The sequence below is a fragment of the Falco punctatus genome (assembly GCF_963210335.1).
Source record: "Falco punctatus genome assembly, chromosome: 7".
Lineage (NCBI taxonomy): Eukaryota > Metazoa > Chordata > Aves > Falconiformes > Falconidae > Falco > Falco punctatus.
The window spans coordinates 43,281,615-43,525,742 of record NC_137587.1 but is presented as its reverse complement, the minus strand read 5'-3'; the positions used below and the strand labels follow the sequence as shown (position 1 = coordinate 43,525,742).

Genomic DNA, 244,128 nt, shown 5'->3' with positions numbered 1-244,128 from the left:
AGTGTTAGGAGCTGGTCTGGCGGATCAGTGGGAGTGGATGTTAGGTCTACGCCATGAGGTAAACACAGCTCCATGCCAAGATTCCTGCTCTGCATGCAAGCAAACTAGCAGGCACAGCAGTGCAGAGCTGCACCAGGCAGATTTCCCTGCTGACCAGGTCCTGTCCCTTGGGGTGACCCAGCTATCCCGCTTCCAGGACCAGGTCAGTGTCACTGTGCAACCCTGTGCTGAACAGCCATGCCAACCTGCTCAGAGGCACCTGGTGAGCTCTGTTCATCTGATGCAGACATGCCCTTGGCCAGCTACAGCCATGATCCTGCCTGGAAAGGCCTTAAATAGCATCAGCCACACAAGTAGATCTGAATTTGGGTTACCTCTGCCTACTTTTATTTCTCCCCACCCTAAATGCCCTTCTTCACTCCCTCTCTCAGTCCCAAAGACTGTCCCACTCCCTCTGCCTCTGATGTGTAGTTCACCATGTAGCACACCCCTACCCACTCCTGAACTGTCCTCTGTGTCCCAGCCCGATGTCTCCAAGGTGTCTGACTGTACTGTAGACCACTTATTCTCTTGCTAGTCTTTTCCTTCATATCCTTGCCAAGGACAGAGACTGTTTCAGCTCCACACCTGTTTGCATGCTGCCAGAACATCACCTTAGGCTACACCATCTCTACATTAGTCAATACTGAACTAATCCAGGTTTACAGACCTAGATCTTTTCACGCTGTCGTTCTCCACAAAGCATATGAAACATGAGGGCCACAATCAGCCTGGAGAGACATTAAGTAAAGAAATCATAGTTATGTTTGAGCAGAACAGGGAATGCTAGAGCTGCCAGACTGGCTACATACCTTAGCCACATCCTGACCTTGTGTTGGAATTAAATTTGTTTATCCAACTTCCTACAACACCCGTGTTTCCACCAGAAAAACATCCAGGCATGGAAAACTGATTTACAAGTCAAAAAAACAAATTTGTGTTTCCAGTGCAGGGTAGTTTGCCTTAGCCCAACAGAAGATGAAGGAGAAAGAGCTAAGAATGCGGCAAGCCAATCAGTCAGCTATAATAAATGCCAGAGATCAGAGACTCCTGTGCTTGGATGGGCATGTCTGCATCTGGTCATCAAATGGTCTGTGAAGAAATGTCAAAAGGTAGCAGCCCAGTTTGTGGAGGGAACCGCACATCACATGGATTAGGTACAGCTCGGGACAGAATGGAGATGGGGCTGTCAATAAGTGCACAGCAACAGGCAAAGCCCACAAGGACATCAACACAAACAGGGCTTGAACCAAGAAGAACTCTCAGCTGCTCCTGTCTATATGTCAGGGAGTCAAAGGAAGACCCTTGAGAGACAACATCTCGCCCAACAGAGGCACTCAGGCACCGGGAGCAGATCTCCTGCCAATAACAATTACACAAAGATGACACAACCTTAGTTCAAAGCCCAGCACACCTGAAGGATAAGGCTGCCTGCTAGACCACAACGGAACGGCAATAAAAGCTGTGCCCTTAGGGTGGCTGGTGTACAGCAGCCACTGGCTCCAGCAAATCAACAAACACACGCACCAAAAATAAATAGATCAACGAGCATTACCAGAAGACATGGAAGCCTGCCTGTAACGGGAGAGAGGTATCCATGTTGAAGAGGGAAAAAAACTTATGAGAAGCATCAGAAGTAAACCAGGGCAGTGAGAATGCCATCTCCAGGTACATTTCGGAAATAATTCTGCTAATAAGGAACTCATGTCATTGTACAAGAAGAGAGTCTTTGTTGTATTATTGCCCAGCACCTGATGTACAAAACAGCAAAGGGCCTCCTATATAAGCACCAACTCTGCCCAGATAATTTTTAGCTCATGAAGTTGTTGCTGCTTCCTGAGCCTGTACTTCAAAGCAGCCAGAATAAAAAAAGTTCACTCAGATGTATGTGAAGAGAAGGTAAACCGCCTAGCAAGCCAAAAAGTAAAGTCTAGGGGAAGGAAAATAATTTATGAGTTTTCTTGTAAAAAAAACCCTTGCATGGATGGAGGAAAACCTGGCAGAACCAGAGAAATGAAAGACTCCCATAACGATGTCACCCAAAGAGAAACCCGACTGTAGAAAACAGATAAATCACTTCAGAGAAACAACCTGGGGTGCAAATGAACAGATGGTGTCACTGAAAGGAAATCAACATTTGAGTGTGAAAGAAAAGGGTGCTGCACTCCTTGGATTTACAGCCAAGAGAAGAGTGTGCAGCCAGCTCACAAGTTGGGGATGTGACCATGGCCAGACTCTGGACCTGCATACATGCAGCACACACACATATTTCCATATCTGAGGAAAACACACTGCTGTTATTTGATGGAACCCAAAGTCTCATAATGACAACTTGGTGGGTGTGCAAAGAGAGGACCCAGAGCATCACTTGGATTTTACAGGAAAGGCACAACGGGAACATTGCACAAAAGCCTCCAGAGCCTCCAGCTACTGCTTGGAAACCACCTACAGCTGGCAACACAGCTTCTACACCAGAAAGGACTGAGATGACCCTTTTTTAAATACGATTGACATACATCAGAAGTTGTTCAGCTGCTGCACGGCCTTCTGCAAACATGTTAAGGCTGGGCAAAGCATGCAAGGTAGAGCTCTAACCTCCCACCTGCACACCAAACTCCATCCAAACCTCTTCCCTTCTGACGCATCCCGGTAACATCTCCCCAGGTTTGGTCTCCGTTTCTCCTTTTTGCTGGAAGGGGGAGGAACTCCAGCCTGTCCCCACTACTCTGAAGCCGACTTTCAGAAATACAATAGCTTGGTCTTGAATCTCCTCAATGTATTATACCAATTCATCTGCCCTGCTGTAAACCATGTGAATAGACCTAGGTGTGTGGGGAGATAGACAAATACAGAATGAACAATTCTCAGGCTATGAAAGGAGAAGGGTTGGAAAGCTCCCAAAAAAGGTCTCTGGCAGGTCAATACCGGAGGCTCGGCTACGTGCCGCTGTGGGAGGAAGCAGCGTCATGTTACTGGTAGGCGAGGTGTGCGAAAGTACAATAAAACGCTTCAGCTGTGGGACACTTTAGGTTACACTTGGCCGTTTCATGTCACACCTAAATTAGCACGTCAGAAGTGACATTTGTGATGGCAGTAATGCCACTGAGCTGCTGCAACAAAAGCACAGGGTTTATTATACAGGGTTTTATGACACTCTCGCTTACAGAGAGGCCCCTTTACGCCTGCCTGGCAGTGGAGAATGGCCTTACAGTGGGCACAAACAACATCACATTCATCTTCATGCCCTTCACACTGGCAGAGGGCTGCAAAGGGGCCCTGTAGCATAAACAAGAACTCAGTCCAACCTATTGTCTTAAGGGACTACATAGCCTACATCACCACAGTAAATATTTTCTTTGACAAGAAACTAGGTTCAGAGGACAGTTTCACAAGAAAGACAGTTTTAGTATGTACAAGCTAGAAGATGCTGTCAGTTTTCTCATAGGGCCATCACAAAAAGTTCCATCCCATTATGCAGCTTTGCTTTATTAGTATTTTTTTAACATTGCTGATGAATCCATACAGCACCTTCCAGATGCAGCTGGATTTTCAGCTTAGGTGTATTGGCATAGCTAGCCCCTTCTTTTCCAGCTGAATTTGTTTTTCTCCAAAGCCAGAACATACAAACAAACAAACAAAAAAAAAAACCCACAACCAACCACCAAACAGAAAAAAAAAAAACCAAACAAAACAATGCACCCATCTTCCCTGAGCCTAGGGCATCTCAAATCTAGGTTACTGCTGAAAAATTAGTCACACTCATTTGCAGCCAATTTCTGCTTTCCCAGAAACTTCAGTGGGGGGCCAATCTTCCACCACCAACAACCCCAAAATGCCCTTCCTTCCAGGCAGCACAGTCTGTTTATGGGTAATGAATATTGCTGCAGGCAGAGAAAATGTTTTAAAGTGAAGCCCCACCTCCCTGCACACACTCATGCACCCCAGCAGTCCTGTGCCAGATACGTGAGGATACCAGGAACAGGATGGGGCGCCGGGCATCTGACTCGCAGGCAGTGCCCTAAATGCTGCAGGTTTGCACGAACGCTTGACAGTGTGTGGTCGGGAATTAGGTTAGCATTGACTTGGGTGAGCTGGCAGGAGCATCCTTTGCTTTACCCGTAGACAGGCCGGTCACATGAGGAACAGCTGGAGTGCACACAGAGCCTTCTTTAATTAAAGTGCTACTTGCCATTTTTCTGGCAGGGCTCCCAGAAAAGCAATAAAATGGCAGCAGAGAAAACAAATACTACATAACACACTTCCACTCTCCTTTATGTTCCCAAGTCCCCCTTTTTCCTCAAGCATAATCTTCTTACTTTCTTTTTCTTTTTTTTTTTAATTTTATTTCTGTTAATAATCATTCTTCATTTGTGACAGGCTAGAAAAGAGAAAGGTCAAGAGGGAAGAAAAAAGGGTCAGGAGAATTGAAGCAGCCATTCATTGCCGTTCATTATTAAACATGTGGAACAATGTACCTGCTTATTAGGACATCTCCCGCTCCAAGAAAACATCTGCAAAGCATGCACACCTTGATAGGAGATGCGTGTGAACACATGAATGCTGGCACCTCACAGGAACGTTAACAGCATTCACATGTCAGTTGTTACGGAAACATTTTCTTTTCCCTCTCTTTCTCCCTCAGATCTACCGCTTAAACAAGTTTGGGATTGTCAACGCACCAATAGCTGCTGCCATTTTCCAAATTAGCCAAAGTTCATTGGGTTTTGCTTTATCTTCCTCCAGCCTCCACCTCCCATCGGAGGAGCCCGAGGAGGCAGAAGCGCCCTGTCCACAGCACACGGCCCATTTCAGACACCGATCGGTTCACAGTAAGAAACCTGTCTGATGCTAATAATAACCATGATGCTATTTTTGTTGTTGCCATTGTATTATTAGGCTCTTTTCAGCACAAGGCATGGAAGGAAAGACACGGGGACATGCAGAACAAAAATGTGAAACCAAAGAGGGAGAGAGGTACAGGTTGCTCCCGTTATAGAAGAAATGCGTAATCATCTTCTCAGTGGGAGCAAGGTTATCAGGGACATCCGGGCTGAAACACAAAGGGCTTTTCACTCTGGGAAGACACCTTGGAGCTGAGAGAAATCGGGAGCTAATTCAGTACAGGCAGTATAACTGGAGCTCGGCGGGACACGGGGTTCAGGAGCCAACCCTCTCCCAATGCCAGGAAGGAAGCTGGACCTAAGTGAGAAACCGGTCCCAGATCTTCAAACCCGAAGCCCATGGTGGAGCTGATCTGAAATAGAGAATGTCGGAAATCTGGATTTGAATTTTTCAGCTTGAGCCCATCTCTCTGTCTGAGATTTACAGTTTGACATGTTTATATTGAAACAAGATGGCTATAAATACAGTATATTTCTCTCACAGTAGAGTCTAAGGAGAGGAATGTTTAAAAGCACTCAGCAGGGGACTAGCACAGCTCCCAGTGAATTTAATTATAAACTCTCCTTGCTTTTACTCCAAGTAGTTTAGGCTGGGAGTAGTTAGACCGCTTTTGAAAAATCCCGCTTTATTTGTGTATCGCTACAAATCATCTATATTTGTATAGCTGCATATGCATCATAAGAACATACGCAAGAATGTGTTTTTATTAGCACAGATCAGGAATTTTCCATGCAGGACTTTTTTAATTTAGGGTATGAGGAAGAGAATACAATATGAATTAAGTACATAGGCAAAAAATATAGTAATTTTGACAAAACCAATGGATATCATGAATATTCAAACAATCATTTCACTTTAGCTCCATCAAGCCTGAACCATCACCTCTCCAAGCTGCTGGCATGCCCACGGGTGCTGTGGGTGGAGGGACAGACCTACTCCCCTCCATGGGCTGGGGCCTCTGGCCAAACCACACACCCCATTGTACATAAGTCTCATTACTGCTTTAAAAGCACTATCATTCTGAATAAAAGCAACACTGCAATTAAGTTATTGGACAACACTGGCCTACTTAGGAGTTTTATCAGATCTGCCTGATGATCCATGGCAGGGACAAGAACCTGTTGCAAAATTTTATCTGCAGCCATGTAATCCTATGTAATTATTTTTCCCCACTGTCTGAACAGAATTATTTTGTCTCATAAGCATTTCTGGCCTTTTGCTCTGCACAGAATGAACCAATTTTAAAATGAAAAAAGGTTGAAGGCACAAAAGCTACTGTAGCTATACAGCGCCCTTAATTATAACACTTTACCTTTGGAGAAAACTATTTTTCATTAACTGAACGGGTAATAGTATATGATGGTGATTGAGTTTAATAGAGCTGAGACCAAGGTGGGGAAGATAAAGTTACAACTGAGAGTTCACTTTAAGTGTAAAACCAGCTTCTGTTTGGAGAGGCGTTTGATGGAAAACTGCACTGCTTCTAACTAAATGAGGCTTAAATAGGTGTAATTTTGTATGTATTAAAATTAAGATTCCTGTAGGTATAAACCATACAAGTTTCCATGCAATTACTGCTCTTGAGAAGCAGCAGACAGCATACACCATAAAGAAAATGGCACTTTTTAATTTTATAAATGGACCAAACACATGCTTTTCTGATGGGATAGGCAAATAGAGCCATCAATGAATGAACTAGGTTTACCAAATAACTGAATAAACTTCAAACCTTTCACTCCAGTGAATTTTGTCTGTTCCAGCCTAAGAGAAACATTTCTCTTCCTCGCCCTGGTTTTCCTGACTTGAGCTGTATCACGTCTCCTTGCTGGGTCCATCTCTCCAGCCTCTTTGTCTGCCTCCTGTGGACCCTTCAGCCCTGGCTGTAGCCACAGGATTGTGCATCAGCACAGTCTTTTTTTGCATCTTTTACTGGTCTCTGCTCCCTGGGTGTGGCCCAGAGGTTTTATGCCAAGGAGCAGATCTTGCAAGTGGGAATTTCTCCACTGCGTGCTAATTTGGAGTCAGCCCCCATGAGCTATACAATGACCTGCCCTCATCTCTCAAGCACCATGAAACACAGAAAAGGCTATAACTTCTTCGTTAATCGTTGTTAGCAGACAGAGCAGAATAATAGAGTAAAAAGATGGGAAGATACTAAACAGACACTGTCTTATAAGGATGTCTTGATGAGACAAATATCAGACGCCAAACAAAATGCATCCCCTCATAAGTGGCATTTCTATATTTAACACCATCTAAAATGTGATAATTTACATTGTCACAACATGTCTCTTAGAAACAGTCCCATTTTATTTGCAGTCAGCTAAAGTCTGGAACTCAAATTCCGACCTCCTTTCTAGTAGGAAAAAAAAAAGTAAAGAAAAAAGAAGAAAGAAAAAAAAAAGGAAAGCTAACATCTGGCAGAGCTGGGTATTTATTAGACTTTATAAAACTCCATGCTTCTGTTATACATAAGACAGGCACAAAAGGGGCCCCCAAAGTGTTATTTCCCCACCAGTGTGAAACAAGTGGCTTATTCAGTAAGTTTTCAAAGAACAGAGGCAAATGGATTATCTCAAGGAGAAGTTAAACACAGAGAAATGCACTGTAGCTTACTGTTAGATTTAGCTGCCTGGTGGATATGGAGGGAGGGGGGAAATCTATAAAATCTATCATCATGGTGTCCAGCTGAGACTTTACACTTCTCAGGGAAATCTGAGCTGTGAACCACCAACAGCTGCTTTTCTCCCAACTTGTGAAATCACCCACGGAAGGAAAGTGTTTTCTTAAGAAATTCACAAAATGCAGCAAGGAAGCGCCTGTTAAATCCTCTGGCTCCTGACGCCAGGTCAAGATGACAAGCTTTTTCCAGCCTAGCTGTGACTGTCGGGTGCAACAAGGTGCAATCCATGACCAACATAGCTGGGCTGGCGAAAGCCCCAGCCTAGCGAGAATTACACGGGCTTTTGCTTGTTTTCCTTCAACATCACCAAACTGCAGGTCACCCACCCCAAGCCAGCTCCTCCCTAGAGGTGCCTGACCAGCTGCCTGCTCTCAGCTTTCTGAACATGGACCTAGACTTAGCCCTGACACAAAGGCAGGTCCAAGGTAGTATCGAGCATCCCCTTTACATTTCACCCTGGCATGGTGCTCCTGGGACCTGCTTCAATCAGTGTGCCCAACACCTTGATCACACAAAAATAGTGTTTTCTTAGGTGCATGGGGTAAAAAAAAAAAAAAAAAAAAAGCACCAGTGTTAGGTAGCCAAGTTCAGCCAGCGAGAGCCAGGGACTGAATGACCCGTTAACAACAGGGATAATTTTCCTACCCAACTTAAAAGCAGCAAAAGATCTCTGAAGTTGGATTTTAAGTTGTTGCCATTGGTCTTGTTGACAAGACACCCTTTTCTGCTCACGCTGCCATCAGTAAGGCCCTCCATGGAGATGAAGGCGGAGAGTTTTGCACTCCTGTACCTGGATGCAGCCCTTCATCTCATGCTCTGCTGCCACTGCAACAGAGCACAGGCAACAACAGTTCACGTGCGTGACCGTAAACTGCAGGGTTCAAACACACTCAAATAGTAGGTGCTTTTAAGAAATTAAGTTTTGAGTCTGAGATGTTCCTGGTCTCCTTGGGGTGAAGGATACAAGGATGAAGGGTAAAAGTGAAGAATACAAGGGGGCTGGTGAGCATCCTCATGGGATGATCAACATAGTCTTAGAGCTGTTTGTAGGGCACAGAAGTAAAGGACCAGTACCAGAGTGAGGCAGAATTGCTGGACAGTGGGGGACAAAGTCCAGGTTGACCCGTGGCTCTGACCATGACACAAATTCCCCATACACTCAGGACAGCACAGGGAGCCAAAGCTGACCCTTTCCTGTCAGGATCCAGCACCCCTATGCACCAGCTGAGCTAATTAATTTTCCTTCTCCACACTGAAGAAATTATGGCTGCCATTTGCCAAAAAAAGCAGATCCATAACACAGAGATACAATCAACCAGTAACACCGGTTTGCAGATGGGCTGCATTTCTGCTTGGCACAGCGGTGCAACAAGCTGGAGGAGGCAGACCTGATAGGAGGAAGAGCAATTTTTTTAAAGCATACAGTGAAGCTGCTAAAAGATCCTGTTTCAGCCAACCTGAAACAGTTTGGCTTGCACTCACCGAGTACTCTTTAATGTATAAATAGTTTCAGGGCATTTGGCACCTTCCACGAATTGAGAGACACAGCTGGTGTCTCTTCTGTTGCAGCATCTCAGGCATTAATTTCAGTTCAAATCTCATCCCTGTTGAATTCAAGGTCTTTCTCCTCCAAAAATAGCCTAACCATCCAGCTATAGGTCATATCCAGGGGTGGGCACAATGGGGTGTCCCCATATACCGTGATCTGTGTTTCCTTCCAGAGCTTGGCCTCACCAGACTGAAGGCAGAGCCCATCTGCCTCTTAGAGTGAAACACAAATGGCAGGAGATCAGCCCACGTCCAAGGCACCCTCCTGGACAGCCAAGGACTGAGACCCAAGTCCTCATCCCAAGTTATGGTCTCATAACAAGGAGAGAGGGTCATGGCAGGTATTGGTACCGGTTCTGTGGGTCCACCCTTTCACTCTTATAGAACTCTGTTTTTGTCAAATAAAACATTCATTTAAACCTGAAACAGCTTTTCTTTCACTTTGCAGATCCAAAGCCAGTCAATTTGGGGCCAATCTAATTGCAACAATTGCTTTAAGGTTGAGTTATTTATGAACCTAAAGCAATTTTATTCATGCACCCTATCCCTTTCACCCCAGAGTCTAAGTTTTATGCCACCTGGCAGGGGTGACACCCAGCCCAGGGTGTCCCTACAGTGTCCCTACCACCCCTGAGGATGGTGTCCTGTCGTGTCTCCCCCCACTCACAGGCACAGAGCAGCCACATGCTATGCCAGGTCCTTTCAAAGCATCCAAAGAAAAAGATCAAAACAGCATCTCAATCCTCACCTTATTCTGTCCGCAGCAGAGATGTGCCAGTTACCTAATAACATCAAATTAACAAATGAACAGGTCTGGTAGACCAATTAGCAGAGAGTGCAAGCAATTTTCAAACAGGCTGCAATTGGCAGCTAATGACCTTGGAAAAAGCTTTTTTTTTTCGGCCTCCCTCGGAAAAGTCCATATTAAAACGGTTGATAGCAGCTGAGTGTCACTTACTGGGCTTTCACGCCATAAAAGTGTGATGGGTAAAAGAAAAAAAAAAGTGTAAAATTAGGAGGCTGAGTCAGTGTAATTGAAGCAGCACCTCATTGCTTTACCAGTCATTTAAGAGCTCTGCAGCTTTGCTCAGCAGACACACTGGTCTCTCTCCGGGACCGAGCAATACACACACATAGACTGTAGTGACCATGGGATGAGCTGTAAGCTCCTCCACATTTCCTTGAGAGCCCAGGTCACCTCGGCTGCACCGTGCTCTTTCCAGACTTAATAAGGGCTTTCATTAGTGAAAGACAGCTGCCTTCTTATGCTGCTCAAGGAACAGCCCAGGACTGAGAGTCTGATCAAAAGACACTCCCAGCTTCTCCTCCTATTTCTAAACCAAAACAAAACCACTCTGTGACCCACAAGCAATCATCCACCCCTGCCCAAGGGTGAACAAACTGCCCGTGCCAAGGGTTAGCTATGCTTCAGTGTCTCGCAGGAAAGCTTGATGCTGAACACAAGGTGGGACAAGAGGGACATTTGTACACCAGAGCATCTCATTTGGGACCGTGGCTCCACATAGTTGGAGGGTGTGTGTCATGTTATCTCATTTCTCCAGCTGGCCCCTTCCCAGGAGCTGCAATCAGTCCTGGACCAGTGAGAGAATTAACAGCCAGTATCACATGAGCCCTCTGGGCTTAAGATGGAACGTTTCCTCACCCAGAGAAAGCTGGTTGGCTTTGTTGAAGCCAGCGGAAGTGCCAGTGATTTCCATCATGGAAAAGACATGACATCACTGGGAAGGAGAATCCCAAGTGCCCAGAGCACGCAGGTTTTGATCCTCGACCACATCCCTCCAAGGTGGCACAGCAAAGTCTCAATAAGACGGCGAGCAACCTAGAGCAGGTTTCTGGTTTGTTTGGCATTCCCCACCCCCTTCCTCAGACTACTGAGCTTCATGATTCCTTGAGAGGTACCACAGGAGAGTTTAGAGAGGGAACAAAACAGTCCAAGAGAGCAGAACTACTGCTGGTTAGTTTCTTCTTGTGTGCCCTGGATTTTGGTATATCCCTTTACAAGGCATCCACTTCCACACCTGTGGTACTTCAGGTGCTCCCCTGTCTACTGCCCAGCTCTGGGAAAGTCACGCTGCAGTCTCTGCTGCTGGTCTCCCCAGGGCTTCTTCCTGCTGCCAGTTTCACAAAACTCCCAAGAACAGAGTATCTTTGAGATCTCTATCCCTCTGTCAGCTATAGTTGGAATCAACTGAAGGGCTCACCCCTACTAAAGGTCGAGGCAGATAGAGTGGATAGATAGATAGAGCGGGTGGATAGCCCCTGCAATTGTGTATGCCTTGTTCCTTCAGGAAAGCAGGTTAAAGATGGGGTGGCAGGGATTAAATTCTCTGAAAATGCTGCAGAACAGCTTTTCTAAGAAAAATACTGTATATCCGCAACTCCTCACAGGAAAGAACAAGATGAAAATATTTTAATGGTAATTTGCCTAGGAGGAACAAATTATGAATTACTTCTGGCTTGGATCCTCCTGAGTAAGGGATAAGACCAAAATGAGCCTGACAAAGCCTTTGTAATACCTCCTTACTATGAAGTAGTAATAGCATCATCTGTCCTACAGCATCAGGGTCACAGATTGTGTAAATCAATAAAGTAGGCAAGCATCTTTCATCTGAATCAGCTCTTCTGTGTGCTGTTTATTTGGTACCACAGTGACTCAGACACCTTAATTCTTATTTTGTTATTGGACTTGGTCTGAGATATCAGCAAGCTCCCGTGCCTCAGTTTCCCCACTACAAAATGGGGATATTAGCATCAATCCCACTTCAGAAAGGGCTTCAAAACAGAAACTGATATTAAAAGGTTACAGTGAACTACATGAAGTCTCCTGCTGTCACATAGCCTTCAGTGTTAGCACTTTCTTGACTTGCTATTGCAATTAAAAAAAAAACAAAAAAAAAACAAAAAAAAACCAAAACAAAACACTTCAGTATATCTCCACATACAGGCGTGGAAAAGCTGTCCTTTAGGCACCCTGGGCACTACCAGAAGCAAGGAGAGATCAAAATAAAGAGCAAAAGGAGACTGTTGTCCACCCTTTACCCTTTGATACTGCTGTCTTGCAGTTGCAGGCACAGAGCTGCCTGATGCCCTGGGCTTGGGGTTGCCCCACCACCACCCTGCTCCCTCACCAGAGGTGGTGGGATGGATCCAGGCTAGCTCTTCTCCACGCCTCTTACTGAGCAGCTCTCAGGGTAGTACTGCAATTTCCACAGGTATGACACAGGTGTTACCAGTCCTTGCTCACAGCCAGGGAATCTACAACATTACTTCACAAAGACCCTCCCAGACTTGCTTTCTGTGATCTGGTCTATGCCAAGCATTTTTGTACAAGCTCTATCCCCACATCGCATCTGGGAAGCTAAAGGGCAGAATCATTCATCTAAATAAGAAGCATGAGCCAAGAAGATGCAGTAAAAGAGAAGACATTTTCTGCTGAGATAGGAAGTGAGATGATGAGCTGATAAGTAGAAGAGATTTTATGTGACTATGAATACGTTGTGTTTATACAGCCTTATACCACAAGTATGAGTTAATAAACAAGATGTACTTATATGGCTATCTATCACATCCAGCCAGTGATAAGTACATTGCAATGACATAACTATACATCCCATATATCCAGATATAAACGCATGGCTTCTTTTGGCAATATACTATACAGTTTCTGGACATATGTGTATTTACTTGGAACTTAATCGTCATACACTATGCATATGTGAGACAATGATTACATTTCATCCACTTTTCTCTGTCTGTATGCATGTATTTGTAACCCTATTACAGACTTACTCAAACCTCTTAGGATTCAACATCCCCTGCTCCTGCTGCCTAAAAGCTCACCTGCACGTTTCTCCAAATATGTTGTGTGCAGAGCGCGGCCAGACTGGATTGGTGCACAGCTGAGAGTTCACCGCACCATAAATACGAATACCCTGATTTCAGGCCATCACATTGAAATCACAGTTAACACAAGCCAGGTTAAACAAAAGCTTAACCAAAACAAACAAACAAAAAAATTCCAAAGTGGACCATAACATTTCAAATGTATATAAAGACATCGATCACAGAAAGGAAAGAAAAGGGCATTTCATATAGGTGTTGCAAGGCCAAAACCAGCAGGAAACTTCCTCCAGCATGGTGAGCCAAGAGTCTGGAGACACTTACCTCACCAGGGGCTTGGTCATAGGATGCCCATTCTGCAGTCTCAGTTTGCATTCACAAAGGAAAAGAAAAAAAAAATCAGGGTTGGTGCAGCCTGTTGCTTTTCCTCCTTAAATGCAAAGCTCCCTTTAGTCACTGCATCAAGTGACTATTGATCCCCCTCCCACAGGAGGGAATTTCACCAATTTTCCCTCTGGGCTAGGGTAAGCTCCTCTCTATGGAAATGCAAATATGCATTCGGGTGGCCAGGTGCAGTCATCTCCTGTGATTGAAAGCCATTAGCAAATCATGCAACTACTAAAGGATAAGCTGCTCTGTTCTACCTGGGCAGGTGCCATGCAGCTCTCAGTGGGAAGCCTTTCTGCCTACGTGGTCACATCAACATGCAAACTACCTACTCAACCCTGTCTCCGAGCATGCACATATGTTAATGCTCACAAATGCCTCTTGTTTGAGACAGGACCCAACTGAAATCAGCCACTTTAGCATGCAAATGGCCTTTGGGGGGATTGATCCCCCATTCCAGTCTGGGAGAAATACTGTGACATTCTCCTGATCTGCTGGAGGTGAATCACTTGAACACCACTGAGAAATGTGCTGCAGGTATGAACACCTGCAGAAGGGTGTCCCCCTGTATTTGCTTTGGGTATGTATCATAAACAGCATTTGTCATTCATTGACAGTGAAACAATTGTTTTAAACTTTTTAGAAGTTAAAATCCACTTGGAATGTTCTGAAATATGAAAATTAGAATGCTTCCATTCCTTCTGTCAAATGAAGGGGGTCAATTTGCAAAAACGTGCTTGTTTTCAGCTTTACTTCCTCAAAATCTCAAAACTTCTGGTGCATCCTCATTAGCTCCAATTCTGAAATAAAGCATTTTGATCTATATTTCAATAATATAACAGTAAGTTTTGTTTTAAGAGTATTAGCCATGGGTTAAAAGGACAAAAAGATGCCTTAAGCAACAGCCTTCAAATTTCTTTCTTGCAAAGAAGCATACCTAAATCACCCCATTTCTGATGATGGAATGTTATAAATGATGGAGGGAAACTGCACAAACTTGGGTACATACATGAAAGCAGTGAGTTGCCCTAAGGACACCACTGCAACAGCCCTTCTTATTATACTGCCTTTGGCAGGAGGAGAAAATGTTTAAACACATTAACCAATTGGCAAAAAGAAGGGAAGTGATTTCCTTTAGAATCCATAATGCACTGTAAATCAAAGAAACTTTCTGGAAAATATAGTAGACATAATAACAAGACAAACCAAAAGAAACTCAACTAATTGCTACAGAAGACCAAAAAAAATTTGTTCGAACTCTGGTGTGTCAGATTCCTGTTTCCTGGGCACAGAATTTTCCTTCAAAAAGAGAAAAGAAAGAGGCATGTCGATCTGGTTTCTGTCTGCCTCAGTTCATCCAGTGTGTGCCCAAAAGATAACCAAGAGAGTTTGGTCTGTGCTGTCACCCGTCTTTAATATCTCAACTAGACAAAGTGATACTGAAGATGTTAGGGAAAAGAGCAGCCCTGTTAGCCCACCTTTGATCTTTCATAGGCAAGCTATACGAATAAAGCACTGCACATGGCTTTGTCTTTGAATTTACTACGATAAAGAGGCAAAGTTGAAGCACAGAGATGACTGAAAAGGAGAGTGGGTGCTGGGTTAGATTGAGAGCTCGACTGGTGACGTTTGAAAGCCATTTTATGAATCAGACCCCAGCTGAGGTTCACAGGCAGTGGTGGAGGTACACATACCCATTGGTGCTGTCCACCCAGCCACAGTTAGCAGGACTTCTGCATGGTAGTGTAGTGCTCATTTGCCAGTTTACAGTCCATGATATTCTTGAAAAATGATAGTTATCTTTGTGAAAGCTTTTAAGTATTAAAGCAATCCCTTAAAAGTATGGTTGCTCAGGGATTAGCACCCTGTTTAGCCAGCCCTGCTCCAGGAGGGGTCACACCAGGCAGAGGAGTGGTGTGGATCCTGTGAGCAGAACCTGGTTTGTCTCCCTCAGCCCACCCTGCCAGGTAGCATGTGTCACAATTTAGTTTAGCCGGTATTCACCTGCTTTTAACTATGATGTGGGACAAGGATCTGTGATTTAAATGTCTGAGACCATCACTTCAAATCACACATATCCCTGCTGAGAGACTGAGACAGATGCCAAGAATGCCATTTGATAGTCAGCAACATCAAGGCTGACTCAGATTATGAGAGAAACCTGTCCTCTGCTGAAATCAATTAGATTCCTTCAACGTGCCCTGCTGTTTGGTTTATGAAGCATGAGACTCTGGGAAGTCATTTGGCATAGATGTATTTTGTTGGCAAGTTTCATTACATAGCCACTTGGTATTTCTTCCACAACAGCACTCACTCCTCACCATAATGAACATGCTTGAGGTGTGAGTCAATGCCAGGCAGCAAAGGAGAGCATCTACCGCCTTCTCTGTCCGCAAGGTTAGAAAGGTGCATAAAGGTTGGGAAGAGAAAACCATTTGTTTTAGCTGGGAGTCACAGGGCGATCCCCCCACTTCCCTTTCCCACCACTTACAATGTGTTCAGCGTGGCTCAGTCCCCAGGGGTCTGCTGGTGGTGAGGGCTGAACCCTCCTGGGTGCCACAGGGCTCCGACAAACCAGGTACACTGCAGGCAGGTACTCGGCCTCCTTGCAAGACTTTGCTCTTAATATCTCTTCAGCCCTTCATTCACTCACCTGGCAGGAATGGGCACAAGAAAAACCCAAGAGAGCTTAAAGTGAACACAGTAGCTCACGCCTGGGGCTGTGCATCGAACAATAAGGAGCAAAGTGTCTCCAATAGCTGCTCAGTAAGTGAGCACCATCCCTTCGCTGCATTAACTGAGACAGGCTTTAGTGGAAAAAATAGACTGTGACAGGGTAAGTGAAGATGAGATCATGGTGAATTAGGGTTGCTTGAGCAACCCGGAGCTTCCCTACCACTGAGACCTGAACCACGCTCTGTGAGCAGCAGCGGGATTTCTGGGGAAGCAGCATGTAGCAGCCCACACTGAACAGGACAGTAATCACAGTGATGTGGATAAGGCAACTAAAAATACACCAGGTTTTCAGAGGTTTTTTGAAACCTCTTTATTTTCCTCAAAAACAGACAGAAAGGATATAGGGCCTTCATAACACCATGTTTCCACAGATGCTACACAATTCCTCCCCACAAATATTGCATTACAACAGGTGACATGGTCCAACAACATGGAAGATAACAGCTAAGCCATGGGGCAAGCTGTACTTTTCTGCTTCTTGGAACAAAAAATTATGCATTCACTATGATCTCATGGCTTCCTCATCTGCTTGATTTTTCCTATTCTTATCTCTGACCATGGTCTTCCAAAAAAGTAAAGGTTTCTAGTTAGAGGTGAAGGTTAGTTGGAAGCATCATGTCCTGGTTTTCATGACCATGGGGACAGAATAAAGAGAATAGATGAAGACTGTAACATGATTTAAGCCTGACAGCATGAAACACTTACTAAATAATACTCAGGACAACAAAGCACTAGCAGGAGCCCTTGGAGAGATGGTCCTAACTTCTCAGGATAGACAGATACATCTGCCAGGAGCAAGACAAGCAGAGGCGACCCTGCCAAGAGCCAAGAGAGCAGACAGATGAGCTCCTGATGTTCTTTCTAGCTTTTGCTCCTGTGATTTGTGGCCACCATTAAGGCCTTGGGGTCAAAGAGGAATCACAGAAATGGGGACATGGGTAGATTTAACCTATCTGAAAATATAACAATAAGGTTATGAAAACAATAAGATTATAAGAATAATGTGATGAGCAGGCTGAGTGAGGTGATTCTTCTCTACTCTGCTCTGGTGATACCCCAGCTGGAGCACTGCATTCAGCTCTGGGGCCCCAGTGTAAGAAGGACATGGACCTGTTGGAGTGAATCTAAAGAAGGGCCACAAAGATGATCAGAGGGCTGGAACACCTCTCCTATGAACACAGGCTGAGACAGTTGGGGTCCTTTAGCCTGGAGAAGAGAATGATCCCAAGAGATCCCACAGCAGCCTTCCAGTACCCAAAGGGTGCCTGCAAGAAAGCTGGAGAAGGACTTTTTACAGGGGCCTGTAGCAATAGGACAAGGGGGAATGGCCTTAAACTGGAAGATGGTAGATTTAGATTAGATCTAAGGACATTCTTCACAATCAGGGTGCTGAGACACTGGCACAGGCTGCCCAGAGCAGCTGTGGCTGCCCCATCCCTGGCAGCGTTCAGGGCCAGGCTGGATGGGGCTTGGAGCAACCTGGTCTAGTGGAAGGTGTCCCTGCCCAAGGCAGGGGGGGTGGAACGAGATAATCTTTAAAGTCCCTTCCAACCCAAACGATTCTGTGATTCTATAAATAGTCTTATTTGGTTATACCGTGAGTCTGTCTCACCTGATGTCCTCAGTCAGCCAACAACGGACACCTACAGAAGAGTAGGATAGGGCAAGTATATAATAATACCTCTGTAGAAGGTCTCCTAGCTCCCAGAATTTGCAATTCTAAAAATTTCTGAGCTAAAACTAGTGTCTTCAATGTTAATAAACTCCAGTGGACTCTCTTCCAGGTGTTTCTCCATCCCTTTTGGAAACGCCTAGTCATGAGTTCCAGTGAAGTTATAAGCCACCTGACAAACTATCATCTGTGGTTTACTTCAAACCTGCACCTGTCTAGTGAAGTCCCATAGTATTTTCTACAGAATTAGAGAGAAAAAAGTGGCTGATTGACAAATTATTCCTTATTTGTCTGCTCCTGATGTTGTAAGCACTCCGTCCCATCATTGGAGGACAGCTGATGGCCTCTGTCTTCCAGACCCTCATGCAAGCTGAAGACCCCTCTCTAGCAGGGGGACATCACAAGGAAGCCACTCTGAGATGATCCCCTCATCTCTGCAGTGTTTCTAGATCTGTGTATCTTTTTTGAGGTGGGTTCAATCATAGCTACACACATTGACACCATTGCAGAATGATGCTGTCAGTTTTCATTCTCTTCCCTATCAGCAATGACCTGGCAGATTTAGCCCAGGAAACAGTGCAGGTCCACCAAAATATGCAGCCAGACTGTCAGCTTGATTTAAACCTTCTGCCACTGCATCTTTACAGTTTATGTAAAGTTTAGGTAAGACCTCCATTGTATTAGAAGCTGCAAACCTTCTCAGAGAGCACTTCTGAGATCTTTCTATGACCACCCAGTCCACAGCCCTTTCCAAGCACATGCAGCTCATTCAGCCAGTGGGATTAAGACACACAGATGCCTGTTGCCAACAAGACCTTTTGACTCAAAGTTTTAGCCCTGAACAGTTGCCCAGGAATAGCAGAGTCCTCACCTTTAGCTTGCCTCGAGAACAGGGTTTCAAATCAACTCAGGTTTACTCTCTCTGGAGACACCAGAGGGTCATCTTCTATGCAATGCACCTGAAAAAAGAAATCAGTGAAATGTCTGAGACAAACCTAAATACAGTGTTCTTCTTCATAAGTTTAATTTTTTTAGTAGCGGTCAAAAAGCCTAGTTCTGCAAGTCAAAGTTGTCTGACCACTTCTCCCTGCTCGCCAGGCTGTAAAAACAATGCCTGTGCTAAGTTGAGTTTTACTTTGTTAACATTATCACTTTCTTTTTTTCTAGACCACTGCTTCTCTTCTTCTTGGGGACATTTGCCATCTGTTTCATAATTTCACCATTATCTGATGGTAGGACTCAATGACCTTTCTAGACTTTAATTAAAGTTTCTTTCTTTTTAAATCATCTTCATCAAATTCATGTTTCCAAGCCACCTCTCTTGTGAATATTTTATCACTCTGACTGCAAGGAGATATATGACAGAAATGTATTAATTACTTTTTATTTTATCAAACTGATGAATTAATCTGTGATTGGCTATGAAAAGGGTAGAAAATGTCTTCTGAAGTCTATATAGATGTCATGTTAGTCATTTTATGAGTCACTTTACAATTTTTACACTATTTGAGTTTTCAACTGCGAATGCAGGTTTTAGCAGTTCAAATTCAACACATAACCACTCAGTTAAGCCTAGTTAAACATTTACAGCACCTGGACTTCACTACATCGTGCACAGAGCAGTGGGATCGCTTTCTTCCACAGCATGAGCTTAAGATAGCAGAAAGGAGGTAACGAGGTCACTGGAGGGACCAGGATGGCATCAATGGGGACATGAACTCCACGCAAGCCTCTGTGCATGGCTGTGGAGCAGGCTTGGGCCAGGGGAATGTCCCTGCCTCCGGAGCATGGGGCTGCCCAGGCAGGGAGATGCTCCCCTAGACCCAGCCAGTGCCTCCCTGGTCCCCTACGTCCCTGTTGGCCAACGACACTGAGCTCCTCTGCATGGAGGAGAAATACATGGTGACAGGCTCCTTTCTCCCCTGTGGATTTCTTTGATGGCTGTGGGCAAGACAGTCAGGCTGAGCTTTAGCGTCTCTGATCCACTCCTCATCCATAAAACAGAAGGAGAAGAGGGGAACACGCTTCTCTGTGTCCCAGGGAGCTGAGGATAAACACATCAAGCTCTGCCATGCTGTCAGACGCTGTGTCTGCGCAGGGACATGCAAAATCGCAAGCTTAGAAAGTCAACCTCTGCTTTGAGTAATCAGCAGGACAGGGGTGGTTACGCCTCTCCCTTTGCTAGCTTCAGAAACGGACCCTTTCCTCCAGCCTGGGGAGGAAGGGAGGAACCACTGTGGCTCCGTTTTCTCCACCGAAGGCCACAGAGCCCCAGCAATGAACTGCAAGTGCAGACCAGGCTGCATCTGTTCACCTGCAATTGCTGTCAGGACTGCTGTGATGGTGTATCCCAGAGCACAGCCCTCTAAGTGCAAATCTCTACAAGGGCTGAAAGATGTTATTCAAATTAGAAACCAGGTTTGTTTCTCATTTAACCATCTATGGTACAATGACCTCTACCTTGTTCTTCCAGAACAGTAGTACATGTAAATACCACAAAAAAACTGTGCATTTAATATCTTTGTAATATGATGTACGAGGTTTTACAAGAGTACGTCCAGAATGAAATTAGAGAGACAAGCAGCCTAACGTTCAGACTGATATTTAAAGCATAAAAAAAGAAATATTACTCAACAAACCTCCAGGGAAAGCAAGGAGCAGATCAGGTGAGTCCATCCCTCTCTGGTCCCAGAGTATCATATGGTCTCATGCACCCCATATCTGCAAGCAATGAGGGAAGGACTCTGAAAGAGAGCACAGGCAGGTCTGGAGCATTTTAATTTCAGATGGCATTGCATTTGATCCAAACCTTCCTTTCCCCTAGGCAAACCCCTTAGGGCAAGGAAACTCCAGCTTGAGTTAACAGAGGGTGGTTTCAGATTCAGCTAAGGGAAAGAGAAACAGAAATTGGGAGGTTAAGCCCTGGGTACTAAAAATGGGGTACTGGAGCATCACAGCCAGCTTCCAGCTCACTAACACACAACCCATAGGCCATTCAAAGAGTACTCAATGTACTAACAGAGTAAATGCACAACATGGCATGAAAATTGTCATAACAGGGTGCAGGAAAGGAAGAAGTGAAGTGCCTTTTCTTGTCCAGCCTGATCGGGAAAACTGTCTGGCGTGGAGTACAGCAGGGAGGAGCATACCTGAACCCCAAGAAGTCCCAAGGAGTTTGTGAACGCCACTAGTAATTTCTGATGACCAGGAGAGAACACACTACTGCTATACCCATAGAAGACCGACACTTAGGCTGTCCTAAGCCCCACCACTGCACTTCTCTGTCTCAGTATGAGCTATACTGGGGGAAGTCTGCCTCCTGTTCAGATGCCCAGTACAATTGTGCAGAGGACACCCCAGTCATGCATGAAATACATATAAATTGAGACTCAAGTTAGGAGTTTTATCGTGGAAGGAGGACCCTGGCTTTATGAGGGGTCAAGAAGGGAAAGGGCAGAGAGCACAGGCTGCCTCTCCTCGAAGGCAGCGAGCCCATCAGGGTGAGTGAGAGCACCTGCAGTGAACACCTGGGTTAGGGATGGTGAGAGGATAGGTGGAGGCTTTCTGTGTCACCTGGAAGCCAGACTGACACTAACCTCCAGTCCAACAACCCTCAGAGACACAGCATGTCCTGAAAAAAACAGAAATGAAACCTACTTTTAAATTGAGGGAGCAAAGAGACAGCTTTTCCTTAAAGCAAGACAGGGGACAAGGATACCTCTGCTCGGTCCTTTGATTTACTGTAAACTATCAGTGCTAATTGCTGAAGTGGTTTGTGTCTCAGTTTCCCCATCTTTGTGACGGGGAGGATGGTGCCCCCCCTCCCGCCCCCAAGAGGCATTCTAGAAGTACACAGACCCTCTTTAGGGACACGGTTCTTAACACTTCTGGCCCTCTGACTGGACAGTGCTGTCCATTCACCCCTCCACCTGCAGGAAGCACTGCGCACAGCCTGCTCGGAGGGCTTGTCCCTGTCCCCCTGCTCTTGCAGGCTGTAACTCTCCATAAACCCTGCGGCGCAGCTGTGCCTCTGTTTCCCTGTACTGCAGAGCACAGTGATGCACGTGGCCTCAGGACCCTTTGGGACTATTAGCTGCTCTGAAAACAAACCTTTCCCCTCCCACGCTGGAGCCTGCTTCGCATACCAGCACCTCGGGGAAATAACTCAGCTCCATTGCCTGGTGTTCACCTCCCCAACCAACATTCCCACTGATGGTTTCCTCCCACCAAGCAACTCTCCGCTGATTTTATGATGCAGTCCAAACAAGCGTGTTGCACTTGCGTTTCCCTCCCCCCCCTCCCCCTCCTCCGGTTGGAGGAGGAGGAGTAATTGCATTTGTCACCTCTGTTCCTACACCCACAACCCACTGAAAGTGAGCCATTATTCTCATTTACAAACAGGTAGGTAATCTCTTCTCACATGCCCTTAGAAATCATTGTGCGATCGGAGCAGACTGTGCAGATTGGCTGATACTGGGAGATTGTCTTCAGCAAAGCAGTAAAAGCCTTAAGTGCACTAGATTGGTTTTTGATTGACTTTTGGAGGAATAGTATATCAGAAGAATCCCAATAAGCTCTCCCTGTGGTATTTTAAGTGGATATAATGGTCAGAACTGACAGACAGTAATGAGCCTTGTAGACAGGGGCAACTGTATGTTATTTAATTTCCACTAAAGAAGATATCTCAGCAAGGAAGCTCAGGTTTAAGACAACACACAAATACTCAATGGCCAGATTTTGTTTCTATCAATGCTGAAGCACAGGGTGGTCCAGTTCCTTCTACAGCTTAAAATTTGGGGGTAAACATCTTAAATGTCACCGGTCAAGGAATGCAAATAAAAAATTACTTCCTTTTTGGGAAGACTGAGTGAGAACATCTCTCGTACACCCCACTTCCTAGCATCTAATGGCTTTCACACAAATCATTTCAAGCTGCAAATGTGAAATTGCTGATTAGTACCTGGGGAATTTCAGCTTGGATGTGGGAGAATGAATCCCCTTTGCATCAAGCGTCAGACAGTACGACGTGGACACCCTGCAGGCAGAGGTACTGGTTTGTTGGGTTTTTTTCTTTGAAGTTTTGAGACTTGAAGGAGAGTTTCTTAGAGAATGTGGACTAATTGCCCTGTCAGGCACTTCAAACTGGGTCTCAGGAGGGTCTCCTTGGCTTTGCACTTTCCCTTGATTCAGAAGGACGAGAAGAAAAATTAAAAATAACTCTTGAGTGAAAATTCCTGATGATCCATGAGATGTTTGCTAAAATAAACAGGACCAGTTGGATGCTTTCATCCATGATACCAAAGACATAAACAGGCTTTTTTCTGACTCATGATGTTGCTGTTTTCTCATGGTTTCTTCTGGATGGACAACCAGAGACCAGATTTTGGCTCTTCTCATATGGGTCAAACAGGGCTGCCAGGCCAGCAGGGAGGAGCCACCACCCTGCCCATACCCTGCCGAGACCTCTCCCAGGACAGAAGCCAGCACCCGCCTGTGCTGCCCTCACTGCCCCACTGCCTGGCCCATCGCAGGCAGCCGGCTACGCTGCTGCTCCCACCGGCACTGGAGTGATCAGCGGCAACGTTTTAATTGGGAGCCAGCCCAGCAAACCCACCTCTGCTGAGATCCCTGCCAGCACCTCATCCCGCTGTTTGGCAGAAGCCATTAACCATTCGGCCCCTTTCCTCTTGACGGGGGGCTGTGGTGGTGGGTAAAAATATTATAGTGCCTTTTTGTCCCTATTTTCATACAGTTGCAAGTAGTTTTGATGGATTTACAACCCTCCCTGCAGGGGTGTAATGTCTTTCAGTTTCTACAGCGCTTTCAGAGAAACCTGTGGCTCCAAAAATTTGAGCTATTTTTAGTATTGTTTCCTATTTTTCCTATTTCCATCTTGGCTGTCTCAGCAGTCACCCCACCGGTCTCTTGCTGCTGCCTATCCACTTACTTGCCCATCCTCTCTTGTGGCTTCTTAATTCCGTGCTGCCAAAGATGTTAAATCCCTAAAAGGTCTGGATAAAATGGGTCTATGCCCTGAAGGTATGCCTTCACAGTGAGAAAATGGTTGCTAAGCCTCAGCCCCTCACTTATTGTTAAAGGCAGTGGTCGGTGGCATGCAGTACGCGTGCACCAGCCTGGCAAGCAGCAGACATCACGCCCAGTAAATGTGCTTTAAGTCTGCCACGATTTGCCACCCAGATGGGGAGTGGAGCAGGTGGGAGGTGCAGCACATAAGAGGCTAAGGCAAAATCTATGGGAAAATAGAAAGCACAAATTCTGCTTGTTTTAGTGAATGATTTGGGCGCTACAGCTCAGCCTTCTTTCAAGAAAAAAAGAATTAGTCACTGCTCAATCCATCTACTGCCAAAACTGAAACACCAGTATTGGGAGATGCTGCTTGTGTGCTGCAGGTTGGGTATCCAAAGGCTCCTAGCTAAAATTTACGGAGCCCCATGCAAACAACAGCGTGTGAGTACCCTGGCAGCCTGCGCCTGGAGCTGCACACATGTACGTGGGCTCCCACAGCCATCCTCAGCCCACGTGGCAGGAGCGGACAGATGCTTTTATGTGTCCTCAAGGGAAAGGAAAATGTCATGTCAAGGAACTCCAGTGGATTTCAGAGCATGCCCCAACACAGCTCCATAAAATTTCCTTTTTAGTGTGTTGTGTTTTCAGCACACGGGCAAGAAGAAACCAGGCTGTGGCAGGGGCAGCGTACAGCTGCTTCTGCAAGGGCTGATAATTGTGAGGAGTTACAGCTGTTCAGAGGGGCTGATGGCAGCATCCCTGAGTTTCACCTGAAATCTGATGGGCAGGAAAGGACCACAAGGCACCCTCTCATGCCATGGTTCTCAAAGCCCTGCTTTCAGTTCACATCCAAGTATGATATCTGAGGGCACTGACAGTGAATTAAAGGGTTAAAAGCTGCCTTAAAAAGTGTGTTTCTAATCCCACAAAACTATCACAGTCTATTCTTTTTCTTTCTTGAAGTGTTCTGCTTCATTTATTTGAATTTTGTCAGCTTTTGCAGTATTCTGTGCTCTCCAGAGATGGTCTGAGACATGCTGCCTGTGCGCACAGGGCCTGGGCTGGACACCCATGACACCCATCCAATGCACTCCTGTCCTCCAACCCACACAAAAACCCAAATCACATTTGCTGAACTCAGTCCCAGATGTGCTAAAGAGGATTTTTTGCTTCCCTTTTTGTAGCAGACGGCTGTGACAGCTGGGAGACCCAACTCAGTCTCCATGATTTAAATGGGTTTCACTGGGGTTAGATGTACAAAAGCTGGACAGCCAACACCGACTGTTCGGGAGCTTGCTTTGATGGTATGTAGAATATTTAAACAACAAAAGACACTTACATAAAGCCCCTGGTTGTCCTGCCTCCCAATTACAATCCCAACATACTAATACCTGCCACAGCATTCAGAAACAAAAATTCACACAAGAGCAGTAATTCAGCACACTGGGCTAGCTACAAAAACCTCCTTTCTAAGCCCATCTCCTGGTGTCTCCCTTTCCCCTCCCAGCATGATGAGAGCTGCTCCTTCCCAGGGGCATTGCAGAAAAACTCATGGTTTATAACTTCATTTTAACCAAGATCTCCATCCCTCAACACTGGCTCAATGGGCCTTGTCCTTAGAGGAGAGTTCAGGAAAATTAACCCAGACAAGAAACAACTGAACAGGCTTTGACTTGCTTCTCACATTGGGAGAGAAATGGCAGGGGAGATGAGGTAATGGTCTACAAACTCAGGAGCTCTATGGAGAGGGTGAGCAGGGAATGATGTCTCACTGCCTTCCACAGCCCAAGAATGAGGTGGCATCAAACTAGTGGATGGCAGGTTAAAAACAAATGAAAAAGAAGGGTTTCTCAAAAAAATATAGCTGGAAGCTCCTCGCAAAATTACCCCAGGAATGCTAAGGGTTTACCTGGCTTTGAGGGAGGAATGAACACATCCACAGAAGATAGATCTGTCAAGCATACAGACACCACATCAGGCTTGGGAAGTTCCTGAGCCGAACGCTGGTGTAGGCTGGGACCTGTTGAGGGGAACCATTATCTTACGTTTGCTCTGCTCTTACCCTCTTCCCTGTGCGTGCAGCCAGGGTCTGGGGGCACCAGCAGCCTGCGGGGTCCCTGGGCCCTTCCTGTTCCCAGCCAAACCCAGTGATCCCATGGACTTAACAGGGAGAAGACGCTCCACCGGCAAACTCATCTGGGGACACCTGCAACAGAGCCAGAGGCTCAAGGCATGGACTGACCTCACGAAAAGCATTCACACCTCAGCAGCCTAAGCAAGCTATTTCACAAATTCAGTCAGATAAACTGCTCAAAGCACGCCCACGTGGGCAACCTGCTGCTGCCAGGCTCTGCTGAGGATGCTCCCCCGCTCAGCCTAGACCGTGAGCAGGGCAGACATGTCCCACCACCCTGGCTCTGGCTGGCTTCATTTTCAGCTGTGGATTCAAAGGAAAAATAGTATCGAGCGCTTAGACAGTGGTTTTCATTCTCCACCACTTTCTAATCAGCAACTAATTAATTCTCAGTGCCCCTGTGAGGTAAATATATCTGTTTCATGCATTAATACATATATATATTATGTTTGATCTTTCCTTAACAAGTCCCTATAGCCCTGGAAATCCACACTGAAAATAAAGAAAGGGGGGTAGGGGGGTAGGGGGGGGTGCGGCGTGGGAAACAGCACCAGCTTTGAAATCCAAAAGATCTTCATTTGTATGTCAGACTGAAAGTAAAAAGAAAACAGTTATTTGGCAGGTCTGTTCCCACTGAGGGATTGGTTTGCCTCGATTTGTATTTAATAAGTGTACCACCAAAAAGTATTTAATGCATAATGTATAATATAACTAGCACTACACTAAATAATAACCTGTGCCTTTAAACATTAATGACTGTTTGTGACTATTTCTTTTGAATTTCAAACTACACAGAAAATATTTGTCAGCAGTAAAAATAAGCTTGCGATAAATAAATAAAATATTGTTGCAATAAACCCAAGTCATGGTGTGCCTATTTAAATGCATATATCACTCTATCTAATAGAGAACAGTGAACACTGTTTTTGTATATCCTACTAATGTGAACACTACGATGTAGTAATATTCAACATCTTTTCCCTTTAGCTGCAGAAGAATTGCCAATTGAGTATAACACAGCTGAAGGATATGTCTATACCTTCTTACTTTTTTAACTGCTTGGGTTTTATGCAAAGATGAAAGAAATCCGTTCACCCGCGTACAGATAGGAGATTTCACACCAAAGAATATTTAGATGAGATAAATCCAATTATTGCAATTTTATTTAATTATAGTTTTTACACTTCTGGAAACTGCACTAGGCTCACTCTCTTTACCCACGGAGGCAAGAGCTTCCATAGGGACCTTCTGGATGGCAATGAACTGAGCTCCAGAAAGCACGTAAACATTTTCAAGGGCATGCTTAGATCCAGTTTAAGTAAGTTTAAGTACATACTTAAGGCTAGGAACACATCTAAGTGCTGTCCTAGCTAGGGCTGAGTTGAATAAACTTCATAACTGTTTTCTGAGGCAGGGCTTAAACTCTTTTGGTTTTATTTTCTATTTTAAATTAGATCTGATCTCACACTCGCCTAGCAAAATAAGATGCCCTGCTATAGCTTGGATGCCATGCAACACGCAGACTTTTCACTATGACGGTTATGGCTTCCAGACTTTTGTCCCTCCCAACATTTTTTAGTCCTCCTGCTGCTTAGAAAACTTCCAGTCCCTGGGAAGCTGCCCTGAGTTCTCACTAGAGACCATCCTGAAGGACCTGCTGCTCTTCAAGCCAGTCACAGTTGGCAACACAAATGTCAGTTCACCCAGAGCTTTCACATGGGGCATGGTGCCAGAGGCAAGACTTGGGGGCATCAGATTGGGCCCTCCATGTAGGAAAACCAGCCAGAAACATTAAGGTGAAACAAGAATTTACTAAAAAATGAAGTTTTCAAGATGGTCAGATTTTATTAGCTTGGACTGAGCTTCTTGGGTATGTTCCAAATAAAAAATAAAAAAATATTAGGGGAGTGGAATTCTTGGAAAGTCAGGCATGAAATACATGGCTTTGTTTCAAACTTCATAATGAAAAAATAACAAAGTTAAGTATCTGAGCAGTTAAACTTTATGTTCTCAGTAAACCAAAACATTTTGCTTAATATTTCACCTTGCAAAAATACTTCTAAAAAAATCTAATTTGAACTGATCTAACCTGAGCTTCCTTTTCAGTTTGGTCAATGAACAAAAAAAGAAATCCAGAGTTTGTGCAGTTCCCTTGTGTTCAAGTGGATGTCCTATTCTGTTATGACCCAACAAAGTTCTTTCACTCCTGATACCTGGCGAAAGGGAGCACCAGTACCTCCCCTGCCCTGCCCAGCTCCTCTCGGGATATGGAAGCTGGGCAGAGGCAAGTATCTGAAATGTCTCTAAATGCCTTAGAAATTCTGCTTCCAAAGAAAAGCTGCAAAGCGTGGAACAAATGCAGCTGATGCAGATATATTTCCTTGACTTTGCTGAGAATGGAACAAAGGTCTCTGTGTTGCCTTGCTCAGCTGATCGAGAGATGGCTCGCAGGGCAGCAGTGCTGCTTTACAGGTCTTCAAGGCAACACAGGATAAAATAACTAAATTTATAATCTAGCAATCTACCTAAATAGCAGTAGGTCAGTGACATACTCGTTTTAGTACACAGAGGCCTTTGCAAGCCACTCAAATTACAAACGCCACAAAAGTGCTGAGTTAACTTCTATGTTGGTAAATGCAATTTTAATCCACGGCGCAGGCATTCCTGCAGCACGCAGTTGTCAGGGTGGAGTCATACTCGGGAAAAGATGGTTTCGGAGGCATTCGAATCTGCGCCACTGCTTTATTACTCAAGAACCACTGATAGCTCTGAAGTATGGGCCACATGCTGCATTCTGTTATACTGGATTAAATCTGTAACCCATCAGATGCTAAATCTGGATTTACAGTTGCTTTGAAAATGCAGAGTCTAGCCTTTGCCCCTGCAAAGCATCAGAATGTACAGGCACTTGAGACAGCCATTGCAGCATCTCCGGACCTCACTGAATGCAGCATCCTCATTAACGAGCACCCCGTCAGTTTTCCAACCAGTCTATGAGAAAAAAAAAATGATGATAGAAGAGCAGAATTATTCCCCAAACATAAACTACACAGTGGTTTAGTATGCTGCTCTATTGATTTTAATGAGGTCAGTTCAAAGAAGTTCCGCGGACACTTGGTGCTTTTACAAAAAGCCATGCAACCTCCATCACCTGAACTTCAATTATGCAATTTCCCTGGTACCTGCAAAGGCAATGCATGTTAATTACATCGAAAGTTATTTTAGTAACTCAATCATCCAATTTTTGCCAAGCTTCTCATAAATTCAGAGAAGCCAAGGTTATGCTATAGACATGGGTGTGTTCACGTGTCAGCTTTATGTATCTAAAAAATTAAAGACTCAACAGCAATTCAGAAAATGAGTTGCTGGGTTTTTTTAAATGCCAAGCAGATCAAAGGTGTGATGCAATTTGGCGCTATGTTGTAATTGTTAACTGTTTTAGAAGGGATCTCCCAGCCAGGCATTCAGTCTGAGCAATTGTTTGCAAAAGTGTAGGATCACTGTATCTTCCAGCTTCAGAACTAGCACAGAAATATGCATGTGATTTACTGCGGCAAGGGAAAAAAACCCTCCTCATTTGGAGTTGGGCTAATCTCAGAGCAAGACAGCTGAGGCAGGAAAAGCCATTTAAGTAATGTAGTGCTTAAAAGGCCTGGACTGACCTTCATTTCTGTCTATCTGCTTTCTTGCAGTGCTGCCTCTGAAGTGCTGTACAACATAAATAGCATCTGCCCTGGGATTTTTAGCCTGAGCTTAGCAGAAATGGCTCTGGTGGCTGTGATGCACCCTTTCACATTGATTAGTCACTGAAGTTTTTCAGTTCTTCTGCCATTTGGGGCATATGTTACACTTTTATTTATCCAGACATGATTGGGGAGGCAGCTGATTAGGAGTGACTGAGGGCACTCTGGCTCAGCAAACCTGTGCACCAGAGAAAAATAGAAAACACAAAGCACATAAAATGGGAGGATGAGAACTGGCCCAGCAGAGAAGGCAGCTGTAGGACACAAAGTTTTCCTTCAGCATCCAAGTATGTTGGAGTCAAACCTGTCACCAGGGTCATCAAGTGATCAGACTGGCAGGGACTGCAAGGGCTTTCTTGCTCCCTCTGGAGCATGGGAGCACAGGCAGCTTCCCAGGGCAGGTTATGCAAGAAATCATTATTGCAGAGACTCAGGCATTGCTGATCTCAGCCTCCCTCTGCACCTCTCCTGCTGCTTTTGGTGGTCTTTTTTTTTTTTTAAAAAAAAAGCTCTTGGTGCTACAGGATGCCAAGAACCATCTGTAACCTATGGAAGGACATTCTGTAACTCCTCTTCAACATGACACCTCTTGCTCATGACCGCAGGAGCTTCCCTCCAGAGCCATGGTGGTCTCCAGCATCCCACGTGCCTTGGCATGGTTTAGTGGTGCCCAAGAGCCAGCCTCAGCCCTGCACAGTCTAATCCTTCAAGCACGAAGGGCGCACAGCTGGCTCGCACGCCCTGCTCCAAGGCTGGCAGCCATCCTCGGCGCACAAGCAGCTGCTGCTCTGTGCATCCCTGTGCAGCCCTGCGCAGGGGGCTCTCCCCTGCCCCACAGCACTGGCTCACCTCCCACAGAAGCACCAGAGGCTCTCAAGGTCTGCAGATTTTGGCTCTGGCAGGCAGCCTGGGGAGAGATGGGAATGCACAAGCATGACAAGCACAATCCCAGGCAGACACAGTGCGGACTGCATGCTGCTCTTCCTCCCCAGAAGAAAAGAAGAGGCACGGTGGAGCTGCGTCTCAGTAGGTCTTTGAACCACCACACAAGAGGACCAGCCTTCTAGGTGGAAGAAATACCAGCGTGGTTTCACACCACTCCCGGCACAGCCACAATGTTGAAAAGGTCCTTCTGAATTCCCTGCTGGGCACCAAGGAGGGGACAGCAGCAATGACAAGGACTGTGTATCATCTGCTGTGCGTTTATACATAAACCACAAAGCTGTTGCCAGTTTAGGAGGAGGTTAGAAGCAGGACTGCAGCAAACTTTTATGCACAGCCCAGCCTGCAGCTGCTGCAGTTTTAATAACGCTTCTCTTCAGTTCATCGTCTCCCACCTGATTGCGTTTGCAGCATCACCCGTTCTCTGGCCCTTGAATTATGTGGCCACTGACTGGAGGTGGAGAACAACAGGAGTAACGCTGACTCTTCCCTCATGCTGCACAAAGCACTCCTGCAGCAAGGCAGGAGGGAGACCACGCAGATGCTGGAGTGAGGGGGTGATGCAGGGAGAGATGCACAACTGGCCGGGGGGACAGCCACGTGGGGGACAGGTGCTTGGAGCAGACACAGGAGCAGGGATGAGTTTGCACAAGCACAAAGGGATTCTAATAAAACTTCAGACCCTAATGGAAAGCAGAGCATAAACCAAACCAAATGCTAGGCACACGAGTATCCTTATTGGCTTCAACAATATTATTCACTCCTCTGAAAACCAGCACACACTTAAGCATTTTGCAGCTGAGGACCTCAGAGAGGCTGGCGGGTGGGTGCAGTGCTGTCTTGCACAGGACAGCAAAGCCAGAAGAGCAGCTCTTATTCCAGTGTATTTTTGGGGACAAATATTTTGGGACATCTTCAAGGTCTGCCTGACCTTTTGCAGACCTTAAAAAATTTCTCAGAACTCTGGCAAGAGCAAACTATATATTAAAGGCCTTTTAAAAGTCCAGCAATTCTTAACACATCCAGCAAGCTGCCAGCTTCTTATGGAGCAGAAACAACAGTCCTGACTGGACAGTGAAATCATTCAGAAACATTTAGCCTTAGGCTCTCACTTGTAACAGCAATCTGGGCACAAAACAATTTGAGCATTTCTTCCACATCTCAGATGTTATACAGGAAAAAAATTTAAAAAAAAAACCCAAAAACAAACAAAAAAAAAACCAAAACAAAACAAAAACAAACCCAAAAACAAAACACCAACCACAAGACATCTTCCTAATGGAAATCTAACCTGTCGAGCTCCTAATCCAAAGCTCTGGAGAGCAAGAGACATCATTTCTTCATAGGGTTACCTGACACACCAGGGGGTGGGATCCTCCCACAGCTCCCCTCCTGGAAAGCCTGGGATCTCTGTTAGCTACCTGCAAGTTTGCACTTCAGGTTTCTCTTATAGTTCCTGCCTGGACATCACACAGTGTTCCTAGATGCTCCACACAAGTCCATAGACAGCTGTGTGATACCTCACACCAGAAATTCTCCCTAATCCCCTGCGTTTATCATCTCAGTTGCATGGACAGGTGAAGGATGGGCAAGGAGAACAGCAGCATCCTCAGGTTGCAGACCAAAGCATAGTCCCCCAGGGACCCTGGTTAGACCATCACTCCCACAGTGGCACCAGGTAAACAGGAAGATTTGCAGAGGTAGTAGAGACACCAAGGAGTCAAGCAAACAGCTTGTGTTTCCCTAGAAACAAAAAAGTGTGACTCTGGTGGGAACAGAGACCTGGCTGCTTCCTTCTGCCAAAATGGAAGTTCACATCCCTCTCTAAAAAGACCTAGAGCAACACGTACCTCATCCAAAGTCAAATGTCATGAATGGGAGCCTGGTATTGACTTCCAAGTCCAAAAGTTTCAGTCCTTAAATAAACGGAATATGAAATTAATGCAGACAGAAAGCGCTTACCATTTCCAGCACATTTCCAAGGAGTGGAGTTTGGTCCCCAAGACTGAGGAGGAATCCCAAGAAGACAGCAGAAAGAAGTTAATACACTTTTTCCATGTGATTTTTATCTGGTGTCAAGTGTCAGCCAGTTTGCCCATCTGGGATATTAATAATGCAAATAGTGCTAAAGGTTGCTTTGCTCAGAATAAAGCACAGAAACTTACAGAGTTCATTAGTCTCACATATTTCCTCTCCTCCCATTGAAATAGAGAGAGGGGACGCCGTGCCGTTTCCTTTCACACAAAACTGTTGGGCTTTGGCAAGGTTTTTACATTATTTAATTAGCCCACTCAAATTTCACTGAATCGGGAATATTCTAGTGACAATAATGTCCCTCTCCTGCTGAGTATCAGAAGGTGGAAAATAAAGAGCTCTGTCATGCAAATGCAGCCTCAGCAAAACGCCTAAGGTGGTTGGAAAATATCATTTAGTCGAATTATTCTTCCTGCATTTCCCTGTGAATTTGAGGGAATGAAAACAAACCAGAGTTTTTCCCCTCTCAAAAACCTGCAGCTGCCTCACCCCATGAAAAAAAAATCACTCCACAGTTTAGTCTTACCCACTGTCAGTGTAGTGTCCCATAGATCCCTGCAAATACATCTTGCAATCACCAAAAAGAAAAACAACCAACACAACGCAAAATAGGATAAGCAGCCAAAAGCCCGAATCAGAGCCAAACGTAAAATATCCTTCTACCGTTCATTGAAGTTAGCAAGCAGACATTACTCACTGATTGATATATTATCCTCTCCTGCCAACGCATATGGGCACATCGCAGAGTGGAAAACAGTACATTAATCTCTGTCAGAGGGAAATCAATGGGAATCAGGCACCTAATTCCCTTAGCTGCTCTGGGAAGTCCCGCCCTTTCTCCAGTTAACATAAATCAAATTTCTAAAAAAATCTTTGTCTATGAACATACTTTATCTGCCCAGCTGTGATCTCTCCCCTCCAAAATCCATCCCTCTGCAGCTGGTCCTGGGGTCCGAGGACCGTGTGCCACCATGGTGCTTCCCGAGGTCCACGGATGCTGCTGCAAGAGGCTGTTACAGGTTTGTGCACCGAGTCAGCTTCTCTGTACCCAGACATCCCTGAGCAGGTGAGTACAGGGGAAAGTAAATGAAGGTGATGCCTCAAAATAAATATGGAATCTAACATTAATTTTGCAGTTGGGTACCTGCTGGTTGTGTTATTCTGCTCCTCAAAGCATTGTAGCTTTTGCCTGTGGTAGGAACATTTGTCAAAATCACATTTGTTATTTGGTTGGTACCAGTTCAGCAATTCAGATACATATCTATAAGCAACCACTTTTTTATTGCTGGCTTGCAACGCTCTGGGTAGGTTTTTCATAGGAAAAGCTAATTAGTTACAGGAATCTGAGGGTAACGTCAGAAGGGCTGAGCAAGATGGACACCTGGTGGATTTGCCCACTGCACATTATGGCGTTGGGTCCACAGTGTTGCAAAACTTTTTCCCTGCCAACAAGCTTCCAAGGTTCACTCCCAAGTCCATGCCTAGCGGGGAGCTGAGCAGGTGCACACCTCCGTACATTTTTCTGAGGTGCAGCAGAGGGAAGAGTTACACATGGGACAAGGTTTCCTGGGGTGTCTGAAGAACACCTGGTGTTGCCTTCAGACAGAGGAAACAGATGACCGTCAGCCCCCATTTTCCACACTTCTGTGGCAGTTAGTGCTCTAGAACACATGCTGAGCCCGACAACACAAGTACGGGGCAGCCACTCTGGGTCCAAGCGGACCTTACACCTGCCTTGGCCATGTCTACAGAAGCCCCGTTAGCTTTGTTCCTGCTGAGATCCCTCCACCAGCAAAGATGTGAATTGCTTCCAGCCCTGCTGTCTTTGCTGCCTGGGCAAAGAAGACATCAGTCTCCAGTGTCGACTACTGAGCAGCACAACCACCACAGTGCTAAAAGCAAATGTATTTTCTTTTTTGTTCCTCAGGTGTTGTGTTTTGGTTTTGTTTTTTTTTTTAAATCTTCAAGAGACATTGATTCATGTTAAATTGTATAGAAATAATTTTCCTTTCACAGCACCACCAAAGTCCCTTTCTGTCACGAAGTCCCACCTCTATAAAGCTGTTGGCTTCATGCCTATTAATTTTCTCCTTCAGAAAACAGCAGGAGGACAGGCAGAAACTATCCCTGCAGAGACGAGAGCACAACCGGGAGCGGGGAGCACTGTAAGGCCCCAGCCACACCCCTGCAAACACCAACTGCATCAATACAGAGCAGCTCTTTCTTATTTTACACTCTGAAATTGCCACTGGACCAAAGGAGTGATGCAAACACTTCCCAGCAGAGAACAAAAGGCCGGAGAGGAGCAGGGGCAGGTGAATGTGTGGGGGACAGAGGAAGCAGAGCAGCTTTCTCCAATGCAGAGATGAAACCTCTTTGTTCAGAGCTTATGCAATTGAAAATGCAGATTCACATGGACCCAAAGAGTTCACAGATTGGTGTCAGGCTGGTTAAAGCAAAAGGGAGCCCAAAGGGAGCTGACGGGGGGGAAGTTTGATTACAATATTAATATCTTTTTTTAATTTAACTTTTGTTTTTGAAGCAATGTTTCAGGAGTTTACATACAGCCCCTTACTATAAATGTTAGAGCAAATGTGTATTAAATGTAACTTGTGATTAAGTGTGTATGGGGAATAAATATTACAAAATACACAGTGTATCTGAAGTGAAATAAGATATCAGGATTTAGATCAAGATGAATGTTTAGAACTGCACTTTTTTTTCATTCAGTATTTTAGCTCAGCTGGCAAATCTAAACATCCATCATCACCCTGCTTATTCTTCCATCCTGTCTGAGCTCACAGATAATGCATCTCCACACGGGGATCAGAGGCGGTGGCTTCCCATAAAGCCCACCTCCCAAACAGCACAAGTAAATCACCCTCAACAAACCCTACAAGAGCTGCCAAGGAGCAGAAAACACACACACACGAAAATGAACTAGCTCAAATCAGGGGCTGTGCATTCATTTGACAGGTTCTGTCCTCTGTAGTTAAAATAAACCCACTGTACCAGAGATGTTTTCATTGTAGTGCACAAACATCAAGTGCTAAGAGCATTTCAGTTTATTGCAGAGTCTGTTTCCCAGCAGATGCTCTGAATCAAAGCTCGTTTTTCTCTGATCTTGCTGGTTTTGCATCTATCAGAGATGTTAGTCTCCTGCTACTTCTACAGCATCTTAAAACCCAACCCTGACAGGCTTTGGGAAGCAGGGCAGCCCCAAGAAACCCCTGGCAGAGCAGGCCCTCCTCTCACGAGCTGCTTCCCAGCAAAGCAATTTGTTCTGTCGCTGAGATAACGAGTGTTTGCAGGCACATAAAAATAGTACCTCGTGTCCCTGAAAGCAGGAACCACCAGGGTTTGTACACACACCTCCTCTAGCGTGGTTCAGCAAGGTCAGGCAGGTAAGGCAGAGACCGAGGCTTCCAACTTCGCCTGTCCTGCTCCTCCCCGCAGCACCGGGTCAGCACCCCTCCGCACACACTGTATGCTCAAAAACTGATGTGGCATAAGCAGCACCCCTGCTATACTGCTGTTGAGGGTTTGGGTAATGAGGAACGGGGTGTTCTCGTCTGCTTCTGTTGAAAACTGCACCAAAACTACCCCAGCTCCTTGAGCTTTGTGGGGTCACAGGGTGGGAACCTGGACCTACAGCCGCAGGGAGTCCTCCAGCCCTGTCGCATTTCACTCCTCCTACAAGGTGGTGTTTATTTTGCATCATGTACATGGCAGCATTGTCCGGCAGCCCTGCCATCACCCCACCTCGCTTTGCTCTCAGGTGTGCTGCAAACCACCCCACAGCGGAGCAGCGTCCTGCAGGGCAGCCCAGCTCACGCCCAGCCCTGGAGCCAGGGCTCAGTCCCATGGGGGAGCAGATCGCCCTCCTGTCCTCACACCCTGCCCCCTGTCTGCAGTTAAACACAGGGGGGAAACATGGAAACTGCCACTGTTTTGCTTCCATTAGCTTCCTTCCTACCTGAAGCCGCACAGCATCATCGCAAAATAAGGATAAAATGCCTACCCTGGACATCTGAGCCTCTGCTGGCTGCATTCCTGGGGGGTGAAGGGATGAGCTCCATCAGGATAACAGTGCTGCCTGCATAATCCTGCAGCAACAGTTAACATTCATGCTGAGCTGTTTCGCAAGCACAAACTCAGCCAGCGCAGGAGGAAGATGCTACCCCAATGCGTCAGGACTGGGGACAAGAGGGCTCATCCCCAGGAACCTGCAGACGTGAGCTCCTGCGAAAGGCAGATAACCCCAGTTCAGATGGAGGCCCTTAATGCGAGTTGGGAAACTCCTGTTTCATTCATTGTAGCAAACCTCCTTTGCCCTCATCACTCACAGAGCCTGCGGCAATGCAGGGAGAGCAGCGCTGGCCAGGATGTAGCTGTCGGCAGGGTTTGAGTTGAAGCCGGGAACATGTCTGTGGAGTGGGAAGGTGGCTGGGCAAACAGAATTAACTACATGTTATCACCTTCCCCGGCTTCAGAGTGGCTTTCACAGCACATTAGCGCTTCTGACTGACTTTTATCGTTGGTGATATTATCCAAGGTAAGCACCTTACCTTGCTTTTGTTTGCCAGCTCCGCTGCTGTGGCTTTCAGGCACATACCATGCTGAAAATGCCGTTGTAGCTGGGGAAACAACAGTTTTTACTTAAAAAAGAAATTAACACAAAATTGGTCAACTTCTTTTTAAGGAGACTTTTGTGCAGTCCCCATCAGTGGGCCCATTCACCAAGTGATTGGTATGACGCTGGAGTATGATGTGTGCTAGGAAGTGGTAGGTGGGAAAAGAGCTGGCAGGGGAAAAGCCAGGAGCTATAAAGGTGCAGGGAAAAAAACCTGAGGTGAGATTTCAGCTGTTAACACATAGCTTCATCTGTGCAAGCAGCACTTGACACCCACTGTGTGAGGGGAGGAGACGTGCTTATTGCATTCACAGGTCACCTCACCAGCACTCACCCCTCCATCAGGCAGGCAAGCAAGGTAAAGCTCAGGTGTAACCTGTGGGAGGGCTGCTGCAAGGGGTCCATGTGCCAGCAACCTTCACCTCCCAGAGGCTGGAGCCACTCAAGTCCCACTCACCTGGAGTGCCAGGCCCTGCGGCATCCAGATGCTGTTGCATGCAAGGGCTGAGAAACCTGCACCCACCACAGATTTAAAACAATATTTTATTATATTAAATGCCAAGAGTGATCATGCAAATCAGTACAATGCTCTCCCTCTTTCCATGACATTTTTTGTTCAGTTTAATTGACTTTTCTATTAGCCTAACATCTCTTGGTTTCTTACCAGGAGAGTTTTGCATCACCAGTACTTGAACCTATTCAAGGCACTGCCAGGATCCAGCCCCGGGGGTGGGATGGGAAGGAGGGTGCTGCCCCTCAGGGATGCAGGACAGGGCTTGGGATCCTTCATCAGCATGTTCATTCCATGTTGCTGCCAGAAGCAATCAGCAGCAGGATGGTCAGTGATGCTGCCATGAACCTGGCTGGTCATTACATTTCAGATTCATTCTCTGGGATGCCTCAATCTCCCTCTCCCAAATAACATAAACTCAAGAGAGACTCCCCAGAATACCAACAAACCTTCCAGTTTTCAGCCTGGATTACTTCACAGTTAATTTATTCTTATTTATTCTTATGCAACCTTGTTTTCTTTGCTTTTTCCTTTCCCTGGTGCTTGCCCCTTTGAAGTATTTATAGTTTGAACTCAGATCCCCTCCTTGCCTTTGCTGGCTGAAACAAGGCACACTCTTCTGAGTCTCTCCCAAGATAAATGTTCTATTTTCCTACCGATCTGCTTGTATTTCCATCCACATTATAGGAGTGACCAGGGCATGAGATCTAGTAGCCACACACACCAGGCTGGGGACAGCCTCAGACAACCAACCTCTTCCCCTTCAGGGCCATCCCTCACGGTGACCTCTCTCTTGCCCAACATCCCATGGGCCAGACACCCCTTCCGTCAACGGGCCCTAAGCACCAGCCTCAACAGTGGGGACAAGGGCAGGATTGCCATTGTGCGAGGTGGCACTGTCCCCACAGCCCAGCTCTTGACTGGAAGCCCCTAAACAGGCATCAAAGCCAAGGAAGGGAAGATGCACAAGGTCCAGCGACGTGAATGGGAGCACCCAGCCCTCCTTTCGGCCCGCTGCAACGCCTCTACCCGTTGTGTGGGAATCGGCGGTGGATGTCACCCAGTGTCCCTTTGCTGCTGCACAGGATGCGGTCCCTCCCGGCAGAAAGCCCCGGGGGGTTGCACGAAGCCCCCAGAGCGGTTGCTTTCCAGCAGCTGCTCTGCTCACACCCCACCAGCACGCAGCTCTGCGGGTCTGCCCCCACACGTCTCATCTTCTCCTCTCTGCCAGTAGCACTTATGGGAATTTCATGGCGATGAAGCTACGCGGTGATCAGTAGAGTTTGCCTGGGAAACTGCAAGCATCAGATGGTCTAAATGCTTTCAGGCCTCTGGCAGTTCACAGAGCAATACCCCAGGCAAAGAAAAAGATATCTTGATTAGAATAATTATAATTGTCTTTTCCTTCGTTCTTTCTACAAAAATTCCAGGCTAAATTATCATCTAATTTCAGAGAGCTCCATGACCAAGATTATCTATGAGTCATTTGTAATTATGTGCCAGATTGTATTAAAGCATGAAAATACAAAGGTTTCTCATCAAATACTAAGGGGGGGAGAGAGAATCGAATTACACTGGAGCAAGATAACTGCTCCAGCCACTCTCTGATTCATGGCATCCAGCAAACGCAAAAGGCGGGGGGGGGGGGGGGGGGGGGGGAGAAAATTATCATTTTAATAATTGTAGAATTGTGAAAACTGGAAAACTGACAAATTACAGGAAATTCCAGTTTAAGGCTGACATGTCACCAGTGCTGCTTTGGAAAACAGTGAAAGGAACTTTTAAGACACCCCCCCCCCCCATTCTGGTTCTGCAATAATTCCCACGGGAATTTCTACCACAGCTTTGCCCTGGGCCTGGGTTTAGCATTAAAAAGTGGATAAAAACTGCCCGTTTAGAAATGCAGCCCATATCTATCCAAACAAGTTTAGCTGGGAGCAGTGAACATACTGGGCGCCTTTCTGCACACCCTCATGCCCAGCAGCAGGCAATGTCCCCATACTCCTGCATCCCTCTCCAGCCACCTCCCCAGCCTGGCTCTCTCCTGGGGCAAGAGCTCCATCGGCAAACTGGGGGGTCTCCCACAGCGGCACATCCACAGCCCCGGCTCTGCACCACCAGTGATGAGCCCCAGAGTCAACCCTGGCATGATGCACATTGTGTTTTATATAGCCAGAGGGAAGCAAAGGCAAAAATGTTCCCCACATGGAGGTGTGGGGAGGAGAGGGGGGAGGAGAGGGGATGCTGGAAACAGGGTCACTGGTTGCAGGGGCAAAGTATGGGGATGCATGTCAAGGGAGACCCAGATGACAGTCTTGATAAGGTCTAACGTGTTCGCTTCACTTCATAAACAAATGCACACATGAATTTTAAATGAAATATTAACACCCTGTACAACTTGGATGGTGTCATTTGTCTTTCCTGAGAGAACAGTCCTGTTTTCCCCAGACAAAAATGAGCATTATTGAGCCGTCATAAACAACAGGGAAATGTCTCAAACCCCAACAGCCATGTAAAAACAAAGCACAAGATGATGATAGCTCCCACATGATTCAAAGATCTGGGATGTGTCCTTCATGCAGATTTCCATGCCTCTGGTTAACTTGGATGCTGCCCATCCAGCCGTGGCCAGGGCTTCTCCAGGTGCACCCGCTGTCACATCCCAGGGCAGCTCACACCCACCTCTGCTCTCCACAGCCACGTGGCAGCTCAAACTCACCATCACACGCACAGCTCTTCCAGAGAGCTGCCTTGGGAGGAACTGAACTCTTTTTGTTTGGGTCCCTTGGCTTTGTTGACGACCTCTGCCAAGCAGTGAGAGCTCTGCCCAACCCACAGAGTGTCACCATTACTGCTGGCCCCAGCATCGGGCACTGGGAAGGTGTTGCGCTGAGAGTCATGTCCCAGTGCCCTGCTCACAGGCTTGCCCAGCTCCTGGGAGAGAGCAGCAGGGTTACACAGGTGCCTTAAATCATGCTTGGCTCACAAGCCAGGTGAAGGTAAAATGTCAATAGCAGCTTGCTCACTTCCTTACAGAGTACCTACTCAAACCCTCCGAAACAAGCACCACCATCACAAGTGTTTGTAAAAGCCAAGGAGAAATCAAATAAAGAAATATTAGCATTTAACATCCCTAGGGTGGCATGAGAACCATTTCCCTTGCTCCTGGCCACACAGCTACCCTGTCCCTCAAGGCACCCCTGCCAGCTGACCCCACGGCACACCTCACTGGTGAGAAGAAGCACCCTCCACATGCACCAACAGCCACCTTTGAAGCCTTCCAAGAGACATGACAAATTTTATCATTTCCCCAGAAATTCAGCCCATTCCTCCTGCCCAGGAGATGGCCTGCCCTTGTGCTTAACTAAAACAAGGAGAGCTTGCCCTCCATGGGATGCAAGTGTCTCCTAGAGGCTCATGCATCTGCCCAGCCCCTGAATGACTCACTGCCCCAGGGAAGGACACAAATTCCCCTTTCCCTTCCCCATCTCACTGGTGTGTTTGAAAACAATGAGATTCTCTAGGTGAAACTTCATTTTCACATGACCTTGTCCATGCAGCATGTCTCCAACACACATGGATGGCACAGACACCTACATGGATGCACTGACGTAGCTACAGAGACCAGGTACGAGGGCAGCCAGTGCTGGGCCCTAATGAGCTCCTGCCTTCCCATCCCCACCCTTCCAGCTTCCACCCCCAGTGAACCACCAGGCACCTCCACTGCTGGGGATGCCCCATGATGGACATCAGCGCTGCAGGGCACAGGCAGCTTTCGGGGACAGTAGCAGGCAGCAGTTTCATTTCCAGCTCCATAGGACACTGTAAGCCCATGTGCTCTCTTGGGAAGTGGCTCAAACCAAAACATACTTTAGTTTTAGAGGGTGGAGAAAGTTCACTGCCACTGTGACTCTAGGTCAGAAGAGCTCCAGAGGTGGGTAGACCAGTTGCTTCTGGAGGGATCAGAGCACACTGGGATTGCTCCTGGGGGGAGTTCTGGTGAGTCCAAACCACAGCACATGGACACAGGCACCACAGCGGTGGGCCAGGGACAGGAGGAGATCCGTTGTGTTCAGGATGTGGCTTAGCTCACATGAACTTCAGATTTCACTGATGGAGCCCAAATTAAACGTGCACGGGCACCAGGACACGACACAACTTCAGTAATAAAACTGCAGTGTGGGAAACGCCAGCGAAAGAAGCTAGCGGCAGCAATTGATGTGCAGGGCAAACAGGCCAGCTGCAATTTATTCTGCATGCGCTTCAGACATTTTAAATTGTCTTAATTCCTCACAAAGTTTTTGTGATGCTTGTCGCATGAGCATGTTTTAAATGCCAAATTTAGCTGCAATGAGCACTGCTTAGCAGCCTCACAGACACTCCCCCTGCCTATTGTGAAGTGGCAAATAAACAAGTTATTAATCTAAGATATTTATGGCACAACATTTTACAATGCCTAGTCAACCTAGCTATATATTAAAAGCTCTTTTGTTTTCTTCCGTGGCACATGATGGCTGGTTAATAGCAGAAGGGAGGCACTCAAGCCTCTCGTGCTGAGAACAGTTAGGGCTTTAAATGGAGGCTGAGAGGTACGAATGGGATTTCCTCGCCTCACCTCACCTCACCTCACTCCTGGTGCCTACAAGGCAGATGCTGTCCCAACAGCTCACCAGCAGCTCCTTTATATTCAGCGGAGAGAAACAGGCAGCTCAGGGAGTCACTAGGTGAGGATGACGGCTTTAAATGAAGCAAAATGTTCCTAGGGAGCCTAGAGCTCTGCGGAGATGTCCGTATGTATTTATGTGGGCATGGCTGGCACTGCTACACCTCAGAGCATGGAGCGGTGAATTTGGAAGACGTGGGACGAACAGACCACAGCAAAGGTGCAGTCAAAATGGAGCAAGAAGGTAAGTGAATCCCTGTCCATTTTTACATGACCATGGACAGGTGGGTCTGTTTATTCCCAGAACGACCTGGCATGGAAACCTGCCCAACTGCAATGGCTTTTCTTCACCTACCTGAAACGGCAGAGGCCTGTCTTTCCCCTCAGTCCCCTTGGCCACCACACAATTCAATGTTGTCATTTGAGAAGAGTTCAGCACTGCAACATGTGCTGGCAGAGCCGACAGGGTGGGCTGGCTTTTATTCTGCAAGTCACAACACCGCGGATGGCAATTTGCTACTCATCAGCCCCATGACCACAAGAAGGGCATGTGCCAGGGGTGAAGAGATGTTCTCATCATGTGGTGCATGTGCTGCTGGGGGCACAGATGCTTCTCGTCTGTCTCTGGCAAAGAGAGACATTGTTTTTCTCATGCCAAGCAGCCTTCCTTTCAGGACAGGCCTCCACAGAAATACCTGCTGTTGGATGGAGAAAACAGAAGAACGTGGCAAGGGTCTACTGAAGAGTAGCCCTGGAGCTAATGAAGATGACTATATGGATGGTGACCAAATGACAACAGATGCCCCCTATTTGCTACTTAATATTAGTATTGCAAAGCAGAGGAGAAGGTGAAGGGCTGGTACTCGCCTTGACACAGAGGCACCTTTGCTACAGGGATCCCAAAGGGCAGTTCACCCTGACCGCCTTCCTGAGCATCTCCTGAGCAGTGGGGCAGGGAAACACGCTGCCCTTAGAAGAAGGAAACCTCTTTGTGTCAAATTTTTGGAGCTCTCAGGGCTTTTCAGAGCACCTGTTAGGGTCCTCAGGACTCACAAGCAGAGAAATTCTCCTCTGTTGAGTGTTAATATCCCAGCAAACTTCCTTGTTTTCCCTTCTATACATTGGTGAGGCTATTTCTAACAAGTCCATGTCCATCTCTATAGCTCCTAGGTACATTACAGCATGTTATTTCTTGCTGGTGTGCAGGTGATCCTGCACGCTCAATCTGGAGAGAAAGGGGAAGGCTTTCCTTAATGGCCTGTGTAGCACATACAGCTGCGAGGCTTTTCCAAATCTGAAAAATGGCTTTTGAGAGTAGATCAGCTAGATCTAGAGCCACTAGAAGGACAAAGGTCTCCAACAGTGCAAAAAGCTGACGCTGAAGCTTGGCCAGGTGTAACAGGGTCAGCAGTCCAAGGGAAGAACAAAGGGTTGGAGAGACTAAGAAGGTAGCCAGGCAATTACTCATTTAGTAGGGAGTTTTTATTGCTTTTGTGAAGCATGATTCATCTCTTAATATGTGCAGGGACAGCCAATCCTCTGGCTGTGCAAATGAATCACCACAGGCTCCCCATTCCCTGCTCCTGTGAGGCCAAGACCCTGCACAGCCAAAATAAACCTTTGGATGAAGCAGATCTGAAAGTCAGCAACCACTCACATTAAAAAAAAACACAAACAAGAACTCACACATTTAAAGGAATATAAGCCCTCTTCCTCATGGATTCGGAGTTCCAGATCTGAGCATCTTTGTTACAAGGCAGCTTGCACCTCCAAAGGACATGGCATTGCTTGCTCGAGAGAGGAATACAGGCCTGGAAGAACCATCAAGGCCTTGAAAGGTTTTTTTGACAGCCGTGTTCCTACCTGCTTTCGGCACAAGCTTCTTATACCTCAGGAAATCTAGCAAGCGTGGAAGAAGACAGCCCAGATTGACAAGGCTCTCCCATCTCCTTTTTCTTATCCCCCCATGCCGCTGATGCTGATATCCAGAAAGAGATGCCCAGAAGGAGCTGGCACACTGCTGCCCTGCCTGCGAGGGTCTGCCTATAAGCTTCCCAAAAACATCTCTTGACTGTGACAACAGAATGAGGCAAGTATATGAGAAATGTAATATTTCTCCTGAACTGCATCAAGTTAATGATATTTCCCTCTCCCTTTGCACCCCTGTAAATCATGGCGTGACTGTGGAACTCAGCGATGTTACACTGATGTAAAACCACTCTCCGGAGGGAACCAGTCAGCGTAAATCATCCACTTCTATTTCCTAGTACATAATCTGGTGCCAAGCTCCACCAAAAACAAGGACAAAACATTCCCAACATTTTTCCAAAGGCAACACTCTGTCTAAGCACAACTTTAAACGTCTGCCGTTAAAGTTTTCTTCATCTCATTAAAATGCCTTGCAAAACCATCTGCTAGCTAATAAAGACTTTTTAAAGCTTTATTATTGTATTTTATAATGAAATATACCAAGGGGAAAACAGGACATGTATTTAGAAAGACAGAAGAGCAACAATCTGCTGCTCTTCCACAGAAAGCCAAAGATGTTCACTCCCATGACTAATTAAAGAGACCGAAGACTGCAGCCCTTTGAACATTTCTTGTACAAATACTGTAATTCCTAAATGCATCCGCATTTTTATTCAGGCTGCTCCCAGACACTGCAGCATTGCTGATATCACAGTGTTTTCAAGTTACAAAAAGCAGATTTCACTTTCATGTCTGATTCCATTCCATTTTGTAGCCTCTTGCACCTCAAATATTTATTACAGATTGCAGGGATTCCAGTAGGTAATTTTGCTTCCTCTAGAGACATTTTCCCTTTTTGCCAGCAGACAGGCTGACCACCAGGCAGGACTTCCACCCAGCCTCAGGGTGACTCTGCCACTGGGCTGAGTCTTGCCGAGCACCAACGGCTGCACCAGCTGAGGATGCAGCTCCAAGTTTTGACGAGCTGCCATCCAGAAGGCAAAACGCACTCCTGCCCCTAAAGCTCACCTCTGGTGTTGGTTGGGAAGTAGCTGTCACTCCCGCTTTCCAGTTAAACTGGATTCTGTGCCATGCTTTCTCACACATTGCACCCTCAGACACACGGACTCTTTTATGGGTTACTTTCTGGCACTCCTGGCTGCTGCTGCTGCGGCAGCTGGTACATTGCTGCTTTCTGCACAGATCTCACAATGTTTGCAAGTGCCTGACACACAACAGCTGAGAGCAGCACTTCCAGAACTATTTCACAACATCCTTCTCTTCCAAAAACACCTGTGACTGCTATGTTACAGAGTAGGGCAGACAGCATAGGCGCTAAGGGTCTATGTGTAAAGAGGACTTAGCAGCCCCATACCGATTTGTCAAAAGCCCTCGGTCGTTCTAGATTCCCTGAGCTCCCATGTTCATTCCCTCAAGCTACCCACAAGAAATTGTACAAGAAACAAGAAATTATCTAGGTGAGATCGTCAGAGACAGCAAAGCAGCCAGACCGAGAGCAAAAGCATGGGTGAAACCCCAAGCAACACCACTGCTCCTTCCAGGGCAAGGGGGTGTTGCTGTGATGCCCCAGTCCCTTCACCTGCCGAGTGGCAGAGCTGGGGCAGAGCTGGGCATCACACCCATGTGAGCAGTAAACGGTGAAGAATAAGGGATGTCACAGGGAGCTACCTGAGATGGTTTCACACACACCCTTTGCAGTATTAGGAAACATGGAGCCTCCTCTCTCAGAGGTGAAATGAGGAGGAATTTCAGGTCACAGCTTACCAGACCAGGTCTCCTCCACTGTGTTCACTGCTTGCTCCTCCATCTCCAACGTTGGATATCCCTGGCTCTGACACCTGGAGCAAATGATGTTTTCACGCGTCAAGTTTCACCACACTTCTCCATCTGTGCTGCTTTTCCCCCCTTTTTGTCTCATTTAACATCTCTGCTCTTCGGTACTGATTGTTTACTCCTGCTGAGCAGTGAGGACTCTGCTTAGAGGGAAAGCTGCAATCCCCAGCAAGGTCCACGCAATATATGGCAATAGAGGGAGTAACTTAAAACCACATACAACAACACCCCCACCCCCCAAAACCCCCCAAAGCACTTTTTCGGATGGCAAGGTACTCTATGCCCCAATTAACCTAAGATCTACCCAAGAATTTAATGACTGCTAAGCTTGGTTGGGAAAGCAGGCTTGCAATGACACTGGGAGAGCCACAGCCTTCCTTCCAAGCCTCAGCTAAGTCCTACAATAGCTGTGACTTCATTCTGTCTACTTTTGATCTTCACTTCAGGTGTCACAGATGACCTCAATTGCTTATCTCCCTCTGAGCATCATACGTGCTGTAGTAATCAAGGTGGATCAACGGATGGGACTCATCCATGGCCTGAGCACAGCCCTTGGGACTCCCAAACTACCTCTTTGCACAGAGGTATTAGTACAACTGTTTGTCCCCATTCACACGTGCAGCAGACTGGGACGAATATAATCTCTTTATTGATTTACTGTCATCTCCCAGCTGAGATGCAGCCCCTCTCACACCAGTATTATACTCACAAGCACTCACAATACTTGAGGTCTGTGCTGGGCACCTGTACAAGGGCTGGCACTACCCCTGTTGATAGAGACCTTTTGCTTACCAAGTGGCCAGGGGAGATTGGAAAGTCTAAATTTGCATGTGTGCCAAGAGCACTGGCCAAAAGTGTTTTAGATGGCATTTTATTAATGCAGTACAGCCAGCTCCTCCGAGCCAGCATCAACTATACCGGGAAGATGAACAAGATGAAAGATCCTTCATCTGAACGCAGGCAGCAAAAATCCACTCAGACCCTTCCTCGCGGTGCCTGATGGCCCAGAAAGAAAACACAATGATTCACACAGCACTGACGTGCTGTTGCAAACCTCAGAGCTTACAGTAGGTCCTACTGATTTAATGCAGCATGCAGCAGTATCAAACAATTTCCCAGTGGCCTTGTGTAAGAGTTTGCTTGAACACGCTGACTAGAGTTTGGAAACCATTTGCTTTAGCTATATTTTACCCTGTGTCAACCCATGAATCTTACTTGAATTGTGTTGGTATGTGTGTGGACACTCCTTTGGTGAGCTCCCAGAGTATAGGCAGGAATCAAACCATCTACAAGGATTTAGCCCATTTCCCAGACATGATGCTGCTCTGGAAAACAGTTATTCAATTACAACAGATCCACATCAGAGTAGTTCTGACCACCTACAGGAAGTTTTGACAGCCACAGCCGTCTCCATGCAGAGCTGAAGAGGGATGCACTGCGTGCTGCTCACTACAGCTATAACACCACTGAAGTCCCTTTTCTCATTTATTTTAAAATCAGCAGAATAGGTAACACCACTTTGCTGGTTAATTAGGCAAGGCAGTAAGTTGTGCTTGACAAACAGAGTAAGATGTGGCTTTGGGTAACATACCACGATATCACAGTTTTCACCCCAGAGCACTCTTCTCCCTTCCTTCATTACTGCTACCACTTCTAGAGACTGTTGTGAATGGCACAGATCCTGCACTGATGTAAACCAGCAAAGCCCTTACTGCCCGATGCGAAGTCACAGGAACTGCACCAGTTTACAACTGTGTGCATCTATCATGGGCATCTTCACATCACCTTCCGACTAGTTTTTGCACTTCTGGGAACTTGAGATCCCTGACTGCTAACAGGCTCTTGGCACAGATCACACTCTTTGCATGGGATTTCTACTGAGAAATGTTTGCTCCAAAACCATTATGCACCCAAGGGTATTTAACGAAGACCGGGATTAGCACCTCTACAAGAACAGCAGACTTAGGGGACCCTCAGCAAGAAGGACAGGGGTCAGAACACCCGCCAAGCCGCTGGCGGATGGGTGGCTGCACCAGCCACGAACGCTGCCCTCCAACACACGCTACGGCTCTGCAGCAAGGTGGTACCTCAGGCCAGCCCCGGCTGCGCAGGCAGCAGTGTAGCCTATTTTTTTGTTATGGTTATCAAAAGCTAGAGTTGAGAAATGAGCACGTGGCTTTTTTTCCCCAAAAAACCCTCACAGATTCTTCTTTGGGAATGAGCAGCTATGGGCAGGAAACACCTGCACCAAGCATGAAACCTGTCCACCAGCCCACGGGCAGGGAATGCTGCTGTCCATCAGCCAGGACTGGGGCAGCTGGCATCCCAGGGCCCTTAGAAATCACACCTCAACCTGACAGAAGCAGAGGCATATCAGCAACAGTGGCATTGTAAGACTTCAATTTTTAATGCAGCTGTGAGACCAGCTGCGTTTCCAGAGATGCAAGTATTATCCTTGGTCCATTCCTACGCTCACTGCCTGTGCACAGCCCAAGGCACATCACTGTAAAGAAATACTCCCTAATCTTTCATCATTCCTGTTTTCTTAATGCAGCTTGGTTTTCTCCTTAACATCAACCTACAGTCCTTAAAACCACTCTAATGAATCTCCTTTGGTTTTGCTCAAGTGAAATGAAGACACCTCACCATCTCCTCTTCCTTACCTGCTTAGGTGTCCTACCTCTTTCCGTATCCTCCAGTGGTCTGCCCAGTCTGCAAATGATGAAGATGGTGCATGACATACCATGAAACAGAAGCCTGGAATTCTTGTGAGGAAAATGGACAATGCTGCCTCACCTCTGCTGCTGCTAAGATGCAACTTTTGCCCCTTGTAGTCTCTGCATATAAAAACCTTTTACCTTCCCCAGAGAACAACGCTGAAGAAAAACTACCTGGTAAGCACAGTGTTGGTGCCGTTTCTTTTTATTCCTTTGTTCAAATTCCCTGAATTTGCTGTGGTTTTCTGCTTTTGAAGCGCTGAGAAACTTTACTAAGAGCACCAAGAGCAGTAAGAAAGTATTCTTGGTGCAACTTTGCAATGGAAACGGTAATACTGTGACTGTCATCCCGGTACACTGCCACTTACTGCTGACTCGTACAATAACAAACGTAAGATTCAGACTAGGAGTCATTAACTCTGTGCTCCTAGAGTCGTGTGGCAAGATGGGAATTTCATTTTGCATTTTTATGGAATGTATGCGCCTCCCTCATTTCCACAAAAATGCACAACAGTCCCGTAAGAAAAAAAACAATTATGATGAAGGAACTCACCAAGTAAAGTTGTTATGCCCCAAGCCATGAATTTTCACTCAGTCTCCTTTTTTGTGTGCTTAACCCCTTTCACCAAACAACCACCACTTACTAAGACCACTGCCAGGTACTGGGGTTGGCATAAGAAACACCAAATAATACGCTGTAACTCTTCTTCCACACAAATAGAAAATTACAACACAGGAGTAGAAAATTACAACAGCCTTTTCTGCATGACAAAACGTGAACCTAAGAACAAGTGTGCTATGATCTACTGCTGACAAATGAAGTTAATATAAAGCTTTGCAAGATTTCAGGTTTCTTAACATTATTTAACTTCTCAGACCCTTAAAGGAGGTGGTGTATTTGATGAACACAGCTGGGGCAACAGAATGGTTTTGGTTATGAAAGCCTGGTGTGGTAGAGGAGAGAAAAATTACAGGACAAAGCCAGTAACTGTGCAGTTTGGGAAGAGCAGCAGAAAGTACAAGGCCAAGGTGGCCAGTGCTTTTTAAGAGCTTAGACGTTATAAGTGAGAGCACATCAGTGATGAACATCACTGGAGAAGTTCCCAGCTTCCAGTGGAAAGGGTTGGAACAGCTGAAAAGAAACGAAGATAAAAACATCCCGCTGTCAGTGAGAGCAAACATGCACCTAGAGATTATGGGAGCCCGGTGAAATGCTGCAATGACACATACTTACTGCCATATCAAAACTACTGTTAAACGTCCTACTATATGCTGGAACTCTGCTGTAGACACTCCTGAGGATCCAGTTGTAGCTCCCCTTCCTAGAAAAAAATAAATGGAGCAAACACCCATATGCACAAAGGGTAGATGTGCATTTTGGCCTCCAAACTGTGGCGACCAGATGTTGATAAAATAACATGTTTTTTAACTCAGCACACACCTTATTTATCAAGCGACAACTTTCAGAAACAAGTACTGGAACAGGTCCACTAAACACACACACACTATATATTGTGCCCACAGACAGTTAATTATATAGCTTAGTGGAAAAACCTCGTTAATGTTACGCAGTTTACAGAAAGTATCTACATTTATCAGTAGAACACTATCTTGTAAAACACACTTGCCTGATTAGACATGCCTTCCCTTTTAGAGACAAAAGCAAGCTCTGAATTACAGATCTTTGCCACTATCAACCAATCATGCCACAATCAAAACCAAACGTTCATAAGAATGAGGACAGAAAAATCAGAAATTAGCAGGAGAGCATCATAAAAAATGGGTTATGCAAGGGTTTTACTTCTTATTTACAGCAAATATATTACAGTAAAAAAGCTTAACATGGCTCATATTGTGGTTGTGTAAGGATGATACATATGCTTACATCAAGCAGGTTTAATTTCCTTGGCGTTAACTGAAACAAATACAAGGATTCAACACAAATATAAGAAACAGAACATTTATTAGGCAAAACTACACATTAACCATACACATCTGCGACTGGAGTTTCAATGCAATCCAAAGAATACAAACAAACCATCAGGATGGCAAGAACTTTTTCGACAATCGTGTTTAACCCTCAAGACAAGGCTGTCTGGCACCATCTAAAAGTTGCTGTACTGAACACAGAGATTTTAAAGAAATGTCACAGATGATTAAGACACTGAAAAAGCACTCACCACAGTGAAGAATCTCATTATTTTCCTTATTTCTTTCATTTTTGACTCCCACAGTACAAGAGTGTTAAAAGGCTGCATGGCAGACAAGCTGGATACAACAGCTGGAGGGTTTTGCCTGTCAAGCAAAGTGACTTGCAGCAAGAGACATGCTTTATGCAACAAAACCGATGATATACAGCTTGTGTGGGTTCAAATAAGATCTAAGAACAACAAATGTTGAAGCCTTATAAGCTCTCTTCATTATAATCAGAATCCTGAGAAAAGCAGGGTCCAAATTACTCCAAGTGAATTTAGGCTTACTTATATACAACAAAATTGTCCAGATACATCAACAGTAGTAAACAGAGTTAATGCAGTGTTAATCTTTTTACATTTTAATGACTGGCTATAAAAACAGAAACTAGCATGTTCTAATCTGTTTATATTTCCTGAGCTCAGTTAAATCAAGAAGGAATGAACATTATAAGAATCCCAGTAAGTCACCAATAAATTAAAAATGTACATAACCACTATACCTTAAGAAGCCTTACAATGCTCAGAGTGAAGTCTGCCTATCCAATACCATCGCTTTTCCTTTAGGATTCCTGTATGGAAACCATGCCATTAACTTCAGCAGAAATACTGAGATGCTATGGAATTGTAGATCTTTTTTTTTTTTTTTTTTCTGCTCTCCAAATGCCCTTCTCGCAGACTACGAGATAGCCTTTCCTAATCAAATCATACAAAAGCATTCAAAAACTGCAGTCCTGCTTCCAGTGCAGGAAATGATGTTCTCAGAAATGCAATGTGCTATTGAAACCCAAATTTACTAGCAGCAGTTATCTGGGCAGACCCAGCTCCTGCACATAACATCACTACTACATTGGCAGCAAGGTTTAGTAAGCTTTGGGGGAATAAACCAAGACGGGAGGAAAGACCCTTGATAATAAAGAATTCATCTTAGCGGTTTCTTTAAGAGCCAACATCTTGCATTTGAGAAAAGCACTCGACCTACATGAGTCATATGCGTGTTTATTTATGCATGTTTTTCTCCTGCATAGAGAATAATGTGTACCTTGGAATAAAACCCAAGTTTTGAGAATACACTGTGAGTATGGGTATTTGTAGTAGCGCTATTGGCTAATTTGAACCCAAATGATCAAACTCAACTGTCTCAAAGACTTGCAGAGCATGAACTCTGATAAAACAAACTACTTTTTAAAAAACTGTCTACTTATAGTATGATTTTTAATTATGGTGTAGATAAAAGAGAGGTAGAAAGGTTTATCTCCTCAATACCATTTTTCTGTGCAGTATTTATGAAGTATCAGAAAAAAATCTATAGTTTTTTGGTGAAAATGCCAGCTTTTTCCCTAAAAATTATATGGAATCTCTTCTTTCCACTGAAGTGCTGCAAACTAAGTAACTGGAAACTGGTTCAGAAGAGGTCTTCTTCCCATTAGCCTCACTACACCATTTTTGTTACCAAGTTCTGCTTTTAAGAAGTCATTGCAGAAATATGCCTACACAGGGCTCAAAAATACCCAACAGACTACATTTATCAGCCAAATAATATCAAGGCTGCTCTAAAAAAAGCACTCCCTCTTGCTCTACATACATGATCCCTCTTATGCATGCTACTGAGAGGGACAGAGTATGGAAGGCCACATGGCCCTTCCCCTCTTTGCTGACAACCACAGGTATCAGCATCATTGTCACCCTGGCTGGCAGTAGCTAGGGAGCTTCCTAAAGCTTCTGCCACGCTCCACCCTCCGCAGCAGGAGTATGGATGGTGCGCTAGCGATGAGTGCTCCTCAAAGAGGGTGGGAAGGACGAGCTGACCAGGAGAGACAGCTTAACAGAAACCACGTTGGTAAGGCAGGGATCCATCCTGCCCTGGTGTAAGACAAGCCTGCAGCGCTACAGTTTTCATGACTGTCACTAGACGAGGGAGAGAGATGAAAACAGCTTGGGTCCTGCAGCTGCACTCATCAAGAGCATGACCCAGCGGGCAGTGCATTTCCCAGAGCCGAGAGCCCTGGCCCCAGCAGTGCCAGGGAGAGGCAGGTCAGAGGCAACAGGGCGGGATCGGGCAATAGGGGCTCCTTCCCTGACCCCCACTCTCCTTGCAAAAGCCGATGTATCTGGAAGAGAAGGACCCACCTGTTGACATTTTGTGGCACCCAGGGCTGGAGCTTCAGCATTATCCACATTGCAGCAACTGTTCACGGGTGGGATTTGAGCCGTGAAAGCCAGACTGCTGCATGGTGACCTTTAATTTACCCATAGAAAGTTAAATAAATTACATTAAATTAAATTCAGCCAAAGCAGATGCTAGTTTATTTATTAAAAAGCTCAGCTTTCTCTTTCTTTCAACTGGTTTGAGAGACAGGCAGCTCTTGGGAGCAGACCTTCACCCTAGCTCGGCTGGACAAGAGCAGCGCCATAAAGACAGCCAGAGTGACTCCTGCAGCAACAGCAGGCGCAGCAGGACCTGGCTGTCCCTAGGGATGCCCAGCACAGGCGCGTGCGCACAGCACTGTCACCTGCCAGCTCTCGGCGCTCCTTGCCTCACCCAGGCCTTCCCCCTCCTTCCACATAAACACACCAGACTCACAGTGGAAGATGATGCTTCACTGCCAACACTGCCTTCTATTGTCACATCTTTTAAGAAATCTAGGAATCGATTAATATAAAGAAGTATTTACTTCATTTCAGAGAAACCAATACTGCCCTGCAAATATACAACTTGTCATTACTTTTTGATAGGCTTAGGTAATGAGCTCGTATACAACAGCAGAGTCATGTTTACAATACAGGTTAGAAATGTTTCCTTTCTTTTGCTTGTAGCATTATGAGACAATAAATGCTACTGTACTCAAATAACCAACAGACACACTTCTCATTTTTTACCTGTCCTCCTATCTGTCCTTCAGTCTGCTCCCTTTCAACAGCAGGCCTAAGAGCAGAGTCACATAAATAAGAGATGTGCTGCTTTCAGCCACACATGCTTTATACACAATCTATTTTGTCTCTTTTCTTTTGTTCTCTGGAGACATTACTCTCGTTAATTTCATCCTCAAACTATGATCCACCAAAAAAAAATATATTCAAGTACAAACCCAAACTTTATTGCTGGGTTATGGGTCAATGTAAACTGACCAGAGTAAAAGCCAAACTAAAATTAGGTTTACAAAAGTAAAGATTGCTTGATTACACTTGCTGACCATAGACAGCTTCTTTCACTATTCATACAGTTTGAAGACCAAAGATTGCTGGGAACAAGACACAGTCCCTGTCCTTTGGAAGTAAATGGAACTAATAGCCATCATCATCATCCATATCGCAGCCATAATCTGAAACACACAAAGACAAAAGCATATAAAAATGCAAATATTCCAGGTAGGCGGAAGATACGACAAAAGTATTGCTACTTTCAGGTTGTTTTCCTGCTGTGCAACTACATGGTAAGTTTTGCCTTAAGAAAGCACCTTAAAAAAACTTAAGAAAGCAACTAAAAAAAAAATTTCCTAGGGCTGAATAAAAAGTTCTTGCATGTACTTTCCTCAATGAATAAAATTATTTGTAAGCATGTATCCAAAAATACCTCTTCTCACTTCTCACTGGACCCTCATTTAGGAATACCTGGCACATGGATATGTGAAATACTTGGTTTAATTTAGAGGTTAAGGTGTTCAAGCCTGATTGCCACAAGTAATTTGAAACATGGTGGCTGATAAGCAGCATCATACATTTACAAGTAGGCATGATTCTCACTAGACACAGCCACCAAGAAAAAAGCTGCCTTGTTTATATTATTCATGCATTTATAGGCTGAAACTACCAGAGTTCAGAGATAGCTCAGAGTTCCCATCAACCTCAAAGGAGTCATGCAACAAATCCTGACCAATGCATCTGACTCACATCTCCTGTATCTACTTACTCGTAAAAGAGCTTAAAATCTTGCCCAGATTTTTTTTCCTATTTTGTTTTCTTAAAACAATGCTGAGTGCAAAGACTGCGTGGTGTGTGTGTCAGAAGGCAAGTCTGCGTGTTTCTAATGCACCAGTTTCTCTTCTGTGTGCTTCTGAATGCAGTGAAACCTATTTACTGTTACGTAGTCAAACCTACAGATAATTATTACGTAGGAGCATTCAGTAAAGTTAACCTTTATATTTCAAATCGAACACAGTGCAACATTTCATCCAAAGAGTCAAGCAAATGCTCGGAAGCAGAATTAAGTGTAATTTACAATAATTTGTGTAGAATTGGTGATGTTCACCATCTGTAATTCCTGTAGTTATTCCAGGCAGACAGGTCTAAGATCCATGAAGAAAGCAGTTAGAAAGGAGCTATTTGTTCTGCTGAGCAGCTCTGCACACCTGCATTTGAATTTTGGCAACGCTCCTTTCGTTTTTTTTTTAAACTCTGATTTTTCAGCTGCTGTCCAGACCAGACAGGGAGTAGTGGAATGTTCTCAGAATGGTTTAAAAATAGTAACACTTACAAAGAAAAAAAGCTCAGTGACCTTTATTCTATTTTTTTTGGGGGGGGGGTATTAATAAACATAGACCTACCCACCCCCACATGGGTGCCTTGTCTTGGGAACATTATTCTAATAATAAATGCAGGCAACAAACTCTTTTTCCTATGGTTCGGCAATTATTTTCCAGTGGAGAAATAAATCTAAAAGCAACAGACACTTCTGTGAAATGTATGCATATTGTCCATGAAAGCTAAATTAATAGTACTGGAAAGATTTTTGCAGTAAATAACGTTTCAGTAGGAAACTTATTCCCATCTTGATTTGTCACAACCCATAATTAGCAGCTCTCATTTTAAAAATATTTCTGTATATTTTCAAAACTTAACATCTAAGGGGAAGTTTTTAATTAGGGATAAATGTGGATGTGTCCAGCTAGGAAAAATGGCAGCAGAGAGGATACTGCCTTTTCCTGCCAGCGAAGAAACCTAATTAAATGAGTGGCTTTGCTGGGTAACCCAAAGAAATAAGCACACATCTGTGTAACATACAGCACGCCGCATGCTGTCAGTGCAATTTCTGTACCTGGTGAAGAACTATTTCCTCCCAACACTTTCCCCAGAAACAGAGTGTGACGATGCATTCTGTTTTGAGCTGGACAGCCACATCCCCAGGGCTCACAGACAGTCTGGACGTTGCTGCAGACCCAGCTGAGGAGGAAGGCAGGAGCGGCGTGGCTCGGCTCACGAGGCAACGAGCCCCAGGCACCGCTAATGGAGGGGTTACTGACCCCGTAATTCCTCAGATCTACATTAATAAACCTGATTCTGCAAAAGGCCTGACGTCGGTTTGTTCTTGAGAAGCCCTCTTAGCCTAAAACTCCAGATGCAAAGTTTTCTCAGGAGGAATCACTAAGAAGGTCAGTTTTCAGACGAGGGTGACTCCGGGCTTTCCCACAGCAATGGGCAATGCCAGCAAGGCGGCAGGAGCTCCGCAAGGAATGAGCTCCTGGAGGACAGGGACAAGCAGGGCAACCCTGTCTGTCCTCAGCCCTGCAACAACAAACCCCACAGCACCAGTGGATTTAGAGTACATCCCAGCTTACCGTTCCCTCCCATTAACTGCAAGGCACTCATGCAGTGATCATCATCTTCTTCTATTTCTTCCTCTTCTACCTCTTCCTCAGGGTTGTAAGCTACTGGGCCACTTTCCACTAGCACAGCTGCTGGTTTTTCTAAGTCAGGGGCTTCTGCTTGTGCACTGGGAAAGGTCATCTGCAAAAAAGAAGAGGGGTCAGTAGAGCAGCCCTTCCTTTTGTTCAATATTTGTATAAAACTTAAGCAGCTTGAAAATGGTAAGGACCGGAGAGCTGGAAGGCTATGTCAGTGCTAGAGGTTTAGCTGTTCTAGGGCACATGCGAGTTGCTCAAAGAAACGTTGCTCAAATGAAAGTCAGGCACAAACGTCCAGTTTTCACATAATTCATAGCCATGTAACTGAAATACCCAGAGACAGTAACTGCAGAACAAGGATCCTCTTGCAAGCACAACTTAAGGAGAAATTTGGGAGTGAAGGCTCCTCAGCAGAGCTTTGCAGGAAAACTTACAACCTTTTCCTCATTGCACTTGACTCACATCAGGCCTATTACACAATAACAACGTTATTGACACTTTAATGATAGCAAAAACGTACCCTTCAAATCAGAAAAAACGCAGCCTGTATTAGTTTTGACAGCTCTGGCTGGATTTATTTGGAGGCACAATGAGCTGTGGAACAAATAGCACTCTTTAGACAGCACTTAATGTGATGGCAGAGCACTAGGTTGGTAACACACGCCAGCACCTGTAACATTACCTATGCAATTCATCAGAATAATGATCTCCAAACACTAACTTGGGAATTGATCACTGACGGGACCCGTTCCGTATGTGTACGTCCCCAGTTGCTCCAAGGTTAGGCAAGACACAGCAGGGAGGGAGAGAAAGGACAACTGCAAGGAGTCAGAGGTGAATTTGGAGAAGGTAATACTGTCTTTGGTTCACTAATGGCAGATTTGGGAATGGGGCTGGAACCAGCAACGTGGTCTGCCCCAGCACAGTCCAGGCTCTGGTCTCTCTGGAGCTCTCCCTCCCATGGTGTGCTCAGTCCGGGGCTCTACCTCCCTGTCTCACCCAGGGAAGAAACATCACAGGAGCTTCACCTCCACCAGCTTTGTAACCCAGCACTTTTCACCTTTGTTCCGTACTTGGACGATTTGAGGTTTGTACGCTAGAGCCTGTGGCTCAGAAGTACATCCCATTAATGGCAAGTTGACGAACATTAAAGGTTAATGCTGCTGGGCCATGCCAGCAATTTTAAGAAGGTGCTTAACAGTACCTGTCACTAGTCAGCAGTTACCAGCACTGAGAGTAATCTCCCCTGCTAGGAAAGATGGAAAAGACTGGGACCACTTCCTTGGGAAGGACAGCGGTGAGGTGCTCTGAACAATGAATGGTCCAAAGGAGACCAGGAAACCCCAGCTCCTCGGATCCCCACCACAAGAAAAGTCCTACAGCGCTTTAGGTTTTGAATAACAGTACCCAACTAGGTACTGCTGCATCTTCTCCAGTTCCACTGGCAGCAAGTTCTGATACAGTCTTGTAATTTATTTTCATTTATTTATTTATAAATGTATTTACTTGGGATGCAGTAACTCCCAGAATCCCTGTGACTGCAGGCACTTTAGAGATACACGGAAAGAGAAAATCCCTGTACCAAAAAGTTGACAGTCTAATTATTCAAACATCAAAGCTGTTCCTGGACTTGGCACATACCATGACAGTCAACCTAAAGAATCTGCCTGAGTTTTTCAAAGTCACCTAAGGGTTTGCTCCAATAATTCATTAATAGGGCAAAAGACACCCATTAATTTTAATAGAAAATCAAGTATTTAGATATTCAGATCATTCAAACACAGGTTTTCATGACTTTTTAATGCTCAAATTAATCATATTATTTAGAGGAACTTCCATCCATTTTATTTTATATTTCCTACCACTGCTTTGGCCTCTAGAGTGATCAAACTGAGTCCATCTAGGTTTCCAGTATAAGCAGAAATAGACACAACAGTTTGAGATGAATCAGCATCATAATATATATCAATTTAGATGCTTAAAACTATCCATCTGTTCTGAAAAAGTGGGTGAATATAAAGAAGCTACAACTGAGTCATTATTTTTTAAAATTGCACTGTGCTAATTAAAATGTGACCTTCTTCTAATTATCATGTCCACTTCCAGACTGCTGTACTTCTACAAATGTGCAGAGTTTTCTAATGAGCATAGCGTAAGTGAAAATGTATTTCCCCAGGCAGGATATCAAACCGTTTCTGAAAATCAGTGGGTTTTAGTCATTTTAAAAAATCAGGCAGTCAAATGTCTTCAAATAGAACTTCTTGAATTCACTTCCAGACAACCTGGACTTGAGTTTGGCACACACTGTTATGTATGGATGGGCAGCTGTCAAAGCATGTCACACCACCTAGGGTAACTGGTTCACTTCCAAAAGGGGGTCAGTGTCACATGTTCGTGGGAAAAAGAAGGACAAATACCTTTGGTGTATTAGAAACAGAATTTTTAGATATGTAGTAGACAATTATTTTGTTATGCACAGAATGCATATGTCTACTCTGTAGAGTGTGAAAGTAATAGTGAAAGAAAGCAATTATTGCTGTGACTCTGATAATAATCACGATCCCTTCAGCAGAAAATGCAGGGGCACAAAGCCACCCACGGAGGGTTTCTGGCAGTGGCCAGTTACTAGCACTAACTTTTCTGTGGCACCGTTATATTTTGAAACTAAGCAAACAAACCAATCAAAGAGTAAGCCATGCTATACAGGGTAAGCTGTCACTTCGTGTTTCCTTATCGGTCTCCTGCAGAAGCCCAGCCCTTCCCTTGGGTCAGCACTGGCTGCACAGAAGCTGTGTTTTGCATCACCTCCCTTCTCTGCAGGGATGGTCCAAGTGCTGAGAAACAGGCACAAGCTCTGTCTGCTCCTACTCCTCCTGCCCACTTGTTTGATATGTACCTTTTCAGATGCTTGCAGGGGGGTTTCTCTTTTTTGCTGTGTAACCAGGCATTATGAGGCTGTGCTAATGTTACTGATGGATACGTAAGGACAAATCTGGGTTAGAAAACAGGCAATCTCAGCTTTGCAGTGTTTGCAGTAACCAGCTTCTGGTCTGATCAGAGAGACAAGACTCTTGCCCTCGGTTTCTCTTGCCCATATCTACCACATAGCCAGAGCCAAGCTGAGAAAGACTGTGGGAATTTCCAAATTCAAACTGTCACACTGAGAGAAGTGCTGGACTTCACATACCTCTTCAGTGTGAGCCTTCTTAGCAAGCTGTGTTGAAATCAAGGGTCTTAACCTGCAAAGGAAAGAAGGTGAACATCAGGAAAGTTACACCAGGCGCAAGAGTTTGGCACAGACTATTCACCCTCCACTGAAAGCACTATGCAACTTTGTTATGTTGGGCAATTACTTTTTTAAAGACATGAGATACAGAGCAGAGAGCCGCAGACTCCACAGTAAATAAAACACTCTCCCTTGCAAGCACCTGCCCCAGTTCAGGATAGCAAGAAAGGATGCTCGTTAACAAGCACAGTAACAAAACCTCACCTCAAACTGCAGCCCCAGCCCATTCCAAAGGCCTCTGGAATAGATGGTTTTGTCACATATTACAAAAGTCAAAAGGCAACTGATTTTTTAGAAAAACGCAGACATGGCAAATCCGAGCCACACTCTGAATTACACAGCACCACTCTGCAACCCATTCCCTGTATTTGATGATATATACAGGATACCAGTAAGATCATACACACAGGGTATCGTAATCATCACTGGCAAAATTCAAAGTTCCAGCTACAGAAATCATCATCAAAAACAAGGGGACCCTGCTGCTCATACCTTGAATGAGAAACAGAAATTGGAAATACACTTTTTTTTTTTTTTTTTTTTTAATTCTGCAACAGATATGAAAGAGACTGCATATTTTGGGAGAAAAGATGGATCAGTATTACTTCACAGCTGAGTGTTAAATACTGTTGTTTCTGAAAAACATTTCATAGCCTGTTTTCTCCTTACTGCAGGAAGGCTGTTCTCAATCCATCACTTAGTGTTGCCTTCTGGTCTCCGCTCCTCATCTAGAAGTATCTAGTCATGAAGAAGAAGACTTGCTTTCTACTGGAACACTGCTCAGACAGCTCCTCAAGTACATCTTTTAACTAAGTCTAGGCAAACAACTTAATGAATACCAATTTATGTCTCCAGAGATACAGTCTTTGATGATAAGCTGTATCTTTCCCTCAATTTTCTATTAGTCATTCCTCCCTGTTAACACACAGAAACCAGTTGTTTTCCTACTTGTTTATTTCAAATAATCAGCAGGAGGAAACAGAATCCCAGAGAATGAGCAGGGGAGACTCAGATCATTATCCCTGATGGAGAAGACGATATAAAAATACAAAATATCGTCTAAGCTCCAAAAAGGTTCAGAAACTGGTCATCTCAGAAATGCTTCACAAGGCTCAAAAGGCACTTTGGCAACCAAAGTAGTCCAAGGTGCCTCCTTAAAGTAGATCTAAAAAAAAAGAAGCCACAGGAATGCTTCAGGAGCTGTACCACCGAAGGACCAGAACACATTATTCTGCTACAGATATTTCTTGTCATATTTCAGAATTATCAAAAAGATCAAGAAAGAGATACTCTTGACCCACATAAACGATCTGTTACATAAAAGTCCTGGTGGACTTCTGGGCTTAGAGAGAATGTATTTGAATGCATGGACGCACTCCCCCCTATGTGCCTGGCCTTTTCTTTCCTTTATCTAATCCGAATTGTAGAGTTTTTACAGAACCACAGAATGGTTTGTGTTGGAAGTGACCTTTAAAGGCCATCTAGTCCAGCCCCCCTGCAATGAGCAGGGACACCTTCCACTAGACCAGGTTGCCCAGAGCCCCGGTCCAGCCTGACCTTGAACATTTCCAGGGATGGGGCATCTACCATCCCTTCAGGCAACCTGCTCCAGTGTTTCACCACCCTCACCGTAAAAATTTCTTCCTTATTGCCTAAAATTTTAGACTACTGTCTTACTGTCAAGTACTGTTTTCTGAAAGTCACCCTGTTTAGATGCTTACAAACATACAGATGCAGCAATGTCAAAAGGTTATGTAGCTGAAGGATGCTAATTACCAAACAGGTTGTATTTCATTGACACGACTGAAAAAAAATAACAGGGGTAAGAAATGAAGGACTTTTATTTTAAACCAGTAGTAGTGATTATTGCAATTAACATTGTACCAAAGATAGCACCTATTTCCTCCCGCTACCAAAAGACATCAGACCTCCCTGGAGCACCCTGAAATCTTTCCTCCCCCCAATTAAAATCAAGCTGTTGAGTAAGACTCACAAGGTAATCAGAAACTGCTGACATTTCTTTTAGAACAAATTATACATGTGCTCACACAGTGAGGAAAACAATCACAGCTATAGGAAGCAAAGAGTAAACATTCCAGTTTCATTTTAATTAAAATGGTCCCCTAATGAAAATAAAAAGATTCACGCTTATGAAAAGCCTATTTGCAAACTTTAGTGCTAAATCCAAGAGCCCTTCTATACCCTTTTTCAGCGGTGAGTGACTCTCACACCCAGCTGAAATTAAACCTGTATTTCTGCTCCAAGATAACTGCTCACAAAACATGCATCTTTATTGCTAGAAGAATAGCGCTGCCATTCGATCCGGGTGATACGGTTTCTCTCTCAGTGTAATATCTAATGCATCCAAAAGCAGCGGGTTGGATGCTGCTCCTGCTCTGGCTGGTGGGCACCTGCTGCAGCGCAGATCTGGAGGGGTCACTCGCCCTGTGGGCGGCACAGCTCAGCTCGCTGTGCCGCCACACTATGTGCTACCTGCAAACACCAGCGATGAAAACGGAAAAAAGGTTAAACCACTGCAAGGGGAGACAAAAAACTTATTCCCCCCCGTGAAATAATGTGTTTGATTAAAATTATATAAAAGTTATTAATACATAAATAGGTAAGCTAATTTTTCTCCCTTGACTCTCCTTATGCCTATGGAGAAGCCTACTACTACTGTACAAAACCATTTAGGAAGGTTTTATAGCGAGGTTTTTTGTTTTTAAATGCCCCGGTGCCCTGACCTCCTTAAACCAGAGCAGCTGCTGCCACACCAGCCATATGGAGCAATAAATTACTGGCTGCCATGGCTACAGATACGGGCTCCTTCTGCTGTCTGGCTGCACCACAGAGGGCAGAAAAAAAGTGTCTTCACAGAAGAGGACGACTGATTTTGAGGCTGGGATAAGTTTGAATAGTTATGATGAAAAAAGCGCCTTGAAAAAACTAGTAGCTGATGTATCTTATCCAACTTTTATTATGCATGAGTCAACCTCATCTCTAAAAGGCTACTAAGTACACAGATGCACACACACACTGCACGTGAAAAATCCTGTCCATCACGGTCCAGCTCCAATTCAGGGTTGCCAAGTTCCATAAATAACAATATCCTGCACTGAGATATGATCCCGTATCTACTGAAGCACCAACAGTCTCTATTGAAAATGTCATGTTGCAACTGGTCTTCAGTAGTTGTTCACTGTCTATGCTGACTTGTTTGAGGCACTTCCATTATGACCTTTGCAAACTAATACAGTACCTTGTGGCAGGGAGTAACAAAACAAGCAACTTTCTGAACAGCGACGTGATCCATAAAAGGGGAAAAAAGAGATTTCACAGCACCAAGTGTTATATCCGCATTTCAAACTACTTCAAAAACTACGCAGCTCTACAAATGCTCGTGTCAGCCAACACACGTAACACTGGGAGCAGATAATCTTGACACATTCTCAACAAAAACTAATGGCATGGTACACGGCATCAGAGGCTGCTCCCTGCCGAATCCACTCCTCTCTCAGCTGAGATCTGCACGATAACATCTAGGTTTGTCCTCCAGCTTAACAATTTAAAAGAAGATTCAGAATAATAGCTCCTGACAGGGCTGGAGATCACACAGACTGAACTTTCAAAGTGAGCAAATTTCTCTGAAAAACAAGCTGGCTGTGAGAAACAACTGTTTCTATTTTGCTTATTATTTAATAACAAAAGATTACACAGCACAGTACATAAAATACAAAGAGCACTGCGAGGTAATAAAACCACCTCACTTGCATCAGGCTGTTCGCCCACCAAAAAGGTTTACGATACCGCAACAACCTCCTCAGTGCAATCCTGCAAGTAATTTGGAAAGTCACCCAAAGCTCTGTTTCTTACTGGATTTAATTTAATCCATCCAAGTAGGGAACATCTTACTGCTGCTTACCACCCATGCTAATTTTATATGCGGATGATCCCAGAATACGCGATGGAAAGCAGATACAACGGAGCCCGCAGCCACAAGCCTGCAGTGTAATTATGCAGGTCATCTAAGAGAACTGCCCATCAAATGTATGCATCCATACCACAGGCCTTTCATACATCTGCCATTTCAGTGACAGAAAAAGCTATTGAGAAATGATTCGGCAAGAGACTGGTCAGGTTCTCCACGCTGGCCGAGATCCTCCTCCCACCTGAGGCCAGATGGTTTTGCCTCAGAAGGTCAGTTTACCAGACATCTGCGTGAGAAGGAAATTAATATAAATGTTTACCCCAGCTAAGAGCGCCCTTTAATTAGGTACCATCAATGTTATCCTTACCGGAAAGCTGGGAATTACCTCTCTGCAAGGATTTAATTCTCTTCTGGGAAACACAGCTGCGTCAGGAGACACAGACGCGCTGCTGTGCCATTAGGTCAGGACTGAGGGGTGACCCTCCTGGACTCAGACCACCGCTGTTTTCCAGAGGGCAAAACAGAGACTGCAACCACAACTGCGACCAGAGCACTTTGGGGTTTGCACATCCAGCTATGGATCCCACCATCTCCTACATCTGCTCCTGGCTGACAGATGGGTGCTCACAAAGGTCGTTCTCTCCCCTAGAGAGGCAACCAAGGTGCATGGCCAAGGCCATGGCTGGTTGTGACACCAAGGAACGGCTGCAGGAAGCCTTGAGGACGGGCTGGAGTGGAAGGGTGCACTCTAGCACACTGGGAAAAGTCCACACACAACCACAGACAACATCATGATCTGCAGAAAGGCAGAGCATCCTCACACCTTGAAACCACCTGTGCCTGAATATAAGGCAGGCAAGTATTTTGGGCTTTCTGAAGGCCAGGCTGACCAGCCCTTCACCCAACCAGCTCACCATCAGTGTGAAAGCCCCGAGGAGTTTCCCAGAATCACCCTCCCCAGTGACAGGGCTGCAGAGACCCCAACCACCGACAAAACAACACCAACTGACAGGCATGTCCACACTGCAATGAGCTCACCTCACGCACAGCGTGGTCCAGGTCCCTCGGAGCTAACCCCAGAGCTGCCAGCTGTGCAGACGTGACTGATGGAGCAGCAGGCAGGGTCTGAGCCTCCTAGATAGTGCCAGACACCTTGGCAACATGGCCAGGATGTGTTAAGAGCCAGCTTCTTCTAACTCTGCTCCAACACGCCTGTGCATACACAGCCAGCATTTGCCTCCTGTATCCAAGCAAGCAACACTACAGAAAGAGCCGTTTCAAGCAGAAAAAAAAGCAAAGCTGAAGTGACAACAAAAACTAGAGTGAAATGAGAAATTGTTCCCACTTCTGATTCCCACTCAGCCTTCTTTCATGCTGGATCAGAGGACCTTCGCTTTCATCAGTGCAGCATCAGACAACGCGATGCTGAGAAACATCTTCAGTGCTAATGAGATTGGCCTCTTCTAGCAAATACCCAGGCTTAAGTATCTGGGGACTGAAACCCACAGGAGTAAACTGCCAAAAAATAAGCATCGCTATCATTCACTACAGGATATGTTTATCAGCACGGTACTAAGCACCTACGTCAGTCACCGAAACGCTTCTGAAAAGCAGGAGTTTTGCTAACGTATCCTGAACACTTATTTCAGGCTTTTCAGCGAGGGGCAGAGGCCACAATAACTGTCTTCAATAACCCAGCTCGGAGCAGGCAGTATTTTTCTGCATAGCTGCAGTGCTCGTTCTTCAATTAGATGCTGTAAAATAGCAACTTGCTGTTCTTTCCACTGACTAAACCAAAAGATTTTCGACAACAAAAAATGAAAAGAATGAAATCTAAGGCCACCTTATTGCGACCAAATGAAATGATGTTACTGCAGCAGATCCAAAACAATCTCTGCACATATCTGCTTATAAAGGAAATTGCTGCAGACCATGGGAAATTACAATTGCTCCAGGACAAGAAAGGCTGACTGATCTAATATTTCTGGTCGACACACCTTCTTCCTGGGTTTGTCAATAAAGATACTGATGAGCTCATCTCTCCACAGGTCAGGAAATTATTAGTTGAAAATATGCTGTTTCTTTCACCACGGAAATTTTTCCAGATGAAATGATGGCAGCAAGGCAAATGTGCACCTTGCTGGGAAAAGCTACTTAAAATAAGGAAGCTATGAAGCATTTTAATGAAGGTAAATGAGTAACCATGATGGTCTCAGTTAAGCAAGTCTAATGGCAGTGTCACTTTTAAAACATGGGCGTGAGACAACTCATGTGGTGACAATCCGAGTATGTCTAACTATCTTTTAGTGCCGTCTTTCAAGTGGTAACAGTGCAGAACACATCTGTTATGGCAGAAAGCACCATTATTAGCGGAGAAGGCAAACAGAAATAATTTTTAAACCACGCTTGGAACTACAGTAACAGAAATTAAATTTAAAAAGTTGAACGAACACACTATCATCTCAACAGAAGGATTATGCTATTGAAAAGTTCTCAGCAGTAGCACTGCCGTCTGTATCTGGTGCGAGTATATTTTTCTAGACTCAAGAAACGAGGATCACAGATATTTGCTTTTGGACAGGTGTTTTGATCAATCTCTACCTCATAAAAACAGCTAATGAGGCAAAAGATGAAAAGAAAAACATCTTAGTAACCTGCAGTCTCTGAGAACAATCCACTGAGATTGTTATACCCAAAGGTGATGCCAGATATATCGTTAGATCTTCCCTGTTGACATTACAAGGACAAAAATCATGCTAGGCAAAATACTAAATCACCTCTTCTACCACCTCTGATAGCATATACCACCACGCACATTAAGTTTCTCTCATCCAATTATGCAGGCAAAACTAGTATTTCAAAATTCAGGTAACTATAGATTCATACAAGTAATCCATCAAGGAATAAAGATGGATGACAGATTTTTTTCCCCCCTTGTCTATTATACATTAAAGAGCAAATTCACTGCCAGCCATCTGGAAATCAATGTATTCCAAGCTTTATTTTATGATTACCAACATTCCCCTTCGTAACTCATTTCTAATTATAAGCAATAAATCATTCCTTCTTGCTTGTAATTTGTAACAGCCAATTAAGGTGAACCTCTTATTTAAATAGCAAATCTAGCTTTAAAACATCACATATTTTGAGGTATGCACAGAACATCTAATCACGCAGCTGAATGGTGGGACGATGATTTAACGTGGTTTCACAGCCACCGAGGAGCCACGTGCAGAAGAACCCGCTGTCCCCTGTGGCCCACGTACACCAGGACTTTTCAAAACTGAAAGCACAGGTCTCACCTGTCTAATTTAATGCAGAAGAGATTGAAACATGTATCATCATGATACACGAGCCAGGACACAACTCAGGGAAGTCTGGGTCAAGGCTTCCCGCTCCTGTATCAGGAAATGAATGAAGAGGCTGGAACGGAAGAAGGAGCTGTAGGTTGCTCTAGGAAGAAGTTCTGGACGTTTTCTGATTTCATTTTAGAAACTAACAGTGAAAGAATGCAACTCTAAATGTAATACTTAAAAAACCAACTTGAGCAGCTTCTCTCATGCCGGGAATGACGTTCAAGAAACAGACTGGCCTCCTCCTCCTCCTCCTCCCCAGCCAAAGGACAGCCCCGTGCACCGCCTGGGCACTTGCCATCTAGGCTACTCCGTGTTGCACCAAGTTTTGCCAGTGCTAGCCATAGCATGGTGCTTGGCATGATCCCTCTTGGATCACTCCTCTCCATCCCTCACGACCAGGAGAGGATCAAGCAGAACAAAGGAGTGAAACGGTCTGCAAAGAAAAGGTGTCACTATATAAATCCAGATCATTCCTTTGGGGAGAAGGGTTTAATGGTGGCTTCCTATGGCAACTCTTTCCAACAGAACAATATCAAAGAAATGTAGTGGAGGATGTCAGACCAGACCAAACAGGGTGGGTCCAAAAGCACTGGCAAGGACATGGAGAAGTTTTTACTTGTATTTGTTCTTCAGTGTAGGTCTGAGCAACAGGCATGTGAGTGCAAACACAAGAGAGAGGCTTCTTATAAATAGCTCTGCTGGGATTTGTCCGTTAGAAAAAAAACCCTCACTCTTGTCAGAAAAGTATGTGATACAATTTTGGATACAGAATTTATTACATGAGAAACTGATCTCAGGAACGTGGAAGTGGTTCCCACTGAGATTTTATTCGGTCATCACACAGCTCAAGTCTGTTCCAGCTTCACATCGTGTCATCTGGTAAGCGTTTACAGTAGGAATCAAGGGAACTGGATTTGGAAAAAATCCATCACAACTGACCTAAATCTGATCTGACCTGAATAATCAAACTAAATACCAAATTCAAAAATGGCTAGACAAAAGCAAGGAGCAGGAGTTCTTCAGCTGCAGGAGTTATCTCTGTGTTTCCCCATGAGAGTTAGGCACCCCACTTTTTTATTTCTCCCCGATAAGCAGTGGTGATGGAGGCTATGTGAGCATCCCCTGGTACCAAAGGTGCCAAAAGCCAAGTGCGTGAGCGCTGCAAGCTCCGCTGCGTTCCCTTCCCTTTTCAGACACTATTTGCTCCTGAGAGAGCAGCACTTGCAAGCAGGAAATGGAAGACAGCAAGTAAATAAGACAATCTGAAGAGAACACCTTTGTAGGGCAGTGGTGACCATGTCGGTACCATCTGGCCTTGCCTCTGCCACACAGTCACCCCGAGTCACCCCAGAGAGTGGCCTGGGCCAGCACGGTGATGGCAACAACCGCCTGGGTGTGGGTAATGCCACCGTTAGACCCACAGCCACGGCAGCCCCCCTTGCAACTGCGTGTCACACTCACCACCTGCCCCGTCACCCAGGCTTGCTGCCCTGCGGCGTCAGGCTCAGGCTCAGAGCGGGTTATGCCGCCAGCATCGCTTTATTCCTGAGCGACCCAGCTGAAGACGTGCAAGCGTGGCACCACCTAAGCAAACACGCAGCAAGTCTCCATAGATGGTTCATTATTTAGGTAGACCTTGTAGCAATGTGTTCAATAAAAAGTTTCACCGCTTTCAAGACTCCTTATCTTCTTTTTATGAGAGATCTCAAAACAAAGCTCAAAGACATTTTAACATCTGGTTTATTCTCAGCAGTGAGAACAAGACACTCAGAAGAAAACTCAAAAATATCTGGCTTGATGTTGGTGAAACTTGGGCAATATTACTGGCAAAAACTTTGGATGAGGATGCAACAAAAAAGCCTGCACAAAACTGTAAAGGGAGGGAGAAGCAGACACCAAAGCCTACAAATGTAATTTTGAAAATAAGGCATCATTCTTATTATGCCTGTGGATGTCTATCTTCCCCATATAAAGTTTTAAAAGCTCTATATAAACTATACTTCTAAGCAAGCTTGTAATTAGTTAGGGGCAGGCTTAGCTCTAATTATAACTTGTAGAGACACACATTATGGAAATAGTTAGCTAATAACCATAGCAATGCTCATTTGCTGGCTGAAGTCAGGCTGGCATGTGATTGCCCCGTAACCACCCCAGTACTTTCTGCCTTGTGTAAACTGGGCTCCCTCATGAAGCCTGTAGGACCGGTCTGTCGGGTCCTCCTCCCAGCTCTGCCATACAGGGTAAGCCAGGAGTCGCTGCCACCGATGCTGTGATGCCCTTTGTGCCTGCATCTGGCCTCCCCTGCTCCTTACCAGTACGCTGTGGGGTACCCCTTCTCACCTCGCCAGGAGAAGCTGTGCCAAAGGGACCAGGGAACCTGACAGAGAGCCGAAACTGCACCATTTCAACAACAGGCAAGATCAGGCTACATCCAGCCCATGAACCGGTCAGATGTCAGCATAAATTGTGAACATGTCTACATTAATCTGTACAGCCCTTTTCAAAGTTAAAATGAAGTCGGTCCCACATCCCATCCCAAAAACCCAACAGGATGCTCCACTGGAAGAATATCCCTCTACGCCAAATATCCTATAAAAGAGCAAGTTCACACAGCTCTCTCATACCCTTGGATCCAACCTCTACTGACATAAGAAAGGTCCAGAAAGTAAACTGTACCCTTTTATTCCAACCTTGGAAGCTGCTTGCATAGCAATCTCTGCTTGGGTATAACTATGCATGGATAATACAGTGCAAAACCAGTACAAATCACTGGGGAAAATGGCTATTTACCATTGAATATGACACAAGTTTGAAAGAATTGGTACGCACTACGGGTGCTTGCTCACACATACTGCTATGTACCAATGATCCACTGAACCAGGTTGCAGAAGCCCTTCATGTTATAAAAAGCCTATCTCCTTTGCAATGCATTTGGTACAGATAGATTGGTGAGTGTAAAAATGCAGCCACATTTTCTTATGGAAAGAAAATTCCAAATGGAAGTGTTAGGAAGGAAAAAAAAACACCTGCTGTTTCAAAATCTGTGTACAATACGTGTAATTCCTGTTTAAGAGACACTACTTTTGATGTGGGGAGCAGACAGCACCACCTTTTCTGATGTCTTGTGTAAGCTTCATGTTGCACATCTGTGATTAAGTTAGATATTGTAGGGGATGCTACATGCAAAGCAGATTTATTTAATAGTGGTTTTCTTTAATTCAGCTTAATACTAGTGTTAACAGATACAAATTAACCAATGGAAACCTCATTCAAACTGCAGAGGAGATGCCTCTCGCAGCCTCTCGCACTGGTTTAACCGGATCAATTAGAAAACCTCTCCAGGTGAAGCCCATGCTGCCCACAGTTGGGTGCACAGGTTGGTGAAGGGGGTACCTCTGCTTGGGTCACCAGTCCCTAATTTGGCTCAGTCAAAACAAGCCAGGTCATCCTAAAAGAGACCTCTGCTAACTATTACCCTTTGAAATTGCTGGAGTTTTCGAAATCGGTTTAAAGCGCACTTGCAAAAGCAGGTCAGCCAGCAGATCTGAGGGACAGCAAGAAGCAGCTAAGTTCAGCTGGGAAGATGTGTCCCTGACCTTGGCTTACAGCTCACCCAGGTGGCTCCTGACACCTCCTCTTCACCCAGCCCTCACCTGGATGGGCAGAAGGTTGACCCCAATATTAAACATCCAGATGGCCAAAACTTCTGTAACTGGGAATGAGTCACTCTTCATCAAAGCCAAACACAGCAAAACCTGCGTGACAAGATCTGTTTAAAAATCCTTACTCCACCTCATTTTTTTTTATCCATCCCTTCAAAGAACTTGTGGCCCCCAGTGCTTAGTTCTTCAGCCACTAAAAATCCAGTTTCTGAGGAAGGTCAGCGTAAAAGTCAGGCAAGCAATCCCTATTGCTGAACAACATCCTTTTCTCCACTTCACCACCGCTACAGAAGATGCATTAAAAAGAAAACTACTGCAGCTACAAGGCTCCATCCAAAAACTGCTCATGCACATCCTTGACTTTGTGTACACAGAAATACTGAAAGGCTTTAATGGCATGGCTGCCTTTCAGCACCGTGCTGCTCCCTCGGACGGGTACGGCCAGGGATGAAACCCTTAAGAGCCACAGATACACCGTGCAAGCTACAGTCCCACGCAGTTACTGAGATACGGACTGTGAACGGTAAAAGGAGTTCAACTGACCGTGAAACGTGCAAATACTACAACAAATAGATACTTTTACGCTGTCTTATTTATACAAAATTCCTCCTTCCTATCCTAGCATTCATATTTTGTCACCATATTCTGTCAAGTTTTTCAGACGCTTATTGATAACCGATTTTAATACAACTCCAGTGAGAATGAGTAAGACATGAAAGAAACACTATCCATCAAGTAAATCCCTGTTTCTTTCTTTGTACCTCAGAAAGCTTGCACTCGAACCCTGTGGTGAAACAACAATAGTATTGAGCAGAGAAGACAGTAAATTCCCACTGCAGTTTAAATCCTTCTAAATACTAACCTATGTTTGAAGATCAATAAAAAAAAGTACTTTCAGGTTAATCTTCTGCTTTTTTTTTTTATTGTTTTATTTTGAACTCCAACTCCTTGCATTAAAAATTTACAGAAAGCAATCCAATATTCCTGCAAGACCTGAACTACTTAAAGTTAAGTGCTAAGAAGTATTGTAAGACTTGCAGTGTACGGACCCTTTCTAGGTTTTATGCTGCACGCATCCCTCTCCAAAGCGAAGGGGCTCCCCGCCGTACACAAAGAGAAGGCTGTTTGGGCTGAAGTCACAACTTCAAAGACCACTAGCACAAAATTTGCCAACTCTCTTGGCCATTCAAGCAAATGTCAACTGAAACAAAAGCGCACTGAGGAAAGTTGTTACCGAATGCCACACGAGGAAAATAATGCAAATCTGTATCGATGATCAGCTTAGCTTTAACAACATCTAACAAGCAAGTTTGCTTATGTTCTTTTTCATCACCACACTCGTTCTGCTCTCTAAAGGCATTTCTGAAGCATCAGTTAACAAAAAACCCTCTAATTACAAAAAAGTGACACCCTTCTCCCCTTTTTTAAGAAACATTAGTCTTGAATGCATTATGTTTAGATATCCTACATTCTGTACTAGGTCAAAAATATGCAGTAAATGCCTAAGAAGTGCTTGGCTCTAGTGAGACAGCAGTCTGCACAGACTCACTTGTAGTATGTCTGCCTTTCAGCTGTTTAATCTCCATACACTGCATTTCCTTTATCAGCACTACAGCATCATTCCAGTTTGCCTTCGTTTTTTGTGTCTACAAGCATCGTGAGAACATCAATACTTGGCAGCCTAACACTTGGGTTTTTAGCACGACACCACAGATCTTTGAGTTACTTTGCTCAGTTGGTTAGGAAAATGTTACAGCAAATAAATAAATGTATAAAGTATTTTTTTTTAATGCTATGCAAGTGCCACATCGTAGCATAAACACTTTTCACTGTGCATATTTTTATGGAAAGAGCTTTTCAGAGTAAACTGTTTTAAAGGAACCTAATCAAACTTAAACACATGCACGACAGACTTACATTTGGAAATTAATTTTGTAGCAATTTATGATCCTTTGATGTGAACTTTCACAGTCGTTCTTAGAGCAAGAAAGTATTAGTTCAGAAGTGTTATGTTTTGCCTGGCCTCAACGGAGAAACTACAGCTGAAGCTCCTCTAAGGTTCTTGTTACCTCTAAGCTTCTGACCATTAATACCTTAACTCAAAATCTTAAGAGAAACAAGAAAGCAGCATAAATCTCGTAAACAAAATACATACTTCTACCATGAACCTGCTTTAGACAAAGGTGCTAAAACCAGCTGCCAACACTGGCAAAAGCTGATCCATTCCAATACTGAACTTATTTACTGCCTCTGCATCTTCCCACTGAATTATGTCCCTGCAAGTGGTCCAACATTCAAATTCCCCATCCATCTCACAGGACAGAAGTGAAACCATACACTTCAGAAACAGCATACGAGTGATGTGGTATTTTTACCAAATGGCAGCACCATGCAGAGAGCCCCGGAGCAGATTTCTCTCATCTCTCAACAAAAGAAATACGAGGATGTCATTGAGCGAGCGCTGTCCCTGTGGTCACGTCCCGGGCTCCTGGCCCATCAGTCCTGCTGGCGGCACAAGTGTGTTTGGCAAAACCATGCTGGAATAGCCCTCCCTCATCTGCCATGCACCAGTTCCTGTGATGCCTCCATGGCCCCCATTAACAGCTGACAGTATTTAATGCACATTTGTTCAGACACAAAATCATGCCTACAGGGTGTTACAGCTCCCAGGAGGCTCAGGGCACAGGCGCAGGAGTTTGGGATCACCAAACCCTTTCCTGTAAACATCACCTAAACCGTTTCTCCATGATGATGCAGGAGATGCCATGCTGATGATGATGCCTGACTCACCAAATCCAGCTCTGTCCTCCTCTCATTTTCCAATATTTGGAAGAGGACTCCATCGGACTCTCCTCAGCTCTAGCAACAGCCTGACAGACCCGACCAAAGCCGACTGCTCCCAAATGCTGGTATCCACCTTGGCCAGTAAGCAAGTCCAGGTGTGTACCCTCTTGCACGACCAGCATTTTTGCAGACCGGCTTTCGCTTTCCTTTCATGTGCACATTTCAGTGCCACAGTTCAGATAAGATGATGCACAAGCCCCTCACCTTTTTCAAAGGATAACAATATCGTAAGTTGAGTAGGTGTCTTTAGGAGCAAGAGCTAAAAAGTTAGATTCTACATGTCAAACTGCAACACGAAGTTGGCTTTACTTCTGACACAAATAGCGTGCAAGCTTCACGTTTATTAAAAACAGATGAAACAAGTCCCAATTCTTTTTGAATAGCAGAACTACTGAAGAGACCTGGTGGAGTTTAGCACAGCAGGAGTTTTAGTTCTCTATCACCACACGTTTAAACACTTGAGGACTTTGCAATAAATGCTGAATTGAATTCACCATCAAAAGACAAAATCCATGTTCTATCTGCCAAAACCTTTAGCAGCCTAAACAGAAAATGTCACAATTGATTTTCAGCAATGGTATAGAAATAAAAACCAACATTTTCAAGTCTTTAGGGTGTAGGCAGAGAGACAGATAAACAGCATGACAGACAGATGGATTTATTGCTATAGGTAATTTTTTACTCCTCCTAAGCAGAGATCAGGCTTCAAATGGATTGATACAGTTAAACAGATTAAGTAAAAAAAACTTAACTAATGAATAATTTTATTTTTAAATTCTCTGGTCTGTCAGAACCATTGGCCCTAGAGGTATAAAGTGAACAGATTTATTTTCTAAAGCACTACTGTTTTATTTGCATTAAGGTTAAAGAGCTTCCTCTCTCCTTGACTGGTGTCAGATATAATAAAACAAAAACATTTGAAAGGAGGGAAAAACCTCACCCTGAGCTATTAAAAGTGCTGGTTTTGGAGGCTCTTTTACTCCCTCCCCATTTCTCTGACAAAGTCATAGATTACCTTTGGGCTCACTTTGCACCCACAGAGCCACTGGGAGGGGTGTGCCTGCAGAGCCCTCCAGAACCCCCAGCCCCCTCGCACCCCCGCTGCCTCCAGCTCTCACTGGCCAGGAGGTGCGTTTTTGGTGGGAGGAGGCAGGGCTGGTGTATTTGCAGATTCCTTCCTCTCTCTAAATTTAGCAGGGTTTTTAATGCTCCTGATTTAAACAGTGCAGTGAAATACAGAGAGAAAGAAACACAAGCCAAGGTCCGTAAACTCTCAAGGTTGACTGCAAGCATTTACCAAACATACGATACTGGCAAACAGCAGCAGCTGCTGAGCTGATAAGCTGTCTGCTGTGCTCACAGACAGGCTCCCACATTTAAAGGGGCTGAGAAATGAGCAACTTTGTAATACTGCTATAAGGGAATTAATGCTAATATTAGAAAAAGGAGTTTGAATAATCAGGCTCTGCAAAATGCAGTCCTACTAAGCAGCAAGCTGGGCCACTTTCAAAATTACCAAGTAACCTGTTTTCATATAACCTTCTTGACACGAATAACTGACCTGCATCCAGGATCACTGTAAATCAGATTTTAGTTTCCCCTTCTGCATGCTACACTAAACAAAAAAATGCTCAAAGTAACGGCTCCTACTCAAAATGTTAAAATGTCTATGAAGGCCACCAGAGTAGGGAAATAGTTAGCTGAAGATTTATTTCTTTAGGACTAAACCCACTAACAGGGTCAACAGCAGCAATGGTGGAACGAGGTCAGGACAACTCCGCTTCATGCCAGCATCTCCCCTTGATACAGGCAGGAACTTTCAGCCACCCCCACCCCAAGAAGCGTGCCACAGTCACACTCCTGCAGGAGAAACAAACTGACCTTTTTACAAACTTCTAAGTTTTCAAACCCTTTCACACTTTTATTGGCGTTATTAGCTGGGCAAAAGAAAAAAAATATCTGAGGGTGCTGACTCCCACACAGGGATATGAAACTGGACCTTCCTGGCATCCTCCTCTCTCACCCGTTAGTGACCGGGACATGCAGCACCCTCTGCTTAGACATAGTTCAAAGTTCACTTCCAGCTACAGAGGACCCATGGGAGTGAAAAAATGGTTCTCCATCACCATTTATCTCTTTCTTCAAGTCTATGAGTGCCTTAAGGAACAAATTCAGAACATTCAGACCATCTAATCAAGACACAGCTCCAAAAAGAGACAAGGCACTTCTTACGTCAATCCAGTGTTTGGCTGTCAACCTGTATTTCGATGAAGCTGTCTTCAAACACGGCACTCAACCATACCGCCACTGAGACTTTCCTTCTGCCATCCCACTGAAATGAGCCTTTTCCTCAGCTGCAGCCTAGCTCTGCCGTGCCGTATGCTGCTGTTTCCCTCATCTACGCTCTAAATGCTTCCACGTTCATGTACGCGTAGGCTCCAATCATCGCACTATGGATAGTGTTTCAGCGCTTTCTCCAGATCATCACTAGTTTCTTGCTGAAATCACCCTAATGACTCCAATTCTCTTGCCCACAGAAGCAAACAGTTCTCCGAGACAGGCCTAATGCCTCCCTGATCTGTCACGTGCTGCTTCTCCAACACGTGGCCCAAATTGGTCCTTTTGTAGAGCCTCATATCTAATTTGCAGTCCACTATCTCTCCATCTCTTTCAGCCTTATGGCTTTTACAGCTTCTGCTCCCTTGTACGTCTGCATTTCAGATTATATTTCTTCGGATGCATTAGCCTGGATTTTTTCCAAGACGCTCTTTTCTACTTCCTGCTCTCAGTTGGTTGTTTTTTGTTTTTTTTTCTTAGTGGCACTGCTTTGCACGGTCATTTTCAGTTGTCTTTGCTGTATGACTCACTTCATTGTTTCCTGCAGATTTCATTAGCGCAGTTCTCCAACTCATTGTGAAATAGGACTGAATTTCACACATTGTTCGAGCTTTCCACAAAACATCTTCTTGCAAGTTCACACCCTTCCCACTGTTTGCTGGGGCAGACAAGGTACTCCCCAAAAGGAAAGACCCTGGGGTAAGAGAACCTGCCTAAATAGCCCAAGTTTCCCGAAGGGCTATGAGGCAAATGCTGATGGCATTAGAGGAGCAGGGTACATGAACACCATTAGCTCCTGGAAGACTTTGGTTTTTCCCATGACCTGTTTTGTTAGGTATTTGAAGGTAACTCCTGCCAGGAACAGATGGTGTTCAAGCAGACAACTGGCAAGGAACCTAGCAGAGCGCACTGAGATGGTGGTGTGCCTAAGTCTGGCCAGTTATCCAAAACCTGGTCTGAATACAAGAGGAGCTGCCAAAAGGCATTGTTTCTGAAAGAAAATGTAGTAAGTAGGACAAAAAACCCTGCAGGTGGGGAAATTTAAGAAACTTTCTGCTACAAGGATGGTGCCTTGTCTGTTAGCTCCATTTCTGAAGCGTTTGTATCAAATAGTCTACGGATGGTTGGAAGCTAGTAACACTTTGACACGTGACCGTATAAAAGAATATGATAATGATCCTTCACAGATGTGATGGCACAATTAAAACAGCGGTCGAGAGAAGCACTTTCTGAGAAACACTTAAAAACAAACAAATCTTAATCCTCCACAAAATGCCTTCAAGTGGCTGAATAAATTTTCTCCCAATTTTTACTCCAATATTATCTTACTTCAGACCAAAAAAAGGATAACATAGGAGACCTTCAAATGAATTACACTATACATTATGTATGTGTTTCAGATAATCCCTGCTAACTGTCCAAAAACATTTCATTTTCAGAAATTGCACAGTCCCCCAGCATAAACATTACTAATGATGTAAAATAAAACCAGAAGGGATTCATCTTCTTTCTAATGCTAAATACTGCACAAGTAACTACCATCTATGTAACCTTAACATTGCCTCCACACAATTTCCAAAATCGTATATGAAATTGAGAATAAATTGTTAGGAGATTACTCTTCAAGAGAACCATTGCCAGTAATCTCCTAATAAGACCTGTCACTTTGACCTTCATGTGAATTTTTTTAATGCCTTCACTTGCTGCAACGTTTGTGTGAGTCTAAGTGCAACGAGGAACACATTTAGAAAGAAGTCCCTTGTGCATTATGCCTCAACAAGCCACAGGCTTGAAATATCCATGGAATCATTTAAAATATTTACAGCCACCAAGGTCATGTTCTGGAGATCCTGGACAGAAATCTATCACACTTTGAGAAATGGAAATATTTATTTCAAAACTCCCCGTCCCCGCCATGGCAAAAAAGTATGCTAATAAAGACTCGAAAGCGTTGTTTCAAGCAAATCCTGCAGATACAGGGAAACTCATATAGAGTATATTTTCTCTGTCCATAACTCACGTCTCTGCAGTACACAGGTAACACTAATCTCTACAATGCCCCCCTATAAAATCTAGATGAAAGGGGTCCTAACCACAAGATTTCATGCCTTTATTTTGAATTACTGTATTTCTGGGGAGCAGGGGATGCTGCAGGTGGGAAGCCAGAGACAGCATTACAATTCCAAGTGCCAAACACTGCAGCAGAAAAGCCCCATAAAGCTGTTTACCAAAGATAGCCCTGATGCACTATTACTCATCAGGGGATGGTAGGGCCAGAGCAGCTGCTGTGCTTCAGATCGTGATGTAATTCATTGTACTGTTGCAGAAGCTCTACTAAATGTCCTGAGGTTTCATCGCCCATTGTATGCCAGCTCCATATTTCTCTCGTCTCAGGTCATATATCTACCATTTAATGGACATATAGGCAATTCCACACTTTGGAACATTGCAATTCATTTACAATTCATTTTTTGCCACTTAAGCATCCCTCCTTGGTACATGATCTTTAAATGATTTTGATTAGAGCATCTTAGGCACAGTCAAATGATTTTGATTACGATACGACTTCTTCATAATTGAATAATTCAGGGGAAGTTCTAGTTTCCTGTAGGTATCGTTTTGAAAAAAGTTGTTTGCTCTGTTCCTCCCACTTAAACAGCACCGTGTTCCTTCTCACTCTAACCAACAACTGAACACTATGGAAGAGCTACAAAGCCCACAAAATGATACTTGCATAACCATTAACTAAATGTTTGCTGTGAACAAGGCAATAATTACAAACCACTAAAAACAAGTCACAGGCTGACCCAGCATAAGTCTCAAGCCTTTCAGGCAATGAGAACTGTCACTGGAAGTGACAACTTTCTGGCTCATCAGGACACTGGCAAAAAAAAGGCCCCAAGAAATCTTGTAATTTTTTTTTTTTTTTTTAACAAGACCCTAGTCTATCTCACAAGTGAGGTTTTCCACTGCCAGATGGTCGATAGGAATGCTAATGGAAAGAGTTGAAGCTGAAATAAATCTGCCACTTTTAATCAATCACAGACAACTGTGTCATCAATAAGCAACTCATGTTATGACAAGCTCCCTTTGGTTCGCTACAAGCAAAGCTGATAAAATACATCATACCGAAGTATTCATTGCCCATACTGGGCAACTTTAACATAGGCATTTCTGAGGGTTAAAAATTATTCTTTCCCTATTTCATGTGATTTTGGATTCACCCTGAAAATTGCTCAAAAGAACAACAGTTACTAAATGCTAGAAGATATTCAGATAGTAGCTTAGCTGGGGAAAAAAAAACACAAACGAAACCCCAAACCTCACCAACAAAAGCTCCAAAAGTCCTATTAAATGAGCTCCTATGCAACAGAAATTCACTCCTTTTTTCAGGTCTTTGCTTACACACACATGGTGCACTCTCCACTATAAGAAAAAGGTAATTATAGAAAGATAACTATGCAATATGCTGACAGTCCATCCATCTTCCTCTCCCCTCCAACCCCTCCAAATGTCTGGGGACCACAAAATCCTACAGAGATCAAAGTCACAAAAATAACCAAGTTCCTCTGCCCCTTGGCGAAAATCAGAAGTAGGAAGAAGACATCCAAAAGATTTCCCCCTCCAAAGGGGAAAGAGCTGCCCACATCCCACACAGGTATGGGCTGGCCACCAGCTCCGTGCCTTGCACCAGAAAACCCATCTCTGCTAACAGGGAAGGCCCACTGAGGAGAGCTGGGGCTCTTGCTCCAGGGGAGGAAGGGAATGACCAAAGGGAAAAAGACGGCAACCACTAGAAAATTAAACTTCACTGCTTCCACTGCTCATGGCACCGGTTGCTTTACAACCATATTTTTAACAGAGGCTTCCAAATTCAGCCTCAGCAAGCCTTGTGTCTTTTTGCTTTCACTGACTATTGTCCATCAGTGTTTTGAAATATAAACGCAAAACCAGGACTCTATGATTAGGCTAAGGAAATCTAATATTTTCCCAATTTAGAGACAATATGGCATTCTGTTCCTTGAAAGAAAAAAAGAATAAATTATAAAAGTTACTACAGCACAAGAGCAAACGAGTAATTTCAAAACTACTTAAGGCGACACAGGAAATGGTAATTAGCTCAAACTTCATAACCTGTCTATCAGTACAGCAGTAAATACGTCACTAAAGACGCTTCTCCTTCCTCGTGAAATTACAAACTCCCAGTATCTTAACTTACAAAGACCACAAGCCAACACAAAAAAACTTCAAAGACAGTTTTGCAACTGTCACTGGGCAAAATCCCGCCGACACAGACACCCCTTTGCCTTGTGCTCATCGCCCAGCTGAGAGAGAAGTTGCCTTTGTAACACTGAGCATCAGGCATGAATCAGTCACATTTTCCTTGGGTTTTTGCTTGCTTTTTTTTTTTTTTTTTTTTTTTGCTTGTGTTTTGGCATCCCTCCAAGTGTAACTGCTGCACAGGATCACTGGAACAGCATGATCACCCTTCAGTATCATTTTGAAAGAATATCGAACTGTGTGTGCACACAGAGAACACTGTTGATCCATTTTATGAAATAATGAATGCCAGGACAAGTATACCAATATCTTCAAAATTTAAAACCAGCAATTTTTATTCCAGTAATAATACTCTGAAAGATAATACGTTAGTCTTATTATAGACTGCTACAGCATCATAGATTAGTCTCGTGGTATTGATCTTCAGGAGACCAAATGGCAGATACATGAATGTTCCCTACAGTTTAATCAGTGCACACCTTTCAATGTTTCTGAATTATTTTTTCTCCGTTTTCCTATTTAATCTTTTTTTGGGTGCTTTTGAAGTTCTAAGGAAACGAAAACCACAGCTATTTCTTCCTTTTCATTCAAAACTTAAGGTTCTTTTTCTAGATTTTGAGAAACACTGCAGTAAAAACGTACATAAGAGCCCAAGTTAGACAGAAAGACAATAAATAACGTTGAGATACAGTTGATAAGAGCTAAAGAAAAGCAAGATTATTACACAAGGGTGATGCCCATCCTAAAAAATGTCTCACAAAAGGAAAGAAAACAAAATATTTGCAACAACAGCAACACACAGCATGTTTAGCAATTGATCAGGGAAAGCTGTAGCACAAATTGGCAAAAATTCAGATGTGAAGGAGATTGTTTTACCATTTCTTTCCAAAAGCGTGCCCAAAGCCTGAGAACATCCATTCGGTCTATGACGTGCCTCATTAGGGACCGAGGCTCACATTTCTTTGCAGTGCCTGTATACATACCAAAATACACTGTTCCACGGCTGGACAGTGCACAAGAAGTCCACCGAGGTCAGTGGGACAAAATCCAGCCCTAGGTATGTTACAGTACAGAAAATCTTAAGGTGATCCATTAACAGAAGATTTGGGTGCTTGAAATCACTTACCTAAAGCATTCCCTATCTCATCTTAATGACGTTTTTAAAGCAGCTAGGTTTAAATTCCTCTTTAAAAACTCTCCTGAATATTAGCCTTTCTACAGCTCCTGGCTTTGACCCTTTGGTTATGGTGGTAAATGGAGAGTGTTTAAATCATTTCAGATTTACTCTATTAAGTGAATTTAAACTGGAAGCTGGCCAGATACCTCTGGAGCTGTGATACAGAGCACAGGCGAGAGGAGCTCCGCTGTTGAGAGTGCTTTAGTACAAGATAAGTCTTCCAATAAAAGCCTGAAAATCTTGATCAATCTTTATAATTACTTGAAAATAGAGCCTAATACAGGTACCCCTAGCTCCACTATGTCTCCCGCAGTGTACACCCAGCACAGGCAACAGCACCACAAACATCAGCTCTTAAAACTGTGGCCTGTAGAGAGGTAGGGTATTAATGGTCTTGATTACTGTGCTAGAAAAAGTCTTAGCTATTTCATTTGCTTTAAAATGGGTTTTAAAATGAAATCAGCAGATATTGAAATTGAAAAGAGAGGGAAAGTAATTTGGACAAAAATGCATCTGTTACTGCGGCTGGCCCCTCACAAGTACTCTGCAAAAAACATCTTAAATCTGGACTTCTCCGAGTTGCAAATCCTATCAGCAAATGCTGAACCATAAACCTGAGTTTTCTAGTGTCTGGTCTTCACCAAAAAGTTAATGTAACGCTGTGCTTCATACCTCTGAGCTACTGAACTAGCAACAAAATAACAAATATATACTATACTGCAAGGCCACTCAACGCCTGGGGTCTCAGGATTTCCTACTGCTTCATAATTTAAGACCTCCTCCTGTTTTAAGGAGTAATTTTAAATTGTGACTCAAAGCTAATCGAAAAACTACAGCCTAGTAATCATGAGATCTTAGAAATGTTCTATGTCAATTCCGACGATGAGATAGAAATAAATGCATAAAACCTGCATTTTCCTCCAACAGCTATTTAAAGAACTTTTCCTGTGAAGCTTGTGGGTTTATATACATATATTATACACATGCACACACACACATATATATAACATCCAGAACCAACAACCATGTGCTGAAGGAACAAACTTTCAATGTGATTTAATTGCATTCGTGTTTGCTGTAGTTGAACAAAATAGGCGTTATTTATCCGCTCCCGGATAAAATACAGGAAGCACCTGAAAAATGTTGATTCAGTAAAATCAACAAGTTTGGGCAGCAAATGAATCCTGGAGTGGGGTTTCCCACCCCTCACGCTGGGAGCCCAGCACTGTTTTTCCCAGGCAGGGTTTGAGGTTGCCAGCCTGACCCGTAGCCACGGCCGCATTGTTGGTGCCAGCGGGTGAAGGCTCCGGAGCAGGAGCAGGCTGCTGCTTCCCTATAAATCACCCAGAAACACAATGGGGCTCTGGGAGACAATAGTGTCTACAGTTCCTTTTGATGTTAAGGGGTTTTCTAATCTCTTCAGGTTAGATTAAGAAAGAGGCAGCCAGGGTCAGGAAAGGTCAACGAGATGAGGTTTATTTTTACAGAAACCTTTCCCTTCCAACCAAGGCCTCTCTAGCTAGTCGGTCACTCGCTAGTAAGTTATTTTGCTTTATACAGAATTTATGATTTCTTATGGCTTACACACACCACACTTCACATTGGACTCAGTTCACTGGCTGCAAAAAAACTCCAAGCCCCAGTGGCTTTAAATCCTTAATTAGTCCTTTCTTTGTCTTTCTTCCCTTCATGGCTTCCCCTCTCTCTGTTCTTTTTTTTTTTTTTTAAATAGAACAGAATTGAGTATTGTCATTTCATGCTTTCAGAGTTGATGAATCAGTATTTATGTTTATTTTCATGAAATGTAGGACAGTCTATCTGAGCCATACAAGATCAATGTATGTAATCCAGTTAAACCAAATTATTTCATTATCCCGATGCTTTGCTGATGAAAAGGAACAAGAGTATTTTAAGAAGTAACAGGAAAATAAAAAAATGGATGCATGGATAAAAAGTAGTTATATTCCCATAGGGATTTAAGAAAATTTAAGGTATACGTACTCTGAACTTTTCCCATGATGAGACTGAAGCTTTTCCAGCAAGCTTCTCTCTTACACATTTGGAGCATATATGTTCTGACTTCAAACATAAGGCCCAGTAATTTTTTATATTCCAGACTGCCCAAAGGTCAAAATCACATTTGGACTGGACCAGCTTGTAGGCAAAGAAAGTTCTTATTTCACCAATGCATTCAGAAGATTTAAAGAGGCGTGGCAGAGGTGGTATAATGAACAAATACATCAGCAAAAAGTAGGTTTTTTGCACCACCACATCACTGAGTGCCATTAATGATCCTAATCTTCAGGACACTGTCCAGAGGAGGAGGAGGAGAAACCCCAGAAGGTACAGCCTGATGTCGGAATACATGTAGAGGAAGCCCACAACAGGCATTCATCAGCAATATGAGCAATCCAAGCTGCTCTCCTACCTACCTTGTTCTACAAACAACCTACACAAAGGAGTTTCTTCTATTCTGTTCCCGTGATTTTTTCCCTGCAGTATTTCAAAGGGTATGAATAAAGTGCAAACATGTTTAAGATGTGTCATATTTGCATATCAATTTTTCAAGCCAATATTGCTTGCACACAGTTCATTTGGCAGGAAAGAAAACAAGTGTCTAAAACACCCTCAATTAGGCACAGAATTAACCCTTAAATTGACTTACGAAAACCCAAACTAGAAGGGGCCAGCTCTGCCTCCCGTAGCCAAGCAGCAGGCGATGCTGCCTTGGAATAACCAGTCATATGTTTTAGACCATTCCAATTTCTGTCTTGCTCCTCTTCACCTAATGATTTGATTCACTGTTGACTTTAAGCTCCATCATTAATTCATCAGATGACTGATTGATTCAACTACAGCTTTAATCTGATGATTGTCTCACTCGACTTCAACAACAATAGTTTTAGTTAAGATTCCAAATTATTTTGTTTCTCTATTGCTGCATGATAAAATCCACGCAAAAGTGTGCAAAACCTCTTTCCTATTAAAACTACCACGTCACCACTCTAGACAGGCAAAGATAACCTTACAAAATAAATATGCCAGCCACTTCATTTCACTTCCAAATGTGCATGTCTTTCATACTTCAGATCTCAAAACACCCCGATTAAATATGTTGATAACTTCTTCCAAGAAAGCTGTGCTGTAAAGTTGCATATATTTCTTTCATATATATACCACATCTAGAACCGATTCCAAATAAAGAGACAACAGACTATCAAAACATGCCCAACACTTCTATGCTGTATGGGGCCTGAGAGTGCTCTCAATGTCCAAGCATCTTCCAGTGCTCCGATTCAGCAAGGTTACACTCAACTCTGAGTATCAATACAGGTTTCAAATCCATCACACCATGTCACTCTGTAGGCTCTAACAGCCTCGGTGTATCCTTTCCTTGCCAGCTATCACCGTCCTGCTTGAATGGAAAGATTTCAAATAATCTACTGTTTTTGACAGCTGCTGAGCCAAGCGCTGCCTTGAAACAGCACTCGGAGCAAGAGGTTCTCCACTTACATGTGCACTTGGGATACGGACAGGTCCTGAGGTCCATGCACGCTATGCTCTGTACCTTCCCCCCCAACATCGGTAGCAGCACAGGTTTCTTTTGGAGTGTAAAGCGTGGGGGGAGAGGAAAACGTATATAAAAGTCAGTGGTTTTCTCCCTTACTTCTTTCTGGGTCACAAAGAAGGGGTCTGTACGAGAGAAGAGAAGGAGGTGTGCTGCTCTAGAGTCAGGGGGAAGTTTCCTTGGCTCCTGCGTAACCTACACACAGCAATGAGTTTGCTCAAGCTATCATCGTGCTGCACTGGAGGCAGGGGAAATGACTCACAATAAATTGGAAATTGAACAGCAGAAGAAAAAGTCAAATTTCCTGCATATATCTTCCAAGACCACATTTAGAAGTTATCTCAGCGTGTTTCATCCTATATTTAGTAACAACTGCAGCAAGGTAAAACTGAAATCAGTCAGCACACCAGAAGCATCACTGGGTAATGGAACAGCACTTACATAAATGACTAAGTTGCAGCAGACTGGCCGATTTAAAACTAATTATGTAGATGCTGTTAAATATTATGTGAACAAACAGTACTTGAAGTTTTGCAACAAACTGCTATAACTTTCCAATACTTTATCCAGCCGTGGTGAAAGAACTGCAGTCATAACCACATAATGACTGCCAGCTATCCAGCCCGGCAATGCGTGCAAACATCAAGAAACAAGAAGCTTCATGTGACTGCTCTCCCAGTCTGGGTATTAGCCTTGGTAAAATAACGTATACCATATTGTAGTGAGGAAAAGTTAACTTTTGGGTTGTTTTGCTCCTTTTCCTTCATCATTTAACAAATATTTGCAGAAGATTAACTCCATTTGCAAATCCAAAAGACATCATGCACGCACTTCGGTTTATACTAAAAAAATGAGCAGATATCTGAAGATGGACAATCAGATCCTGCTGGACTAGGATCAAAGGAAAATCAATTCTGAAACCAACCATTTTCTACTCATGAAAAAACCCAAAGAAATAAAAAGAAAAATTTACAGTCTGAGGATGAGCATTTCACAGAGCTGAAGCATCCTCAGCCGTGACAGCAGGACATGCACCTCTAGGGTTTGATAACGAGAGCCATAACACTTCCGATTTCTTTGTTTCTTCCCACTCCTCTCATCCCCCACATCACATACAACTGTTTTTGCTAACACATTATTAAAGTTAAAGAGACTGCGCACACATATTTATATTCAGTCTCCCATTAGACCCACTGAGTGTAATTTGGAAGAAAAAGGCTCGCAGAGTATTTTCTTATAACCAACCTGAAAATGAGAACATAGATAAACAAGGCGCTCACAATCCAGCTGTCACACAAAATTATCTTCTGGGCTAAAATTGCTCCTATTTGGTCTTAAAACACAAGACAAAATTATTTCAGACAGTCACAAAAATCCCCTCCGCATTTTTGCACTGCCCAGCCGACCTCCCTTGGAATTTGACAAGGAGATGATTTTCTTGAGTGGGAGGCAGAAAAGCAATATCCAATTTATATTAAACAAACAAGAAGGCTGCTGTAAAAATAAGGAGACTTGACCTGGGTCTGGGCCACGAGGTCGAGCCAGATCAATGCCTTTTTAGTTTTGAATTGAAGGCATTCTAATCATTTGGGGCAAATGAAACTGAGCACTGGACTCAGCAGACACTTGTTATTTCTGAAACACTCACACAAGCCTGGATGTGTCCTCCCCCAGTCCTGAAAGGTTTATTTACATCTATTTCTCAAAGGTTCTCTTAAGTCCAAATAAATGACAGCTCAGGAACACCCCTCTGCAGTCGCAGCAGATTTTGTTCCCTTATCCTTATGCTAAAGCAAATGTTGACAGCATTAAATGTCTGTCCTATAAAATTTGAATGCTCTTAATGAATGATGTACAACTAGAGATGATTTGCAGCATCACTGAACTTACATAAATTGGTACAGTTCACATTGAGAAGGCTTCTTTACATTACTTCTCCTATCATTAAGCTGTTCCAGGGGCATTTTTCTCCAATTATATCTTACAGAGTGAAAATACAGGTGAATTAGTTGCCATACTGAAATTTTAGCGTTTTATTCCAGTACTCGAAAACTAATGAATCCAAACCCAGGATTCTCAGGAAAAATACTCCATTTTAATAATTTAACAAGCTAGAAAACCTCTAACTTTGTTTAACTTAACTCACTGGCAGAACAAGCATGAAAGGGGGAAATGATTCTGTAACTCACCTCCTGCAGAAGGAAAAGATTGAGGGATGAAGCTTTTGGTAACCTCACAAGCTTTCTGGTAACCTCGCCCTAACGAACCGATGCTGCACACCAAAGAAGTGCAGAGCCGCTGGAGTAACTGCTGAAATGACCTGGGAGTCGATGGCAGAAGCAGCAGCACAGATGCATCCAGACCCTGCAGGCTGGGGATGCGAGCTGTGCCGGGTGATGGGTGGAAAGGAGCTCCTTTCCAAACACTGTGGAGCACAGCCATGCAGACCTGTAATCCATACGTGGTCCAGAGTTTAACGCAGCTGTATTTTCAGGGCTATCAAGCCCATCAGATGAGAAAAAAAAATGCTATCGTTGGTATCAGGGGGAACTGATCTTCAAAATGGCCTGAGTAATCAGAATAAACGTCAGATCCTGACAAACACCTGCGAGCTTCTAGAAGAATGGGTTTAGGGAACTGGGTTTGGGGTTTTTTTTTATCCTTTTCTGAGGAAAAAAAAATAATTCCCCATCCTTCTGTCCTATCTCAGTTCCAAGAGAAATGAATTTGAGGGTGAAGGGATAACCTGCCGCACTGTTCCCCAGACAGGGTGCCTCCCTGGTCTCTCGGTGGCATTTGCTTACCTCCACATTTGCTAAGCAGCGTGGTGTTAGGCGCAGAAGGAAGGCATTTTTCCTCCTGTGTCCTCACTTAATGAAGGAGGAGAGGCTGTTGGTCATCACATTTTAGCGTTCAGAAGTCAAAAACACACCCTCATTTTAAAACACGTTAGGTCAGATACATTTCTCTCCTGTTCTTGGCTCTGATTTATCTTGTTATTATAAAAGGCTTCTTAGCCCTATGAACAGCAGTAACCTGCAGCGTTAGCCAGGTTACAACACTACTACAGGCTTTGCTAGATCAACTCCTCAAATCAACTGTGAACAAGCAAATGCATGTGTCAGCTCCTTTCAAGGTCATTCGTAAAGCTCTCCCCCATACAGCTAACTTTAATAAGGAGATGCATGACTTGAAAAGCAGAATCTTGGAAGTCTTGAATTAATTTTTTCTTGGCTTTGCTTTTTGTAAATAAAATACTAAACATAATTTGTATAAGCTTGTCCCTCTAAAAGTTACAAGACTGGAAAATACTGGTAAGATTTATTTTAAGTGGAGGTACTTATCAAATGTCACCGTTTTCCTGTTCAAAATGACTAATCATTCTGATTAACCTTTGATTTAAATGATTATATACCACAGCAAAGCATGAACATACATAAAATTACACTCCAAAGAAATTCTCAAAGTGCAGATCACATAAGAAAACAGTTATGTCAAAGTGGTTAGAGAATTTATTTACCACGTACGTAATATTCAAACCAAAAGCTGACTCCACATGTTTAACGGGAAGGCTCCCACCACATGCACATTCTTACCCAGGAATCACAGTCTAGTTAATCCCGTAGCCAACATGAGACTGGCTCCAGAGGAAACACAAAAAATATCAACCAAATAATAATTAAACTATAGAAGAAACTCCTAACTACCTTCTCAACAAGTACTCCCAGAATCTTCTGTAAGGAATTTTATTCCATGTGGAAAATTGGTGCTAGCACGTTAGTCACATATAAAAAGGCGGCCTGAAGCAGCACAAGAGAAGAAATAAAATTTAATATCTCACTTTGAGTAAATACACGTGAATTCCAAACCATGTAACAGACTTCAAAGCAGAAGGAGAAAAACAGGATATCAAAGGTAAATTAGACAAAGAGCTGAAGGCAATTCTGAAAAATAAAAATATATGGTGGAAAATTAAAGCATATAGAAACACTCTTAAGACCCCATCTCAACGGGCCAATTTGTACAGAGAATGCACACCAGCAAAGTGAGCACAGAAAAGACTCTCAAAAGCTTCCTATCTGCCAGACACAGGGGCCTGTCTCTCTCCAGCAGCTCTGCTTTGATGAACTGCTAACCAGCATAACCAGCTGGATGCCCACCAGCCCACCAGTCCCCACTGCATCCGTTGCAGTCAATGAACTTCTAGCATACCCATTCCCAAATTTCTGAGCCACTACTGCAATGTCATTTTTCCTAATAAAAAAAGGTTCTGAAAGCACAACTCTCTTCCTGACAGTGAATCCAGAGTGCTTTCACCTTTATAATCACCTGGGTCTAACTGATAGAAAGGTTTATCAGACACCCAGGAATCCCTTGGATTATTCAAGCTGAGCTTTGCTTCATGCTGGTTTAGATTGATCTAATAATCTGGAAAACACGAGCTCACACTCCTCCCCTCCACAAATACCAGTCTCATAATGCAAAATAAACTAAAAATACTGTACATCAAACAACTCATTTGCTTTAGGTTTACGAAAATAAATTAAAAGCCATGGCCAAGGTAGACGAAGCGTTCAGGACATTCAGCCATGCAGCTAAGTTAGGACCCTCAGCCAGGACATGGTACCACGCTCAGCACAACACTTCCACCTGCCTAAACTGTAAAACTACAAATAAAGGGCATATGATCAGTGATCCTGGATGTGAGGGTAACAGGTGGTCGGGGCTTCTTCCCTCCTTATTCCCCAGAATAAAGAAATACAGATTCTGCTGGACATCTGCAGTATGGACAAGTGAAGAGGAAGTTTTCAGGCTGGGTGCGATAAACAGTAGCCCATGCCCCTTTCTTCCCACAACGTTACCAAAAATAATCTGGCAAAGCCAATGAGATCGAAACAAACTTCCACCTTACAAAGTATTCCCACCCTGGATGTCAGGAAGGGCCAGTGGCATGTGAGGGTGGGAGCTGGGGGGAGCTAGGGGCAGCGCTCCCACTGTCCCGCGGCAGGTGGCCAGCTCCATCTCCCCGGGCTCCCTCGGCAGCGTGGGATCATCAGGCTCTCCAAAGCATCTAAATTAGGCTTCTGCCCATACGTGACCCCCCCAGGGGAATGTGATTCCAATTAGAGCCAAGAAAGTACCAAGTAATTTATCAGGTTAAATGAGATGCTGAATGCTAGGCTGTAGAAGAGTATTACATACATTCTCCCTAATAATAAAAAGGGATTTTTCTGGGGTCATGACACCCATTGAAAAGTCAACAAAAATGTAGCTGGAGCAGACTCTAATTGAAAGTGTGCATCCTAGGGCTGGACCCTGAGCAGCAGAACAAGTCCCCGGTACTGCACATGCATGGTTCACAACATCCAGATCCCATCGCTCCCAAGTACAGATGGAGCCACATGCCAACAGGCACCAGCAAAACCGATAGTTGATAAATACAAGTGAGACCACCGAGAGAATTTGGAGGCAGGTTTCCAGATCTGAGATCTCTACCAAGGGCTTTCATCACACTCATAGTAGGCATGATTTGGTTTTCTGTTATATATTCATATGCTTCCATTCAGAACAACCTTGTTTCATTACAACGGATTGAGCCGTGCTTTGCAGTCCTGCTTCATTTCTTCCAAGGCAAATTCTTCAGGAGATTAACCTGACACATTTACTCCCCTGATAATATATTCTGTCTTTTCTGATATCATTACCAATTTCAAGCACATAGCAATAAATGGGCTTAAAGTTTTTAAAAAGTAGTGACTTGAAACCTTTCTTGTTCCCACATTTTCTTGGTACAACGCATTTCACTTACAAGTAATGTTCTAAGATACGGCTCAAGTAAATATAAAATAAATTATTAAGCTTCTAACCAAAAGCTTCCAGCCCTAAACTCCCTCTTTATTAGCCCTGAAGAACTCCAGCGCATGGCACAGCTCTAACTGGAATAGAGATTTGAAGTAGCTCAAAGTGGTAATTGTTCTTTTCTAGGAGTTCAACATATTATTCTTATGCTTCATAGGCACAGACGACATTAGTGAAGATAAACTGTGCAACTGGTAATTGAAATTAAAGTTGCAACATCTATTATGGTAATATCCACTGTGCAACATCTCGAACACACAGAGAATGAGATGCTTTTGCATATGAAGCACCAATCAGGATACCCACTGGAACAAAAATACATGAAGAAATGTAATGAAATAGATTTACACAATATAAAGTTTCCTCAAATTACTTACATTGTCATTACTAGTATTCTACCATCTTGACAGATACAATAAGTAAAACCCCAGTATAATTCTGGGAGAGGTGTTTTTTAAAAAAAACTGAAAAAAATTATACAGCATTCACTTAAAGAAACCTGTTCAAAAGTCCAGTTTCCTTCTAGAAGTATTGATGTCTATGAGGTCTACTCATCTAAAGAGAAATCTGCCTGGTCTTTGGAAGAATTCTTTGAAAGTACCTCCTAAACAAGATCTCAGAAAATATAAAAATTTCAAAATTAGGATTTTTTATGAAATGATACGTGCATAAACTATATAGTCTTTGGAATCCAAGTAACCATTACATGATTATAGCAGCAACAAAACTATATTAAAAGGGCCACCAACTGAAAGAATATCCGGTTTTAGCATGCTCCTGGGACCACGCTCTTCAGAAATTTCTTGCAAATGAACAACTTCTTACAAGACTGTAAAATTTGCTTATCATTACCACATCGGCAAAAAAAAGCTTTTCGAATATTTTAACTGATTAACACTGTAACTGCTACTTTATGTCATATTAAAAAAAAAAAAAACACCACCCAGAGATTGCACCACATCTCGCTGGGGAAACCGTTCCTCTTACGAGATAATCTGAAGTCCTCTATGTCGAAGTAACAGCGCAGAGTATTTTATAGCAAGGGGCAATTAGAAAGATGGAGATGAAGATCAACTTCCTACTTCCAAGGTGCTACATACTGTATATGAAGACAATTTCTAAGACACATGACATACCTCATTGTATCATCTGTCCAAACCTGGTGAGGTATGTAAAATCTTAGCTTGCAAAAGGAAAGCAATAAAGATACTTCTCTATTTAAAAAATAATAATCTACTTTCCTAATTTTATACCTTTAGAGGACTGCTGCTTTAATCACGAAGATCAAGTATTCCTTTCCTGGCTTGTAAAGCTCCCTGTAACTTGGTACTGGTACCTTCTAATTGGGAACAGGACTAAATCAGTAGCTCTTTAAAATCTGACTGTAACTCAGATGAACTAAAGGGACAGATCAAAGCATGGTTATGCAAGGTGCTACTGCAGTCAGATGCAGCTTACTAAATATTGAAGACATACAAAGATAAACACGCAGGACTGTAAATCACTACAAACCAAAATGGTTAGCAAGATCTCTGCAAATGCCTCCTGGATAAGGACACATTATGTGCTTCATTCATTTTCTAATGAGAAATGTTCAGGGGTTTTATTATTATTAATTGCATATAAATTACCATGATTTTTGTATCATTGGGAAACTATTTAGCCATTCACCTCTCAGAGGAACAATGCTGAACAAAGGCAATGAATGCATGGCATATAAGAACAATGCAGAACACAGAAATTTATGCATGCCATTTAAAAGGCATGGCATTTAGAATATTAGCAAAAAAATCAAAAGTATGTCATAAATCTTTAATTGTACGAAAAAAATGTCCAACTAATGGTTTGCCAAGTCCTTCATACTATTTAAGCACGAACACTGCCTACTTCGGGAGCGCAAAATCTTCTCAACTCACGTATCTGCATATATCCCCAACCTCCTCTGAAGTGTTCTGCTGCAAAATTCATTGTATCCGAGATCTGCTAATCATCATTAGGAAACTCTGTTATGCATCTTAAGGACGTACTTTAGGCTCTCAAGAGGAAAAATAAACATGTTTTATTAGCTGCTTTTGGAAAATACTGATTTGTATTTATTTAGAAACCTTTTCAAGTTGCACCACTGTTAAATTAAATATTTATGGCATGATTTTGCAAAGAGTTTAACACCTGTTAAGCGTTTAACACGCTGACTTCAACAGGAGTTCTGAGCGCCCAACATATCTGCAAACCTCAGAAGTGACAAGGTTTGGACGTGGCAAAGCAGCTTGAGCATGCGTGTTACTGCTGAGCTCTGAAATGCAGCCATGGTCCTGGCCAGTCCTACTTCCCATCGCAACACTGCATTTCAGACAACTTAATTGGCCGTATTTTACTAGAAATACCAGAATATGGCTCATTAATACCTGTTAAATCCAAATAAAGCATAGGCTAAATGCTGTTAGTTAATCCTCAATGCATCCTCACGTTCCTTCACTAGTGGAAAACTTAGGTGCTCAGGTCATTAGACATCACCTTAAGTAGCAACTTAGCGAGGAAATTAAAATCCACAGTGAGTCAAGAACTAGAAAGCAAAGCTGTTGATATTAACAGTGAGAAGCTGAACGAAGATGAAGTCATCTTGGTAAAACACAGAATAAAGAAGGTACAGAAAAGAAAGGGAAGACGTTTGGTACGGTGCAAAAACCTGCAGTGGGGCCAGCGAATGCTTTGGCTCTGGCATTTGGCTTTTCAGCCCAATTGAAGACCATGCCTCTGCCCTCCTTGTCCAACGAAGTCAAAATAAGGGTTAGCCATAAAATAATAAGGGTTAGTCATCCTTATTTTGCTTAGCTTCTGAGAGTTGTATGCTCACTACCACTCCAGACGAACGCTTACTACCCCTCCCAGCTTCACATTTTCAGGTACCCTACATCTCCCGTTCTTGCACGAATAGCACCCACACCTGTGGCTGCCTGCCCTCCGGACCTCCCTGGTCCTTTACCCGGTTGCAACACAGGCCTAAATCTGAACTATGATGCTGAGACATCATCTTATGTTTCAGAATTAAATACCTAAATTTCCATGGGGCACCTGGCCTATACTTCTGGAAGTAAAAAAAAATTGTCTTCTAGGCAGTAAATAAATAAATAAATAAATAAAATCCAAGTAAGAAATTACAATACATAGACACATTTCAAATGATCATCTGACATGATTTCATAAACTGAAGACAAATAGAATAGTTTAATATTGCAGACAGGACACATCAATCTCCTTATGCACTTCACAGCACACTACAAATCTGCCCAGCAAGTCGAATATTCTACTCCTTAAAATAATAGCTTTCATCACACTATAAAACATTTGCAAATGCAGACCAGAAAACCGACAAGTGTATTTACTATAAAGCTTTATATTTGTGTCATCAATTAACAACAAAAGTTTGGAATAAAACTAAAATAAAAGCTAATCAAAACAGCTAGCTGTCAAAACAGATGGGAACTATATTTTTCAAATCAAGCAAAAAGCCAAAGCTTTCGAACATTTAGTGTCGTGTCAGCTGATACAGACAACTTAGAAAGGAAGGACAGCAAATGTCAGGATTATATGAAGAAAAGGTGTCCCTGGCTGAAAGATTCACATTTATGAATTTCCATTGATTTTTTTTCTTTTTTTTGATTCAGGATGATTACCTCGCACTAAAGCAGACCTCTGATATGTGAATTATAAATAAGGTGCTGCCACGACACTGCAGGCAAATAAATAAAAACAGAGCCCCGGCATTATTTTAGCCTCAAACAAATGTTTCAGTCCCTACACTGTCTGGCTCAGAAAGATACATAGACAGTCTCACAGACAGAGATATAAATGAACAATTGCAGTACCTTTTTCCCACACTGTTTACAGGGTTGGCTATATTCCTACTGGCAATAGATTTTCTTCTTGACAGCTTCTTGGTGTTGGTGCTGTCATCAGTGCTGTCATCCTCTTTCTTTGGTGTGTTACTTCCTTTGCTGTTCAGGTCCCTTAGCACATTATAATTAATTTTACTTGAGATTTTCTTCTGTTCTAACATCTTTTCAATTGCCTCTCCTGCTGTGCTGGCTTGAATTGGCTCCCGCTTCTTTGCAGATTTCTTTGGCTTAATTAAAATATAAAATTAGTGATGTAGATACAAACAAAGTTTCCTTGAAGCAGAAGGGCGAGCTGCAGTTCAGCAGTCCTGGCTCAGGTGCTGCTGATGCGGGGGGATGCAGGCGACGCGCCCAGGCTAAGCCAGCGCTCCCTCTCCTGCCACTCACCAGGACCTAGAGGTCTCTTTTCTCAGAGAGATAAGTGTTCGCTTTTTGCCAAATGCCTGAACAGTTTACTACAAATTCTTTACTCAGTATTAGTAATGCTGCCAGAGAAAAAACATGGGCCATTTCTCATGCGTGGAAAAAAACAGGAGTGAACTCCTGTTACAAGAACAGGGACCCTGATAGCATCACTCAGCAGAGAAATAAAGAAATTTCCCTGCTAAAATTGCCTTTAAAGTTAGAGTCAAGCTGGGTCACGACTCCCCTAAGCACTGACAACTCCATATTGAAACTGCAACGGTATTTTGTATCTACTCCGAATGCAGTGTGGGAGAGCATCCACCCAACCCATCCTCCACACTGGAAAAGGCCATGAATATCAGCAGCAGCTTTCTAAGCATGGACCGGCATTTACGCTGGTGGATGGGAAGCGGGAGGCTGCAGACGCAGGAGCACAGGAGCAATGTCACCTGCAACTGCTCTTCCCTGGCAAATGCTGCAAGCCCAAGCCCAGCGCTGCGCTGCGGAGGTTGATGCTGCACAGAGCCAGACAAAGAGAAATGACATCGGGGAACATTTCTAGCCATGCCCCATGCCTGGGTAGGTATGAAAAAGCCCAGAACCTCTGTTTCTCATTTGGCGTTTTCCTTTTCACAGGAAGGTTTTAACATCAAGCTCTGCAGGAGATTTATTTTTTAATGGATAATAGCCCCTCTGTTTACCTACATGGGTCAAGTGCTACCTTGAAATTGGAAAGCACTATATTAATCAAGTTCTACTCGAGCTGTCAGAAACAATACAGAGTTAGAGAAAAACTCCTGTGTTGTCCGAACAAAAAAGTGGGTGTTTGGGCTACTTGGTGGTGCCAACGAGTTATACAATTTTGAAAACTGCTGGTAGACTGCCACGTCTGCATAAACGTAGGATGAATGAGAAAGTCTGAAGCATAAAACAGTGTTTCATTGTCTGGTTTTGTTTTTATTGTTAAAATACCTAGGGGAAGTAGGAAACTCTGTCTTTCACATTAGCCGGAAAAAAAGATAGAGGATACACACACTAAAGCTAACATGGATTTTAGTTGCATGTGGAAGATTTGACTTGTCACTTGCTCAATTACACAAAACACTAATGCCGTAAATTGTGAATATACGGCCAATTAGGCTGCTTTAAATTGCTAAACATGGAGACAGGACATGCCATTTGTTAACATAACTGTCGCATTCTTTATGAAAGGTAGAACAAAATATTCCTTCAAGTGGATCTGTTCAGTTCTTCATAAAGAAATCATTATGGTAAGCGGCAAGAAAACTACTGAAGTTATGGCAAGTACAAACAAATTCCCCATGCACACGTTAAAAGAAAAATAAAAATTTGGCATGTCTTAAGACCTCTATTTAAATAAGCAAGCAATTAGGACAGCAATCATAAATGCAAAGAGCTAGCTCTGACTTTGCCATGCACAGACTTTTCTCGTAATAGTAATTTAAAATAAAATCTTGGGCAAGAAAGTTTTACTCACCACCTGAAAAATTATAGCCTTGTAATTCAATAACAGGTAGAGATACAATAGCTTTTACTCATTTAGTGGTGACCTGTACCATTACGCCCATACATCCTACATGGAGCTGATCAGCAAATGTAATGAATTCCAGGACATTTTCAAACAGACACAATTCGCACACAGTTTAATACCTTGTGTTCCTTATAAATCCCAAGTTCTTTCTCTTTTGCTATTCTTGCTTCCTTTTCTGAAAGATGACAAAAGGGTAACCAGCATGAAAATTACACAGACTGCATACTTCAGCAACACTGGCCAAAAGGAGAATTTTAGTCCTATATACTTACCTTTCTGTTCCTTCAAATAATCTGCATTTTCTTTCATCCACAGCTCTGCTTTTATCTGAGCTTCTGTTTCGTTAAGTATATACTAAAAGACAAAACAAGTTTATCTACTTTCAGAAATCAACTTGAAAACCATGTAACAAAAGTGAATTGAAAAACCACTGGCAAGGTCAATTCACATTCTGTTCTTAAAAATACATTAATAAAAGAAAACTTGACCGAGATGTGACAAACAGAGCATTTCTAGTCACTTCTAAAGCCAGCAAAATAAGCAACATGTTTTCAAAAAACAAATGCTCGGTTTCCAGACTATGATGGGGCGATCAAAAATCAGCCAGGACTCATTGTACACGGTCTGTAATTAACCTAAAGTGATCCTGGTTTATGATCTCTTTCATATTATATGAGAGGGTATCGTGACAACATGGTTATCTGCAAGTAATTCTGTGTGTTGACGGTGGTCCGTAATTCAAAACAGTAGGGGAACCATTGCCCTGTGCTACCAAAACAGAAACATGTGTCTTCTGGGCAGGTTTCTGCAAAGGTTTAGGCACAGTTACTGAGACTAATAGTTCAATGGCCACATCTGTGTGAATGAAACCAGCTTAGACTGCTGGAGTTTTAGTCCCCTAGAGAGTTGGGTTCAGTAATAACATCGAGGCATTTTTCAGTTCACTCCACTTAGTCTCAGTTACATCGTTAGAAGGTATGGAGCTGTGAAACACATCTAGAACCTGTTCAGATGAATTACAGAAATAAACAGGTAGGTAGCAGGCAGGCTTGCAGGTTGGTAGATAGATTTCTTCTTCAGTTACAAAAATGTAAAAATAAACCCAGAATTTAGCACAATTGTCCATGAAGCAATGGAGAAGACAAATCGGGCCATCCTTCATGAACAAGACACGTCATATTTAGGCAGCAGACCCAAGACTTGTAAAATGATGTTTAAGTGCAAGAAAAACAATTTGAGATGTCTCCACCTTATGGGTTTGAGCATTCAAGATTTTGTCCTAAGTAAAATGTACATACAGGATTTAATGATAAGAATAACTCCAGTCAAATGAAACTAATGCAAGGAGAAGTCCTTCCTCCAAGGGCAACTGAGGAGAGTAAACAGCTGTGCAAGCCCTGGTTTATCAGAACAAATTTTCACTCTTTCATCTGCTTCAATTAAAAGTGGGCCATAATAGTAAAATATACTTCCTCCTAACTCAGTTATTCATTCTTCTTATGCTTTTAGAGAGTTCATAATCTTGGGCTTACAATACTACAGTCTATTGCCATGGAAATTAATATAAGGTCATAAAAGTAGAGTTATGACCTCTTCACAGAGCCTAGGAGGAGGAACGACCGTGCCGATGGACCTGCTATGCTGAAAACCTTCAGCCTTCCCACTCCTCCACACCACATTCACCTCACCCAATTCACAAGACCCTTCTGAACGCCCAGCCTAGCAAAACCCACTTCAAGGCTGAAGTCAAGCTGAGCATCTCTCTGCTCCACCATCCATCAGCAACATTTTGCAGATCAGTGACGGCTACGCAATTTCACTGCTCTCAATGACTTTGTACCCCAAAAGGAGTATTTAGCATTGGCATTATCTGTTCAAATTACACTTGCAAAGCAGTGTGGCAGCCGGAGAGAGCAACAGGCTCAGAGGCAGGAGAGCCAGACCTGCTGTGTGGCCTTCAACAAACCGTTTTCCGCAGCTGGCTGGCTGTCGTATTCAGGTTCTACGGTAAAGTGTATCTTTTACTGCCACACAAATAATAATAAATCCAGAAAATGTTACAGAAATCGCTGAAAGAACACAGAAGCTGTACATGCTGGTTTTACAGTTTGGTTTCCATGGCAGCCTTCTATGTAGAGTGTATCTTAATTAAATAATGAATGTAGAGCTCCACCAAACTTTTAGAAGTCCCTCTTCAGAATAAAAGACATTCTAAAACATAATTATTCCAGCACGGCAAGAGCAAGCAGCAGCAGCCTCACAGATATATATAACTCGGGCAAGGAACACCAAATTCACAGGCTTGCGGGAACGTTAATTTTGAGATCTCAGATCACTGAAATCACTCGAACCTCTCTACAGATCAGAACGAAGAGGCAGTGAGGGGAGAGCATAACCCAGATAAGAACCGCTTTGTCCTTCTTGGATATCCAAATGCAGAAGACACCCTGGATAAGAAGATAAGAGGGAGACTTACCCGATCTATCTCACTGTCGTCAATCCCACTCAGATCTAATTCACCATCCCCTGTGTTCTCTACAGAGAAAAACACATTTTAATCAGGCAGACGTTTGTCCAAAATCTATTGCAATTCAGGTTCTATGATAAAGTAACACTTAACAATTGCCCTTCAGAGATTTGCATCCTTCCTGCGTTCATCCAGGAGGTTTAATGTGTTGCTGAGTATTTTCAGTATGGGGATACACATGTGTACATATTCACCACACTGAATTAATTTAACGTTATCAGCACTGTCTTCTCCAGCACTAAAAATCCATTAGACACTTTCAGTTGCCCTTTTTTCCCCCCATTTTAATTTACAGCCACAAACACTAAGCGGGAAGCTGGGGAAACCACTTCAAAAAGATGACCATTTTTTCTTTCATCATAATATCAATTTATCTGTCAGAGCCTATAGGTCAACAGTTTATCCGTAAATTATGACTTAGAAAATATTTTCTGTTTTCAGGGAAGCAACATGGACCAATGAATAAAGACATCATGCTGACAGTCAATACCATGGCTTTCTTTTTCATTCTGATCTGTCATCATTTGAACCACTTACCTCATACCAGCTCTGTAAAAAGATGTGTATTAGTAAAATGGGAATTATTAAAACATTTCCAAATTTTAAAATAACTTTTAAAAGCTATGGAAGGTCTAGATAAATGTTAAACAATAATGCCTTTCCGTAATCACAATTTTACTGTCATCTTCCTAGCTTTGTATTTATGCAGACTTCTTCTGAAAACATTTTTTTAAATATTCTATCCATTAAAAAACAATAACAGCACAGAACCGAGGCCTAATGTGGGACTGGCACAGTGTACAGCAGCAAAACCTGATTTTCCACATCACATGAATGTACAGTAGTAACACACTATTAATGTAGTTCAGGTAGAGAAGAAAATAAATTGTTCAACAAAGACTTATGCTGGGGAATGAAGCAATGTTATTGGTCACCTCTATTACCTGTAATCAAGACTACACAAGAGATGATCTAACCAGTTTACCTGCAGAAAAAATCAACAAAACTTCAATAATCTGTAATAACAAATTAAAACTGAAATGGTGTAGAACAGCTTGGCATCTGTACAGTTCCTGCTCTCCAGTCCAGGAGATGTGCCTCTACACAAACCAAGACCTTTGAACAGTTTGATTCCCCAGCCTGGTGCTTTCTCGTGGAGCAGAGCTCCTGAGCAGCGCAGAGCTGGACCGGCAGAGGGGGAAGGCAGCTGCAGCCCTTTGATCCAACAGCAGGTTACGGCAACCAAATGGTGAAGACAAGCAAAGGTAGGCGTTACGAGCACTCCCAGAAGATACAAATGATGCTCCACTTGGCAAAACTCAGGCATTTAAACCAGTTGCCTGAAGTACATGAAATCACAGGGTTGGGAATCCAACCAAAACATCTGGTTAGGAATAAAGGCTGCACTTCCTAAGGTGGTGCAAAGGTTCTGGCTGCTCAACTCAGCAGACATTTACTGGTATCGGACACTGAGCGCTTATGAACATCTTTCCAAAAACCACTTTAAACAATCAACAGGAAGTTTTAAACTTTCCACACCAAGTTATATGCGAAACAGGTTTCACCCCAAAGAAAATGGCCCGTCACAAGGAACTTCATAACACTGTGCTTTGATTTTTTTCTGAGATTGTCTCATAAATGTACCGTGAACTTTACCAATTCAGACAAACTGATGCTAATATGACTGGAAAGGCCTTAAGGAACATTTCTCATTGCCATTATGTTTAGAAAGTAACTGTACTTTAGTCCCAGGCACCAGATTTACTTTACAACCTTTTCCCCAAAATATACTTTAAAAGTGTGAAACATTTTACAGTAACTATATAACTGTTCAATATATAGGCTTTCCTTCTTCTCTGATCCCTACGGAGCCCCCAGCTCCTTGCGCAGGCACCCCACTACTCAGCAGGCAAGGATGTGACCCAAGGACACGGCAGAGTGCGCCCTGGCTGGAGGCTGGAGAGGAAGAAGAAGGTGACAAATTACATCCTGGTGTTTTGCTGCCTCTTTAATGTAACTCACTGGAATTTTTTAGCAAACCCTAACCATGCAAAGTGCAGAGAAGAATCACTGTATGCCGCATCACTGACTGGAGTACAGAATATTCTGCAAAACAGCACTACACGTCCCTCCTTCTGCAACCGAGATACAAATTTCCAGTGAGCAAAATGCTTAAATGTTCACAAAGGAAAGGAGTAAATATTGTAGTCCAGTGTCTGAGACCCTTTCTCGGTCGCCTGTCCACCTGGGTCCAAGAAATGTTGCATTACACAAAATAAAATAGCTCAACAGCAGAGTGCAAGAGTGTGCCCAGGCCAGAACAACCTGTCTGCTAGGTCGTAAGAAGTTTGGGCAGAAATGGGACGTGAACTGGGTCTCCCATATTCTGGGTAAGCGCTTCAACCACCAAGCTGTAGGACAGAAGGGGGGATGGCCTCCCCCTTCTTTGTGTTATCTACCTTTTTTTCTCTCAGTGTTATTTTGGGGGAAAAACCCCCAACTTTCAATTTGGTTTACTTGAGTGAATAAAGGATTAGGGTTTTTTTCCCATACTCATCACATCAGATAGACTAAAATATAAACTATCTTGGGCTTGGAATTAGGGACAAAGAAAAAGGAAGCCAAACTCAAAAATTACTGGTACATTCTGAAAATTGCAGGCTAGAAAATCAACATTTGGAAGTGGCGACAGAACTACACAAGTCACTGCTCAGCTTCACATAAAACTGCATCCCAAAATTGTTTGTTGTAAAAACTGCCACAGCTTCTTATGAACAATAAAAATATCCCACTGAAACTAAGCTGCCACTGCTTTCATTCATCATTAAGCACCTTGCTCCTCCCATGCCCTGCTACATTTTTGGCTCAGAGGTTTAAAATTTAGTATGTCACAGTACAGTAGGTGTCTGTTCCCTTATACAGCCCTAATATGCCAGATTGAAAATGATGTAATTTCAGACACCATGAACAATTTCACATGTCATTTTAAATATAACTTGTTACTGAATTAGGTGCTAGTTTTTCTCTTTGGATCAATTAGCAATGGGGACGGAAAACTCATTCTTCAACTGGTAAATTGCAGAGAAAAATCCAGAAGCAAGTTCTAAATAATAAGCATTTCTGAGACCCCATAATGGCAGTAGAGGGAGTAATTGCAGGATATCCTTCTGCCTGCAAGTCGCCTTTTTTCCTGCCAAGGCGATAAGCATTCATTAAATGTGAGGGGTTTTCAGAAGAGAAGGTGCCTTCAAATCCCTGGTTTAACACTTCCACTAGGGAGGGAAAAAAAAAAAAAAAAGTGTTCTGTTACAGAATGCCAATTCAAAACAGAATACACCCGTTTTGATCTGAAATTTTCCACGGCAATCCTTCCCAACATGAGTAGACCCTACCAGCCATAACTATCCGTCTGCTCGATGTTATACGTCTTGCTCCAGGACACGGAAAGTAAATCACTTGGGTTTTTTATATACCAGAAAGATCTTCCCAGCTGCTAAACTTTTAAAAATAATTCCTAAATGATCATTTTTTCTTTTAATAAAAGGGTCGAAATGAAATGTTCAATGAAATAAAAACACAGATGTGGCCAACATCTGGTCCAACCGCTTAAAAGCTTATTTAAAAGCAGTAGCATCACGTGGCACGGCTCTTAGACATTGTGGATTTCCTCTGCTAAGAAAAACAACCACTTCACTGCAGGGCACAGGCGAAAATAAGTTGGGCATTAAAAACAACACCCCCACCCCCAAATCCACTTCTTAAATGAAAGTACTATCAGGAAGAGCGTAGAGCAAGGCAGCCAGGAGCACACTACTCCATCCTCACTTAACGTCTCCGTGGCACTTCTAGAGCTTTCCATCAAGGTCCCAAATGAACTACATTCATGCCACTTAAAATCATCAGTCACCCAGCCAGCTCCCACAATATTTAAAATAAAAAACACAAACACCAAAAGCCCTTTCTTTACAGCCTTTTAATGTCTTTCCAACTGATTCTAGTAGACGCAAGGGCTACAATCAGACACTGGGGATTAGGTTTGTAAACCTGCAGGATTATTTACTGTTCTTGTCATTACTAAATGCACGTTAAACCCTCTTTAACACACCGTCTCCCCTTCTCCCTACCTCTGCGCAGCTAGTTAAATGTATACATACATGCTATTATGGGGATTTATTACAGAAGAATCATTCCAGCTGATATATTTTAAACCCCACATTTTTAAAAACAGCCATGTGAAGAATGTGTTTTTCTGTTTCTATTACAGGAGGCAGCACTATTTATTGCTCTGCCTAGATAAGAGGATTTCCTTACAGACAGAAATGGAGGCTGAACACTTCCCAGGAAATCCTCTGGAGCAGATATAATAGAAGGCACTTGGTGCTGTGGGCCCATGCAGCAAATACACCCTGCGTCGCACCGTTTCGTAGCAGTCGAAGAGCCGAAAGAGTTTAAACAAAGAACCCTTCCACCTATTCAGCTAAGCACCCCCAGCATTTAAGAAACAGTTTGGGGCTAGAGCACCACAAAATCTTAAAACAGTTGGGAGAGCCTTTTTCACTAATAAAAAGCCGTAAGCAACAAACCAAACGAACTGAGCCCGGGGCACCAGAAATAGTGGGACTGATCGCTGCTCTCCAGGGAGGGATTAAAACCAACGGGAGCCACAGAAGGCTCCCACAGACTGTCGGAGGAACCTGACGGGGCAGAAACGCTTTTGCAGCTAAATCTGATGAGCGGTGTCGGTGCCACTTTGGGATTTGCCAGGAGCACAAAGGGAAGGTGGTAGCTTAGCATCAAAAAAGGCACTGCACAACCACACCAGAATATAATTGATTAGCTGATCAGAGGGGACAAGAACCCATCTGGAGGGGAAGATAACTGATTTACCAAGGGGCGTGAAGAGAACAGTCATTAAGTGGGTAACCGGGAGGGTAGCAGCAGCGGTGCAGGGCAGACAAAGTGCCACAGTGATCAGATAGGGAAGAGAAATGGATGTGAAAACGCTGCAGCGGCAGCAGCAGCGCGGCATGAAGTGTGGCATACAAAGATCAATGGGTGTGCAAATGAATCTGCCGCACGCCAAGGGGCACGCAGAGTCCATGGGGCTGTATGAGAGCGGTACATGGTGAGTTTTATTAATATGGGGCTAGAAGCCTCTGCAACAGGCTGAAAGGTTATCTTGGCAGTTTTAAACTGGTGCCAATCTCAGTGCTCCAGATAACGCACCTCTTTGTGCAACCCCAGCCTTCCCCGCCATGCCCCGATCCCAGAGCGTGCAACCGCGCAGCTGCCAGTGCCTCTGTTCCCTCCGGTCACCTTCAGCAATGTCATCGTGTGCCATCAGAAGTATGCCACAGAAACAAAACGTAAGGAGTGAGCAAAATGAATTGCACTCACTGATGAAATTAAGGTCACAAAATGCAGGACGTTTACACTTGTATTTAAGTGAAAGCATTTTTTATTTTATTGTACCTGAAGCCACCTTGAAAATTACAGCCTACTCCTTCATAGTGCCAATTCGACACCAGGATTTAGGTCTGACAGCGTACGGAGCACACCAGGCTATGCATACAGCATAAAGATAAATGAAGTCTGTCACTTATATTATTTCTTCCTGCCAAGGCAAGGTTAAGGGGTCCTCTCCAGCTGAAGCCAAGTTTCCAGCCTGCCAGCTCCTTCAGAGAAAGCAAACACACTGCGCCATGCAGAGTGAGGCCCCTTCTTCTCAGAAATGTTCCTTCCTGCCGATGAGGGATGGCAGGAGGCATTGCTGGCTGGCGCCAGGCTGCCCGGCAGCACCAGGACACGCAGCCCTGGCACTGCAAAGCACCCACCGGCCGGCTCCTCATGCTTGGACTGGAAGTATAGAGGCAAAGCCCAAAAGGGTGCAAATGAAGGGCAAAGAGGGAAAAGATGTGACCTGATAAAACCAAAGAAATTCCACATATATGCTACGTACCCTACAATTGCAAGCATGAGAGTGGCTCTGCAAGGCAAGCCTGCACAAAAGCAGGGATGAACAAGCTCATTAGCTCCTTCCTCACTCCTGTCTGCTGAAAACAGAACCTTCTCACAAAACGAAGAGAAACAAGAGCTGGGACCGATCCCAGCTGGTTTGCAATCACTGCACAATGCTCATCCACGTCGCTGTAAGCAGGAGGCTTTCCTACAAGATTCAGCAGAACTACAAACCCTTTAGTAAGTGCCTGCATCTCTATTTCCTGACACTGATTCAAGCTCCAGGTGCTACGTCTGCCCTACGGCAGCCAACGGACACCCGACAGCCTTCCCGCATTCACTGCCTTTGTACAGCGGCCACAGAACAACTACCCCATCACAGGAGCCGAATTTCGGACTTGTGTGTTTAATGGTATATGGGAAAGAATGATGAGAAAAGCTTTTCCTACCATCAGTCATCTCTCACAGAACTTTTATTAGATACTGAACACTTTTTTTATAAATTAAATTTCTGTTTCGAAAAAAACCCTCAACAAATACACCAAACCACCAACCCTGCTGCTTTTCTGGCAGCAAATCCACACTGAACCAAATACTATTGTTTCACCTCACAGTCCACAAAGGATCTAACCAAACCACATCCACACATTTTATATTCAGTTAAAGATTATACCGCTAGTCTAACAGACATGGAAGTTTGTTAAACACTATTTCATCAGAAAAACAGTTAATCACTCCATTCTCTCCAGAAATCCTCCCTGCAATATATACGGGTTTTGTTCAAAACCAGTCCAGCAATAAACAAAGCCTTTCTGATTCTGAAGAATTTTCTTTGAAAAGGTAAGCTCATGCTTACTGAACTACATAGCAATATAAAAAGCCCTTACGAAAAAATCCTTTCAACCTCCCCAAATAAATACAGCTGAAAGTTAATCTTTTGAACATCTTGACACTGTCCTCAAAACCAGCAGCAGATGTTCCTCTTCTGGAATAACATTTGTGTCCCCCAAACACCTTTTGAAAACAGTGAAAAAGAGCATCCTTTATGCAACCTACTTGATGCAACCCATCATTCTCTTTTAAACTCACAACCCTGCTGCCACAACCAAGTGCTCAGAGGATGGCTGCTCTGAACAACATGAAAAAAGCTATTTGTTGCTGATGAAACCAATAACCATCAGCGATCAACTGGACAAATACTCACCTGGAAACATACTAATTAGCTACCACAAATGACATTTTCCCGCTCCAGAGCCCAGAAGTGGTACGAGCTCCCATGCACAGGCACAAGTCTTCTCCAACTCACAATTTCTGCGTCTAGCAACACCCAGACTGGTCCTGCACTCCTGCCAAAGGTGTGACACACATCTCAGCGCTCGTCCATAGGTTCACCTTCTCCTGCCTGAGTAGTTACGGACTTAAAAGTTGTTAAAATGGAGAAAATATAGGACAGATTTCCCTTACTTATTGCTCTTTTCCATTCGAACACCAATTCCCTGCTGTATTTTCCTCCTTTGCCTTTTATGCTGTTCTTGGCATCTTTTTTCTCCTTTCCCTTCCCCCACCCTTCCTTCTTTTTGGTGCCTTCTGGCCTCTATTTTCTGAATTTTTTTTAATCTCTGCAGGGGTATCCAACAGTAACAGTTTATATAAAGGGAGAGGCTAGGGAGAAGAACTGACCAGCATCTTAATCAGTTCCCCTTTCCAAACCCTGCAAGTGCAAAGCGCCGCCGTATCTCTTGCAGAGGGCGAGGGCTGTACAACGCCCTGGAGAGCCGATAGCAAAGGCAACTGGGCTCAGATCCGTCTCCAGCCCACTCTCCTCGTGCTGCCAGACCACTATGTAAAACAGCAAGAGCACTTTACACCCGAGCCAGCCATAAAGGGAACAGCTGGTTTAATGTTTAAGTGCTGAAGCATCATTTCTGCAACTGCAGCTTGCTGGTTAAGAAGCCAGGTCTTGCTGTGGGCGCTAAATGCTCTGCTGTGCATCCCTGCAAGCCCAGGATCCTTGCCTGGCCGGCACTCAGCCACCCCAGCAGAAGGACATATGCTTTATTGAGAAATATACTCCTGTAACCTCAAATAAAACAAGGCGGTGAGCTCTGCACTACAGAGAACTTAAAAAGCAAATCCTAGAATTTTGCTTGGATTATTTTTATTTCTATTTTTTTTTAATAATGAACCGATTTCTGTCCCACCAGGAAAAAAATTTAAATGTATACAGCCATATATACACACACAGTTTTTAAGCTACAAAGATACAGGGAAAATTTGAGGAGACTTGCAATACAACAGTTTTAGGTTAATTTGACTGATCAGAACTCAAAAGCAAAGCTAATGTATTTTCCTAGGACATTCACCGCTGGCTCTAATGATAGCCCAAAAATCAGAGCAATTTGCCTTTAGCAGAAGCACAAACGGTTGAACTGTCATGAGCAAGTGCAAACAGGAGCCCAGGCGAGCTCTGACACACCTCTTGCCTCAATGTCAGGGTTACCGCACTCACCCTTGAGCTCCCACCACACAGCCCCCCACCCCCAGGACAGGCACTCAGCTTCCAAAGGCCACAGACTTACTGCCACATGAGCCTGGCCTATGCCAACTGTCCTGCTAAAGACACAGTCTTCTTCTTGCTCCCAGGACTGTGGTCTGGACCAAAGAGCTGCTGCCAGTTAAGAACAGCCTAGCAAAATAACTCACCCAGAGAAGCGAGAAAGAGGAAGGAGCTGAATTTCCATTTACAGTTTTCTTCTAATCACCCTCACTGTCTCTCAGCAAAGGTGGGCTGACTTCTGCACCCTCCTTTGAGGTTCAGAGCTGGTCTATGGTAGATCTGGCAATGAGCTCAGCACCAGCCACCAGAATTCACCTGGACTACAGAAATACTTCAGCAACTAGCATTAAGACAACACCACAATATAGTATATGCAATTATAAACCTGAGTCTTTATTTAGAGGGGGAAAAAAACAATTTGCATCCTGGACATTTACTGCACTGTCCAGGCAGGCTGGATGGTGAGAAGCTGTTAACTGAAAGAAAATTACCATGTAAGAAATTTCTTATTTTGTTACCCAGCTTCCTCCTACCTTTATTGCTAACAAGAAATAGCAAGCAGAGAATTATAGAGATGGGGAGAGGGAAGAGAAGGTAAAAGTTTATTATTCTTATTATTTAATATTACTATAGCAGAATAACTAGCAAGAGCAGAAATCCCCTGAAAAAAACATAACCTTTGTAAATGAAGCAGTTAGGTGGGAACCTGGCCCAAAGGAGAGCGCCTCAGTGGCAGATGGGGCTGGATTCAGAGCAGCTACCAGGCAGTGTTTGATGCCACTAGGGCTATCAGAGGCATGGAGCAGAAAGAGATCACACAAGTAAGATCCTGACTCTGATGCAGTGATCAGGACCACCAGCTGGGGTTTATAAACCTGCAACAGGAGACATGGGTTTGAATTCTTAAAAGCTGGTAGCTACAGAAATGCAGATCTGTGTTAAGAGCACCAGTCCATTATGCAATAAGTGGCCGCAGCCAGCACAGACCACGCTTTTACATAAAAATCACGGTGGCTGAACTGGTTCTTGTTAGATTAAGTGCTATCTTTCTGCCTCTGATCATGCCTAATGGCTGAGCAATGGGTAGGTGGTAAAGTACTTCTCTGTCTTGCTCTAGACCCAGAGATCTCACAGGAGCATTGCCCCAGGGACCAATGCAGTGTTGCATCCATTCAGACAGCTAACTATATGGAGATAAAAGGATGGCTCCAGGTGACGCTGCAGTAGGGCAAGCTCCCTTGGTCATCCGGCCAAACTGCAGCAGAGTCCTGCTGAAGACAGCACATGTACTGCAGCAAACTCCTCACGAGGACATGCGCACATTCCCTCCTCCTCTCCCCAGATGTTTTAGGGACTGCAGCGGGCCTTTTCCCAGATGCACAGTAGACAGTGGCAAAGATTTTAACATTTTGCCTGCAGCAACTCCGAGGCCCCAATGCCTTGGCATTTGGATAGACTGAACTGTAAGCACAGCATAATTAGCATGTGTACTCCATATGCCTGAGATCCAACACTATAGCGCTGGAATGCCCTCCGACACCACAGCTTTCCAAGGGAAGAAAGTTGTGGCGAAGTTCCTGGAGAAGAATTTGTCTTATTCTCCAGGAACTGTGGAAAAAGGCTCTTCCGTGCATAGGAGGTTTCAGCGGAGCTGGAGAAATAACCTTTTCCCGACAAAGCCCAGCAGCATGATTCACCTATAAATAATGGAGCTGATTTCAAAGCCGGCCTTTCAAGCTAATGGCTATCAGAAAGGCCAGCCATATGCTTGTACAACCTGTCATTCTGATTAATCTCAACATCTGACTTGTATATAAAGTTTATATAGTAACAGGACTATATTTAATATGTCATTTTAGCTACATTACATATTGCTGATTTTACAGTTTCTCATGAACCTGCCAGTCTTCTCCAGGTTACAGGCACACAAAGGACCCTGCTTAAATGTTGATTAGATGCAGAGCGAAGCAAAGACTTTCAAAAGATTTTTAGTAAACCTCAAAAAACAGGTAGACTGGTAAAACATTCAAAGAGAGCACTGGAAAAGATAAGGTCCCATATCTACATGTCGTTATTTTTTTATTTGAATATATTCAATCTCTATTCAACACAGCACTGCAGAGGCAAGAAGGAAGCCACACATTACGGCTCAGTCTCACATACACTAAAAGGATTCATGGCTCTTTCTGCCATGCACCCATTTTATTTTACAGCACATGGCATAATATCAAAGTTGCTCTTCTTTAATTAACTGAGTAATGATGCTTTCCCATGAAGCTTAATCTAAGTTCATCATAACACATTGTATTTTGGCACCACTTCTCAGAAACATGACTACATGGTCCGCAGCTCATTTGGAGAGAGGGATGTGCATTTTGTGTACCAATTCACTTAAACACCTTCAGCATTACATGCAATACAGATCCCTCTGATTTGATGCCAGTGCCAGCAAGTGATGCCCAGAGCCTGGAGAGGGATGGCAGGTCAGCAGGAGAGCACCTCAAGAGCAGCACAAAGGAATTCCAGCCGCTCCGGCCGCTCAGCCAGCCTCACCGGGGGCACAGCTTCAACGCCTCGATGCAAACGCGCGCAGCGTGGGGAACGAACCAGAGCAGTTAGAGACATGCACATGCCCAAAGGACTACGATCTTGTTGGCACCACAGAGATGTGGTGGGATGGCTCCCATGGCTGGAGAGTTGGCATGGGAGGATACAGGCTCTTTAGGAAGGACAGGCAGGGGAGGCGAGCAGGGGGTGTTCCCCTCTGTGTCAGTGACCAGCCAGAGCGCACGGAGCTCCGCCTGGGGATGGAAGAGGATCCGACCAGAGTTTATGGGTCAGGATCAAAGGGAGGGCAGGGGCAGGTGACATTATAGTAGGGGTCTGCTACAGGCCACCCGGCCAGGAAGACCAAGTGGATGAGGCCCACTAAACACTGACAGGAGCAGCCTCATGTTCACAAGCCTGGTCCTCATGGGGGACTTCAGCCACAGCAGTATCTGTTGGAAGGACGACAGCAGGGCATCAGCAATCCAGGAGGTTCCTGGAATGCGTTGGTGATAACTTCCTCCTCCAAGTGACAGAGGAGCCGACAAGGAAAGGTGCTACGCTGGGCCTTGTTCTCACCAACAATGAGAGGCTGGTGGGGAATGTGAAGCTCAAGGGCAGCCTTGGCTGCAGTGACTGTGTAATGGTGGAGTTCAAGATCCTTAGGGCAGGGAGGAGGGCGCACAGCAAGCTCGCTGCCCTGGACTTCAGGAGAGCAGACTTTGGCCTCTTCAGGGATCTGCTTGGTAGAGTAGCATGGGACAAAGCCCTGGAGGGAAGAGGGGCCCAAGAAAGCTGGTTAATATTCAAGGATCACCTCCTCCAAGCTCAGGAGCGATGTGTCCCAACAAAGAGGGAGTCAGGCAAAAGGGCCAGGAGGCTGCATGGATGAACAAGGAGCTCCTGGACAGACTCAGACACAAAAAGGAAGCCTACCAAGGGTGGAAGCAAGGACAGGCAGCCTGGGAGGAATACAGAGAAATTGTCCGAGCAGCCAGGGATCAAGCTGAGAAAACTAAAGCTTTGACAGAATTAAATCTGGCCAGGGACGTCAAGGGCAGCAAGAAAAGCTTCTATAGGTACATCAGTGATCAAAGGAAGGCTAGGTACATCAGGTACATATAGGTACATCAAAATGTGAGCCCTCTCCAGAAAGAAACAGGAGAACTGGTTACCCGGGATATGGAGAAGGCTGAGGTACCGAATAACTTTTTTGCCTCAGATTTCACTGCCAAGTTCTCCAGCCACACCACGCAAGTCACAGAAGGTAAAGGCAGGGAGGGACAGGGACAATGAAGAACCATCCACTGTAGGAGAGGACCAGGTTCAAGACCATCTAAGGAACCTGAAGATACACAAGTCCATGGAACCTGATGAGAAGCATTTGTGGATTTTGAGGGAACTGGTGGACAGAGTGGCTAACCTACTATCCATCATAACTTGCAAAGTCACAGTAGTCCAGTGAAGTTCTCACCAACTGGAAAAAAGGAAACATAACACCCATTTTTAAAAAGGGAAAAAAAGGAAGACCCAGGGAACTACAGGCTGGTCAGTCTCACCTCCATGCCTGGGACGATCATGGAGCAGATCCTTCTGGAAACTATGCTAAGGCACATGGAAAATAAGGAGGTGACTGGTGACAGCCGACGTGGCTTCACTAAGGGCAAATCATGCCTGACATATTCAGTGACCTTCTATGACAGCGCTGATGGATAAGGAAAGAGCAACTGATATCATCTACCTGGACTTGTGCACAGCATTTGATACTGTCCCACATAAAATCCCTGTGTCTAAACTGTTGAGACACAGATTTGACAGAGGGAGCCCTAGGTGTGTAAGGAATTACTTGGATGGTCACACTCAAAGAGCAGTTCAATGTCCAAGTGGAGACCAGTGACGAGTGGCATTCCTCAGGGGTCACTACTAGGACCGGCACTGTTCAATGTCTTTGTCAGCAACAGGGACAGTGGGACCGAGTGCACCACCAGATCATCATTTCAAATTCAGGCCTACTGTCCTTTCCTATGGAATAGACGTTTATTTATATTGTATTTTTTTATTTCTTTTACTTCTTTAGATAAGACTGGGATGTATTGTACTTTATGTTAGTTTTAACTAGGCAAACTCTTTCCAGAGCAGACTTAAGCATCATTAACTGTGCAGTAAAATAAGCCCAGGATAATGGGCTGACAGAAGGGACTGATGAGAGAAGAGCTAGCAAGGTGCACAGACAAAAGCCCTGTCTGCTGGAAGAATAAGATTTTGAATCTTACTAGCAAGATAAAGCAGAGAATACTTAAGTCCAGACAAAGCACTCCCATGTTAATTCCCTTCATCCCGTCAAAAACAACATAAAAACCTTTAAATGCTAAAATGAAGCCAAGCAAAGGAACATTACCGCCAATGAGTGCCAACTGAAATGAATGATCTGGGTTGAAAGCGTTTGCTGATGTAGCCAGAAGTTGCCACGAAGACTTGAGGGCTGTGGCAGCAAACTGGCCAGAGGAACAGATCCTCACCTCCTGCTGAGCCAAACCAGGCACGTTGACCTCAGCTCTGCCACCGCCCCCAGGGACCAAGGGGATGAGGCTGGAGCTATGCCACTCGAGGGTCTTTTGGGAGCAGGACCGACTGCACTCCTCACTCTGAACTGGGAGTAACACACCCAGGATGAGGCCAAGTTGCTATTACTGGCAGCAACAGCAGAGAGCCCGTGACTCTTGGCCTTTGCCCAGAAGAGGTTTACAAGTCAAGGAAAGCACCTTATAGCTAGGACATGACTGACAGTGCCCAGGCATCCATACCCACCAGCATCACCCCGGGGAAATCCAGTGAAGCGGTACCAGGAAGCCGTGCCGGAGGCTGCAGAGGCAGGAATCCCAACATCTGCATCCACAAAAGTTTAATTCTCAAGGTGTTTCTCAGCTGCTACCAAGAGACGATTTCATCACTGCAAGCAATCAGCTTAACTGACCAAAAGGACTGCACATCTACCGGCCATAAAATCTTACAGACTACGTTATTCCACATCTGACCCAAAAGAAAAGGACAGATTTGAACAATCCAAACCCATGTAAATCACAGCCTTAATTGTACTGGCACTTAGAAAAAAAAAGGAAGGAAACAACAACAATCTCAGACTTTCGTGTTCTTTATAGACACTACATTTTCCTCCACATTGCAGTAAAATTAAAAGTAGAAATCTTTGGATGCAGCAAGGAGAATGAGGAAGCTTGCCAAATATGGGGATTCAGCAATTAATATAATAGCAATTAATTCAGAAGAGTAACTACATGACACTGTAGGGTTCCCTGTGTGTTCTGTCCCAGTGACTGCTTAAAAAATCTGTTAAGCAAAGAAATAAAACAAAAAATATTCTTTGCTTATTTTTTTTTCTAAATTAGCAGCATTGCAAACTCATGCTGGTATTTGAAAGTCAGTCAGTCTGGGCTCTCCCTAGTTATACATCCTTATTATCATAAACATTCCACAATTGGAAATTACTTTTCATGATGCTTATACCACAAAGAAAATAGCTATATTGCATCTGCAGAACCAAAAGCAGTAAACTGTAATAAACATTAATCTTTGTCAGCGGCTCTGCAAACCAATCTGTTCAGCACGTAGGTGCCATTTTTACACAGTTGCTTTATTACTATATAATTATTGATGGATCAGCCAAGTGCTCTCTCAAGGAAGACTGTTCTTTAAAACGAGCTTATTAAAAGTTGAAGCGTAAACCTTAGGATAAAAGAACAGCAGTTAGATTTTATCTGATATAAACTTTTAAAGAGAGAAAAAAATATGTTGGAGGGCCAATTTCAAAAAAGGTTTGAGCCAGGCACGAAATTGAAGCAGACAAGAAACTTTAATGTGATAGAAAGAAAGAATTGGGGACATCTGTACTGAGAATAAGTTGTAAGTAGCAGGAGGAATTATCAATCTAGTGATGTGCCAGCTCTCTGCATTTCAACTGCCATACCATAAAAATTGTTTGCAATGAAAGCAGTACGAAGAATCCCTAGATTTTATTGCTCCCAGTGATATTCTACCCAGTTTGTGTGTGTACACCGATTGTAGCCTTTCAAGTACAACACCGTTTCATATTAGTACCTGTTTAAATTACTTGCCCACAAACATCGTTCCATGTTCAAAATACCTCACTATTAAATTTTCTGTTTCAGTCAAAGTACTTCAAGAGTTTCTATCAAGCTTTCAAAGGCAAGAAAGTTTCATGCATGCTTCCTGAATGTCAAGATAAAGCAATAAACTTTAAATATAAAAGAAGGCTTTTTCAGGTGAGAATTCAGCATGCCTTTTTGAATTCCCTCCCCACCTTATTAAATCAAACTTCTTCATTGCTTCCAGAGTTCTGAGTGCTGCATTTCTGGAGCTGAACTTCAAGCATCAACCTTACTCTCTCTACAAAAACCCTGCATATAAAATTATCTTGGGCAACAACATATCCAAAATTGCCCATTCCGGTTCACTGATGGAATGTAAAACCTTTCCAGCACTGATACCTCAGCGCAAGCACGAATGTCACTCTCAGCCCCCCAAATACATGTTCTTTGCTGCCACAAAGACATGGTCCAAAGTGTTCCTCCAACCCCAGCGGAACTGGGGGAACTGGTTTCTGCCCCCAGTGTCAGCCCTGTGCCTTTCCCTCCGCAGCGGGTGCTGCCTCCCTCCCTCCCGTACCCACCAAGGCAGCACTCCCTAACACATGTCTGTCAAAATGACCCTGTTATTAAAAACGGCTGCACAAGCCTGTGACAGTTTTGACAGACCGAGGTAAGGGAGTTACATGTGCACTAAACCCAGCAGATAAGAGGGGGACGAGCCAGTAAGGCAAGGCACTTCTTAACCCCAACCAACAGCACCCACAACACCACATCCTGACACACCTGCTCTGCATTAAAACTGGAGGCCAAATTCAAGCAGTGTGGTATAAACCTGGAATTTTATCTTTGCTCTCAGGGAAGAACTTAGCACAGGAGCTTCACATTAGTTCTGCAGCAGCTACAGAGCTGTGAGACACAGCAGTAGCACGGAAAGCAGTACTCCTACTAAGTGCAAAAAACTGGCTTGAAGTGCAAGGAGAGACTTTATGGAATAGCAACTTCTCACTGGAGGATGTTTTATTTAAGGAAAAACACTGCCAGAATACACCATCACCACCACCAGTGACACAATTTCATGTTGATATTTCAATACATGACCTCTGTGGTAATGTGGATTTGCATTTTTTTACCTTTAGGAGGAAATTAGTAAGGACCATTAAGTGTAACTTCCAAAATCAGTTGTTTGCCTTGTTCCTCTATGTGTTAACGATTTGGTCACAGAGTACTGTTTTACTTCCCTCCCATCTGTGAGCACACGGTGGCTTCTCCACCATAAGTAAATCAAACATGGCATTTAAGTAGTGAATTTGCTGGAAAATGGTATCCTTCCACCCGTTGTACCACTGTTTACTTCTGGCTTCTACATTTATACCTATCTCAAGAGCCTTGTTTCTTGCTCTGAATTTCTTCCCAGGTACTCCTTAACAGCATTATTTACCCTCTCTCATTTCATGTTCCTTTCCTTATTTCTGGAACACAGTTGTAAATGTCCAGGTCTTCCGTCAGAGAGAACAACTTCTACAACCGTAGGTGCACATATACATTTTGATATGAAAGTGAGCCTTACCTTAAACTGCTGACACAAAAAAACCCTCAAAACCAAAAAACAAAAAGTAAGTTTCTTCTGTTTCCTTTTAGCAAAACTTGGTTGCAAAAAAATCCCTAGGGTCAACTCTTTGCTATTTCCCCCTAGTTTGCACCTTCCCCTCCCCACGCAGCCTGCCAGCAACTCCTCCTCCAACCACTTCGGACACTGACACAACACAGTCCACACAATCTTAGATAAAAGATCACGATTTTTGTAATTAACAACCAACCCAAAATTGTTCGTATCTGCCAGTTTCTACAGCTTTGCACCACTGTAATTAATGTTAACACTTAAAAACCTAAAAGCCATTTTTTCAGCCCTGCTGAATGCAGTCTGGTGAGTGCATATGAAAAAAAAAAATAATTGAAAAGCTGAAGACTACAGTAGCCTCATGTTGACAGGTCACTCTGATTCCAGGCCAAAGCAGACTCTATATTTGGCTGCTTTGATTATAATTGCTTACAGGATAAAAAATACATAGCAATTATCTCATTGTCACACAAGAAAAAAGACCTAATAAATGAACCAACCCTAAAGTAACATCGAAAAACAAATTATTTCAAAAGCAATCAGGAGTAGTAAAATTCAGTTTCCAAAATTGTTTTTAATTGCCAACAATGTCAACATTAATACTATTCGTCTACTGGATAATACATCCATTTTAGTTATGAAAGCATTTAGCAAACCAAAAATGTCAAACTGCAATTATACAAGGCTAAACTCATGACTGTTTTCATTAACAGTCTGTAGTGCCGTATCTGAAATCCCTAATTACAAGGGTCGTCTATGCAAGTCGCAGCCCAGCCCATGCATCTTGACTACTACGACAGTCCCACGGATTTCAGACCAACAAACAAAACAGATGAAGTGTGTAGGGGTGTGATGAAGTTAATCCTTAAGAGGATATAGGAATTAATTTTCCAAACTAAAGTCAAAGCTACCAAACAAAAGAAAAACAACAAACTGCTACCAAAAAAAAATATTAAAACCTTGCCAAAACAGCACTCCATTTAAAGCATTAATTTGGTGGATTTTCAGTTTGCAGGTATTGCCTTTACCAGCTGAACCTGCACCACAAGAAAATAAAGTACTAAATGGAGGATTATTTTAGCTTTTTCTGAAGATGCAAAACAAATGCGAAGTGGTCAGGATCCACCACAGCACTGCACACGGATTTATTACCCATCATATTAAACCCAAAGTAGCTAAGCCTTGCAAATCTCTCTGCACTGTATTTCCTTCTTCCAAGGGCACATTTTGCGGCTCCTTGACCTAGGTTAATAACTCTTTATTCTCAATAACAACTGAGACCATGAAGACTCCCTGAACTGAACCCAGGCCTCCACTCCTGACATTTCAGATACCGTGATGAATTGCTCAAATAACATCCTCCTGAGCGGTTGGCTTTCCATGCAAATTTCACATCCTCTCCATAGCTTTCACACATTTCACTTTCTGCAACTCTCTGATGAACAATTTTAGTTTTCAGTAGAGTTATTTTGTGAAAGCCTTTTTATTTCTTTTTGGCAGAAGGGCAGGGCAGGAATGGCCATTTCTTCTGCAAACTGGCCACCTAACCAAATAACCGTGAGCATTAATGAGCTCAAATTCTGGCAGGTGCAGAAAAGGAAGTATCATATAACTCTCATACTAGTAGGGGGTTATTCAGCTTTTTTAGCCAGGTTTCCTGTGTGCCTGTAGGTGTCTGCATTGAAACCCCCCATCGCCACCTTCCCAAGCCTCGTTTTAATCCGCAGCCTATTTCAAACAAGATTTAGGAGCAGCAGGGCAGTGATCTCTCAGATGGTTGCATTTCCACAGGTTCCTTAAGAATCAGCCCCCAGAAAGGCAGGAGCAATTATAAATGCTCCTGAAAGCATCTCCCACACAGAGAACCAGCATCTTTTTGGATGCTGAGGAGTGCAGAGAGGAGAAAACCTTGAAAAGGAGCCCTAAGAGAAGGAAAACCTTAGACTGGCACCTACAAATGCTGAGGCATCCAAGTCAACCACAGAACACAACCCTCCCTTAGTATTTGGGGAGCAACTGTTCATAATTCTGCTGCTTAGGTATGGGAAAAGGACCATTGCTAAAGGCCCAGCTGAGCTTTCTCCTCTTATCCCTGCTTGCCCAGCTCTGTGCTCCAGGACATTTCTACCTCCTTAAGCCTAAACCTAGGAAGAGCAGATGACAGCAGACCTGGACTTCCCCTCACTGCAAGGGAAATCAACGTATAAAAACCTGCTGGGGTTGATCGCTTCTCTTTGCTCCATTAAAAAGCAGTATCGATGTAGCAGCACACACGTCAAATATCAGCACACAGAGTGATGCACCAGAGCCCCTGTCCAGCATGTTCAACCTCTTCTCCCAGCCACACATCTCTGAACTGGAGACACAGCCTTGCTGCCACCTCCTTCTCCAAAGAGCCTGCAGCCAGCTGAAGCAGCAAGAGAGGAGAAAGCGGCTTTCTGCCTTTTTTTTCTTCAGGCAAGGGAAGGATAAGGCTTTAAGCGGCTGGTTAGCCTTATCAAAGAGCAATGTAAGGCTTTCACGCTACTCAAATTGAAAATAAAGCTGATTTTCTGTCATGCTTTTATTAGAGGAATTCAAGACAGAAAAGACACATTGCCCACTGCCCACTCAGCAGTCAGGATGAGGCAGGAGTCAGGCAAAAAAAAAAAAAAAAAAAAAAAGCAAGCCTGGAAAAGCTTTCAAGATTTTAAAACATTGCCCATTCCAGACCAGAATTTTATGAAATAAAAAATAAATAAAAAAAAAAAAGAAAAATAAGGAGGAGGAGGAGGAGAAGGGCATAAAGACTTCCTGCCCTGAAACAGTCAGGGTAACAGGACAGCCAGCCTGGTCAGCCAGGGGCTAAGGGAATTCATTCACAGGGGACATGGCCAAGTGAGGTTTAAGAGACAGGTCTGCTCCGTTCAGCTCAGGAACCCGAACCCCATCCTCCAGTACCTTCTCCCGACCACAGCACTCATTACTCTCAGGCAGTTCTTCTTGACCAAGACTTCCGAAAAAACGACACACATTTTCCTGTAAGGAGTGTCTGTATTGATAAACCAAACCTTTGGAAAATTCCTGTAACATCCACAAATGTGCTAAAACTGTATTCACATGATTCACCTTATGCTTTCACTCAAATTTATCTCCCTGATGGCTCTAACAAACTGCAGGTTTCTCTCCAAAACTCCTCTCTAGATATGTTCGGAAATCTTTTGGCCAAACTGTATGATTAGTTTTCATCCCTTAACCTTCCTAGTTACTCACAGCATGAATATGGAACAAATTTATAGCATTCCTATCCTCTAATGAAATGCAAAGATCCTGCATGAAAAAATGTGTACACAGATTTTGGAGTAACACATGCACATGCAATACTTGTGTGTGAGTGACACGCATAGTCAAGGAAGAAAATCACGTCATCTGTAATTCATACCCAAGATTTCAGGTATCAAAAAAATGCATTCAAAGCAGCTGGTGGTCTCCTATTACCATGCTGGCTGCAGCAAGCTCTTCACATCTCATTAACAGCATAATGAAGGCTCAATCAGGGATACAGTCTATCAAGACTGCCAAACACAGGCATATAGAGGCTAGATGAGAAAGATCAGCTTGCACCACGGTTTTTATTGCTTAGATCTCAACACTGGGAAAGAGTCCGTCCTGCCACAGCAAATACTTTCCAATGAGCAAAATGGCACACAAAGATCAAACCTTCAAAGTGCTTTGAAGGCATCACACAAGGACGATGGCACCAAGCAGGTCACGCACACTGCCCATTTCCACAGGTGGGGCTTAAAACCACTGCAGTGTTGAATCCAGAGCCAGAAGAGCAACCAGGATGGGGCCATGCATGCTTGCACTGATGACCAAAAGTACTTTGCATATGTAACACAAATAGCGCTAAACTCAGCAGCTCTGTTGCTCATGTATGCAGTAATTATGATTTAATAGGGCTTCAAAATGTTCTCTCTAATTACTGATTATATCTTTTTGTATACTTTTATATGCACGTATACAATTATATATATTCATACTGATGTACTCAGACAAAATCTGAGGAAGCAAGGAGGATGCTAGAAGAAGCAGCCAGTACACAAAGGGGGTCAACACCCACCTGTTGATGGGGCAGCAGCGGTGGCAGCAGTGAGCCTTCCCCTACCACCCCACGATTTCAGCTGGGATCCCAGGCAGGGCAAACAACTCTCCCTGGCCCATACAGCCACCAACAGTCAGTCTCCAACTGCTTTCAGCCTGCCAGCCCTTAAGGATCCTTCCACAGCAGCTCAGACCCTGTTAGAAATGTCATTTTTCTGCAAACCTCCCCGCACACAGTGCTGCTGGCACTGGTCACCTGCCGCTGCCAGAAACAAAGAAGGATCATACGCACTTGCATCTGTCCTCGTTGGGTGAGGGAGCTGAGTTTGCTCACAGAGGGTGCAGGGAAGCCCCAAGGCCAGTATGAAATGGAAGGTGGCAGCTGCCTGCAAGGGATGAAAGCTGGAGGAGAAGGGTAGGACCATGAGGGATGAGCCCATCGCTGTTTCATATAACTTCATCTTTAGCCACTTTTCACAGCCTCCTTAAGTAAGAAGTTGAAAAGTATTTGTACACAGGGACAACTATTCAATCAATAAACATTGTCTGCACAGGGTCTTTAACACCCACAGAAATCAATGGCAACATCTTTCAACCTCAGCCCATGCCAGATTATGCTGGCAGCAGTAATGGAGGCATAAATATGAGGGGGAATAAATACAAGGAGGAATAAATGAGCAAACTACGAATTGTGAACAAGCACAAAACCTTTCTCATGTATTCTTTGTGAAATTAGCAGTGAATGCAGTTAGCTGGGTACCTAACTAAGCACAAGATGCTACAGGCACAGTGATTTCTCACTGCAAAAGCCGCTCACTTTCATGAGGACATGCAGGAGCGTGTTACCACCCACCTCATACATTATTTGAAACCACTGCTCTTAATGACTGTATGTGAATTTTGATTCAAAACAAAAACTAAACCAGGTCTCAAACACTACCTAGACTGTGAAGGGGAAGTTATATAAAGTTAGTTGGTAACTTACACCCTGTATTTTACCTTTATCTCTGTTATTATCAGACCTTGCTCACTTTTAGCCCTGGCCAAAACTAAATTTATGACTTTTGCTTTCTGTGGCAAGAACAGATGAACTGGCACTGTACAGCCTAGCAGCATGACATGGGAAGGACAGGATGACAGCCAGCAAACACCAGGACATAAACACCAAGAAAGATGATAAATTATCTGAAGCAGTACAAAAGGGACATAAAAATAAATTGCAAAGGGAAATTTTACAGCAAAGAATGTTATTTCTTGAGAACAAAGACCATGGTATTTGACCATGGCAGTCTCCTAAAGGAAACAGTGCCCTGTTTTGAGGCACTGCAGAATCAGGAAAAGCATGTAGAGCATCGAGAGGGTGCTGGGATGCTGCATGGCCAGGAAAATGGACAGACTGATGTACCCAATGTCCAACTCTGAAATGGAGATCTCATTATAAAGCACTTCTATCATGAGAATAAGAAAGAAGCAGTTTGCAAAGACTCAAACTTAAATGTCTCTGCAAATTAATACACTTTGTAGGAAAAAAACAGTCAAATGTAGTGTTTATTCTAAGCACTTTACTGCCTCAGACTCATTAACCCAGTACCTCACATGCTGTCTTTGTAATGCAAATTTGCTAAAATACTATGTTTTCCATAAAACATTCATATAGACAAGCTCACACTGCTCAAATATCAAATGTAAGTGGAGAAAAAATACACTAAATTTTTCTTAATACCTGGGCTCTGCACCTAAGCCTTATCTGCATAAGCAGTTTGCGAGAAACCTTCTGCTGTTGCTGCAGCCGCTGTGGCACAAAGGTGGAAGATTTCCCAAAGCAGCTGATGTAGGCAATTATAAACTGAATTACCACATGCAAAAGCCAAATGAAAAGACTTTGTAGAAGGTACCTACAGCAGAGTGTTTTTTGAGGAAGAGAGATCATTACAGCGAGGAGAGGAGATACCCTGCATTTAGGGAGGCCAAACACTGCGCATACTGCACCTGCTTGCTGAGCTCCTATTTAATAGCCACCTGCCCAACCACGCAGTGTTATCACTGTGAGGGTCTGCAGGGAATCCTCACCACACTGCACCGGGCACGCTGTTTCCAGCCACTGCAGTGACTGGACGTAATATACCCATCCAACAACACGTGGAGCCCGGTAGGAGATAAAAATCATTCTGACCAAGGTCTCCAGCCTAACCTGAGCCAGATGGTCTGCACAGCAGAAGATGAGTCAGGTTTGCAGAGGGCTGAGGGAAGGGAAAGGTTCCTGGTTCATGACTTACACAGCTGTGGAGAAGGACCAAAGCGTTACCTTAAGGGTGCAATGTTACAATGACTCTCTTCCTTCTCCAATGGACTTAGGTGTTGGAACATGAAATACCACAACAAGTCTACAGCCAGCTGAGAGTCACAGTATAAATGGCACTAAACCCGAATTCAAATACACAGGATAAATGCAGGAAATTTTATGATCTTTTCCTCCTCCCTCCACAGGTACCAACTACTTTTGTTTCAAGATGATTATGCCATGCAAATTAAACTCAGAGCAACTGCTCTCATCCTGTATTTAGTTTTGAAAACTGCTGTTCCTTTTCAGACTTGATGAAGGGCCCAGAAACCTGGAAATTGTCTAAGTTTTAGAACTATACCAGTTGGCTTGATAGAAGAAGATACTACTTCCAGGTACAAGCCTTTCCTAGATTTCCCAGAGCTATGAGGCAGAACTCAAGATGTCGTTGCCTGAGGTGACAGAAACATCTACACCAGTTTCGTTGAGGTTCAGAGCTAAGATGTGCAGGTGACCAACGGGAGGCATCTTAACAAGAGGTTTTCTCTAATCTGCATAACGACATTCCAGCTGTAAGCCAGGTGTACTTCCCAGCTTGTCTGCTAGACCTGGCTCTCAATCATCCAAAACAAATCAAGGCTCTGTTATTGCTCCTGAACCCTGATGACCTCCCAAAGGAAACAAGGTTCTCAGGGAGATGATGCACATGCACACCCTAATGCAGCCACACCACACAGGCACCATGTGGCAAGGGCTTGGAGACTTGGAAACTGCACCCCAGCAAAACCATCCTGCAGCACAGACACAACCAAAATGAATCTGACTTAACATGAAACTTTAAAATTATTAAAATAAATTAGCAGAGTAGCTGGAAAAAAAAAAGTTTCAGGCAGGATCTATAATCAAAATAAAAACAAAACAGTAATTCTGCATATAAGCTTCAGAACATGTTATGAAAAGTACTTGTTCAAACACCCACAATGATTTCTCAGATGCATTAAAAGAGAATGAACATACTGAAACCCATTTGGTTTTGAAATTCAGCTCATTTGGCACATCTTCCACTTTTGAAAGAAAACAAACAGCAAATGCAGACAAGCCATAGCATGAGCAGCCATGCACTGTCCTGCCCACCTGCTTGAAGCCTGACTCAGAGGAACATACCTGGCTATACCAGCTAAGCTTCATCCTTCACCTCAGTCCTCAGCCTGTCCATTAAAATGGTCAATAGCAATGCCAGCTGAGAAACGTCCATCACTGGAAACTCATTTTTGCAGGTCATTGGCTAGCCAGACAACAACAGCTTCTAGCCATTACCGACAACTCTTCAACATGAACTGCTGATTTCCAGCAGAAAGACAAGCCACGAGCCATCCATTTTCTTAATTGTAATTAAAACAAAACGAAATCCACTCAACTGTTTCTATATGATTTCGTTTGTATAGAATATAAACATGCAATCATCCTGCCACATTTCTGGAAGGTGAACACTAACATAATAAGCATCTGAATGCATTCAGTTCATCTATTGAGGCAGGGAGTATCTTATTGTAAGTAGTTGATGTTGAACAGAAATTAGCATCAGAACAGTTTGGATAACAAAATGTTCTGCTGTGTCGACCCCCAGGTAAGCTGACAAAACAGATTTGGACAGGTATGTCTTATGATGGAAAAATTAACTGTGATAAAGAAAAGAATAAAATGGCCTTTAGATATGTTCTGTTCTCGTAGTCATTAAGATGCAAAAGGAATTTTTAAAAATGCCATCTCCATAAACCTCAAGCACACATAAGAAAAAGCAAACAAACCTGCCTGGGTGCCTGGCTGTTTGCAGTACTGTCTGCTTTAATGGCTATGGCAAAACTGGCTTCCTTAGTTGATCAGTCCCGCTCCCACTGTACTATACAGAGCTTTATAATGCAGATCAATCTGGGGGTTTTAAGAAAAATGGAGCAAAACCACCACGATACACATCAAAGTTCATATCAAAGAAAAAAGCATACAACCGGTTATTTCCTCTTACAAACATTTTAAGTATTTGCCATTTGCAAAGATTCTCAATCAGAGAGACAGACTGCATCATGTTTGACTCCAGTAAAATGTCTCCTGAGAAACTCTGCCTTGATCTAAAATTCTCATACTTGGGTTTTAATTTCCAGTCATATTTACAGGAATCTGCTTCCTCCAACTTCCAAATTGAGACTCCATGGCTTGAAATATGCCCATTAGCTATCATACGACTGCAAATCTATTTGACTAAGAGATACACATTCTCAGGCTGCAGAAAATAATTAGGCACTCCAGATTTTCCTGCTGCTTCCTGAGGAGCAGATGCCAATGACCAACATCAACAACCAAGACCACTGGTCCCACCCAATCTCACAGCTCCTGTACATCGATGTTACAGTGATTGATGGAATTGCTAACCGCCAAGATACATGCAAATTACACAACAAACCCACAACTGTCTGCATGTGTCCAGTTTCCACCCTGAGCTGAACCGATCTCCTACTCACCAGGCTCTCGGTCCTTAGTGGATATGCACTCTTTTATGGACTCTGTTATGCCAAGACTAGCTGCAGTGGGGAGTGGGCCAAGCAAGGATTCCAATGCGGGTGGTCTTACAAGAGCTTCCTTTCCATTTTTGTATTCCTCATCTTCATTTTTTTTCCCTCTATCCTTCTCATGAAGTTCATTATAAAAGTCCTTGTTTAAGTGATTAGCAGCTGCTTCCAGTTCCTCATCTTCTGCCTCCTCCTCTCCAAATATGCTAGAGGTATTATCTTCTATAGAATCTGTAAAGGGGAAAAAACCCAATCAGCCATTGCATACCATCCGTTACGGAAACTTAATAAATAGAGAGATGCTGACTTAAAAGAATAAAAACTTTTAGAGAAAATCTGTAGAAGAAATATACATTATTTTATTACAATATATGAATACATGGAGTTTTTAGATGCTCTTCCAATTCATTACCTCGGCTAATAAAACGTATTCTTGTGAATACAGTCATGATTTAAAATAGAAGTATTGTGTTATCGAATTATGGCAAGTAAAATGGCTCTGCAAGAGAAGCCAGCTACTTACTGGTAGAACTACAAATCAAAAATAGCCATTTCAACACAGGCAAGGCCCTTTCACATCACCAAGTCAGCTGTGGGATTTGGTGACAGAAGGGTCTAGATACTGGTCCACTGCACTTTCAGAGATGAAAAGGAACATTCTTATGTGCCAGTGCCAAGCTTATAAGGCACCAGGAAAGAAGAACAACTGAAATCATTAATGAACAATGCAGCTGTTTTGAAGACTGATATATGAACCAACTAATTGGCAGAGAGAACTCCAACCCAATAGAGACCATATACATGATCATGTTTATCACAATAAAGTTTATACACTTAAGACTGCCTGCAGGATCTGAACCTGTTACTATTTAAGTGGTCACAAGACTTTATAGACTTACCATCTTTAGTGAAATTTGCAAAGACGCCTTTTGCTTTTGGTCTACTGTTTTCTAATTCAATCTCTATTTCATCTTGATAGCTCGATATTTCACCTGTGGTGTTGAAATAAAAATAAAACTCAGCAATCATTGATGTAATTTTGAACAAATGAGTGATATGTTACACTAAACACAACTTATACCTTCAAAATCCTCCAGCTTTTTTGATAATGCCTTCTCAAGCTGAAACAAAAATAAAATATATGTGAAATTACTAAAAAAAACCCACAACTTTCTACTGTTTGTGAACTGTATATAGAGACAGAGAATGATAGGGTATTTTAAAAGCAAAAAGCAAGTTTAAAACCCAACCCAAATTACTTTGCAGTGTCAGACAGGTCAGACAGACAAGTTTCAAAATACTGACCAATTTCAAATGTCCCACCTATTTTTGTATTTCAAAAGGAACCTTCACTCTGGCAAGCTGCAAATAAAAGGCCCCTTTCCTCAGCAGTCAAACTCTCTGACTGTCCCTGTAGACGCAAAGAAGTGCAAGGACAGTGCTGGAATTGCAGTGCCCAGCCCAGACATAGCACACAGGCGATGGCAGAGTGAAGCCCACTGACTTACAGCACGTGGCAGGCTCTTGAGAACATCATAAACACGCCTACAGACCTTTAAATGAAACTCCCTGAAAAACTAATAATGTAAGAATTGGCTGTGACAGTAGTAAAACGTTCTCTGCTGGTACCAGCTTCAGTTCATGCTTTGTAAAGAAATGAAGCCACATGAGAACTAATCTCTGCGGAAGCAGGTGCTGTACCACACAATAAAACCTGCAGTCTCATTGAAGTAATTGGCTTATTGATTTCATATGTGTTTAAACAAAAGTTATATGTAATGGCACTTCTCCTGACCATGGGTATCACCTTAAAAACAGTGCACCGTTTCTGATCCAGTAACAAAGCTTACACCTTTGCAACCCTGGTTCTTGCTAACCAGGGTGGAAGACTGCACGCAGCACACAAAAGGGAAGTGCAGACATAAGGACAGCTACTCAAGACCTCCATGCCACAAGCTCAGCTTAAGCTGTCACATGAGAGCCTCCAGTTTTCTAAGGACAAAAAGATTTGACACTTCAGTAAAAGGGAAAGCACAAAAAAGGGAAACACACATGCAGCAAGAAAGCAAGCAAGAAGGAGGTAACTGTGCTCAGTGCAACTGCATCATCTTGCAAATGGGGGAGCATCTGGGCAGAGTGTGCTGAACCCTGACCCACAATACAGCAGTCGTGGGCTATGCACCAAACGCTGGTAGCCTGAAAAACACGGAAGCTCAGGTGGTGCTTGTTTACTCGACCACCCAGACATCCTGATCTGCACTAACAAAAGCAGTGGCTCTGTTCTTTCTGCAGTGGCTGGCTACGACAGTAGACATACTTCGATCCCTCATCAGGGAATGTTTAAAGCTACATTTGAAGCTACATATCTGAAAGAGCACATCTCTCTGGAGGAGTGAGCAAAAATGATACAGGAAAAAAACTTATATATATATAATTATTTTTTTAAATGGGAAGCTATCCCTTTGCCAGTAAAACAAAAAAATATCCTTTAGTTAATGCACTGTGTATATCATTATATATGCATTAATGCTCACCCTTCTCTTAAGAACCTCAAATTAAATGTAACTAAACCTTATCAAAGGCTGGTCAGTCAGGATTTAGTATTAACTGATTCAAAAAGGAATATACAGAGGGAGGAGAGAAATACAGAGAGCATCCAATTCAGAATTCACCTGCTGTATCTTCAATTTTTTTTGACCAGCTGTAAACGAAGGAGGATCACATTCTTCTTCCAAGTCAATCTTCATGAACTCATCTATGGTTAGCTGACTTGTTGGTGTATCTTCGAACTCTGTCAACCTACCAAAGCATATAGCACATCACCATAACATCTTTAAGAACGCCTTTAAGAGTAACAAAATTTGTCAGTCTGCTAAGTTACAGAATAAACATGTCATCGTTAGAAACTCTGGCTCAAATGCAGATTACATTAAAACTGAAGTGATACTAATTGTTTCATCTGCTGCAAAGAAAGTAGCTTTTCAATCACAAGTTAGCTTTTGATTTATTACAGAATGTAACACACACTTTTTTTGATGAACAAGGACTGAACAGAAATACCACGGCCCCTATGGTCAAGTAAGTACAGACTGACAAAACTAAGACAAGAAACACAGCTCATCCCTCCCATCTCATTGTTTTGTTATCAACAGCAACAACAAAACAGATTCTCAAACTAAAATGTCTGCCGTCATAGTTTAGGAGTATGCTCTAAAATATTCCTGATAGGTTAGCATGATTAATTTATGCAAAGCAACTGTTAAAGTAACGTCTCTTCAGCAGACTGGAAGAAGGACAAGAAGCAATCTTCCCAGGACACACAAAAGCAGTAGAAAAATAAAAGGATCATCTACAAGTTGCACAGATGGAATAGACAAATGCACATAATTTTACAGTAACATACTTTGTATTTGTTTAATGTTTGTGTTTTAAAAGTTCCTTCCTATGTGAGAGAGAGGACTAGCTCCATGGGGAATCTGCCATGAAAGCAGCTGAACCTTTCAAAGGAGCTGAATCTTAAATGAGACGAAGCCGTAATTTCATCATTTTATACAGGTGGTGGAGAACAAGCATATCCATTTTACAGATGGAGAAAGTGAGACAAAAGGTTAACTACAAAGCCAGGTCAGGAAATGTCTGGCAGAACGCTTTTCTGACAGAAAGTGCCCTTTTAATAATATCAACATTTTCCATGGGAAAACGGCAATGACGGGTCTGCAGCTGCTTTACTGGAATATTCCCATCTTCCAGAGGAAGCAAAGCTGACAACAGCTTCCATCTGCAAAGCTAGGAAACTAAAAAGGGTGATTCAGTACTCCCAGCACTGAACCTTTCGACATTTCTCCCCACCTAAACGCAGTCGTGGCTTTCCCCTCTACCTCTGACTGCAACAGAACTCCCTCCGAAGAAGTAATTTTCTCTAGCACGGAAATTCAGTTTCCAACCAATTCCAGGGTCAAACCCAAGAGCACAGGGCCACACTCTCGGCCTTTATCCTCATCAGTACCTGCATTTCTTTTTTTATAAACTGAGGAGCAAGGCAAGAGGGATGCAGGCATGCCGTAGCTTCAGGCCACCTTGCCCAGAGGCACCCTGCTCCTGGAGCACAGGCCACGTGTGGCACCTCCTGCCGTGACATGGCAGGGAGAGCCAGGCACCTCTATGCCAAACCAACAGCAAGCAGCACACCGAGCCCACGCACGGCTATGCCAGCCAAAATTAGTGCTGCTGAGGAGAAGAAAGCCTCTGAAACCTAGTCTTACTTTTGGAGTTCAGGCATCTCCACCAAGCCCCAGATTAGCCATGTATTTGAGAGTGACTGACAGCCCAAAACCTTCCCTCGGAGTACCAGGGACCAGCTCCCTCCTCCTCCCTTTCAGATCAAATTGGAAAGGAGAGGAGGATGCTGTTGGCAGCAGCACCACCCAGCTTTTAATTAACAGACTAGAAGCGTTTCTCAGTGCTAACGGGCTTCCAGCGCGCATTACCCACCTTCCAGAAGGGAGCCTCATCTATCAGGCTAGAGGGAAAACCTGGCTAGGGCACTGCTGTTATTATTATTTTAATTCAGGATTCACTTCATGCCAAACCCATGCCTTATTTTAGGAGCATGGATTTTGCCAGTCACCACCATGAAACTACAGTCCTCCATCTCGCCACATATGAATCATGCATTCACAGGTAGTTCCACTTCAGGAAGACTTTTCCTCCCAACCACACTCACCTCATTAAAGTATTATTCTCCTCCCACTGCAAAAAGCCAATATACACTTTGGCAAAGACACCTGGTTTGTTTATTCCACTAGCTCCGAGTCCAAGACGTGCAGCCAGACCCAGCGCCCAGCCAAACGGCACCACCTCGGGGCGCGCGGAGCGACGTAGCAAACACCACTAGCAAAACCAGTTGCTTGTGAAGCAAGGCTGGGGGTAAGATGACCATGCTTCGGTTCCAGCACCTAACCCCATGCACGTCTCCTTGCGGACATCGGAGGCTCTGCCTGCCCCTCTCCTTGTCCGCCGTGTCGTGTGACTCACCTGGCGCTCCCTGCACCCACAGGTGTTAGCCCACGGGTGAGCCACCGGCCACCACCCGGCTAAAATGGCAGCATGGGTCTCTCCCAAGACCTTCAGTGCATCTGCGCCAGGACAGGACAGAGCTGTGCCATGTTTGCTGGCAGTGCTAGAAGGAGCTCAAACCCACAGCACAGCACGGTGCGACCATTTGAGCCGGCCACCAGCACCCAGTCCCACGCCCTTCCTCAGCCCTGACACAAGCCAAAAGGGGCACAGGCTGACCACCCGCCGGCCACAGCATAGGCACAGGCCTGCGGCAAGCCCCAGTTTAGAGTAGTACATAATTTCTTCATTCCTCACTAGTCTTAACCACAGGGCTCTAGCCTTCCTCCTGAAATGAAGAACCATCCCTGATGGCCAAGGATCACAGTTTGAGCATCATCTCTGTGGGAGAGTGAGCTGCTCACTCAACATTTCCTCCTTCCACTCGATATAAATAAATACCTGCCTTTGCCAACCATTTGCCTGCCTCAACATTTTACATTGGCTGATATCCTGTCTACATATTTTTAAACATTTCTTTAATTTTGGACACATGCCACCAAAGCAACAAACTGATGCACACAGCAGTCTACCCCGCATGAAACAAGGTAACATTAATTTGGCAGATAAGAAAAACTGATGCAACCCTAATTATAAGCACAGTAATTTCAGGGGCAAGGGAGTGCCCTCATGAAAAAAAAAAAAAATAGCTACAGGTTATTTTTAAGGTCCACATAAAAATGATACCCAAGTTCATTTTGCACTTTTGTTAATCTAAAAAAAATCTAATAAAAGTTGCCATTTCAAGTTATACACAGAAGGAGGAAAATAAACAGATATACAAATTAAGACACTATTTCCTTGGCACAAATTCAAAAGGGCTCTAAAAACTGAAATTTGGCAGACAAGTATTTTCTATTTATAGTCAAAGCAGAGACAACCACTACAGCCCAGGCTAGGATTCAACTTCCAGTACAAACCCTCCTCTTACAGTTTCTCACAGCAAACTCTTTCAAGCAAATTCCTTCGGGAGAAAAGTTTTTCCAGAGCTTAGTGTCATCTGCTCCTAACCCCAACCCTTTTTTTTCAAAGAAAAATTTCCACGGCTTTTGTTTCATTCCTTTACAGACAAAACCACACCTTGTCTTCTGATAAAGCACTTCTGTGCAGAAAACAGTAAACAGATTCTATTCACACTTAATTTTAGCTCCCAACAAGAGAAAACGGGTCAGTCATTTTTAAGCGAGGTTTTTTATTTTGTTTTGCTTCAGGGGGACTGTCCAGTGGAGAGTTATGAATCCAACCTACAGCCAAGGAAAAAAAAAGACTCCCGTGCACAGCTAGCTGCTCGGGTTTAATGTTTGATTGAAATTCTGCAGCAGTGGGGTGTGAGAAAGCACATAAAAGAACAAGGTCTTCTGGAGCCCAACTCAGAAATGCTTCAGGAGTCCAAGTTCAAAGTCCAAGAGGGGCTTCTAAGCAGAGACCAGCTAGGAAAAGCCATGGTGTCATCCTACATGTACACAATTAGCACCTAGCTCTAGAAAGCAGGCAGCATAAAGCAGAGAGAGGTATGTTGTGCTCGACCCCTATACAGAAGGGCAAATTGTAACTTCAGAGACTTTTTTTTTTTAAAGAGTGAACATGAAATTTAATCCTGAGCAGTCAGCTTTTAAGTTACCTGTTGAGAAAGGTCTTTTTAAGGTACTTAAATTATTTTATTAATGGATTAAAAAAAAAGTACTGAGCTGAATATTGGCATATTGTTAGCAGAAATATATGAAAAGAACTTTATTGCGAGATAAGCTGCTGGTGGTAATTAAACTCCCTTGATTTTTCCAAAATTAACAATATAATTAAAAACATAAGTAATAACTTACATGATCTCTACATAATCTTAACTGTCATATCAGTTACAAAAGTTCTAGTAATAGATCAGCTGATTTGACAACTCCAACATTCGCAGACTCTGGAAAAGGGATTTACTTTTTTATCTTGGTGAAGTACCAAAACCCTGCAGTAGATCACCACTGTTCTAACTGAACGTTCATCAGTGTTGCCTACCACTCTAAACCCGTGCACTCACTCATAGGAAAGTAGTTCAGAATTTACACTGATGTGGCAAACCATCACTATTTTTTATACTACAAATTTAACAGTCTATTGCATCATCCTCCTCTCCCGTTTTTTTTTCCAAGCCATACAATATTTATGCATGAATGATTTATGGAAGTATGTAAACACATACCCTACAACTGATACTTAATATAGAACATATATCAGAAACAGTTACTAAATGCTTCCTACATGACAAGAAAAAAGTTTTCCAGTACCCATCAGTATGTAAACAAACAGAAGTGTAATCCTCTGGTATCTAATCATTGTATATGTAACACGATTTTACACATACTTGTAGCAATAAAGAAAAGGTATTTTTGAAGCCTACATGAATGACTATCTCATTGCTAAAGGTAAGGACAAAATCAAAGGCGATCCAGTTACTGTAGTGTTACAACTTATCACCTGAGCTGTGCTGAATTAGGCTGTCTGTGTTCCCAGCCCAATGCAACTGTAAAGAGAAGCATTTTCACTTCCACGGTGTACTACATTAATACATTCACCTCTTTTTGCAATGGAGTAAGAGCATACACACACAGTCATTTACTGCAAATTAATTGGTGACTGATAATTTAATGGTGCTCATTTGCTGGCAACTCTCTGTTGTTTTTCTACATATTAAAGAATGGGTACCTTGAAAGATGTATTGTACTAAATAAAGGACCCTTTAGAATTAGTTGGTTTTACTTGCTCACACCAAAACAGAGATTTAAAATTCTCACAAATTCATTAGCTTAAATTTCAAAGCCATGATTCTGCAAACGCTTACATATGTGGTTAATTCGGGTTAACACTTGAGCACACGGTTAGCTCACCCGCTATCCCACCGATGTTATCTCCTTGGCCATCCCAGAAGTCCACCAGTCTAAACGATCTGGAATTTTTTGTTCTTGCATTTCTTTCTCCACCTGATTCAAATGTTCACACCAAGCTAATGAAACAAAATGCTTTCACATTCCTTAAAATTTTGTTTCATTAGCATGATTCCTTCCACTGTGGCCTGTCAAAAACACTCTATGATCTCCTGGAAAAGTAAAATAGCGTGCTGCTTAATTTCTTAACAGCCGCGCAGATGAGGAAAGCCGAACACAGAGAAAACTGTTGACAAGATCTAAGCCTGAGTTAGTGCTAATAAGTTAATTATTGTTTCAAAAGTAACAGACACCAAATAATTTTGAAATTACATTTTTTAAATAAGTATGAAGTACTAAAATAGATTAGGAATCTAATTCACGTATTAGCCTACTAGCTGTAGAGAAGCTGGATTTATAAAAAGGAACACTGCCTGTGAAATTGGATTCCTCAGAAATAAAACCTTTTTTTCATTAAATCAGACAACTCAACTTACAAAGGTATGCAATACCAACCCGCATGGATCAAGTTGTATTTTACTCACCATACTGGAAAGATTTCTAGAAATCATCTATAAGCCACTTGAAATTATTGAACTGGGGACATAAAATATTTCTCAATTTACTTTCTTAGCTTATCACAATCAGCGGCCAGCGAAGGAGCTCCAGAGCTGCTGAGCTGAGATAGAGCAAACACCACCACAAGCTCCTTTACATGAAGTAACTTCCTCAGTTTTCTAAAATACCACAACTCGGTCATACTGAGCATCCCCGACCCTTCCCCGTGCTCAAGGATCTTTGGTAAACAGCTCTCACTTAATTCATCGGACACCTTTCACGGGATTTTAGCACGGCTTTACTTGGATCACAGCTGAACACAGACTTCTTCACGCCTTTCCCTTCAGCCCTGGCCTTGATACGACTTTGCTATTTTGGAAAACGCAACCGCACAGCCACCTCGCAGCTACGCGCACCCCTGCTATCTTCTCTTCCCAGCCTGACCATGGACTCCTATACCGACTTGCTCCCCGCTTTGCCTGCTCTGGCAGACATCTACCCAACTTGAGACTGCACTAGGAGCTTGGACATGAAGTTTATGTGAGCTATATATTGCAGAAATAAAAATAAGAAAAGCTGCAGGCAATACATTTATCTCTATGCATGAATCTTTAATTTTCCCAGAAAATTACCGAAGCAGGCATTGAAAGAGCTGTAGCTGGGCCCTCAGGATATGAGCAAAGGACCCCATTTATGGTAGTCCCTGCAGCATCTCCAACCAGAAACCGGAGTTCCTTCATAACAACTCTTGTCTTCCTTCCCCAGAAATGCTATTTTGTTGTGAGAAAAAATAGTCACCTCAAAAATGAGCCCTTTAAACCCTTTCTGGCCTTTTATCCAACTCCTTCTGAATGAAGCTTTACTTCTCCTGAAGTTCATCACAAATAGGTTTTTTAACAGATAGTACTTTATGGAACTGAGAAGAAGTATTTTTTATGTAAAAAGCAGCTTAATTTAAAGATAAAAAGAGTACGGCAAAGAAGTAAAATGCAAGTGTTAACAAAGATAAGCTGATTTACGTTTTTTTATTTCTATTCAAGAAGCGCCTAAGATCTTCAAACAGGCATAAGGGCCGCACAGTATTAGATAATGCACAATGGACAAACATCACAAAAATTATTCTCACTGCAGATAAAGACAGAATTTAGTATGCAGAGAAAGTATGCAATAGGTGAACAAGCAGATGAAGGGGAAGAGTATGTAAAGGTTAAAAAGGCAGCAGCGAAGACAGGTGCATTGAGCACAGACACAAATGTGAGGGTTAAACTGAATAAAAGGGTTGGGTTTATTAAAAGTTAATTTCTGCTATCTCCACAGATGATTACACAGAAAATAACAATTTGACTAATTAGTTAATATTTGCACAGTACTTTGAATATATAAAGTGATATATAAGTTAATATCATTTCAATTAGACTGGAAATGAGATAGAATTATCAGTGCATTTATTAATATTTAATATGTTCACTTTCAACAACAGCAACAAGCTTTACATTTTAATTGTGTACTTCAAAACATAAAGCTTCAAGGCCCTGTGAAGGAACTACAAAGTTTTCTTCCCAAGATCCTACCAAACCCCCACACCTATTACAAACAAACATACACTGATTTTTAACCAAACAGACAGTTAAATTAGGAACTCTTGATTTGGAGATGAGCGACAGGGTCCACGGGCCATGCTTTGTCGCTTTTTCTTTCCGAAATAGATTCCCTTTATGATCGGGTCATTCATTTTTATGGCCTGAAGGCACATCCAATTTTTGTGAAAAGCCTCCTAAGGGCTACTCCTCCACTACACAGCAGTGAAAGAGGTGATAGACCACAGGGCCTGGGGGTCTCCAGATGACGGCCAACAGAGTGAACTAATCCCGTTTTACACAGTCGCATCAGCTGCATTGCACTGGATTAAAAACAGTGCCCTGCTTAGGGAAGGGCTGCCACCCCTTGCTGAGGGTCTTCCCAAAACGGGAAGCCAAGCGGGGCTTTCTTAAAAAGCATCGTCCCCTCAGCCAAGCCACTGCTGAACACTGCCCCGGCCCCCCCAGCTGCAGGCCTGCCTCCGCAAGGCAAGGGGGGAGGCGGCACCTCATGCCCGTGCTGCCCCGTCCCTTGCAGATCTCTGCCATGGAAGTCTGTCAGCACTGAAAGCAAACGCAGCTTCCCATGGTCTGTGCTTCCCCAGGGACCATGCAGCCAGCTGGGAGCTAAATCAAACGAGCAGGCTAGAAGTTTCAGGGTTATCTGGCCTCCTGTTTGGTTTCACTTCAAGAGCTGTCAGGGCAAAGCCATCAGCCATGAGCATAGCATCCAACGCCGCCCGTTCATGAGCGTTCACCCAACTACGCTCAACACCTTCACAATGCTCCAAGCAGCAGTAGCTCTTTACACACCAGAGTAACTATAGCAATAATCACAAGGAAATAAAACTGTAGATCAAAAACTGAGAAGCTAAGAAATCTTTAAGAACAAGAATAAGTTCTTATTAATTTAGACAACTTCTACTCAACGGCATTTTGAGAGGAATTCTTGAAAGAAAAGAATAAAAACTGGAGTGCAGAAAGAGTTATTCAAAGTTGGGTTTTTTTAATTGCCTTCGTTAAATACTATATAACGTGCTCTTATTTGAAAAACATCAATCAAATTTATAGATTCATGATAAATAGTTGTAATTATAGCTGCCTGAAAATAATTCAGCTGTCACGTTTACTCTGTCAAAGTAAATAACGCTGTCATTTTAGTTGATGTGTGTGACTTGAGTAAACATTTCAAAGCATGAATTTTGCAGTAAGATTTTTTCACTTGAAACAATTGCTCAAATTAATTTTCCTTCCAACTCTAACTTATTATGCTTATTTTCTTAGTAAGAACCAACTCTAACAATTTCACCAAAGGATCCTGAAGCACACTGTGGATATATAAATCATCAATCATACAAAATGCGCACTAAAACACATGGCCAAAGGAAAAAAGTAGCTTTTGTACTACTCCATCCTTGCAGCTGTAGTGCCTTGAAGCATTTCAAACACTTCAACTTTACCCCTATACCACCCAGGCATGGTAGGGAAACAGCATCACTCCTGTTCCACAGATGATCTGGGGCAAAAATACTTTTCACAATTAAGAAGTTAATATTATTAAGAAGTATTAGACAGAGCTGGATGTGCTTAAGCTGGTCTCAATGAGGTGGAGAGAAAGAGAGACACCAGGAGAGCTTTCTAAAGACAGACCTTGATGGAACACACTTCAGAATATATTGGTGGTACAAAAATTTCCATCTGGGGACAACAGAAAGCATTGTATTTCACAAAAAGGTCATTTTTTACTGAAAATACAGGGAAAGAAAATGTTACAGCTTTTCAAAAATAAAATGAGGGAAACTGAGTGACTGCTTACTTCATCAAAATATGGGAACTAGTATTAGATCTTTTTAAAAAACCCCAAACATGCCAAAGGTACTTGGGAAATTCCTATTTTCAGGCTCACATTCTGCTGACAATTCCAGTTCGGATCCCTTCAGTGACCTTAGCATTAGACTCACTTCACTGTCTTCTATTTATTAGCAGTGCGACACTATCAAAAATGAACAGTGCAGCAAAATATTTTGAAAAGTTCTGTTCAATAACAGCTGAAGGACAAAACTTCTCAGCACTCTATTCTGGATTAATGAAAAAAAAAAATAAAATCCCACAGTACACCCTCAGCTTTGAGAATCAATCAATTATTTCTTCTTAAGACATGACAACACTGTTAACATTTCCAACCCAACATTTTTTTGCCTTCAACTCTTCACCTGTTAAATGGGCACAGTGCTCCTTACCGTCTCTGCTAAGCATTTGAGGCCTTACATAAGAAGCAGGTGCTAGTACTTAAAAATGACCAGTTAAAAACATATTGTACTTACGTTATTCTTGGCGGTTTTGAAAAGGAAAAAAAACTGGTTTTCTCCGATATATGTTCGTTTTAGACTACACCACTTTTCAGTACTGTAAACAGAAGATAAAAGCAATAAAATTGCACTGACCTTTTCCTTAATGTAGACTCACAAACCTTGACCACCCTGATGACCTCTTTAACAGTACGTCGGAAATCATGCATTCTTGCTGCCACTAGCAGAGCTAGAGAATAAGCAGGGAAAGTCAATGTCAAAGAGGAAAATTTCCTGAAGAAAAGCAGAAAACAGTAAGATAACTATAGCCTCTCTTTGCCCCTGCCTTTGGCTAAAAAGCTGTAAATGCTTATGCTCAGCTTGCTGCTGAATACAGGTGATTGAATTGACTTCACAAACTTTGCTTCCTACCCAATAGAATTAAGCTGATTGCAAACTGCACCCTGAAAAATTCTGTGCTTCAGCATTTGGGCAACCGTGGCCAGCTACTGAAAATACAGCACAAGAACATCTCATTGATCCCATATTTTCAAAGCTGTCATCTTTTCAGCAGAATTTACTAGTCCTCAATAAAAAGATCTCCAGCAAAACACTGAATCTGCCTAAGCTGTTATCTTCATCATGGTCACCACTACCACTGTCTTGTTAGTGGCCAAGTACTCTCTGGCAAGACCCTCTACACAGCTAGGTAACTAGCCCTGGCTGCATGTTCACAAGTCTGTTGATTCAGAGCACTAGCTCCGTTTTGAAGCATCACCCCCACCCATCAAGCAGTGGGTCAGTGCACAGAACAGTTTTAAGCATGCAGAACTGCTTCTTTTCAGTGGAAACTAAAACAGAGCTCTACTTCAGGTATATGTGTGAAGTGCTCCAGTTTCTAATGGGAACATCAGAGGCTGAACTAACAACTGGTCCTTCAAAGAACTATGCGTGGCACAGACATTTAGCCCAGGAAACAAGCTAAAACCCATCCACAGTACACCTCACGAACTGTATGTTGCATGGATGGATGCAGGGGACTCAGCACCTGCTTCCATCTATTGATCCATCTCTGTTGAATCAAATTACTTGCTCGTGTGGATACAGTCTATGTAGTGAATGAAAGACCAGGCTGCTCTCCCATAGAGTCTATACCCAAATTTTTAGCAATGTGCAATAAGCAAGTACCGTTAACAAAAAGAGGCTAGAAATTTCAAGAAGACTGCACAGTTCTGGGTTCCCTAAGGTTTGACCACTGTTTCTCGTTCCAGCATGCACATGTAAGATCTTTCAAATAAAATAAAGTGCATATATAAACTCTGTGACTATCTACACTCTTCATTACTCTGACCTCACTGGCTGGTACTGTCTACCTTTTAACCTAGCCCTCCCAAACTGGTAGGTTTTACGTAAGCATCATGACAGCAATGGATCTTGGAAAAAAGATGAAGAAGTAGAGGGAAATAATTTCACAGAACAGGTCAAAGAGGGCATCTCTTGCATAAGACTCTGTGTAAAGACACAAATCAAAGTGCTTGCGCTAATGGTGTCATTTTAGCTGACAAAAAAAAACCTTTTAGCAGCTAAATCTTGCAGAGAGTGAGGGTGAGAAGAGTGCCAGAAAGGAGGTTAAAAAATCCAAAATGTAAGATACAAAGGATCTGAGCAAGTAATGTAGGAGCAAGGGCAAAAATGGAGCTTGAATTTCAAAAACTGTTCCAGTGAAGACCTATATAATCTGTAGGTGCCTAACAGCACAAAACCCAGAGAATGTGGTATCACTGAGCAAATCAGAAAGTCCTCATCTGTTCCCAACTCCCAGATTCTCCTGTGCATCCCACTGTGAGGGAAGTGATACACCCAGCGTTTGACATACCTGCTCCGCAGAGCCCAGACGGCCGGCGGCCGGTGTGCATCCAGTCCCGCTTCATTCTCTGCAACAGCCTGAGAGCCGTCATGGACACCTCGTGGTTCTTATCCCCAAACTCAAGCATGTGTGCAAAACGAGGAATATATAAACATGGATCTGCAACAGAAAGAAAGATAATTATTTCTAATCCTAACCTTTGATTTAGGAAATGCAGTACTCGAGCAGCAGCACTACTGTGAAGCTGTTATGGTTGGCTTGCTTCACATCTCAGCAAACAACACGGATTGTGCTGCTGGGCCATATCCTCTGGTCACTGAGCTTTAGAAGCAACTTTTTAGTTAAGCTAAAACAAAACCCTTTCTTGCTTTATAGACAAGAGTTTTAAAGCATGCGCAACGTTTTTCTTACATGCCTTTCAGAGTCCAAGGCTGCACATGCCAACTCCAACACATGAGCAGTATTACTGGTATCACTGAAATTATGGACAAAGCTAAGCATTTGCAAAAGCTTTTGCAGAATGAGGACTTGACTTAGACCCAATGCTTTTTAATGTCTCCTGCAAAGTAACAAGTAAGGTAACTTGCAGGTCTCGTACCTGACTACAAACTGAGCTTCAAAAAAAATCAGTTTGCTTAAAATCCCATGGCCCTAGCAAAAGTCTCCTTTACATCTTCAAATTTACTTCCAGCTCCTTCTCAGACTCATATTCCAACAATACAAAACACTGTTTATTGCAGATACTAAGGCATGCTCTCCATCGGCATAAATTGTTGGAACTCAATTAACGTCAACAGCGTTATGACAATTTACATCGGCCACGGATCTGCCTCCAGATGTATAAACTTATTACAAGTGCTGGCGTTATCAGCTTCAAACTAACCAAAATATGTCAGTACGGATTGTGCTTTGCCTAAACCAATTTATAATTTATCAAACAATCTTGTAAAAGCTACACTTAACACATGTTTACTCTTATTTGAGGTATCAGTTTCTCATTTCCTGCCAGCCTTTTATCACTTGACCGAAAATCCATGATGTACGGTAAATTGTTAACTACCAGGCTCAACTCAATTTCCTTAGCTGATCCCCTATGTGGGCACTTAAACTGATAAAGATGAAAATTCAGCTGGAAACACTGGAACAATCTTATGAATTTACAATTAATCAAAGCCATTTCATTTAGCACCGAGTTCTAACAATGATGCCCTGTTGCTATCCATAATTACCAAGATCACACCGTAGGTGATTATGCCTGTCAGCCCTGCAGAAGCATTTAAATGAACACATTTATTGAGCAAGAACTTCCAAACACACTTCCCTCAAAACCAAAGAAATGCCGGAGTGCAGTCACCCTCTAAACGTGACCCTAAAACTCAAAGGTTTAGGAAGGATTAACTGATCCCGATGATTCGTAAGGGTGGCTGCTCTGCATTCCCAAGTATGATTTTAGAAAACTGCACTCAACAGAAACGCCCAGTTCCGAAATACAAGAAAAAAACCTTTCAGAAGCGGCAGCCCAGGGTTCAACAGACATTTAAACTTTGCTCTTCGCACTGCAGGAGCCTGTGCAGTGTCCGAGAGGGCCCAGCTTCAGCTCCGTGGGCGCAGAGCGGAGCAAGGCAATCCACCGCCTTCTCTTCCCAGTCCCGGGAGCATTTACACACCCGCCTTGTTGCTCCTCTGGCATTTCTGCTGGCATTCATGCCCACCCGTCATTTGACAAGATATTGCACGTCATTAATTTAAATTCTGAAGCTACCAGCCAGAAAATGAACGCGTGGGGGGTGGTGGGGGCACGTGTGCACGGACTGCAAAACCTGAAGGAGGCTGTAAATGGCCAGGAGGCAACACCAGCAATATAGAACTTGAATGCAGGGCAAAGGTTAACGTAAACATGTCCCGCGTGGATGTGAACTTTTTTTTTTTAGCCCCCCCGGACACCTGGCTCCCTTCCAGCGGTGGAGGGGGGGCGCCCCGCTGATGCTCACCCCCGCGCCTTCGGGGCGAGCCTCGGGCCGGCACCGGCCGTGCCAGCGCGGCCGAGCCCGGTGCTTCCCCGAGCGGGGCCTGCGGCGGCCGCCGAGCAGACAGAACAGGGACGCGCCGGTGCGTGCCGTAGGGGAGCAGCACCTGCCCTGCCGAGGGCTGCCCTTCGCTCATCGCTCGGGACCGGCACTTTCCGCAGCGCCCGGGCGCCACGCAGTCACAGGAAACGTTCCGGGAACGGGCGGCGCGGCCTCCCCGCCGCACAGGTACCGGGGGCGGCAGGCCCGGGGAGCGGCCCGGGAGCCGGGCCCGCCGAAGGCCGCCCCCACCCAACGGGCACGGGCAGCGCGGCGGGGGTGTGTGGGGGTGTGTGTGGCGGCCCCACGGGAGGCGGGCGGGGAGGGCCCGCACAGCGGGGCACGGCGGCCCCAGGGCTACGAGAACAGGCCGGGAAAAGCCCCGCAACCACCCGGGCTCGGCTCGCCCCGCCGGGCCGTGCCCCTGCGGCCGCCCCCGGCGCCGGCTCGGCTCCCCCCGCGGGGCTGCGCGGCCGAGCGGAGCGGGGCGGTGCGCGGCGCGGCGGCGCCCCCGCCCGGGCCTCCCGGGAAAGGCGGTGGGCGCCGGGGCCGCCCGCCCCGCCCCAGGAGCCCCGGGGCCCGGCCCCCGCGCCGCCCGCCCCGGCCCCGCGCTGGCTCCCGGTGCGGCGGGGCGGCGGGGGGGTCGCGGGCCCGGCGCTGCGCACGTACACCCGCGGCGGGGGGGCGCGGCGGGCTGGCACACGGGGCGGGGACGGCTCCCCCCGCCTCGCCCCGGCGCTCCCCATTGGCGCGGGCGGCCGTGACGCGCGGCGCGGCGGCTGCCTATTAGGGCGGGAGGCGGAGGCAGGGCCCGGCAGAGCCGCGCCGAGCCCGGCCGCGCAGCGCCGCGTCCCGCCGCCGCGAGGGGAGCGCCCAGGGCAGCGTCGCCCGCCCGCCCGGCGCGGAGGAGCCGGGGCGCCCCGCGGTCAGGAGCAGCGCGGAGGAGCAGCGCCGTGCGGCGGCGGCCGCCGCGGGTGGAGGAGGAAAGTTGGTGCGAGCGGCGGCAGGGCCGCCCGGGAGCGGGACTGCAGGGAGCCGCCGCCTCGCCTCGGCCCGGCCCGGCCGCCGCGGATGTGCCCCCGCCGGGCGGGGAAGGACGGAGCGGAGCGCGGTCGCTGGCAGCGGGGACTGGGCGGCTGGCTGCGCTTCACCCTCGCCGGGCTGCTGCACTCGGAAGATTTGTGGATTGACTCTCGCTTCTGACCCACTGCCTCGGCTGGATTTGTGGGCTGTTCTGCGGCTGGATTTTGGCTTTTTTTTTTTTTTTATTATTATTTTTCTTCTTCTCTTTCCTTGGGGGAAGGAAGTGCCTGGCAGCCCCGCTCGGGCTCCCCACTGCAATCGTGGCAGTGCCGCGGAGGCTGGGACCCCCCCTGCGAGCCAAGGTGAGCGCTGGCACCGGTCCGATACAGCAGCATCCCTCTGGCCCCCGGAGAGGTGCGGGGGATTTAATCACCGAGCGCGCACACACACCAAAAAAACCAAAAGCCACCCTGCACCTAGAAGCGTACAAAATATCCAGATAGTGGGACTCGCATTTGGGATCTGTTAGTTCTCTTGCTCATGCCACTGCCCCATGGTTGCCTCAATGGCAGGATCATGAAGTGTTTGACTTTTTTTCTTCTGCTTCCAGAGACCTTAAAGAAGTCCAAAAAGAGTGTGAGGTCAAACGGCAAGGTGCCAGGATGCTATGAGATAGTGCCCCTGTCCCTGAAGAAGAAGATGGCTGCAGAACTTTACCCTGCCAGCACCAACACCAACATTGCAAACAGTAACGCCGCCGCCGCCGCCGCCACCGCTGCCAACAGCAAGAAGAACGCCCTGCAGCTCCAGCAAAGCGCCCAGCCGCCCCCGCCGCCCCAGCTCCAGAACCTCAACAACAACAACTTGGAGAGCGCCAACTGGCAGTCCTTCCACCCCACGCTGCGGGAGAGGTAAGGGCAGCCCCGGCGGACCCCCCGCCCCGTGCACCTGCGCCAAGGCCGGGCTGGGGCGGCCCCGGCACCGGGGGCCCCGGCGGGAGGAGGCTGGGGCGGCCGCGGCACCGGGCGAGGGGCTGCCCGCGGCTAACGGGGCTTCTCCCCCCTCCCCTCGCTTGCAGGAACGCACTGATGTTCAATAACGAACTCATGGCTGACGTCCACTTCATCGTGGGCCCACCGGGCGCATCCAAGAAAGTTCCTGCCCATAAGGTTTGTACAGATGATTTCTGGCTGCTTAATGCTGCTGCGCGTATTGCCTTCTCCCCCCGCCTTCCAACTAGGTTCCACTTTTTTTTTTTTCTAATTACAGCTCTCGTCTAATCCCAGAAGTAATTCACATACGCTGCAATTAAAGGGAGCAGTCCAAGGCAGTCTTCTGCCTCCACTGCAGCTTTTAACTTTCCCTAAGCGTAGCTCTTAGAAAAAGCCAGCGCACTCAGCATTTACCGATGTGTATGACTGAGGCTTCTCTCTCTTTATTTTCCAGTATGTTTTGGCAGTCGGTAGCTCAGTCTTCTATGCTATGTTTTATGGCGATCTCGCAGAGGTCAAATCTGAAATCCATATACCAGATGTGGAACCTGCAGCCTTTCTAATCCTATTAAAGTAAGTGGCCACTACAAGTCTACTAATTACATGGACAGAATCAATGTAGCTTATAAAATATACATCTCCTAATTGGCATTGTGCAATACGCACTTATTACTGTTTACTTCATGTGCTGACAAATGCTGAATGTCAGATTCACTGCCAGCAAAGATGATAGATCAATCTTTCATGGCCTATATATATATTTCCCCCCCTCCCTAAGAAACTATCTTTTTCCCATCTAGATACATGTATAGTGACGAAATAGACCTGGAAGCTGACACAGTTCTGGCTACACTGTATGCTGCCAAGAAGTACATCGTGCCGGCCCTAGCAAAGGCTTGCGTCAATTTTCTGGAGACCAGTTTAGAAGCAAAGAACGCTTGTGTCCTGCTGTCTCAGAGCAGGCTCTTCGAGGAGCCAGAGCTGACGCAGCGCTGCTGGGAAGTGATTGATGCTCAAGCAGAAATGGCACTGAAGTCAGAAGGCTTCTGTGAGATAGATCAACAAACACTAGAGATCATTGTAACCCGGGAGGCGCTCAACACCAAGGAAGTGGTAGTTTTTGAGGCTGTTCTCAACTGGGCAGAGGCTGAATGCAAAAGGCAAGGGCTGCCGGTTACGCCACGCAACAAGAGGAACGTATTAGGAAAAGCTTTGTACTTGGTGCGGATTCCGACCATGACTTTGGAAGAGTTTGCCAACGGAGCTGCCCAGTCCGACATCCTCACCCTTGAGGAAACTCACAACATATTCCTGTGGTACACAGCCGCAAATAAACCCAAACTAGAGTTTCCGCTGACAAAAAGAAAAGGACTCGTACCTCAGCGATGCCATCGGTTTCAGTCATCTGCATATCGCAGCAATCAGTGGAGGTACCGAGGGCGATGTGACAGTATTCAGTTTGCTGTAGACAAACGGATATTTATAGCAGGACTGGGATTGTATGGGTCAAGCTGTGGCAAAGCTGAATACAGCGTCAAAATCGAACTGAAGCGCTTAGGCGTTGTCCTTGCTCAAAATCTGACAAAGTTTACTTCTGACGGCTCCAGTAACACTTTCTCTGTGTGGTTTGAACACCCTGTGCAGGTTGAGCAAGACACGTTTTACAATGTAAGTGCTATTCTTGATGGTAATGAACTCAGCTACTTTGGGCAAGAGGGAATGACTGAAGTGCAGTGTGGGAAAGTGACATTCCAGTTTCAGTGCTCCTCGGACAGTACTAATGGAACTGGAGTACAAGGAGGACAAATACCTGAGCTCATTTTCTATGCATGATGCATTTCACCTTGATTGTATTCCAATACTGCAATGATGCACATTAAGGGATTTTTCAGTTTTACTATGAACTCTGCAGCAGTATGGAATGTTATGCTACTTACCTATCTGCTACATCAGGCTATACGAATAAGTGAAGGAATGCTCTTGAATTTAATCTTATTTTATTTATTCATAAGCTATTTGACTTAATTATTAAGACTGCAACAAGCAGAAAAATGTTAAATTTCGCACGTACTGTGCATTTATTTTGTATATAGATAACTAACTTGCAGAGTGCAGCTGACTTAAAACAGAATGTTCTAAACTAGAGCAGTTTATGAATCTGTGAAATATAAAACATTTTTACTTGCCCTAAATCCTGTGTACTTGATCATTGCTGATCTTATGGCTTGTGTCTACTAATTCACCTACAGTACAGTTAACAGGGGTGACAGTCCTGTAGTCTGTCCCCTGCTGTGCATCTACACAGGGCATTAGCTATCACTGCAGACATGAAAGCTGCCTTGCCTGGTAACAGAGATTACCCAGCAGCAGCCTTTACTTTCCTTCATGAAAAAGGGTGCTGACCTATGCAGAAGCTCAGTTTTTTTGGGTGTGTTGCCTAAGCTGAAGACCAGCAAACCATGAGTGTAATCAGGGTTGATCAAAATCATCCGGTGGTTATATCTGAAAGCTTCTGATGCCCATTCACATACATCCTCTGACTTAACCTCCAGCCTGCCCAGCAAACACCACACTGACACTTGCACCTGTCAAACTGCACCCCACTCGAAGGGCCAGAGTCAAGACATACAGATGAAGTTTTAATGCAGTGACAGGCTTCATCACAGGTTTAGCCCACAGCTGTGATACTGGCAACCACTGTCTAAATATACATCCCACCCTCTCACATTTAGAAGCAGACATTTGAGAAATACTTGCAATGTAGTCTTTTAAGTTCACTCAATTAATAATTAGAAATAAGCCACCTTAAACAAAAGCTGCTGCTTCTTTCCTCCCTCTATTTTTTCTTCAAGCATAGTCTCCTCCACTATGAGCAGCCATTGTATAGTTAGTACCCTTTTCTCAAAGAGGGATAAAAGTAGGTATTTTTCTCAAGTGTCTGACAATCGTTACAGAGGAGCCAATTAGAAATACTTACTGTTTTTTAATAAATATATTTTGTCATAATGACCCTGGAAAGAATACTCAAACAGCAGTCTAAAACCAGTATTTTTTCCATGTAAAACAAGTACCTCTACATTTAATTTAGAAGTGTTCTCTGTTTGTCTCTTCCTAAGCTGCATTAATTTTCACCTTGAAACTAAGCTGCAATATCAATTCTGCCTGTTCTCTCTTGAAAAGTAATGAAAAATAAGGCGGCAGCTGAATTATTGAATACAAGAACTTTTTACCAGATACCAGGCTATGCTAATGAAGCCCGTGCACCACAATAGCTGTGCACTGCCACATACTACTATCTGGATGCTGTTATGATGATGCTCTGTATGTGAGCTGCTGGTTCTTTTGCTGCAAAGGAAGGCAGTTACATGCCCAGCTGCGTACATCTGAAGGGGGGGTGGGGGTGTATGTCTTGTTCTTGAACACAAAGACATCTGATTCTCTCAGTACAGATTAAGGAGACAGAGTGGGAGTGAGAGCGTGTAAAGATACATGAAAATTCCTGCACAGAGGTGGGTAACAGTCACAAGACCCCTCTATGAACACTCCTAACTGCAATTGGCATGACTTCTGTTGGCTTAAAAGCTACAGCCAAGACAATAGCTTTTTCTACCCTTTTGACAGGTTAAAACCCACCTCCCTATCACTGTACAATTTCAGTGATTACTTACTAATAAAAAAAATTACGCATATGCTTGGAAAAAGTTGCTCCTCTTTTTCCATCTAGCCACTTGTATTTCAAGCACTGAACACAGCTACAGGTGATGGACAGATAGTAAATTTGGCAAATACTTAATTAAATGTCACATCTCTGTGGAATTAGTGTGTGACAGACCTGTGCAAGCTTGTAGTTGTAGACGCACACAAATTTGTTATACATCAGCCCATTGTTTTAGTATAGCCTAAACTACTCTCAGAAAATGCAACAAAATTACTTGTAAAAGAAAATTGCATCTTGCTCCCCAAAAAACACTCTTACATAAAGGAGAACAGGCTCTTGTAGTCAGCAATGCTCTTCTGCCTGGATTGATTCCAGCTTCATTTTTAAGTTACCACTTTGGTATTCATCACACAGTACTATGTACATATACATACATGCATATATATTCTTGTCAAGTAACCATGCAGAAAATACACCCAAATACTCAGAAGTCAACTCAAAGAAAATACCTATGGCTGGAGCATTTATGCAGAGTTCTCTGGCCAACAGAAGGAAAGTTTTTCCCAGCACATAGACATTCACCTATTAAAAGACAAAAAAACCCATTATTTAAATCTTAAACCACAAATGCTTTTAATAGAACATTTATATGGAAAGGAAAAAACCCCAACTTTTGGGATCTTAAACAACCTGCTTTAAAAAAATTCCATTGAAGTAACACAAGCGATATTCATTAGGTATAGGATAATACTTGGTGCTTGTCAAGAGCTGCACAAATTAGCCTTGTAAATCAAAGCGTAAGCTTATTTCGAAAAAAAAAAGAAAGTTGTTCATCATGCTCTTCAGTGGGCTCAGTGTTGCTCTAGTACTTGGACAATTTTTCAGCTGTCACCTAACACTGTAAAGCATGAAGTAGACTTTAATATAATATCAGTACTTGTAAAGTGTTATTTATCTTGCAACATAACAAAACCTGTGCAAATACTCACAAGTTAGTGCAAATACTCACAAGTTAGTGCAAATTTCAGCTCTGCATGATCATGTGAAGTGGGATAATTAAAGTATTGCACAAGCACACACAAAACTTTTCCACCAAAGCAAGGAGTGGTGCTACATGCTCCAAGGGTTATTTGTCAATTCTTAGTGTTTGGATATTGACCCAGACCACGCTATTTTGAAAAAAAGATAAATCAATTCAGAATAACCCTAAACCACACTAAACCTGCTAAGGAGCCAGGGACAAAGCCCTGCTCCCCTGCCCTCCTTCACTGTTGCACTCAGGAAGATATAGACTGAAGGAGGAGTTACTCTTTATAATCTGATTTGCAATTTATAGCATAGGCAGCTACATTTGTATTTTTAAAGTCTGAGGAAGTTTTCTTTCCCTATCTTAAGATGTGTTTTTGTGGTCAGCAGGAAAGGCAGGATATACTTCAGTTCGCAATCAGCCCCAAATGTTCCCACGAAGCTCCATGAACACCTTGTTCCCCCAAGGTGTATGTAAAGGCCAAAGTTAGCATTAAAAAAAACAAAACAAAACAAAAACCACCCAAAACAACAAAACCCTCCATCCTCCTACACTACAAACAAATAATTTTATTTTTTTTTTAACCATAGTATATACTCTATTGCTTTTATGTAACAGAACTGCAGTGGTCTTTCTTATGCCAGGACAGTGAAGGTGTTTACTAAGCAGTCAGTTGCACAACTGAGTTGCTGGTTATGGTACAAGCCCATGAAAATAAATAAATAAAAAAAATCCTTGTTACTAAGTATATTCTCTTTCAGTTTCACAAAAGAGCTTTAACAACATTAGTTTAAAATACAAAGTTACATTTGAACAAAATGAAAACAAAACCTGACACGTTTTTACCTACGCTTCCAAACTTTTCTTCATGAGAGTGTTATGTGGTTTTTTTCTCAAACTTAAAAAAAATTTAAAAGTGAGAACTTTAAATAAATCCTCAGAATGATCATTTATCCTGCAAGTGAGTGAGCAATCAAATGTATATGGTATGATGGTAATTCATTCCATATTTAGTGAAAAGTGCTGAGTATCTTCCATGCTGTGTGTGACCAATGGTTGTACTGGCTTAGAAGATACAGAAGTATAGTCTTAAATTTTATTGTCTTTTTCCTGAAATACCAGGCAACACAGAAATACTATTCTATGGACAGGAAGGGAACAAAATATACCCTTTGAATAAGAAGAATATTTCTTAGGAAACAAGCCACCGAACTTTATACAGAAAAGTAAGCACCTACTGAATCTGGCAATTCATGTAAGAGTGTGAGAGTATGTGACTCTACCTCAGCCACAGAGAACAGACATCACTACAGCAAAGTATCTGCAGTGTCTCAGTTGGCTTTAGATGTTCCAGATTCACTGCAAGCTTGGAGTGGCTTATTTTGACCTTTTGTCTAAAGAATATTATCATAAAGAGTGCGGGTTTGGCTGTAGTTTTAGCCTTCTACATTGGCTGACCAAGTTTCTATAAATCTTAAACCTCATCACTTTGATCTTGTTCTGCAAGGACAGTTTCACTGCACAAATCAATACAGTTACTTCAGTGGAGCCAAGAACATATGATGTTTCCATCAGAGGCTTCACAAACTCATCTAGTTCTTTCATTTTAGTCTAGGAAAAAAAACCCAACCCAACCCACAACCTCAAATTCAGACACTTATTTCTCCTTCTGGCTTTTCTTTGTCATGACATCCAAATCCTTGATGTCTGTCCCCATCAAACTGTGTCACTTTAAGAAACTCCTCCCAAGCAAATTTTCCATAAATGCAACCATCAAAGAACAAATAAAATTCAAGAGGCATAAAGCAGCAGGGCTTTTCAGTGAAGTTCTAACAATCACAGTGGGTGCCAAATTAAATCTAAAGCAAAGTCAAATGCATAATAAAATTGCTTGATGACTATCTATCTTCCTCACCTTGGCCTAACTAAAAGTCTCTGGATCCATGGTCTACTTGAGAAGTAATGTACTTAAATCTAACCTGCTTTTCCACTTCACCCACATCATCAATGTTTTATGACCAGCTTCAAGGTGTAGGCAGTATATTTACACAAAAGAAATTCAAAATAGAAATGGAACATCAGGGAATTTCTTTCTTTTGATCATCAATGCATTTCTTTGCAGTTTCTGGTTACCACCAATTTAGAAAGCAAGCATAATATACAGCGGATTACATGCCTATACTGTTTTTCTCATGAAGCTTACATGTTTTTTATGCCAAGGTAAAGTCACAAAAAGAATCAGGAGTATTTAATTGCTTCCAGTTTTCCTGGAAAATCAGTAGGAAAAGAGACTTCAGGCCTTCTCAAACAGTACGCTTCTCATCTTTAATAGTTACCAGAGAGTCACAGGTGCTGGCGCATGCATCATAAATGGGAAATTAAAGATGGCATAAAGCTCACCCAGAAATCTGTAATGGCACTGAACTGCTTAAACATGGTATTTAAGAACTTCTGGTTTTAGTGGAGGAAGGCCCTTTCACTAAAATTTTATGCCACTGTCACTAATTTCAGCTACTACTCACGCACACAGGCACATCCTGTGGCAGATGAGATATGATATATAATAGGCATATAGATAGTGTCTTTCCTTACTCTCATCATTTGTATGTTTTTCTGCACTCCATTAAGCTCAGAAAATTGAGAATTAATTTAGAGGCCTACTTTAATTTCCAGTTCTTTCTTCATTAAGAACTTCTTACACAAATTCATATACTCCAAGCCATCAAAAGCTTAACACTCCAAATTTAGAAGCATATGACATTTGCATTCATAAAACCTAATTTTATATGAGTCCTTACAATGGTGAATAAACAAAAATGCCCTTCTAAAAGGATGTCTCTGGCTTAGACTTGAATTGGTGCAGCTTTCAAGCTTACCACATTAACTTCGGCCTTTTTCCCCTTCTTAATTTAAAAGGGCCATACTGAAAAACAGTGTTTCCCCAAACTCTCCCCAATCAAAACTGTCAAGTGTGACAACTGTTTCATAGACTTTCATAAGACCTACGCTCCTTGTGTATTTTCATCAAATATTAAAATTTCCTGAACTTGATGCAATCATTATATTTGAGCATCAACACCTAATACAACAGAGAACAGTGTCATCCTCTGTCAGAGGGGATATTTTAAAGTAGTATCTGCATACACTGATAATGTTTACCATATTATTTTACATTCAGTTCACATGTAACAGACTAAGCTTAGGAGTATATGGACCTGCCACCGAGTTCTTTAAAAGAAACACTTAAGATTCTTCAGCAAGAAGGCATCTTTCAGACAAAAAGTATGTACTCACCAAAGAACTGCAAAAAAACCCCACCCAACTGGTTTTACCCTTTTTACAGATGGACTTAAGATTCTCTAAGATGTTGTCTTTTACCAGTAGTTAGTTTCTGCTCTTGTTATAGAACTTTATATTAGTTAAGTACCTTGGAGAAGGAATGGCTTCCAATTACTCATTTACATCTTTACAGAAAGATCCTTCTACTTGCTATACTCTTTGCCCTTCACAGTATTTTTTTGGAGGCACAGTCTTTTCATCTCACATCTGTCAGTCATCAGATGATGATTTCAAAGGGACACTTCCATGGGAACTCTTATCCTTTCATAATTTCCTCTTGCCTTCACATCATGCCTGATGTGTTCAGAAACACCAATATACTTCCACTTTTAGAAATAACAAATACCTTGTTTTCAATAACACAGGAATTCAGCTGTTCATCACTAACACCTTTCAGAATTTAAAAAATCTTTGGGAAACAGGGAATCTCCCATTCATACAGTTACCAAGTCACTTTACCTTCTAGACAGTAGCAAAAATAAAGCTGCAATCATTGAATGGAAGTTTTTGCTTGACCATAAGTTCCATAAATTTATAAATCAATACCCTTTCACTATGAGCAATTTCCAAAAAGGTTTTTCAAGACCATGATGTGGCAATTCTGGGAAAATGTTACACATTGTGACGGTGGTTAAGGTATTCTGTCTTTTAGAAAGCTAAAGACTGGGCAGTTGGAATGCAATGAGAATTCACACTGTGAAACATCCATGGCTGCTTGCCTAAATAATTAAGCAAGCATGAAAAGCAAATGAGTTTTTAAGGAGACTGTCTGTTGCTGGGGAAAGAGGCACCTGTGGTTATTTGATTCATTATTAATATTACTAGTATAGTAATGCCTGAAGGTCCCAACCAGGTTGTTTAACTCAATCAACATACCAATTTGCATAGGGGCAATAAAGGCAAATGCTGTCAACATGTTAATAACTTCAAGTGAACAAAGGGTATTAAAAAACAAAGCAAATGAGCATAGTCTTTAAAAAATTCTCTATTTTACCCTTCTACACACAGTAAACAAACTTATTTTTTGCATCCATATTGCAACCAGAACATTACATTTATCCTCAAAAGACAATATGCAAAACTACAAATGTACTGAACCCAGCTTGTCAGACTGCAGTTCAAAGAGACACAAATCACAATTAAGCAGCTTCCTCTCATGCCGTGCTTTAAAGTGTGGCCTTAAGTCTGGGGATTCCGAAGTGAAAGCCTACTTTCGCTAATCGCATATGTGGTAGTCCTAGCATTCTTCCTCTACCACCACAGCAGTACAATAACTCATTATCATTCTGTCTACACAAGAAAGTCAAAAAGGAATTCGCAACAAGTATAGTAGAATCTGAGAGGCCAATGCTGCCTGTAGAAGAAATAAATGAAAACAAGCATCCAAAAGTAACTTGCAATAAAAATCCTTCTGGACAAGAGTGCAGTGTTACTTGACTAGACAAACTGAAGATAAATAGGGAGTGAGAGCTGTGTTTTGAAGAGAGACCAAAAGAGGACTAGATCAAGCAAGTACTAGTTACTGATGTTCACTTCTTGTGCACCCTCTTTCCATATCTAGAACCATAGTATAGCTCAGGTTGGAATGGATCTCAGGAGGCCTCCAGCCCAAGCTCCTGCTCAAAGCAGAGTCAGCTACAAGAACAGACCAGGTTGCTCAGGATCTCAAAAACCTTGATAGACAAAAATCTTCAGAACTGCTCTGAGCAATCTGTTGCAATGCTTGTCTGTCCTCATGGTGAAAAACCTTTTCTTGATATCAAGTCAAAACATCTCATTTAATTATGTTCATTGCCACAAATCTTCCTCCAGCATACTCCTATAAAGAGCTGGGCTCTGTCTAACATCATCTCAGTAACCAAAGCATTGGCCTTATTTAACAGCAGGACACAACACAAGGCACACTAAAAATTATATTCTACTAGGCTGAAATTGGAGATCAAAGCATTGCCAACACCTCTTCTCAAAATCTTTTATGACCACATTGCAAAGACCACTACATTGGAGATCACAAGAGAATAAAAAAAGAAACTGCCATTTCTGAGGATGAGAAAGGCAGCGTTTCACCACAGTGAGATCAAAACTTCAGTCAAATAGTTCTGCAGGTGCAAGGAACGAGGTGCTTCGAAACAGACAAGCAAACCTAAACTGTTCAAAAGTTAGGCCAAGGCTTGACAGGCTTCGCAACTCTCCGAAACAAGCAAGGCCTGTCGCTTAAGTTGGACTAACAAAAAAGCAAACAAAAGGCCTGATTACAGACCTCTCTAAAGACTATATTTGCAAGTAAAATGCAGTATCTGAAAATATAAGCAAGTACTTTCCCTGTCAGAGACTGATGACTGATCATCCTTCCAACTCAATCAACATGCAGCATGACGGCCCTGCACCGGGAAGGAGCCCCGTTTGTAGCTGTGGTCTGGACATTTTCAGTTCATTGCAGATAGTGCTTTAAAGTCTAAATGTACCAAAGGCATACTGAATCTGACAACACTTTCAACAGGGGGTTTCCAAGACATATTTCACCTGAAGACAAAATGGCAGAAAAAAATACCAAAGAAATTGCCTTTCCAATTAAAAAAAACCAAAAACACACCATCAACATTTTGGCTTGTTCCAAGATGACAGAAGTTTTGAAGCTCATAATCCTATTATGAAATGTAGTGGGATGAGACAAACTCCCACATCTCAGTCATCAGCATAAGAGGAAGGCTTGTATGACTTCTTAAACAGACGGCCATTAACAGTGAAAATTAGGCTGCTCTATTGCTAAGTTTCAGCAGCATAATACTATTCTAAAAGTATATTACACTACAGGGGACAGCTTTTTTTTTTTTTAATGAAAAATGAGGAACCAAATTCCAAAGCAATTCAATAAAAGACACAAAGAAAGGCTGTACAAGAAGTACAGACCAGAGACCAAGAGGCCACACTTAGGATTTCCATACCTCCTGCCTTTTGTTTTTGGTTTTTTGGGTTGGTTGGGTTTTTTGTTTTGTTTTTTTTTTTTTCTTTTTTTTTTTTTGTTTTTAAGCTTAACAGAACAAGAGAGAAAGAATACAAATACAACAGGTCATTAAACAAATACTGAGTTGCAGGTAACAGCAGATTCAAATATTCATTACTTTTACCTACTACCTTTCTTATGCTGGGAGTTACAGAGAGTGTTAACTCTCCCAGTGCTTGCAAGACACTGGCTGGAGGTCACTGACATGCAGGGTGCCATCAGTGGGACGAAGAATGGCACAGCTAATATTCTTTCCAGCTGCAGGTTGGCAAAAGGAAACAATGGACAGCCTGTTTCACAGGCTTTCATTTATCTTTTTTGCTGGTAGCTAGAGTTAAAGTTTGGGGTTTTTTATTTATTTGCTTTTAGATGAAGCAATACACAAAAGGTCATTATGCCTTTCCCTGCCCCCCACAGCAACTGAGCTGCATCAAGTAGAACGTTCAGAAGAACAATCTCAAAATTTGCTGTTAGCATCTAAGCAAGAGTTGGTGAAGGTCAGCAGTAACTAATTTTTTTAGACTTTCAGATGTGATTTTTTTTCCTGATATAGAATTGACACCTTTCTCATTTTACCAAGAAAAAACAGTTACCTGAACCAGCATGACATATTTTGTACAGATGAGTCTGAACAAGTAAACTATTTTGGAAAGATAGCACCACTCCCACTACTGCTACAGCTATTAACCTTTCTTTTTCTTTAATGGCATTCACATCCCAACTTCAGGATGAGAGAGCTGTCCTTGGAAAAAGGCACTTCAAGGTAATATATACAATCTAATGAACTAATTGCTTTTCATTTTTAGGCACACTATCTATGGGCAAAGGCTGATCTAGAGCAGAATGTACTGAAGTTTTCTGCCTGGGCCATAAATGTTTGGCCACCAAGTTTTTTGTTGGGTTTTTTTGGTTTTTGTTTTAAGCAAACTCAGGGTGGAGGAGAAGTCAAGCTAGGACCTGAAAAGCTCATTTATACGTTCTCAAACAGGACTTTCTAGCTAGCTCCAGTTAACAGTAACATTTAACATTCCTGTTTGCTCAGATTCATCTTAAGAAGCTATAAAGTAGAACACATCAGAAGTCTTCACACAGTTAAATGAATAAATACAGATCATTATACTGACATTTTGCATTTTTCTTCTTTCTGGGGTTGATTATTTCCCTACTACTAATCTATTTCTGTCTCTCCCATCTTTTTATTTACCACTCTTTAACCTTCTGGTCCTCATATGCTCCCATCCTGACACCTTTTCTGGCTGGAATGTACAGAGGCAAAAAGACAAATCATTCACTCTTTCCTGTCAGCAGGAACAGACAACAGATTTTTTTTTCTTTAACAGATACCTCTTATTCTTCACACTATGTAATTATGCCTCCCATTCTACACATGCAGTATTTGGTTATAAGTAATCAAGATAATTCAATAAGAGTTCAGAAAAAAGTTACTGATTTTAAGAATTAAAAATTCATTTGATTATTGCAATTGCAGCAGATTGCTTCAAGCAATAAATAGTCTTCAGAGGGATGCCATTTACCAAGACAGCTGGGAGGACAAAAATAGATGCAACTAACCTACTCACATTATATGTAAAACAGTTGTAACATGGAGAATGAGGGTAAGACAGCATATGTCAGTAGAGCTTTCTCTTTCCACACACAGAGCAAGTACGCATTTCTCTCAAAATACATTTCATAGAACACATCTCTGTAGTGCACTAATCCATTTACACAGTATTATCTAGAAAAAAATTACCTGTCTTCAACAACTGTTGTTTTAAAAATGTAACATCTGACCCTATGCCATTGCAGTGACTCTGAATCCTGACGGAAGGATCATACTAACCCTTGATACATTATTTGTAGCATTAACATTTTTGACATGTAATGTTACTGAGATTTACAAACCCAGTGATTTTCCAATTCAAAATTTTTAGAGAGAAATTGAAACATCCCGAACAGCCCACACTGACAGCTGTCTGCTTGCAATGAATTTTAAACTTCAACAATTCAACAGAAGTTTCAAATAAAAAGAGATACAATACCTGAAGAAGGTCACTGAGATCAAGTAACATGTCTGTGAAGAAGTCAAGGAATACACATGCTTGTTGAATGTGACAGCGTTTCTTAGTTTCATTAGCAACCACAAAAAAAGGAAGAAATAAACCCAGGTTTAACTGTCAAAGAAACCAAATACAGATTAAGTACTTTGATGCACCACTTCTGCTAACAGTCGGTATGCAGCTAACAGTTCAGGTCCCCCAAAAAGTTCTGCCAGCACTCACTGCATTTACCGCACAAGTTGTTTATGTGGAGTGATAGTCTCAAACGACAAACCAACACCTTGTGTGACTTAAAATACCATATACTGCAGCCTAAGAAAGACCCAATGATAAAAAAAAATAGCAGCAAGATAGTTTATTGCACTTCGTTTAAGAACATAAAGCATCAGTAGTCTTCTATCCCACTTTAGGAGCCCAGGTTCCCAGAAAAACAGGTGGAAGAGCAAACTAAAAAGCAGCAGCAAGTTTCTTTTGTCCTCTTCTATTGGGACCTGTCAAAGAACTGGGAAGAGAAAGCTGCTTTGGCTACTCTCTTCTCTGACCAAGCAAATCATCTGTTACCTTAGAGTTTTGACTCCATCTATCATATCCTACACTGCTGCAAAAATACTAGGTCACCATCTACTACTCATTATGGGCACACTTGGAACTCATAATAGCTAACAACAAGCAGAAAGCACTACAAGCCTCCATTAGATTTTACTGAAAGCAAGCATGCTTAGAAATACACTGTGTAACAGTACATAAGAAAAGAAAAAAGCCAAGCAGCATTAAGCTTAAGGTGCAAAGGTAGCCTTCTTGCTGCTATCAGAACACATGCTGGATCTCCTATCAGCTACTCGGGTGTGACTTACACACTGTAAAGGTGTTCCGGTTTTACCATTAGAAAGAGCGTCAAAGTAAAGTCTGAGAGAAGAGAGAGTGAGGCAGGCAAAGAAAACACGTGTGTGAGGGTGCTACATACATAAATGCACATACATGTTAAAAAATCCAGTATTAAAAAGAATACAGGGACATCGGTATGTTTGGTTCATTACGGTAACACACATATTATGTTACTGAAGTATGCCAGAGTAATATAGTAAATGTTTCTCCTAAATATTATCAGCCATGGAAGGTGAATAATTCTGATACTGTTATCAGTTTATACATAAACATTTGCCTCGCTACGAATTTTTATCCTTGAATATTTCTATCCTTAGTTTGCATTTGAAGTTGTAAGAATTTAGTACTCCAAATCTGTTACAAAATTCAATATGTTATGTTAATATTATTTGGTGAAACGTAATTTTAGCATTAAAAAATACAGCATAGCTGGATATTTAATTAGCTGAAAACTCAACATGTCTCTGAAAAAATCCAAAATCCATTATAGACAGTATTACGCAAGACATTAAAGTAATCTTAAATTTTAACCCAGTAAGGAAATCGCTAACAAAACCAACCTGTAAAATACATAGCTTAGAAATCTATGTAGAACAATACTGAATTCGATGCAACTTTTTCGTCAAAGTAGCAAGAAAGGAGAAAATAGAATAATAATGCAATTGCCAAGAAACCGTAACCGTCAGCTTATCTAACAGACCTAGGAAGAAAACATGACACCAATTTTATGCTTGAGAACTATACTGTATTTGAAAATGTTCCTAGTTCATTACTGACCTGAAGTGTCTGGTTACCTTACGCTCACCCTTAGACACCTTCACCACTGAGATAAACAAAATTATCACTCTTATCTGATAGATTCTGTCATAACTTAGAAAAAACACAACAAGAACAAATAATAATAATAATAATGCGGCTTGTAAGTTATTGAGGCACTGAAGTGAGCAACAGAGTGGTCCCAGAGCCAGTGCTGTCACCGGAGACAGAGGAGGAGCCAGAAAGACAGCATCAGTGCCAAACACTAACTCACATCTTAGGTGAGCCAGAGAGCTACTTTTCTAACCTAGACATTTCAGTTACAGTCATGAAATCTGTATACCAGAGTGTTCTTCGTCCTCCTGAAACTGTTAAAAAACACTCTGATGGAAGACCTAAACGTAACACATTACAGGTGCCCAGGCTTTATCACTGTAACGGGCTGGGGGAAACAAAAAACAAAACCAAGAACACCCACACATTTTGTCCAAGTGAGAAGAAACAAGAGAGCATTGTATGCATTTATAATGACATAAGATTAGAGCTAAGCAGATAGGAAATTCACTTGCAGGGTTCAGGCAACTCTGAAGCAATTTAGAGCTACACCATAGATGCTTTAACATACAGTTGCTTTGCTCCTTAGAGAAGTTAGTTCCAAGTGTCCACTGAAATTGTAAAAGCAAAGGTCACAGTAAAAATGTGGCATTTCTGGATTTCATTTAAGGTAGCCTCCAGCAATCTCTCTGCCTGTTTAGACGGGTAGCTGCTACAGTGAAGCAAAAGCAAAGGGGAAATTTGAGTCATGCAGTAGCAATGGGTTGGCCTCTACTATGAATATTGTGAGCACAATTATCAGCAGGAAGTAGTTGTAAAAACAGGCAGTTGTTTTCAAACTCCTTTTCAGAGTTGGAACAGTTCGGGAGAACGTACAACAACAGCTGAAAACAGCAGATAATATGTACTATGAATTCAAAAATTATACAATCATAAGATCGATGTTTTCTTTGAGGCTGAAAGAAAACAATGATGATTTTACATACAGAGCCTGCTAGCACATGGAAAGTTCTGAAAGGGACAGAAAGCTACTGATATGGTAGATATACACATACAAAATAACAGGACAAACACAAGGGAACTTAGGTTATAAATGCACCCAAACTAAAAAAAAAAAAAAAAAAAAATAAAGGAGAAAAAAGCTTTAACAGTTTCAACTGTTTTTCCTTTGCTATTCATTCTTGAAATCAGTTTCAACAAGGTAGGCAATTGACTGTCCATCACTAGAAACTTATAAATCAAAACAAGATGAGTCTAAAGTCTTCACTTCAGAAGATTTAATTCAAGGGAATCCTTTGACCAATATGATGCAAGAGGTCAGACCGAGTGGCCAGAACACTCCCTTTTTTGCCTTTATAATCTAGTAATCTGTGGATTATGTGAGAGCACCGTGAATCACAACAATAATGATCTCATTCCAGCACCAGAGGAAACAAAAAGTTCATGATTAAATGAATACTACCGGAAACCTAAAACCCAAAATACCAAAACAAGCATGCATTTGTACTTCAGATAGACCTACATTTTACATATTCCAGCTATCCTAAAGTACTTGTACACAGCAAATACTGTAGTGAAAACCCCTTGGTTTTCAATACTAACATTTAGCAGGAAGTAAAACTGGCATTTGCTAAAGTTTATATAGAGAGATGCAGGAATAAATTGTAGAAGATGCTTTTAAAATAACTATAATTTGCAATGCAGTTGTTCCCAGTCCTAAAAAAAAAAATTACAAAAATTAATCTGTATTTTAGTGTCTGACAACCTACAATAATCAGGAAACCTTCAAACAGATTATTTCATGCTATTGAGTCAAAATTCTTCCACTACGTAGCATGTCATATCTGGGAGATACAGGCACAAAAAAGCAGTGCAGAGGAGACAGAGTCTAGTATTTACTTAGGTTTTGTAAGTTATCCTCAGAACGTTTTTTACTTATTTTTACAAGTTTACTACAAAATCAGCCATCCCACGGAAAGAGAACAAATGCCCAAGAATCATGACTGCAAGCCTCTCAGCAGAAATCTGACATCCGTAACAGCCATGCTGTCCACTAATGAAGCATTACCTTTTTTCAGCTGAAGCTAAAATGCTTTCTGTTTCTATCAAAAACTAAAACCACAGTCATTAAATTTCTAAATTATTTAAACATAAAGTCATTCTCTGTACTCAACCAGAGCAATTCAACTGGCTGCAAACAAAAAAGCAAAGCTTAATAGGAAATCTGACTGAAAAGCAAAAAATAAAACACCAATTTGCTGAACAGTGAAACGAATTTTCTTCAAGTTCTAAATGAAATGAAATATTTGCAATTTCAATGTCAGGGTTCTGTATAAGCTACATAAGAGATAAGAACTTCCCAGAAGCACTTACAGTAACACACACAGTAAGACAAAAGGGAAGACAGACACAGAGTATACCAGGGTGAAGAACTAGTGACAGCATTTGGCTGGCCCCGAACCCAGTTTTCCACCTTTCAGTTCAACACCCAATTCACAAACTCCCCTTTCCATGTTTTCATACACCAAGTGATTTCTGACTACAGCTTATCACGATTATCTCTGCTGCTTTACAATCTTTCACCACTTTAATTAGCAATTAATTAAAACTGACTGACAGCGCTAATTGTTTAAAGTAAACATTTCTCTTCCCAATGACACTGAACTAAAACGATTGGAAGATAACCACCAAAACCAACGCTTTTGTAGAAAACTCATTTGTGATAACTCTAATAAAAGCTTTGCCTTGAGGCTGAAATCCTACAGAGCCAGTTTCCAAAGTTTAAGTTTGCAATTTTGTCTGTGCAAGGAAGCCCACATAGCACAGGCTCCAGTCAAGTATACAAATAAAAACAGCATTTAACAAATCAAACTGGTAAACACAAATGCCATTTTTATAAAAAGCTATCTTTATGTGTAGATCAATGCATGATTAAAAAAAATTGCAGTTTGGTCTGTGGGTTTTGGGCTTTTTCCTTCTTTGCACACAGCTGCATGTCTGTGTTTCATAAAACCATATTTCTCTTTAATCTGTACTCTAAAATCCCCAACTTAAGGACAAAAAGCAGCACCACAATCCTTCCACAGGTAAATCCGGATGTTCCTCTAGCACTTCCCTTTCAACATGTGCAATGTCACTATCTTCCTAGCTAGGACAAAGGCAGCAGCAATAATTCAGCAGCAGTAATTCAGCATCATACAACCACCTAGGCAGACTATGAAAAAGGAGACAGGCATTTTGGGCTGCATTCAGCCTGCCTGGTTTCATGGCATTAACTGAAAGGGTTGGAAGTGTAGCTTTCTGTCTCACCCAAGATCCGAATTAGCCTCTGACACCAGTTCTCCCCTCCTCTATCTCCAGTGACTGTAGACAAAATCTAGGGCAACTGGGCTGCTGGCTGGCGCCACAGCCAGTTAGACTGGATGGATCCAACGCCTGCAAGCTGTACCAACCTTCAGACTCCCCAATGCACATACAGTTCAGCCTTCACTAAATTAATGCTGTAGCTTTTCTTAATAATTGTTTTCAGAGTCATTCCCATTTAGAGGAACATTTTTAAAAGTATGCCAGGCTAGCTGAATATGCAGCGAGCATTCAGCACTTTTGAAAACACTGCCCTTAGAGAATATGATCTTCAAAGCATCGGGGCTAGGCTGTCTTCCTAGTGCTACTGACTGCAAGTAAATAACCTGCTTTGTGGGCTATTTGCAAAGTATTTACATAGTTGCATGTAAATTTATAACACAACACAACCAAAAAAAGTAAAAAAAAAAAAAAAAAAAAAAAAAAACCCCACACAACAAAAAACATTTCTTGTCCCAAAATGCTTGCGCAGTTAACTTGCAATTATTCAGGACATCAAATGGATAAAATATGCAACGAATATCCTGTAAAAGCTACTGAAAGATAATCTAGTTAGTATATTTGCTCTGGGAAAAGAAAATTTAGGCATAGAATGAAAATGTAAATACTAATTTAGAAGTTTTGAGAGACATGAGGTTAATCTTCAACCTGGATGATGTGACCATGTATAAACAAACAGTTGGCTATACTCAGACAACAAAAAGTCTCCAAACAAGAAAGAGAGACCTCGTTCCCTCCATAGTAAATTGAAGAAGCGCTGGTGAGGGAAAACAAGAGAGGTTGCTAGGAGAAGCAAGGTTTAAGGAAGAACTCAGAAGAAGAGTGGGGCTGGCAGACAAGAATGGGAGAGAGGCACCAGGAAAGGAGCAAAGCTCAAGCTGGAAGGGAAAAAGAAACAGAGTAAATAGTAAAACCACTGCAGAAAACATCCTGTGTCTGAAGAGTTCAAACATATAAGCAGCTATGAAATTGCACAGTTCAAAAATCTGCACAGAACAACTATCTGATAATAAAGTAGGCATTAAAAAAAGCAGCTGGGAAGGAGGACACCAACAGTAAAGATTTACGTAAACATAAAGAAATTCAGTTCTCTCTCTTTTCCCCCATGTACAAAATCTGTAAAGGTCATGACTCTTGTACTGACAGCGAAGGAAAAGTTTCACAAAACTCAGAGGTGCGGACCTGGAAGAATGATGCTGAGATGACAATCGGGAATTCAGCACAGCAGCAACACACACACATTTGGAAACGTGAAACAGCCGGCTGAGACAGAGAAACTAGATGCAGAGAAAAATCACCGCCTGCTCAGAGGTGGCAAAGGACAACCAGCACTGTCATGAGCCTGACACTCCATTTTCCAAAAAAACTCCAAATGGAAGAGTTTGGAAAGATGCAAAAAAGAAAAAGAATACCCCGCCAAAAAAAAAACCCAAAACAAAAAAACCACACACACACAACCCCAACCAGAATAATCTCAGCCAGCCTGCCCCAAACTGGCTAGATTCTGGCCCATTACCATCCCCAGGCTGGTATTTGTGCAGCAACGTTGCAAACCAGCCTAGGGAACTGTCTGAAGTCTGTGGTTTTTCTTTTTTTCTGCCCACCACCCCCCTTTCAGCTGGTTTAACTCCCCTCTTCCCATGTAACTGTAGGAACACCTGGGCTGATAGAAGGCAGGGGATGGACTGGGGGAGGACTGGGCAGACAAGGGCAAAGCAAGATGACTTCTTTCTGAAGCTGTGCCAGCTCACGCTAGCTTAAAGCATTCATCAGAACTAGAGCCTGAGACAATCTCTCGGTCACCCATCCCACCTTCTCAAATTTCTCTTTAAAGTCAATGTTTGCAGAGTTCTCCCCAGCTTGCTCCAAAACACAAAGACTACCTTATCTGAAAGAGAAACCTTAAAACAACTAAGGAGCAAAAGCCTGTGGAATACCTGCTTTACAGTAAATCAAAATCTTAAAAAACTGGTAACACCTTCCTTATTTTAAGTACATACAGAGTTCCTGTGCAAAAGTTCATCATAGTACTGCTCTGCTTTACCCACTACAAACACCCAGCTATACTCTTCAAAAAGTAGCATTTCAGTGCTCAATTAAACCAGAACAAAACCAGATTCTGTAGATACAGAATGTTTTACATTTTCGATGCTTGAAGCCATGCGGTAAATCTTTGCTTTCATACACATACTGAGTCTAATGCACCGGTATTAAGTGCTCCTCAGAGAATTATCTCAACAGACCTTTGCTGGGACGGGAGCGTGGCAGCTGCTGTACCCAGCACCGGGATACGCCAGAGTTTGCACAGAAATTCAGGTGTTGCTTTCCTGCCAGTACCTGTGAACTTGATTTATCTGTGCATAGGCATTATCTGGTATCTTACATGTAAGTGCCACTCATTTAGCAGAAGATTTCTGACACTAGAGCCTTTGTTTTAAGAAAAAGCACGGCTTCAAAAAAAATTAATCACTTCCCTGCCATTCTGAGGCTGCTGAATCCTTAATGGCCTTTGGTGGGAAGTACAACAATCGGATGTGTTAAAGCTCCCATTCTCAGAGGCGTTCAAGAGAACCGTATCAGCATATGTCATGTAACACTAGGACAGAATAAGCCCCTCTGTATCAGAAGCCTGCAGGCACCTAAGAGTAGAAACCTCTCTCATGACACAGACTGGATACTTAACTGCCCGGCACCAAAGGGGGCCCTTGTATTCAGAAAGCAGGCGGTACAGGGGGCCTTTCCCCCTACCAGTGTATTCCAGTTGATCAGAAAACCTCTCCTCAGCAGGTGGGAGAGCTCTGCATTCCCACCCTCCCACACATCTACTGCACTCCATTGGGAAACACCAGGCATGATGGCTTCAAGGCTGCGGCTGGCTCTCTCCCAGGGCACAGACTGAGCACTGCTTTCACAAGTGCTACCAAACTGTTAATTGCTAGTCTCGTAGTAATCAAATCAAGTTTGATTAAAGGCATTGCAGTAACTCACAATAACTTCCCCAATCACCTGTCTTGGTTACAGAACTTAAATGGTGCACAGAGCTGAAAACCAGGAGCTTAGGACTAGCTATCAGCAGTGCTTGGAAGTCAGGACAACATGCCACTTTTACACTAGCTAAACTGCTCAAAGCAGTCTGTTTAGTCATTTTCAGTAAAATAAAAAGGAAACCATGGTGCTAAACTAATGCACTGCATCAGTGGGTTGAAAAATCCTCAACGCATGCTTTCACTTTAAGAAATGCCTACACTACATATAAAAAAAGGATTTCTACATGTTCACTGTAGCAGAAACCTACATAAGTCATAACACAAGGTTATACAGAATTTGATTTTTATTAAAGAGTTACATTTTCTAAACTGGGCTTGCCTTATGGATCATAAGTAGCAGCTTACCCAAATGAGTTACTAATAAAGCATTTCAGCAAATATAGAACAACGTATCTTGCACAGGCCATGCTTTATCGTACCACTCTAAGAGTGTTCAAGGGAGGTTTATTTAGCAGTATGGGAGTAGAAAACTTGAACTACCTGCTCGGACAGTTATCCGGGTATCTTTGGATATGGTAACAGACAAAAAAACCCTGAGTTAGCACATCTGAATTTACCAACTTCTGAACAATACACAATATGCAACACAATACACATATACACAATATGTCTTCACATCTACTTCACAGCAATACACAAAGGAGAGACTACCTTTAGCTGGAAAGGTGAGAAGATACCTTCGCTTCCCGAGAGCACAACTGAACAGGGCTCAAAAACTTACAAAAAACCCAAACAAAAAAACAAAAAACCAAACAAACAATGAACAGTTTTTCTAATTTTAAAAATAGCAAATACCAATTTTAAATACCTTTAAGGGCCAGAGATAAGCGATGCATCATACTTCGAAATGGATACAATACTCAGAATGACACATTCCCCTTCAAGGACATAATATACTGGATTCTAAATTTAAAGCAAGCTTATATCTTGAAAAGTTGCCCCTAGAAAAAGATTACATTTGGTCCTTGATCGAGTACAGTACAGCAGGTGGAGGGAGTTGACATGGCACAGAAGAAAGATGACATGTCTGAGATTTTAAGGTAGCTAACTTTTCAAAGTGTTCAATTACAAGACTAAATCTTTAAGATTATCTACTAAGCAGGGAAAATACAGTCCCAGACGTTTGATCCACTTTGGATTTTATCTACATGAAAGGGTGCGAAATAAATGCTTTCCTTTAGGGATCAGTTTTTCCCCAAGAAATTGAAAGCCATAGCCCAGGGGCACTCTAGGCCGTGCCTCAGGACACTGGGTTTCTGTTTCCATTTTTGCCACCATCCCACAAAACATATTTCATCTTTATCATGTTTTTATAATGAAATCAAGGAAGGTGAACTGTTGTCAAAATGCTCTGAAACCTTCTGATTATTTTACTATTATAATACGCATTTTGACTCTGGGGTCCCCAGAGTCTCCCCAAAGGGTCAGAGAAACAAGCCTTCAAATGTACTTTAGGTATAATCTTCTAGTAGATAACTAATGTTACGGTCAACAATTATTTTTCAGACCATCTCCCTGCCTTTGAAAGGCCCAAACTACATCCTGTCTTAATGCAACATCCTGATCTAACTAGTGGGTTTATGATATGCAAATCAACATAGATATTTGTCCCCATCCAAAACATGCAAAAAAAGCTTAAGAGCTAAGTGACATCCTCAGTGCCTTAAAGAGATTAAATGCATTATCACAGATTCAGTCCCCCTTGCAAGTATGCCAGCCCTAATTTTCACGCCTCTATTATCCAAAACACATAGCTAAGAAGCTCCTGTAACAACTTTAACATCCTTTATCCAGTTTAATATTTAATTCAATTTTGCACCAATTTGCTCTAAAATCACTTTGTAAATACATTTAGTAAATAAATTCTCAGTGTCAAAAAAGATAAAGCAAGTGTTAATTCCTTGTTACTGGTTACTCATCTCTATGAAGGGATCCTTAAGGAGCAAAAGGAAACCCCTTCATTGGGGCAAGGCATGTGGGGGAAGAGGAGGGTAGGAAGAGGCCAGAATACACATACCAATATCCTACTGAAAACTCAGGTCTTCAGTAAGCAGTCTGATACAATTCTCCAATGGTCATGGATCCTGCAATTCTGTTTGGCATTACTGCCCATATATACCTCAGTCAGGAACTCCCAAAGCATCACAAGACAATGTTGCACAGCATCCGTTAGTGAATACACTGAAGTTAATTTACTTGCAAATGAAACTTCTCACATTCTTAAAAGTTAACAACCTTCATTAAATGGTTTTAATCAAGATGGAAAACGAGGAATATTTTCCTGAAGTGTCATGTTAAACTTTTATCCCTGTATTATCTTCTTTTGAATGCTGTAGCAATGGCAAGCACTTATCTCCTGTCTTTCTTACAACACAGAGACTGCTCATTCATTATCAGTTTTTAAGAAGCTGTAAACTTATCTCAGCTGCTGGAATTCTTCATGAGAGAATGAAAAAAAAAAATCAGTAATGGTGTACATATCATCTGCCTCTGGGAAAATAAAAACTGCCAGTGATATGCTGGGAAAGATCTCCTTAGACTCCTTGAACACAGTCTTGCAGTCGTTTTATTGTAACCTAGCGGTGTAATTTCAAATAACATTCTACAATGTGCTGATGCCAAGCTCCTAAAATACAGCTCTGCTCCGAACAACAACGGAGAAGGCTATTGTGGGTTTTGTGTTTACAGCTGCTTGCTGATTGTGTCTTATTTGCAAGGCTTTCAAGAATGATAACTTTTTTTCCCATCAGCCTAGGATTTTGATAACAAGCTCAGTACGACACCATGGCTAGTGAGCCTGCAGAACGTGCTCCTCTTCACAATTTTAGCTAAAAATTCCAAGGGGTTTAGCCAATATACTTGAAAAAGTATATTCCAGGGTCTTAGCAAAATCAAATAGCAGTATGTAGAACAGGACTGCTATGTTGTGGGAGGCAGCAGTATGAGGTATAGACACACATGAAGCACAAACATATCTACATCCTACTACTGCCTTGATGAGCAAGTAATTTTGCTTCCCTTCTGTGCCTCAGTTTCTCCACCCAGAAGATGGGGATTGTAATACTGACCTTCATAAAATGCTACAGATTCTATACCTCCATCACCAGGACCCTCAGCTAGGAGGAAGCAAACTGGAGTTACAGTCCTGCTGGCAGGACTGGTTACATATTAGGTCAATACAATCATATGTAATAAATACATCAGTTAAAAAAAACCACCAAAGACAGACACAGAAATAACCTAAGAGAAAGAAGCTGAACAAGGTATACACCCTCTCTCAAAGCCTGGCCATTCACCTACAAAAGCTTCTACTTATTTGCTTTTCTTCTGGTCCCACAATTCTTACATTTCAGATCACACGGCAGCAACAGCTTCAGAAGGAGAACAGGCAGGGCTTGGCCCCGATTAGCCTCTCAGCTTTTAACTCCCCTTACAGAAGCAAATCTGGGTTTCCTGCAAATCAGCAAGAGGCTTTAATCACCAGCTCTAAAAAAAACCCCAATAATTTAAAAAAACATATCAATAAGCACCTGTCATTGTGTCACCCACCATAAGATGGATCACTCTGGGCTCTGAGCAAAGAGAAACTCTCCGTACTATAACACTAGCCAAACACTTAAACTTCCAAGTGGAAAGATAATTCAGCTGCACCCCTGAGCAAAGTGTCACCTACCCATCAGTCTTCCACGGCACCCTGATCGACATGGGCTCAGGGGAAACTGGCACTGTGGTGGATGCTGCTTATCTTGACTTCAGCAAAGCTGAAGACACGGTCCTCCATGGTGTTCTTAAAGCCAGATTGTTGAGACATTATGGTTTGGCTTGCTGGCCTAGAAGGTAAGCATAAAATCAGCTGGACTGCCAAGTTTGAAGGGCTGTGATGAATAGTACAAAGTCCAGCTAGCAGACAGTTACTGCAGGCATCCCTCAGGGGCAACACTGTCTCAGTTAGCAAGGAGACAGCAAGACAGAAGGCGCCCTAGGCAAGTATGCAGTCATACTGGGGGAGCTGGGGGAGCAGTCAATACAGCTCAATCTGTCAGAAGGTGAGGCTGCCATTCAGAGGCATCTTGGCAAGTTGGAGAACCAGGCTGACAGGAGCTGTATCTGTCTTTGAACTTCTTGAAAGTCTCACAGGCAAGACTCAAGACAGAGTAACCCCTTGCTACAGTACGGGCTGGGACTGACCAGCCAAGGAACAGCTTGCACAAAGGGAGCTGGAGGTCCCCACGGACAAGTTGAGCAGGAGCCAGCAGGATGCTCTTTTGCATCAAGAAAGGTGAAACATGTACTGAGCTGTACTAGCAAAAGCGCAGCCAGCAGTCAAAGGACATGGTTATTCCCCTCTGTTCGCTACCTACAAGGCTACACCTGGAGTGCCATGTTCAGGTCTAGGTTAAGTGCAGCACCAACACTCTGGAGTGATGACTGGAGGGCCACTGAGGTGGCTGAGGGGCTGGAGCGTGCGATATACTAGAAATGGCTGAGAGCTGGGCTTGTTCAGCCCAGAGAAGAGAAGGCTTCAGGGGACATCTAATGCTGTCTTAACTACTTAAATGAGAGGGTATAGAGAATATGGAGCCAAATTCTTCTCAGCCACACACACACAGAACAAAAAGGTAACAGATACAAGTTGCAGCAAAAGAAAATCTGATTAGATATTAAGACAAAAAAAAAAGTCTTTGCCAAGAAGGTGGTAAAACCCAGAGAGAGTATGACATGTCCATTGCTAGAGACAACCAACACTCTGAGCAGGGCTTCAGCAATCTACTGAGGACATGAGCAGGGGAACTGGAGAACTGACTTCCAGAGGCCCCTTCCAGTCGAAATTATTCCACAACCCTACATATGGCACAAGCTTTCTGGATTATCTCCTGCATATTTCGTCACCTTCAGATACAGGGAAACGTTTATAGAGGCAGTGTATGTACCACACCTGATTGCTGGACAACTGGCAGAAAACGCTCTATATTCTCCTTCCTCCCATCCTATGAACCTGTCAGTAGGAAGGACTGTTGGGATGAAACACTTCCATCATTATACTTCTTTTGCAGCTCTTTTGGGGGGGGCTGTCCTCATGTTCTGGATACCACCTTCTCAGCCCACATTCTTGGCTCCCGATTGTGCTCCCAACTTTGCCAGTTGCAACAGGAGGAAAGTGACCAGTTCAGCTCTACTGGGAGGGCTGCCAATGTTACCAGCAAAACCCAAGGACTGGAGTATTCTCTTCTTTCATCATTGAATGACTATGAGAAACAGCTGAGACTCGGAAGCCACCAGTTCAAAGACTGAGGAATTAATATAAGAGCAACCAATACTTGAGTTGCTTTCCTCTGTCACAGTAAGAGCTTAGAGTTGAGGTGGAAGATAATAAATATTAAACTGAACATTGACAAAAATATTTTTCAACTGAAAAACTGTAATCTGAATACGTGCTGGAAATAATTATTGGCAATGAACTGGGTCCTCCAGATGTGACAAGAATGCAGTGATTTGGGAGTCCCTCAGAGACAGCAGCACAGATGCAGTCCATCTGTTGCATTCTCTAGGAGACTGATCCTTTAAGGACCAGAAATTCTCATACAGAAGAGAAAATTCAACTTAGATTCTGCAGAAGTTAACAGCACTCATGTGGGAAAACCAAACTTTCAACTCCAGATAAGTACAAAATAGAGCATTCTCTGATTTCAGGTACCAGCTGAGACACAGCAGCTGAAACCTCCAGATGTCTCTTTAAAAGACAACTTCTTTAGTAATGACTTACAATTATTCTACATTTCTTTCCTCATTTCCCTGGAGATCAAGGATGGTCCACTGGTGATTTCAATGGCAAATTTCAAAAGAAATATTCTCAATTCAGACAGCCCAGCTCTTTCACCCGACAGGAAAAGTCACAGAACAGCATCTATAATTTCACAACCTTTGGAGCTGAATAGGCAGAACTTCATTACTCTGGAGCCATGGCTTCATTAGGGAGGGGGAAAAAGGGGAAAAAAAAAAAAAAAAAAAAGTAGTGTATTTTTAATGCAAGTTAGCTAGAAAGGCACAAAATCCTTGCAAAGCAAGGACACCGTGGTGCTTTCTCAGAACTAGCAAGTTCAGGTAACCTCTCAAATTTTCTACAGTCTAACTTGAAACACCAGCTCTTTGTCCCAGAATTGTGCCACACATTACAGTACCTGAAATGACAATCACAACTTTGTTTCCCCTTGGAAACTGCAATGCCAAAAGGCTCTCTACAAGCACAATAAAAAGTTAAAAGGACCAATTATAGAAGGAAAAATATTGTAAAACAGATAAGGCAAGAAATTCTCCCAACAATAAGACAGAAGCAAAGTTTGCAGTTCTGGTTTTTATGAAATAGAGACTTTCACATTTCAATTATTACATGTCCTGTTGCTGAATATGCATTTTTACTGCACAATTTTCTCTTCAAATTAAAAAGATTATAGCATAAGTTAGACAATTTTTTGGAAAAAAAAATCCTGTTAGTGTGGGCAGTCTGTGTATTTCCCCTTTTCCAAGATTTGGTTTTCATCATGAATGGTTCCTATATGATAATATATATAGTTCATCATTCCTTCCTGCTTACCAATAAATATAAAAGGAATATGAAGAGCATTCTGATTTCTACTCCCTGTCAAGGCATAAGCTAAGATTTTTGGCAGAAAAGCTGCTCCTTCATTGAAGAAACAGTTATATATCACCATTTAAAAATACCGATTAGCAATTCTCATAGCACTTTACCAACACATGCAGTCAAAACATCACTGAGACTACTGTGTTTCTCCCAAACTGGAAGGATGTTGAAAACTTAAAATGATCCACTTACAGCTGATCTAAAGATGAGAGCTCCGCAATTTATGTTTTATTGTCAAATGTTTAAAGGATTAAATCTAAATAAAATACACAATACACAAGCTTCAAAGCACACGTTATCTTCAACATCTTATTTCCAATTAGCAAGTCAAAATAAAGAAGGCACAGGGAACATTTGGCTTCAAAAGCAAAGCTCTGGAAGAAATCAAGATTTTGGTTGTTTTGGGTCTCATTTAAAGCTGTCGTTTCCCCAGACTGCTGAAACTGGATAAGATGGAAAGATTATTCTCTCTCTCTCTCTCTCTCAAAGGGAAGAAAATAGCAGACATACCACCATGTGATCGAGTATTACATCATTCATACTTACAACAATACTGAGCCAGTCTGGCAGTTAAACTTAAAAGACATTCTCTTTTGCCTTCAAGGAAGGACATGGACTTACCATAAAGGCAGGCTAACAGTGAAAAGATTAGAAAGGGCTCAGCTCACAATTTTACTTGACATGAGATTACAAAACGCTAAAAATCTTTTATTGAGAAGCTTTTTCAGTATGAAGTTTGTGTGTGAAGACTATGTCATGCAAACAAAATCCCAATGACAAACATCTGAAGAAATAAGACAGCTCTTGAGAAGGACTTTTACCAATTTTTAAAAGACTTACACTTCATTAGGATGTAAGTCATTACCAAGACCACTTTCAAGATAGGAGGACAGGCCAACTATGAGAATGAATCCTGTTCTTTCCAAAACAAATTCAAAAGGTAATATTGTTTCTTAGATATGCATTCACTTTGTTCTTACAACATCAAAAAGTGCAAGGTGAAAAAAGCTGCATAAGACTTAAGAATATGATGAAAGTGGACACAGTTTTAGAAGACCTCAAGCTAAAACTATTTGCAGATAGCAAGCACAGAAGTGCTTACAGGTCTCAAAGCACTGGCTTTTATTCACCCTATTTTGCATTACTGATCTCAAACTAATAATATGAATTTGTCTTCTAAGGCATCATTCTTACTGCATTAAAATGCAAACACACAATCTTCAAAATTATTTTAATGAAGGAGAGCATTTCATTTTCTAATTGACTTCTAAAATGCAGAAAATCAAGATGGCTACAACCAGGAATATTTTTCAGTGACCGGATCAAAAGCATCAATCATCAATCATATTTGCTACCAGGTTTTATTTAAACAAAGCCTATAGTAATGTTTTTTTTTCTTTTCTTAAGCGAGGGTGGGCATGCAGGGAAGGAAAGGGAAGAGTCTCCTCCACATCCCACACCACATCCAGCATATCCTCTAACAAAAGCAAGAAGATGCTACACAATGACCAGCTGTACCACACTGGTTTTTTATTTAGCTGGTGTTTGCAACGTATTCGCTCCCATCAGGTCAAAACACCACCCAGTAATAATGCTGGTTTTGCTAACCTAAGCACCAAAATTCAGATGCAGAGATAAACTTCTGAATTAAGCAGAGCGTCCACCTAATTATTTCCTCTTTTAAACAAGCTTTAAGAAGATTGTTAAATATTTATTTTCACTGCATGCAAGGATCACTGAAGGTCAAAGACATCAGAGGTGTGATCCTCTTCCTTATCGTCCCTCCTTTGTATTTATTTCACTGGAAGGAGACTTCTGCCATCACATTTCCCACCCATCACCCAGAACTCATCCTGCCTTCACTCCCCTCATTAGTTCCCATGTCTCTGTCACCGTGTCTCATAGCATCACCCCCTCTCAGGGCAAGGGCTGCCCCTCCTATTTTTACTCTAGTATTACTGATCCCTTTGTAGCTCTATTGTTCCCCGCTTCTGTTTCTTTCCTTGTTGCATCTTTACCATGACAGTGTTCAAATGTCTGAACTGTTCGGAAACCCCAAACTGGAATGTAATTACTAAGAGGGCAGACCATGCAATGAATTTATTATTTTTGTATGTATGCAATAACAGACCATTATTACATGCATTAAAAAACTGGCTCAGATGCCTCTTCTGTAAGTACTTCTGCATTGCACAAGGCCTGACATGGTGACGGAACACAGGACTGCCAAACAATAAACACCTTTTCTACCTGCCCATAATGTAATTCAAGCCCACGCTGACAAAGGCTTCAGTGGACCTAATCCAGAAGCCTACAGAGTAAAGCCTGTCCCTTCTTTTCAAAGGGGGGCTGTGATGCCTGGTTTTGTCCCAGCACTGAAAGGTATGATAAGCAAGGCCAAAGGATCTCAAAATTTAAAACAATATAGGTGCAACAGCTCTATTGAGCCCAAACTCCATGGTTTTCAGCAGTCAGACCCACTGATGTGAAAAAGAGCTGCCTAGAGGGATTTAAAACCCTCTGCTCTGTAAAACAATAAAGTATTTCTGCAGTCAAATTTCAGAAGAGGATTATTTTGACCTTCACTGTTCACAATTTCCTTTAAATGAATAAAGCAAACCAAAATATCAAAAACAGATGACATCTATAATCCTGATAGGCCATCTTGTGACCCTTGCCACCTTTCTATCTCTACAGATACTTTGTTTAATGCTACATTATGGAAAAGTTGACAATTTGAGCCACCTGCTGGGTACCAACATCCTGAGGGGAAAAAAGTTGCTCACTCCTTTATACAAAAGCTGGTGAGAATTCCGCCAGCAAATTCAATGGGGCAGGATCAGGTCTTTCCTTGCCAGCACCAGAGGTCAAATACTATTTTAATCCAGAGTTAGTAACAAGTTAACAGAAAAGCAGATTTTCAGAGTGTGCAATTCTTAAACAAAACATCAGCCTGAACACACACACACACGCAAAATTACGGTCCTCCTGCTTCTTTTGGATGATATATTTAGAAATCCTATTAGCTGGAGAGATCAACATTCTTATCTGAATTTCCAGGATGCTGTAACATGCAAAATTAGAGCAGCTCTCTTAAGTGGGTCAATTATCACTACTGCACTTACAGCAGCTTTTCCCCTCCCTCCCTGAAGCATCCATAATGGGCACTTAGTACAAGGATTTAAACAGTAAGATGTTGAGTTGACACACAGCACAATGCAAAGTTCCTTTCCTCTTTTATATTTCTGGAATCTTAAAGGAACAAAGAAAATCACCCAAGTACTGAATCTCCACGCTAAAATTACAGTCTCCCTGTGGAAAGCTTCGATGACTTTCAGCAACCAGGCACCCTGCAGGATAATGGTAGTCAGCAATCATGCTCACTATTGTCCTGCCACATCCGAGTCATGTACAAGTAAGGTTTATGGCTTTCCTCCACCAAGGGACAAGAGGAGAACCTGAGGACCACTAACCATCTCCCCAGCCCTGTCCCCCAGGTGCAGGGCCATACAACCAGTTTGAAAAGCTTCAGGTTATTTTTTCTCAAGAGGCAATTCTCTTTAAAAGACACTGCAAACCACCAGATCCAAGCCCAACAACTCAAGTACCCAGCATCACTTCAGATAGTATAAAGACATCCATAGCAGACCGACAGATATGACACTGGACCTAGGGAAACATAAGCTCTTCTGCAATACAACCAGAGGCCAGGCAAGATACCCAAGAGTGACACAGCCCCAACTCCTCCAGCCTCACTGCCCCAGCGCTGCCCACCCGTGAGCACAGGGCAACAGCCGGGAGCAGCCCCTGCAGTGAGGGGGTGCAGTGGGGAAGAGCATGAAGCCACGCAATGCAGCATACAACATCAATACAACATCAACAAGAACATGGAAAGTTTTACTTCCCCACCAACAGGAATCATAAAAGACCTCATTCTCTCAGCAGCATGCTTGCTTTAGATGTACCTCTTCATATGAAAAAAAACTGTGGGGCAGTACTGCCAGTTGCATGATTCTCCTTCACTCCACGGAAAAGGAGACTGGATATACAGGCTTCAGGTCATGAGCCTTGCTGTTGAAATTCAGCAGTTCCAACCCTGGCTGGAGGAACAGATGATGGGGAGAAATTAAGGTGCTAAAATTAAATTTCTATTGCTGTCCCTGGCTGCCCTCTTTGCTATGTCTCCAGCATTTTCTCCTGTGGTACCAAATGGGCACGATCACACAAGCCAGGCATAACCAAACACATGAACTATTTGGCAATAGATGCAAATAACATGGGGCAACACCAGCCGCACCCGATTTAAGACGGCCATTCTTCATTAACAGATTGAAACTCTCACAGCCAAAATCTATCCCCTCAAAAGCATTCCAATTTTAAAACTTCATTTTGAAATGGACAAGGCTTTCCCAAGACTTCAAGCCCAAGCAAATGCTTCATTAGGAAACATTTATTTACTAAGGGGGTGATCAAACACTGGATCAGGCTTCCTAGAGAGGTGGTCAATGCCCCAAGCCTGTCCGTGTTTAAGAGATGTTTGGAAAATGCCCTTAACTTTTGGTCAGCCCTGAAGCAGTCAGACTATGTGATCGTTGCAAGTCCCTTCCAACTGAAAATAATCTATTCTATTCAATCTTCTATGAAGAAAGTTCTTGGTGTCCTTTACCACACACACACAAAAATCTGGTGAAATGAAATAAAGTAATTTGCTTTGGTAAATATTCTATTTTAACTGCAATTTAAAAACCATTTTTAATCTCTTATGTCCTTGTCATACTCAACACTTGAACAAAACATTTTGAATGCAACTTTATTTAATCAAAAGTAAAAGGTCAGTTGCTAAAAAGAAAGTCCTTAACCAAAGAGAAATAGAAACTGGTTTTATTAACTTCACTGACCAGAGCTCTAAAACTTTGTTGATTAAAGCCTAATTTCAAAAGTTAACTTTTTAATTGGGAACACTAGGGCCTGCTGGCTCCAGGAAGTTTTAGTAGAGGTCAAAAGATTGATGGAGATCTAATTTTTCATTTCTAATAAAAAAGGAAGTCTTGCCCTTTTCCTTGCAAAGACAGACCTTGAAGTGTTAGTAGGGAAACAAAGAATGTATCCATCAAAGGCTCTCATGGCAAGGTTATACAAAGCTTCCCAAGACAGTATGGAAGCCAACAGAGCCTGCTAATGCTCGAGAGGAAACCAGCCGAACTGAACTTGCAAAGGCCAGCAAGGCAGAAAGGCTCAGGAACTGCTGCCTAATCTAGGATTAAAGAGACCAGTTCCTTACTCCATCACAGATTTTCTGGGTAACTTCGAATGTGTCACAGTCTCAGTTCTGCACCTGGAAATGAAGATAAATACTTGCAACTTCCCTTACTGTGACATGAAAATAAACACATTAACCCAAGAGCCATTCAAATAGCTTGGCAATAAAGCACAAGTACTTCAGACAAATAGGAAATAACAAAGTACTGCCCCATTCAGTGAGGAGATGCCCATTTTTATTTTTTTTCCTAAATCCTTCTTGTCTGCTGGGATCCTGCAATGCCCTCAAACAAAAGGGAGGTTCACAGGGCAGAGGAAGCAGGGGAGGAAAAGCGCCTTATGCTTTCCCACCCAGTGCAAGTTTACACATAAAAGCCACCAAGGCACCAAACTTTCTCCTGTCAGCCTTCTGCTCCCAGCGCTCAAATTTAAGATGTTATTTTAATTCGACATTTAATGGAAAGGTTCTTCTGCAAACAACTTGGAAGAGAGGCCTCCCATGGCTGCCTTGGACTGACCCCAGGAGGACCCCACCTCTCTCTGACACCACACAAAGCTGAAGACCACCTGAATAACCTGAGCAATCTCAGCCTGTGGGGGCTGCTCCAGCCCTGGGCGGTGGGAAGGGCTTGGCAAACCCCCCCCAGCATCGAGAGACTGATCAGCTTTACTGGAGGGGGGGAAACCTTCCTGAAAGGCAAACAGAGGAATATTTACACAAGATAGCTGGCGAGGCAACTTTGTGAGGACTCTTCTCATGTGGGAAAGGTTTTGTTTACTATTCTCTAACAAGACAGGATTTGGTTTACAAGAAGGGTGCATTTTCCAGAGAGCTTCAAAGGAAAATAACAAATCAGTAAAATAAAGGTGCATTTGTGTGGGATAAAAGACATTTACCATGTTGCTGTAAAAAAACACACCCGGGTGGTAGCACTGGAAAATCTTACAAACAAAATAGCAGCCAGTTGTACAGTTGTTCTAACAGTTGTGTACAGTAAAAAGGATTACAAACAGAATGAAATGTTCCTTGATTAAAACAAACTGACATCCCACCTGGAAAATCCTGGCCAGGCTCTCATTGTTCCTGAGTGACCCTAAGGCAGCCACGGGTTACAGCCAAGCCCGTAAGTCACTCAAACACCCTGCCCAGCTCTTCCCAAGTTCTCTCCCTTGGGAATGGCAGGACAAGCTAAAGAGTCTTTTGTTTCCATTCAGACATATGTAGGGGAGGAAAAGCTGTTCAAAACATTAAAGAGAAACAACTGAGGACTGTTACTATTCCAAGAAACAAATTAAGAGCCTGAGTTTGAAATGCCCAGAGCACTGGCAGTGCCAGCTGAAGTCAGATGTCACTGTAAACGCTCAGCATTGCCTCAACCCCTGGGAGGGGGGGGACAACCAGTTCCATCAAACTTGAGGATTTAAAAATCCCTATCTCCTTCAGATGTATTTTTTGCATTATACCTTTACTTCTGACACTGATAATATAGACACATTTTATAAAGAGAATAATAAATTAAAGCTTTTATAGGTAGCTCATCAAAAGGATGGAAAACCTCCCAAATTCAGCTAATGGCTAGTAAGCCATCTTCCCTTTAAAACATTAATGCTGACGAGTAATATAAGCAAGGCAGATGAAAAGCTGTGTCAAAGTTGCTGCATTGTGGGGTTTTGTGTCAAATAAGCTAATAAAAAAAACAAACATCTAAAATCAATTCAGATCTCAAATAATATATTAAAGTTTCTAAAGATCTATCAATAAAAGCTGCATAAACTTCTTTGTTCTCTAAGTTCTAGAGCTGTTTTTTTCAGATTAAAAAGATTTGTTACTGGAATATTTTGCATTTTTGCATTAATTAAACAACGCATGAGAACCAAGGAGAACTTAACGTTTTCCTGTTTCTGGCTGAGGTTTATTCAAGCATAGACTGCACCAGACTTGGCTACAATTTTCTTCACATTTTCACAGAGGCTGGCTGGCGACATGTACATTATGAAAAAAGAAGAATAAGCAGATATCCATGTCAGATAAATACATTCCACTCCCTCAAACTGAACTTGCAGACACAATTAAATTCTGTTTTCCCTCTCCACACACTTCCCACTCCTTTGGTTCTGCCACTGGAGAGAGCACAACATTCCTTGCCACTTCAGCCCCTGACTACATCCCCACTGTCCCTCCCTCCCCAGGCCACATAGAGACTTTGCTCCTGCTACCGTAATATTTTTAAGAAATATGTTGTCGTCTACTTCAGAGACTAATGCATTCCCAGATAATGTCTCTATGGCTTGCAAGTCACTCTACTACTTCATTTGGGCCACCCAAAACCAAGGCTGCTGTCTCTGAGCTCTGGGAATACTGCCACCCTTCACTACTTCTTCCACGTTATCTCCTTCCTCTACAATACACCCACCAATCTTCAGTCTTTAGCTTCCTTTTCTAAATTTCTCCCGAATTTCTTTGTGGAAGTTCTGTATTTAACACAACGACAACACGTTTTAAACTCAGTAAATCACCTTAGCAGCATATATAAATCCTGAAGTGTTACAAATACTGTACGACCTTTGTACAGTGTATATTATGCAGTATATTTCTCCTCTTTGGGTGCCATCCTCTGCTGGCTTCTCTAGAAGACCCAGAACAACTGCAAGCTTATTACCCTGAACATGCCACCTTCACTCTTGAAGCATCCTGTCACATGCCATCCTCTACATCTGCTCTTGGTCCCTCTGGACCAAAGGCCCTGGGAACACTCCTGCCTCCTGTAGTGCATTTCTGTATTGTATTTGTTTCCAGCCTAGATCTGACAACACACTGGTAATGATCATCATAATTAATCTGTGGAGGCTTAGGCATATTTTAATTGCAAGGGTCAGCAATATGCACCTGTGGCTCTCAGGTTTTTAAGTTTCTAATGAACAGACAAGATACCAGAAAAGGAACTTGTATTTCAGTGTTCAGAATCCATCGTTTATTTGGGATTTGTTTTTCAAGCCACACTGAGCTTTAAATACTAAAAAAACCCACCCTAAAAACCCCCACCACCAAGCCAGAAACAAACTACCACCCAAATAGCAGAACACAGGCAGAAGCTGAACTCACTCTCCCAAAGTAACATAGTTAAATTCTTAATAACAACAAAATTAAGTAATCTAATGGATTTTTAAAAAATCAACACTACCAAAATCAAGCCATACAGTCATGCACCAGTGCTTCTTGATTCCCAGGTGGCACAGTAACTGTACAAACGAACATGAAATACTTTATGATACTGATACAGAAACTTTGCAGTCTTATTTATACTTTGCTCCTAGTATTTTATGTGAAGTATCACAGAAGACCTTCATTTAATGAAAAGAGTTGGGAAATGAATTTAGATATTCATGAAGCGTCAACCAGACCAGCACATCTTGCACATAACAGATACACACTGAAATACTTTAAAGAAGGATACAAAGCAATCAAAGGATGGGTTTGGTTTTTTTGCTAGAAAAGTTAGTCATACTTGCTGCACAGATGGATGCTACATTAAATGTACCCATTTGCCTCTTACAGCTTATACTGCTTCAAATGCTTTTTTGTCACTACTAGTGGGGGAAAATGGATTTATGTATTACAGCTAGGTTATCATTCAGTAGTATCAAATAACGACTGTAAATAAATTACTTTGAAAATGTGACATGGGCATAAAAAAAATGTTGGTAATGCTTTTAAATCAACAGTGTCTTTATGGTATATGATAAATATACTGTTCAAAGTTCACACAGAGACTATACATTAGAAGAGACCGGTGTAATAGGCAAGTCTTCCTTTTAATTCCATTATTCCTGCAAAACCAGTTTTGTTTTTTAACCATGAAATGCAATGACCACAGCCACTATCAGAAAGCACTAATTTTAGAATACTGAATGTAGTTTCCAAAACTAAAACAAAAACATAATCTCAATCTTAAAAGGAAAGCTAAGCTGTTCGACTGGTAAAATACAGAATGAGAACAGCAACCTAGAGAAAGCATCAAACTGAACAGAATACTGACGATATGCACATATAGCTTTAAAGTAGAAAAGAACTAAAATAACACAGAATTGTTTGATACTGAACTCCAAATCCCAGCAACTGAAAGACAACATAAAAGAAAAAACTATAACCCAAACAAATTTGGATGGTCATCAGTATTTAAAGCTTACATAGATTTTAATGCAGTTCTTTCCACAATACAAAAACAGAGCTGACTTGGAGCAAGGAGTACTCACTTGCAAATCTGGCCTGTGTGCAGTCCGACCTCCAGCCACTGATCTCCTGTATGATTTTTGAGCAAATTTCAGAATCTATCAAATGCTTTTTCCCCAAAACTAAAATGGGAGCAATACTGTCCTTCCCACAAGCATTAAAAGAAGGTAATCCAAGCATCTTGATGGGAAACCCACTAGAACTCATATCTGTTCTTTAATGCTGACACTGCAGAAGGCTTGAGGTTAATTTTCATTTGTTTTAAAAAAGGAAAACAAAACAGAACATACACCAGGAACAAACAATCCCTAGCAAAGCACAGGAAAAGTGCAACTTTACACTAGAAGAAAATGTTGAGAAAGAAGAAATTTAGGGTTATTGATGTGTGGCAGAGTGACATTTATAAGCTCCTTGTAAATAGTAAGTATTGCACGTTGAGAAAAGGAAAAATTTTACTTTAACCACATACAGGAAAAACTCCCATTCACTTCATTCTACAAAACCCAACAGAGACAGAGTTAGCTCCTAAACACTTACCTTTTCAAATTCTGAAACAAGGTCTAACTGGGATAGTTGACTTGCTAAAAGCGTGGTTTATTTATTTAAGCATGAAAGGATACGAGGAGTTCCTTCTGTCCTACACACCAGGTAGAGGCATGCAGCAATTACGTGGGTCATCTTTCTCCCCCGGGTGAGGTGTTTGCTCACAGCCATCTTGAAAAAATTAAAGGCAGTATCCAGACAATGTTGATTGAGTTGAAGCTGGTTTCCCAAGTGGTGAATCTGACGTTTCCCTAGAAAAATTACAAGGAAAAAAAAAATTGCTTAACAAGTTTGTAGTTAATGTGATTTTGGGTTGGGGTTTTTTTGGTGTGTTTTTTTTTAAAGACAAAACTGAGGGGGCAGATTTTGCATTTCATCTCCACGTGAAATACAGTAACCTCTCAAGTTGGAGGAACTATACATCCTCAGCTTCTCAGGACAAAAAAAATGCCTTATTTTGGACTGCTAGAATTGAAATACATGCAATCAATGAGGTCTGGAAAATAAAGCCACAAACATCAGCCCCAGAAAGGATCCAAAAATATAGCCAAGACTTCTCAGACAAAAGATCATGCCCCTCTCCCCTAACATAATTTGGCAATTGGCACTCGGTTAGCTGCAGCAATGAACTTCTGAGAGCCAGAATGGCACGTTTGACACTGACATGCAAACAGAGACATTTTGCTGCAGCTCTCCAAGAAGCAATGAAGTTTGCAGTTCTTCTGACCACAGCCGAAGCCCACCAGGAAAGGAGCTCTGCTCCGGGCATGCCCGTGACCACCACAGATGGTGCCCTTCCTTCCTCCGAACACCTTTGCACCCCAGCCCCCATTTAGGGCTTGGCTGCCAGACTGTCGAGGTTAGTCTGTGGCTTCAGGAAAACAAATATGCCTTCACCCTTAAATAAAACAATTTAAAAAAAAGTGCATTTCAGATGATTCATGGCAGGAAGCAGTACAGCTGCTGGGACAGATGTGGGAAGCAAGATCCAGTCCATCCTCACAGCCCCAGCTTCAGAAGAGTGTGCTGAAAAGACAACTTAAAAAAAAGATGGGGAAGTCATGAGGAAAACAGAGCACTGAAGCTTCTCTGCATATGGGGTCAGACAGCACATCAAGAAAAATCCTTTAATTCATTGTGCTGGGCAGATGTTTCCAGTACATGTATTTACAGGAAACGTTCATCTGTTCCCTTGAGAGATGTCATGAGTGGCTTTGCTGCAGGGGGCACAGCGCCCGCCACGCACCTCGGCCACCACTGCTCACGGACAGCCACAGCCACCACGCGATGCTCACCCCAACACCACCAGCACCTCCACAGACCACCCAGCTCAAACTTATGCAAATCCCTACACCATCATCACTAATAACATGGTAGAAATGCTTAACCTCCCAACAACCTCCTGCCAAAGACATTGCTTCGATTCAGCTTTAATAAAAGGTGACTCTGGCGCGCAGCCAGGGTCAGTGAGACTCCGGCCAAGCAGGAGGTGCCGCAAAGCGACAGCTTCTCCCCCCTCCACGAGTGGCAATTAGTGCACTCACCGATGGGATCTCCTTTAAGGCACATTGTTGCTCAACCAGGTGTAACCCATGTGGTTGACGAAATAACAGAGGAAGGATATATCACTTCCCACAGGAGGTATGGGTACAAAAAAATCTGGAGTAATCCAAAGCCCAAAAAGCAAACAGTTTTTCCACTGCCATCAGCAGGCCCTGGACTGGTGCTCACCAGCCCCAAATACAAACGCTACATCTTCCCAAAACTAAGACACTAACTAGCAGTCACTCTCCCCTGAATTTTATTTCCCACTCTACAACCTGTATGCTGAAGCAGAATCAAGACTTTTATGTCCCTAAGAAAGAATCAGTTTGCACTCATCTGTGAGCCGGGGAAAGAAATAATAATGCTATTAGCCTTCAGTACTGAAACTCATTTTTGCAGTGGCATCAAAGCAGCTTCCCTGAGCAACCCCTCCCCAAACAAGTCCACTCAAGAGGTCAGTGTGGATCTGTGAGGCTATAGAAAGCTGCCTCTTCCCATCACTTATTTTATCTGGTTGTATTCTGCCATGCATGGCTGCCAAGGTGAAGACACAAGGAACGGTCACCTGTAGAGATTTTGGGCAATGAGCAGCATTCCCTTTAAGACAGATGGTCCAATTCAATGTCCTCAAAGCCACAAAGGCAGCTGATAAAAAGAAACAATTTCAGCAGTTTTAAGTGTTGTCTGAATTTTGCTTTTAAGTAAAGTTTTTGCAGAGGACAGTGGCTCCTATGCCAAGGAAGAGCCACATGCTCTCCTGAATGCTTCTTGGGCTAATGGTGGAACCAGTACGCAGGGCCCACCAGGCTCCACAAGGACCAGGGTGGTGGTGCAGGCCACTGAGCAAGAGGTGATGAGGAAGCTTCCCATGCCACCAGCACAGCAGCAGTTGATGTGGTCCTGGGCATATGCCAGAGAACAGCCCAAACGAGCTGGAGATGCAGAGTAAGAACAGCACAAGCATCCATGAGACTTCTCCCTCAGCACTCCCCTGGCCCATCACGAGGCAATCCTTCTCCCAAGAACACCACTCTCATTCAGGACTCCACACCTCGGAGGGCACTTTAGCAACAAAATCATACCAGAACAGAAAAAAAAAAATAATAGAGGAAGATATTTGGAAAATAATTTCTTTCATCAGCTATTTTTCCCACTGAGCTAGTCTCATCCCTGAACTACCATTAATATTCTTTGAGTATTTAACCTTTTCATAATTTCAAATGTTGAAATATAATTCATCATAATCCATCCTACATAAACCGTATGCTTATTTGAGTAATATATGCTTTTTTAGCCGAGTTCTTCATCCAACATCCATGTTTTAAAATGCAATTACCTTAGGGGTGACCAGTCATTGTCTACTGACAAATACCAAAGAGACCTAAGAGCACAGAAAGCTACTCGTCCACTCAGGAAATGCTATTTCTTTGAATGTTTTACTCAATCTTCAGCAGACCAACGAAGGATTTAAATCTGTGTGCTAGTACTCCCTCAAATGGCTTTGCAGCATTGCATCAGTCATAGTTTGTGGAAAAATAAGACAACCATTACACTGCTGTTGATCCCCAAAATGAGCAACTTACACCAGGACAAAAACATCTTAGAAATTATGTGCATCTTGATGACTATACTTGGGTTTTGTCCTTATCTGTGAGGAGAGAGAAAGAAATGTACTACTTATAGCATCATCCGAGATAAACATTTACATTCTGTAACCAGTCTCCTATTTACTAAAGAAAGATCAAAAGCTTTGCTGTTCCCCCACCACCACCCCACTCCTTAAATTTAACATGACAACAAAATTCTATTTTTCTGGTATCTTATGTAACACCAACAAAAAAATCGCTGCAAAAGTCAGCATTAGCAACTATGCCTCCAGATTTCTCCACAGGGAACACAAGTTACCTTGTGCTCCTTCTGGTTCCTTCACAGATTCAAGCAGCATCTCCATTCAAGAGGTCACTCCAAGAAAAGGCTGGCATCGGCTAAATGGCTGTTGCCCCAGTACAGCAGTACCATACCAAACTGCTGTACAGTGCCCTCATCCCAGTCAGATGATGACCAAAAGTACGTAATTTTGTGACTTGCAACCTTTTCTGCTCAACTCTCTAACCTGACATTTCCAGGGCTGAAAAATGCATCTCCGTAATATTTTATTTAACCATAAATACAGCAATTTAACCTGTTGGTAACTGAAGAGCAAATGTTCATGCTTGGAGAAACTGGGCATAGGAAAATAAATGATGGAAATAAAATTCTGTATCCAATGCTCCAGTTACTGTTGACAAACACGAGCAGAGATCAAATATCCATTCATACTGCTTGTCTTCAACATGAAGAGTCCTCCTAACTGTGCCACGGTAGCCACAAACATTGCTAAGCATTCAGATACCTTCTTACGTGCTGCTCCCCCAGCAATATGGCCAGTGCAGGGAGGAGCTGCAGAGCAGCTGCAAAAGCGACAGGGCTGGGAAGATGAGCAACTCCCTCCAGCCAGCCTACAATACTGCGTTATGTCTATCAGCCCTTGAACATACTCCCAACTCCCACTGCTCCTCACTAGCTGGGTGGCATTTTATAACCTTCCATTTGCTGTTTATCGCCTGACTGTCTCTATCGTTCGTCCCTAGACTACCAGCGTGGCTTCAATCAGCCCTAACGGCTGGCTAATGCCCTTTCAGCCAGTGTGACCATATGGTCCCAGTGTGCAGTGAGCTGGTTCAGCTATCTGCAAGAACGCAACATGCCTTATGATCTCAGCCAAAACAGCAGGAATATCCAACATTACAATGCAATTTATTAGCAATCTGCTTAATTCTGTATTCACTAGATTACATCGCAGTGTTACAAACTCAAACAAATTGAACTGCTCTACTGGATGGAAAAAAACATAACTGCCACACCTTTACACCCTGTCGTGCTCTGGGTTGCAAAACAAAACTCAGACCAGCAGCTTCTTTACTTTCTTCTCCATTTTATCCACTAGAACAGGTTTTTTAAAAAAAGTTTGAGTGGGACACTACTCCAAAAACTTGCAACTACTATCTCAGTACCATAAAGGAATATCATCTTGTGGAAGAGTCAGAAATCAGTATTGCATTTTGTCAAAATTGCTAGGCAAAAGTACAACATGCAAGACAAAATATACAAGGGTAAAACAAGTCTCTTAGTAGGTACATCTTTTATTAGTAACTTGCCGTAAGAGTTGCCTCCTTTGAGCCTTACAGGTTTTTGAGAGATCCTGGGATTATTTTTTTAAACCAAAAGAAACAGAGCCTTTAAGGTCAAAGCTTACATTTCATGCTGCCCTTGCAATTTAGTGATGGCATTAAAGTGGTGTTTAAGTACCTTGGGGAAAAGGACAAGGAACAGTGTCTTTCTAAAAAGGCAGGGAAGCTCATGAGCAAGGTTACAAAAATCCTCCCCCTCCTCTCACCGGTAAAAAAGTAAAATTATTCTCCTTTCAAAAGCAAAAGAAAGGAAGTCTAGAAAACACAGAAATTTTTTGACATATAGGACACATACCAGGCAGTTCCCATTTATTTTTCAGAGGCTCATCATAGCATCGGGGTGGAGGGGGAGAGAGAGAAGCTCATGCTTCTGTAAGCAACAAACAAAATCAAGTTCCCAGGCTACCAAGTAGTAAAGTTTATCACGCTCCTGAATCTGCATCTAAAAACAAAAGGCCCTTTTCAGTTTTTAGTTCCAAGCCTACTGAAAAAAAAGCATTTCTACTCATCTACTCCCAGTACGCTGAAAGAGACACCATCATCTTCTCAACTGATGCCAACCTCAGCGTTTTGAACTGGCACGTAAGACCTTAACTGACAAGTTCAGATAGGACTGCTGAATGCTACTATCCTTTTATTTCAGAAAACTTCTGTTCTTTTGATGGAGGAAACAGTGGTTATTACAAAACAAAATGTGTAGGCTAGAAATCACTATAACGAAAATAGATTTGCAGAAAATCTTGGTAATATTAAATGCTTACACAAGAGGCAGTTGATGGCAAAACTGCAGCTTAAGTTATAAATAGGAGCAAAGTAGAAAAAGGGGGAAAAAAATCAGACCCATTCTTTAAAAGCAATTTTCTTTCTTTTATGATCTCGTTACTACAGAAACATCTTGTTCTCTTCCCCTGTTCAAGAGGAATCATACTTTTTTTTGGATCTCTTAAAAGTCAGTAATGTCAAGCAGCGACAGCTATAGATTACTCTTATCTGGCTTCTGCCTGCTCATCTGCAACCCTCCCCTCAGTTGGAGAGAGACTCTAACATTGCTATTTCCAAGTAGTACTTTTCAGTATGAAGCATAAGTTTCCAGGGAAATAACAGGCAGTACACAGCCAGAGCATAAACGAGTTATTTTGATACTAAACTGCATCATAAAAATCCAGGCATACAGATTTTCCCCCCTTTCTCCAATTTGCTTGAGAGGCCCTGGAAACTAGCACCACCTGAATCAGGCAGTGGAGTCATGTTAAAACAGCGCTAATTCTGCCCACCCCCAAAAAAACCCCAACACAAATATAAAGGATTGTTATGGTAACAAACACTAGATTCTATTAAAAGGAATGTTTTGGATGGGTTTTGCTTGGGTATTCATTCCCAGAATTTGAATTACTTTACTGACTGAATTTAATGTGCAGATTTTATTTTGCATTTGGAGTGAAAACCCGAATTTTATTTCTTTGAAAAGGCTCCCAAAAAAAGGGGGGGGGGGGGGGGGGGGAGGGGAAGAGTACTTTTTATGTGTGGGCATCCCTGTATGCTTTGTCATATCTTTCAATTTCCACAAGTCCCAGCTCAAAGCCTGAATGAATTTCCTGCTCTTTGCTGGATGCCAGGCTTCTATGTTATTTGTATTTTAAATAAGTAAAACAAACAAACAAAGCCACAACAAGGAAAGTCCAGGAATATCAGCAGGGCTTCCTCATGAAGGCTAGTACCAGAAACCTAATCAAGGGTAGAATCCCATGATCAAAGACAAGAAAATATTTAAAGCTCAAACAATGGGAGAAGGCAGGGAGGAAACACACGATGGCTGCAGCGATCACACTGAGCATTTCCAGCAACACACACAATACCATGAGTGAGAAGCAGCTTTATCTCAGTGAGCCTGTAACAAAAAAGGCCAACGAACAGTAAAAGTAGCAGCACTGTAGGACATTACAGCAGTGCTGACCCAGCACAGTAAGACCTTTAATTTTATTAAGGATAGCCAAGAGTTATACCCAGCAACACCTAATTGCCTATGAGGAAAGCGATGAACATGCTGGCCTCATTCCCATGCTTTTGCCTACTTCAGCCTAGCCTCAAATCACCACTATCATGACCATCTAATCGTAGGTGCACCCCACATCCCCAGAGCCATGCTCTTCCCCAGGACGTGTCAGCCCCAGGGCTGAGCAACCAGGGGTCTGTGCACACTCAGCCCCCCTCCAAACTGATGCATCCCCATGCCTGTGTCACCTGGCAGACCTGCTTCACGGGCTGCCCAAGGGTACCACTCTGTTCCTGTTACCTCAGCAGAGACAAACAGTTCCTGGCCCTTTCCCTGTGATACTCCACCAGCTGCACCAGCACAACTGCTTGTGGGGACACACAGAAAACCAAATCAGTAAACTGATCCTTGTGAAATAATAATTAAAAAAAAAAAAAAAAAAAAAAGGCTTAATCCAGACCTGTTTACTGGAGGATTGATGCCTCCGCTTTATCTTCTTTGGGCCAGAACCAGACTATCTCAGTGCAGAGACCTGTATACAATTTCTTTGCCTGCTGACAACAATCCAGTCCATCCATTTTGCCTCCCATGAGAGTGCCCCAACTACCAGGTGCAGCTCCCCATCTCTCCCGGTAAAGCCCTTCCATTGCATGTCAAATGTTCGCTCATTTATTCAGCTAAAGAGAACTAGCATGCATCTTTAAGATTAATGGCTTAAAAATTCAGATAGTGGTCACTACTCCAACCACTTCTTAAATATTTGATACTAAGCTACTTTTCTTTCACCTAGAAAATCTGCTGTTAACATCTCTTCCCAGCACTTATCTGTACTTCTTTAAGTATTCATTCCCTCAAAATTGGCCCTTGTATTCCATTAATGCCAAAGCAGGCCTACAAAGCGCCCACGAAACTTCCCCCACCCCCCTCCTCAAGCACTTTTTCCATTCCCCGATTATATGATACCACTTCCACATGGACAGCCTCTTTGCATATACAGCAACTGGCCATTTAAATTAATTTGCCTTACCCACTCCAAAATATTTGGCATTGTAAGCTGTTCCTCTTTTTCCATTCAGTTCCTGGAATTCTGCTTCCCTCACAGGTGGCACTTCTACCGCTGCCATTTCATTCCCAGTATCCATTTAACTGCCACCCCCACTTCAACAACAGACTAGAAGTCATACAGTTTATTCGTGGGCTGCACCTAACCTGTTACTAATCTTGCCCCATCATCCTTAACACAGTGGCTTGCTTGTTTCTCTTACCCCTGCTTATTTTTTTTTAGCCCATCTAAAGTACTTCTTGCTTGTAAAGGCCTTAATGAACTTTACTTGTCAAACTGGAAAACCACAGCCATGTGGCATTAAAGCGCAAACAATGGGGGAAGGCAGGGAGGAAACAGAGGCGATGGCTGTAGCGATCACACCGAGCATTTCCAGCAACACACACAATACCATGAGTGAGAAGCAGCTTTATCTCAGTGAGCCTGTAACAAAATAGGCCAACGAACAGTAGAAGTAGCAATGCTGACATTAAAAAAAAAGAAAACCTAACAAAAAAACCCCAACAAAATCCCTGCCTGTTGATTCACTAGCATCGGAAGGTATTGGATCATGACAGTTTTAAGTCAAGTTAAAGCCCAAGCTGCTGCTGCAGACAAAGTTCCCACCTCCGGCACGACATTTACGCAGCCTCATGCTGGTACAGATGAGGGAACTTGCTCTGCTGAGCATCAGCCCAAGGAACAAAAAGTCAAAATTTTCATTTGGACCAGGTCCCACATATAACTCCACAAGCAGCCTCCCAAGCCCTAACAGCAGCAGAATGAGGCTGGGGGTGAGGAGAAATGCTGTCAGCAGCAGAGTACATGTGGATCGACTTAAAGCAAATGTGAGACTGCAGCCTAAACGGGTCAAAGAGACATACACACTATCCCTGCGCCTCCTCCTGCTTCCCTGCTACTGCTCCCAGCCCTCGCCACTCCTCTCACACAAGTGAGCTTACACAAAAGTCTGACTTATCACAGTTTAAATAAATGCTAACGGGTTCATTAGTTGTTTGTATATTAGAATGCTTCACTTCAGGTTGTGTAAGATTAACTTCAGAAGCAAGCAAGTACAGACTTATCTATATCCAAAAGTTTTAACCGAATTTTTTACTCATGCAAGATTTGCAGCTGTTTCAAAGTCAAAACAGCTGGAAAGCTGCACTACTGGCAAGAACTGATTAATGTAGCATAACCTTTATCTATCTGACATTAGCAGAATTACAAAGAAAAATCTGAGACCCCAAGAACTTTTAGGTAGTAGTAGCTTTTGAGCACTCAAGATTTCCTTCTGAAAGCACCATCCGTTAGGCTTTGCTTTAATCTTCCTCTGTTTTGTTTGGGCAGTGATTTATTTTTTTTAATTACATTTTAAGTGACAGTTATTCTTAGAGATTTTTCTGTATCTATATACACGTAAAGCTTTTTACCCGCACTTATCAATTACCAATTGTTACTCCTGTCACAACAAGAAATGAAACATTTCTACTGTCACACAGCATTACTGCTGATCTAAGCACTACCTTCAAGCATCCAAAACTATTTCTACATCACTGCAAGAAAAAAAAAAATTGTTCATGACATAATCTGACAGTTTTTAAAAGATCACTTTTTAAAAGTTTAAAAAAAACCATAATTCTAGCATTATGAGAAAGATCAGAATTTGTTTCAAATCTACAAAGCAAAAAGCATTTAACGTGCACTCTCATCAATCTACACAGCTAGAAAAATTGAAGACTACAGTGCAATATAGGAGAAAATTCTGTTGCCTATTAGTAAGAGTTATCAAAATCTTTAAAATAAAACAAAAATGAAGACTGAATATAAAAGGATCCATCGCTGCAATGAAAAACTTTACAGCATATAAACTGGTGCTGTGCTACCGCTCACTGACAGCAAGTTCTAGCACCTTCCCTACAGACACAGGCTTTTGCAAGGCAAAGAAGAGTAAAAACTGAGAGCAGCCATTTTTCAGTCTTGTGGACACCACAGAAGCAGACAGCAGGCCCAGAAGTCAAAGTGCTTCGCATGGATGAGGAGGATGGAGGAACTAAAGGTATCCCCTGGCCAGAGCTGCCACTGAGGCCAAGAGGACAGGGACAAGAACAGAAGTAATTGTTACTGCAGCTGAACAATTACCATTCTCAGCTGCACTGCAGCAACTATTAGCTTAGGTCACACATACTAAATTTGTTTAAAAAATAATAAAACAGCATCTTCCTGTTTAGTCCACCTTCCCCACTATAAAAGCCAGTCCAGCCTTTCCCTTTTCCTGCCAAGAGGGTACTGCACATTTCTGTGAACCCTCCCTACTTCCCAGGTCCACCTTTAATGCTTACCTTTTAAAACATGTCTGAGAAATTACCTGTTCTCAGACACATGCAGAACAATTTTCCTCCCCTAGAGTTTAGCCCTGCTCCTCTGCACACCAGTTGTTCTGGTCAAAATACAACTGTTAGTGGTAAGTTATTTCCACTCTCCATCATCCAAGTGTGTAGGCAGGAAAGACCTTACTGACAGACTAATACCCACTCTGCTCTCAACCCATACTCGACTTCAGGTTGCTGCTGCTTCCTCAGGACTGAAAAAAAGCCTGTGAGCCCAAAGCTACTTCTGGGCTCTGGTTGTGGAGGTGGTTGGGGGTTTTGTTTCTTTTCTTTCCTTCCTTTCCCCTTTAATTCTACATGCAGATCTAATGAAGGGCACCCTCTCCCCATCCAGACCTTACCCAACTGGCAATCAAAGAACATGTACAACACACTCATTCCAAAAGTAGAAATTTCATAGGTGTCAACTAATTGGCAAATTTCTTTATGAGAAGGGAGAAAGCATCAAGGGCAAAAAGAATGCAGAGAGAAGGGGAGGTGAAGAAAAAGAAGCAGTTATTAAAGATATCAAAGGGTAAGAGATAAAACTTGATCTAAAAATGGAAGCAGAAAGAGAGAAGTAGTGAAATCAAGCTGGGAAAGGCACAAAGCCATTACAAAAGCAAGCAAGATTGTATTAGGTTAATACTTATTTAAGGTACTTTTATATGAAGCTGACAAGAGCGGTCAAATACTTCTTCCTTTATACAAGAGGGATAAGAAACCTGGCAGTTTGGTAAGACAGCATCAATCTATCCAGGCTGCAGCTACAGAATGATATTCTGCCCTTAAGTCTGTCCCTGGCAGCCGAGTTCATCAGCTATAGCTAACAAGAAAGAAGTATAAATCTGAGGGGGCTGCTCTCCTTTACCACTACAAAAGGCCTGTTTAGATCAGTTACACCTACCCCTGATAATTTTATCTGTATGCTGCCCCTAGATGATGAAAGAAGTTATGGACAGTGCTTCAGCCTCAACTTGGCATTTCCTTCCGTTTTAAATTAAACATAAATGAAGGTTGCCACAGATCTCAGCTAAACAATGTAGTGAATCAGCGATGCTATTTATCAAGCCAGTCTCTTAGTGCTATCTGCTTTGGTTTGGAGTTGAAAGGAGATTTAGGTTTAAAGAGAGAATGAACATATTTCAGGAACAGCCTTATATTTCTTTTAAACAGTAACATTTATAAAAGTCAGATGTATAGACTATTCTAGTAAAAACTTAGAATTACAATGCCATCTATGTATTTCTACAGAGCCAATGTGGCCCTCATATTATTCAATTACGCCAAATATTTTCTATCTGCATGTTTGTGATCCATTTATATGAAGCCACGCTTTACATACGGGACGTCATCAGCAACTGTTTCAGGAGAAGAAAATTCTCACTAGACTTCATTCCTCTCTTCAGGAACCCTGATCAGCCTAGAATTAAAGATGGAGAGCACAGAAGAAAAATTGGGGGTGGGTGTTTAAAGACCCAGAGACTGAACTTAAAGCTTTCACCAAATTATCAAACATGATTTGTTAAGAGAAGAGCAGAAGGCCCCTAGATTTCTTGAAGACAATGGAAGATTAAGCTATAAATAGATACAAGCATGAGTTCATGCCTAAGGACTAATAACATGAAATTAAAGGAAAATATAAGCAGCATGTTAACGGGAACTTACAAAACTCATTGGACCTCATAACAGTTTCCCAAGGGAACTGATGGAAACTCCCACTGCTTGGAACAGATGAATCCACAAGGAGCAAAACAGATGAAAAATGTGTGATGCAGAGTGATCCCATTTAAGACAAATGGGCTACAATGATTTACTATGTTAAAGTAAGTTCTTCTGCTTTTGCAAAACTGTAAGCTTAAGAGAAAAGCCTCTTTGCAGACAGAATCATTCTGTATCCTGAGTGTACAGAACAGTGCAAAAAATCCCGCCACCCTTTCCTCCCCAAATTGCTGACTCTCCTGACTCAGTCCACAGCTTTCCAGCCTGCTCAGTTTGGCAGCAGAACAATGCAGACCCAATGTCCATCAAACCATCCTGACCCAAACAGCAAAGATCCACCTGCTCAGGTCCCGTCCCGTCCCCCCCCTCCCCGTAGTCACCACTCCATTCTAGTTTTTCTAAATTAAATATTGTATTAACAACACACCCCACAAAAAGTCTCAAAACTTGTTGATGTAACAAAGAATCCGAAATTTTGTCCATAACCAATTCTTTAGATACCAACTTCCTTTGCTCTTCTAGACAATTCACTTGCCTCTAGTGTGCCAGTTAGTAAGTTAAAAGAATGTTTTGGGTAAGCACATTTACATTTTCCTGTTCTTTATGTGCTCAACCTCAAAGATCAATTACAACAGGGTTTTTTCTGTGCAGTATGACTCTAAGATAGGATGTGAGATCATCCATTAAACATACATACCCAAGACTAGACGTATTATTAATTCATTTTCCCCTAGGTAATATGGCATGGTGAAAAATAGCTACCAGAGAACGTACTGACTAAAGACTTAAACAGAAATCAGTGGATTTATGTGATGATTGCTATGCGGCAATGTAACAGATCTCATTAAGACAGACATGGATTCTTCTCCCCTGATACTGTCACTGCTCCTACAGAGTAGACACTGATGTTCAACACAAGAGTATTGATTGCAACATACCCCAGAAATAGTTCTTACACTAGTTGTGAGAATGATCTATACGAATTTAATATTGCCTGAGTCTGACTACAGACAGGTCTCAACTTTATAGCATTTTTCTGATTGGTGACAGTATTTGGAAAATTTCTTTTTTAAAATAAATTGGCTATAAATCAGTTCAGCAGGTGCTGTAAAAACCAAAATGAGTTTTTACTGTTGTCCTCTTTGACTTTGTGAAGCTGCAATGAAGGAAGCTGCCCTAAGGAATCGCATAACATCAGCATCACCTTGGACCTAACACATTGCTTTGGTAGGGTCCATACAGTAAAGTCTATTTAGTGACCTCTTTTAAGATCCAAAAGAATAAACAAACACTTCTATCAATTGCCAGCCTCAGACCTGTTTATGCTACAAGCCGTTCCTCACTGAAGGCCTCAGAAGTCCTACTGCTACATTAATCAACCTCAAGGACCATGGTTTTCCTCCACAAAATGATCACTGGCCCTTCCTCCCTTCTACCTTTTGTATTTTACTCTAGAGTATTAGGATATGTAGATAGGCAGATGAAATTCTGCCTAGCTTTGTGCAAAATAACCTTACATCCACATATCCATGGCCCTGGCTGCTATAATAGCAACAGGACACACTCAAGTTAATAGTTCTGTATCCTACATTACCATAGTAGTAGTATAGGTGCCACTTTGTTTAATCCAGCTTTAATTATCACAAGCATTCAACTCCTAATGAAAGTCATGCTTTTATAGATGGGAAGCTGAACTCGGCAGAACTAAACATTTCTGAGAGCCCAGAATCAATTGTGGTTTTAGCTTCTGGTAACTGTGCCTCTTATAGTTTTGAAATCACAGCACTCAAACTTCAACAACATTTTGTTCCAAGTGGCTGTTGTTATGTTGTCTCCCTTTTATGCTTGCTACAGACTGAATCAGGAATGGATATCTGACATAAGGATCCTTCTTCTCAGCTTCATAGTGAGTGAGTGTGCCTGGAGGAGACTGAAAAACACCCACAGCTCCCCGTGTTGAACCACAGAGGCAGGTGGCAGTCCTTCACTTCTGCGAGATGCAGAGGAAACTGCATCTCCAAATGTACTCTTTGAAGACATTGATTTTTGTTTCCATGTGTACCGTTGACAGTCCTTTATGCTCATCTTTATCTTTTGCTGAAGTTTTCTTAGGATTATGTTTGGTACTTAATATTCAGTGTCACCATAATCCCACAACTTGACTTTTCTGGTGTGATAAATCCATGTTTCTGAGAAATCCCAAACAACATCAAAGCTTTTTCTTCTCTGTGTCAAACACCTTCATCAACATCAAGCTTCCTTTTCTTCTTAAAGCTGGTATCAAACACTGCAATCATCTTGAAATGAAATTTGTTGTATATGCCAGAGAGATAAAGAGCAGAGTTGGGAGGAAGCAAAACTACCCACACTACAGCAGACAAACTGCCTAGCCAATGGTGAAAAGTGCATGTAAGAACCACTATAATCCTTCAAAAAGAACATTATTTCTATTCCCAGTTCTCCAGGATCTGAAATAGGGTGCAAACTACCCTTGAGGAGACCATCTACCATCAATGCATGGTAGGCTCACCATGGATAACGAATGGAAAGAGACAGAAGTGTGTTTATGATCCACAGGATGTCTAACAACATCACTTTGACCAAAGCTACAGATTCCCATTTACTCCCAAGAAAGAAGCTGGCAGTAAGCAAGAGTTAACTTTTAGTATAGGGCCAGCTGGAATAACACAGACCACTCAGACAACAAATGTCACCTCACAAGCACCCTGGATTTCTTCCAAAGATCACTTGAAAAGTGGTATTCTTTCTTGATACACTCAAGGACTGATTCCACTTGCACCAGCAGCGGTACTTTTTTCTTTTTTCCTGGTGCATGTTAGGAACTATAGGTTCTAAATCTATTTTGAGATTATTTTGAATAGTCTCAAGATACACGTTTTCCCGCAGTAGCACTATGCAAGCTTGTAAATTATTTTCCATGTATTTAAGCTTAAAAGACAAAGATTTCATGCAGCTAAAAATGTCAGATTACTTCCCCACCTCAAGAAAGAAGCCTTTAGATATAAAAATATTTGGTTTAAGGTAGAAAACTACTGTATTTGCAGAGCTATTCACCCATATTAGTACTGTTATGAAATCACAATATTTCAGCTGACATGCAATAATTTTATTTCTAGCTATTTCCCTGAGCTTACAGAGCTTTCACGGCGAGGGAAGTAAGCAAACATAACACCTGCTTGGATTTGGCAAGCTGCATGGGGCTCAGAATAATAAGGCAAACCCTCTAAAATCTCCCTCATTTACAGATGCCAATTTGCTGATGATAGAAAGATAGCTGTGCTCACCTTTGGAAATGAGGATGAATTTGGATTAGCAAATACTGTGGATTAATCTCACATTTAAAACGGAGGCTGGTATACTTAGAAAGGGGTGAATGATAAACTAAGAGCTATTACTGATTTACTGCTTTTTCATATGAAGTCTGCTTTCTTCCCTTCACTCCACAGCAAACCTAGGGTAAGAAGCAGGAGAGAACACATGAAAACCTCAGCCTGAAGACTAGGTACAACTGGAGAAGCTACAGCTGTATTTTTCATCAGTTTTATTTTATAAGAGCATTTTTCTAATCTTTTAGTGATTAGAACAAGTCTGCTTTCTTTTGTAACAGATCAGGTAAAATAGCAGAGGATGACATTACCAGAGAGAATTGAAAGGGGAAATCTGACATCCCACATCCATCCCACCACCACCCCTTGCACCAGCTCCCAATGCTCTTCAGATTTTGTGCTGAGCCACAAACCAAGGAAAAAAGAAAAAGCAGTTTTCTACAGGCATCAGCTAGAGCAAGGAAGAAAAGTGAGACAAGCACTGGCAAGAAGTACAGCAGCAAGCCTTGAGAGCAGTGCATTGGTAGCAGGCAACTCCTCCGATTTGTCTAAGATGCTACAAAGAGCTTGGAAGAGTTTACAGCTGTCCATCTACTTCCTCAAAACATGCAGTATACATATTCCATAAGCAAAGACATCAATCTCCTAACTTGATTCAGAAAGTAGCTTTTCCTATGCAAATGGATTTCTATGCATCCGTCTAAGCTTGCATGTATACGTGCACGCATGCCTAGTGGAACCAGAAATGCCGTTCTGCGTCAAGTGGCTCCACAAAACCCTGAAATTAAGTGCAAGGATGACTACTAAGGATGATGACCCACGCTTCAGCACGCATGCTACCCCATGAGAGTGTGGCTGGAGACTCTCCAGTGTTTGTGTCTCCCTTTTAGGCAAGATAATGTGATGCTTTCTAAAATGGAAGAACATGGAAGATGGCTGTGTCTTATATGTCAGTTTTACAAGGACAGGAAACAATCTTCAGGTTCAGCATGTTCTATACTGTTATCAAAAAACCCACCACTCTGACCAGACATAATGACTAGTGTCTGGAGAGCAAACTGTTCTCAGAAATTCAACCTAAATGGGCTACAAAGCAAAATGCAAACTACTGAACCTTATACAGCTCCCTCTGCAGCGATACTAAGTTCATGATTCCTACTGCAAAAATGCATGGAATGCTTTCCCTGAACATTGATTTATAAAACCGATCAAATATATCTAAGGTAAAATGTAAATACGATTCATATACATTCTCTCTAATGAATGACAAACATACAGGAAAACATGAAGGTCTAATGCACACAAATCCAGCTCTGTACATACCCCCAGAATCAAGCTATGATCCTAAAATGCCTTCTTAATATTATGCAATTCATAATACACTACCCAAAAATATCATTAATAACTGTGTGGGTTTAGAGCACATAGAAGAAAGATGTATATTATTTTAAAAAAGCGATTTCTAATTGATTTTATTAAAAAACAATTTATATGCTTATTAGCACAATATAATTTCGTAGGGATTCACACATTTGAATATAATCAGCCACTTGTTTTGTTGCATTCAGTGTTACCAATCTGTCTTTGAAGAAAGATCCATGTTTGATTTTTCTATTGTTCAAACTTAAGAGAAGCCTCTTTGGATTGAAAATGCAGGAATCCTCTGAACTGACTTTTAAACAATTAAGCAATGAACTACTTTTTCACTTAATTTATGCTGTGTTTGTTTGGGACAGCTTTGTTGTAACAGCGTGAAGGCTTTAAATCAGGCGATTAAAGCCAGACTTGTAGGTAGATATTTGGGATCCCAAATAGTAATGCCAAGCAAATACAGCTCCCATGGACATTCAGACTCGGTCTAAACAGCACAGCTCAAAACCAGGTTGAAGCATGCTGAACCCAACTCCTTGCCACACTGCTGGCAGTCCTTACCCACACTGGAGCCTGGGTTCGAGGAGACCAGGCCGTACTTCTGTCTGCTTTGTAAGCATCACTTGCTTATAATTGCTATTAGAAAACAAAGTAAAAAAAAAAAAAAATCACTACGCAGAAAAAAATTCAATTCATTTTTCAGGTGTTACATTCTCAGTGTAAGAAGTTACATCTAAATGATAGCAATAATAATGCCTTCAGGAGAGGTATGCTTCTGGTAACTCTCCCCCCCCTCCCTCAATTACTTAAAACCTCCTTCACTTCTACCTACATGGTTGGCAGTACTTAGGTTTAGTCTAAGCAGACTCATACTTGGCTGTCTTTATTGTCCAAAATGATTCAATTATTGGGGGGGGGGGGGGGAAGGGGAGAGGCGGGAGCAGGGTGGAAATCTTCATTGAAAGGAACGGTTTGCAACTTTAAACTCATGATTTCCCATTCCATGGTTTATCCATAAATAGCCAGTCTGCAAAGCCTTAGGAAAAAAGCAGCTTTCTTTACAACTCTAATTACCGTACAACTGTAGAGGGACATTTTTTTTTTAATTCTTATTTTTTTGCTATATTTTTATATGTATGATCTAAAGTTTTTCTAAATAAGAGGAATAGCATTACACTTATTGAAGACATTACATAGAAGTTGTGTTTTAGGAGCCTGGAGTTGTTTGGGGGTTTGGGTTGTTGTTTGTTTTTTTTTTTAAAAGAGCCTCTTTCCACAGCAGGCTGGAGTTCTTGCCCTTCAAAACTCACAAGGTTAAATTTAGTGTCATTCATGAAACAGATTATGTTCAGCTTATGAGAAGACATCACGCTTCAACCTTCCCCCTTTGATAAAACATGCAGAACCTGAATGTTATCCTCCTTCATTACTTAATGCAAGCCTTCATAAAATCACCCAAGAAGGAATCACATAGGCTACAGCCCAGATATGGTCCCACACACCTGGCCTCCAACCTCCTAAATTATCCCATATAGTTTATGAACATCTCTGATGTAAAAATGGTATGTGCGGCAAATTTCACTCTGAGCAACTAGCAGAAGAGCAAACCCAAAATCTTCAGGAAAAGCTCTGCTTTAAAGACGTGACTAAATAAAGAAATTTTCTCTCTCACCACTCCTCCCATGAAATTACAGTTGAATAACTATGACAATGGCAGAATTTGAACTTACTTTGAAAAACTGTTTTAAGCAGTAACAGCACCACCTGGTGATTGTAGCCATGCAGTATTTTTAAGGCATCCACTATAGAACAGATTTTAGATTCTGCTAGTGAATAATTTGGCATTTTTTTCCATTAAAAACACATGCAATTTCTACCAGTGAATAGTAACATTTTGTGATTCTGTTGCAAAACAAATCCAACCCCTCAGAGCAAGCATCAGCCGACTTCCACCAGTAAGTGTCAAAAGCTCTTGACAGCAACAGCCAATTTAGTAAAACGCAGTAACTGGTTCAAATTTTTTAACATACTAGGTTAATGACTGTTTAAAGGTTTGGTGTTTGGTTTATGGTTCATACAGATGGAAAGGCCGCCTCGGAAAGAGTCAGGCCTAGGTTATTAAAAACACTTGAAAAATCAAACTAGATGTCACGTGTGCTGTATATTCTGAATAGATTAATACATAAACAGAATTAGCATTTTGGTCCTAACACATTAAGAATTGTATCACAGAACATCTAACACACATTGCTGGAAAAATCCTTAGGGATCCTGAAATGAAAAAGTACTCCCTGAAGACGTCGCAAGTGACAAGAATTCTATTAGAGTTAAGCATTTCTTCTTCACCACTCCTTTTTAAGTTGCGACTAAATTAGCACAGCCTGCACACTCCAGGGTGTGTGCTGGGAGGAGGGAAGGGGAGAAAACGGAAGATATAAAGGCCTGAGGCACTTCAAGCAGAGAGCATCCATCTGCTAGCAGCAGTCAATGAACAGAACATTTCTAAAAAGCTTCCCACTCATATTAAGCCAAGCCAAAAGAACAGAAAACACCTTCCTTCGCTCTGACTGTGCAGGACTGAACGTAACAGGACAGTGGGTTATAAATATATATTTGTGAAAAAAAAAAATAAAAAAAAATGAGAGAAGAGCTCACAACACAGCCCTGCGTTCAGACTCTCCTGCTGCAAAGCTGGTTTAAGAGGCTCCTGCTCATCTCTACATCATCCATTCAGTGGTGGCATGTGGAGGAGTAAAATGATCAAAGGGAAACAGAAAAAAAAAAAAAAGTTGGTACTGCTTGGGTGCGGCTTGCTTTTTTTTTTTTTGTCCCAGTAAACAGATGCGTTGCCCAAGCTAAGACCCAGCATATTTGTATAAGGGGAATGGGAAAGGGCAGCTGAGGACTGGGAAATGCCAGGATCAAACTGGCTTTGCTGTTAGAAATGCTGATGTGGAACTGGACTCCAGAGCTGCAGCCCTATGAGACTGTTGCCTCTGATGGCAATACCACTCAAAGGAGTTCCTGATCCTTTACATAGCATCTCATTTCCACCCACGCACCGCAGCATGTCAGCTCTCTGGGCTGACACAGCTACTACCTACTGGGAGCGCAGCAAATCCAGCACAGCGATCACCAAGGCCCAAAATAAACCTTAATGTGTGCACAGAGTTGCTCTGGTTCAGGCTGGGACCAGGGTTTGTTTTTGGGGGGGGTTTTGCTTTCTTTTTTTGAGCAGGGGCTTGACATATGTCAGCCTGCTAATAAATTTGCTGGTGTGGCTGTACCAGACACAGGACGACCCTCCCACCAAACATATTTCACACCTAGTACAGAACCCTGTAGTTTCTGTTCATACATATTCAATATCCAGACTTACATTTGGGCATTCCAGCGGTATACTGTATTTGCCTGGGAAAGGCTGCTCTAGCAGTGGCATTGAACAGGAGCCAAAGTCTTTGCCTGAGTGACTTTTGAATAGCACGTGCAATGGCAGTGCTTGTCCATCTGGGAGGATGTTATCACACAACTGGGAAAACAACAAGGACAATCAAAGCTCCACATGCACTTCTGCACAAGGCATGAGGTGATAGTATTGTGGAGAAGCATCACCACGTGTGCTGCTCTGATACCGCTCCCTCAGCCACCCTGGATGCCTATGACAGATACTGTGCCAGATGCAGGGCTGTAACACCACCAGCCAGACCGTAGCAGGAATACAACATGCCTGTCACGAACACTTTTAAGCTGATGTCCCCTGTATCCCACATCAACTGATGCATGCTTGGTTCCTCCAAGACCATCAGCCATGATGAGATGAAAGCAGCTTGGAAGAACCACAGCTAACTCATGTCCAGCTGCAAAGTACAGGTGAAATGTGTACAAGTGTGTCTACAAGAACACAAGCAAATAAATCATAGTCTTCCTTATAAAAACAGCATACACAAGCACTGAATTTTTTCTTATTTGTTAATCCTATAGAGTCTCCATTTAATGCTGTGACCATTATTTAAGAAAAGCCATCTTCCAAGAGAACCGAAATAGCTCCACCAGCAAATCACACTTGCAGACCCTCAGGCTTAGGGAATGCTTCCCTGCACTATCATATCACAAGCTATCCAATTTATTTCGTAAAGCAAAACAAGAAGGCACTTTCAACACATGAAAAGGAAACCAGGTGCTATCAAAGAACACAGCATTAAAAAGCAACAACATTCTCCCTCTCAGGTTTTGAACCATAGTGCCTGTGAAATGACACAAACACTTCAAAACTTACGTTTGAATGTTTAAAACAGTCCTATGCCATATAAGTGGCACACATCTTCCATTATGAAAAAAAAAAAAAAAAGAGAGCAGCAGCTACGTGGAACTTCAACCAAAGCTACGTTACCTGAAGTATATTTCGAGTTTATCTAACAACATTCAAAAGCTAAAATGGTTTAATGCAGAAGCTTGTTAGAAGCAGCAGATTACTAGCACAGAATTTTATAGGCATTACTACAGGGAGCGGAAAGATGAGAGAGGCAGTTGCCTATTTTCTGCCACGCTGCATAAGGAGGAAGATAGTCCTATTAATATCCAAGTACATCCCCTTGCAAATGGTACTCGAAAAGCAAATGTTTTAAAAAAACATTAGCCCACTAGGTAAACTGTCTTTAAGGAATGCTCTCAAGAGAAATGACAGGTTCCAAGTACCTACACAAGGCTATAGGAAGATAAATCTCCATCAGTGAATTCCACAAACGCGATATACTTTGTCCTACTCTATGTCACATTGAAATTGCCAAAGTTAACAAGGAGAAAATTTAAGTTAAAAGAGGCCAAAACTTAAATATCCACACAATAAATTTCACAGGCATGCAGAATTTTAAAAGGTATTTCTTTTTTTATTTGTCAAAATGAAGCAGAGATTTGTGCTTCCCTGGCACAACAGTTTTCTGGCCCACAGCCAACTAATAAACTAAGAGACAGAACAGACAGGAGAGGAGACAGAGCAAAGGAAATCATGAAAGACACCTTTAACTAACATGAAAGACACCAGTCAAACAGGTCAATTCAAAGCAGCTGAACACGCAAATATTTTTTGTTATTAGTTAAGGCAACACAAGTTGTCTGTTAACTCACTTAAGACCTCAATTTTGGTTTTTTTCAACTTCAAGGCCAATCTTCAAAATTAAAAGAAAAAGGTAACAACAGAGATCGTGCTGAGTCCACATACAGACTGAACACACACCTTCAAGGAATTTCAGAAGTGCATTTTCTAATTTTTCCCTTTTCTGGCTAAGCAAACACAGGAACAGAATAAGACAGACCATCAGAGCTTGACTCAGGTATTTCAGCTGAGTGGAATGCGGTGCTCGAAGTTTTACATCAGTTGTCCATCAGTCTCTTGGCAAAATCCTACCATTAGTTTTTATTTTATATTTTATACCTCCACTCTTTACTTAAAGGAACCTAGACCCTATTCATTATAACTAACAGATCTCATTAAAGGAGACATCAATTCTTCTCCCTTGATACTGTCATTATAAGGACAAGCAGCTCATCAAAAGCATCTCCAAGACAGGTTACTTTTTATGTCATTCCCTATCAAAACAGAAAGATGGCAAAGGCTTAAGACAATAAAAATTTTCAAACCTGAACTCAGTAAGAACTAATTAATCAATGCATAACCAAAAGGTTGTCCCAGATCAGCTGATGAACTGGTCTTTTAACAAAGATAACTGGAGATCATTAAGCAGAGGGTCTCATTAGCCACCTGAGAAAGAAGAGATTCTCCAAGTGCTGAAGGAGAAGCTACAGTACCAGAAGGATCCCTGCTTCCTCAGATGCCTCTGAATCAAACTCCATGGGTCCCCAAGTCTAACAGGGAAACAGGAATACATTCTGCTGCTATTTTTAACCAGCATATGTTCTTCTAAGAATTTTGATAAAGACTGGGGTTTCTGCCTCTGAGGGTTTTTTTGTTTGTTTTTCTTAAATAAGCAGTTTCTGTGTCTCTTCAAGTCTTTGGTGATTAGTGAAGTTGCCTGCAAAGCCTGAAAGCTGAAGTTCTGAGAAAGGTGTGTAAGCTATTGAGACACCCTGAAAGTCAGCCATCAGGGACACCAGCATCTAAGTTGTGGCTTATGCTTCTGTGACTTACCAGAACCTGCGTCAAAGCAGCGGACCAGGAGAGCCCATACCTACTGACACTCAAGCAAGCCTCAGAAGTACAGAGGTCCAGGAAGCTGGAACACGCACACTAACACCAGGAAAGTTTTCTGTTGAACTGTTACGTGGCAAGTAACAGTGATCACAGACATGAAAGGGCAAACAGGTTGGGAAAATACCATTCCTTTTAAAATTCTGTGATGAAAACATTAAGCTACCAAAGATTTAACATCTCGGGTCACAACTTTTCTGTCTTCCTGGCTCTGGAGCTGTTCTGATCAGAAAGGAAGAGCAATGAAAGTCAAGAGACACTTGTGCAAGAAATAAATACGTGAGTGTCACAGCTAGGACACATCCACATTTTAGCAGATGCTGGAAAAGATGGATCTACAAAACAGGAGAAGGGAAAGCTGCAAGTGGCCTCAAAAGGAGGAAGACTGAACTTGTTAACATGCAAAAGAGCCGAGCAGTGAGATGCAATTCAGTAGTTCAGTTTTGGCCATGTTAAATCTGTGTCAACAGGGGATACACAAACAAAACCAAAAGCCTTAAATCCATCACCCTTATCTTCAGAGATGAGCATCTGAGCTTAGTCAATCTAGACTTCCTTTCACTGAGGAAGAGAAATAGACACTTAAGAGAATGAGTCATTTGACTTCCCTTCCGATAAAATTAATCACACCCTAAGTCTGTCTGCCTCTGTGCTGAGACCCTGAAAGGAGTTCAGGACTATGAGCTCACACAGACATCTAAACTTTGTTTGCCACTCAAGCTGAAGCCATAACATGGGACTAGATGGAACGGGTATGCTGAGAATGAAGAAGTTTACCAAAGGAAAATGTTGCACTTGAAACAACTAACCAACCAAAAAAACCACCAAACAAAATACACCCACACATAAAAAACCATGGACTATCATCCCAAATGAAAAGGGGAAGATGCCCCTTATCCTTCCTCAAGGAGAAATGGAGAAAGTGAACACATCAAATGGAAAGATGAAGGAAATGAATGAGACAAATTGCTAATGACAACAAAGGGCTCTTAAGTAGACAGATCAAAGTGGGTAAAACTGAAGCAGTGGTCTGGCTAGAAGTAGTCTTTCAAAGCCTTACTGACTAAAGAAATTTAGGAGGATACAAGAAAAAAACAGAAGAGGAAAATTTTAAGCACTGGTTGGTTTAAAAGACAAGACAAGAAACCCCAGTGGGGTACTAACTGAAGGCGGAGATGAAAGGATTAAGATTAGCTTCCATCTCAACAGAAATAAAAGCAAGGACATGAAAATGGCAGAGAGACTAGACTAGAAGTTTCATTATTGAAACCAAAACTAGAGACAGGAGCTGATACAGGAGGAAAAGTCAAAGAAAACATTGCATCCAGCAAAGGAAACAATCAAAGAATTCAGTGGACGGACAGCTGCAAAACTACGAATTCACAGGGAGGTGACAAATCTGTGGTGGAACAGCTCACATGACTGGGATCATGACATGGATAGTTACATGGTCCACAAGAAGGCCAAACAGAAAAGGTCACAGGGGAAGCTCTGCTGAAAAACAAGTGACAGGCCAGTAAAGAGTTAATAGGTCTGGATGAGAGGCAAGACCAAAGGAAACACTGTCATGAGCACCTGCTACAGACAATCTTATATTGAAGATGAAGCTTCTTTAGACAACAGGAAAATGTCCTGGTTCTCATGGCGAACCACCCCAGCATCTGCTGGAAGGGAAGCACAGTGGGGGAACAAGCAATGCAGTGGCCTTCTAGAGCATGTCAGGAACAGGTCAAGCAGGAGAAGCACTGTGATACACCTACCGTTCTCTAGAAATGAATCGGTGGTGGAGAATGTAAAGTTTAATGGCAGGCTCGGTTATAGCAACCCTAAGATGAGGAAAGTTTAAGATCTTGAGGGGTGTGAGGAAGATGGGTAGCATAATTATAACACTGGATTTCAGAAGGCAGGCTTCAGTTTTCTCAGAGAGGTGGTAAGCAGGAGCCCTTGAGGTACAGTCATGGAGGCCAAAGGGGCCAGGAGGACTGTCCAGTCTCCAAATACAGTTTCTCCAAAGCACAAGGACACTCTACGCTGATGTGCTGGAAGTTGAGCAGGCAGGGTGTATTACAGCTTGGTTCTATAGCAGCTCATGAGTCTCCTTGGTCTTCTGTTGCAGTGCCCGTTTTCAGGTGTCTCGGGTCTCTATGTGAGTTTGGAGGAAATGAAACATTTCCTATGGTAGAGAAGGGCTCACTTAAGCAAAATCTACATACCTAAGTCAATTAGACTGGATGGGATACATCTGAGGATGCTAAGGGAGCTAGGAAAAAAAGGCATCTTTGCCATCTTTAAAAAGTTGTAGGAATCGGGGAAAGTACTCTAGGACTAGAAGGTGGCAAGCATAAGGCTTTTCTTCCAGAGGGGAAAGTAGGACACTAGAGGCGAATCAACCTTCCCTCAGCCTGATGGAAGGCTATGGAACAAATCTACCTGGAAACCATTTCCAGACACACAAAGGGTAAGAAGGTTACCAGGAACTGCCAGCACAGATTTAATGAGGGCAGATTGTGCCTGACTGCAATAAAAGCCACACTGCTGTCAAGGTAAACAGTAACCACTGCTCCTCTCTCATCCCATTTCATCATTCTCCCTGGCAGCCAAGCCGAGGAGATACAGACTAGACAGATGAACTACAAGTTGGGTGAAAAGTTGGCCAGGTTCAAAGGGTAGCGGTCAGCACTTCAACCATCAGACTTATGAGTGGGATTGATACTGAGGTCAACACTGATTAATGCCTTCATTAACAACATGGACAGTGGGACAGGAGGTTCCCTCTTCCAGCCTGCAGACATCACACTGGGACAGCGGTCAATACACTGACAGGAAGAGCTGCTATTCAGAGGAATCTTAAGACACTGCAGAAATGAGCTGACAGAAACCTCATGAAGTTCAACAAAACAAACGCAGTTTTTTATTTTTTGCACCTGGGACAGAAAAACTGCAGGGCAACAATACAGGCTGGGGACTGCTTGGCAAGGGAATAGCTTTGCAGAAAGGGATCTAGATTCCTCATGGACAAAAAGACAAAAATGACTCAGCAGCATCCAGTTGCAGTGACGAAGGCTAACTGCATCCTAGAGCTGCATTATTAAGACTGTAGCCCGCAGGTCAAGGGAAGTGATTATTATCCCCTCTTCAGGACTTGTGATATTGTATTTAGAGAACTTTGTCCAGTCCAGGACTGCTCTGCACAAGACAAGGCATTGACATATTGGAGCAAGTCCAGCAGAGAGCCATTAAGATGATTAGGAAACTGAAGCACATGGCATGAGGCCAAAACCTGAATTTGCTCAGTCTTATGATAAGAAAGCTAAGGGAGAGGTCTCATTGGTGTTTTCAGCAGCTACTCAGCAGGAGATTATAAAGAAGATGGAGCCAGAATTGTCAGAGATGCACAGCAAAAGGACAAGAAGCAAGAGTCACATTCTATCAAAGTAAGTTCTGACAGATACAAGGAAAAAATTCTTCACTGTGAAGGTGGTCAAACATTAGAAAACAGGTTGTCCAGGGAGACTGTATCATATCCTTCCTTCAGGATACCCAAAGCTCAGCTGCACTAGGCCCTGAGCAGCTTAATGCAACTTCAAAGCCGCCACTTTATAGACCTCTGGAGGTCCTTTGCAATCTAAACCATCCTAGAATTCTACCATCCTCTCCTCTCTCGTTATTTCAGTTTTGTTAAATAGTGTTCTCTGTTCCTCTTCTTTGGGTACTTCTGTTCTTCACACATGTAGTATGTTGTCCTTATCTAATTCATGCCGTAGTTCTGGCAGGAGGTAGAGAGCCCTCCTCCATAACCATTTGTAATAAACCAGCTATGAAACTAGCGATGACAACAAAGGTTAAAACATTTAAACTATTGGCTGAATTTTAACAGTCAAAAATGCATTAAAGTATATCTTCAGAAATACCTTTCCATTTAGCATCAAAATGCTGTTAGCTACATTTTGGTAATTAAGAGGACTGAGGAAAAACACACACTCATGTAAAGAAATCATTAAAAACACAGCACAACAGTTCAGAAATTGGATTAAGCTAGCTGCAGCTGCAATTTTCAAACTTAGTTTAAACCAAATTTGAATATCTGCAACTGAAGCTTTCAAGTTATAATCATGCCATTGACCTTCCTTCCCCTCTCCCTTTTCTTTTTGGCCACTGAAGACTATTGAAAGTATCACAGCTCCAAGTCAAGAACAACTCCCTTGTAACTACGACTTTGACATGGATATAGTGAGAGCAGATTGCCTACAAGGAAACAAGAATAAACCAGCTATTTAGAGAGATTATGTAATGCAGCACAGAGCTGTAAAATGAGATTTAAAGAGACAGAACTCTGCATTTCAGCCCTGTAAGTAACCATAAAAGTTAGGCAGTACTGCAGCAATTTGAAGAGGTGCAGACAACACAGGGAGGAATTCTTGTCAAAGGGTCCCCCCTCTCTGAGCTAGTATTTTATTCCCAATTCTTGTCTCTCACAAAAACAGTACTGTTTGGTTATTCTGTCAAATCCTTTAAAACAATGCTGAATCACCTCTTCACATCATCTCATAGATGCGCAGGTTTTCACTACAGAAATGAGCTTTATATGAACAGATACAAAGCGTTTTGTGGACCCGAGCTGGTTGAACTTGCGGAGCTTAGCACGCTCAGCTAGCACAGTACTTCACACCAAAAACCAAACTGAAAATTAAATACAACAGTATTAGGCCTTTCCTGCATAAATATTTCAGCAAGTGTAAACAAGATTCCAGTTTTTATAAGCAGCCAATTCACAAATGAACGTTCACAAACATCAGCTGGTTTAGCAAAGAAAGGCAGAGATGATGAACTGCCATGCACCACCACATCATAAATAGTGAAGAAACATACAGCAAAGGCATGTGTGATAAGGGAGATTAGTTCTGTGAATTAGACATTCTTGCACAAACCTGGAAACTATAAAACCTCCAGTTTTCCCATGGCTCTATTTAGAGAGTGTGTGTGTATATATAAACACTAATGCACAAAATATTTTTTGGTAGACTAGTCCAGAACTGCCGAGCAGTTGGAACATTTTACTTCTGCATTTCTTCACTTTAAAATGGAGGAAAAAAAAAAAATCATGAATTTTTTACCTTAGGTATTCTAATGGAAAACTTTTTCATCTAATTCTAAATATCCTTTCATTACAAGCCTCAAAAAATAGCAGCATCATGCATTCAGCCAACCCCAGCTGCTCTGCTGTGATTAAGCAAGAGACAGTGAGCCCAGATCACCTCCCTTTCACCTTCCCTGAAGAGACAGACATTACAGCAAGGAAGAATTTGGCCCAAACTAAGTGGGGGAGGGAAGGGAAAGCAGGGGGATGTTGTTGGTTGGTGGTGGGTTTTTTTAAAAAAAAAAAAAAAAAAAAAAAAAAAAAAAAAAAAAAAAAAAAAAAACAAAAACAACAGCAAGTCCCTGCTGCCTTTGCTGGACTTTTCTCCACATCATGTCAAGCCTGCAGGTTGCTGGCAAGCAGACCAGGCACAGTGCAAGACCTGCCAGCACTCTCAGACCACACACACGCACGCTCTCAGCTGCTCTCCAATACACTGGGGACAACCTCCAGAGCAATCCGAGCTCCGCCACCCATCCGTACTTCCCAGAGCCTGGATCTTCCCTTTGGCAACAGCTTGTATAGAGCACCATACAGAAGAAAAAAATCATGTGCTTACACAACTGAAGGTAGCCCACAGCCTTGACGTAAGAGCTATCAGCAAGTTGCAGGAATAGGCCTCCTGAAGCGTGCTCACAGGCTGCGCTGCGCCAGCATCTGAACAGGAGCTAATTTCAGCAGTTCATTTGCAACTCAGTTAACTTTGGAAATACAAACATAGTAGTACCAGCAAATAAATAAGCAGCTCAGCCTTTTTCTGAGCAGAAAGCATAGCACTCCAAGGATAACTGTTCATTTTTAATATAGTAAACTATGTACTTCAGTTTCATTCAATAAACAATCTCATGCTTTTATTTTAAATTATATACAGTAAGTATGTTTACCTTGTTACACTTTCAAGTCTAAGCACAATGGATATTAATATAATTTCACCCAAAAAAGCCATTATCATGGGCACACAGTGACAGGGTGAGATTTTCTAAGTTCACTGCCATAGCTCAATTTGCAATTAAAAACTATGTAAAGCTAGAAGTGTGATTAAATGCAGCAGACAACTAGCTCATTATACTGCAGCAGAAAGAAAAGCCTTTCAAACACCAATTGCTCCACCTGAAATATCAGCTGCTGTTGTCATGCTTGGGACTGAGCAAGAACATCACTTAGCTCATTGAAAAGAACTTTCCCAGAGACAGATTGGCAGCATGACAAATGCAGGTTGGTTACAGAAGTCAAACACCAAATACTTTTCTTTATATAAAGGATAGCAACAAAGAAAAAGAGAGAGAGAGAGAGAGAGAGAGAGAAGAAAACCTGTAAAAAGCCTCAGACAGGTACAGGTAAAAAGACAAATTATTTTCCCATTTCAAAACTGTCTGGGAGATAATTTCATTCAAAACAACTACAATTTCTTGTATATAATACAGATAGACTTTAGCCAAGTCAGAATCACTGCGTATGATTGGGGGGGCCCCCATGCACAAAAGCTGTGGGGCAGGATGATGCTCAAAAATATGCCCCAGCAAACACTCATCCAAGAAAGAAGCCATGTTTGGACCCCAGAAAAACATCTACAATGTCTTTACTTGTGATTATCCTTCAGCATAACCAAAAGGGGCTCTGAAGGATTCAAACACTCCAACAACACTCAAGCAACAGATCAGGATTTTCTCCCCTCAGCACTTTACTTTTCTACAACTAAAGACAAGGAACTGGGCAGTCCTTAGGCACAACATGCCAATTTATTTTGAAAACACCCATGTAAAATTACAGTTTTGTTTAGAAGTGCATTCATCCAAAGACAAACTTCACTGACTGCAAAAGTCATTCTAGTGGTTTTATTTCACTTATAAAGGTTACACTTTATCCAGACATTTTTGAAACTTGTAAGATAGTAACTTTGGACCTGACACTGAAACTAGCTCACACAAAGCACAAGCTTTACTCTGCCAAAAAAGCACAGCTCATTACTGTTCAGTACAAACAGCTGAATAAAACACTCTGTATATAAATTAGCTGAATAATGCTGAGTAAAGCAACCTGGTTATATTTCAATAAGGTAATCTTAACCTTTCTATACCTATGGAGATATAATATCAGATCAATCTTATCCTTTGTATACCTATACAGGCATAATACCAGGTAAGATTTTCTGCATTTAAGTTGCAAGTGTAAGACTTTAATTTAGGAAAATATCTAAAATATCCTTCCCCCCCCCCCCCCCAGTGAGCACCATATCAGTAAAACCCATCTATGTCCCTTAGTTAACTACATGTCAGCTTCCGAGTCTTTGATATGACAGTCCATCAGCTGTCATCTCCAGCAGTCATGAGACAAGAGTATTAATTAGCAAAAAAAAAAAATGACAACTCCTGCCCATTGATATAAGTTAACAGCAATTGGAACTGGAAAACCGTTCTGTTTCTGGAATAAAAGCAGGTTTTTATTCACTCTCTGTAAAGAGCATATATTATGTAGATCTCAATTAAAATAAATAAATACTCTTATTACATATTATACAAGTATCATTTGAATATTTTCCATCCCCCCACCACATTCGTCACATATGAAGCACAATTACTATTAAGTGTGCATAAATACATGCATTCTCACACTTACACTGCATAAAACCAAAAGCATTTGAACAATTATACTTCAAAATAAACATGCATAAAGCATTTCAAGAACCCTGAAAACTTATAAAATAAAATGCCACAATAGGTTAACAGATAATAAAAAGGTGCAATGGGCACGTCAACCTTGAAAAAGTCCTTTTAAACTACATAGTACTGTCAGGTGCCATTACCCTTTGTCAGCCAGCTACCTGACCTCATAAATCAGGTATAACAACCAAACGAGAGCACAATGTAAAATCAGCACTAGTCAGACTGGTCTACTGAATAACAAGTGGCCTGCCAAGGTTTTGAGGTCACATTCAGAACTAGAAATTAATTGTAATCAACCACATTAATAATAATAAAAAAACCCTCCATATCAACAAGACTAGAGCTTGCAAGTACCATTCTGTAGAGTTTGCGCTCGTGACTCCTTTCCCAGGTTGGCATGGAATCCTCCTCCTAAAGTTGGTGTTTTGCCTGCACCTATTAGAGGGACAAAAAAAAAAAAAAAAAAGAAAAACTCAGACATGTCAAATGCAATAAATGAATTACAATATTACAAGGAAAGTTACTGTGCCACTATATTCAATATCTGTGTAATTTACAATATGTCAAATTACATTAAGAAGGGCAACAGAAGTGCTTGAAGGGTTTAAGATATTGAATGTAAATCCTGTGCAGTTTATTTCTTCTGTGGGATACCATAGGAATTACATGGCTCCATAAGTCCGCCCAATCTCAGCTCCAAAGAAAAGTACAAAAATGTTGAAAGCCCTATTTCAGGCAGAACATTAAAGTCAATATTGTAAAATATTTCTTAAAGTAAATGATGAAACAATTGCGTAGTTAATATTTTTTGTCTGAAGAATATTCAATACAGAATTTTAATAGCTAATTACTGGCACTACAGAATATAAAACACCTTTAGCACTCAATAGTGACTGTGTTGGCTACTACAGACCTAACGCTTACTTTCAGATAACTTCAGTTTAACATTAGGCACACAGAGCGACACTTAGGCTGCAAAAACTGCAAAGCTGGAACTGCTGCTTCTATATCCTGAAAGGCTGGAGACTAAAACAAGCCCAAGTTGTAAATTAGCATAAACTAGAGGCTGGTTTATGCATACGTGCCAGTGCTGAGAAGCCTGAATGCAAAGTCCACCGGGAGTCAATGGAACTACTCACAGAAACCAATCTTGCTGAACAGGGAATTAAACTACCACGGACAGAAATAGTCTCCCACTGAAGCAAGGATTTTTTTTAAAAACAATCAGGCTATCTCAAGCAGGATATTCAAATCTATCAGCTTAACAAGTGCGATCAAAAAGCTATATTGCACAGGATTAAAAAGAAGTAATTTGTTAGTAAGGACTTCTACTTAATTCAAGTAGTCTGCTCTTCAGAATAGGAAAAAAGTCATCAGAGTCATCTTGTTCCTATGATGCCCACAGTTTTTCCCTCAAGTTCTTGTAGGTATGTTTTCCCATCTTACAACAGTTCTCTGGAACAAACTAGAATGACTTTGAGATAGAAAAAAAAATGTCACTTGAAAGCCATTCAGGGTATTTCTCCCACACACCTGAATAAATACTTCCATAGCAGGTACAAGTGATGAGAAACTGTGACCTAAATTTTCCCTCTTACCAGACTTCCTTAGCTAATCTCCTCTCAGCTGCCTTTAATGTACGTCTATGCTGAGGAAAAAAAAAATAAACCAAAAAGCTAATACTCCTGCAGAATTACTGCCTATAAGCCTTCAAAGCTTGATTTTCCATCCAAACTCTGAACTGGGTTTCCAGCACTATCCACAACAGAAACTGACTTCACCTTCACTTCATTAGCAGATCATTTCAACAAACAATAATCAGAAGCTCTCACATAAATGCCCTACAGCTTAAGCACTTCAGTTCAACACCCTAATTAGAAATGAAAAACACTCTATAGTGACCTCCTCACTGGGTATGTCTCCCAACTCTGTATTTGCTCCAGACCACTACAGACAACAACGGCTGCTTGCCATTCTTATAGGTTCTAAAACAAACCAACGAGGCAAAACAGAGAGAGGTTACTGAACTACCCTAGCACACAAAACATTTTTGGAATACATTTAATAAGAATGGTTTACCTGGCAAAAAAAACAGTATCAACAGTGGCAACAGTTTTATGTTCCTTTCCTTCAGTAGCAAATCTACCTTCAGAAATTCTGTCTCTTACCCTCCATTTTTTGTTGTTTTAAGGTTTGCTTTACCACAGGCTACCTCACTTGTCTGATTTGCAGCAGGAGAGCGCAGGCTCAAGCATCAGTACAGCGGAGGAGGCCATAAACTGCAGGGCAAGAGCAGGACCAAACGGCAGGGCAGGCTGGAGCAGGCTCATCCAGCACTTGGACCCAAGGCACCAGTCTCCCTCCTGTGCACAAAGGCTCCACTTTTCAGTCCCCTCTAACTCTGAATACACCAAAATACTGAGTTTTATTGGATATCTCTGTCAAAACTACAGTACTCTTTTATAGGTTTCCCTGTCACTACTAAAAAGCTTGCACAAAAATAATATTACAGTAGTGATAAACACTACTATTAACAAAATAACTTAACTAGCTCAGAAGCTAGAATAAAAAAAGCAACAAAATAAAATTAAGCTTATATTTCAGTGGTTTAGTTCTTTAAGATTCTTTTTCATTAGATACCAAGATACAACATTGTACATAAAAGTTATTTCTTTCCAAGCTACAGCAGATACTAGCAGAGCTATCAGAAAGACAAACTCTGCTATCAGAATTGATGTGCCCATTTCTCAGCGAGTTAACTGGAAAGACTGTACATCTCTAATTAGCATTTGGCTTTGAAAACTGACAGAATACTAGTCTGTTGAGCACTTAAGACTCTCAGAACTGCAAACTAACGTTGCCATTGACTATGAAGTCTCACCAGCTTTAATCTTTACAAGCAGAATGCAAACCAAACTCATTAACGTAACTGTTCAGCTGGGTAATAAAAAGATAAACTCTTAAAAAAAATAAAACCATCAAATTCATTTAAAGACAAAAATCCCTACAAAGCTAGTCATTTAAAAAGTACAAAGGAAAGGAACGGCAATTGCTAGGCACAACCAAATTAACATCCCAGCTTAACTGAAATTTTTACATTTCTTGACCTCTTCTATTTTTCCTCCTCTAAAACTTCGAAAGTGAATTAAATAGGCTTTTGGTTTTCCACATTCAGCTTTCAAGATATACAAAAATATATCCGAGAAGTATTTGATGCCTTCAAGGACTGACTGTCAAATCTTCAACATTAACACTAACATTTCCCTAAGCCAACTCAAATACCTTCCTTCATGAGGCAGCGCCTCCCAAGGTACGGAGTTTCTAAAAATAATCAGTAGATGACAAACTCAGATTCTCAGCTTTGCGTAACTGAAGACTCCTCTCTGGACATTTACATGAAATTTTGGACCACAGAAGGTGTGGAGAGATATGTTAGGCAGCTCAGAAGCAACCTTTCTTTTTCCTTTTTTTTTTGTGGTCCCCTCAGTAGGGCAGTGTCCTGAGACACCAGAAGAAAGGAACTGAAGACGCAAGACATCATATGCCTATGAATTTTACGATACTTGGTCAAAGCTTACACAGGTCCAGACCCAGCCTATAACTCCACATTACTTGAGTGCTGAACTACAGCGCCCGTCCCTCAAGCAGTCAAGAGCAGCCATCCCCACATCTGCTCCTTGCAGCAGTTGGAGGCACAGCTGCTGTGTGCAGGGTCAGACCCAGGCACCTGGGCTATTTGTTTTGCTCTAACAACTCACTAACGAAGGGAGTCACATCACTGCTTCTCTACAAAAACATTCCTCAAGCAGTAAATGGAGCAAGCAAAGCTTGAAGTCTGTGGTAACCTTGAACAGCAACAAAAAAACCGACAGCTAGCAGGAACAGCACGTATCACATCCCTCCACACAGAGGAGGCAAAGGGCAGTCACTCGGGCATCTGCAGCTTAAAGGGCATTTTTCTGAGAGCTAGTGACATGCTGAGTTTCAGATTCAACACCTGGAGAAGAAACAGATTCAGTCCCATCATGACGGATTTTGTCTCCTCTACATAAATGAGGAAGTAAAGACAGGGAATGAAGCTGCTTGCACATTGAACTGAAGCATATCTATTTGACAGGACTGATCCTACCAAAATCCTTGCCTGTGAAATCAAAACCACCCCTTTCTTCAGGACAATGTAGGAGAAAACTCTCCAATTTAAACCCCACGTATTTACAGACCAAGCATAAAATCGGAGTCTGAAAAAGAATGCAGATTATGTAACACCAACGGTTTCATAGTCAGGGTAGACTAGATAATCTAAGAGGAAAAAAAAGAGCTTCCAACTTAAGTTAGACTATGAAAGTCACAAGGAGATTAAGTAAATGTCCCCATTACAATTCATGCCTACAAAAGCAAAATGATGTGTTTAAAGTTTTCTGAACGCACAAAACTACTGAAGTCTGTAACTGAAATAATTCTTTTCTCAGCCATTTTTACAGGGAAGTTAACAGATCTGCACACACCCCAGCCTGCTGAAATGGTACTGGTGAATAAACTTACACAGACAAACTTTTTATCGACTCCACCATAGCTAGCTAGCTATGGCCTTATTTTCCTAACTACCAACCAAAGAGATAAATATACTCTTGCGTCTACCACACCCGAGTTTAGGGCTGCACAATTCTATGAAACCAGTCTGCATCCAAGTTACGTGCTCAATTCAGCATTTTCACAACTGACAGCGGTACATTCTGCAGCACTTCAATCAAGCATTTGTTGCCATCACGAGGACAGCATATAAACGACTCAATGCCAGAAAAAATCCACCATACGCTTAGCTGACACAGGATTGCCACCTGGAGGATTACAGAAGCAAAAACGGATTCAGTCCCTCTCACTAAGATGTATAGCAGATGATTATTTTTTGCATTAAGTAGATGCAAGTTTCCCCTCTTCCCAACACAGCATGATTATGGATTTGGTTTTTAATAAGAAAACCTAGCATACACTAAAACAGGTAAATGTTCTTCAGGATTTCCCAAAAAGTCTGCAAATCCAGCATACCCATACTTTCTTCCGTGTCGCAAATTACATCATGGCCACTCTACATAATTTAAAGTTATCAGTGAATTAGTGCTATCTAGAAATCTGCATCACAAGTATGAGGAATTTTGCTGACATTAACATTACTTTTACTTTTCAGAACCTAGCACTTTCATTTCAATTTTAGTGTGTGCATTACTACAGGAACCCATTTCAGGACTGTTCGAGGCTGCACTGTACTTTATGTCAGGATTTGGCCTATCAATACATCCTACATGGAAACTAATTAATAACTACCAATTAATAACAAACCCACCACTCCTTCCACTTCTGCGTTATTCAAAAATACAGAAGAACCCTTTATTGTATGTAACAACTGACCAGCCAAAGACACAGAAGTGATACAAACACAGAGCTCATCCTCTTTACCAAACTATCTCACTAGCACTGTGACAGTAATTATCCACCTTAAAAAGTTCTAGAGGAAAAAAAAGCACAGATCAATGGCTAGTAAGCTTAGCTGAAATTTTATGGAAGCTTTTTCCTCCCTGTACCTAGTCCCTCTCTTCTTTCCAGTTTGCTGACCTTTTTTTTTTTTTTTTTTTTTTTTTTGAAACTTTCCATTTTCACAAACTCCAAAAGGCTGAAATACTTATATCAAGGCAAACTACAGTCAACTTCTGCACTTAAGGTCAATGTAGTTCACGCTCCATGATGTGAAAACATAAAGAGGTTTTTTAGGATAAAGTAGCATATACAAAATATTTCAGTAAGCTTCCACAGGCACACCTGAAAAATTGAGCATACCGCAGCTTTACTAAAGAGGAAGATACATTAAATTTGTCAAAGGACACTGCAGAGTTAAGAGTACACATTCAGCAATCATGGCAGTGCAAATGGGTCACTGTAGTAAGTTGCTTATAATTTACTTGCAACGAAAGAATTGTATGAGAAGGAAGAAACTTTTCCTTGATACTCTAATATTTGAAGCAGCCTATAATATAAATGTTGTGGCGCCTCCTAAACCAGAAGTTTTAACACTCGGTGTGTTAAGGGCTACTAGTTCACAACTTTCCTTTCTCCTTATGAGCAAAAGCTAACAACTTTCCGCAAGAAACATTCTTCCCGACAGCCTCAAATCAGTATCTTGCAAACTCATACACATTTGGAGATGGAGGTCCTAATTTATGTCATGCTGTACAAGAGCCATGAGCTATATGTGGTCCTGACTCAGTGCTGAAATTGGACTAATGCTGTCAATGCCCGCTGCAGCCTCCCATCCACGCAACTATGACTATATATTTGTGACTGACCTAAAACCTCCTGACTTAGTCACTGAGTAAGAGTAAGGTAAAAGACTAATTCACATCTGTTACTGTAAATCTCAAATAACAAATGCCAGCTTAGCATTGAAAGAAGAGAACAGGCATTTTTAATTTAGTTTATTACATATTTTTTAACCAAAACCCACAAAAAAAATAGAAATTCCAAGCAATCAACCATAAAACAGTAAATCTGTTTCAAGACAGTCACACTGTTCAGTCTCACACAGACACACCAGTGATGTTCACTCACCTCAGACCCCAAAGGCAGGGTGAGTCCCGTGGGGCAAGAATCCCACTTCAGTGGCCAGGCTACTCCATAACCCTCCTAGCACTAGGCTTTCCATGACGTGCATTTAAGGATGAAGTATCCTGTAGGTCTTATCTGGAGTTGATAAATGCCCCTAGCTCCACCAACTTGTCTTTCTCCACCCCACAGTTCTGTTGCCTCAGCCTGCAGAGGCTGCATTTCATTATGCTAACCTTCAGTTTTCACCTTGCTTTCCAGAGGGAAAACAGTGTACAGAGCAACACTGCCCATCCCTCTCCTCTCTGCCCAGTTTCAGACAAACCTCAGAGGGCAACAGAGGTCTCAAAACTACAGGGATACTATTGGTTTTGTAAAGATAGACAGCTGGTTGGGGAAGACACATGCTAATTAAGAGTTAGCTAAACACTTCTGAAAAATAATCCCAATTTTTTACTAGAAATGTGACCCTGAACTCTGTAGCAGGATGGGGCAGCTGCAGCCCAGGGCACTGAGCACCTTTGTGGGTCCAGGGATGGGCTGAAGCCAGGCAGGATGTCAGCCTGCACGTGGGGGTCAGGATCAGGCCCAGCAAGGGGAACCACATCAGACACGGCCCTGAGACAGGTGGACAGGGCCATAGGGACAGGGATGAGGCAAGGTGGGACACAGGCCTGGCTTGGCAGGACCCATGGCCAGGCAGGGCAGGGCTGTGGAGTGCTGAAGACCAGCTCTGCTGCAGAATCACTGGGGCAGGGGCTGATGTCCCTGAGGGTCTGACATGGGGTCTTGGGCCATGGGCAGGGTTGGGGGAGCCCCAGTGAGAAGCCGGTCACAGACAGCAAGGGACAGCAGTGCCTGGCAAAGCAGCCAGCTCTCCTGCCACCAGACCGCACGCAGAGATACCCTTCACCTCAAAGGGTAGGTTTCCAGATTGCCTTATGGTTTGTGCCCAAGAAGCTTATCAGATGCTGGTTTTCTCAACTTACTACCAAGCATTTAAAGGCAATTTCTAGAACAGCAGCAGCTGAGCTCCCCCACGTACAACATGTTTCAGGATCACAAGCTCGTGTTTCACGATCACAAGCTTGGTATGCCTCGTGGTGCCATTTTCTCATGCTGTGTTTTCTGTTATGCCTTCCAGCTTGCTGCTGCACTGCCTGCACATCAGCTTTCTCAGGTGGGGCTGTTTTCTTCTTCTTTGATTAGTGTCAGAAGCCCTAGACTTCCGTTTTCTCATCTTCTTTAAACAAAAACCTGAAGAGACATCTGGACTATCAATGTTTGCTCCATGTTCAGCTTTCCTCCTCTCACTCTCTTCAGCTTTGTACTTGTTTCTTCTCCTGTCAGCCTCAGGGAAACTACTTGTAAAAACAGTTTCTCCCAACAACTACCACAAGACAGGGGGGGCTCCCACCCAGGCACAGTGAAAGAGTGATCAGAGAATTCACCGTCTTCAAACATGGCACACAACTCACAACTTCCCTTTCTACAAAAGCAGCAGCCATCAAACGAGTGCAGACTGGCAAAGGGCTCGGAACTCAGTCTTCCAGGATGCAATTACAGTGTAATGGAGAGGGAGAAACATAGCTCACTCTTAGACCCTGTATCGCGGTACTTCATGCTGGGAGGTGTTCAAATGTTACGACCGATAGGAGCCGGTTAAGAACTTATGAAGAAAAAAACACCCACAAGATGCATTCATTCCAATCAGCAGAATGAAGAATTTTAATTCAAATGCTCTCAAATTTGACAAGTAGTCACAAAGAACAACCTCTTTCAGCTAGTTTGAGATGGTCTGAGCTGGCTATCAATTATAAGGTGGATAGTTACTCTTCAAAACTAGACTCAGCTAGGAAAAGCACAGGCCTCAAACACTTTCTGTGCAATTAGCAGAGTTCCTTGAAGCTCAAATATGCGTAACAACCCTTTTCCACTCATATCTGACTTACCCAGGGTCAAATTAGTTAGGCTCAGAAACTCAATTTCAACGCAGGGCCTTCACAGGCTTCAAGAGAATAACACACCTAGTTAAGTGTTGAGGCTGGACTGTGACCACTTGCAACAGAATTTAATTATAACTAACTGGACCAGTACAGGGCCTATTAAAGCTTTCACTAGCTTGTGCTTTGTGAGGACTTTCCTCTCAGAAGAGCAATAGAAAGACACACAGTAAGGCCCTTCTAGAGCACGAAGAGGGTACTCCCTTGCAAGTGAAAGAACTTACCAGCTCGTGACCCAGCAAGTCACAGGTGCCTCACAAGAAGAGATGACCTGCCACTCCCCAAGACAGACAGCATTAAAAGGAATTATGCGATTGGGATCAGGCTAGCCTGCAATCATATCTGGCATTTCCATCAAGAACATGCTAACAAAGACACCTGTCTCAGCATACCACCACCAGTGAAGTCATGCCCATCTCCAAAGGGCATCTCATCAGGACTGGGGTGGCCTAGCTCCCCCTTTGTGTATTTCTGTAAGACCACTATGCTCTTTTATATGCCCCAACTACCACCAGGGAAGATGTCATGGTCCTTATTACAAAGTACTGCATACACAACTTTATAAACCTTACTCTAAATAAGTCTTCACCTTGCAGTCTGGATTTCTGGACACTTTATCAGACTCTCACAACTGTAAATGTGGCTACTACCTACTTCTCACAAGGAGGTCAGAAGAATTAGCTAAGCATTTTCAAGAGCGGGAACATATCTATATAATTGTTGAAGTCAGAGGAGTTTTGTGCTCACCGCTTTCCAAAACACAAGCTGAAAAAAAACACCACAAAACCCCAGTATTAATTCATAGGGACACCTACTAAACTTTGCGCTGCAAAACCATAGCCCTCTGATTCTTGGACCAGTTTTAAAAGAATGGTCAAAGCCCTCAAAAGCAGCTCTCTTGAGCTCAAAGAACATGATCTTCCTCTGAAGACTCAAAAGAGCAGCTGTGCCAAAGGTCAAAAAACTATCTAATCCAGTATCCCACCCCTGAACGGTGAAGTCTGTTAATATACCTGCCTACAAGTGAACACAAAACATAGTAGGAAAGCTTGTCACAATAGTTCTTTCATATAATTTCCCAGAGTCTAAAGATCTGTGGCTCAAAGATTTCCTGAACCAGAAATAGTAGCTTTTTTTTTAATGGCTGTGACACATTTTTATTCCATTTGCTCAATCCTTTTCCAACTCATGTAAACTCTTAACATCCACAATTTAAGATTCACAATTTCATTTATTTTTTTTCAGGGGGTAGAGGCACGACACACGACAGACACAGCACAACATGACACCCAACAAAAAAACAAAAACCCCCCTAACGCTTCTGAACTTCCTACGTGCTACCTTTAAAATAAGCCAGCTGCTAGATTTCTCAGTGCTCCCTGGTTTTTGCATTGTGTGATACTGAACAATTGCTCATCCTTACCACGCTATTCCACTGTATTTACAGACCTCTACTACCCATTCAATCATCTTTTCCAGTCTGAAGAGGCTGAGTCTATTCAGTCATTCTGAGAAGCTCTTCAAGAAGCACACCTCTTAATCACCCCATCTTTCTCTCCTGATCTTTTTTTTTTCCCAGTTCTGTTAGAGATTTTCTTGAGGAAGGGGAAGAAAAGAGATGAACACACTAGAACTGCACACAGCATTTAAATTGCAGATAGTGCTGAGGATACCTAACAGTATACATACATGCTGTCATATTCTTTTCCTGATAACTTATAACATTCCCCTCACCACTCTGGTTTTTTTGTACTGCAAATGAATGTTGAGCTGAACGTTTTTACAGAATTATCCATTAAGACCTAGGGATCTCCTTCCCAAGTTATACTAGCCAGTCCAGATACTACCATCCCATATGTGGAAGAAAGGAACAATCCTAACTCTCACTGCAACTCTTGATCCCACCTGCTATCCTACTACCCAGCTACTAAGAGCAACAGGTCTTTCTACAGTCTTTAATAACCCAAATAACTTAGTGTTGCCAGAAAACCTTTAACTCGCCATTCACTTGTTTTCCAGATCATCAGCTCAGATTCTATTGAACTTCACTGGCATCTCCTTCAGGAGACTTATTATTTATTTGTAGTCTACATTTCTTACAATTTGAGTAGTTTCTCTGCTCTGTAAGGACCCTCCCTTATTCCCTTATTCACTACAGCTCAGATTCTTAAAAAGCTTCTGGTGAAAGATCTTGCTGACCTCCCTTCGCAGATCCAGCAATCTGCTTGGTCCACTTACTGACTTCTTTAGAAAGCTCCAAAAGATCCACAAGGCACGCCACTTTGCCAAAAAAACATTCTTCCCCCATATTTACCTGTACAGCCACCTATTTTGCCCGTCACTGCTTCTACCCTTTTGCCCAACAAACTCGTAGCCTGCATTTACCCCAACCTTCATGCAGTAGCAAAGCAAGATCTCTCCCTCATATCCATGCACAAACCCACACTTTCTCAGCACACCAATGCTCGGTTGTTAAAATTGTCAAAACAGAAAGAAACAAGACTCACACACCTGCACTGGAAAACACTGGCTACACCAAACTTCTCCGTGAAAGAAATCAGTGTTGAGGTTGTGGCTTCCTACACTAGGCACACTGATAGATGAATGAAAATACCACCTGGGAAAACTTAAGTGTGGCCTCACACATTCTTTCAACCCTGAGAGAACAAAAGAAGGGGTTTCCCATGTTTTACAGTGAGGTTGCTGGGCTTATTAGCAAGGACTTGGCATGATCTAGACAGGCCACTTCAATACAGAAAAGCGCAGGAGACCCTTCCTTCCTTCAGCAAACAAATTCAGAATCTTGCATCCTTTACATGCAGCTTGGCAAAACAAAAAGGTTTGCTAGATGTACCAAGAAGTCAGTAACAGTATCTCCATGTTTTCTACTCCCTTTTGCCTCTTTATTATGAAGATGAAAAATTATGAATAAAGGCATCTATAACTATTCAACATATATTAGCACACAAATAGAAGCCCTCATGGATCTTTGAAGGGTTTGGGGAATCTCGTTGCACAGCCAGGAGCTCTGAACTCCATAGACACCAAGAGTCCCATTGAACTCCCAGCTCTGCAACAGAGAACCTGGCAACCCTCACACTTTGCAAAACCTGGACAACAATCTGAGTCACCCAGCCCTACTGACCAGGGGCCAGGGTCTCAAGAACAATAGCCTGGGCACCTCTGACACTGCAAATGCTCCACACATCACTGCCCGTGATGACCAGACTGCAGTCCGAGGAGCCTCAGCCCAAGGCATTTCATACACAGGGGATCCCTCAGAACCACAGACCTAAAGAGTCAACAAAGACGACAGGAAAAACAGTGTTAAAATCAGGTAACTTCAATGGAAACCTGCTTACTTAATCAGAAGTCGCTGAAAGCTATAGCTTACTAGACAGTGCTGCTTTCAGCAAGTACATGTTTTCTGACTTAAAAGAAATATACGTTCCATTGGAAATTCTCCAGCCAGCACAACACTCAGATACAAATCCTGTCTTGCTTACACAGGAAAGGGCTTTTCTCCCTGCTCCCAAGGGCTTAAATCAGTGTCATAAGTTTAAGATGACAAGCACACATCATGAAGACACTGTTACTGCAGCACAAATACATCTCTTCAGATTAGCTTGCATCACTCAGTTTAAGTCAAGTAAAAAAAATATTTACAATAGAAGCATCTGTTTTGAAACAAAGAAACAAAGAATGCTATAAAGAATAAAGCATAAAACAACCATATCCAAATTTCCCTAAAATATTTACTATGTGAACAGGGCCCCACACTCATCCTTGCAGTAACTTAGCAACTTGTTTTGAAAGTCCTGTTCTATTGTTTCTACAAACAACACTTCACCAAAATACATACGTTAATGCACATGGGGACTTGCTAGACTAGAAGATCACAGTATGAACGTACAGCAAAGCCCCTGCAATCACACCTTGTGCCAGCCAGATACAGCCACCATAAGCATGCAAGAATGTGCTCCGATTATGTTTTTGCTTTTACACACCCACCTGTCCTCATGGTGCTTATCTGTCTTCACAGATGCTAGAATTACTTTTCAGAGTAACATATGACAGGTAACTAACTAGCTATACAAGATCAAAGGATTAATGCACTAGCCATCAAAAAAAGATTAACCAACAGCAGCATCTCAGGACTTGCACAAAAGGAAAAGGGTCCCTTAAAGGAACTTAAGAAAGTACTGTGCAATTCATCCAGAAGAAGAAGCAGCCTCAGTATGGTGCACTTATCTCTTTTCCTTTTGACATTTTTTTCATAGGAAAAAGGCATCCCAAAATCCGCTCTAGCTTGCATGCCATCTGTCCTGCATAATTTTGGGTGGGAGAGAAAAAGCAGTATAAGCCCTTAAAAATGTGGTCTCCACATCACTACAGGAAAAAGCGAAGGATACAAGAACTGCTCACAAGCTATAAAAAAGAGGCAATGCCAGCACTCTGAGTCGGAAGACAGGAATGCCATTAGACAAATCCTAGCCTACAGTAAACTCCCAAACTCCAGTATGCAGTGCTGCCCTCTCCACACACAACTGCTCTTTCCCCACAGCCATAGAGTCCATCAGCCCCCTTGTTTCACTGCTAAGCTCCTTCCCATGCTCCTTATATTTCTTCCTCCTTATATGCATTCCCCACAACCGCTTTCCTTCCCTTCCAAACACCGAGTCCTCTTCATATGGCCTTTTTCCAAGTACACAGGCCTTATCGTCCAGGGCATTCACACAAACACCCCAACCCATCTAGGTCACAGAAGCAGACTCTTGACCCTTCAGATCCAGCCTGTTTCTCCTCCATCACGCTGCCTCTGTGCCTCCCCATACTCCCCCTACTCAAACACCCAACTCACATGTCCTCTACCCCAAATTTGATATACCTTCCCATTCCCTGTGCACCCAGTCCTTCCACTCTGAGGCCAGCAGCATGGGAGCTCCAGTCCCTCAGGCACTTACTCCTGTCACACACAGAGCATCTCTCCCACCTCGCACATCTTTCCCCCCTCCCCCCCATGCTCCGTTTCGGTCTCACCTTGCACCACCTGTCTCCCATTTCCACCTTGTGCAGCACCAGCATCTCCCACAGGCACCACCCCATCCCTCCCTGGCACAACACACTTTCCCACGCACTCTGTGCCCCACAGCGCCCTGCACAGCACCCTGTCGCCGGGCACCCACCCTGCACCCCCTTTGCACAGCACCCTTTTCCCTATACACTGTCCCCACGCCCAGTACCCGTACCCCCCGCGCCATCCCTAACCCTGCCCTCCGGCACAGCATCCTCACCCCCTGCACCGTCCCCGTCCCCCGCACCCCCTACAGCACCGTCCCCCTCACGCCACGTCCCTGGCCCCCACCGCTCCTTCCCCTGTCCCCTCAACGATCTCTCTCCATACACCGCTCCTTATTCCCCTCACACCTTCACCCCACACACCGGCCCGTGTCCCCCGTGTCCCCCGGCCGCCCCTCCTCACGCACCGGCCCGTGTCCCCCGGACCCTCCGGCCGCCCCTCCCCACGCACCGGCCCGCGTCCCCCGCGTCCCCCGGCCACCCTTCCCCACGCCCCGGCCCGTGGCCCCCGACCCCCGCCACACCCCCCCGGCCCGGCGCACGTGCGGCCCGCCCCGGCCCGGCGGCGCTCACCATCCAGCGACACAAACTGCCCCACGGCGGAGGAGCCGCCGCCGCTGTTCTCCACGAACTGCACCTCGGAGACGATGATGTTGTCCTCCAGCACCGAGCCGCAGCCCGTGCACACCGCGTCCCCGCGCGCCGCGTCCACCTCGATCTCCGAGCAGCCGCAAGCGGCGCACACCCGCCCGCCCGGCATCCTGACTAGCGCCCCGGGCCGGGCCCCGGCCCGCCGCTGCTTCCCTGCCGCTACCGCCGGCCGGCCGGCGCGGTGCAGCACGGCCTCGGCGCAGGCCTCTCTCGCCTGGACCGGCAGGGGGAGGAGCGCGGCGGCGGCCGGCCCCGCCCGCTCTCGCGAGACTTCGTCTGCCGCGCCCCGCCCCTCCGCAGCGGCCCCCGCCTCACCGCCGGCAGCGGGCCCGCCCCTGCCCCGCCCCCTGTCTGTCAGAGAGCGGCGGCGGCTCCCCGGCTCGGCCCGGCCCGCTTCTCGCCGCGGGGCTCCCTCCTGCACCCCCAGATAAACGGCCGCGAACCGCACCTGGCCGCCACCGCGCTCCGGGCGTGACCGCGACGACTGCGGTGGACACCGGTTAACGCGGCCAGACCGGGCACCGGAGCGGGGCCCAAAGGCTCGGAGCGGGCTCCCAAAGGCCAAGCCGGGAGCTCCGGCCCGGCGGGCCCTCGCTTGCCCCCACGGCGGGGAGGGCCGTCAGGGAGCCGCGGCCCGGGCAGCGCTGGGCTCCTGAGGGGGAGGGGGGCCGTGGGGAAGCGGGGATGGCTGGGGAGGCGCTGCCCAGCGGGAGCGCGGTGTTTGCGGCGCCATGGCAGTGCGGTGCTGCCGCGGGGAGCGTCCGCCAGCGCCTCTGCTGCAAAACCGGGCCCGCGGCCTCTCGGGGTCAGCGGTGCCAGTGTAGAACACCAGGATTCCCAGAACATTTCCCCAGTATTCAGTCATTTCCCCCCAGACTTCTTACCTAACCTCGTGTGAGTTAATAAATTCACACCATGGTTTCTGAGTGATACAGGTGAGAACGCCTCTGTTCTGCCGATCATCGTCCTTCTGGTTTAGGTGGTTTGACTTTAACAAACGAGGTCTGCACTGTGGCTGAATGTTACATTATTTCTGACACCCTGTAATAATTAAAAGTTGTGTAAAAATACATGGCATACAGTGAAAAACATGGCCCTCGTGGTTTCAACTTCTGTAGGCTAATTCCTGCGTTCCCTGAAAATAAAACTGGGGCTACAACACTGATACTTGCATTTCAAGAATATAATATTTGTTACGCTTCAAAAATTATTTCATCAATCAAACATAATCGATCATTCTGTAATACTTAGATAAAAGTTTTGTGTGGCATAATGAATGGGTTTCAGTAAAGCCCTTTGAGTTCTGCATAACAAAGGTGACATATCATTGAGGTCTAGTGCTTTGTAACTCTCTGGGTTATTAGTTGCTGAGTCAAAGAACTCAGTTTTCATGCAAGAAAGTTATTGCTCACTTTAGCGCTCAACCCACATGTAGTAAATTCATGCGCCATGCCACAGATGGGAAGGAAACTAAGCAGAAAAGGAGGTGGATGTCTGTATAGACTTCAGTCTGTCAGCTTTTGAAATACACGAGTCAGTTAATGCAGAAGCAGAAATGTTCACCTTACAAATTCCCTGTCAGTGTCTGTGTTCCACCAAATGACTCAGATGCAGCCACGTATCCCACACAGATCTACAAACTGACCAGAGGCATGGTACAAAATGACTTGCTGAGGCTCATTTAGAGGCAATAAGTAAATGTGTAAAAAATTAAATAAATAAAAAAAAAAAAAATGGGGCACATAGTAAAGCTATGTTCCATTCAGAAAGTTGAGTATCTCATAGTCATGACATTACATCATATGCCTAAAAATTTGCATATTCTGGGCTTTTGCAAAAGGAAAATAGCAATACCATAATGGAGATTGTGCCACTATATACACAGTTTGGCTTCTTTCTTATTGTCCTTTTTATTCTGTTCTCAGAGACAATTTGTGAAAATTGGAACTTTGGGGTTTTTCAGATTCCTTCCACTTCTGAAAGTTTGCATCCTTCCTGAAGTTCCTCCTACTGCGAGTGATGTAATGAGTGCCAGAGCAGCCAAGCATGATCTCACAAAATTATACACTGTGTAGATAATATCAGGGGAAATGATACCCTGATAAACCAATATTTTAGCAATAATAGGAGGAGAAAAAATCATGAAATAAATTATTTTCCTCTCTCAGCAAAGTCCCTTGAGTATCAGAAGATTTTAATCAACACCTGTCAACCCAGATCAGCTGCAACGTCGTATACAGTGCTCCTGACAGAGGCTAGCACAGGCACAAGAAATCGTGCAGCAAGCAGTTTTGAAATATCTTTCAGTTAAAAAGTTTCTTCTTGACTCACTTAGAGACTAATGTAGTCCTGATCCATGAGGACCTAAGTTTTACATCCCTTCCAAAATTCTTGGTGTTTTGGTTGGTTTAAGCGGTACAAGTCTCTCCTGGGAATCCCAAACAAGTTTGGAGGTTTTCACTTTGAATGTGAGCAGCAGAGGGCCCTAGTGAGAGTAAAATATACAGCCGCTGGGAAAAAAACCCTCATTTAATGTCATATTGAAGAAGGACGTGTGTTTTAATTTTCATCTTCTTACAAGGTGAGGTTAGTGCTGATAAGAGAAGATGGGTTTCCAGTCCTGAAGAGTGAAGCCCTTGGCCTCCCACTCATGAAAGCTTTCTTATACAATACCCCATAAATATTTCAAACATTTCTGCAGGACCATTTCCTACCAGCCAAAATGAAAGTCGCTTTCACCTCTGCAAGATCTTTGTCTCCTGCTTGCAAGAGGGTTAACTTTTTGTGATTTAAGAAAAAGAAAACACACACACAACCATTTTTTTTTTTGACCAATACCATCCAGCCTGCTGAATGAATAACCCATAACTCAGTTCACTTAGGCTAACAAAATTTACCTTTTTGTGAATTGTCTGAAGCCCGACAAGAAGACCTGATCGATTAAAAATTTGTGTTGACAAAACTACGTTCCCTGCAATATTTTGCCCTTTTGGTTAAGAGGAGGAAAGGACCCGTTTTCCATTTCACCTGCTCTCTCATATTTCATACCTCCTATTTTCACTCCTAAGTGTGACAAAAAGCGGTGATCAGGATGTCTGTTAGCCCAGACCAACAGATTTCCTTCCTGCTGTTTCTCCAGGAACCCCGAATGTAATTTACCCGTGGGTGTGCATTTGACATTCAGTTGTTGAGGTTTCAAAGGGAAGAACTGTTCTCGTTTGCTTGAAAAGCAGATTTTTTTTTTCTACTGCCCATACAACAGTAGGAAGAACACAAATGAGTTGCACAAATTCAGACTGGAGTGCAAGGGAATCCCACTCTGCTCCTGTGAATGTGAACAGCACAGCAATGAATATATTAGAGCAAGATGATGACACATTACTATACTTCCACAAGAGATGGATCCTCTTCTATAAATACAATGATTCGAAGCAGATGCTTAAGTGTCATATGACAGAAAAGCCACAGACTCTCTGGCTTTGTGGTTGTAGCTCACCTTCCTCCCCACACACCAGCCTGTGGAACAAATAACTTTCAGTTAGAGGCACAAATTCAATCCCTTGATCCGATCAGCTGCTGTGAGCATCCTCATCTCTCTGGCATTTCAGCTGGAATTGCTCCTCTTAAAATCAGACCTAAAAGTGTTGATGAAGTCTCCTATGCACATAACGTGGGACAAAACACAGGCAGAGGAAGCCTTCTATGGGTTTGGACTGTCCAAGGTAAGGCATAAACTGTGCATTCAACCTGCAGATTTGCACATGGATTCTTTGGCTATGAAGTCATAGGGATATTAGATAGAGGGGGGAACAAAGGATTTGGAAATAGATTAACCTTATAAGCTGATAGCAAGTGGGTATTTTTTGCCTGTGCCAGTCCAGACGCACTTGGCTACACTAGTGGTGAACACGAGGGGGCACCCAAGGAAAAAGAAATCGTCGAGGAGCTGCCCCATTCCAGCAGCTTAGCCTGATTTTCCGTCTGTTTTCCTTTGGTGTTTTGGTTGGGGTATCTTTGGGGGGTGGTTTGCGGGTTTTTTGGTGGTGGTGGCGGTGGGTGAGAGGGCTGGGGGATTGTTGGGGTTTTTTTTTTCTGCATCTTTTCATGGCATTCATCAATAAAATGTAGTTTTAAAAGCTTTGGGAAGAACATTCCGCGAAGAAAAGGCTTTGGGATCTATTACGCAGTAAACCAGCTTAGCAAACACTTGAACGTATCTCTGTGCAATCACATCCCTGCTGTTCAGAGACAGCACTTTGCAGCTAAGCCTTGATCCCTAAGTGTCAGAGACCCCATGGCTTTCCTGAGTACCATCCCAGGGTCCGTGCCTGGTACGATTCTTAGTACATGAGGACAGCAGAAAGCACAAATACTGTAGCTTAGAAAATCCACCCAGAAATTAGCAGAGGGAAAGTCCAAGGATATTGAGTACAAAGATCCAGAAGCCACAGCCAGTTGAGGAAGTCTCTCATCAGCAAATCACTGGAAGCTGTGAGCAGCTACTCCGTGCTGAACATCTCCCACTGCCAGCACACCGCTTGAAGATGCACAGCTGAACAGTGAGTGCTTTCAGGAGGGATGTAAGCAAGGTAAAAATAGATGTGGCCTCCTAGTTTCTAGCAATCTGCAACTTAAGGATTTAATCAGATGAAGGCTCATAGACACTAGCAGACTTTTTATCTATCCATTTGTTTAATCAGTTTTTGATCTGTGTATGCTTTCAAGATCCATACTGGCCAGTGGTTTGGGTGTATCGCAGTTTAGTTGGGTAGCAAGTGAAAAAGTTTAAAAATAGCCTAAACATTTCAGTTTATCCTGAATTCTTGTGCTATAATGAGTGGCAAATAGGTGCTCCCATCATACCTCTCTCATGTCAGTCCAGATTTTTTATACCTGTTTTACAGCTTCTGTCAATCAGGATCACTTCACAAGAGCAACTTGTCCCCCAGATAACTAGTGCAATGCTAATCAGTCACAGTCTGAACACAGAATAATCTGTTCAGGGAAGTCATTTAAGTAGAAACCCTTTTTTTATGAAGCACTTGGTATATTCTGTGCTGAACAACTAAAGGCCTCCATCACTTGAGGGTGTAAGCACAGGCAAATATTCCAGTGAAAACACAACTTTGCTTGTCTGCAGCTCTTGTATTCTGAGACTTGTGCATTCAAACATTAATGAATTCATACTTACCATCAGAGAACCATCCCAGGCAGCCAACTGCCTTTTTAAGCAACTGTCTGTGTACCTAGAAATTGAACTGCAACAAGGAAATAGTGGAAGGTGTCCCTGCCCATGGCAGGAGGGTTGCAACTAGATGATTTTTAAGGTCCCTTCTAAGCCAAACCATTCTATGATACTATGATTCTATGAAATGCCTGTTTACAAGTGCCATTTTTGGGCACATACTTGATAAGTGAATACTTTGGTGCAAATACATCTTCTATAGAGACTGAAACTGAAGCTTTCATTAAGTGTAAATATTCATGTACAAGGGAAAAAAAACCAGGGACATTACACTGGATGGATCTGCACACACAAATGCAGAAGCAAATCATACCTCTTATTGATAGTTCCCTTTTTTTCTTTCAAATTTGGAACAAACCAAAAATTCAGATCAGCACGTGGGAACCTGTAGAAGCACATCAAAAAGTAAATATGAGTCTTCTTTAGTTTTGATTAATAAGTTTGGAAAAGTAGTTGCATAATAGTGGATTATCTGCTTAGCATCAAGGTAAATTCAATGCAGTTAAAAAATAATGCTATAAACTATGTCTGTAAAGTACCTAAGATAGTGTTGGCCATTTACAAATTATACCTAACAAGTCATAAATCGGATTAGGAGAAAAGATTGCCTCTTAAACAGGAGTTTGCTAGCTACGTTAGAGCAGGGTATTAAAAATCCTGCTGTTACCAGGCAGTGTTAATAATCCAAACTCTCTTTATTGGCATTTCATAGGCAGAAGTCTGCCGTAATCAGAATGACTGTGCTAGCATCAAAGAAGAACATGCCAGGTAAGTGTTATTTAAGACCATGAAATGTCGGTGTGTCAACATAGTCTCAAAAGTGTATATTTATGTATGATAATCTCATGACTCCTTTGGCCATCAGGGACCCTCTTCGGACAGAAACCTGCAGAGGTAAGAGAGAACATTGCTGCAGCCGCACGCAAGCCTCTGCCTTGGCCAGTGCAAAAGAAAGTCTGGAAGCAGGGTAAGGAATATGGCATCCTCCTTCACACAGCCCGTTAGCACCAGGAAAATGTACAATGGAGCACGCAGCTTGCATGAGTATGGGTTGGCCTGTGGGTGAGGCCAGTTCTCTCCCATTTGGGTCCTAGAAGACATCAAAGAATTATCCTTCCAGTGAGCTGTGTGTCATTGCCTACTTTTCTGCCCAGAGAGTCCCATTACCTCAAATATGCCAAAATTAACCCATTGCTAAAGAAACCATCAGTTAATACTACAAGTTGTCCACTATCTAAAGCTATGAGCAGGCTAAATAAAAACAACACTAGACTTTAGAGAAGCCAGAGCATAATCCTTTCCTGTTGCCAGAAAATTTGCAGGAATTTGGCAGGTTTCCTAGTTTGAATTAGTTGAATAAATTAGATGCCTAACATTTTTCAGAGGGCAGCCATAAAAAATGCTTGGACTAAATCAAGCTATTTCATACTGATACTTTGAGTTAGCCTAAATTAGAAAAAAAAATCATTTCAATAATTTAAATATTTTCTTTAAATGTGAAATTATCAAAAGGGTAAAATCTGCCACAATTTTCAAAATAGACATTTATAGTCAATTTACATCTCAGAAAGTGCTTTTTTTTTTTTTTTTTAATTAAAAAATAGTTTAAGGAAAAATTCTAGGGCTGTGCAAGCCACATCTTTCCTTCCCCACTCTCACCCCAAGGTAGGAAGTCTCTTTTACACCTCCAGAAGCAAAACAGGATCTATCCCCAAAGCAGTACATCTTGCCATTTCTTCAGAAAAAAGGCCACATCAGTAGTGCAAAGGGGGAATGCTGTCACCATGGGCTTGCCAATCTCTGCTTTACTCAGAAAGGGCTGGGGTCACCTCTCTCTCCTGTATTTTACAGTGCACCCTCGTAGATGGGAACTGGGAACCGCAGCATTGATGGCCTGGAAATTAGCACTGCCCTGGGACGATGGCTTGGTTCATATATCTTAGCTCTCTGTTTCAAGGCACTGCAAACTCAAGACCACCACCTGTCACCATTAAAATCACAATTTTGAGTTCTTCTTCCCCATCTCATGGGATAAATACGGGTTTTTTTCAGTAAATTAAAATTGGGAATCTAATATAACAATATGCCAGTAAAATCTGGAGCCTTTGGCTTGCCCTTCCATTGTCTGTGCTTCAATCAGTCAGCTCACACCAAGATTATAAAAAACCTGACCCAGGAGTTTACAGTCTGAAGCCCAAATTGAACAGAGCAGTCAGCAGATTATGTATTCCACTGAACAATGAGGTCTTCAGTCCCTTTTTGAACCAGATTTCACTACATGAGTTATGGCTGTATCATATTGCTGAGAATTACACAAAACCATTATTTTTTATATGAGTACAACGGACAACAATGTCAATAATGCAAGTTGTTAGTAAAGTGCGTATATTAATAGCAGCATGAGAAACATTTCAGAGAGCTCCAAGCATGTTCAATTCCACACCCATATGCATGCAGCATTTCAGAAGATGTTAAGCTTAACTACTAAATGATTTCCATTGGAAGGGAAAGCTAGAAGAGGTTGTTCCCATACATATTTTGCTTATGATATCTTACATATGTAGAGCCTCTACTGAAAGGGACTTTATATATAATGTGAGTAGAAAGGATGACCAAAAAAGAATAAAATTAAAGTTTTGGCATTTCTAACAAGTATCCTGTCATCCCATCATAGTCTATCCCACACTAAACAGTAACAGTAGAACTTTCTTCCTAATAAAGCTTTAGAGCTACTACCGTGACTTCTCACCCGTGCCACAGAAATGCTATCCAGATGACCAAAGACTTTGCAATGAAGCAAGCTGCAACAAATATCCAGCTGAAACAGCAATTTAGTGGGCTTAGAGCAAAAACAAACTGTCCTTGTGGCACATAAAATTACGAATAGCCTTTCCCAATATATACTGTGACTAATAATCATCAGCCTGTACAACAATGTACAACAATGACATTTTAGCCACTCCCTCTGTGGTCACCTTTCATTTGCAGCCATCGTGTCTGCTAAAAACAGGATGAGAAACTGCAGTTAAAAAGTGAGATGCTATCAGCTTTCCCAGACAGAGCAGGTTGGGAAAGATGAGAAAGAGAAAACTTCCTCTCAACTTCAAGGAATAAATGAGCAACTAATAAACATTCTAATTTAATAAGTGCACATATCCTGCTAACAAATTTTCTTTTGAGTAACAGAACTGAAAGGTTGTTGTGGTGTTTTGGTTTTGTTTGGCTTTGGTTTTTTTCAAGGAGTAAATCCCACAATTAAATTACAGGAATAATGAAAAAAAAATGAGCGATGTCTACATAGAGTTTGAGCTGGGAAATCACAAGGCAAATGTTCTTTTTCCAATCCAGAAATACAATCCTAACTTGATGATTTAGATTCCTTCCACACCATTTTTCACTCAGTTCTACTGCAAACAGCACTGGCCTGGGTTGACAACTCTTTTGAAAAGCCCATGAACCTTGAACAGGGTTGCTGAAATCCTGCATTTCTGCTACAACATGCCTGGCAGTTCAGACAGAGCTGATGTAACTGGCGTCAGATATATATTCTCCACGTCAGCAGATCTCTTGCTTTCCTTGACTGACATGGGGGGATGCTGACATGCAGCATCGACAAGGTGACTAAAGGAGCACGGCTTACCCTGGGTCCCTTGCATGTCTTCACCAGCCCAATCCAATCCATCAAATCCCATGGCTTGAAGGTGAGACCTCAGCCAAACTCCTCTGCAGATGAGCTCATAGCACAGATACCTGTGGTACCACGCCATGCCCTCTTTCCCTCTGCGTGACTGCCCTCCTGCACCACCATCCATATCCACCACGATGGCTACCTCTGCCCTCTGGGGTCTCAGAGAGAAAGCCTGGCTGGAGAGGTGTCATCTAACTCCATGCAGTTCCACTGAGTAGCTCATACATTGTTTTCAACCTGTATTTGCCACAAGACCATGACCCATCAGAGTCTCCCAGTGTCCATAACACTGCTACTTTGGCCTTTCACTGAAACATAATCCTACCTATTTGACATTTCCTTCAGGCTGTAAGAGGCTTTGCATTATCTCTGTATTAGAAAAGGCGCTTGAGGGACCCAAATGACAAAAACTAGCCGGTCCTGAAGGAGCTCTGGAAAAGCAGTGCAGCTCTAACATCAGGATGTTAGCAGATAGAGCACCCTCCAGCTGTGGGTTCATCAAAAAATTCATCAAAACGGGAATCTTCATGTAAACAAATGACTGCTTGTGGGTTCTTCCAGCCCAGCAGGCCAGAACAGTTAAATATGCGCTATCTCAGCATTCCAGCAACTATTAGAAATACCTACAGAGGTTTCAATCATGCTTAATAATTAAAAGCAAGGGAGGGAGTTTCAGGTAATTTGTTAATCAACAGGTGCTAAAGGAATATGACCAGATTCCGCAGAGGCAAAGTCTGGCAGGACAGCCAGTTTTTTTCCATGACACATACTAGAAAGCACAGAAACACAATCAGCAAGATTATTTCCTTGCTTCAAGATTCAATATTTTAACAAGTGAGTCACCGATACAAGCTTCAGATATTCCTATGCTAAAACTAGAGTATAAGTCATGAGTATAAAATCCAGTCTTGCCCCATAAGCTGCCTGTGACAGATTTTTCCAAATACTGACCTAGAGTATGTCTGGTATGTTCAGACTGATGTAAGAAGTCTGGATTTTATACTCATGATCCCAATTTATCAGCAGATAAATGTCATTCAAATGAACTTGTCTCAGTGCTGATTTCAAGAATTAAGGAAAATTCAGAAACAGAAAAACTTTGCTGGTCCATTAGCTGAAGAAGCCAAATCTCATCAGAAGTACATGCTCCCATTGCTTTAGTAAAGGGAAAACATGGTTTTGTCAGACTGAATCTCAGTATACAATGAAGAGTTCATGACAGAAATTGTTAGAAATTGAAAGAAAAGCTTTCATTAGTACATGCAAGCAGAAGTGTAGAAAAGAGATGTTATGGGTGCTCTAATGACTAAGACAAGGGTCTGGGATACAGGAAAACTGGATATAATTGCAGGGTCTGACACAAACTTTCTTTATGACCTTGGATACTTGGATACTTAGATACTGCTGGCCCCAAGTTATCTAGCTATACAATGGAGATATGGTTATTTACAGTCTCTTACTCTTTTTTTGATTGGATCTCCTATATTGTTACATGCAGACATAGACCCAGAGAGAGATTTCTTGATTGTGAAGGAAGGGAATGATGAGGTTGAAGAATCCACTCAAAGATGAATATGAGCTGATCCAAGAAACAAGGAAAGCACAGATTTGGCAAGTTTAGGGGCTAAAGAAGAGGCTTCATCCACACAGATGGCATGATGGTGAGCTGGTGGGACAGGGACTGCTGTTGAGCTGTCAGGAGCATTAGCACTGTGCAGAGAAAAGACCTGCCTGCGAGGAAAGCACTTTTACCGGGCAAAGCCACATCTGACAGCATGGCACTGCGGCTGATGTGCTGGAAAGGCACAGAGGGCAGGGAGGAAGGGGAAAGTTTTTAAGAGAACTCACATCAAGGAGATAACTGATGAACGCAGAAGCCCACAGACCTTTCAGCAAACAGATCGAAAATGACAGTAGGGGGCGTCTAAATATACAGCCAGGTTCTCAGGCCTGGCCCATACTGAAGAGATTTGTCAGACTAGCCTTCTCCATCATGATTGCAAAAGAATCATGCTCATAGCCCTGACAGCTAAAGCCTCGTACTGATAGTGTTACATGAGCCAAGCAGCCTCTGCCACTCTACGTCCCTTCATGCAAAGCGCTGGAATCAGACCTACTGTTCAAAGCACTTTCCTGTGGTTATAAGCTGTGTTTCTGCTAGGAGGGTTTGCCAAAACAGTTATACTGGTAAAGCGGCTAAGGTTGTCAAAGCCAAAGTCGTCTCCTTTTACTTCAAATCAGAGCTACACCGATCTGCACCAGAGAAACAGCTGGCTCTGAAACCAAAATAGCTCATTAGTCAAGGGCATATTCCAAGGCTTGAATCATCTTTAGCAAAGGAAAGGGACTCAGTGTCAGTAAGTTTGACAGGGGACATGGGAAAGGCTAACTGACCTTTATGGAGAATGTCAGCACAGGGAACCAACGCTTAATCCTCAAAAAGCCCTGAGGTATCACTCTGGCTGGTGCCAGGAAATTTGTGTCCCTCTGGACAGGCAGGCATGCTTACCAATAGAGCATGCAGATCCAGATGCTATGTGTGCCCCGATTATTGCATAATATTATCAAATAACATTTTTTAAAACCTTTAAAATGCCTTGGTCAAACAAATTAAGCTTCCTTTTTCAGTGGTTAGCCAAAAGACCAGCTCATTTTTTTATGTAAATATATAACTAATGAGTATGTTGAATCTGCTCTCTCCCTGTATCACCTCTTTCCTGAGGAAAGTAAAATGGTATGTTGCTGGACACAATTAATTTCCCTTTTGCCAAACTAGAATACCACCACTGGAGCATGAATTGAGTGAGTTGAGGAATTTGCTAAGCATGGGATATCTCAGAAAAGTAACTATAAGAAGCACGGTGCTAACAGCTTTGCCTTGTAAGGATGAGAAGCTCTTGACATGCATAGGTCTCTGAATTTCCTATAAACCTACTGTATTCCTTGTAAAACATTTTTAATTGTCTTGGCAAAACCACTAAGCCTTTATGAGGATGCCTTTGTGACTTGCCTTTTTGAGCTTCATCCCCCTCTTTCTGCTTCTTTTCCAGTTAAGAGCAAGCCTTTGTGACTTGCCTTTTTGAGCTTCATCTCCCTCTTTCTGCTTCTTTTCCAGTTAAGAGCAAGCAAGAATTACCCAGTTCTCTGGGATATACTGCTGTCGCCACTGGACAGTCTGCCACTGATGGGGGCCAGCTCTTGCATTTTGCTCACCACTACAAACGGCATTGCATTGAGAATTAATGATGTTATGAAGGGTGCTACAGTTGTGTGAGTATAAATAAACGCAGTGCTAGTAAAAGACACTCAAGGATAAATAGCAAAGGTACTGCATTTTGCGAGACCAAAAATAACTTCATGCTGTGCACGGAAAGTACCTTCTGCTGGCTGTCGTGTACCTGCTGTTACCAGCCAGGGTTCTTGTCTTCCTCTGAAAGGCAAAAAGCATGTGTGACTTCAAAAGCCATGGGACTTTTCTCTGTCCCTCCAAGACAGTGACACTGAGAAGCTGGGGCCTACTTGTACGTACACTGTGAGTAACAGTGCTCCACCTCCAAAACTTGTCTACGTTCTGTGCCTCTATTCTACCTGTACAGAGCTGTAAAGATCCCAAGCAAATACCAGCACCCATATGGGCTCTTCTCTTCCTCTCCCACCCTTGCAGCCACGGGGTCTCTTCAGCAGCTGCCTCTCGCAGGGCCCCATTTGGAGGGTTCAGCCATGCCCTGTGCCCCCAGAGGAGGCTTACAGTTGGCAAAAATGAACTTAAACATACAAATGGCTGATGTCATTGAGAAGCAGAGGCATTACAGAAAGATTTGGGCTGAGCCAAGTGGCATATTTTGCCTGAAGGTATCTCACCAGTTTGGGTGAGAAGGTCTGGGGGTGCTTGGGAAAGTGAGGGGAGAGAAGGATGCAACAGGTCTGAAATGCCCGTGTTTTGTTGCAGTGGGTGGCTTCAGCGAGAGCCAGGGGTCAGGTCTGCAAACTGGACCAATTAAATACGATTTAATCCTAGACTAATGGGTACTGAAAGAGTCACACTCCTGGCATGTAACTCCATTGATATTAATTCTTCAGGGACGAGCTTGGCTTAGATGATATGTCAGATGAGAACGTGAAACCACAGAAAAGTATTCTGTCTAAATGCAATATAAGGACAAGTTTCTGATCTTCAATGTAACTGACAAAGACATCTAGAACTCATTGGAAAGGTAAAACAATTGTTTTGGCATTAATAATGGTGTTTGTAAATGTCTTCTTAATTGAATTCTTCTTAACTTGAATTCCATTCTTTCACATGACGAAGTTAGTATTCCACTGCTTCCTTTTTTCTTTGTTTATTCTGTTTTAAATTAGAGCATTATGGGGAAATCCAAAACTCGGAGCCAATTTGTCTGTTTGTTCTCACTCGATAACTCTTTTGCTCTCCTGGGTACAGTGATGTTTATTTTTAAAGGAATCTTTCAGTGATCTTTGCTAAAAATAAAAAATAAAAAAATGAAGAGACAATTCTTTTCCTGCACTGCTTATTGTATCACATGTAAGCCCATTTAAGCAGTAAATGACTCTTGGTATTAAGGCTAGATTCATGGTTTTTTACCTGGCTTTCTGCTTTGCTACCAACCTTCTGCTCAGTGTTGAACATCAGTTTTCACTTCTTTGAAGAGAATATCCCCTCTTGAGTGGTATTCTAGTCACAACAGTCAGATGTTGTTATGATGTGCAGAGAAGGTCTAAAACTAAAAAAGAAAATAGTTCTACTCATACCAAGTGGACAGGAACACAGCAATCAAGCCTGGTTTGGAAATGAATACTTAGTATTGCATAGAAACCTATTATTTTAATGCATATATGCTCTCAGCAAGGTTTCTGATATTTCCATAGTCACACAACTTCTGCTGGAAGATTATACATGGGACTGACATTTGGACTTTCATCAACCAGTAATGCAGACTCAACATCAAGGACTACTGTTCCCAGAGATTACATGAATTGTCTACTTAATTGTTAACAGGCACATGCAACTTTGTCCTGTTCGCTTACTGCAAAGTTAAGCTCAGTGTTTGCATGGTTTTGCTCCCCAAGATTTCATCATCCACAGAGAGGTTTCAGAAATTTTGAATTTTGCTCCAGGACATTCATGGCTCCATGTAGTCAGTCAGCAGGGGACAGAGTGTCTCGCTTGTTGAGATACAGTCTGATGCTTATGGGCCTGGAAAATCTGCTCATGCTTCCAACCAGAAGTCTCCAGAGGATTAAGTATCCTCCAAGGCAGCCCTTCTAAAATAGTGTTAAAATAAGGAATGCTAACATGTCCACAACAGTGATTAAACATAAATTAAACCTGAAGTACTTATGGTAGCCTTTCTGTGGATGTGAACCTGCTGAACCAGCAGCTGTGCAACATCTGAAGAAACAGCTGTTCAGAAACAAGGTAAAAGCATCAACAAGAAAGCCAAGGTCTTCTTGGGGTATGTTTGCACTGTGCACTGAAGGTGTGCACATTGCAAGCTCCTAGGATGGGTACCAAGAGCTGTGAAGATACAGTAGCATAGGTGCCAGTCCACCCTAGCAACCTGAATATGTGCCCAGGATTCTCAGAGAGCTTGTCTGCTGGTGCCTAATCCATGGCAAGACCTTCTTGCACTCTGCTGCTATTGTAACCTCTGCCAGCTCGGTGAAACAAGAACAGATGCATGATCAGCTGCCACAGTTGCTTACACTGATGTCAACACAGTCTCAGGTCTCAGCCTACCCGGGACTCTTGAGAATGATCTGTTAGGGACTCATGAAGTCTTTGGAGAGTGTGACACCAACACCTTGAGCATTAGGACGTTCAAGACAGGAAGTCCTGGAGTACCTGCAGCACACCTAAAGGGTGACAGATCAGAGTGGAGCAGCAGAGAGCACTGTTTAAACCCCACTAAACCTCATGACCACCAGCTAGAGACTTTCCTGGCAGCTGCAGTCCCTGTACCACCACTATTACCCTCTCCTCCAGATTTCCACGACTCATGGGCCATTTGGGGGCTGTATGGCATTTAGGCCACGCTACATTTGATGTTGCACAATTTAAGGCACATTTCCAGGGGATCTTCAGTATATATTCAGATGCTTACTGAGAATCATAGAAAAAAATAGGTTGGAAAGGACTTCTGCAGGACTGTCATGCAATCTTGTGTTTAATGAAACAGAAGGTTTCTCAAGGCCTCATCTAGCTGAGTTTTGAGTGCCTCCAAGAACAGAAATTGCACACATTTTCTGGGCAACTTGCTTTAGTACCTGACAGCCCTCATTATGAAGAGTTTTCTTCCTTATTCCTAGCTGGATGGCATCCCATCTAGTCCCATGGATTTGTGTATATCCAGTTTACTTAAGTGACATCAGCATCACCCTCTTTAACTGTGGGTAGTACCTCTCTCTTCCAAACTATTAGATGTGGATGCCTGGGAGAAGACTCTGCCAGTGAAGACTGAGGCAAATAAAAAGTCTGAGAAACTCAGAGGCTTGTGTGTCTTTCATCACTAGATCACCTGCCCTATTCAGCAGCAGACCCGTATTTTCTTGGTCTTCTTTTCACTACTAATGTACCTGTAGAAGCCCTTCCTGTTGCTTTTCACAGCATCACCAGTTATCACCTCGAGCCCAGCTTTGGCTTTCTTAATCCCATCCCTGCATGCCTGTGTACTTCTACACTGCTCCTTGATTGCCTGTCCCTTCTTTCCCCTACTACATGTTTTCTTTTTATGTTTGAGCTCAACCAGTAGTTGTCTGTACACCCAAGCTGGCCTCATGCACTGCCTGCTTAGCCTTCTGCATAACTGCATGGACCATTCTTCAGCTTTGAGGAGATGTTCCTTGAAGATCACCTAACCCTCTACATCCCTTCACTCTTCACAGCAATATCCCAAGGGAAGCTGCTTGCTAGTTCCCTGAACAAGCCAAAGTCTACTCTCCTAAACCTAGGGTCATTCTTCTGCCACTCACCTTTCTCTGCTTTCTCATGATCTTAAAATCTACACCTGTTGGTCTCTCCAAAGCTGCCACTGACCATCACAACCCCAACCACCTCTTCCTTGTTTGTGAGCAGCAAATCAATCAGAGCATCTCCCTACTCAGCCTGTCCAGCACCTGTGTCAAGAAATTGTCCCTGACCCACTCCAGAAATCTGGATTGCTTGTGCCCGACTGTGTTTCCTGCCCAGCAGATTTCAAGTCAGTCAGTGCATCTTATAAAAGCCAGGGCTTGGAACAGTGACCCTTCTTCCACTTGTCTAGAGAAGGCTTCATCTCCTTGGTCGTCTTGACCAGGTGATCTGTAGCAGATGCTTACTACCATGATGTTACCTGTGTTGGCCTTCCCTCTGATCCTGGCCCATAAGCTCCTGACAAGCCCATCACACAGTCCATAGCAGACCTCTCTGTGCAGAGCATAACCCTCCTGTGCATCTCACCTTCCTCCTTCTAAAGAGCGCATATCCATCCAGCACAGCACTTCAGCTGTTGGAGCTCTTATAGCTTCTAAGTACAAAGAAGCAATGGGTGGGTCAATCCCCTGCCTATCCAGGTCTGCAATACTGTGTCTCCCGATCCAATCAATATAGAGATCTGGGCACTATCTTGAGATGACTTGCTATAAACACCTAAATTAGACGGTGCACCTTCGGCTCTTGGTTATTATGCTACAAAAGGCTAATAACAGCCTTAGGACAAGTCTTTAATCCACAATCCCTACACATCCCATTATAATCAGAAACACGTCATGCATGCTCTTCTGGGATCAGTAGAAAGAATAACTATCCTTTGCTTATGTGGTAAAGACAGATGAACCATGGAAGCCCTCTCTCAAAAATCTAGTTTCTGTGGCAGGACCTCACAAAGTCAGGGACTTCCCTGCTTGCTCAGACATGGTTATGGTTGATGTGCTTCTGTTGGCTTGATACAGGAGAGAGAAAACTGAGGAGCCACACAGAGGGGTCTGACCTTTTGAGGTCAGCCCTTGTCAGGACTGGCAGATTTGGGAATGTGTGTGCAGCAACTGCTTGTTTGTGATTGTTTGTACTGTGTTCAAGGAAAGGGGAAAAGGCTTTCTTCATCCTTCTGTAAATAAACAAGATCACAGGAGAAATACACTACATTCATATTAGCAGTTTCTCTTCCAAATAGGAAAGTTGTAACAGGTGACAGTATACTTACAGCCTGTTCTTTGAACCTTTAAATGCTCTCTCTCACAAAAGCATTTTTTCTCTTCAATGGAAGAAGAACCAGGGTAAGAACATCTCCTCATTCTGCAAATTGCGGTTTGGTTTCTTTGATTCAAGCTGTAAAAATCTCACTACAAAATTTCACAATTTAGTCTGAGCCACAGGAGCTGTAACTGGTACATGGTGCTTCCAGTGCAGTTTGTTAACAAGATGAAGGCCTTAGTCCCAGCCAGAGCAGGAATACATATCACAAACATTTGGAAGACTTGCTTAAGGAAATCCAGACTGACAACCTCTCTTCCTACTGCAAATCACTGTCTGGTCTAATTTCCAGTTTGACTGCTGCTCTCTTTCCCCCAGCACACCTGCAGGTAAAAAGTCATCACAAGCAACGCGCCTGTCCCCAGGTGAGGAGCAGGCAGGGTGATGGTGCCAGCTGTCTGTACAAAGAAGCTGCTGTTGGTCCTTCTTGGCTGGAAGGACGGTTAGTTGGTAGGTGC

The 244,128-nt window shown here is 42.8% G+C and overlaps 3 protein-coding genes across 5 annotated transcripts; 2 read left to right on the top strand and 1 right to left on the bottom strand.

Moving 5' to 3' along the window:
* Positions 1-50,998: 50,998 nt before the first annotated feature.
* BRF1 (BRF1 general transcription factor IIIB subunit) lies at positions 50,999-226,612 on the bottom strand. Of its 2 annotated transcripts, XM_080395468.1 has the most exons (18): positions 226,412-226,612; positions 212,517-212,597; positions 181,616-181,789; positions 156,743-156,774; positions 147,840-147,912; positions 139,601-139,750; positions 137,881-137,974; positions 127,950-128,076; positions 126,359-126,398; positions 126,177-126,269; positions 125,230-125,508; positions 99,495-99,553; positions 97,291-97,372; positions 97,138-97,193; positions 95,032-95,288; positions 60,055-60,106; positions 56,802-56,970; positions 50,999-54,569 (listed from the first exon to the last, which is right to left on the bottom strand). In XM_080395468.1, exons 1-18 carry the CDS (start codon positions 226,596-226,598, stop codon positions 54,532-54,534), a joined length of 2,043 nt encoding a protein of 680 aa, XP_080251594.1. In that variant the 5' UTR covers positions 226,599-226,612; the 3' UTR covers positions 50,999-54,531. The 2 variants fall into 2 exon arrangements, with proteins under 2 accessions (XP_080251594.1, XP_080251595.1); XM_080395469.1 differs by lacking the exons at positions 147,840-147,912; positions 156,743-156,774; positions 181,616-181,789; positions 212,517-212,597; positions 226,412-226,612 and adding an exon at positions 181,019-181,609.
* On the top strand, positions 139,763-145,864 carry BTBD6 (BTB domain containing 6). 2 transcript variants are annotated; one of them, XM_080395471.1, is made up of 5 exons: positions 142,451-143,042; positions 143,291-143,591; positions 143,759-143,849; positions 144,127-144,245; positions 144,473-145,864. In XM_080395471.1, exons 2-5 carry the CDS (start codon positions 143,380-143,382, stop codon positions 145,503-145,505), a joined length of 1,455 nt encoding a protein of 484 aa, XP_080251597.1. In that variant the 5' UTR covers positions 142,451-143,042; positions 143,291-143,379; the 3' UTR covers positions 145,506-145,864. The 2 variants fall into 2 exon arrangements, with proteins under 2 accessions (XP_080251596.1, XP_080251597.1); XM_080395470.1 differs by having other exon boundaries at positions 139,763-143,591.
* Positions 226,613-230,136: 3,524 nt separating the features above from the next.
* On the top strand, positions 230,137-241,927 carry LOC308067144 (uncharacterized protein; the record flags this gene model as incomplete). Its single annotated transcript, XM_080395476.1, has 4 exons — positions 230,137-230,211; positions 232,447-232,502; positions 232,600-232,701; positions 238,538-241,927. 4 exons carry the CDS (start codon positions 230,137-230,139, stop codon positions 238,539-238,541), a joined length of 237 nt encoding a protein of 78 aa, XP_080251602.1. The 3' UTR covers positions 238,542-241,927.
* Positions 241,928-244,128: the final 2,201 nt, after the last annotated feature.

Excerpts from the sequence above, each read along its gene's own strand:
- BRF1 (XM_080395468.1), bottom strand. The coding sequence starts at position 226,598 with ATGCCGGGCGGGCGGGTGTGCGCCGCTTGCGGCTGCTCGGAGATCGAG. Across the intron at positions 125,509-126,176 it reads TGCAAATTTCACTAAAGATG|ATTCTATAGAAGATAATACC; the intron begins GTAAGTCTATAA and ends TCCCCTTTACAG. Across the intron at positions 95,289-97,137 it reads GGATTTATAAGGAACACAAG|CCAAAGAAATCTGCAAAGAA; the intron begins GTATTAAACTGT and ends ATTTTAATTAAG.
- BTBD6 (XM_080395470.1), top strand. The coding sequence starts at position 143,221 with ATGCCACTGCCCCATGGTTGCCTCAATGGCAGGATCATGAAGTGTTTG. Across the intron at positions 143,592-143,758 it reads CACCCCACGCTGCGGGAGAG|GAACGCACTGATGTTCAATA; the intron begins GTAAGGGCAGCC and ends CCTCGCTTGCAG. Across the intron at positions 144,246-144,472 it reads GCCTTTCTAATCCTATTAAA|ATACATGTATAGTGACGAAA; the intron begins GTAAGTGGCCAC and ends TTTCCCATCTAG.